The 288,358-nt window shown below is 30.2% G+C and overlaps 5 protein-coding genes across 13 annotated transcripts in view; 3 read left to right on the top strand and 2 right to left on the bottom strand.

The window, feature by feature from the left end:
- The window catches only part of Usp47 (ubiquitin specific protease 47), a 109,392-nt gene extending 13,686 nt beyond the window's left edge, over positions 1 to 95,706 (top strand). For 2 of the 3 annotated variants that reach the window (XM_043052876.3, XM_043052877.3), the window contains exons 2-37: positions 3,113 to 3,190; positions 4,245 to 4,382; positions 6,634 to 6,753; positions 7,253 to 7,400; positions 9,278 to 9,374; positions 14,473 to 14,551; positions 17,983 to 18,049; positions 18,560 to 18,699; positions 20,558 to 20,647; positions 23,031 to 23,224; positions 38,234 to 38,288; positions 38,538 to 38,747; positions 43,066 to 43,145; positions 43,851 to 43,902; positions 45,966 to 46,039; positions 47,030 to 47,085; positions 50,418 to 50,530; positions 50,612 to 50,710; positions 53,300 to 53,507; positions 53,590 to 53,708; positions 54,596 to 54,712; positions 55,975 to 56,101; positions 57,882 to 57,971; positions 61,516 to 61,665; positions 61,772 to 62,311; positions 67,428 to 67,519; positions 70,589 to 70,672; positions 73,181 to 73,261; positions 74,617 to 74,732; positions 74,824 to 74,942; positions 76,829 to 76,959; positions 81,645 to 81,692; positions 81,799 to 81,923; positions 83,770 to 83,841; positions 87,269 to 87,446; positions 90,926 to 95,706. In XM_043052876.3, coding sequence (XP_042908810.1) covers positions 3,113 to 3,190; positions 4,245 to 4,382; positions 6,634 to 6,753; positions 7,253 to 7,400; positions 9,278 to 9,374; positions 14,473 to 14,551; positions 17,983 to 18,049; positions 18,560 to 18,699; positions 20,558 to 20,647; positions 23,031 to 23,224; positions 38,234 to 38,288; positions 38,538 to 38,747; positions 43,066 to 43,145; positions 43,851 to 43,902; positions 45,966 to 46,039; positions 47,030 to 47,085; positions 50,418 to 50,530; positions 50,612 to 50,710; positions 53,300 to 53,507; positions 53,590 to 53,708; positions 54,596 to 54,712; positions 55,975 to 56,101; positions 57,882 to 57,971; positions 61,516 to 61,665; positions 61,772 to 62,311; positions 67,428 to 67,519; positions 70,589 to 70,672; positions 73,181 to 73,261; positions 74,617 to 74,732; positions 74,824 to 74,942; positions 76,829 to 76,959; positions 81,645 to 81,692; positions 81,799 to 81,923; positions 83,770 to 83,841; positions 87,269 to 87,413 — 4,254 coding nt within the window. In that variant the 3' untranslated portion in view covers positions 87,414 to 87,446; positions 90,926 to 95,706. Of the gene's footprint in view, positions 1 to 695; positions 883 to 3,112; positions 3,191 to 4,244; positions 4,383 to 6,633; positions 6,754 to 7,252; positions 7,401 to 9,277; positions 9,375 to 14,472; positions 14,552 to 17,982; positions 18,050 to 18,559; positions 18,700 to 20,557; positions 20,648 to 23,030; positions 23,225 to 38,233; positions 38,289 to 38,537; positions 38,748 to 43,065; positions 43,146 to 43,850; positions 43,903 to 45,965; positions 46,040 to 47,029; positions 47,086 to 50,417; positions 50,531 to 50,611; positions 50,711 to 53,299; positions 53,508 to 53,589; positions 53,709 to 54,595; positions 54,713 to 55,974; positions 56,102 to 57,881; positions 57,972 to 61,515; positions 61,666 to 61,771; positions 62,312 to 67,427; positions 67,520 to 70,588; positions 70,673 to 73,180; positions 73,262 to 74,616; positions 74,733 to 74,823; positions 74,943 to 76,828; positions 76,960 to 81,644; positions 81,693 to 81,798; positions 81,924 to 83,769; positions 83,842 to 87,268; positions 87,447 to 90,925 lie in introns of those variants that run through there. The other variant, XM_043052878.3, reaches the window with a different exon arrangement.
- Positions 95,707 to 103,046: 7,340 nt separating this feature from the next.
- Positions 103,047 to 198,318, bottom strand: LOC107452907 (neuromedin-U receptor 2). Of its 2 annotated transcripts, none has more exons than XM_087151469.1 (5): positions 197,934 to 198,318; positions 114,856 to 114,994; positions 113,401 to 113,810; positions 108,997 to 109,131; positions 103,047 to 107,284 (listed from the first exon to the last, which is right to left on the bottom strand). In XM_087151469.1, the coding sequence occupies exons 2-5, from the start codon at positions 114,990 to 114,992 to the stop codon at positions 106,566 to 106,568; spliced, it is 1,401 nt and encodes a 466-aa protein (XP_087007595.1). In that variant the 5' UTR covers positions 114,993 to 114,994; positions 197,934 to 198,318; the 3' UTR covers positions 103,047 to 106,565. The 2 variants fall into 2 exon arrangements, with proteins under 2 accessions (XP_087007595.1, XP_087007593.1); XM_087151467.1 differs by lacking the exon at positions 197,934 to 198,318 and adding an exon at positions 165,689 to 167,058.
- Positions 125,591 to 131,114, bottom strand: LOC139424808 (33 kDa inner dynein arm light chain, axonemal). The gene is made up of 2 exons (XM_087151479.1): positions 128,011 to 131,114; positions 125,591 to 126,532 (listed from the first exon to the last, which is right to left on the bottom strand). Exons 1-2 carry the CDS (start codon positions 128,168 to 128,170, stop codon positions 125,976 to 125,978), a joined length of 717 nt encoding a protein of 238 aa, XP_087007605.1. The 5' UTR covers positions 128,171 to 131,114; the 3' UTR covers positions 125,591 to 125,975.
- Positions 151,630 to 192,796, top strand: LOC107452908 (monocarboxylate transporter 12-B). 2 transcript variants are annotated; one of them, XM_087151476.1, is made up of 5 exons: positions 151,630 to 151,671; positions 183,413 to 183,631; positions 186,045 to 186,188; positions 189,219 to 190,241; positions 192,578 to 192,796. In XM_087151476.1, exons 2-5 carry the CDS (start codon positions 183,439 to 183,441, stop codon positions 192,700 to 192,702), a joined length of 1,485 nt encoding a protein of 494 aa, XP_087007602.1. In that variant the 5' UTR covers positions 151,630 to 151,671; positions 183,413 to 183,438; the 3' UTR covers positions 192,703 to 192,796. The 2 variants fall into 2 exon arrangements, with proteins under 2 accessions (XP_087007602.1, XP_021003709.3); XM_021148050.4 differs by lacking the exon at positions 151,630 to 151,671 and adding an exon at positions 181,457 to 181,602.
- Positions 198,319 to 211,676: 13,358 nt separating the features above from the next.
- LOC107440806 (ATP-dependent RNA helicase abstrakt) lies at positions 211,677 to 251,101 on the top strand. Of its 5 annotated transcripts, none has more exons than XM_087151444.1 (16): positions 211,677 to 212,265; positions 215,183 to 215,281; positions 216,768 to 216,930; positions 219,231 to 219,308; positions 224,928 to 224,988; positions 226,683 to 226,800; positions 228,323 to 228,414; positions 231,882 to 232,035; positions 234,008 to 234,138; positions 237,458 to 237,620; positions 238,410 to 238,613; positions 240,156 to 240,252; positions 241,731 to 241,880; positions 243,812 to 243,883; positions 248,861 to 248,971; positions 250,233 to 251,101. In XM_087151444.1, exons 1-16 carry the CDS (start codon positions 212,203 to 212,205, stop codon positions 250,367 to 250,369), a joined length of 1,893 nt encoding a protein of 630 aa, XP_087007570.1. In that variant the 5' UTR covers positions 211,677 to 212,202; the 3' UTR covers positions 250,370 to 251,101. The 5 variants fall into 5 exon arrangements, with proteins under 5 accessions (XP_087007570.1, XP_087007574.1, XP_087007578.1 ...); XM_087151448.1 differs by having other exon boundaries at positions 212,001 to 212,265; positions 219,234 to 219,308; XM_087151452.1 differs by having other exon boundaries at positions 212,031 to 212,265; positions 216,777 to 216,930; positions 219,234 to 219,308.
- Positions 251,102 to 288,358: the final 37,257 nt, after the last annotated feature.

The following is a 288,358-nucleotide window of genomic DNA, read 5'->3' as shown; positions in this document are numbered from 1 at the left end:
AATCTTTTAAATATTATTACCCTTATATCAATTATTAATATTTTAAAAATAATTTTTTCATGTAATGTATCAAAATTATTATTCCTTATGATTGATTTAAATTTGCTTCAAGCATTTTTTAATAATATTTAATCAGCAATTTAGATAATTTGGTTTTTGCAGGTTTTTACCAGGTTTTTGCCACTGTCCTGACAAAAACTCCAAGCCCTGTATTTAACTAATTTATTGCATAAATATAAAAATTGTTTTTAGCTTGTCAATATTGTTTTCTTGACTGAAATTTAATGTATTGAAATGGAGCTATTAATTTTATGAAAAACTTAAAATACGCAATAGTATTTTAATAGTAATGAGATATATTTTAATCATTTATAAATATTGTTTACGAAATTATAATTTTATTTTCTATTTAATAACCAGTTATTTTAGACACATAATAGTTTGTTTTGTCTTTTCTAAACTATTTTTGGTTTGATGAAATGCATTTATGAATTGAAGTGTAAACTGTATTTTTATGGGTGCTTAACTGATAATCTAAGATTATGAAGGGTGGTCGACTGTGTGTATTTTTTTTTCTTCCTGTCTAAAATGATTGGATGTTGGCAAAGAATAGAATTTCCTACTTTCATCATTGGTGCCACATGTTCTATTAATAGCTTCTTCAGAGCAGTCTCTCTCACAACCCAATTTTTTTTTTCTCTCTTTCCCCAAGTTGCCAAAAGTGTGTGTTAGAAGCAATTTCATTCTAAAATCTCTTAAGGGTTATTTACCTTCAAAATAATTATTTATTTTAACATAGTACAATGCTAATGGAGTTTGTCCTTATTGCATAGGATTGTTTATTTACCTTATTGTTTCCTTGCTTATTGCTACCATAAACAGGTATTTGTGCCAATTGTTGCATAATAAGTGTAGTAGTGTCATGTTTTACTTTTGATATTTAGTTGAAAAAGTGCTGAAAATTGTTATTTCCATATTCTTTGATGAACAAATTATTATTCAAATTGAAAAACTTGAGTTTTTATAGAATAATAGTAATAATCAAAACTTATTAAAAAAATTTGGTGAAGTTACAGCAATACCATGTTAAAATTTCTTAAGTTATTTTCCTACTATATATTTTTCTTAAAATGTACACTATAGCAAAGGAAGTTAATTCTGATTGCATATCTGTTCGCTAATTGTTAATTTCTTTTCTTGTTACTAATTTTAACTATTTACACATTTAATAATTTATATTTACGCAATACTTAAGATAATTTGTAACTGATAATTAGCACTTGTAATATTTAGGTCTGTTGTTCAAAAATATTTTAATGTGTTAAAAGGACTATAGTGAATATTTGTAAAAGTAAATGTGAAAAATTAACTGTTATCTTCATTAAACTTATGAAATTAGTTTTTTTGTGACGAGAGTTTCGCGCAGTCACTACGTACTTCTTAACATGTAATTGAATGTTTATTGTGTATTTGTATCGTAAATAAATTTGAGTCTAAATTTTTTTTAAAACTTTTAAGTATTTGATATCAGTAATAAGGAAATAATTATGAAAAATTTAAAAACTTTTTGTGTTTCTCATATTTTGTAATTATAAATAAAGTTATAATAAACATATAAACTATGCCTTTCTTATTTCAAAATCGATGAAAATTATTTTCCTTTAAATGTTAGCTGTTAGAGATGTAATCTTACTGAAAGGTTTTATGTTCCATCTTTCTAAAAGTTTTTTTTTTTTCAATTTAAAAGTGATATTTTTTAAAAATATATTGATTTTGAAATTAGCCAATAGTATCAAGAAAATTAAACAGGATCTGACTGATAGTCATTGTCACTCTTTATGGATGTAAGGCCAAGTTTAAAATGCAATTGTTCTAGTAATTTTATTTATTTGACATTCTTGCGTTTTAGTCGTAGTTTGTTTTTGTAGTAGTTTTTAACTGCATAAACATTCTGAAATTTTTCAGAGTTGTTTTAATTTATAGCATTATTTGATCAGCTTTACTAAATTATTTAATTTCATTTATATTTTGGTCAGCATAGCTAATTCAGGTTATAATGCCATTAAACATTCCATTCAATTAAGTTTTTATCCGTTAGTTTTTTTGCAGCAAGAATGAATTCAGCTCTTTTTCTAAACCGTTTAAGGTTTGAAAAGATCAGGGATTTTTTTAAGAAAAAAGAATTCCCAACCCACCTGGGGTTTTTGTCAAAACCCAGAGTTTTATGGGGGTTTTGAATACGGACTTTTTTTTTACCAAAAATGTTTTAAATTTTAAGTCCTGAATCCTACAAAAGATAGCAGTATTTGTTCTTCTCAGAACAAATGCTGCTATCTTTTTATCTTTTTTAACAAAAGTTAAGTGTTTGGTTTTGGTAACTATCACTTCTTTTGTTGCACTAACCATTTTTTAGGGAAGTTTTAGATTTTCAGATTATTTGTATTTTGTAATGACAAGCTTTTTAACAGGTTTAAATTTAAAATTTTTAAATTAAAGCATCCCAAAATTTCTTATTGCTTTAACACAGATTTACTGGAGTCTACTGGGATAAAATTCGCATTTTTGTTTGGTTACCATTACAACTTTATCTACAATTTAGTTTTTTAAATTCTTATTCAACTTTTGGTTTCTATAAAATTACGTAAATATTTTTTATCAAACAGATTGTTTAGTAGTGTAAGCTAATTCCTAATTGAAAATTTGTATCCATTACTTAAATTGCGAATTTTGACCGGAAACTATTTTAAAAGCTTATTATATAATTCCTATAATAATAAATATAATATAATTCCTATAATAGTAAATACAATATTTACTCATTAATAATTGCAAAATGTTAAGTTAGGTAATTCATTTTCAATATGGTTGTCATAAAATGTCACCTAATAATTTAATATTACAGGATTATTTCGAACAATAAAAAAATTCTGTCTTTAGTTTTAAGCCTTTGATTTGGAAAAAATAATAAAAATCAATTTCTTTAATAAAAAAGAAAAATTTAGTTTAACTGTGTTTGAATTTTAAACTGCAAAATTTTTTTTTACTAGAAAAAATGTTTACAAATATAACTGTTTTTATCTTATCAATTTTACTAATCAAAATTAACCTTTAGGGGATGTGCGCCACCGCAACAACTGCTGCTGATGAACCTCGAGCTCTGTGCATCATTCGAGACTTGTCCAATGGCCAAGTAAATCACATTTCTATGTCTAGATTAATATTAATTTTCACATAGGTAGGGCCCTACAAATTGTACGAATAAGCAGATAACCACCTAATTTTTATTTTCTGCATATTTTGGCAAAATGACTTCATTTTCTTTTTCTACTCTTAGAATTCTTTTAACAATTTATCCTTGGATAACTTGAACAATTTATCCTCGGATAATATCCTTGTTGTAATATTTAAAAAATTATTATTGAAACAGTAAAGAAAATGAAAGCTCCTGTTTTCAATTTAGTTTTTTTCTTTCCTTTTCTGTTTTAGTTGTTTTCTGAATCATCCACACTTTAAAAAAATTGTCCTCTTTTTCTCTTAAAAGATCAGCATAATTTATAGGGCCTTAAATATAGGTATATTCAATTTACTAAGATATTATTTTTAGCCTTTTTTTTTTAAAGTTTATAAACCTTTCTGTTCCTAATAAAGAAAAAATAATGTTAATCTGTTATGCCTGGATGTTGTACAATAAATTTTGAATAAAACCCACCTTTAAATAAAATGTTTCTTTAAGTGGGCCCACCAAAAAAAAAAAAAAAAAAAACCTGCCCAGATTTGCCTATATTGCCTGGGCCTATATTATATTGCTTTGCAATATATATATATATATATATTTAAATAAAGGTAAATAATTGGTACTGTCACTGTGGATAGATGTATATTTGATAATAAACAATTATAATACAATTTTTAAAGCCCTTAATTTTTCAAAAAAAAAAAAAAAAATCGTTAATTTTTTTTAAAGGTTCTTAAAAATCCCTAATATTTACTTAGATAAAGGAGTAGAAACCCTGTAGAATAGATTTTTTGTGTGTGTGTGTGGATAAAAAGTACTTAAGATAATTCTAAAAAAAAATAATTTAAAGGATTATCTAATTTTCACAAATTTTTAGGAAACTGCACTTGGTGAAAAAAATATTGAAGACAGTTTTTGCTATTATATAATGATAATTTTACTTAATAATTTATTTGATAATTTTAATAATGATGGTCTTTAGTTATTAATGGTAATTATTTCCTTTCAGCTTAACAATAATAAATCTGTCATCAATTTGCCAGCTTCTACAACGGCATCACAGTTAATGCAAGAGGTTGGAAAAAAATTTCAGTATGAACCTGACAGTTTTGAGTTAGTCTTGCAAAGGATATGTGATAAAGAAACGGTTTGTCATATCTTACTTGCAATTTTTATTTAATAAACTTAATACTTTAATTTTTGAGGAAATTGTTTTGGAAAATATGTGATTATATTTTGATTATTCATCCTATTTTTGAACTTAAATCTTTTCTTTATAATGATAATTATCAAATGATTTCTGACTTTTTCCCTTTTATCATACTTAAGGAATTTAACTCAACTTGATTAAGATGATTACTTTTATTAATTTGCTTCTCATACTAATGCTTAAAGGTCCTCTGCACTTAATGTTAATTTAAGTCTTAAATTTTATATGTCATCGTGAAATGTTCTTGTATAGTTTTATTTATTAACTGTTTAAGTGCCCTGTGGCAGATTTTTTTGGGGGGGTTTTCTGTGACAACTTAGATATTGTTGATCAAGAGAATCTTGAGGATTGTAATTAAATTTGTAATATGACAGATAATTATAGAGCTTATTATAGTTGATTCAAATTTTATTTTCAGTTTCCATAATTTTATTTACCTTATCGTTATAAATACTGCAAAAAGTTGGATAGTGATCACTTATGTCATTTATGAATAATCCGGATTTCACTGAAAATTCATTTGTCTTTACAAAGACATGATCAATGCAAGTTGATGAGGAATTTACTCTAGTTGAGTCCATGTAATTTTGAAATCCAAATTGGCATAATGAATTAATATATTCATGAGTAATAAAATCATCATTAGGCGCCATTCAAAAAGTACCTACATCCCGAAGGGGGGGGGAGGGGATTTGCTATTTTGTACAGTTTTGTACAATGAGGGGGGAGGTATTATACAAAGTACGTATATTATAAGCATACACCAAATTTAAATTTGACTTTTTCCTACACACTCCTTAAATAAATATTTAATTTTATTTAAAACATAATTATTTTAATTTTTATGAAAAGTAAATGTACGTACTCAAAGGGAGGAGAGTAAGACCTTATGTACGGTAATGTACGAAAGGGGGGGAGGGGTTGAAATTTCTCCATTTTTGTGTTCGTCCTTTTTGAACGGTCCCTTAAGAATATCAATATTTATATCACCCATCAGTACTACATTAGAATATTTAAGTTTAGAAATTATTACTTTATGTTCAGTATTAAAAAAATCAACACTAAAATCATGAGATCTATATAAAGATAGAAATAATAAATCCAAAGGTTTGCAATAAAGTAATATAGATTCTGCGGAAACAAAATGTATAGCTAACTCTGAAATATCAAGACATCTTTGAATAAAAACACAAACACCTCCAGAGCGATTATTATTTCTGCAATTAAGGAATGAATTATAATCTATTGAGTAAAAATTAGTTTCATTTTGGTAAATCCAAATTTCTGACATAATTATCACAATTTCTTGCATAATTATTTATTTAGCTTAAATTTTTTATATATTGTTTTTAGACTTTAGTGATAGTTTTTTTTTCATTCAATATCAACTCTTGTTTAACTTTTTTAAGAGTATTTTCTTACAAGGAAGTGTCTAATATGCTGCATAGTGTTTATAAAAAGTGCTTAAGGGTGCTCATTTTCAATTTTTGTTTTTTAAAAGCCCTTAAAGGTTCTTTTTTCATTGGGTGTTTTTAAAAAGTGGTTAATTTTCACTTTTTGAAAATGAGAATTTCTTCTTTACAATGTCGATTTTCGCCGCATATTAGGCAAAAGTGTGCTTTTTACATTGCTCTATTCAATGTTTTCACAATTCATTCAACCACAATCCATTTCGCGTACTGTCTGTCTGTAGCATGTGAAAGCTCCAATAATTTACATGCTTGATGAAGTACTTGGGAGTCCACATGTGCGTCTACTTAGCTGGTTTTGATAAGATTATTGCACTCTCATGTGCAACTCTGCTGCATTTTGCAAGATATTCTCAATTTCATGCTTCATTTTCCACCGTCTGAAATTGAACCGAAAAATCCCTTGATCATTTTATAATGGCTAATATAATCAAGAAGAGAGTTCTTTGCCAGAAACTAATTATTTTGCATTTTGTCAATGTATATAGTGCTTAAAAATATTTTTTTTTGTACTTTAAAAGTATTTAAAAGGTGCTTATTTTTTGTTGAAAGATTTGGCTACTCACCCTGGTCTAACCCTGGTACTACTCCTCTTTTTTTATTTCTTAGTAGAGTTTATATTTTTTAAGAATAAAAAATCGATTGTTGAACTCTTTTTTTTTTAATAATAAATTTTATTGCTCATTGCTTTCAGTAAATCATATAATATTTTCTTTCAGATCCACATTCATGAACACACAGAAGAAACTTTAGAAGAGTTAGGATTTCGATGTGGTGATAATGAGAGAAATAACCTGATTATTGGCAATAAAAATGCATCTGTTCCTAAAAAAACTTCTGTAATTATTTTATTCATATCATAACTCAAATATTTATATATTTATATATATCATAACCCAAGAAATTTTTCAGAATTTTGACTTGGGCTCACAATCACCCCTGTCTTGTTCAATTTTGCATTTTTCGCATCACTGCGGGTGCAATGTAAAAAATTTAATTAAACAGGAATGCAAAATTAAACAAGAATTTTTCTGCTTTTGACTTCCAAATTGCAGAGTTAAAACAAAAATTATAGTTTTATTTGTTTACTAATGGGTAAAGAAATTTTTTTAAATATTTTTTTCTCTTATGATATATTTTTATTGAATTAAAATATAAATTACTAATAATAATTTTTTGTGGTTCACTGTATGTTTTAACCTCGGCATTGTCAGTACAAACTGCAATAATAGACTGGAATTTTTTAAAAGTATGTTTGGAAAAGTCAGGGGAGTTTGTTTTTCTATTTGAGTAGCAACCCTGGTTTCAAGTTAATCTTATTTAATAAATGTTTTTCAGACCACAGAAGTAGAGCAATCATTCAGCTATACTGATAATTCTGCCATGGATACTAATGTCACTCTTTCTACTCAACCTTCTTTTCCTATACGAGATCTTTATAAGAATTACACCTATAGCAATGCTGTTGCCTCTAAACAAGATACGGGTATCTGACATTTTATTTTTATCAGTTACTTACAATTATTTACAATATTATTTTATTTTAATGCAGATAAGTTTTACAGTTGACACTAATGCTACTATTATTATTCTAAACACTTGGGGGGATAAAGAATTGAGCATAATCAAATTAAATGTTAATTTGCAAATGAGCCTTTAAGCTGGCGTAGTGGGTTAAAGCTCTGCTTTCCGTGATTTGTACCGGGATTCTATTCCACTTGCTGATGGTTCAGTATCTGATCAAATTGCATACCAGCCAAGTCTCCTCTATTTTACGACTATTTCCTGTTTACCCATGTATTCTCAAATGTCTCCGTATTTGTTGAAGAAAAATAAATAAAAATTGGTGATAAAATATCCGCTGATGGCAGAAATGCTTCTCATACTCCTCAATTCTATAACCTGTACTGCAGTACCCATAAGCTTTAAAATGTTCTGCAACAGGACTTATTAATTTATACAAATGTTCTGCAAGCATTTCCCAGCGAAAAAAAGTCAACTTTACGTAAATACTATATTTTCATTTATTAAAATACAGGATTACACACAGATACAATACATTATTTTTTAAACCAAGGCAAACATTCTTGATTTGTTACTTTTTCAATCACTCTTGAGGAACAAAATTTTGTTAATGACAATGATGAGGATGAATTGTTAATAAAATGCATATGATATGAAGGTCCAAACATTAAAATAAGGGCTGCCTTAAATATCTTTCGAAGGGACAAGTGCCCAGATGGTGCACCATTTGCAAACACAAACATTCGCTGGTCTGTTTTTTCAACAACTTCTTCATCTCCATCAAAAGCATTTGGTCTTTCAGAAACAATTCTGTCAATCACGGATCCCCATGATTCACAAATTGCTTCTGAAATAAGAATGGAAAATATAAAAGTCCTAAACTTTATGAAATTGGAAATCTCTGAATTTAATTCTTTTACGGCTTGCTTTAGAAGCTCTCTTGATAAAAATGGTGATCGATTTCTCCTGCTGTATGCTAAAAACTGATACACCCATATTATAAAAAAGTTATAGCCAAAACCTAATTCGCTAATTTCCTCCTCAGAATGGCAAAAATACGGAAAAGGGAGATTACTGATAAATGTGCTGAAATTTGTGTCTCTTATTCAAGATACAAATTGTTCTGCAGGACTTCGTTTGTTCTGCGACGTACAGTTTTAGGCACTTTCTGCTTCTGGGCTGCAGTATATTGAGTGTTTAGAGTTTAAGTAATTATAAATAATGGTTTAAAAAAGTCTTCTTTAGATTAAGATTTGTATACATATTTTTTACTTCACTAAATGTAAATGTTATTTCCAATTTTGAAACACTCTTTATTACTTATGCGATTCTGCATAAATGCATACATATGCATGATGTAACAAAACTTTGCTCATCGCCTAAGAAATGTCGATAGTAAAATCTCCGTTATTTTATTTCTCCAATGTTGGCAGGCTTGGCAATTACAACTAGTAAAGTTAGCCCAATAAAGCTCATACAGGAGCATACAAGATTGTGTTTTTCCTTTTTAATATATTGCGTATAATATTTATGGGGAAAGCACGGGAGATTTTGAGTGGCAACCCTGAATAAATTGTTCGGTAATATCATCCTTTTTCTAACTACCCATTTTACAGATCATTGCTTATAGCCTGTGAGTACAGTTGTAGTGTGGCATAAATAATTCACTCAATTTGTTTTTATGCAATTAAACCTTAGATAAGATAGATATTTTCCTTACTAACACTTTGTTGAACTAAACAAAGCTGTTTAAATTGTCAGAAATTTTATGCATTTTAAATTATTTTATGCCTCATTTCTAGTCTAGTACAAAGCTAACTGATTATTTATTCGCTAAAGGTTATGTTGGACTTGTTAATCAAGCAATGACCTGTTACCTTAACAGTCTCCTCCAGACACTTTTCATGACTCCAGAGTTTAGAAATGCTTTATATAGGTAATATATTCATTAATAACTAATTTTGTACTTATTCTCTCACCTGTTTTTACAGGGTTCTTATGTATATCCGGGGTGATTGTATTCCAGGTTTTTTGTGTAATCTGTCCACGCCTAGAAACTAGGACAATCATCCAGGTCATGTGATTTTTTACGGAATTCAGCGTACCTCAAAACTTGATTCGCGAACTTCTGCGATTAAAAACTTATAATCCAACAAAATGTTTCGCAAAAATTTAAAGTAAGAATTAAGCTCTACATTCTAAAATGTAAATTTTGAAACCTTCGATGAATTGCGTTAACAAAACAAGTGACTCTTCCGCAATTTTGATTTTTTTTTTATTTGTCGGATTTTGATTGTTTTTAATATTTGAAACTGCGCCTAGTTGTATTCGTATTTACGCTTTTCAAAAATCTGATGTTGCTATTTGTGTTATCGCTTTCGTAAATCCAGTATCATGATTCATATCTACGCGCTTTTAAAACACGATATCGTAATTTTTTGATTCCTCATTCTTAAAATCCGATATCGCCATTCTTGTAAGAACTAAATTGTTTCTTAAATTTGTTACTATAAAAGTATGTTTTATTGAAAGGTAATTTAATTATAAATCTTAGTTCAAAAAATTATATTAAATATGAATAGTATATAAATTGATATCTTGTTATCGAATTTTTGCTCTTTAAATTTTCAGGGATTTTCATTTTCTGCCACAGTCACCCCTGATATATTTATAAAAACCATGTCAAGAATGAAGACAATAGAGTAAAACACATTGAAGGCTGTAAATTAATATTTAAATGTGACAAATCATTATGAGGAGATAAATTTTCAGAAAACTAAAACCTGTTCAGCTGCCAGAAAGAACAGGAAAAAAAGTATCATTAGAAACACTTAAGTTTCAACTAGCTATCAATCGGAATTTGTACAAACACTTTTCTTTCCACATTTCAGTGGCATTTTTTTTTTACTTAAAAACTAATTTGAAACTTCAATGTACATACTTTTAGTCTTCATTCTTTGTCAAAAAATCTAAATAAATATTTATATATGTGATTTTTTTTCTCTATAAATGTTTACTTTTGCCTGAGACAATTAAAAAAGAATTCATTTCATATTTGACTTACTGTTGATCATTTTTATATTTAGACCATACATTTAAGCATGAAAATCAACAGTGAGGATTGAAAAACTTTAAAAATACAAATTTTGTGGCATAAATTAAAATTGCACAAAAAATTGTAATTACTGTTTCTTCACTGAATCACAAGAAGGAATTTTTCTTTCTTTCTATGAATCAATAATTAATATGTTACTATAGGAAAAATATTTTGTTGAAAACTTAATATTTTCTTAAAAAAGAGATTAAATCTAGAATTTTGAAGAAATATTAAGAATTTTCGTAAGAATTTAAACTTTTTGAAAACATCTTTGTATTACTAATGTTTTTATATTGCATTTAGTAAGGATCCATTTTGTAAGCAAACACATAATTTATAACCAGAACTCTTGTTTATTATTTTAAAATGTATAACTGTGTATGAGGGCTTTTATTCCAAAAAGGACTAGTAATAAACTAAAAAACAATTTTTTTTAAAATTTCTCCACCACTTGCATTATAAATATTAAAAAACATAATAAATTTTGTTTGTACAATTAGTATATATCCTCTAAATTGTTTATGGTTTAATTGATATAGAAATTTACCTTGGTTGAATTTTTTAAATTACACATTATTTCCTTTCTTTTATATCTTGTGCATGTGACCAATAAAATTTTTCATCAGAACAGCACAGTTAAGTTTCAGTTAAATTTTAGTTTTATTCTTGTTCTTCTTTTATCACCTATATTTATACAATTCATCTGAAATATATTAAAAAAAAATATGTTAACAAGTAATTAATTTATATTTCTACAATAAGTAATTTTTTTAAAGTAACTAAGCTGTTATTTATACTAAAAATTTTTTTAAATAATAACTGACAAAAAATTATAAAATTTAGTTGTTAATTTTGTTACAATTATAACTTAAAGTGATTTAGCATTATTAGTGATTCTCAATAAGAGTAAAAAGATAACACAAAAAATTTCCAATCAATAATTTGAAAAAGTAAATTAAAATGCAGTTAAGATTCGAAAAAAAAATTATCTATTAAATTTTACTCTACAAAGTTTATATTTTGATTTTCTAAATCAAACTATATTTGAAACACAAAACAGAATTACCAACTAAATGCTTTTAAGTACACTATTTTAACTTTGTCCCAATAATATTAATAACAGTGATAGATTTGTTCTAAAGTTTTAAGATTTATTCTTATGTTTATTAACAATATTCTTATTATCCATTAATAATGTTTTTTTATTGCTGTTTACTGTCTGAGACAAAAAAAGAAACTAAATAAAATAAAATGAATCAAACACATTAAAAAAATTTCTTCTAATCGTGTAGTAATGATAGACCCTTAAGCAATTATTTTCCCCTTTTAAAAACATTTCTGGTTGGGACAGTAATTATAAAACAATGGTTTTTGTCAGCTACATGAACAACTATTTCATTTCCTCTATTAAAAATAAGTTGTTCCATTTTGTTCTAGTTTTTGTTTGCTTGCAATTTCTCAAATGGACATTCAATTGAGTGACTCAAAGATTTTTTAAGGTGAAATTAAGCTTATTGAACCTGCAAGAAATGATACTGCAATTAAAATTTACTGTTCTGTGTAACTTGATAGTTATACTTTCTTTAACTAAAGTTATCTATATTGTTTTATTGGCACTCTCCATACTCAGAGAGTAGTAATTATACAAAAGTTAGGGACATGTACAAAATTATGGGTAAAACAAGTTATTCTAAAGTTAATTGCCATGGTGACTTAGGTGATAGAGCCCTCGCCTCTCAGTGAGGTGAACTTTGCCACAGTGCAGACGTAAAATGTCCTCAGTGGTAGGCAGATGGTGGGTTAGAGTCCCTTTACTGTCGGGCTAATCATAGGATGTTTTTGTGGTTTTCTTCTACAGTGGCAATTTTCTCCTATTACTTGATCCAGGAGTTCCCCTGTCTTTTGGATTGGGTTCAAAATTTCAAAGCTAAAACGTTAAGCATTTGTAGTCATACAAAATAGAAGGAAAAATACAATAAATTTTGATAATTATGTATGTAAATATGTACATTTATACATATATATATATATATATATATATATATATATATATATATATATATATATAGAGAGAGAGAGAGAGAAAGATATAGAATAGTTACGGAAAATCCTATTTTCATCTCTGATTAGCTTACTATTTTGTCATTTTTTATCCATTTAAGATGTTTAATTAATTATGATCATTAGGAGCAAATAATGTGATTTCAATAAGTAAATAATTTCAAAAGAACTGTGCAAAAATAACTAAATTAATTTTTCTTTGTTTGACGAATGTATCAGTATTTGCATTGGTAAAACGTATTTATTAGTAAAAAAATAATAAACTCTCATTTTTTAAAAAAAAAATTATGTGTTAACATATTTTTCAAATATCTGCAGTAAAGTATTATGTACGAGGGCTTTTTTTTTTCCAACCTCCGATGGGCTGTAAAGAAAAGGCAGGTCAATATAAAAAAAAAGATTTTATTACCAAAAGTAATATACACTACAGCTTATTTCTCTACATAATCACCTTGACGATTAAGGCATTTGTCATATCTGTGAACAAGCTTTGCAATACCCTCTTCATAAAATGTAGCCACCAATGATTGGAAGTGAGTTGTGACGGTTTCTTTGAGCTCCACGTCAGTTTGGAAGTGCTGCCTTTCAAGCCATTGCTTCAGTTCAGGGGAAAGATGATAATCACTTGGTGCTAGGTCGGGACTGTATGGTGGGTGTTCGAAAATGTCCCAGTGAAATTGCTGAAGGAGTCGTTGGGTTACACGAGCGCTGTGGGGATGGCATTGTCCTGTATCAGAACAATTCCAGAAGTCTGTTCTGTTGAAAAGAAGATTGCCTCTTCGTTTGTTTTGAATAGCTCTCCGTAAGCGTCGTTATTGTGATTGTCGTTTCGTTTCGGGCGTGTCAAATTGAACCCATGTCTCATCACTATGCTAATATAGACTCATTAATTCACTGCCGCGCCTAATCGGAAGCAAAAATCTATTTATCACTCTCTTTTTTCTTTTATTTCTTACCTCAAATCTGTTTTAGCTGCATGGTTATAATAATTTTCAAAGTCTTGTTGGTGATTTGCGATCACCAAGTTATTTTTCAAACCTAATATTGATTATGAGGGGTTGGCTTTATTTTTGGCTATGTTATTTTTCGATAAATCACCAACCATGGATCTCTTCTCATGATTCTAACTGTCTTTTGGGAACAATTCAATTACTTTTTGATTAGGCATGTCATGGGTAATTTTTCTCCCGTGGCCTGTCCTTATTAATATTATTATGCAAAATTTATTTAACTGGAAGTCTTATAAAGTATAATTTTTGTATCTACAAATACTAAATAAAAGTTTTACATTAATTATGATCCAGTTATCATCTCCAACTGTCAAATTTCATCTTGTTTTCATCACAATCTTCAATTGGTCAATTATATCTTACAACCACACCTGATTTTCCCTCTTTACACTATAAATTTTTTTAATTATTATTTTCTTATGGGTGTTCCCTTAACGTCAATGGTTTTTCTGATTTGTTTTAAATTTTTAATGGAATAATATAAAAAAATTGGTTAATGAAGAAATAATAAATGTTTAAACAAAAAGAAATATCCGAAACTCACAATAAATCTTAGACGTTAGTAGCTAGTTTACTTTATTATTATTTCAAATATTTTTAATTCATTTCAGTGAATATATAAAACTACTAAGAACCTCATGATTGATAATATTTAGTGTAGACCATAATCTCGAATGTTAAACTTCTAAGAATGTCAAGTTCACCTTGCAGATGGGTCTTCAAGTGCAGATGAGTGGAAAGAGTATATTTTCAAGAAAGATTTTGTTTTATGTGAACCATTCATAAACTGAAATGACAGTTTTATCTGTTTGTGTCATTTATAATTTATTCTAGTTTCTTAAATCTATTGTGTTTGTTCTGCTCAGGTGGGAATTTGATGGTACTGAGGAAGACGGAACAAAGAGCATTCCTTATCAACTTCAAAGGTTGTTTTTATTGTTACAGGTTCGTCATATTTTACTTTATGGGTGTAGTTCATGGTTTATAACTTTTTTTGTAAAAAAAGTATAACAAAATAAAAATGCCTTGCTTAACTGATACTTTTTATATTAAGTGCTTCCTTTACCAATTTTTCAGAGGAAAAAAATGTAAAATATCATCATATTTTTTTATATTAATAAATACAAGGAACTAAAACAAAACATAATACACAAGTTTTAAGTTGAAAATTTATTTTTTTATATGTAAAAAACATTTGATTTACGATTAGTTTACTATCCCAAATTATCTTGGGCAAATGAAAAAAGTTAAATATTAGTTTTTATATGATAATTTGGTGACCCTACTTACGCCAAATTTGGCGGCCCTACTTACAGCAACCCTACGTGTTATACGTGGCTTTTAACAAAATAATACATGGTTTAAACAAAATAATATAAAAAAAAGTGCGTGGAGTCCCTCCGCGCGGAAAAAGTTAAACTTCGTAACCTGCGACGTTAATTGTAGAAGAATCGGCAGTCGTAGAAGGATCACTAGTTCTATTTAACGACTCTTTTTTCCTGCTCCCTATTAAATTATATGTGTATCAAAACAAATTAAAAAAGTATTTATAGAAACAAAAGTTTTATGACTTTTGTTCATTTTATGCTAGTGAGAACCAAACAATATGGAAATTAATGAGGGAAAACTGGATCCTACCACGTGATTTCCCGGCCAATAAAAATGTAGCGTTAAACGTTTAACGCATAAGAAGTATAACTTCAAAAACTGTATTTGTTATGAGAAATAATGCACTATGTGATGTCGAAATAATATGTAATCTAAGAGGTTATTAAAATATATGCTTATAATTTTGTTTATAAAATACTTTGTTTTATAAAAAAAATTGATTTCAATTTTTCCTACTTACGCCAAATTTGGCGATTTATGTGAATTTTGGCCTGGTTGCTCTAATACGTAAGTACCAATAATTTTTAAAACAAGGGACAACACAAAAGTGATAGTTTTCTAACGCCAGTGACGTGATCTGCCTTTTTTTTCTTCTTAACTCTCATTTTTTTCTATGTAAATTGAGGAACCATTGTATATACAATCAAACAAAATACATGTGCAGCAGCGTCCAACAGCATAACTCCCAAACAAAACTTGGCAAACTTCTAGTCACAACAAATCATCATTATTATTTTGCTTGCCGAGTAAAAGTGTGATAAAACAAAACGTACTGACAAATTTTGCTACGCCAGAGTTTTCTCGGGATAATAACTATTTGCAATATATACTTATCCAAGTTAACCTTGGGATAATCAGGGAAGTGGTTAATTTCAAATTATATATGAAAAAAAATTATTTATTGCAATATATACTTATATAAATTGCAATATATACTTATCCAAGTTAACTTGGGATAATCAGGGAAGTGGTTAATTTCAAATTATATATGAAAAAAAATTAACCTATGTATCATACAAACTGAGATATTAAATGTATTTCTGAGGGTTTTTACTGTTTGGGCATTCACAGTCTAAAAAGTAATTTTTAGAGAGCAATACCCCATAATATTTTGAGCAGTGAAATTTTAAATATGGGAGTAAGCTTCAACACTGTTATGTCTTATTTCTTATAATCTTAAGTATTATAGAATTATTGATTGATTATTTAACATTATTCAAATTTACTCCCAATTTTTGTACTGATTTAGATTGAAGTACCTAAAATAAGTGAACTTGCTTATAAAATATTGAAAATTTTATTTTTGTATGTCGTTTCCTCTTTAATTTTAGAGCATAAGATAACGTAAGTTACTGATTTTTTAAAAAGAAAGATTTGTTGTCTTTTTTTTTTTTTATAAAACAATTTATCAGTTTTAACAAAAATTTATGAGGAGCAATTTCAATCTTAATAAGATTCCAGAGCAGAAATACGCGTACATACCTGCCAAGTGCCCTGTTTTTTAACGAAAACTCCTGTATTTTACAACTATCTCCTGTTTACCCGTATATTCTCAAATTTCTCCGTATATGTTGAAGAAAATTGGAAGAAAAAAAATCAGTGATCAAATATTTACAAATAGCAAAAATACTTCTCTTATTTTTCAACAGATAGTGCTCTTGCTAGCACTGCAGTAATGTTGAGTGTTTATAGTTCAAGTAATTATAAATAATGGTTTAAAAAATATTCTTTTGATTAAGATTTATATATATATATATATATATATATATTTTACTGAACATAAATATTTTTATTATTTCCAATTTTGACTTTTATGGTTATGGATGATGTATCAAAATTTTACTTGTAGCCCAAAAAATGTCGCTAGTAAAATCTCTGTTATTTTATTTCTCCAATGCTGGCAGGTATGAATACAAGTCTAGATGCATATTGGCCAACCCTATTCTTGATTTTGGTACCCTTTGTGCTAGTCTATGTACAGATCTTTTCTCCAATTTGCATATGAGGACAAATATTATGAACTGTATTTTATTACAATAGCGGGAAGCCGTTTTTATTATATTTGCGTTTACCTAGGTTTTTTTCTTCTGGAGATCAAGTTGACTTATACCAGCTGCCTATCTATGCCCTGAATTTAAACCCCTTTGTTTTGCAACAACTTTAAAAAGGATACAAAACACACATTATATTTTAGTTATAAGAGCTACCATTGTCTCAAAAATTAATTATAGATTTATATGAAATATATTTATACAATATTTTTAATTGCGATGAATAATCTAGACCTTTTTGTTAATTTATTAAAATAATTAAATTTGTGCTGGTTAGGTGTATAAGAGTATTAATTAATCATAGCTGTCAGCTGTTCAGAATTTTTCGGATTTGTTTCTTTTTAAATCAAATCTAAAAATCTGATACTTCTATTAAAAAAAAAAATAATTTTTGTAAAATTGCAGTATTTTTGTTTTTAAATCAATTCCTTGTTCTGATCGCTGCAAACACGCTTTCTGTGAATATTGTGCAAGAGTAATTTTTAGTAGCTTTTTATTGGAAAATACTATAATTATTTTTTTAAAGATTTATTGTAGTATTTAAACACTTGCATGATAAATATTTGTTTATGATGTAGATTATAAATTACTTGTGTTTTATAATTTGGAGAAGAATAATTATATATTAATATGTAATGGTTGTTTTTAAGCTATTATACCGGTATTCCTAATTATAAAATATTAATGTTATAAATTTCCCGCAAAAGATAGTGATAATAGTTTTGTTTTACTAATTTACATAAGATATTTAAATATATGACTATTAATGCTATGATTTAATAGTTGAATTTTTGTCTTACTCTTATAATTGGTGCGTATAATTTTGTCACATATAGTGTTCCGAATTTTTTATTCCTAAAGTTGGCAGCTATGATGAATTAGTATTTATTTTCATTAAAATTTTTAAACTTATTTTCCCTTCCTTTCCTTATATAGACTTCAAATAAACCTGCAGTTGGTACAACAGAGCTTACAACTAGCTTTGGTTGGGATAGTAGTGAAGGTAAATTATGTTTTTATCAGTAATGCTTTGATTTTTCTTTTTAATAAGAATATTGTAATTTTTATTGTATATAGCCAGAGATAAAAGAATTGCAATTAAACTTATTTTTGGAGCAGTAGACAAGAATTTTTGTAAACAAAAGTACAAACTAAATAAAAGTATAATCTTATACTTTTAAAATAGTGCATCATACTTAGTATTATAAATAGTGTATCATACTCATAGTAATATTAGTATTTTTTCATCAATATTAAATTGATACCTATTAAGTATTCTTGTGTCATGAAATTCCATATGAACCAGCTGTCTCATTTCATGTAAAATGTGTGTAAATATTTTCTTATTTAAGAATTGCTTTTTTATTTTTGTTTGATTTTCCTTAAATAAGGTTATTCTTTAAATTGAAATTTCCTTTTTATTGTTTCATCTTAAACTTATCAACCATTTTTTTTATGTTGCTTGTATACTTATCAAACTACAGCTATTTTTATCCACATTTTTATTTTGTAGCCTGGCAACAACATGATGTTCAAGAGCTATGTCGTGTCATGTTTGATGCTTTAGAGCAAAAGTTCAAAAACACAGAACAAGCTGATCTTATTAGTCGTCTATATGAAGGAAAATTAAAAGATTATGTGAAATGCCTTGAGGTAAATATTTGAATATTTTTTACAATTATTTTAATTAAAAACTTAAGTCTATTTTTATTGAGTGGTAAAGATCATGTAAAATTTTACCTTCATGTTCTCTACGAGAAATGACCTATCTTTATATTTTATGTATGAACAGGATTGCCACTCCACAGGGAGAACAGGGAAAATACAGGGAATTTAAAAATCGCCTAATATAACAGGGAAGTTTGAGTTTTTCTTTAGAAACTGGGAAAATACAGGGAATTTTAGTTATTTTTATTTTTTTAAAAATGGTAACCACTCAATGTGCAATCTGTGGGATATTTAAGGATGATATTTCAGTTATATTAAACTAGTTCATTTACTATAGCATTTGTTTTAAATATGTTCAGCTGTTCCTTTTTTCCTTCAGTTTTTTCAGCAATTATAACTAGTATAGTTAGCCCAATACAGCTCATACTAGAGCACAGTGGTTATGTTTTTCTTTTTTAATTATATTGTGTATAATATGTACAGGGGAAACACAGGGAATTTATTTTCAAGATTTGAGTGGCAACCGTGATGAAATAAATTTCTTAATTGTATTGTACTCAAATTTTGAAACTTTAAATGTTTCCTTTAGTGTACTTCCCTTCATTCAGTGTTTCAAAATGCATCCTAGGCTCTGCAAGTGACCTCCCACATTTCATTTATCATTCAGTTCCTCCTCTAGTTCAGTTCGTTTTAAATTGAACTGTGTCATTTAGTTTAGTTAAACAATAATTTAATAAAAAAATTACAAGGGGTGACTAATGTTTCAGGTGGTAGCTAAAACTTAAAAATCCATTTCAGATGCTTATAAAGAGAGACAGGAGAATTATGTCCATTTAGTGTTTTCTTCAGACCTAAATAATAATATCAGTAAAATCATTGTAAGCAGTTTAGTCATATTTTATTTGTTTCAAACATTAAAAAAATTCATTGAATAAATTCTATTTTGATTTTTGGCAAAATGTCCTAAAATTAATTGATGTCTCTTTAGTACCCGCTATTGTTGAGATTTCTTGGATCAATAAATAAGTATAAATCCCCACTTAATTTAATCAAAGTTTCTTTTGTTAAAAATGTTTTAGATTACATATTATTTTGTAGTAATCATTTGTAAGCTGTGCAAACTTTCTGACCTATTTCTTATGAAAAAAGTTATTTATTTTTGTTAGTAATACTTTTGTACAATTTTTATGTTTAAGATCTTTCAATGCTGTTTGAAATTTTCTAATATTTTTTAATATTATCTTTAAATGCAGCGGCTATAAAATAGTGCATGAAATGCATTAGAAATGGCGTATGTTTTAGGTTACCAATTATTTCCCTGTAATGGTATGTAATTTGGGTAAAATTTGGTGTTGAACTTTAAATCCTGACGAAATAAAATGCTCGGAAACCACAAAATAATGTAAGTACCGCTGAAAACAATTTTCCGGAAACGTAAAATCCCCGGGGGAAAGGTGCATGAAAAAACTATGCATTGCGTTCTACATGTTAACAGTGATCCTCGTGCGAAACCATGATTTCTGATTAAATTCGCTCTTTGCCATTTAACATCACAAAACGAACATTATTTTTGATATAATCAAGAGGGTCTTTGTCAGTGTGTTTAACAGCGTTAGAAAAGACAAAGATCCTTGCATGTTAAATCGCGAGCATCTTCTTATATTGGCCACTTAAATCAGATTTCTGTTGCTTGAAAAAGTTTTAAGATATCACTAACGATTGTAAAAGAATCAAAATTTTTCAAAATGATTAAAGAAAAATGTGATTTTTTTTTAAAAAATTTAGTTTGTTGAATGTTGCTATATTGTATGCTCACCATATGCTATTTTTTTCTTTTTCTTAGTGTGGATATGAGAGTGCCAGAGAAGACACTTTTCTTGATGTTCCTTTAGTCGTTCGTCCATTTGGATCTAGTCAGGCTTATGCCAGTGTGGTAAAGGAATTTAGTATTTGTTGTTTTTTTAGTAATCATCTAAGAAAAATCTTTAATTTTTAAATGTCATATGTGTTAGCAGTTAGAACTGCTATAATATATTTCATTCTAGTACCATTAAACTAATTTATTTCTGTATCACTGTTGTGTAAGCAAATTTTAATGATACACTTTAAATTGTTTATAAGAAGGCACATTCAAAAGCTTTACAGAAAGAAATATTTCTTAATAGAATTTTTCATTGTGTTTTAAAAGAAAGTGGGATTAACCCTTTAACGGGCCATTTAGTTCTAGTAATGGTAAAAAAAAGTATTTTTGGAATTGAAATTGTTATAAGAATAGTAATTGATATAAGAAAAAAAAACTCATTTAGTTTATAAAAATGCACTTTTTTTTGGTGGTAAGTATATTTAACTCAAGCTATTAGAAATTTATTGACTTTTATTTTTATTTATAAAATAAATTTTATAAATACTACAATCTTCAAAAGGAATTATGCATTTTATAACTTTTATCCGTTTTCTTAAACCAACAAATGGAAACCTTATTCATTTAGTTAAAAAGTTCACCATAGACCAGGAGTGATTGTATTCCGGGCGTACCCCGGAATTCCGGTTTTTTCGTATCATTCTCCCGAATCTAAAAACTAGAAGAGGTGATTTTTCCCGCAAACATTCGCAGAATTTAGTGATCTCAAGACCATGATTTTTTAAGAGACGATTTATAATTCGCGGACTTCTTCGAATTAAAAACTTATGTTCCGACGAAATTTTAAAACTTACCCACTAACAAGGCGTTAACATAGAAATTATTCTACCGTCAATTTGATTTGGCTGATATTTTGGTTGTGTCGGTATCTGCTATTATCGCGATTCGTATTGACGTTTTTGTAATATCAAACAGATTTTCGTATTTACCTGATTTAAGAGTTACATGTTTCGATTCGTATTCACCCGATCCAAAAATTATGCATTGTGATTCGTATTTACGTAATTTAAAAATTCAATATCGCAGTTTGTTGAGTTTTTAAAATCCTATATCGCGATTCATATTCACGCTATTTTAACATTTAAAATAGCGATTCATATTCAAGTTTATTCTTGAATTATTACTATAAAGGTGTGATATTCTTTATTAGTAGGTAATTTAATTATAAATGCTAGTTTAAAAAATTATGTTAAATAAGAAACATGTTTGTGGTGTATAAATTGACATCGATTTTTTGCTCATAAAACTTTCAAGGTTTTTCACTTAGTGTCACAATCACCCCTGATAGACTTTAAAAATTGGTGGTAAGTATACTTACCATGGCTTTAGAAAGGGTTAATACTTTTATAAATTGCAATTTGTTTTCCAAAGGAATTTTTAAAAAATTTACGCAATACCCCGGCCATTGGAAAAACCTAGAAATATCTTCTGTGTAAACCTCCCCAGACACAAGTCAATACTTCTCACAACTAGGACTGGGTGATGCAAGAAATTTTATATTGAGATATATCCTCGGTTAGACATCGTTCTATAGTCATGTAGCTTAAATTCAAAAAATATTCAGTTTGAATCAAAATTTCACAATCAGAAATCTAAAATCCATCAAAAAGAAATAAAATAAAACAAAAGAAAATGTTAATTCTAAAAAAATACTTCTGTAACATTATTAGCATTACCTAATTTTCGAATTATATAGATGAATTGACTTCAGACCGATGTCTTAAAGTAAAAACAACCACAAGCTTTGTTTTAATTTTTTTTTAAAAATTGAAAATGACTTAAGATTTAATGATAATGTATGTGTTGATTCGATGATCTGTGATATAATTATTTATTGCCTAGTCCTATTTGCTACTTTTACACGAACAACGTACTGGTATCGTATCTCAGCCATTTAAGCCCTCTTTGTTCTACAGTAGCTATTCTGATTTTAATCATACCTTGTTGTGCAAACACTTTTCTATTTAATGTTGTTGAACTCTAATAGGCTGTACATGGAGAGTTATGGAAAGACAATTTAAAAAAAAATTCTTTTAACCTTATTTCTAGATTTTACCACCTTTATGAGCAAAAAACTAAATTACAAACTCCACCCACGCTTACTGAATAAAGTTTGCTACTTTGTCCCATTTTGTTTTTTGCTTTCTAACTATGTTACTCAAATTTTCAGAACTTTCATATTGAACTCAATTAAAAGAATTTATTTTGCATTAAACAAAATTTAGATTTTAATTCATTTTATATAAATAGGAAATTCCTTGAAGAAATCTTTTCTTTGCTTAAATTTATCTTTTAATTCAAATTTAATATATTTCTCTGCTACATTTTTCGTCCTTGCATCTTAAAATATTTTATTTTCAGAAAAAATAGTTTCAATCTTGGCATGTTTTTTCAGGGAGAAGCACTGAGGGCTTTTGTCACGCCTGAAATCTTACAAGGCTCTAATCAGTATTTTTGTGAACATTGCAACAAGAAGTGTGATGCCCACAAAGGGTTGAAATTCATAAAGTTTCCTTATCTCTTGACGTTGCAGTTGAAACGTTTCGACTTTGATCCTGTCACTATGCATCGTATCAAATTAAATGACAGGTATTCTGATTTTAATGTTATTTCATCATTTTTTAGGTACAATTATGCTTATCACATAAAAATAAATGTTTTATCAAAATATGATATTTACTACAGTAGAACCTCGTTAATGCAAAATTGTAGAGACTATCATAATTATTTCTTGTTAAACAAGTTTTGTTTTATCCGTTACACCATGAAAACTATTATGTATTATTAATACAATACATGTTATCTATTAAATTAATGTAAACAAACAATACTATTATGAGCCAAACAAATAAAATAAGCTTAAAAGTTTTTTATTCCGAAATGAAAACAGAAAAATAAAGAGTATTTCTTTCCTTTTTGACAGGGTTGGGTTTTTGACGTCAAAAAGTGGTTTTTGATATGACAAGGGTATAATACTGGTTTAAACCGTCAAAAACCCGTCAAGAATGTCAAAAACTGAAGTTTGCCAAGAAAATATATAAACTTCAAAACTACCAACAGTTGCCATGCATTATATTGAAATTTAATTATACTATAGGTAATCAGCAGGTTTTAAAATATTTTTTAATTAAAATTAAGGTAAAATAACAGATTTAAAATCTCAGAAATTTATATTCAAATGCATGTGCAGAAAAATTTTGCACAAAAATTGTTTAAATATTTATATTTAAAAATTTTTTTTTCTTCTTTTTGATACTTAAGAAAATTAAAAGTTTATTACTATGCATTTTTGACATATAAGGAACATATAACTAATATTTATAAGGAACTTACAAGTTATGTTGTATAAATACAAACTTGATATAAGATACAAGTGTATAAAATTTTTTTTTTAATGTTATACCGAATATCTTTATTATCCAGTATGTTAATTTGAATTTAAAAGTAGTTATATTTATGAATAATGATAAATATAATTCATATTGTTTATTATATTTATTTATAATTATTACACTTATCATTTTAAAACAATTTTTATCTCTTAATTTTCTTTTCTCCACGTGTATTAAGAATACAAATAATGCATATCTCGAAAGCAAGAAGTAATTATTCAACAGCTGAATATTTAGATATTCAACAAAACTATATCGTATTCAGCAAAATGAAATTCACAAGTATTTGGATAAACTAAATTTTCAGCATAGTAAATGAATAGGCTGAATATACTGTAAATCGACACTAACTACTCTGTGTATTTAACAGAAAGCACTTAAATTTGTATTGTCTTATGTTAAAAAGATTATTAAGAAGATTTAAAAGAATATTAAAAAGATTTTTCTTTAAAAGAAGATGCCTAATGTACAAAACTGCTAATGTTTATCTTTAAAAATGTCTAATTTTTAGTATAATCTATACTATACACTAAATTTGGTTAAAAATAAATTTCTTAATAATATCACTGCAGATTTTCAATAACACATGAAAACGAATACATAATATTACAAAAGATGTGAGTTTTCAAAAGTACAAGATTTTGGTTACTATTCAAAATATAAGTGTTTCTTCAAAATTTTAAATTTATTTTTTCTAGAACATATTTAGAAACACTATCCTTTAAAAAATATATAAATTTTATGTATTAATTAAATTTCACATATGAATATAGGTTTTTGACATTTTCGACATTTTTGACAGTGAGGTTTTTGACGTGACGGTTTAAACCATGGTTTAAACTGTCAAAAACTGTCACATGTCAAAAACCTGCCAACCCTGCTTTTTGATAAACAAGAAATGTATCTTTCGAGTATAATTCTGCAGAAAAAAAGAAGAAAAAATTATTTGCTTTTGTATTTTTTCAGCTATTTTATTGCTTTAACTCTTTCTTTACTTTGTTTTTTAAATTTAAAATTTATAACTACGAAGATGTAGAGTATAACAGTTTTGGTTATACCTATCTGCCCTGTTACGGTTGGGTATAGAATAAAAATGAAAAAGTTGCAAAAAATGATAACAATTTAGAAAGAGAAAAACTAAAAATTAATGGCCGGGTGAAACATAGTTAGTGGTACATTTACGAAGTTTGGCTAACCCAGAAAAATAGTAATTTTTTCCAAAAAAAAGTTCCAGAAGATAACAAATGTATTCTACAGAAAACATACCTTTCTATCCATAAAAAGATATCCAGTCCTGGATCAGAGATGAGTTTACAAAGAAAATCTCCAACAATCTGTGGTTACCTTCTAGGAAATCCAGATGAATAAGTCACTATTAAAACAGTTATTTCAAACTAAAAAAAACTCTTTATTTTGAGGATCCATACTTAACGGCAAAAATAGTATCCAATACACAGTCTCAGGTGGAGAAGTGGGTGAAGGGTAATAAATTCAGGAACACGGAACTTTGGATGAAACTGGCTTAGACGAGATCAAATTCAGATTTGCATGTTGGGTAATAAATTCAGGAACACGGAAATTTTGGATGAAACTGGCTTAGACGAGATCAAATTCAGAACTGCATGTTGACGATCACTCTCCTCCATCTTAGAGATCAACTTTATCCATTAATCAATAAGTGATAACCGGTAGCCAAGGTGTTAGCAGCAATACCGACAGTTGAAGCACACTCCCGGATTTTGGGATTCTTGATAAGAAATCATCCATCGCAACAGTTCTCTCAAAATTGAAGATAACATTTTTGTTCTTATGAATAAGATTTTTATGATCTGCTATCAAAAATTCGGAAATTTTGATTGGAAGGCATATTGAAGCCACTATATTAGCAAAACAGGCAGTCAGTGGAATTTTTTCTATGGCTGAAGAAAAGGTTCATCTCATAAATGAGAAACTACACAAGAAAAATGGCAAAGGAGACGCCATCCTCACCTCCTAACGAGGACAGGATAAAATAAATCACGCAACAGCGCGACGTGGAGTATGATACTCTCGAATTTTCGAATGCCATCGTCATCTTTCGCGCGCTCTTTTTATAAGAAACAAAAACTTAATGGTTGAAGTTGTAGTGCATGTTGTGCAAGTTAAAGTTAAATTATCTAAAAATCACGAGTTGAGACGAAAAATTGATTATACGTTAAAAGTTACGGTTGAGAAACACAACATACACGCGGAGATGAAAGATGCCGACAACCAGTGGAATTCTCAGAAAAAAAAGGGTGGAATGTTCTCGAAATAAAGGGGCTCTTCAAGGAGCTGGTAAGGAATTTTAGGGGGAGAAAGTCCAAATTGCGCTACCGCTTAAGGGGCTAAAGAAAGATGATGAAATAAAAAAATGTTTTTTTGTTTTTGCCAAAAAAAGATATTAATCCAAAAAATTTATAAATGAAATTAAGTTCTAACAGCCTGAAACTCCAGTTCACCACTTCTCCACTTACAAATAGTCAGATGTTTACATAACAATCTATATATCAAAACTTTTGATAGTAAGAGTCTGAAATGAGAAAAGCTGTGCCTCAAACATAAGACATACAAAGAACTAGTAACACATAACGACACATACATATAAGCAGCTTTACATGGCTGCATCTTGATTAGTGAAATGGCCAAACAATGTTAATTGTTTGATAAATGGACGAAAAAAAAAACACAAAACAATCTTAATTGTTTGCTAAATGAAAACAAACATTTTGACACAGTATCGTCAACACATGTACTATAAATTAAACTTAAACAACATATGACTTGATGCATGTGAATGCCTATACGTGGAATAACACCCGTATAAAAAAATTCAGGCTACATGAAGTAGACTGAGAAAATCTTCTCCAAATAAAATAACATTAAGGAGGTTAAATGATAATTGATTATTCAAAAAAAAAAATCTCACTTAGTAATAGTGGAAAAACAATTTTTTGAGGTAAAGGACATTAACTCAAATTATTCCTTGTAAGAAGGAATTGAAAAAAAATTGATTTGTTTGCTGGAATTTATTATAAAAAAATTGACAAATTGCAAACAAACGAAAAAAAATCAGGCTACCATTGTAGACTGACAATACTCCGAGCTTAAACGAAAAAAAAAAAAAAAACTTTGTACAACATTTTGTACATCAATCCATTAAGTAAATTTTGAGAAAAAAAAAATTGAAACCAATCGAACAAGATTGATAAGTAGTAATCCGAGTTAAAACGACAAAAAAATTTAGTACACATCAAAATGTATACCTGAAACAAATCAAAGTCATTAGTGAGAGCAATAAGTGCATAAAAATTATTAATTTAAGACTTGAAGAAAGTTAAAAAAAATTTGCAATTAAATTTACTAGTTGTAACAGGAAAAGCCTAGGCAAAACATTAAACTTAACAAAAACTGCAAGGAATTTTAACACTTAAAAAAAACAACAAATTGACTCACAGAACTTTGACCAAAAAAAACCTGCTAAAACAAAACAAAAACAAACAAGGCCTTGACACATTGCTTACAAAAAGCATTACCTAACAAAAATTGCTGAACAATATACAATTAACAAACTCAGCATCAACAATTTGTATAAAACAACATAACACAAAACAATAAAAAATCATAACAACCGTTGTGACACCTTGAGATGTACAATGAGGTGTACTTTTATACATTACTAATGCAAAGAGAATTCACACTCTGCAAAAATCCAAAAAAATTTGTATGTAATAATAGTGACTTATGACATACTAGAAAAGGAAAAAAAAATACTGTACAGAACTACAGGGTCGAAAAACAAAAAAATTGGCATTCGAAAATCAGACGTCATTAATTAATTACAATTATGTGTTTAAGTAATTTAAAAAAATACAAATATTACCATGAAATATTTGTTAAAAAAAATTGCAATCAGTTAGACATGAACAACCAAACACGAACCCATACTTATAAGTTTGTAGAGTCGCAAAAAGGAGGGCACTGCTCATCATCCACCATACAAACCATATCACAATTTGAATACCTCATTCAATTCAAAAAAATGTTAGAATTATTGACAAAATTAGTTACAAAAACTGTATATCAAAAAAAATTTAACCAAAAAATCACTGGTATTGCCTGACAAGTACTACAGGATCCCGATGTTCCGCGGATATGACGGCCAGCATCATATACACCGATACCCAAATAACACCCATCACACATATCAATGTTACATTCAAACAAATTTAATTAGAAAAAAATTATTTACTTAAATTGTAAGGACAAGCCTTAGGGAGAGTGATATCCTTATCAATTACACTAGGGGAGGTATCCAAAGAGGGATGAAAAGCAAATTTTGCCTCCTATGAGGACATAGACGTAAACGGTCTATATGAACAGTTAGTTTAGGTGCCTTCGTATTGTCCAAAAGTTGGATTACATAATCCACATCATTAAATTTTGACAAAATAGTAAACGGACCATCAAATTTAGGTTTAAACACATTAGTATGTTTTAAGTAGACAATATCACCAATATTTAGTGATCTTAATTTTGCTTTCGCACCTTGTCTCGAATTTTGTTTGACTTGTGCTCGTTCAGAATTATGGTAAGCATTTTCATATGCAATATTGAGTTCATTCAAGGTCTCCAATAAATAGTGAGATTTATCCAAATGTATTGGTTCAACACTAGTTTCAAAACAATCAAAAATTAAAGCCAAATTACGACCAAAATGAAGTAAGTTAGGGGTGAATTTGGTTGAAGAGTGAATTGAACCATTGTATATATTTTGGTGAATTAATAAGCTGGTTGCAAATGACACACCTTTCTCATGTAAAGTTAAAACAGAAGACTTAATAGCTTGATTAATGCGTTCACTCATTCCATTACTTTGAGGATGAGCAGCACTGCTATGGGCTAATTTTATGCCTAACTTTTTATTGATTAATTCAAAAACCTCAGCTTTAAACTGAGTGCCTAGATCTGTTAATAGGTATAACATTCTACCATAATGAGTAATATAATTCATTAAATGTTTAGAAACAGTCTCAGTGGTTAAATTGACTAGTTGGTTTAAAATTAAATGTCTAGAGAAATGATCTATGAAAGTTAAAATATATCCACAATTCTTAATGGGTCCTACAATGTCCATTGAGACAAATTGTCCAGGCCTCTGAGGTAGCCACATTGATTTTAAAGGAGCAGGCTTGCTCGCAGACTGTTTATGTTTAATACATAATTCACAAGACTTAACATAATTACAGGTATCACTGTAACAACTTTTCCAAAAATATCTTTTAGACACAAGCTCATACGTCTTTTGAATACCAGAATGGGAAACATGACAAATATTTAACACCTTAGATTTTAATGAATTTGGAACTACAATTCTGTGTTTATGAGGAAAAACCTCAGTGGCATACATTAATATACCATCATTTAAAAAGAAATGTTCAGTCTTAGATTGATTAATTAACGTGGGATTGTTTAAAAGAGAAATAATTTCCTGAATATTTTGATCTTTACATTGTTCCGATTTAAATGTGTCTAAAGAAATTTCAAGAGGGGAGTCATTATTAGTTAAAGTATGAATTACATGGTCTTCATTTATATCAGTAAAAGGTAAAATTAGTTCAGAATCATTACTATTTAAAGCAGGTTGACAAAAATTAGGATCAGGAGAACGACTAAACCAGTCGGCTAACACATTCTCATGACCAGGTATATGTATAAACTCAAAAGTATATTCACTCAAAGCAAGCAACCAACGTGTGATAATATCAGCAGGTGATGTAACCTTGCGATAATGTTTTAGGGGTTTACTATCACTCAGAATTGTAAAATTTCTATTATAGAGGTAAGATTTAAATGCTGTAACACCCTTAAAAATTGCATATAGCTCCAATGTGATGGCGGGATAGTTTTCCTCAGACTTGGACAAAGCCTTACTAAAAAAAGAGACAGGGCGAAGAGATCCTTCATGCTCCTGCATCAAAACTGCTGAAATGCCTAATTTGCTCGCATCAGTATTTAGGAAAAACGGTTTACTGAAGTCGGGTAACTGAACAAAAGGTTTCGAAAAAAATGCATTCTGTAATGCATCAAATGCCCGCTGCTGTTCGTCATTCCATTTAAATTTAGATTGCTTTGTAGCAACTTTAGTTAACACAGCAATTAATTGCGCGAAATTTGGAATTAAATGGCGATAAAAGCCACACACACCTATAAACTTCTTAACCTGTTTGGCATTACGAGGGGTAGCAAATGAAGTAATTTTGGCTATATTGGATGAAGTAGGGGTTATACACTTATGGGAAATTACAAAGCCGAGATATTCAACAGAATCTTTAAAGAAAGAACATTTATTAGGAGCTAAAGTTAAGTTGTATTTAGTTAAAATTTTAAGTAACGCTGATATTTTATTAGTCATTTCCTCAAAGGAATTTGCTCCGATTAGGAAATCGTCTTGATAAGCGTGGATACCTTTAATACCCTCAGTATTTAATTCCTCAATAATTAGGTCTACTAAAGCCTGGAAAGTACTCGCTGCCGTTTTGAGGCCAAAAACGAGTCGTCTATTAGCGAAGGATCCAAAAGGAGTAGTGAAAGTTAGTATGTCCTGTAGGTGTTCAGGAAGCATAACCTGCCTATAGGCTTCTCGAATATCACACTTTGTGAAAAATTTATATGAAGAAATTTCATTAATTATAGTGCTTATTTTAGGCAAAGGGTAAGTGGAGCTTTCTACCACTGCATTAAGTAATCTTAAGTCCAAAGCTAAACGATACTTAGGTTTTCCCTGACTATTTTCTGAGTTTTTCTTTTTGACTAAGACTAGTGGAGCAGCCCAATGGCTAACATGCCTATGAATAATCCCGGCTTCCACTAATTCATCTAATTCTTGTTTAATGTCATCCCTTAAAGCATATGGAATTTCAAATGGTAAGGTTTTTATTGCATTGTCATTTTTCAATGTTAAAGAGGGAACTACACGATCAGTACATCCTAAAGTTTTTATGGTTTTAGAAAATGCAGCAACATTTTCCAATAAAATGTTTTGAAGAATTAATCTTTGATCAGTGTCTAAATGTGCTAAATCAAAATCAGTAGATTTTAGTTCATCTTTTCTTAAATTTAAAATATCCTGAGAAGCAGTAATTAAATTACACTGTTCTAGATGAGTACAATCATTTAAATCTACATTATTACCATCATTACTATTTTGGACAACAAAATTACAAATAATATTACCTATATTCAAGCCTTTATTTAAATGAACAGTGTTATCAGAATTATTTTGGATTATTGTATTAAAAGACTTATTATCAACAACATTAATAGAAGGATGAATTAATATCTTTGAATTATAAGTAGGTGTGAAGTACACTTCTTTATTTGTTTGATTAGCAAAAGAATTAATTCTTAAATGGGCAATGGCAGTCTCGCCTGGCTCAATTGTGAGTTTATTTTTTAAAACTACATCAATCTGTTCATTATTGGTATGATTAGAAGCTAACTTATCAAAATTATTTAAAGGAATACAAAAATTACTAAATTGCGCCAACTCGTCTTGGAAGTTAATAAGAACATTATGTGTTCTTAGAAAATCAAAACCTAGAATTCCCTGAAAAGTATCACTCTTAATATCTGCAATAAAAAATTGATGTCGAAAAAAATTATTATGGATTTTAAATGAAATTTCAGCACAAGCCGAGAATTGTAGCTGAGAATTAACTGTTCTTATTTGGACTTTTCTTGATAAGAATTTTACTTTATTATGAGCCCTAATTGCATTGAAAGTATCTAATGTCAATAATGAGACTGACGACCCACTATCGAGTAGAAAATTTACATTAACATTTTTAAAGTTAGACGCAATTGTTGGAAGATTAATTTCATGTGAAACAATATTTATGTGCTCAGTATTCTCTTTATAGTCACAGTTAGTCAAAAACTCCCTAATGGTAACATTTGAGTTATGCATCGATTTTGACATAAACTCATTTATATCAAAAATTTTGGATGGTTTGGTGGATGAGAAGACAGGGCCATCCCCTACTGCCTCCTGCGAGAGTTTAAAGGATTGTTACCTCTATAATTAGTATTATTAACCCTCGGTCTAAATTGTTCATTTTGACTAGGAATCGGTGGTGGTGGATACTGCGGTGCAGTGAACCTGGGAGAAACCATGGGGAACTGTGGCGGAAAAGAATGCATCGCCAATGGCCCAAATGAATTTTGTCTTAAATGTCTGAGATACGTTCGACACACACTCATGATATGCCCAGACCTATTACAGAAAGCACATTGAAGGTTTGGAGTTGGGCGAGGTTGTTCATGTCCAACCCGATCCTGGTTCTGTACAGGGTGAACTAAAAGGGGACATAATTTAGTGCTGTGGGGTTTCGAACATATATTACAATTAGACTGCATAGTCTCAATTTTTGTTGTCAGCATTTCGAGTTGTTTTGAAATTAAGGTGAGCTGATCAGGTGCAGCAGAAGCACACTGAGTCACCGCATGAGCTGCGACTAAAGGAGTAGCCGATCCAGCTAAGGATTGTTGTATTGTCACGATATGATTGGCCCTTTTGACCATCTCGCGGTAATCTTGTATTCCCTCAATGAGAATAGTCTCCTTAAGGTGCAAAGGGATTGCAGATAAGAACTGCATGGCTTTTATCCGAGACAAAGCAGTTTGGTCATTTATAAAGTTATATGCCTTATGGGCAAGAGAATCTATCCTATATTCTAAATTTTTGATAGTTTCAGAGGGCAAAAGGCTGATTGCCTGAAATTTTGCCAAGTCAGCCGAGGAAGAATCTTCTTGTTTGAAAAAATTTTGAAGCAGCTGACATGCATCCTCGAACTTTGTGACCACCCTACATTCAGGTGAATTCTGAAAAAAAGTGAGAGCAGCCCCAGACAATTTTGATTTTAATAAGTATAATGCAGCCGGATTATCAAATTGATTTAATTTTACTAGATCTTTAATTTGGTTCAGGAACCACTCTACATTCTGAGAATTTCCAGAAAATTCTGGACTATTGAAATTGAATTTAGGGGTTTGCCTATTGGCCTCTATGTTATTTACGTTGTCAGGCATAATTATTGGATTAGAATAAGTTCTATTACGGGTTTGAATTGGGGTCATCTAATGAAAAAATATTACTTAATGATAGTATCAATGACACAGGTATTATTGCTAATTGTAACCTTTTGATAACCTCATGAAAATAATGTACACATTGAAATATAATAAATTTAAGTATCAAGAAAAACACAATTAAAAAAATTATTTTACCCTACACATTACTGTTAATCATATAACGATATACTTGCATAAACAAGAAATATCAACCATTAGAAAAAAAACAATATTGTCATTAATTATTTCAAAGTGCAAATAAATACCCAAAAGTTTTCAAAAACCAATCAATTATAAATATGTAATTGTAGTATAATAGATTAGAACACTAATAATTTATCAATATAGGAGAGTAAGACATTGGCAATTCATATTAAAAATCAATTCAATAACCTTTCAACAAAATAACCAATTAAATTATCAAATATGACCTGATTCAAAAGCATAAGAAGCAAAATATTTAGTTCACATAAAATTTACCAAATATTAAATAATAATTATTATTTTAACCAATTGCTGTGAAAAAATTTTTTTTTCAAATAATTTATGTAAACATCAATTTTATAAATAAAAGGAATCTTATTTTTAAATTGTTATATGAAAAATTATTTACCAAATCTTATCCAATTACTACTTATTATTTAATCAAAAATATTTATATTAATCATCCTAATCAAAATCGTTATTTTTAATCACTATTATAAAACAATTGTAATATTCAATTACAGAACTTATGACAAATAATTATTATTATTTCAACTTAAAAAAATTATCTATTTGGTTATTGTATGAAACAAATTAGTAAATAACCAAAACAAGATATTAATTAACCAATCAAAACATAAAGTCTATTAAAAAAATTTGATTACATTGCATAATTTATTATTGTTTCTTTGGCTATTATATCAAAAACTATTGAAATAAACAGTTCATTTCCTACTCCAAACTTAAAGAAATTTATTGAAATTAATTGTATTAAACATTGAATAATAATATCTTACATTACTCATAGTAAAAAAAATTTAATTTGAAATCACTGGTCAAAATAAATTTAGTTAAAAACTATATACACCAACCGAAAAGCGGAACGGCACCAGATGCCCTGTTACGGTTGGGTATAGAATAAAAATGAAAAAGTTGCAAAAAATGATAACAATTTAGAAAGAGAAAAACTAAAAATTAATGGCCGGGTGAAACATAGTTAGTGGTACATTTACGAAGTTTGGCTAACCCAGAAAAATAGTAATTTTTTCCAAAAAAAAGTTCCAGAAGATAACAAATGTATTCTACAGAAAACATACCTTTCTATCCATAAAAAGATATCCAGTCCTGGATCAGAGATGAGTTTACAAAGAAAATCTCCAACAATCTGTGGTTACCTTCTAGGAAATCCAGATGAATAAGTCACTATTAAAACAGTTATTTCAAACTAAAAAAAACTCTTTATTTTGAGGATCCATACTTAACGGCAAAAATAGTATCCAATACACAGTCTCAGGTGGAGAAGTGGGTGAAGGGTAATAAATTCAGGAACACGGAACTTTGGATGAAACTGGCTTAGACGAGATCAAATTCAGATTTGCATGTTGGGTAATAAATTCAGGAACACGGAAATTTTGGATGAAACTGGCTTAGACGAGATCAAATTCAGAACTGCATGTTGACGATCACTCTCCTCCATCTTAGAGATCAACTTTATCCATTAATCAATAAGTGATAACCGGTAGCCAAGGTGTTAGCAGCAATACCGACAGTTGAAGCACACTCCCGGATTTTGGGATTCTTGATAAGAAATCATCCATCGCAACAGTTCTCTCAAAATTGAAGATAACATTTTTGTTCTTATGAATAAGATTTTTATGATCTGCTATCAAAAATTCGGAAATTTTGATTGGAAGGCATATTGAAGCCACTATATTAGCAAAACAGGCAGTCAGTGGAATTTTTTCTATGGCTGAAGAAAAGGTTCATCTCATAAATGAGAAACTACACAAGAAAAATGGCGAAGGAGACGCCATCCTCACCTCCTAACGAGGACAGGATAAAATAAATCACGCAACAGCGCGACGTGGAGTATGATACTCTCGAATTTTCGAATGCCATCGTCATCTTTCGCGCGCTCTTTTTATAAGAAACAAAAACTTAATGGTTGAAGTTGTAGTGCATGTTGTGCAAGTTAAAGTTAAATTATCTAAAAATCACGAGTTGAGACGAAAAATTGATTATACGTTAAAAGTTACGGTTGAGAAACACAACATACACGCGGAGATGAAAGATGCCGACAACCAGTGGAATTCTCAGAAAAAAAAGGGTGGAATGTTCTCGAAATAAAGGGGCTCTTCAAGGAGCTGGTAAGGAATTTTAGGGGGAGAAAGTCCAAATTGCGCTACCGCTTAAGGGGCTAAAGAAAGATGATGAAATAAAAAAATGTATTACAAAATTATAAATTAAGTCAAAAGAATTAGTATTATTGATTAAAAAAACAGGATATTTATAAATTAGGCTGTGACCTAATGTCACACTATCAATTCAATTAATGTTATTATAATGCTTTTTTAAATTTATTGTTGTGTTTTTGTCGAAGAAAATAGTAACTTTGTTAAGTCATCAGTGTTTTCATTGCAGAAAAAAAATGGAAGAGAATTTCTCACCCTTTCTCAAAAACAGGGTGAGATTTCAAAAGTTAAGTGAGATTTCTGAAAATTAAGAAAACACGAATAGACTTGGAAAAAAAATATTTCTTTAATTATAATACATTTTTAACATCTAATTTTTAAAGCATTGAATATTTCTGCTGCATCATCATATGGAAAATGTTCTATATCTACTCTTTCATCAGCTATTCTCATTAGGTTGCTCAAATGCTTATCAGTCAATCTGTTACGATATTTTGTCCTAATTCGATTTTGAGTGATAAATGACCTTGCAAAAGATGCTGAACTATTCGGAATCACTAAGTAAATTTGTAGCATTGTGCACACACTTTCCTATCCTCTACATCTGCCAGCATAAGCTTTTCAATTATTTCTGCTATAGATTAGTGAAGTTTGTTGAAGTTATTTCCATGTTCTATTTTTTTTTCTGTAATGAAACCACTGAGTGCCGTAACTTTTTGCGTTAATCATTTTTTAATGCGAGGAAAGAAAAAAATATGCGAGATTCTCATGTTCTCGCATTGTAGTGATAACACTGGTCATGAAAAATTCTTGGAATTAGTCATGAAAAATCATGAATTTGAAAATCTGCATTGTAGCAGATACCCTGAGTCTATTTTTGACTTGAACTTTAATAAAATATTTGCTGAATCTTCGGAAAATATTATTACTAAGTAAATATTTGTTTCAATATTATTTTTTTTATGTTTAATTAGACTTAAAGACATTATGTTTAAAATTGCATTTCATATTTTAACAACAGTTTAACACATATTTATCTTCAGGTAAATTAATTTCAAACTAAGATTACACTTTTTTTAAATTATCCTGCTTTGTTTTTAAGTTACTACTCAAATTGTTTTAAGTGAAGTCCTGTGCTTTTTGAAAGGGTCACAACATACTTTTTTGTAAAAATTTATATATTTTCAAAAACAAACTTTGATGATGAAGACAAACACTTATAAAATTATTGACTGATTCTATTCTCCATTTTAATAAAGTTAAATTAGTTTCAGCTAAGTTTTTTCTGGTCTGTGTAGCTTTTTTCGTGGCATAACTCAACAAATGACAATCAATCTTAGTAACTTCTCCCACACTGCACTTCTGCATTTTTCTAGGTTTCAAAAAGTTCTTATTGATAATTAATGATATTGATAAAAATTAGAAGCAGGGCCCCCTGTTTTTTCCACATATATTCGTAGAATTCAAGACCACTGGTTATCGGACTTCTGTTGGTTAAAAATTTATTTTCAAAGAAATTTTAAAACTTTTACTAAATTCTGTTTACGAAGCCTTTACATACACTTGATTCTTCCTCCAATTCATTGAGCAGAGTCTTTGGTTGCTCCAGAATCTGCTATTATCTCGATTCTCATTCGCACAATTTTAATATCAAACATATACTTTTGTATTTATATGTGATTTACAACTTACACATTGGGATTCGTATTCACATGATCTAAAAATCATGCAGCATGATTCATATTTACACTATTTAAAATTTCAGTATCCCAATTTGCATTCTTGAAATCCAAATATTGCATTTCTTGTAAGAAGTACATTTTTTCTTGAATTAGTTAGTATAAAGGTATGATATTCTTTATTAGTAGGTAATTTAATTATAAATGCTAGTTCAAAATATTATGTTAAATATGAAACATGATTGGCTTATAAATTGATATCTTGGTATCGATTTTTTGCATGTAAAATTTTTAGAGTTTTTCACTTAGTGTCACAATCATCCCTGCAATTATTAATGAATGTTATATTTTTGAACCTATTTTATCTACCATATTTATAATTTCTAATATGTTTATATTAAATCTAAATAATTTCTTAACATGCAAAATGTTTATGAAATTTTACTTTAATTTGAAGCTTAATCCATCTTTTTTATTTAAAAAAAAGATTATTTCTTTCCCTTTTGAAGATATTCCACGTGGCATGAAATCCAATCTTTAATTAAAAGAAGTTCATAGCTAACATTTTGTAATTTTTTTTTTAATTTATAAATATTTATATTTTTAATTATATTTTTACTAGATTGTTTTTGTATTTAAGTATGTTAAGGAAATTTCATCAAAATTGCTTGATAAACAAAAAAGTTATAATTTATTTTCTACAAAATGACAAACTGTATTTTAATGGTGCATTTAACAGAAATTTTAAAATTCCTGAAACCTTAATCGCCAGTTAAACTATAACTTGGGGATAAAATCAAACAATTTATATCCTTATTTGGGTGCTCAAAAATACCATCCATGCAAAGTTTAATGAAAATCTGAGATAATGAGTGTCGTTTCCTGGTTGAATTCATATGAATTTACCCTACTTTGTTTGCCTCAATTTTAACTTGTGTATTTAATATTCGAAAATAATTCATTTGTCTGTTTTATTTTCAGAGTTGCATTTCCAGAAATTTTGACAGTAAATGAATTTATTAAAGTAGAAAATAAAGTAAGTATATTTGATTTTTGTTTAATTTATTTATTTTAAAGTGAACTAACTGCAATAAATTGTAGCTTTACTTTCTAAAGATAAACGTATACAATTATTATCAAATATATTGAAATTTATCAGTTTCATAGATACTTTTTATTTTATTTTAAATAATGAAATTTATTCTCTTAGTTTTTTTTTTGTTTTGTTAATATCTTGCATTAGATATAAGACTACAAAATTAAAATTACATTAATGTCTTTGTAGGAAGCCTCAGATGATGGTGATACCACAGATAGTGGTTCCGTCTTAGATGATGAGAATGCTGGTTTTCCAAACAGACACACAATGTCTCCAGAGACGTTAAGTGACAATGAGCTACAGGATGATGATGAAGGGATTGATGTCGGACCTTCTATAGAAAACTCTCATGAAGTCTGCATTAATGAAAAGAATTTAAAGAAGTCCATGGAAAAGGTATGTCTCCTTCAGACAGAATAAATTCCATGTTGACTTATGCATATAAATCTGAACATATTTAAGGAGACAGATGAGGGAAATCTTTCACCATGGTAGGAGGTTTTTTTCTTTCACCTAATGAAGTAATCATGAAGTTAAAGAGAAGTGAATTCTAGAAAACCTAGACTAAATTAAGTTTCAATTCAAATGATGAAGAAATGTTTTCAAAATATCAAAATGTGAACAAAGTACGCGGGTGCCACTTCTCAGTTTTGAGGACTGAAATCTGTGTGAAGAAAAAGCCAGTGAGCTGAATTCCATACTACAATTAATCTCTTTCCAAGAACTGTCGGGGCTCTGGGGATAATGTATTTGCCATCTGATGAGCTGAACCGCGGTGGCTGGTCGATATGAATTTGGCACCTGGTTTGCACCGAACACAGTGCAGGTGTGAAATATCCTCAGTTGTACACAGAATCATGAGTTAGAATCCTTTTGCTGTTAGGTTAACAGTAGGAGGTTTTTCTCTCCATGTAACGCAAATACGGGTTAGTTCAATCAAAAAAAGTTCTCTGCGAAAACGGCACATTTAATACTTGATTAAGGAGTTCCATTGTCTTCTAGATTGGTTTCAAAATTACAAGGCTACATAGTTGAACCTCAGTAGTTGTGAACCCAAAAATTTTGTCAGTTGGATATAAAAAAATCTTTAAAATAACTTCTTATCGAAAACATTCTTTTTTTATTATTCTTGCAAAATAATCTAATAATGATGACACACCACTATAAGAATTGGAATAATAAAAATTCAATGTCTTAAGTGTTGAATCTGCTTGAGTTTTTTCCCCCTGATTTTTAGAAATTCTGAGAGAATCAAAACTTTCAAATTGAAATTTTTTTAAGAAAAATACATTTTGTAGAGCTAGGACAAAAAAATTGATGATGAAATATCAAATATCTACAGATGAGTGTCCATGTTCATGAAAATGGCTCAAAGAAAAAGTTGGTAGTTTATTTTTCAGCAAATGGTGAAAAAAAGACTTATGTTTTTTTTCGTTTGCTGTAAAAAAATTAGAGGAAAAATAAACAAGTCATTGATGTAATATGTGGGCCATTCTCAAAGAAAGATGATTTTTGCAGTCATTAAGCAATACATACCTGCAAGGTCTCGTGTTATTTAACAAGGAATCCAGTATTTTACGACTATCTCCTGTTTACCCGTATATTCTCAAATTTCTCCGAATTTGTTGAAGAAATTAATTTAGGAAAAATAGATTTTTGGTAATAAAATATCTGCTGATGGCAAAAATACTTATCTTATTCCTCAACAGATAGTGCTTTTGCCAGTACTGCAGTATGTTGAGTGTTAATAGTTTAAGTAGAGTGGTGATGTCTCAGGAGATAGAGTGTTCGCCTTCCAATGAGATGAACTGGGTTTGAATCCCAGTGATGGTTGCTCGATGCGAATTCCGCATTTGGCTTGCATCGACCACTGTGCTGGCATAAAATATCCTCAATGGTAGATGGTTCTGCAAATACGGGTTTGTTCCATCATAAATTCCTCCAAAGGCAAATTTCTACCAATATTTGATCCAGGAGTCTTCTGAATTGGGTTCAAAATTACAAGGCTACCGAGTTGAACATTGGTAGTAATAAACCCCAAGTTGGGTCGGCTGATTTTTAAATAAAATAGTTTAAGTAATTATAAATAATGGTTTAAAAATCTTCTTTAGATTGAGATCTATAAACATATTTTTTACTTTGCTAAATGTAAGGACTTATGTTATTCTCAGCTATGAATTTCTCTTTTTGACTTACATGATTATACATGATGTATCAAAACTGTACTTGTAGCCAAAAAAATGTCACTAGTAAAATCTCCGTTATTCTATTTCTCCAATGTTGGCAGGTATGGCAATATATTTCTGAAAATTCTGTTAAACAATGGTAGACTGTGTTAATTAGAAAAAATAATAAGTTCAGCCTTGAAATTTTTTTGGAGTGGCACCCATGAATGTATTACTTCCTGACTAAGTATTTGTACTAATCCTAAGTATTTGTACTACAGTTGGTTTCATTTTTATGCTTGTAGCATTTTCTCTGCAAACAAAATAGCACATGTTAAAAATAAAATTAATATAAAAAGTCAACTAATGATGTACGTAATTTTGAGTACCAAACAAAAATTTTTTAAATACTGGTAATAAAATCTTAGAAGGACAAATGTTGAAAAAACTTTTCATACATTCAATAATAAATTTAGCTTCGTTGAAGATTATATTGAGAAAAAAATTTCTGAATGAGACAGAAGAAATTTTCCATCTGATAGACATTTTACTCTTGTGGTTCCAAATATTTTTCAGCTTTTGTGTTTGACAACTTTTCTTATAATTGAATATATAAAACTAATCTATGGTTTATATTTATTTACTGACACATTTTCTGTTAATTGCAAATATCATCAAATTTACTTAAAAAGACAGTGGTTTCTTTTTTGGGGAGAGGCTTGTTTTCTCTCTCTCTCTTTTTTTTTTTTGCATTTGACACTCAATAAAACAACCCTCAAGCATCTGTTTAAAACAGTGACTTGATAACATGTGGGCATAGTATCGTGAATGCACAAAAATACCATTTACTATATTAATTAAATGCTAAAAAGAATACTTGACCAATTTTGACAGAGGATTGCTTTACTACAGTAGAGAACCGATTATCCGGAACGATAGGGACCATCGCTATTCCGGATAACTGATTTTTCCGGTTTTCTGAATCGCTACAAAAAGCCGTTTTTTTATCGTTAAACCCAACTAAAAAAATATATATATATTTGGAAATTATCTTAAAAAGAAGAAAAAACGATGAAGTAATACACTAATGATTATTTCTAAACTGATGGTAAGGTAAAGATCTTTCAAAAAAGAAAGAAAAATCCTAAAATCTTATGAAGAAAAAAACATCTTTTTAAAAAAATCGCGGGAAAATTTATCGAATTTCGTTCCGGTTTTTTGGTTTTCCGGTTTTCTGATTTCCGGATAACGGGTTTTGTACTGTATAATAAATATTTGGTAACTAAATAGAAAAATTGGCAACTTTTTTCAATAATTATACATGCACCCTTAAAAATCACACTCCATTTGTGAAAAATGCTTAATTAATATGTTGATATAGGCTGCCGTTTCTAGTAAATATGTCAAGTATATTACGAAGAGAGCATGTTTTAACTGAAATAAATCACACAAGGAGACTAACATTTCACGAAAAGAGTGAACACAATTTTGAAACAAGAAAAGTTTGATTAATAAATTTATTGTATGCATTGAAAATAAATTTACGCAGATTATGAATAAAGTACAAACACCTCAGACTTAGGATAAGAATTTTGAGGATCTTGTCAATCTTTCTTCATTCAAAACAGATTCAAGAGTTTTTTTCCCCTCCATCAATTGTGTTTAATAATTACTTTCAGAAAGCAATTATTATTACAATGCATTTCATTGCATTGCATATAGCAATGAATTGCTTAGTGTGGACATTTTAATAGACTTAAAAACAATGTCTCTGAAATAGGTGACTTCATATGGCAGAATTTTTTCATTCTTTCTACGACATGCCTCTCTAATACTAGTGTCATTCTGCAAGATACTTTTCAACTTAACTTTTTTGGTTAAAATAGCGTAACATAACTTTTTAATCAAATATGTAATATTTTTTTTATAATATTAATATTATGGCCAATATTCTGTCATTTTGTAGGGGGAAACATACAAATAATTTCGCATTTTGAAAATCTTCATTAAATCAATCAATCGTTAAAAAAAGTAATTAAAAAATCAAGAAATCTGTAGCAATATCTATCGAAAAAAAGACTGATGGCGAAATCGCGTTGATTGGACTTTCCGAAAAGGGGTTACTGAATGTGTGTTTTCATTTCGAGATTCAGTTGTTGAAATAAATATCAAATTAAAAGTATAGGATTTTAAAAGCTACTTGGAAATCAATAAAAAAAATGGAACACAAATTTCTGCAGAAAAGAAAAGCCAAATTTTTTACTTCACAAAGGAAAGGTTTTTCTGCGAGAACTCTGTAACGTTCTGCAATAATATTGCCGTGTCACCACGATTCTGCCACAGGGATGGGACTTTATGCATTGGAAGGATTGTTGTAATAGGAGGTCATACTGAAGACTGTAATAAAATATTTATTATAAGTCAATGTTTTTTTTTTAAAAAAAAAGAAAAATGTATATTGCTTAATTTTGCAGTTTTACTTAAGTGAATAATCTAATGATCAATATTAATTGTTCTTTTTTTTTAAAATTTTGTATAATTTTTTTTAGGGTCCATATGTTTATGAGCTGTTCTCGATTATGGTGCATTCTGGTAGTGCTAATGGTGGCCATTATTATGCATACATTAAGTAAATATTTTTTTTTCTTAAAAATGCTTTTGAACCCTATTAAAGAAATTTTAAATTAATGTTGCTGTTTATTTAAAGTTTGAAGTCATTTCATGTTTTTTTTTTGTTTAAATTGTAAGACAGATTTAGTTAACTCATCTTTGTAAAAAATGAAATATTCATCATGAGAAATCTTTTATTATGTTTTATCTGTTTTTCAGTAAATAAATCTCTTGTATTTTCTAATCAACCTTTTCACTTTTTAGACTTATTACAATTAGTTCTTATGCTTTTAGGCTGATTTGAAAATACACCACTCATTAGTTGATTATCCTAATCCCATAGAAGTGATGTCTTGTTGTAAATAGCCTTATTTCAGATTTATTGTAATTAGTCTAATCGTAATCAGCCTGAGAAATTCTTTGCATTGTTCTGTATCAAGTAGATTAGAAAGTATTAAAGTCTAGCATGCATTGCAAATGCTGGTGACCTTTACTTTTAAAATGTCCCTTTAATACATCTTCATAAGTTTAAAAAATAATGTATATGTTTTATATTTACTGGTAATTTTTAAACTTTTAATAATATTTTTGTAAGGAAATGCAATTAGATTACTAAAAACTTTTCAGCTAAAAAAGATATGTTAGTTTTAAGGGTTTTATGTGATTTTATTAACTGTAAAATTTTGTTGGAATGTTATGATATACTGATAAATTTTTCCTTTAGAGATTTCAAGCATGGGGAATGGTATTGTTTCAATGATGCTCAGGTGACAAAGGTAAAGTAATGTATTGTTTTCTTTATTTTTGTATTGATTGTGGACACTTGTTGCTGCATTTATCCTTACATATGGGTGAATCTCACGAAATATGACAATTCACTGTCCCTTGCTCCTAGATCTAATACTATAATTCTAAAAGAACTTTTTTTTTAAAAAAAAATTAATAAATAGCATTGCTGTTAGCATTTTAAAATGACTTTGCACTAGCATTGACTGTTTTGTATAGTTAAAATATTTAATTGAACTTCAAAATGTCATTTTCCACGCATGTCCCAAACAATGTTTCCAATAATAACTAGCTACAAAACTTCCCATAACATTTTCAATATCTAATTTTTTTTTTACCTCAACTGATGTAAGCATTTCTAGAATATACCCAGAGGGTATTATTTACAAAAACTTCGTTTAAAATAATTTTTTCTGTCAGTAATTTGTTTGTCCCAAGAAAATCTGTCATTTTCCTGGCTAATCTTATTTAGTGGTTTATAACCAAAATAGATAGTCAGCAATCAATATCTTAAGTTAATAGATTGATTAGATACCCTTCTATATGAACATGTCTTGTTGCATGAATAAAGAACCAATTTTTCTGCTTCAAAATCTATTTCAAAATTTTTTTCAAGATGAGTAGGTTTTTGTGTTGTCATTTTCCTGCCTTCCTGAAATCATTAATAACATAAACTACATAGATTTATCTGAGTTATTTTACGAAATCCTGTTGTTTTATGCAGAATGTAAACGTCTTAGGTCAAAATATTAAATTAAATTAAAGTTATATGCTATAAAATGGTGAATTTGTCATTATCCTGGCTGTCATTTTCCTGGCTTATGAATGCCAGGACATTAAAGTCTTACCAGAAATTTTTTTTAACTGCTAATACTGTAAGGAGGGAAAGCAAATATTAACCTAATACCAAGTTTATGTATGATTGTAATATCAGGGGTCTGTCCAGACATTTTGTGAAAGGTCCGTTTTATGTGAAATTGTGAAAAATTACTCACATTCTTTCAACCAGGGTCCGTTTTTATGAATTTGTGCAAATAGGGTCCGTTATTGCAAAAAAAAGAGACTTTTTCAAGGACTTTTTAAATTGTAAATAGATACAAGATTATGCTGTGCACTGTAAAATTATAATAAAAAAATTAAATTTTCAAAAATAAACAGCAATTACTGCTTCTAAATTAGAGATGCAACATTTGATATTTAGCCTATACACTGCTGAACGCAGAATATTCATTTCGGAAGAATAATGGAAGAATCGTCTGCCGAAGACAAAACTTAATTCGTTTACATCCATCTTTCTTGTTTTCTGCCTTGGGAAGGGTTTATTCGATTAACAAAACAATAATGAAGATAAACAAATTTGTGAAGGGTCCAATTAAAAGAAAAATCATTTTGTGAAGGGTCCGTTTTTAAGTTAAAATATTTTGTGAAGGGTCCGTTTTTAAGTTAAAATATTTTGTGAAGGGTCCGTTTTTATGAAAAGATATTTTGTGAAGGCTCTGTTAACGGACCCAAATTTCTTCTAAACAGACCCCTGAATATGCTTGGATGTAATCGAAGTTATTTATTTATTTAATGATTGATTATTGTACACAATTTTATTCTGTACTTATCAGCAACAAAAATTTTTTGATTCTTTCTACAGTGGATAAAAAGAATTAATTTAAGCAATTTATGGTCCATCTGACCTAAAGGCTTAAGTTGTGTTACTTACTATTAACTTAAAATGACTGTTTTTTAAACTTCTAAGCTAATATGTCATTTTCCTGGCATTCAAGATTTGGTGAATTTCTATTTTATTTTTTTACTGGAGCAAATGTCAATAAACTGCACTGTTCTCCGCAAGATATTAATAAGTGTGACTAAAGAAGTATAAAAAAAAATTTTAGATTATTTTGAAGACTTTAAATTTAAAGAAATTTTTTGGTCTGAATTGTCAAGTTTAAAAAGAATCACCCATATATATCAGTCACTTATTTTATTTCTATGCCCATTTATTCTTGTAAAGATAGCCATTTCTGTACATAAACTTCAGAAATGTGTTTTTTTTGTTTAGATAACGTATGATGACATCCAAAAAACATATGGTGGTGGACCCTTAAGAGGTTATTATTCAAGTGCATACTCAAGGTATAGAACATACTAAATCAAATTTTTTTAAATTAATTTTTTAAAATTTTTTATTTATTTGTTTATTTTTTTGTTTCTAGCATTCTTATTTATTTGTAAGGCTACTAATTTATTATCTTGAGAAAGTTTTTTCTGAAGAAAAAAAAATTTAATGTGTTTCAAAAATTATGTAGAAGAGGCGGAGTTTGAAACTTAGTGCTTTGGTACAAGGCTTCTCAAATCAGACTTGTACTAACCTAAAGTATCGGTCAGTTATGCCTCTGACTAACATTCAATTAAATGTAAATAAAAGATTATTTTTCTGATAGGGATGTTTGGTTTGACATTTTCGCCTCTCTAGTTATGCAGTCTTTGGTCTGTATATCTTCATTGTAGTTTTTGACATGTTTCTTATGTGCTGGGATTATTTGAAAAACCAAAGTTGACACCCAGTTAAATTGCGGGATTTCACTCTTAATTGTAATTTGCGCTTGCGCAATAGAGGATTTAAAAAAAAAAAAAAAAAAAATGACGGCCATAGTTAAGTGCTTTGTGAACATTTCTGTAGTGTTGTCAATTGGAAGGAATTTGTAACTTCTGCTTTGGAAGTATTGACATGTTAGTTTTTTATTTTATTTATTTTTTTGAAAAAATCCACTTTTGTTTCTCAATTTTCTATATTCTTGATTTATAATTTTGGATCATGAATTGATTGTTAAGAACAAAGCGATTTTCATTGTCTGCTATGTTTATTTATTTGATATCTATATTTTTTAACTGAATGAATTCTGATTCCTCTTTTTTCAAATTCTGCCTCATGTGGAATCACATCTGTTTTCATTAAAAATCTTCTATTATTATAAATAAAAGTAGAAGATAGTTTATACTTAACATTCAATTATTTATTATTAAAATCAATTAGATATGAAATAGGATATTTTTTGTGAAAAATTATATTATATATCTTAAGAATTCCTATTATTATTTCCTATTATTATTATATATCCACAGTTCAACCAATGCTTATATGCTGATGTATAGACAGATTGACAAAGAAAAAAATGCAGGTAAGTTTAATTTGTCTTTTGTTACATTTAAATGCAACATAGTCCATTTATAAATCAAAATATATTGGAACTTTTCTTAATCCAGAGTGCATAGTATTTTTTAAAGAAACTTAAAGGTGCTTAATTTTTCTTTACCATTTTTGGTTTTTGCCAAAAATTATGCAAAGAGCATGGTTTTCACGTCATTTTATTCAATGCTTTCACGATTCATTTAACCATAAACCATTCAGGCATACCTTCTGTCTGTAACACTTGAAAGCACCAACCAATTTACATGTTTGGTAAAATGCCTGCAAGTCCGCATGTGCGTGTACTGAGCTGGATTTGGTGCGAAGGATTCTTGCACTCTAATGCGCAACTCTGCTGCAGTTTGCAAGAGATTCTCAATTTCAAGCATTATTTTCCACCCTCTGAAAACTATTTATTTAATAGATTTAACCATAAACTAAAACCCTTATCTAAAAGTTAAGAGTTATCCAATCCTATCAAATCTTGACAAACTATCTAGTAGAATATTACATCATTGTAGTGTATCTACCACAAATATAATTCCAATTCACTAGTGTATTAGCCATGTTAACACAATTTTATGTGGAGGTACCTTTTCATAGATGACGGTTGACATGGTCGATAACTACTCGTGCCCCACATTGGTGACCTTCAGACATGATGTGAGCACGCCTACCTTGCCAGAAACGCCCACTACGATTTTAACATGTCTTCTTCGATGGATGGTCCACATTGAACAGATGACTTGCTACTTGTGACTGCGACATTGTCCTCCTCACGCTGTTGCTTCTCAGTCTCGATCACACATAACGTACGACGTATTCCCTCGACTACAAATGGCAACACAGGAGCAGTCACGACCTTGAACTAAATACAGCTCTCACTGCTAAATTGCTTTCTCTCACAAGAACGCAAATTTTCTTGTCGGATTGTTCTATCCCATTTCTTAATCAGCATTTTTCTTCGAATCACACGTCAACCGCATTTTTTTCTCATTATTATTTCATCTCGCTGTTGCCACTCAGCACTTATCATTTTTTATTAGGATTAACAAATAATAATTTTGAAAGGGTATAAAATTAATCTAACATTTTTACTAAATACATTTTAGCAGGCATTAACAACTTAATAACAAAAAAAAATATTAAAAAAATTATCTCAAAATTTATATTAAAAAAAAAAAAAAAATTAGGGTTACATTCTACTGACTACAATTATTTTTTAAAACTCTCAATAAAGTTTTATTACAAGAGTTTATTTTTTTATCATAACATCCTCTATTGTCACTAAAAAGATTATTCAGAAAAAATAGGTTCTAAATGAAATAAAAATTACGAAACAAAAATCTATATAATTGAAGAAAACTTTTGTAATGTTCTTAATAGTACTGGTCTTTGAACTGCTTGCTTATAAAATTGCAGTTTAATAATATAAGAAGTTTTACTTGATAAAAGGCAGTTTAATGTGACATTTATTGTTGTTGTTACTCATACCCCTGGTGTAAGCCTACACCAGGTCTAAAAAACGTCGCCTGAGAACATAGAAAATCTTCTGCTCAACCAACAACTGCCTCCAGGGGGCTATTAAGCAATTAAAAGAAGAATTGGTGCTTGTATGGGGGGGACTTACTTTTCTGACGAGATTCTCTTCCTAAATCCCGAACGTGTCTCTGTTTTACTTGCTCGACGGAGGATGCAGTATGAGATTGGAAGATATGCAACTGGTCCATGGCTAAGGGTGATATGCAGCTTAATTTGATTGAGGAATATTGAGGGTTGAGGACTGACTAAACCTCAATATTCGCCTGCAGTCATTAGCTGAGCATAATGGAACAGCTTTCACGCCTTTTGTGACCCTGAGAGGAGAATACCCGTGCGTACGTCGCCTGTTCTGCCCAGAAACACCCCCTCATCACTATGAGGCTGACTGCAGGACTAGAGGGGACATTTAGTGTATTTATTGGGTTATTCATGTATAAGGCAAAATTAATGGTCGCCACAGGTCGACTGACTATTAAAAAAAAGTGGCAATCAAAAGTCCTGGAGGCTGAAATCAGTTTTGCGAAAAAATCATGAGACTAAATTTCATCAATAAATCTCTTTTCCATTTGTTCTTTCAATTTAAATTTTCTATTTTCCTTAAAAATGTTTATTTTATACAAATATTACATTTTAATGAAAACGTTGTTTTTCATAATTATTGCAAAGTGATCTAATAGTGATGTACTGCAATGAAAGAATGCAATTGATAGAATTTCCGCACCTGCTTGTTGAAACAAAATTTGTACTATTTTTGTATCGAAATTTGTTAGAGTTTTCATTTTCCCCTTACATTTTAAGATAAATGTATAGAGATAGGGACAATAAAAAAAAGGTAAAGCAAAAAAAAAATAAATAATAATTGACGTATGAATAGCTTTATGAAAAAATTAGTGGTTTATTATCCAGTGATTGGTGCAAAAAGATCTACAAGTTTAAATATTAATGAAATCTTTCCTTTAATATATGTGCTATTATTATGGAAAGATACATTTTAGAGTCCATGAGCTATGAATTTCTGAAAATTCTGGTACAATGCAAGATCATGTGGATTGGTCAAATAATTAGTGCAGTCTTAAAATTTTTTTAGATTGGCAGCCTTGGAAATGCATCCTGTAATGCTTATCATGCTTTAATAGCAATAACCTGTATTAAAATTGCTGGTAACAACATGGTGTGTAGCATTTTTAAAAATTGCTTTAAGGCTCTTTTTTCTTTGTGTGTTTTTAAAAAGTGCTTAATATTCCTTTTTTGGAAATGAGATTTTTTTTTACCATGTTGATTTTCACCATGTATTATGTAAAAGCATGCTTTTTCACATTGTTCTATTCAACATTTTTACATTTCATTCAACCACAATTCATTTTGGCGTACCGTCTGTCCACAGAGTATAACAGCGCCAATCATTTTATATGTTTGAAGTAATTGTAAGTCCACATGTATGTCTACTGAGGTGAATTCAGTTTGATTATTGCACTCTGTTGTGCAGCTCTGCTGCATTTTGCAAGATATTCTAAATTTCATTTTCTACCCTCTGATATTAAACCGAAAAGTCTCTGGATCATTTTATAAAGACTAATATAATTGAGAAAACAGTTCTTTGTCAGAAACTCTTTATTTTATCATGATCATGTAAAGTCTTTGAAAATTATTTTGCTTTTTGTTAGCATATACAGTGCTTAAAAATATTTTTTGAGTGCTTAATAAGTACTTTAAAGGTGTTTATTTTTTGTTGAAAGATTTGACTATACACCCTGTAACAACGTTATTGCATTTCAATTGCAGAGTGCATGTCACTTGTTGAATTCCCTGAACATGTTCAAGCTTTGTTGCAGTGTATGCAGGAACAAGAAGAGAGGGAAAGAAGACAAAGAGAATTAGATCGTTCGATGTGCAAAGTATGTTCATTTTTATTTAAAACATTCAATGTAACAATATTAAAAACATTCATTGAATCCATTTTTTCAAAAAATTTACAGATCAAGCTATTTTGCCAGTATCCCAGGGAGATGATCGAAATGAAATTGAAGGTTCATAAAGATTGTACTCTTGCTGAGGCCACTGCCACCGCCCACACTGTAAATATTTGCTTTATTTATGTATTTTCTGGTGAACAAAACGAATGAATGTGTGTGACCATAAATTCATAAAAATAAGTTTTTTAACAGCTCCCCTTACCAATTTTTTTGAAGCAAAGAAATAAACCCGTAATTTTTAATCCTTTGGTGTTTTCATAGTGCTAAAAATAACTTAAATTTTCGTACGTAAATTAAAACCATCTACGTAAATTCATCGAGCACCAAACACGTTTGCAGTCCCACAAACAGCAAAACTCCCCAAACAATAATTGCCAAACTTCCAATCACAGCAGATTATTATTATTTTTTGTTTTGCTTCCGGTCGAATAAAAATGTGATAAAACAAAACATATTGACGAATTTTGCTATGCCAGAGTTTACTCGCGATAATAAATATTTGCAATATAATTATTATCAGGCTATATATTAATATATATAGCCTGATTACCCGAGTTAACTCGGGATAATCAGGGAACCAGTTAATAGTGCTAAAAATTGACAGAAATATAAAAAGAGTATAAAGTACATTCAAAGCTGCCAACTGTAGTGGATTTACCAGTAGACTACTAGATTTTGCCAGTTTTTCTTGTTCTACTGGTTTAATAAAAATTCTCCTAGTTTTTGTACATTTTAGAAAATTTCCTAAGATAGTGTAAGCTCCCTAAAAAGTCTCAATTGAATTAGAAGTTTAGCACAGGTTATTACTTGCTTGAATATTTAAAAAAAATATTACCAATACATAATGAAGCGAGCCTTACTTATAGAAAACTTTTTTCTTATAAAATGTTCAGTTTATTTTCATTCAGAACTCCCTTTTTCAATTAATTAAAAAAATCTTAACTATATTTAAGAAATTAAATGCCCATTGTTATTCAAAATTATAAGTGAACATAATGCATTACTGTTTCAAGTATATTTAATGTCAATCATAACTGGAAAATATTGCAGTTTTTCTATTTTGATTATTATTATAAAAATCCCTAAACTTTCTTATGTGTAAAATATTTATAAAAAAAAAATCCTGAATGAAATAGAAATTATCGTTTGCTTAAATATTTAAATATGTATTGCTAATACATATTGAAGTAAGCCTCATTTTTTGTAATCAGTTTGAATTTTTTTTTTTTTGTTCTAAAATTTTCTGTTAATTTTTATTCAGTGTTATCCTTTTTGAGTTAATTAAAAAAAATTTAAACTATGAATAATAAATGTCTTGTCCATTGCTATCAAAAATGAGTTTTAAAAACACTTCAAGTTGAAGTTCATTTAATGTTAATCATGAGTGGAAAATAGTGCAGATCATTAATTGTTATTAGAGTGATAAAGATTTTGTATTTTGATGACAATGAAAGAAAATTCCCTTTTTGAAAAATATTTAGCATATTATGCAACAGTTATCATAATATTTATATTTCGTGAAACCTACTGGATTTTTTCCTATTCATGTTGACAGCTATGTACATTGTAAAATGTTTAACCACTAAAAAAGTTTCTCACTGAAATAATCAACTGTTTTTTATGTTTGTATTTATTACAGTAATCATACCCATGAATGAGCGTAGTGAATAGAGTATTCGATTTAACTCAGATGAGATTCTCTAATTTGTCATTCACTCTTAATATAATGCTTGGGGCAACATAAGTTTGTTGAGCAGTTAGGGGGTGACTTATTGCAAGATTATTACCACCTATTCTCCAATTTAAATTGTGATTGAGTTGTGCTCAGATTATCACCACGAAAAAATAAGTGCATTTCTAGTTCAAGTTCAACAACCGAAACCAATTTTAGGTATCACAATTCTTTTATGAGTTGTGCTGCTTACCATGACAATTTTATTAATTTTTAAAAATATATGTATGACAATGAGAAAACAGCAAAAAGTTACGAAAAAGATCTATGTAAACTGAAGGAAAAAAAATACTTTAAATAAAACTTTATTTATGCTTTATTCAAATTTTTTGCTTTAGTCAACAAAATTTTTTTTTTTACATACTAAATATGTTTTAGAAAAAATTTTGAGATGTACATTTCAATTACTTTTGATGCATAAATATTACGCAACATTTGAATTTTTTAGCACATGTATGAGCTGATGTTTTATTATAATCTAAATAAAGCTGTAATTTTAACTGGACTTGTTTCACCACTGGATACAATTAATTTTAACTGTTTAACTTTACAATTGATTTTAACTTTAAAAGTAATTTTAACTGTCCAAAACTGTAAAAAGTGGTTTTAAACTCTCGCGATTCGAATGATTTTTGTCAGAAATTGGAATGACTTTTTTCAATTCAGAGTAATTTGTTGCTAGATAGGAATCTGGGAATTTGAAATTCCTAAAATCTGAAAATCATTTAACATGAAATTCCTAAAAGTGTAATGTTTTTCCTAAAAATTGGTCTTGTTAAAAAATAAATTATTTAAAAGTCACTGACCTTATAATTAAAACCTCTGTGGTCAAAACTAATTTATCCTTAAATTTTAGAATTGAACGAGTCAATTGATACATTGAAAAAAAAATGTTTTTCTTTCATTACTTTAATTCTTTGCAAATCCTTTGCTGAAAACTTTTCTTAATATTTTTATAGATCATGGGACTGGAAGGGAATGTTCCACTGGATTGCTGTCGACTTGTCAAGTACGATGACTTCCACGACTCTTTGGAATGTTCGTTTGACAACTGTAATGACATGGCAATGGGCGACCTCCTTGGAGGTGTCAAATCAAACTATAAATTTGAACTATTTCTCGAAATAAAGAAGCCAAATGAAATTTTTCAGGAATATCGACCAGGGGGTACGCATCTTTTTTTCTGTATCTAAATACTATTAACTGCTCTCCACAGTAAAATAAACTTTCCTCTAATTTTCGTTTTTAGGTACTACTGTAAAAGTACATACAGTTGATCTGGAAAAGGAGGAAATTGCCATTCATCCAGTTACAATTCGAAGTCACCCTACAAACACTGTACAGGATTTAAAACTTCAGATTGCTAAGGTAACAGTTCTTACCAATCTAAGTACAGGTCAGCCTTAATTAAACTAGAGGAGTTTAAAGTCTGATGATGATGAAACTACTGCACCGAATTGAAGTTTGTCCTCCTTAAATTAAGTGCTTGTATGCTGTTTGCTTGTAAGCAACAAGTATTTTCAGTGATGTAATCAAGTTTCAAGTAACCTGCAGTGGTAGAATTATTAATTAGACATAGCGTTAGTGGTAGATAATTTTGTCACTGGTCAAAAAGACCAATAACCTATTTCTTGTCCAAACACACTTTTGCTGGTCTGTTTGTCTCTATTTGATTTTTTTTTTAAAAAATGTTTAATGTTATCAGTTACAATGAAATATGCTATGTTGTGACAAAAACACCCACCATAACCATCCTTTTACATTGTTTGCTGATTTGCAGGGTCACCGATGATTTATTTTAAAATTTATTCCAAGTCGAAATTTAGTTGTCCCATTAAAATAAACCACCGTTAAATTTAAACTCTGTCTTCCTTTTAGCATAAAAATCTACTTCTAATGGGTGATTGCTTAAGCGTTAGCTATGAAATGTAAAATTATATTAGCAAATGCGATGCCGATAATTAAATGCATTTAAAATATCAATTTTCTCTACTCTTGTCTATTTCATCCTTAAGATTAAGATTAAAGATATTTTATTTTTAAGCCTTACAATGTTATTTAAATCCTCTGTGGCTAAAAGAAAAATGAAATAATAATTTAAATTTGCATAGTCTAAACGTCTACCACTAATTTGGTCTTCCATCCAGCAATTTTCTCAGTATCAAGCTTTAAGCACTTCTACTTTGATTATGGCTACCCTGTACATGTTGCTGCTAGTAAATCATTTTGTCTTAAACACTTATGTTTTTGTGCAGGCACTTGATGTAAACTGCGAGATGAGATTAGTGTTGGAATTGTATGCAAATGACTACAAATTATTAGATGTTCCTACGAAGACTTTAAGCAGCGAAGGTCTCAGGAAAAGCAATAAAGTAGGCATTTAAATGAAATTCAAAAATATCTAACATTTTTATCTTCTAAAATATCTAGAATTGCAATTATATTACATCAATGCAATAGGGGTCTATTATCAGTTAGTAAAAAACTTTTGTCTGTATTATTGTTGCTAAAGGGTATTTCTTCAAAAAAATAAAATAAATAAGTAATAAATAAATTTGCCTAAAGTGCATTTAAAAGTAATGTATATAGGAGTATAAAAACATTCAATCTTGCTCTGAACAGATTTTTGGGGATCTACTCAATTTCAATAAATTCTGATGTTTATATTATTTATTCAAGAAAGTAATACCGTAATGGTATCCAAAAAACTGGGAAACTAGGAAAATGTTGCTCTGTTTTTTTTTTGCCATTTTAAGCTAAAACGATTGAGGCAAAATGTGAAAATTCCAGTCATCCTTAAAGTTGGTAGAGGGCATGGTAGGGAATTTTTTTTTCTGTCATGTGTTGAAAGAAAACTTAATGCTTCTTTTTTAACCTTGAAAGTTGACTATGGGTGGGGTTGGAGAACTTTACAAGTTAGACTTTGGAAGAAGAAAAAAAAATAAAGGAGTTTATGTTCACTAATTTATTTTATTTTAGAAAAATGAATCAAATCAGTGTAATAAGTTTGAACAGAAATATATATTTTATCTTTGTTAGTGCCCTATCTCTTACAATGTATATGTTAAGTTTAGTTTAATGAAAGTATAAGTTAAGTTAGTTTAATGAAATGTATATGTTAAGTATATCTTAAGTTTTGTCTTTACGTAACATGACAAATTAAGAAAACTGGAGTTAAAGTTTCAAATAGGTTATCCAATTTTCAAATATATATTTCAAATTTATTTATTTTTATTTTCTCTTAAGTTTAGTCCTCTTGTATTTCATTTCTTTCAAACCCAATTTATCACTATTTTGAATGTGTGTATTTTTTTCTGTTAATATATTTTTTTAATCTTTTAGTATTAGCAATTGATGAAATTAATATTAAAATTTTCCTTTATATTATTGTGTATGTGCATTTAAACTTATTAATTAAATACCAGCAGTTAGAGTTATAAGGATTTGTAACTTTTTCATTTGTTTGATTTAAGTAGATAATAAACTAATAATAAACACTGACTTATGAGTTAAAAGATCAGCTATGGTTTGTTATTGATTCTTTATTTTTTACGTGGAAAAAAAATCAGACAATTGCAATAATTATTTTCTATATGCTCAATTTTTTTCTTCTTATTTTGCGTACTGTTATTAGGTTTTTGCAGAGTTTAAAGATGCTGCAGATGCAGAAAAGCCATACAATGAATCCAAATTATTTAAAGTGCTTGATTCTCATGGTCACACTATTTGCATTCAAGTAACGCTTCCTAAAATTGATCAAGGTATTCTTATTTCCTTGTTCTTTTTTGTAAATTTTTAATTATATTTGTTTATTATATTGTACTACTGCAGTTTCTAGTTCTAAGCCTGAAAAAGTGAATTTAATTACATTTACTTTCCTATAAAAACATTGCCATTCATATTTGTATTAATTATCCATTTTCGTTAACCAAATCAGCCTCTGTTCCAACCAGTATAAATAATCATTACTGTACTTAATTTTAATTAAATTATGATTTCTGATTTTTCCCTTTATAATTCAAGATAGCTGCCTTTTTTTTTGTAATATTTGTTATTTGAGGTTCACTCTGTCATTTTATCTTTATATATTTTACAAAATTAAGTTACAGTTCTTTAATTATTTAATTAATCATTTGAGAAAATTAAATACATTATTTATAATGTTGTATTTGCACTTTTTAATAACTAAATAGGAATTCAGCAAAATGAATTTGCAGAAAAAGAACTTATCAAGAAATTTTTTGTTGCAAGTAGAATAATATTAATACAGTAGGGAACCTATTATATGGACCATCGCTATTCCGGATAACTGATTTTTCCGGTTTTCTGAATCGCTACAAAAAGTCGTTCTTTTTATTGTCAAACCCAACTAAAAAAATAAAAAATATTTGGAAATAATCTTAAAAAGAAGAAAAAACTATGAAGTAATACACTAATGATTATTTTCAAAGTGATGGTAAGGGAAACATCTTTCAAAAAATAAAGAAAAATCCTAAAATCTTATGAGGAAAAAAATTTTTTATTTTTTAAATTGGCAGGAAAATTTATGGAATTTCGTTCCGGTTTTTTAGTTTTCTGATTTCCGGATAACGGGTTCTGTACTGTATTCATATTACTGAAGATATTTTTATGCATGCTTTAATAAAATTACACCTATTTTTTATGATAATAAATCTGGGAGCATTTTAGTAAAATTATGGTGATGTTAATTTTTAAATTGAATATATGTTCTTTAATTAATGATCAGTCACCAATAAAAAAATAATTTAAATTTATGTTCCACAGCAGGCTTTTCAAAGCTTTGAGAAACCCTTAAAAAGTACTTTTCAAATTTCAAGTTACAAACTTGAAGTTCAAGTTACAAACTCTAGTTTTCAAACTTGAAGTTATATTCAAGCATGGCTCCTAGAAATGCTTGAAAATAACTTCAAGTTTTTGAAAAATAAAATGATAAATCTAAAACTGGAATTTTATTGTTAATTTTTAAAATTAAGCATTATTAATGTATGTCTAGTTTTCAGTGTTCTAAAATCATATAATTACAAGATTAATGGCACGTGTTACTGATATGTCTAGTTGAAACATTCTTACCTAAAGGATACAATTCACTTTTTAAAACTATGTACTGAATTTCGGAAAATTGGAAGTGAAATTTTGGAAATTCCAAAATAGAAATGTGAAAAAAGAAAATTTAAGCATTAAATTTGTACAGGGTTTAGAATTTAAATACTGAATAATTAAAAAAGAGAGAGAAACAGAAAGAGTAAATGAAAGTATCTTTGCATATAAATTATTTTTAAATTTCTAAGTAGCTGAAGCTTATTTAGCTATTTTTGATTGAGTTAGTATAATGTTTGAAAACGTAAAAACCTGATTATGGAAGTAAGGTTTATAAATTAAGTTCTTCAGTTGTAAACTTAAGTGAGCGTTTCCCCTTCCAATTTTACAAGTACTTGAAATAGGTAAATTGTCCTTAATTTTAAACATGAAGCATGACAGATAATGGATTATGCTTGTTTTTTTTTTTGTGCTATTTTGTAGGCACTGTAGATCGTTTAAAACTCTATGAAGACTATTCTGATGATGAAGGCAAATATGATTTAAGTAGTGAAGAAGATACAGGAGAAAATGGTTTGTTGATCTTGTTGTTTTTTTCCCTTACAATTTTATTCATATTTTCAAAGTTTGAACAAATGTTTATTATTAGTTCTTATGCTATCAAACATTTTCAAGGATGCCTACTATTTATGAAAAATGTTTAAGGTGCTTATTTTTGATTTCTGTTTTTAAAAGTTTCTGTTTTTCATTAAGTGTTTTTAGAAGGTGCTTAATTTTCTATTTTCCAATATGAGAAATTTTTTCTTCAACATGTAGATTTTCGCCACAAATTAGCAAAGAGCATGTTTTTCATATTGTTCATAGCGCATAGCGTCTTTAAAAGGTGCTTATTTTCGATTTTGGTTATTTAAAGCCCTTAAAGGGGCTTTTTTCATTGGGTCTTTTTAAAAAGTACTTAATTTTCCCTTTTCAAAAATGAGATTTTTTTTCGGTACCATGTCGATTTTCGCCACGTATTATGCAAAAGTGTGCTTTTCACATTGTTCTATTTAACGTTTTTGAAAGTCATTTCGGCGTACCGCCGGTCTATGGCGTATGAAGGTGCCAATTATTTTACATGTTTGATGAAATACTTGCGAGTCGGTATGTGCTTCTTCTGAGCTAGGTTTAGTGAGATTATTGCCTTCTCATGTACAACTATGCTGCATTTTGAGAGATATTCTGAATTTCAGACTTCATTTTCCACCCTCTGATATGAAACCGAAAAATCTCTCGATCATTCTATAACGGCTAATCTAATCAAGAAAAGAGTTCTTTGTCAGAAACTAGTTATTTTATCATGATCATCTAAAGCCTTTTAAAATTATTTTGCATTTTGTTAATGTATATAGTGCTTATAAATATTTTTTGAGTGCTTATTTTTGTTGAAAGATTTAGCTATGCACCCTATTATTCTATTCAACATTTTCACAATTCATTCAACCGCAATCCATTTCGGCTTAAAGTCAGTCCGTAGCATATGAAAACGGCAATTATTTTAAATGTTTTATTAAATATCTGTGGGTCCGCATGTGCGCATTCTGAGCTGGATTGAGTTCAGAAGATTTTTGCACTGTTATGTGCAACTGCATTTTATAAGCGATCCTTAATTCAGACTGCATTTTTCTGATATATTAATCTTGTGAATGCTTTGTTGAATATTCTTTTTTAAATAATAATTTAGAATTAAAATTCTTTTATCTAATTAAGTAAAGTAATTGTTAAATTAAAGAAATTGGAGCCACTCTGCATCGTATGCATTTAAAATGTGTGTAAATTGTTTTTTGGTGGCTGATATAATCATGTAAAGAGATCTTTGTCAGAAAATAGTTATTCTATCATGATCTTGTACAGTCTTTAAAAATATTTTACATTTTGTTAATATATATATGAAGAAAAAAGTTTGCATATCCAAATAATGATATTTGGTGCTTATAAGGTGCTTATATTAGCACCTTCTAAGCAGTGTTGAAAAATTTGACTGTGCACCCTTATTTATTTCACCAAAAATTGAAAAATTATATTTGCTATGACTCATTCAATTTAAACTTAATATATATTAATATATGCTCTCAATCATAACTTCTAATTATTTAAAAACAGCTACTTAAACAGGGTTCCCACGGCTCAGGGAGAACCTGCAACTGTCAGGGAATTTTATTTTAACTTCAAAAATCAGGGAAAGTTGCAAAAACCTGGAAAATAACAGTATTAAAATTGTCAGTAACAGTAATCAGTTATTGAGATTCGAGTTAAATAATTCTAACATATATTACAATTATTTGTTATAAAAATTTCACATTTTAGTCAAACTGAAATGTTTCTATCCTCATTTAATATTTTTTTTACTCAGAAAATCTAATATTTTGCATTACAAATAAAGGAATCAAAGTTTTCTAAGGGAAATATGGTCTCTATTTTCATTGAAATTTACCTGGTATAGCTGGAAAAGTCAAGGAATTTTTTTCTGTGAAATTGAGTGGGAACCCTGCTTAAACATTTAAGTTTTAATGAAGTTATATTGTTAAATTATAACTGCAGAACTTGGGGAGATTTTCTACTGCAGGTATCAAGTCTTCAAAATTTAAGCCGAAATCTAAAGTTTTCCTTCCTTTATAAATTGGTATGTGTATACAAAGCTAGTGCACCGTTTTGTTGGTACCTTTGAATAAGGATCATTGATTTCATGAGGACGTAATTCCCTTTTCTTTTTTCGCTCCTCCTGTGTTCCTTCTTCCTGTACCCTTTAGAATAAAGGAAGATATGTTACATTGAGTGCATGACGAATGGTACCTGGCCTCAAAGCTGCAAGTTTTGAAGAAAAAAAATTTCAATTTTACCCAGATTTATTTTGATTGTTAAAAAGTATCCAGAAAATGGATCATTCCACTGGAGAAATTTCCATATGTGGCATAATGTGCAAGAAAATAACTTCAACCCTTATTTTGTACTTTAACGTTAAATTTTTGAAGAAAGTTTTTGTTCAAATGTAAACTTTGTTAAAATTTATTTTGTTTCATTTTTATTTATTGATTTTTTATTTTTCCATGTTATTCAAAAGGAATATAGGGCATTGTTGAAAATTTATGTACAGTTTTGTGCAGATATTAAACACTTGTAGCATTAAATAGTCCTTTTTATAAACAATCAAATTTGTTAATTACAGGGTGTCTGCGCTCCTGGAAAGTCATGAAAAATCATGGAAAGTCACAAATTTTGGTATTGAACAAAATTTGTTATGAAGTCACGGATTTAAATTGATCTAATTTTTTTTTAAATGGAATTTTTTTGAATGGAAAAATCTAATTTTTTTAAAATGGAATTTACCCCCCCCCCTGACACACACACGCACCTCCAATTTAATGATGTTCCAAATATCTGAATAATTAGTAACAAAATCCCCACTCAGTCATATTTGATTAAAATATAAAATGTTTTTTATCATGTCTTTAAAAATTATGTTGTTCTTTAAAAAAATGAAAGAAAAAACATCACTTCTTGAGCGAATTACCTTTTTAAACTTCTGTGATTCCAGAATTTTTACTTTATTTTATCAATTATAAATTCTATCTGAAGCAAGCCAGTCATTGGCAAATTTTTTTTATTCTGAAATGAAAACAGAAAAATCAGGAGTATTTCTTTCCTTTTTGATAAACAAGAAAAGTGTCTTTAGAATATAATTCTGCAGAAAAAAAAGAAGAAAAAATTATTTGCTTTCATATTTTTTTCTGCTATTTTATTGCTTTAACTCTTTCATTACTCTGTTTTTTAAATTTAAAATCTATAAATATGAAGATGCAGAGTATAACAGTCTTGTTATACCTATCATGTCAATTAATATTATTATAATGCTTCTTTAAATTTTTTGTTGTATTTTTTTCGGAGAAAATAGTAACTTCATTAAGTCATGAAAAATTCTTGGAATTAATCATGGAAAGTCATGAATTTGAAATTCTAAAATATAGCAGATACCTTGTAATTAGTATTGGAATGTTTTGTGTCTTATTTATGTGTTGCTATGTTTTGTGCATTTAGCAATGAGTTTTATATTAATTTTATTGAAACTAATGAATTTTAGCTCAAGAAACTGCTGGAATTCGGAAAACTTTCTTGAGAAAAGATGTTTACTTCCAAAGACCATCGAAATCTCAGGCAACTTCCAAAAGCGATGTTTCTGGCTGCAGCATAGACTTCACCAAGGGTGAACCCATTCAAGTCCATGATGAAGGTCTGTAATTAGTGTTGGAATGTTTTTTGTCTTATTTATGTGTTACTATGTTTTGGCATTTAGCTGTGACTTTTACATTAATTTTATTAAAACCAATGAATTTTAGCTGAAGAAAGTGCAGAAAGCAAGAAAACGCTAGTTATCTCCCAATCGTTGAAAGCTCCGATAATTTCCAAAAGCAATGTTTCTGGCTACAGCTTCGACTTCACCAAAATGAGTGATCCCTTTCAAGACTGTGATGAAGGTCTCGGTGACAGCGAAACTGGGGACTCTACTTCGTGCCAGAGCAATCCAGCATTTCATAGTGATCAGTCAGAGGACAGTAGTCTCACTGACAGTGAACGGACTTTAGTCGGGGACGAAATGTCTCCGCGCAATAACTCTCCCGACATACCCAGTGCTGAAATGGAGCAAGATCTCGAACCTCCAGAAATTTCAAAGCCAGAGTGTGACTCGATATTATCGAACTCTGATTCCGGCTGCCGCCTCTACTCCTCTCAGGAGGAGGGGGGCAGCAGGAACATGTCTTCCCCAGAGGAGAATACTATCGAGGACTGTCGGTGCAGAAACGCTGAATCTTCAAATAGTGACGTAAAACACTGCTTCAGAGCTTATCCTCATACAGACTATGAAACTGGTGAAAAAAGTAAGTCTTCAATTTCTGCCATGATAAATGCATTTTTTAATGATACTATTTTAATTTTTCTTTCTAGTTGATAATTATTTATGAATTTAATTTAATTTTTTCCATATTTGTTTTTTATTTTCCTTTAGAGGCATTTTTTTGTGAATTTTCACTTTTTTTTTAAAATTCTAATTCTTTTCCTTAATTAATTTTGAATGATATTTTTCATTTTAAAATCATTTTACTCGTGAATAATTTTTTTCTTTTAAAATTAAGTCTAAAATTTGCATTAAATCTTGTTCTTTTAAACTTAAATTCTTCCCTATAACAAATCTTGTTGAGGAATTTAATATTGAATTGTAGGCTGAATCTTTCAATTGAAATATTAAAACACATTTTGTAATACAATGTAGTTCCAATATAAGATTGTGATTAAAAACTGATAAATTCCTGTTTATATTTATGAAGTAGTTACTGACATTTTATTCATAAGTTACATATTTATTTTTTTCATTAAATTTTAAAATATAAATTACAGTTTATAATGTTTCTAATAAAAATTTTTTTATAAAACTTAGAATCAAAAATATGTAAGGAATTTATTTTTCATGTTAAAGTCACTTTTTATGGATTTTAGAGGTTTTCTTTTCTGTTTATTTAGTTTTCTTTAGAGAAATTGATCCTCGAATTAGAATTTTTCTATTCATTCCCTCATTCTATGCAAATCAATTAAAATCCAAATGAAGATCCAAGTCCAATCAGAAATGTACAAAGATTAAATATGCCACTTGCATTTATGAGCCTGTGATCACCTGTCAAAGCATCTCATTTCATATTTGATTGATGGTGCAAGAATTTTTTATCCTCTTAAAATTTCAAAAATATGAGGTGCGTTTTTTGCGTAAAAGTGGCAACCAGGTTATTTTATAACCAAACATTGGTTACGTTATATTAGTTTTTTAGCCAACTCATCCACCCCGTGGCAGAATCGCAGCGACTCGGCGACATTGTCCCAGAATGTTAGAGTTTTTGCAGAAATATTTTTTATTTGGGAAGGGAAAAAATGTACTTTTCTTTTCTGCAGATATTGACGCATATTTGAATCATGCATTAAGATTTTTGACACTCTCAATTTACGCCGATAGCATCATAAATCGGTGTAATGTTTGGATTGTATTTTCAACAGTTATTGATATTGATATTTCACATAGTTTTTAAATATCTCAATACATTTCAAACAATATGGGAAATTCGAATTGTGCATTTCAGTATTTACATTTCAAGGCAATAATTCTATCGAATTTTTGGCTGTTATTGCTATTGATTTCTCCATACTTTTTAAATACGATATTTTTTATACCATATTATTTATTACAATAACCTAATTTTGAACCGAAACACGGATTCGAGGAGTTCGATTTGCGTAAATTCGTTGTCGATCTTTTTTTCGGCAATTACTGCTACGAATTTCATGAATTTTAAAAAATTTTTTATTGTGACGTTTATTTACAAAATCCGAAGAAGGAAATAATCTGTGCGTCCGTCCCCCCCCCCCAAAAAAAATGTGAGAATATCATCCATAATATTAGAATAAAAAATATATGTTCAATTAAAAAAATATGTTATAGTTTTTTTTTCTTTGTAAACTGTGCTTTTGTTATTTTAAATCAGTAACTTATAGGTCTGTTATTATTAAAAGTATCTTGCAGAAAGATATTGATTCCTTTGGGGTTTTGTCGCAGATAACTCGAAAAAATTCTGCCGCAGGGCTCATCGAAGTTATTCAAAAAAGAATATTTGATTGCAGGGGTGCTGCGCCATTTGCGACAAACTGAGACAAAACGGCATAACTGCTCCATTTTGAGACATTCAGCTCAGTTTCTGCCAAAGCTGCGCCATTCTGAGACAAAACGTCCAAAATTTGACAAACTGAATTCAGTTACAAATATTAATCCGCATCGCCGTGAGTCATTGGAGAGCATTTTGCCGTTCACGCCTCCTAAATACGTCATTTAAATGTCAGAAATTCCGTTTGGCAAATCAGCTATTGGAATGCATATAGAATATGCGTTTCGTGTCTACAATTGGATTATGTACAGCAGTGAGTAGCAATCAGTATCGTATGCACGTGATCTTGTAAAAAAAGAGGGTATTCTTCACTTATACTATTGGTTATTATCTTGCTTTTTTTTCTTAAGAAACTGTACAGTGCACATAATTATTCACGGAAGGAAAAATTCCGCGAAAAAGCGGAAATCCGTTTTTTTCTCCCAATTTTTAAAATTTCCGACCATGTTCCAAAAACTAAAATTTTTGGAGTCCAATTAGAAAAACCCAAGCCGCCGGAACGATAGTCGGATTACCGCGACTTCCGCTATAGAGTGAAAAGGAGTCTAGGCGTTTCGTTTCGACCGCCGATATTTGATTTTTTTTGTTTGGCTGATTTTCGGAATTTTAAATACTAGGAACTGCGCTGGAATATGCTAAAATCGCGATTTTTAATCAGACGATTTTAATATCAATCATCGATTTTCGTATTTAACTGATTTAAAACTTACGTGTTGCGATTTTTTTTACGCGATTTAAAAATCGTACTAGCAATTCCTATTCACTCAATTTAAAAATTCAATATCGCGATCTGTATTCTCACGAGTTTAAAATCCAACGTCGCGATTCGTATTCACTCATTTTTAATTCCAATATTGCGATTCGTTATCACGCAGTTGTAATATCAGATCTCGTTTTTCGTATTAGTACGCTATTTAAAAATTACTCATTGCGATTCCTATTCACGTGATCTAAAAATTATGCATCGTGATTCCTATTTACGCGATTTAAAAGTTCAATATCGCTATTTGTATTTTCGCGTTTTTAAAATCCAACAGCGCGATTCTTATTCACGTGATTTTAAAATTCAAAATCGTGATTCATATTCTCGCGATTTTAAAATCCAACTGCACGATTCATATTCACCCGATTTTAAAATCCAAAATCGTGATTCATGTTCACGCAATTTTAAAATCCAATATCGTGATTTGTGTTTTTAAAATCCAGCAGCGCGATTCATATTCACGTGATTATATAATCCAAAATCGTGATTCATATTCACGCGATTTTAAAATCCAATATCGTGATTTGTATTTTCGTGTTTTTAAAATCCAACAGCGCGATTCATATTCACATGATTTTATTATCCAAAATCGCGATCATATTCACGCGATTTTAAAATCCAACCGCACGATTCATATTCACGTGATTTTAAAATCTGATATAGTGATTCATATTCACTTGATTTTAAAATCAAAAATCGCGATTCATATTCACACGATTTTGAAATCCAATATCGCGATTCATATTCACGCGATTTTAAAATCCAAAATCGCTATTCACATTCACGCGATTTTAAAATCCGATATCGTGATTCATATTCACGCGATTTTAAAATCCAATATCGTGATTTGTATTTTCGTGTTTTTAAAATCCAACAGCGCGATTCATATTCACATGATTTTATTATCCAAAATTGCGATCATATTCACGCGATTTTAAAATCCAACCGCACGATTCATATTCACGTGATTTTAAAATCTGATATAGTGATTCATATTCACTTGATTTTAAAATCAAAAATCGCGATTCATATTCACACGATTTTGAAATCCAATATCGCGATTCATATTCACGCGATTTTAAAATCCAAAATCGCTATTCACATTCACGAGATTTTAAAATCCGATATCGTGATTCATATTCACGCGATTTTTAAATCCGCACTTTACACACTGGGCTTTCGTACTGTGGAATTGAAAAAAATAAACCTGTATCTTTTAGCACTGTTTCATTTTTTGTTAAGCTACAAACATAACCCTAGTGCCATATGGGCATTTTGAAAATGGTTAAGGAAAGCTGTCCTAAGACAGAAACTCTTCATTTTTTTTTTTCTGTTGGTCCTTCCACTCAATATAGACAGAAAAATGATTTTTATTTGTTTAGTCACAGCCTTTTTATATATGGTTTGCCAAATGGTCTTTCCTTGAATCCGAGCTTGGAAAAAGGGCAGCTGATGGAATCGGTGGAAATTGAAAACGATTAGCAGATAGAATTCTGGCATGTGGCACAAATATAACAGTTTATGCATTGTATGCGTAAAACAATGTAGAAGGGGATTTCGTCATTGCTATGGCTCAAAAGATTTTATGACAACTGCCAATATAGAAGTAAGACAAGATCATTAAACTCATAACTTTGGAACACAAAAACATTTTTCTTATAATAATAAGAAGAAACTTGATGTTTTGGACATTTATTCATCAAGCAGCAACGACTATGACAGTGGTAGAAACTTTCCAGTAATCGAGAATGATTTTTCTTACATTCAGTTTGATTCTATAATAGGTATTCTAAAAAAATCCAAATTTAGAAATGAAAGGAAATAGAATTTTCTATTAATTTGATGGCACAGTTGATGTTTATGAAAATAAAATAATATATCATAACATGTTTCAAATTGTTCAATTCTTGGCATAAAATATGTATGTCCACTATGTTACTTTAGTGTTTACTGACATGTATTTTTTACCTCAAAAAAGACAAAAACACTTTCATTAAAATAACAGGAAATATTTTAGTGTCTAATAGGTATCAGTAATGAATTCTATAAATTTCTCACAATGTGTTTTAATGAAATTATCCAAACTTTTAAGTTGTAAAAATATTAAAATATTAACACAGGGGTCATAATTTGCTTATTAAATGACAAATGTACCTGCTTAAATAATGATAAAATCTTCTATGTGTAGAAATGAACATTCACATCTTAGTGTTACCAGTGCAAAATTGCTTTTTTATTTTTCTATTAAAAAATTGGGTGATAATTTAAAATTTGGTAACACCGGTGATATTTTTCAGTCTATGTGTCTAAGTTTTAAAGTATAATGATTAATAATTTTTTTAAAAGTTCGCTGCTAAAGCTTGATTTTGATTTTTGAATAAGTAATTAACCACCTTAGATCCATTTTGGTTTTTTTAAAAAAAAAATTTCTATTTACTGTTTATCGAAAGTGATTGGTATTTTTGGAATGACCCATATATGTGTATATTGCATTCATGTATTTACTATGTTTTATTATTTTTTCAGTGCTTAGGGTTTATGCTGATAAAAGAATAACGCTCTTCAAAATGAAGAAAGAATTAGAAAAATTTATCGGTTTAAAGTCAAATTGTTTCAGAGTAAGTTTATAAAATAGCTTTTCTATTGTTTCATTTGAATAATTAACTGCTTCCAGGCCTCGTAGTTGTCTTATATTTTCTATATTTTTGAAAAAAGGCCATATGTTTTGCCTATGCTTTTTCCTTAAGATAAAGTTTTAGTTTCTGCATTTTTAAGACTTCCTTTAAATGTCGTGCAGCAGTAGAAATTTATTAATTCCCCAAAATGAGAAATGAAAAAGAAAAATACTACAACATTGCTAATTTTACTGGGGGAATACCTTTTATTGTAGATTAGGTATGAATTCATCCACTTCTAAATAAGAAGAAAGGTTTTGTTTTAATCTCCTGATCCAAATAGATTGCCTTTCACTCGGAAAATAGGCTGATATTTTACTTATTGGTTTCTATGGTTACAAAAGCGGTGTTTCTTCATGCAGATTTATTATTTTACTGTTTTTTATTATCTTTCTATTTTCAAGTGCAGTTCAACAATCAGTGAGTAGTTATCAATGATTATTTATCTTCGGGTGTTTTCATTTTTGAAATATTTTTCGATAACACAAATTTTTTTCTCTGCAAAATGCCTCCCCAAACAAAGTTTAATGATTGTTTAAATCAGAGGGATGATTCTGGAAAAGACTTGTGCTTGTTGTGAAAGCAGCTTTTTTTGTGGACAGGCTTCACTCAAACGATGTTTTTTCTTAACCAGAAGGATGCTTAACAATCTAAAAACCATGGCCATTATTTTACATATAACTTATTTTAATACCATGTTCAGTATTTCAATTTAATGTACTGTCTTACTAGCGCTCAAAACTCACATCCCGAAGTCATTCATGACTGCGGCCCCTTGAGAATGGGTGCTCATTTTTAAGCGTTCTAAACATGTAAACTTCTATGACCATTTTCAAATTTATTTTTTTTAAGCAAATGTTTCTTGCGCTAAAAAATAACCACCAATTCTTAAGATTTGCCCGGCGGGAATCGGGAAAACAAAAGTAATCTGACAAAAATGTAAAATTCCTAAAGAAAAATTTAAAATAAAAGTTAAAAACAGAATTAGAAAAAACCGTGGTTTCCGAAAGTGAAACAGAGAATGAATGCGTTGCCGGTGCAACAAAACAACCAAGCTTTAAAATTTTGATTAAAGAAACATGGTAGATAAGTCCATTATCAAAAATGTTGTAAATCATCTATTGCTGTACATCCTTGGAATCTTGAAATGAATTCAATGCTTTAACAAATTTGGTTTCATTGGGCAAGACAGACATGGTTTACAATTTTGATTAAAGGAGCATGGTAGATAAGTCCATTATCAAAAATGTTGTAAATCATCTATTGCTGTACATCCTTGGAATCTAGAAATGAATTCAATGCTTTATCAAATTTGGTTTCATCGGGCAAGACGGACATGGTTTACAATTTTGATTAAAGGAACATGGTAGATAAGTCCATTATCAAAAATGTGATAAATCATCTATTGCTGTACATCCTTGGAATCTTGAAATGAATTCAATGCTTTATCAAATTTGGTTTCATCAGGCAAGACAGACATGGCTTACAATTTTGATTAAAGGAACATGGTAGATAAGTTCATTATCAAAATTGTGATAAATCATCTATTGCTGCACATTCTTGGATTTCTGGACATAAATTCTTACCACCCCTGCCACATCAGCTCATCTTGATGCCAGGGAATCTTGTTTTATTCATAATGAAAACAGATTCCCTTGTTAACAACATGACTTCCTCAACAACTCTGGATAGTGCGTGGGAATACATTTTGCCCTGATATGCCTCTCTGGGCCATTGTCATTTGTCTAGTTTTGTTTTTTACCTTAATTTTTTATTTCAGTCTTGAGGGTACTGCTGTCTTACCAGTTTTATTTTGCACTTTTGTTTTCCTCATTCCCATTAGGAAAGTTTTGAGAATGGGCAAATCTCTCTGTGCGCTCGAATTATGTAAACTTTTATTACCATCTTCAAATTTTTTTTTGAAGCCGATGAATTTTTTATCAACAAGTATATTGTCTTGCATTTGGGTCCGGATCATTATTTTCATCACAATCTTATGTTTGTAGAAGTAAATATTTTATTTTAACAGGGTTCATGCACTCTTTAAAACATCAAGGGGACTGTGGATTCACTATTATAATTATGTAGTTATCTTTAACTATAAAATTAAAATTTCAAAAGATTTTGTCATCAGAAATTTTGCATGATTGAAATTGATCATTGAGTCATGCACTGAGAATAAACTTGATGAAGTACATTTAACTTCGTAGTTTTGCTGCCACCATTTCTGTTTTTTTAAAGACCTTCAGAGCTCTGTTTAAAAGGATTCTTATCGTTGCAGATATGTATATGCATTGACGGTGAGAATCGTGAAGTAAGTTTGTAATAAAACAAATTAAGCAATGAAATTATGGTAGCGATATATTGATAATACATGTAGGTGATCATAATTAAAGAATACATTGAGCAACATTTTTGAGAAAATCTGTTCAAAATATATAGAAACACCAGGATGCTATAAGCAAACATTCTTTATCCAAAGAAAACCGTGTAACTCACACATTTGGCAGAATAAAGCTATTTTTTAATTAATCGCTCAATACAATATTCTCAAACTTATATGTGTATCAATGTTTTTAAAATGCTAATTAACATTTACTAATATTTTTAGTTATAGGAAGAAGAAGTATGGATTATATAAAACTTTGTAAATGTGTATAAAAGTTTTAATCTCTTCCAGATACTCTAAATTTTTTCCAGAACCTGTTTTTTTTTTTTTTTTTTTTTTTTGCAGGGAAGAAGGACTTTCGCAAAGAAAGGTCAATCCGAATTTTTTTAACAGTTCTCCCAATTTTTTTTTATTTTTAAATTTCCGATAATGTTCTAAAAACGTAATTTTTGGGGGTAACATGCAGTGAAAACTCTTCATTCATTTCGAGCTGCATTATCTATCAAAAACAATATCTTTTTTTTTTTTTTTAAATTTGCCCATTTGTGTTTGACTGCCTCAGAGTTTTGAATAGTTTGCATTAAACTGATTCTTCCACAGATTTCATAAAATATTTATTTCAGATATATAAAGTGAATTCAAATAATCAAGAATATGAATTGACAAGATTATCAGATGATCTCATGACATTTGGAGAAGATAGTAAGGTAAAAAATACCATTTTCTGCTTTACATGAATTCAAATAAATGTTTTATGTAGAAATTTAAATAATTATGTGTACTATCTGTCAAAAATATTAGCTGAAGTTCACTCCAGTATGGACCAAAATCATATGAAACATAACAAATCTGTCTTTTTTAAATATTCTCTTATTTTCCCGTTTATATTGTTTTGAAAGAATTGGGATTTTGTTAGTTTTGTGAAAATCTTAGTTACTAAAAGCCAGGGTTGGGTTTTACCAGAGGGAAATTATTTACTACATTATGAACTCTCCATCTTTAAGGGCTTTTGTTTGCTACTCCACAGGGAAAACCTAGAAAATAGGTGGAATTTAAAAATCACCTAAAATAACAGGAAAAATGCAAGGAATTTTGACCTTTTTTTTCCTTTACAAACAGGGAAAATAGTGAGACTTTTGTTTCTTATTTTCATCTTTTGAAAAATGGTGATTACTCAATGCGTAATCTATGGGGTATTTAAGGATGATATTCCAACTATACGAAACTATTTAATTTACAATAGCATTGCGTTTCTTCTTAATGTAGTGTTTAATATGTACAGTGAAAACACTGAGGAGAATTTTTCTAGATTTGAGTGGCTACCCCGGAGCTACAGCTCAGCTGTATTAAGGAACTGTCAGACTTTTTAAACAAGGTAGGAGACCCCAAAAAATAGAACTAGGGAGAACTCGGTTTGGTGCATTTGGCACAAAAAGCTACTAAAGCAGAGGTGCCTCACATCAAATAAGCCCAAACAAGAAAAACTTCTTACAAACATGTTTTGTATATTTAATATTATCATTTGAACAGGATTTCATAACAGGCCGTACTTGTTATATTGAGTGTTGTAAAGGAGTCATGATAGTGCTTTAAAACAGAAAGAAAAAATCAAGGGAAAAAGCTTAAAAGGAATATCGAGGAAATTTCAACTCTTGGAAAAATTTTTAGATCATCAGTTCTTAGAATTATTATATATTGTACTTTAATGTTTGGTACAAGACTATTTTAACAATGTTCAAATTTCTTGTTTCCTACTGCCGCAATGTACACTTTTAAGATGTTCACAAAATTGACTGAAAAATAATACGTAGCAACAAAAATGTGTTAACTTTTATTTTTTTATTACTCTGCATCTTGCTTAGACTAAAAAAAATATTAGTTATCTTTAGCAGATGAGCAGTCCTCTACATCAGATATGGAAACATTTCCCCACTCTCTGATAATTTTTCCTGAATTTATACGCTTTTGAACCTGTCTACCCAGGCATTCGAGAGCATTAAAGTAGTCTCACCAAATCGCTCAGCACATTCATCTGCTTTGACTTGAAGCATTTGTCCAGATACATGAAAATTGCGTCTTCTTTGAATGCTGAAGCAATTCAAACATATAAGCAAATAATGAAGCAAAAAAAAAATGCTTTTTGCGGCATTCCATGCTATAGATGGTATTTTAAAAATCTATATATGTACTTATTTTGAGGTAATTTCAAAATTATTACATAAAAAATGAAGAAAATAAATCAGTCGACAGAAAAAAAGTTCATAATATCAATCTTCCTCTCTTTTTTTAGTTCACTATATCCTCAAAAAATTATACTATACATGTGTAGCAAGGCACGGGAGCTAACATTTTGTTCACTATATCCGTGAGTTCAATATAAACCATGCTCACTATAGCAGGGTTTGACTGTATAATGAAGTTATTTTGTTTTAACAAGAAAAACTAACTCCTGAGTGATAGGGAGGAAATAAGGATTTGTTACTGTCTTGGGAAAAGGCCTCCATCAGGTTTGATATTTATGAGTCGGTTGATGAGCATGTTAAAACTTGTGATATCAGTTCAAGAAATGGTAGCAACGATACCAATCAAGATGAAAAAATTGAAATACAACCAGGGCTAAAATTTTGTTGAAGTCCCCTTGAGCATTTGAAACAATTAGTAATATTTTGTACTCACATAAATTTACAAAAAATGAATGCGTTAATATATCTTCTTTTTATTTTCATTATAGGTTTTTCTATTAAGATGATTATACTTATTGTAAATTGATTATTTTCAAGCTCATTACTTCTTTGTTACTTTACTTAATTTTAACTTCATTATTTGGTATTCAACGTTGACCCACATTTGTTTTTCCTGTATTTATCATTCTTAAAGAATGATCTTATGAGAAATGATTGACTTAGGTTCTACCAAATTAACGTTTTATTACTAGTTTTACATTTAATATGGGAAATTAATTTTTTTTTGAACTTTCTCAGATTGAAGTAACTTTTATAATCTGAATTTAAGACAAAAAAAAACTCAAGAATTTACTAGATTGAACTGATTTATTTTATATTTTAATTACTTAAATTTTAGTTGAATTGTAGTCTACAAAATTTAAATTTTCAATTGAAACAGTAATTTAGTAAAAAAAAAATTTAAGTATATGAATGATTACTTATACGTATGAATTTATTCTACTTTATAAAATGTATTTATTATTGTTTTAGTTGGCTGTGAAACTTGGCAGAGCTCTGCGCAAGGGAGAATATAAAGTCAAAATTTATCAGTTGTGCTTAAATGAAACTGAAGTAAGGCAAACACTTAACTTGGTATTCAAAAAATATTTTGATTTTCAATAACACCATTTATTAATTGTTTTCTTAGCTAATTTATAACCATTATTATTAGCTTTTTTGTCATAATAACAATAATCAATATTACCACATAATATTAGAGTTTAAAACTTAATACTTATTGAAAATTTTATCTATTTTAAGTGGAACCCCGATATTTTGTTTTCCATCAAACTAGCGTAAAAAACCCACAAAATAAGCAAATGCAAAATCAGGGGGGATGCAATTTGAAAACAGGCACTTTTTAATAATAGGACACATACAGAATTATTAGAAAAAATTTGTATTCTTTACTCTTTTTTTTTTTTTTTTTTTTAAGATCAATATCCCTGTCAATACTTATTCTTGTATACAAATTTGCTTTTTGTTTACTTAAGCATATAATGGTAAATATTATTTTAGAGATTTTTAGCTTTGAAACTCTTAATCAGTTGTGGGTATATCCTTGAATATTTTTTACTTATCTTTGTTGTTTTTATCACTATCATCAAGAACAGACATTAAATCTTTAATAAACTAAAAGGATTGGAAAGTAATGGAATGTGTGTTACTGTTGATATATGCGTCATTAACTTTGGAAGATCTTCAGCCATGCAATTTTATTCTGAAAGACCCATGTTCTTGTTGAATACCAGAAAGCCGGCTTTTTTTAAACCATTGCCGGTTCAATAATGTCGAAATGAAATCTGAAGCTTCCAGAGCATTTAATTTTTCTTTAGATACATCTTGTAAATCACTTTAATCAAGAGAAGCAAATGATAACCTAACCAGTTAAGTTATTCTGAAATCTGAAATTAACTGGAAAAATTTCACTTTTGCAAATTTTAAAATTTAAGCTCCCACACTTCCTTTAACCACCCTTCCTCTGTTTTTGCTCTTGAATTTAACTGGTGGAAAATCGCCCTTTCACAAAAAAAAAAGAAAAAATTTGGAAAAATTTGTGCAAGCTTTCGCACAAAAAACTATTTTGCCCTGTTAGAAAAACGTGTTAAGCATGACTTTCCTCTAAAGGGTAACGTAAAATCCGGGATAATTTAAAATTGTTGGTACTGGCAATTTGCCCACGAAAATGATGCAAGAAGCCAGACAACATAAATCCGACGTTCTACTGTATTATTAATAAAGGATGTAAAAAAAATTTTTTAGAAGATTTCCCAGGACTTGAATGTATATTTTATGCATTGACTATCAGGTTGATCCCCTTAGTTAGTAAGGAAAACTTTCTCTATAGACAGAGTTTTTAATGTATTAAAACAAGTTGATACAAATTATAAATTGACTTGATATCTTTACTTAATGATTATTATTAGCCCATCAAGTTCCTCTCAGACTGTGTTTTAACCAAAGGGATGACAGTCCTAACAGCCAAAAAGGAAATTCTTGCAGAATTAAAAGAAAAATGTAGTATGGACATTCCTCTAAATAGGTACATTCATTCACTTCTATTTTCGTTCTGTGTTGTATTCTCAGTCTGTCTTATAAATGGCTTTCTTTTTTTTTTAAACACTTTTCAATAGATGTCGTCTAAGGAAAAAAAGTTGGAAAAGTCCTGGTGCCATTTATCTAGATCATTTACAATTTGAAAAAGACATACCAATAGATCAAAATTCAGAAATGTTTGTAGAATTTTTACCAGGTAAATGACACATAGCATTTATACTTTTATTGAATTGTTGTATGATGGGGAGAAAAATCATGTTGAATGGGTGTGAAACATTTCAATATTTATTAACTTATCTTAATAAAACACCATTCTAACTCAGAGCAACTGTGCATTTTGTGGAAGGAATGGGCCTTAATGGAAAAAAACTGTTTTAAATGGTCATGACCTCTTGCCATCTTTCTAGTAGGAGATGAAAATTTTTGTGAAAAATTTGCACGAAATTTCTTGAATAACTAATTATTTCTTTTGACATTGATGTTACAAATACTTGTTTTATTTCTTTAAAAAAATAACGAAAAACCAGTAAAAGTACTACATTTAAAAAGTACAATTAAAAATATGTACTTTTATTTTCCTTACAAGTAACGAAAGCAAAAGCCATGTATGGTTCTTACAGACAGTAAGTTTTCATGTTCTAAACAAGAGGGCTAATTTTCAATGATCCATTTAAATTCACTGAAACTTCATTTAAACAAAAAAGATTTCAAAGCCGTGTTTGATGTAATCTACGAAAGATCTCGTTATCCTTTTCAAACTGACAATTTCCTTATCTACCTGTTTCTGAACCCTATTATTATCCACACTTTAATAATTGACATTGAAATCTTCCTTACAATGTCCATTCGCATAATCTTGTTCAAATACACAATAAACAAATTCTCATTATTAAACGTGACCAAGGCTGCTCTTTGGACAAGTTTTATTTATTTTCTAAAAGAGGGTGTGACTTCTAACTTTTGTTCATTTTATTTTTTTTTGCTCTACAGGGTTCATACCCTAGTTTATTCTAATTTTGATTTTGTGCCAATTCAATTTTAAATTTAAATAAAGAAAATATATAATTAAATTTAGCTAATGTTTTTTGAGTATGTTATACTCTAGCTCTAAAGTAAACTTTAATCTGGTAGTTTAAAGTAAAACTGGTGGTAGTAGTATACAGATCTGAAAGAAATTTCAAATATATGTTCTTAAAATCAAGGTTTCTTTTTTAAAAAATTAAAATTTTATCTGAAATTTTAAAAGAATATAATAACAAGAATGTAATAACATAACAAGAATATAATAGCAAGAATGTGATAACATAACAAGAATATCATAGCAAGAATGTGATAACATAACAAGAATATAATAATATGAAAAAGAGTAGAATATTTTATTTATGTATCTGCATTCTCTATAGGCATACCTGGTCGTTCAACAATAGGAGAATGGGCGTATTTGTATGTGGTTTTATCTGTTCAGTGCCATTTATTTGCAAAAAGCCCAATAATCTAAGTTACATATATATGAAGTTTCATTCTAATATATTCAGTAGAATAGTAGCTAGTAACTCTTTGTACTGTCTGTTCAATTTAAACCTGCTCATATAATTAGAAACTTCCCCAATTTTTACTGAATTGTGTGAAAATATTTAATGAATATGAATTCACTTGAATATAGTATTAAAAAAATTGATAGTTACCTGTTTTCTTATAGTTATCTCTATAATAATGTTTCATAATAATTATCTAAATTATTTACAATTTGAAATAAAAATTGATGTTTTTATTACTGTCTCATTAAAATGGAGTAATTAATAATTACCATAGTAGTATGTAGGGGATTTACTCATTAATGAAACATAAGAGACATGCAACCCTTAAGTAGCCCAATGGTTTTTCTCCCTTTTTTTGTGTCAGACTTTGCTTACGACACTCTTTTAACAATTCACCTGATATCATTTACATTTTGCACTCTATAGCTGACTCAGGCCTTTGAACTCTACTTTTTAAATCAATATGTTAAATACAAATATGATTAAGTTGTTTTACTAATGATATTACATAATGTCTTGGTTCATATGTATTTAAACTTCTTAGATGCTGAGCCTGTCACATCAACTACTCAACTAGTTCTGTTCACTCGCAGGTGGCATCCAGCTGCTTTCAAGTTAGACTCTTTCAAAGAAATAGTTTTTGATGATACCAAAACTCTCACCATTACTAAAAAAGTAAACTAATTTGACCTATTTTACAGTGCCTAGCACTATTGTGTATTAAGTCTTAGAAAATAATTCAGTGTTTGTTATTTTTAAATATATTTCTCAATACATTTTTTCCATTTATTAAATACAGAGTTAACCAAAATGATTCATCCGAGACACACAGTGTCTCAGACGAATCATTTTGGCGGTGTACTGTTGACGAGAAACTGAATCAAAATTCTTATTTAGTGGTTCTGCTAATAACCCCTGTTTTTTAAAAACTAATTTTTATTCCACGATTTCTTTTTTTCTCTTCCTTTGCAATCAATGCACTGTTTCAATTTGTTACACATGTTCGGCAATTGTATGATTAACCATTAAGTGGAAAAGCCTGTGATTGTATTTTGTCAATTGCTAGAACATGGTGCCTAGCGTTTTAAAAAAGTGCTTATTTTTGTTTTTTTGAAGCCATTAAAGGTGCTTTTTTCATTAGGTGTTTTTAAAAAGTGTTTGACTTTCAAAATGATCCTTTTCAAAAATATGATTTTTTTTCTTTACTATGTTGGTTTTCAGCACATATTATGCAAAAGAATGCTTTTCATGTTGTTATATTCAACGTTTTCATAATTCATTAAACCACAATCCATTTTAGCGTACCGTGGATCCATAATGTATAAAAGCGGCAATCATTTTACATGTTTGATGAAATGCTTGCAGGTCCGCATGTGCATCTGCTGAGCTGAGTTAAGTTAGAGTTTAGCACTCTCATGTGTAGCTCTGCTGCATTTTGCTAGGTATTCTAAATTTCAGGCTTCATTTTCCACCCTCATTTTTCAAACTGAAAAATCTCTCGATCTTTTTTTGGTGACTATTTTAATCAAGAAAAAGAGTTCTTTGTCAGAAACTAGTTATTTTGTCACGATCGTGTAAAATCTTTGAAAATTATTTTGAATTTTGTTAATGTATATAGTGCTTAAAAGATTCTTTGTTTTTGTTGAAAGATTTGGCTACGAATACTGTAGAAAAGTGTGCTATTCCAAATTATATTTGAACTGACTGATATGTAGCATACATGTACAAATGATCGAGATGTTCTCAGGGAAACTGTTAAAGTTGCTATTGATTAAAAAAAATTATTGGAACAGTACATTTGATCTTAAAGACAGGAGTAAAATTAATCCACTTTTCTTAATTTTCATAAAATTTTTAAAAAAGCTAACGATTTTAAAACCATGTGGAAATCTGTAGCAACAGCAACCAGAAGACAAGACTATGTAAAATAGGTTGAAATTTGCTTGAATCAAGCTTTTTCAAAAGTTAGTACACAAATGCCTGATCGAAATTTTAGTGTCGCAATAAAATCGAAGTAAAACCTTGTACCTTGTTGAAATCAATAGTAATAACTGTGGGCTTTATAAAAGCATCTTCTTGATTCAAAATGTGCACATAATAATACAGTAGAAAACGATCAGATAAAAAGTGAATTTATACTGAATTTGCTCATTTTTGAAATTTGCATGTGTAGTAATGCCAGGCTCAATTCAATTTTCCTACATTGTATCAGCATCTTGTTGGCATAAAAAATGTCTTATGTCAATCAAATTGGTCTAATTAGGACATATTTTAATGAAAAATAATAGGTGCAAATGAGAAAAGAGCATTAAAGCAAACTATTCTATTATTTTGCTTTCTGACCATTCTCATCCTTGGAAAGTTTGAAGATAGCTTTAAGCATATTAGTGGGTCTGAGAATTATTAAAAATTTTATTTTTCAAAAATGCTGTTTGAAAAATTTTACAGTTGTTAAAAAATCACTTTTTTTTTCAAGAAGTAAATTAAAAGTAACTTTAAAATGTAAAAATAAAGTAATTGAATCAAATCTTTTTTATTGATTTTGTAAAAAGTCCTTAAAAATTTTACTTGTAGTTCATTTTTTTTATGCAACTTATGTAGCTAAAATGAAATATAATTGGAAAACATTTGAAACTCGAGTACTAAATAAATTAAGTATTATGAATTAGTATCATAAATTTGTTTGCATTATATTTTATAAATATGGAGGAGAAGTGTGGTTGAAAGAAACGAATAAAAAGGTTATTTCGTAACTTTTTTTTCTTTAAATTTTAATGTGGCAAAATAAATTGTTAAAAATCAGGCTCTTTAACTGCATTTTGACAAATAATTTTATAAAGTAACTTACCCATTTATTGAAAAAATAAAATGCATTAAATGAAATGGCAATCTGAATTGTGCCATATTATAACAATTTCCTTTATAAGATTCAGAATTAATTACTTATTATTGCCATATTAAAATAGCATGTTTTGAAAATTATGTTTTAAAAATATAAATTAGTGCTATTTTCATTACTGTCGCTTTTTTTATGTAGATAATATCATAGTCAATAACAATTTATTATAACTATCTGCATATGGGTCATTCTCACAAAAACTGTCATTTTTCAGTTCATAAAATCCCAAAGAAGTAAAGTGAATAAAAAGCTCTGAAACTTTTTATATTAATAGAAATATGTAATGGCATTATAAAGAAAGTATATATCCTATAAATTATACTTAATATTTTAATTAAGTAATTTTTTAAATAATTAATTTATAATTAATTAATTTATAATTAATTAATTTATAATTAATTAATTTATAATAATTAATTAATTTATAATAATTAATTAATTTAATAAATTAATTAATTAAATAAATTAATTAATTTAACAAATAAATTAATTAAATAAATTAATTAATTTAATAAATAAATAAAATTAATTTAATAAATTAATTTATTAATTTTTTAATTTATTTTTCAAATTAATTAATGAGTAAATTAATTATTTTCACTATTTAAAAAGTGAGGGAATGATATTTTATTTTAATACATGTTTTTATCTAAGTTACATCTACCTAAAGTTTGAAAATTATAACATACTAAGTATATCTAATATTTATTATAATTTAGTCTTATATATTTAATAGTTTTTACAGGTTTGGGAAATAAAATTGGCTGGCACGATTGAACAAAAAAAATTTTTATAATATACTCATCTTGAATCATTCCCTCACTTCAGCGTCATTCCCTCACTTTATACACTAGTAAGGGAATGACGAATTCAATAAAATTTAAAAATAACAGTTAGGCTTAATTAATTTCTGAAGTCAATCACATACAATTATATTCATACAAGAAAGCAACATATAATTATCCACTTTCTCAAAGTTGTATTTTATTTTACTCTAAAAAATGACATGAGGGAATGACGAATGTAAAAAATTTTACCTGGTTTGATTCATTCAAATTTATTCCGCAAAGCTTCTTTAAGTTGAAGATGGAAACATACTACAATTTTGTTCTATGATGCCAGTTGTTAACTTCTGAAGTTTTTATTAAAATATTTTTATTCTAAGAAGATTGCAGGTGATAAGAACATTGTTGTGAGGGAATGACGGGAAACACTGGGGACAAAGTTTAAAATAGTGCTGTGTTAATATTTTTATCAGAAATTGAATTTAAAATTGATTTCCTGAATTCTATATTTCAGTATTCTGAAATAAAAAAACACGAATTTGTAAAAAAAAAAAAAAATTTATTTCAGAAACAATTTTTTTCTTTTTTTAAATCAGCAGTGAGGACAAGTGAGGGAATGACATATTGGTATATCTTAATTAGCTAAAATAAATAAAAAATAAAAATTGATAATTTTATTTTTATTCTTTTGTTAGCTTGCATTCTGAAGGACACTTTCCCTGAATTTTTTTTCTTCGTAAGCTGTAAAACAAACATAAAATATACTGGGGACATGAAAATGACTGTTTTTGTGAGAATGACCCATATAAAAACAAAAAAATTTCATTGTTCTTAATTTGCATTGTGAAAGATCCAAATGCATTTTAAAATTTTTAAAAGTACTTGGGTTTATTGCATTTCAAGTTCATACGTAATTTGACCAATTGAAATTTATTAATAATATTGATATATTTACAATAAATTTTTAACAAAAATTAAACAATCTCATTGTGAAATGTTTTATGAACACTCTAATCTATGTTTTTGAAAGTAAAGAAATTTGATTTCAATCAGTGTATTTATCAATGCATCATCTGATATAAATCAGGGTTATATGAAAGGTGATTCTATGAGAAAGGAATGTTTTGGTGTACAGGGTGCGTAGCATTTTTAAAAAGTGCTTGATTTTGATTTGCATTTTTTTAGAAGCCCTTAAACCTTTTTTTTTGTTCGGAGTTTTTGAAAAGTGCTTAATTTTCTATCTTTTAAAAATATATTTCTTTCTTTGCTTTATCAATTGGGCGTTCTAAATTACAAAAAAAGCATGATTTTCACAATTTTCTCTGCAATATTTGTCAGAAACTAGTTATTTTGTCATGATTATGTAAGTTTTTTTGAATTTTATTAAGTTTATGTTTATAAATTAAGAACATTAAATAATAGAAGTAAATAATTATTAGTATTATTGCACACATCTTAATCATTATTATTTTTTTCTTTTTTGGAAGTGATTAAAATTCTTTGAGAGCTTAAAAAGTGCTTATTTTTGTTGAAAAATCTGGCTACACGCCCTGTAGTAGATTACCAGAAGAAACTTTCAATATGTTTAAAGTTTAATGCTTTTCCAGCTGTAAAAATATGAATATCAATATGTTCTTATTTTGCTCCCATCATTCAGGAATTTTTGTTTTTTTCAGCTTTCTGAAATTAGTGAAATTCCAGAAGACTCAATAGAATTTGCTAAGGTATGAAAGAGATTTCAAATTATTTTATAGTTTGTTACATTTAATATAGTTTTTTTTTATTCAAAAAAAAATAAATATTTATATTTTCTTATAATTTCTATTATAGGGTCAAGGTACCTTTCCTTGTGAAAACTCACTATTATCTATTCATGATGAATTAGAGTGGTTAACTGCTTCTGATAATCCTTGGCGTTTCTTTAACGGGGATGATGGACAAGTGATTTATTACAGGTAATTTAAACAGACCACAGTGCTGACGTGATCCTCAGCGGTAGATAGATCACGGGTTAAGAGTCCCCTTGCCGTCCGGTTGACCCTGGGAGGTTTTCCTCTCCATGTAACTCGAATGCGGGTTAGTTCCATAAGAAAGTCCTCCACAAAGCGAATTTCTCCCTATACTTTATCCAGAAGTTTCATTATCTTCTTGATTGGGTTCAAAGTTATAAATTGAACTAATTCGGAGTTGAACATCAGTAGCCGTAAAGACAAAAATTATCTGTTAATAAATTTAATATGTTAATAAATGTTAATAACTCCTGTCAAATAGTACAAAAATGACAGTTAGGGATCATCCACCATAAAAGTATCTTTTCTTTTGCATGTTTTATTTCTTAATACCGACAAACTTTGTTTTTGGAACCATCATTATAGGAATATTATCATTTGTTTATAAATCTTGTTAAATAATACAAAAATGACAGTTGGATTTATCCCCCATAAAAGTATCTACTTTTGCATGTTTTATTTCTTACTGCCATCAAACTTTGTTCTTGGAACCATCATTACAGAAATATTGTCATTTGTTAATAAATTTTGTTAAATAATACAAAAATGACAGTTGGGAATCATCCTCCATAAAAGTATCTTTTCTGTTGCATGTTTTATTTCTTAATACCATCAAAATTATTTATTACCATAAAACGTTTTTTAAAATTATTTTCAAGCATGAGCAGTATAAACATATCTTATTTGTTGCTATCAGCGAATTTGACTCAAATTTAAAGCAGTAATTTTGTAATCAATTTTAAATTGTTTAAGTTTTGTTTAATTTTATTGAATATTTTTAAATATATAATAAAATAATGTAGATCAAAAATATTCGTTTTTTATAAAAATTTCTGTATCTTCATAAATATTTTTGAACTAGATTTATAAAATTTTGTGTAATTATTGCATATAGTAACCCATATAATAGTATTATGTATCTAATTTCTTGCTGCATTTTTTGGCATATGTTTTTAATTTATTGTTGGTCTCTCAAACCTTGAAAGCTTTAAACTTTATGTATGAGATCACTTCAAAATTGATGAATTGGTTTGCTCAGTATTTTTTGAGAAATAAAAAAAAGTGTTAGTATTGAAGTGTTTCCATTATTTTGTCCAACCCCTTCCCCTATGTAACCTGTACAACTTCAAAATAGCCTTCCTTAGCAAGTTGGTATGAAGTGTGTTTAAATTAACCTCAATTCAAATTGGAGTGTAAAAAAAGTAACCTGCACACCTTCAAAACAACCTCCCTCAACAGGTTGATACATAGATTTAAATCATCCTCAAAACAACTTGAGTTGTAGCATGTTGCTACGAAGTTGATAGAAGATTCAAAACAACCTTAAGTGTAAAGAAAACAACTTCATGCACCTTATGAGGTAGATTTCTGAAGGATGTTTTTGTTACCTACTTCAAACCAATCTTAACACCTCAAAACAACCTCCAAAACACCTTAAATTTTTGTAAATTAATTTAAAAAATTTTGTAAGGTGTACCTTAATTAGAACGTACCTTAAATTTTTGTAAGGTGTACAATAGAGAACGGATTAGTACTCTTTTTTTTTAATTTAAATTAAAATAACAAAAAAAAAATCATGTTTTCGTTAATTTGAATTTCAGATGTTGCATTTATTTCATGATTTCTTTTCAGTTTATTTAAAAATTTCAACTGTTTTGCATCATGATTTATGCATATTATAAATTATTTATGTATGTACACTCTTCACTTTTCATGGTTGATTTTGTTTTAATAAATATGTTTCTGTATAAATTTTCCACATATTCTTGATGCATGAAATGATTTTCCACAGAGATAAAAGGGAAGAATTAAGGAAACTTACTGAGGAAGAAAAACGAGAAATAACAAATAAAGAAAATGCAAAGTAAGTTTGTATTGAAGCATATGTTGTGCACCCTGTGGCAGAAACACTTTGTCACTGAACATTCGATTTCTTGCAGAAAGAATTTTTTAAAGCGGAAGCAAAAATATTTGGGTTTTTTTTTTTCTGCAGAACTTTTGGAAACCTGTTTTATTCTACAGAGTAATTTTTAAAAGAAGCCTTTCTAGTATATTGGGGAGGGGGGGGGCAGAACGTTCTAAAAAATTCTGCCATGGGGTTGTATGTTATATATTCTTTACATTTGTTTTTATAATTAAAATATTTGGAAAAGATGAGTAGACTTTTTTTTCTTTATAGTTAAAGTAGAATTTAATCTAATTATTCCAAATACTTGCAATCTATTTATGTTTGTATTACTGTCTTTTTTCTCCATTTGTATTTTTAAAAAAAATTCATGTGTTGTATGTGACAAAGAATATTGTAGAAACTTTGTTAGTGAAACTCAACAATAGTTCACTAATATAAAATTCTTCTGTTTATAACGAAGTAGCTATGTTTACTTTTATCTGATCTTTGCAAATGCCTAAAATTTAGTGAGCATCATATTTAAAATTGTATTTCTTGTTGAGAAAACGTTGATATGTTTTAAATTTGTATTCATATTCATTAGTGCGCAACTGTGTCAATATAAATTTTCTTTCAATTTGTATTTAAAATTTTAATATTAACCATTAACTTATGCAAGGTTAATATTTATGAATGTTCAATATGTATCTGGCTCCAAAGTAATATTATCCAATATGACTGAGTCACACATTTTTTTACCTTCATATCCCCACTTGGCATGTAAATATTTAATCACTGCTGTATAACACCAATTAAGCGCTAGGGATGAATAATGAATATTTGGCAGCTGAATACTAAATATCCGGCAATGGAATAGTGATTTTAAAAAAATCATTAATAATTATTTTTTATGTAAATGAGTTTAATCATTTATATATAAATGAGTTTAATCATCATTAAAAAATTGATCAAAACTTAATTTAGTGGTATAGGGTAAAAGGAAAAAACTATAATAGTTATTCATAAGAAATATTTAAAATAAATAAAACTCTGACTAACAGCTATAAAAAAGAAAGAAGAAAAAAGTCTTCAAGTTATTAAAGAGATATAGAAAAAAAATCCTTTTAATTTTTAAAAAAAAAATAACAATTTCTCTAAAAAAAAAAAAAAAAAAAAAAGAAATGTGGATAAAGCATTAAAAAATATAATCTATCAGAAACACTTTTAAAAATGCTCAACTTAAAAACAAAAGATTACGTACAAGAGCAAAACAAATAAAATAAAAATCTATCTTAATTCTCGAAAGAGAATTTTATATCTGAACATCTCAGTTTTCCAGTTACAGTTATTTTCAGAAAAAAGAATAAAGTATAATAGAAACCCTCTTAATTGCTGTGTCATAATAAGATTGTCAAAAAAAACAAAAGCTTTTTTTTTTAGAAACTAAAACAAAAATTTTTAATTTAAAAAAAAATGTAACAATACAAATCCCTATTTAACTTTTTCATTGCATTTCTGTATTTTTAGAGAAAAAAAAGGGGGTGATAAAGTTTAATAGTTAGTTAGAAAAAATAATTTTAAAAAATGGTATGCCATTAGGAAAATACTGATATAAAGAAAGGTTACTGAAAAAAAAAAGAAGAGGAAAAAAAAAAATAATTCTTAATTCTTTAAACATAACTTTAGCACTGGAAAGTGACAGCAAAAGACTAAAGTCTATCAGAAATGCTCTGTTAAAATGCTGTGCTATAATTGAGAAGAAAAACAGCGAAAACAAATAAAAAGTTTTCAAAACAAGAAGTGTTGAATAAACAACAAATTTACTTGCCTGAATATAATTTAAAAAATCAGCAGTACTGAACTTTGGTTTGTTGTAATGGAATCTAGTATCAATTCCTCAAATTCTTTTAAACTACAAAAAAAAAATATATATATATAATGCCAATAATAACAACATAGCTGCTAACTCTAGTGGATTCGCCAGTCGACTACTAGTTTTTTTTTCCAGTTTCTGCTAGTTCAGCTTTTTTTTCCTTTTTTTTTTCCTTTTTTTTTAATATTGTAGAAAATTCACTAAAACTGAGTAAGTTTCCTTAAAAAAATCTCTATCAAAATAAAATTTTTACCCAATTTACTGCTTGCTTGAATATTTAAATAAATATTACTAATACACAATGAAGTGAGCCTCATATATAGCATTTAGTTTAAAGCGTATTTATTCATTTTTTCCTAAAATTTTCAATTTATTCTTATTTAGAGCTTCCTTTTTAGATTAATTTAAAAAACAATGACTTTCAACTATGACTCATAAATTACATGTTTATTAGTGTTCAAAATTATGAGTCAACAAAATAACATTTCAAATTTAATTCATTTAATGTCAATCATAAATGGAAAACATTGCAGGCCATTTATAGTGTTAAAATTTTTTTATTTTAATGACAGTAAAAATCCCTAAAATCCCCTTCATGTAAAATGTTTAGTAAATTATGCAACAGTTATCGGGAAATATATATTTTGTAAAATTTACTAAATTTTTTCCTATCCATGTTGGCAGCTATGTAATAATAATAACTTTGTTAAAATGTAAGTTTCCAAAAATTACTTAGACGAATATTCGTTTCATCCCTACGAATATTGGGCATACTCCGTTAGTCCCATCCTTAAAATTTCCAATTGTCTGATGAGCTGAATAAAAAATAACAAAAGGGGTTGATCAATTATATTTTATGTGATTTAAATGGTATGATAAGCATTTAGTTTCCATTGTTTTAAGCAACATTATTTTTATAACTCTTAATTTAACATCTGCTTAAAATATTTTATGAAATCAAACGAGAAATTTCTAAATATGAACAACTAGATTACCCAAGGAAGTCGCTTTGACTGCTTTTTAATTTCAATTAAAAGAACAATTACAAATATTATGACACAATTTCTTAGAATTTTGTGACTTTTTGTACAACATATAAATTTTTATTGTTAATATTTACCAATAACTTGTTATATAACTTTGAATAATATAAAAAAATATTAAAATTAATTTTCAACAAATTTCTTTACATATTAGTTATTCTTTCACAATCCAGTCTTTCTAATGTTAAGTTGAAATATTGCACCTACTTCATATTTTTATTTCGTTTTGTCATCATGGAAAGTTCAGAGAAATATTCCAGTAACATAAAATGAAGTTTATTATAAGATGTCAGAGAATGTGAAGGTTTAACTTTGGCATGTATTTTGTAGACATCACTATTTTTGAGAATTAAACTTATTTATAATAAAATGTAAGCATTTATTAGGCTGAAAATGTTTCGAGCATTGGTATTTTCATTTTTTTCTTCTCTTTGTTGCTCTAAATTCTTATTTGATTGTCTTGTTGAGATTGAAATAACTGTTTCAGATCTAATAAAGTTCTTAAAAATGTATATTCTCCACGTAAAGAAAGAGCACTTAAGATCTACACTGTGGACACAACACCTACGTCACAGAATCAATCCTCTGAGAAGTCTCTTAGTGCTCATCAAGTAGTACCTGATCTTGATTAAATCTATGCAGTGTCTTCTTCATCCACTAAATAAGTAAGTAATCTCCCTCTCACCTCTTTTCTTTTTCCATTGAGAGATTCGGCAAGTGATGCATCTGGTCTCTTACCCCATGACAGAATCGCAGCGACACGGCGACATTGTCGCAGAAAGGAAATACTTTATGCTTTCCCGCTGCCCTCCCCCAACAAAATGAAAGAATATCACCTATAGTATTAGAATAAAAAATTCTTACAAGTTCAATTAAGAAAGAATTATGAAGTTTTTTTTTGTAAATACAGCAATTTTTATTTTTTAAATTAGTAACATATATGTTCGTTATTATTAAAAGTATCTTGTAAAACGATAATAGTGCTAGAGAGTTTTGTTGCAGATAGCTCGAAAAAAATTCTACCCTGGGTGTATCTTAATGTTTTAAAGTAAAATTGTTATGAGACCCGTGTTTTTTGGTTTTCTTTTTTTTTTTTTTTTAAATCCAGCTCAGTTTTACTGTCTGAAATTTCATAAAACTCACTTGTTTGTTCCTCTCGTGAGCAGGCGTTTAAATTTAGGTAAATCAGAGTTGCCACTTCATAGAGAAAATACAGGGGATTTAAAAAATCACCTAAAATAACAGGTACTTTTGATTTTTTTTCTTTATAATCAGGAAATTTTGTTTCTTATTTTCGTCTTTTAAAAAAATTGTGACTTCTCAATGCATAATCTATGGGATATTTAATGATCATATTCCAACTATACTAAACTATTTCATTTACTATAGCAGTATTTAAGTATTTTTAGCTCTCCTTTTTTTCTCTTAAGTTTTTTCAGTGATTGCTAGTATAGTTAGCCCAATACAATACAAGTATACAGTTGTGTGTTTCTTCTTAATATATTGTGTATAATATGTACAAGGAAGACACAGGAATATTTTTTTCCAGATATTTGATTGGCAACCCCATAAATGTAGTTTTGTTAAAATTTATGATTAGTTCAAAAAGTTTACATTTCAAAAAACTCCCAAGCATTTTTGCTAGTTTAAGAAATAAAGAAAACTACAAGATTGTGTTTAACAAGACATTTTATTGATTTTGGTAGAGAGAAAACCAATTATTTTATAAGTTTGTATATTTAAAGTGATAAAATGTAATGCATACAGCCATAAAATATAATATATACTGCTATAAAATACATATTGTTTATTTATTTTCACTAAGAAAAAATAGTTGAATCAATTTTAAACCTGAGGGTAACATGCAGAAATTTGTATTTCGAAAAAAATTGATTTTGAGAACTATGTGAAAGTACCTAGCAATAGTTTCTGAAAAATTGATAGATTTACAATAAAATAGTGCTTCGAAAAGTTAACACTTAAATATAAAAGTTGTAATAGTGTTTGTCTCTGTCAGATTTTAGAGAAATCAATGGAATTTAACATTGAAACACATCATCTTTTTATTGATTTCAAGGCTGCTTTTGATAGTATCAATAGAAATTATCTTTTTGAAACAATGAATACTTTTAAAATGCCTTCAAAACTCATTAAATTGATGAGACTTACATTGAAAGATACAAAGTGCAAGATTAAGTTTCTGGGGTCTCTGTCAGAAAATCTTGACACATTCACCGGTGTTCGACAGGGAAATTCTCTCTCCTGTCTTCTTTTTAATATTGCACTTGAAAGAGTTATCCGTGATTCAAACATCAATACCAGTGGTCACATTTTTACTAGATCAGTACAACTACTTGCATATGCTGATGATGTTGATATAATTGCTCATTCCCTTCCTGCCCTGAAAGAGGCATTTATTGCCCTTGAGGTGGCTGCAAGGCAAATGGGCTTAGTCATAAATGTAGAGAAAACAAAATATATGTTATTCTCAAGAAACAGAGTCCCAGACCCCTATCTTGAAATAAATTCTTATAGATTTGAAACAGTAGGGAGTTTTACTTACTTAGGATCAACATACCCTCCAACTAATGAGGATTTTGAAAATAATTCTTTCTAGTGGTAGCGAACCAAAGTAGAAATTTTTAAAGCAAATGGATCTCTCATAAAACTTTTATCAGAACTTAAGAATCTAGCCATATGGCCTGCACTTTTATAAGTAATAGTGGACAAGTTACGCTAAAATTAATTTTTTAAAAATATTAAGACATTAATTTTGCTACCGTCTGAAAAGAAGATTTCTGAAACTACGGAAATTCCGTAGCAGTTGGAGGGTATGGATCAATTATTACCATTGACAACAGAATTATTCCTAAAATAAAAAACCGACTCTGTCTGGTGAATAGGGCTGTCCTTGGACTGAGAAGATTTATTAAATCTAGGTTTCTTTCTAGAAAAACAAAGTTCTTAATCTACAAAACTTTTGTCAGGCCAGTCTGAACATACGTTTCTGAAGCTTGAACAATGACAAAACTGGAGGAAAAGTGTATCGCAATACTTGAGACAAAGATTTTGCGGGGTATACTTGGTGGTGTAAATGAAAACAATAACTGGAGAAGGAGATTTAACTTTGAACTGTACAAGATTTATAAACAACCTGATATAATACATAAAAATATTACGAAAAATATATATGATTAAATATATGATATAATATATATATAAATATTTTTATATAATATATATGATATAAAAATATATATGATATAAAAATATATATGATTAAATACATAAAAATAAATAGAATGAATTGGATCTCCCACGTAATTCGAATGAGTGATGACAACACAATAAAAAGAGATACTGCTTTTTAGACCCACTGGAACAGATGGGCTGACTCAGTGGAGTCTGATTTTCTCGCAATTAATGAAAAGAATTGGAGATCAAAGATAAATCGGAAATCGTCATGGAGAAATCTTCAGAGGAAGGCATTAGCTCACATTGGGCTGTCTGGTCAACTATGATGATGCAATAGTGTTTTACCCTTAAAAAAATTTTCACAATTGCTGCCGAAAAAAAGGATCAACAAGATTATTGGAATTTAGTACAGAATCAGCTCTCAATAAAGTGATTGGATAGTCATAATTATATTCGATAACAAAATCAGGATTTTAAAAATTGCGGAAATTAAAAAAAAAAAAAAAAAAAAGACCCGAAAAGTGAAAATGATTGACAAGACTTTGTGAATTTAAAATTGTATCAGTCATATCAAAATGAGATTATGCAGTGGTGTGCTTCAAAATTTTGAAAACAATGTAGAACTTTGGGTAAAGTTTTTTTTTTTTTTTTTTAAATATGTGTTCATAACTATTGGTTTATTTTGGATTTCAAAAATTTCTGAATGTCTGAAATCTAGAAATTTCTGAAATATGAACCTTCCAAATTTTTAAGCCTTCTAGAAACTTGTTTAAACTGTTGATACGGATTTTTAATCAATAGGCCTCACTTTGAAAATAGTTAACTTTTCCATGTTAAAAATCTGTTTTTACTTGAGTTGTAAAGTAGTAATATACTGTATGGGTATAATAATTAATAAAATATTTTATGAATTATGTTCATTGTTGCATTTATATATTTTATTTTTCAGAGGATCAGAAAAGAAAAAAGTGCTATCGCTTTTATTTCTTTAATAAAAGAAAATCCATGTCCAGGCTCATATAATACAAACATGCTCTGTCATGAAATTATTTATTTATGTGTTTTTTGTGCCACTGAAATTTTTTAGTTAGTTTTTTGTATGAAGTGTAATATATATTTCTATAGAACATACTCTACATTCATTGCAATTTCAGTCTTTTTCTGATTTGCTTTATACAGTGCAGTGGTATTTGGATAAACTCTGTAAATCAAAAAAAGGAGAGAAAAAATGCTGATTGTGTAAATACAGATTTTGTGTGCTTTTGTGTTTTGGATTTAGACAATCAATAGAGATCTGGCTTATTTTGCAGTATTATACTTTAAACCTACTGAAATTTAGAGCTTTCCACATCTTGTGATATTTATAGTGATTTTAGCTACATGTGCTTTGATTTTTTTTTTTCACGTTTAAACATAACAAATTTAAGGTTAATATCAGCAATTTTGATATTTTAATTTATCTTGCTGTTTAAATGTATCATTTTGGCTTTTGAGTTTTTTTATGAAAATTGTGATTTATTTTTCATTGACATCCCATGCAATTTTAGCCGATATTAGTGAATGTTCAATTAATATTTAAAAAATTTTTTTTTTTTTTTTTTTTTTTTTTTTTTTTTTTTTTTTAATATGCTAATCATACTTATTCACAATCAAAATCTGAATCCACTTATATTTTTTGTTTTTATTTCCAAAATAGTTTTGAATGTATTTTTTTTCTAAAATGTAGGAGATAAATGCAAAATAATTACTTAAAATTACAAAATTAAGTAAAATTACTAAATAATTTTACTGCATTCTTTATTTAAAAAAAAAAACTTTTTCTTCTGGTTCAAATTATTGTAAGTATTTTTTCTTTCAGAAAGCCAGGATTTTTTTGTATTCATAAGAATTTTTGCTCTGTTTAAAAATTTTTGTTTATTCTTGTTTATAAATGTGACAACAATCTGCTTTGCTGTATATTTTTAATTTTCAATATAATCTTTTTCATATTTTGAAATGCAATTAAAGATGAAATGCTATTTAAACTAGTGAAAAAAGTTATTAAATTAGTGCATTAATTTTTTTTTATTTTATTAATTCATTCTTTTTTATATGTATTGAACATTAGAAGTTTAAGGTTGTATCATATTGTTTTTGCTTCTGCTGAGAGGTTCTCTGAGCAGAATTTTTTTTTATTTGCTAAAAAATCTTTTAATAATGTTGTAGTTTGGTTGTTTTTTATTAAAATTCTATAGACTTATAACTAACAATAGTAAGTTGTGTTCATGTCTCAGAATTATCCAGGGATGTGTTATTTTATCTTATGCTGTTTTAAAAATTTTTCCTTCTATATCCTGTGTATGATCCATTATTATATTTTGTGTAATTTACTTCATGTGTGAAGAAAAACTAAAATGCATTAATTGCTGATAAAGCTTTAAAACCACGGCAATTAATAATCTCTATTCCAGTTTTTATCTTTATGATATCCCATTTTGATATTGGTTAAAATAAATTAACAATTCCAAAAGATTTATCTACAGCATAGGTCTGTATTACGGTTCCGAATTATATTCTACAGAATTCCATGTTTTGTTCTTATCATTCTTCAAAGTCTAATAACTAAAAGCAGGGTATGTGGTTTTTCTGTGAATATCGTAGAACTTTCTTTATCTTAATAACCATTGGTTTGCAGACTTCAGCGAATCAAGTGATTCTTTTGATTTGGCGAATTTTCACCATTTTGGAATATTTGGAACTGCTGATATCACAATTCTTATTCCCAGAATTTTAATGTCGATTTTCATATTTAATTAGTTTAAAAGTTATGCTTTGCGACGCTTTTCCAAGCGATCTAAAAATTGTACATCATCGTTCTTATTCACACGATTTAAGAATCCAATATCACAATTCGTTTTTACAGCACGGCATCACAGTTCGTATTCATGCGTTTTTTAAATCCAATATGACAATTCGTGTAGATACAATTTCAATACATGTTTGTATTCTTATTTAATTCCTTTGTTGAATAATATTATACCCAGTGAATTACATTTGTTCTTTTTCTTATCCGTTTGCAATTTAAACCGGTAAATAGGTCAAATTTTTTTTTAAATCTTGTTTTTATTTTGTAGTTTTTAATTTACAATGAAAATGGTACCCAGTGCAAAGAATTTCCATTGTACCATATTGATAAATGCCATTAAAATTGGTAACTTGATTTGATTTCTATAACCTTGTAAGAATTTTGTTTTGTAATTATTTTTATTGTTTTGAAAATTTTACTGAAGCCAGTGCAAAATATGTCCTGTCATTTATATCTATATGTCATTCATATCTATTATCTCCATATTCATTTTGTACAGATTTATTCAAGTAAAATCTGTAAATTATACTTTTATCATAAGAATTATATTTTCGACTTGTAATTTTGTATTCATATTTTTCTTTTCAAAATATTATTGAAATCAGAACAATTTAAGATTAATTTATTTTTGCAAAAACTTGTACTTATTGTTTTCTGTGATTTGCATATATACAAGTTGGAACAAGTTCTATGGATTACTTGAAAATGAAAGAAATTTTTTATAAAATAAAGCATGATACACACAGATGTGTGTTGTCTAAATTTTAATAATTTTCTTATGCTTGTTCAATGCTCAGTTTTATTAAATATATCATCTTAATTTTGAAAATGCTTACTTCTAAGATTTCTCTTTAATAGGAGGAAAAAATCCCCTTAGGGATTCAAGTAAAACACCAAAAAAGTGTCCATGCGAAAAATCCCTTTAAAGTTATGTTTTGTGGAAAATATCTCTTCTGCCTTGAATCAATTCTTAATGTTATTAATAATACATATAAAAAAACTGATTTTTTTTTCCCCTCTGTTTCAAGTTTTAATGTAAAGAAAATTTTTTTTTTGATACTTCAGCATAGCTGCCAACTGTACTGGATTTTCTAGTAAACTACTTGATTTTACCTGTTTCTCTTGGTTAAATAAATATTCTCCTAGTTTTTGTACAAGAATTATCCCTTATAGTAGAATAGAAAATTCCCTAAAATAGAGTAAGTTTCCTAAAAAAGTCTCAATTAAATTAGAATATTTTCAGATTATTACTTGCTTGAATATTTAATAAATATTACTAATACATAATAAAGCAAGCCTTACTTATAGGAAACTTTTTTGTTTTAAAATGCTCAGTTTATTTTTATTCAGAACTTCTTTTTTTAAATCAATTAAAAAAATCCTATCTATCTTTGATGAATTAAATGCATATCGTTATTCAAAATTAGGAATAAACATAATACATAACATTTCAAGTATATTTAATGTTAGTCATAACTGAAAAATATTGCAGTTTTTCTATTTTGATCACAAAAAAATTTCCTAAACTTTCTTTTGTGTAAAATTTTTTTGTACATATTGCAACAGTTATCGAGAAATTTATATTTTGTAAAATCTATTGGATATTTTCCTATCCATGTTGGCACCTATGCTTCAGTTAATTTTTGGATAACGAGACCCCTTGAATTAAAATTGTATGTTAAAACATATTTGTAACATTCTATTTTAACTTAAGTAATTGCTGAAGATTAAAAGTCCCTTCTTGATTAATTCATTTGAATTCAAATGTATCTTCAAATATAATAATAATGATTTTGTATTGCACTGGTAATAAAATATAATTATTTTTTGTAATTGTCGAGGTTTAAATTTCTCAAAAACTACATTATCATTACCTACTATTTTTCCCTCTGTGGCATAATTTATTTTAATGAATAAAATGTATTTTTTTTTATTATTTTTTCTAGTTGTGTATAAAGTTGATAAGAATAAAGTTCTTGTATTGTATAATTATTTTTAAAAAAAAATGATGAATTAGTTGTTGACTGAAATATTCCTTATTATATGTGCTATAGCATTTTATTTTTTGCTTTAGTTGTTCCCTGTGTATTAATTTATTTTTAGTCAGGAATATTGTCAGCCAAATACCACTGCATGTTTTACTGTAATATTAAAACCCCCCATGTTACACTTCTGGGAGTAAAATAAATTATTCAGATTTTTTTTTCTTCTTGTTTTTATCTTATTTAAAAAGTTTAACTGTAAGTGATACTGGTCAAAATATATTTCACTTATACTTATAAGGAGTATTAGTTGCCTTATACTCTCTATTTGAATTGAATAAGAGTAAAATTTCATATTTTTTTTACATTATGCAATCACACACTTTTTTTTTCACTTAAAATTTGTGTGGCAAATACTATCTCTTTGTGCCTCAATATTAAAGTGATAACAATTCACAGTCTATATGTTTATTTTTTTAAGCAAGTGAAATAAAAAATAAAATTATCCTAAAAACATTTTCTAGACCTAGTATTGCAGAAAATTTTTTCAATAATCTTATAATATTCCTGTTACATCTTTTTTTTTAATTTTTTTTTAAGGATTTCTTTTGATATGGTCTGTAAAAAATCTTATTTATTTTTATAAGTTCTGGAAAAATTAAGTATTGTGTTCTGAATTTTGTACATTATGGTGTGTGATTGCATAATTAGAATGTTCAGAAAAATAATTTGTATTATCAGTTGATCTGTTATGAAAGCAAACTTCATGCTGTACTACATTGCATGAATTTAATAAAATCTCGGTATGTATTTTATTTTGTAACTTGCTCGTATCATAACTACCCAAAATGTTTGTTTTATGTAATTTTTACTTCATGAAATAAAAATAATTTATAAATACAATTTTTCTTTTTATTTCTTTGAAATGTGTTCCAAATTTGTTATGTCCCCCTTATTGCCATAAATCTCTCTGCATCACCAATATTTTTTTGTGATTAAATACAGTCTGATAATAATTGTTTTAATTTCAACAACAAAAAAAAGAAGCTAATTGTCAAACTGACCCAATATTTCATTTGATTATGCGTAATTTATAATTCAAATTTGTTTTGAAAAATAAAAAAATAGTTATGCCGCTTTGCTAATTAAAAATTGGGACACATTCTGACACTTTTCATTCAAATCAACCTCATGAACAGAATATGCCACAGTTGATAGAAAAATTGTCCTTTAGCTGAAAACCATTGAAAAAGTAAAATTTGTTGAAAACAAAACCGATAATTTTAAGTAGCATATTTTTTAAAAATATTTTTATATTCTATTTTATGTATATTATATTTTTTAAAATTTAATTCTCTTTTTTGCTTTCTAGGACGAGTGCAATGCCAGCTATCTGTTAAATTTTCAATTATCTTTTTCTATTGCAAAAAAATTATCCTTATTTCATGGATAATCAAATCAAATATCTAACTAGTGGTTCTTATGCTTTAAAAGTTTAACTTTATTTCTAACCACCTACTATCTGAACTGGCTGTTTTTCATTTGGACAATTTTATTTATTAATTTCTCCTTAGCAGAAACAACACGTTGAAAATACTTATTTAGTTGTTTCAAATACTCAGTTGGTTGAGTGGAAATTATCGAATTAAAAGAAAAAATAAAGGACTTTATTTAAAAGAGAGTTTGTGCTTTTGAGAATGTATATGTTGTTGTAGAGGTTTTGCAGAAAATAGCAACGCAATAAGCTTTCAACTGTATAATCTGTACTAGAAAATTTACTGTGAATGTCACATTCCTCTGTTTAATTGTACAGTATACTCTCAGTATCTTAAAGTTGAAAGGATGCTAAAAAAATTCGAGATATCAAGTTCAGAACTGAATATGTTCTAAAAAGTGGAAAAATGTATTCTAAAATATTACTCTAAAAAGTGGAGTCATAAGAATAACTACTATTAAATATGTATGTAATGATAGTTGACATTAAGTCTAGATACAACAATGATAATTTTATATTTAAAAGTAAAGCAATAGTAGTTATACTTTAAATAGAAGAAAATTGGTTTACAATAAACTTACTTAGTGATTTTTCAGAAAAAAATTCAATTTCCATAAGGCCTTGAGAAGAAACCCTTTGACATAGGAAGTCAAATTAGTCTTAGATGGATATATAATGCCAAGGGGGAAAATATTTTTTTACATAAGGTTTTTGAGATATCGAGAGTATAGTGTATACAGGGATGAGATTTTTCCGTTTTTTAGCGGATTTCCGCTTTTTTCAATTTTATCTCTTAAATTTCAGCTTTTTTATCAAAAATTCAGATTTTCTAAAAATTTCATTTTTTTAAATTAGTATTCTGCTTTTTCAGAAAATTCACCGATTTTCAAAAAGGAACAGAAAATTCAAACTACATAGCTACCAATCCTTTCTCATTTTTACTTATTTTACCTATTTTCTCCCCTTTACACGCAGCAGATAAGATTTTCCGAATTTTTTACCCGCCCTTCAGATGGATCCGATTTTCGTAGTTCAAACGACGCTGCTTCTGACAAGCCTTTCAGAGGTCCCAAGCCTGGAATCTGCTAATATCTCGATTCTTATTCACACGATTTTAATATCAAACATATCTTTTCATATTTGCGTGTTGCGATTTATTTACGAGTTTTAAAAATCCGATATTGTGATTCGTATTTACGTCTTTTTAAAAACCTATGTAGCGATTCGTTCGACGATTATTCGTATATGTAAGTGTTACAACATCAGAGAACTATTCAAAACTTACATTCTGTGCTTGCAAAGAAGAAAAAAAAAGGATTTGTCACAAGATGTTTGAAGATGGACTAACGACTAAATATAACAAACATAAAAGATACAGCAAACAAAAGCAATCACTTAAAAAGGGATTTAATTAAAAAAAAAATTTTGGGGGAAAAAGAGTTAATTAACTCATCATCAAAATTTTATTTATAATTGCTGTTATTTATGCTATAAAATGCAAAATTCTTATCAAATACGAAACAATTATCTAAACAGTTGCTGATTGTCATGTAATTTTTCAAACTAAAATAGCAATTTTTGTATAGAAAGAAAGTATTGAGGAATGTTATGGAAGGCGTAGATTGCAGAGATCAAGTGCAATAATAACTGTTAAAGATGTAGTCAAGTTTTTAGTCATGGACAACTTTATGTTGGCCTGTCAAGAGTTAAGTCATTTGACAGACTTTCAGTAATTGCTCCAAGATTCCAAATCTATAATTGTGTTTTCAAAGAAATTCTAAATGCTTAGCGTTAATTTCTTAGAGCTTTGCAGAAAAAAATGTTTTTTGGAAAAAAATTTTATTGAAAGTTCTATTGGCAGTAGGCAAGGGGAACTGACAAAATCAAAACACCCCGATTAGAAATGCAGCATGGCGACCTCCACGTGGTATTTCTCGGGTGATGCTAACAGCCATGCATTTTAATTTATTGTATGTAAAACATCCTTATTTTGTTCTAAAATGCTATGTACTTTATCACAAATGTTAATTAATATAGAAATTGATTTCAATAATGCTGATCACCAAAAAATATTTCATTTGGCGATAAAGCAAATTTTTGTGTTCTTGAAAATGAAAGACTTTTTGAGGGTTATTATCTCAGATAATTTATTTTGCTAATATGTTTCTTATTTAGCTAATGTTTTGATTTTTTCACCATGTACAATCTAAATAGCTAATATACTTTTTTAAAAGCAAATAAGAACATTGATAGAATTCTTCTACATAAGTACAATACTATGTCTTTGATGATAAAATACTATGTCTTTGATGATAATATACTATGTCTTTGTGCTAGAACATTGTGTTCATTGGCAAGCGAGCGCAGAGAGCCATGGTTCACAGCGTGAACCACATAGGATTGCGTAGCAATTCTCGGGGGTTAGCGAGCAGGGGGCGGAGCCTCCTAGTAAAATAAATAAAATTTGATGCAAATAGTATAGAGAGTTTTAACACAATTTTCATACTTCTTTAGCTTAACTTCTCTATTTTTATAATTTATCCTTTTTCTTTCATAGGTATTTAAATTAAACAGAATAAATAATTATTATTAAAATTTGCTAATATTTTAAATTTAAAAAAAAAGTAAAATCGTTATTTTTAATTTAAAAAAATTTATTCGAAAATTGAGTAAAAAATAGCATAAAAACATTCTTAGCAATAAATAAAAGGAAATATTTTTTTTCCCAATGCCCACCTGGATAATGACATAGGTCATACAGGCACCTGAAGGGCAGATTTGTTGGCCACTCTTTCAGGGACACCATATTAGATTGGCCATTGTTGCTCCCACAGTAAGGGCAGCTAGTTAATGTATATTCTCAGTAGTTTTAATTTGCTAAACCAGGTAGTTTTTCAAGTAATAATTGTCTCTTATCATTATAGTTATTGTTTAACTGAGGAAAAATATAATTTCCAGCTTTATTTTTTCAATTGGTAATTTTTTTTTCACTAAATGTTAAGTATCAATGTAATCGTTTTTATAATAATAGATTAGTACACAATATAATTATTGTACACAATAATAATTGTAAAACAGTTATTAAGATTAGACACCTCTTTAAATAACTACTTTATCTTTTTGCTTAAATTTTACATAATAAAATTTAAAAAAACAATTCCATTAGATATTTCTGATGACAACCCAAAAATAATTTTATGCTGATGACAACCCAAACTTATTAATTTTATGCTAATGACAACCCAAACTTATTAATATTATGCTGATGACAACCCAAACTTTTAATATTATGCTGATGACAACCCCAAAAAAAATTTATGCTGATGACAACCCAGACTTATTAATATTATGCTGATGACAACCCAAACTTATTAATTTTATGCTGATGACAACCCAAAAAAACTTTTTTATGCTGATGACAGCCCAAACTTAATTTTATGCTGATGACAACCCAAACTTTTAGTATTATGCTGACGACAACCCAAAAATAATTTTATGCTGATGACAACCCAAACTTATTAATTTTATGCTGATGACAGCCCAAACTTAATAATATTATGCTGATGACAACCCAAACTTAATTTTATGCTGATGACAACCCAAACTTATTAATTTTATGCTGATGACAACCCAAACTTATTAATATTATGCTGATGACAACCCAAACTTTTAATATTATGCTGATGACAACCCAAAAAAATTTTTATGCTGATGACAACCCAGACTTATTAATATTATGCTGATGACAACCTAAACTTATTAATATTATGCTGATGACAACCCAAACTTATTCATATTATGCTGATGACAACCCAAAAATAATTTTTATGCTGATGACAGCCCAAACTTAATTTTATGCTGATGACAACCCAAACTTTTAGTATTATGCTGATGACAACCCAAAAATAATTTTATGCTGATGACAACCCAAACTTATTAATTTTATGCTGATGACAGCCCAAACTTATTAATATTATGCTGATGACAACCCAAACTTAATTTTATGCTGATGACAACCCAAACTTTTAGTATTATGCTGATGACAACCCGAAAATAATTTTATGCTGATGACAACCCAAACTTATTAATTTTATGCTGATGACAACCCAGACTTATTAATATTATGCTGATGACAACCCAAACTTATTAATATTATGCTGACGACAACCCAAACTTATTAATATTATGCTGATGACAACCCAAACTTTTAACATTATGCTGATGACTATTTTTTTGTTCATATACAGCTATAAGTTAGAAATTATCACTGATGTTATCTTTAAAAATATGTTATTTTTGATTAAATAATTACAATTTACAATCATATAAAACTAAAATTATTAAATTTATTTAATGAATTAATATTTGAAAATTGAATTAATATTTGAATACGATATTGTGATTCGTATTTACACCTTTTTAAAAACCTATGTAGCGATTCTCGCAAGTTTAAAATTCAATGTGTTGATTTGCTCATGCGGTTTATAATATCAAACATTGATTTTCGTATTTATACGTGATTTTAAAATAAGGCATTGAGATTCGCATTCACGCATTCTAAAATTCTATATCCCAGTTTGTATTTTCTCATTTTCAAAATCGTATATCTAGTTTCATATTCATGTGATTTCAAAATCCATAATTGTTATTTATATTCACGCAATTTTAAGATCAACTATCACGATTCTTGTAAGAAGTACATTTTTTTAAAATTAGTTACTATAAAGGTGACTGTTTTTCTAAGGACGATTATTAGTATATGTAAGTGTTACAACATCAGAGAAACTGGAAGGGAATATATTCAAAACTTACATTCTGTGCTTGCAAAGAAGAAAAAATAGGATTTGTCACAAGATGTTTGAAGATGGACTAACGACTAAATGTAGAAAACATAAAAGATATAGCGAACAAAAGCAATCACTTAAAAAGAGATTTAATTTAATTTGTTTTTGGGGAAAAAGATTACTGATTATTACTGATATATTTGCTATAAATCACATTACAGTATTTATTAAAAGAAATGAAATATTAATGTATATTCTCAGTAGTTTTAATTTGCTAAACCAGGTAGTTTTTCAAGTAATAATTGTCTCTTATGTGAACTGGGGAAAAATATAATTTCCAGATTTATTTTTTCAGGTGGTAATTTTTATTTTCACTAAAAAATGTTAAGTATCAATGTAATCATTTATATAATGATAGATTAGTACACAATTGTATGTCAACACATTATTTATTACCTTAAACTGTTATTATTAAAGGGTTGCGCTTGCGTAAAATTTACTATCGTGGAAATTCAGCTTTTTTGCTTTTTGGCTAATCTCATCCCTGTGTATATTTATATATATATATATTAATTCACGGAACATAACTTATGTTTTCGAGACATTGTGGCAATGTGTTAGCTTCCCAGATTACAGCAGACATAGTGCATTGCACCTATGTTTTTATTGGTGGTACAATTTTATACTATTCATGAATTTGTTGGCCTTCCTTCTCCAACATCTTTAAATTCCAGAGGTAATAGAATGCTCAAAATATTGATTGACAATGAAACATCATAATTCTAAGTGAAGCACTGATTTTTTATTTTATTTGGAACTTTGAACTGTCTTTTCGTTGGTAACATCAGACTTCGCGTAATTCAAATCTTGTGTATATTTATATTTACTTTTGTTTTTATTCTAAAGGTGCGTCAGTGGTCTTCTTTCAATCATGTTTTCAAAAATATTCGATCAGCTTGTGGAGCGAGAAGTAATGGATCAAGTCAACCTTCATCTATGAAAAGGAACCCCGCCTTAGAATTCAGTTAACGTGTCTTATATACTAGTGAATTGGAATTACATTTTTGTAGTGGTAGATACACTACAAGCTTATCTAAATTACATTTCGTGGCCCTTGTAACGTTTCCATTCAATTTCTAAAGCAGTAATTTTAAGTTTTATTAGACTTTGTCTCATTCTGTTTTTATCCAAAATTAGCTCGATCCAATAAATGGTAATTTCTAAACTCCGATACCCATACCCCTAAAAAACATTCCCTTTAACTTGGCCAAGAAGGTCATGGGTTTTAAGGTTTCACACATTTGAGACCAACGACATGACGGTGCAATATGTTCAACATTTCGAACTTCACTTCTTCGAAAAGCTGGTGCCTATTGATATGAAGAGTCAAGTCGCATCCAAGATTTGAACCTCGTTGCTTCATTATGAGAACTCGAAAGTAAAGAATACACTTTTCTGAGAGGTAAGTTTAAAATTTGTCTTTAAATTTTATGTAACCTTTGCATAACTTTGAATATGCAGCAGTGGATCCTAGAACAGCCCACCCCGTGGCGATTCTTTTAAATCCCGCCAGCAAATTTAATTGAAATGTCGCCAAACTAAGTTTCCGGAAGATATTTCGGGGAGATTAATTTGAACGTTCGATTACACCACCAACATTCTTAAACCTGATTGGTTATTTGATAATATATACCTACGCGAAAGTTGGATTTTGTTAGAAAAGAGTTTATTTTTTCGCCATTTATGCTTCTTATCTCTTGCTGTTAGTATCATCGTTATTGTTTCATTTTTTAACCGTTATTTCATTTATTACCGTTACCATTTAATTTTGCTGTTGTTGTTGTATGGTACCGGTTTAAAATAGCCATAGTTGATCACTGTGTACTAGATTTTTCTGTATGAGAAAAATAGAATTAATTATTATTGTTAATATGTCAAAGCATATGAAAAGGAAAGTCACTATAGAATGATATCTATGATAATTTATTTAAGAAAAAGTGTTCTATAACTTGCAAAAATGTACAACCATTTGAAGTAAATTATTAAATAGCAGTCTAAAGATAAAAGTCTATCTTGTACACTACTGTACAGCTGGATTTGTTACAAAGAAGACTAAGCTGTACTATTAGGAATATTCTGAAACTACATTAGAATTGTACATTGCTGGCATACATCATTTATATCACAGTTCAGTAAATTATAAAAAGACAAGCTGTTATTTGTACTAAAATAAAGCAAACTAGTAAAGAAATAAATAAAAATGAATTTACAAAAATTTACAATTTTTTGTTTCAAAAGATACTGTAAATGTGTATTGAAGTTGCTGGTCTATCATATAAAAATGTGTAGGGGAATAGTAGCATATACATATTTACTTCTACATTTATTAGCTCTGCAAATTATATTCACAATGAACGAATAATTAAATGTTTTTTTATAGTATGTGCACTACCCTCGGTACTTGTTGTTATATTGGTCTTGTATTATCAAAGCTTAATGAACATTTAAATTATCAATTTTCACTTTTTTCATCCCGTTGAAAAAAAAAAATTTTTTTTTTCCAATAAAAACTTTTCTTGCTTGAGTTAAATGCATATTTAAATAGATGTTTTCAGTTCCATCTCTGGTTTTTGTCTTGATAACTGCGCCATCTGTACGATATAAATCGTGAAATATCAATGCGTTAAACATATTTAAAAAGTATTCTCACGATGTTTAAGGAATTACGGTATGCATCGATTGTATGATAATTATCGACAATTATTAACTATTGGCAACAGCGGAATACAATGCTATTGTGAGTGACAATAAATTTCAATTTGAAAACAAAGAATTTGACCTACGTAAAAATTATATATATGAGTTAAATTTGAAATCTTTCGTAAAACATTGATATTTCCCGACGTCAAACCGCAGTTTAAAATCCCATTACCGTCCAGATAAAATGTCAAAATCAAGCTAAAAGTTGCAGTTGCTTAAAAGCAACTCTATAAAATTTTAACTCTATTAAATTTTAAAAGACATACTGATTACAGTAGTTAGCTTCTTGTAAAAACTCTCAAGTAGCTATTGGTTTTTTCTTTAAAGGAGAAAAAAAAAAAAAAGGTAATTCTTAGCGTGTCTTTTTTTATACATATTCCCTTATTTAATTCATATCAATAACAGATTTGAAGAATGAATAGATATTTCTCTCTTAAAAATAAGATCAAACCTTGACCAGAATGAGCGTTCTTAACTGCTTGAAAATGGTTGAAAACCGTCTATCAACCATAAGAAAACGATTCCATTAGTTAAAATAGGGATACGTAGAAATGCATTTAATGTAGAACGCAGGGTTTGATTAGATTTTTCCTGCTAGAAAAAATATTTGTCCTGATATTTAGTAAAAGTGTTCATTTAACCTCAGTTATTCTGACCTAATCTTTGTAAGAGTTCAGAGCGTCATTGTTCCAAGAACACAAATAAAGACTTTAATGGATTTGAAGAATCGAAAGATTTGAATTTTCGTTCCAACATCAATAAGGCTAGTAATAATTGCAAAATTCTATTGCTCACATTTGGGAAGTTCACTAATTATGTACATGTTTCAGGCATTAGGTCTTACCCGCAAGGTTTATTGTTTCGAACGTTTCGGGCATTCGTTATTTTATTAAAATTAAACTTCATTAACAATTTTACAATATCAAATTTTTAGGGTTATGAATTCAGGAATCGGTGTCTTTTAAAGAGAAATTATGTAGAAAAAAAATTCCATTTATAAAAAATTATGCAGCTATCATATCAGTGAGTGTTTAAATGATGAATGCTCAAAATAATTTTTATACAAAAAGTGTTTCTCTGTGTGTTCCTCTCGAGATTATTTTGAACGTACTTCAAAATTATTTGATTGAGTCATCTTGAACTTGAATACAAATTTTAATTAAATATTGCTCTCTGGGGGAATTTTTCCTAATTGATACTGGTTATTTTTTTAATGCAGCAATGCTATAAAAATTATCTATTCAAAAAATCATAAGTTTTTCATAGCTCCAAAAGTTATACTGCAACCTGTGTAAACTTTCTTTTCTGAAAAATGTACTTAAAAACAGTATCATTCTTTTGCGATGAAATTTTTATACTAAGTAGTGCAAAAAATAGTAATATTATATTGATGTTATTTTTTTTTTCATTAAATTTACCTTCATAATAATAAACTGAGTGGTTGATTTTCACTAGAGCTGCATTATTTATTTACGACGGTGAAGGAAAAAAAATCGAATATTCCTTTACAATTTTTGATGAATATGTTTGTTTTTCTAATCAAATTCAACGTGTTAAAAATTATGTTACAAATACAGAGATTGGACAAAATAGTTTTAGCATTCTTTTAAAATATATTCTAGGATAAAACGCATGAAAATATGCGAATTTCATTCCCATTTAATGTGTTTCCATGTAACCTCTACCTGATATTTGCAGCCAATATTTTGAGAATCATTCAGAAAAAGAATATTTGATTTCGTAATTTAAAATATCGTCTGAAGTAAGTAATTAGCGTATTAGGCCACCGAGCCGTTAATATGAAGTACGTGAAAATCATATGATTAAATCAAAATTATTCACTTTCTCACAGGGTACTTAATTTTTTGTTTTGCGCCCTGTACTTGGATGCTCGGAAACAATTTTTCACATAATGCTCCACAATTTTTCGACATTCATAAGGCAATTTTGGGGGAATCTCAGACGTTGAAAAAATTTGCTAAAAGGTACGAAAGAATGTTAAAAGATAATTGGAGAGCCATTACGAAAGAGGATATTAAAAATTGTTTATTGAATTTTTGCATTGTAAACAGGTCACGTGGATTCCGCAGTTAACATCACTACGGCCAATAACTTCTTACTGAAACGTGTTGCCATGGTAAAAAATAGGAGATGTTGTAAGAAGGTGAGTCCTGGAAATTGGTGCTGCTCCAAACTTATGGATGACAGATAATTTACTACAAAAATGTAAAGTAAATCAGGTTCGAATCCCGGTAGATCGGTACACTAATATCGATTTTCTATTGTTTTGTAATGGTTTCCTTGTGAAGCAATGTGGTATAGATTTTTTTTTCATCAATTGTAATTACTTTGCTATTCATGCTACGTTTTTTATTTTAATAACTTATGCAAGTTGGAGCAAATTTGTTTCAGATTTTAGGTCAACGTTTTTCGAGAGTGTCTGATAAAAATATACCATCTTTGGAAATTATACAAATGACTAGAAACTTGTGGATTTGAAATTAATGATTTGATAACCTGTTTTGTCCAATCTCTTTTTCACATCGATAAATGAATTTTATGTTAAATATATATATATATATATATATATATATATATATATATATATATAAGAATTGCATTAAATGTCTTTTTTAGGAATTGAATTTGATCGGTTTTTTTCTGATCTGCGCAACTGCAAATACTATTAATTTTTCGTGTATAATAAATGTTCTTTTTTGGGCTTAAACAACAGACTCTTCAACGTTCGGATGGTCTGAGTGCGAGAGTTCCGTGGTCGAAGTCTCTGGTACATCTTGAGTCTTTACCTTTGGCGGGAAAAGGAGACTACAGTCCGTGCAACTTACACAGTCGTTCTTATCCTCAAACTTGTCAATGTCCGGACGAAGGGCTTCCTCAATTTCTTTTTCGGCTAAAACAATTTCCTTTTCTTCCACATTATCTTCTCTGCTTGAAGAACTGGACTCCCCTCCGCAAACACCACTGGACCTTCCACAGCGAATGCGCACCACTTGCTGGTGTCCAGGTGGTGAGACGGTCAAGCTGTTGCCATATCTTCGAATGGAACTCGTGGAACTTGGCGAACGGATCATGGTGGCGTACTTGCCATTTACCACTGAATTAGTCACTCCTCCGGATTGTTGGCAATAGTCCACTGCGAGACTACGTCTTTGGTGGTTGTTGTTATTGACATTGACCATTAAATTTTGCTGGTAACTGACGTAGGAACGAACTGAGCTGTGGGAATTGGAATTTCTGTAGAATTTAGGTGTTTGTTGACTTCTGCTTTCGTAGTCTTTGACGCAGCAGAAGCAACAACAGCAAATGCACCAAAGAGAAGGAGGTCCTGCGCACAATTTCTCACGAAAAGCCACACGAAAACGATTTGACATCACACTGTACAGAATAGGATTGATGGTTGAGTTGAAATAGTAGAAGCAACCTGCGAAAAATATTAATGCTTATAATGTTATTCATTTTCAATCAAACAGTTTAAAAATGTAAATAGGATACTTCGTTTTTCCTATTTTTTCTCCGGAGAATAGTGGTCAGTCCGCATTGACATCACAGATAATATTTTCAAACCAACTAATCTTCGTATTGCCTCATAATTTTGATTAAAGACCTCTAAATTGTCACTATAATTTCAATTAAATTAAAACGACTGTTAATGAATTTTAAAACCGATCCTATCCGATGTGATACTATTTTGTCGTGATGGATAGGATTTAAAGAAAGAGCTCCAATAACACGAAAACAGAAAACTAAATAACTTATATCACCACACCTGTGCGCATTAATCCTTGCCCAATTTAACTCCGTTGAATTGGTAAATCACTTATACGCAATCTATTATGCAATACCTTCCTTTAACCGTAGCTAACTAAACTTAAATCAGTGTTAATCTGTAACTAATCATTCATCTAATAGACCACGAATGAAAAAAAAATTAGCATAACGTAAAAAAAGAGTGTCGGTTAAAAAATAAAAATATTCGTAGTCATTCTTGGCAGATTTGCGATCGAAATTGGCTGCAGGTGGCGTAGAGCAGAACTCTTTTCCTATGGCAGCACTTCACATGCTTTCCCCATTAGCGTGTGGAAAGTCATAGAGGAAGGAAGTACGTTAGTTTCTCTCTTGATTTTCATATAGATTAAAATCTTTTAACTTGAAAAACTATATGGAACTGAAAACTACATTAAATATAGTTCTAAAGAAAAGTATCACGGAAATTTTTAAAAATATTTTTATTAAGTAAAAAGGAGAAATATCGTAGTACATTCCTATATAACTGAAAAGAGGAGGAGAGGGAAGGGAGAAGGGCTAAAGGCATGAAACCGGTCTCTCCCCAGATGGCGTATTCGAGTGTTGCGATCGCGAATATCAAAAGTACGCTTTCTCCATAAATATCCTTGTTGCATAAATATTTTGTCATTCTGCGCTGGGCAAAATGAAAAAAAATATATATTTAGGAGCGTAATAAAAAGCTCCAAAAAAAACGCAGAAGATTATGGTGTTGACGCAAACTTCTGCATGGTATAGATGTTTGACCGTGTAAAGCTAAATGCAGATGGCGCTAGGAGTTAAAATTCGTTGTAAGACTTCCGGGTTACTACTTCCGACTGATTTTTAATTCTAAGCTTGAAAAAACGTACCACCCAATATTATTATACTTGTAGTGTTTTCAATATGAAGCGTTCTTTCCATCTAACTTCCAACGAAACAAACTACAAATGAATTCGGAAGACTACGCAAGCTTGCTATGATGCTACACAAAAAAAATAACAAAGGGCGCAATCAGCCAAATAAGGAATAGTTCTCAAAACATTGCAAACCTTACACTTCATATATATATTGTGATACTAATTTTGTTAAATTTATTTTACGATCACGATCAGCTAGAATTTATAAGTTACAGAAAACTCTTACGAATTTGAATACAAATTACAATAATAAAACCTCCTGGAGCCTGTTCACACATCGCCTCGTAAGCATAACATAAGCGGAGGGATACACTGGAAGTTTTCTAAATTTCTTCCGGTTTTAGGAATTGTTTACATTCAGTCTACCATCCATACGGTCTACAGCTGATTTTCTTTAGACAGAGCATGATAAAAACCTGTCAGGGAAGTAAAAAGGTTAAAATGGAAATACCTGCTAGCGTGAAAAGATTATGGTTAACATTTCTGAGCGTCTCTGTCCATTCACTGTAGCTGGTGACGATGACGAACAATAGCCTCTGGGCATGGAATGGTGCCCAGCACAAGAAGAAACCAGCCACCACAGCAACTGAAACACAACATCAATTAATGAGAAACTCGTACCATCTTCTAATTGTTTAATTTTTACCTAACTAATTACTTACTAAAGAAACAAAACTCTCAATTTTTGAAAACAAGATTTTTGGCGACTTGGGAAGTTTTTAATCCAATTTAAATGAAATATTAGAATAAGCAAGGTGAATACGCGTGCACAAATGAAACGCCCAGAAACTATATCCACTTACAACAAAATAAACATATTTAAAAATAAAATCAGAAAAATTCTACCAAAAGGATGATCCGGCAACTTTGAAATTGAATCGCTCTTCTTTTCTTTAATATAATTAAATGATATAAGAAATATCTTTGATATAACTCTTTAAGAAAGAGTATTGCATTCTTTCATACAGATGATATATTTTAGAAAAAGTGAGTTCATGGAAATTTGGAGTAAACAAATTCTTATTAGAAGACAAACAAATTACGCAATGGGGAAGTAATCCTGACATAATTTGCTTGCAGTTTAAATATATTGAAAATCTTTTTTAGTATTTTATTTAATGACCGTCATTAAAGAGCAGACCCAATTTTATGGTTTTACGACTACTATTGTTCAACTCCGTAGCCTTGTCATTTTGAACCCAACCGAGAAGACGAGGAAACTCCTGGATCGAGTATTGGGTGAAATTTGTTTTCGTGGAGGACTTTTTGATGGAACTAACCTGCATTTGCGTTACACGGACCACGAGAATCTACCACGGTTAGCCTGACGGCAAAGGGACTCTAACCCATGATCCGTCTACCACTGAGAATATTTAACGTCAGCACTGAGGTCTGTGCAAGCCAGATGCGGAATTCGTATTGACCAGCCATCACCGGGATCGAACGCCGGTTCACCTCATTGGAAGGCGAACGCTCGATCCCCTGAGTCATCGCGGCTATTCATTGGATATTTATATATTTAGTCTATATTTTAATATCTGTTGAGAATAGATTAATAGAAACAGTGGTCGGTTAAATGTACACGGGCACTTGACCTTAACAAAACATTGATATAGGGAATACGGTAACTAAACCTAGTATATATTTTTGACATTTATCAAATCGAGTATGTGATTGTCAACATTCACCGGTGGAAGTCAGCAACCACCTATTTCTGTCATTCACAGTAACATATATATTAAATGCATTTCGCTTCATCATTCTTTTAAAAACAATGAGTTATTTTTATTGTGGAATTAACTTTTTACAGCCGTATGACTTTTTAGAAAGAAAATATTATTTTATCCTGATAAAAAAAAGACAAAAAAACATGGAAAATATTGTCAATGGAGGGCATTATAAAAATGAAGAGAAAACAAAATAACAAAATGTGATAAAAAAGAAGAAAAAAAATAGTGCGTGGAGTCCCTCCGCGCGGAAGAAGTTAAACTTCGTAACCTGCGACGTTAATTGTAGAAGAATCAGCAGTCGTAGAAGGATGACTAGTTCTATTCAACGACTCTTTATCCTGCTCCGCTCGCTTCCGTGCTCTGTAATCACGGTAATATTGTGCGTTTTTCCCTCTTGAACCAGTGGAAGTGCTTGTGGTTGCCTCATCGTCTCGCCCTGGAAAATGTATTTGCATTTATAATGTATGTGAATGCGTCATAATGTAATTTCAGAAGAGAAAACCTAACAATCAATTGATATTCACAAGAGACGTACCTTGACATAACCTTAAATCCGTCGCATTGTCCGTGGGATTGTTTTCACTCATTTTTTACAATTGTTATCCACTAAATTTGAAAATAAAAAATACTACCCTATTAAATTGTATGTGTATCAAATCAGGCTAAAATATTTATAGAAAAACAATACTTTTATAGCATTTATTATTTTTATGCTAGTGAGAACCAAAACAATATGGAAATGAATGAGGGAAAACTGATTTCCCGGCCAATAAAAATGTAGCGTTAAACGTTTAACGCAACCTTGTTGGAAGTCGCATAAGAAGTATAACTTCAAAAATTGTAAAAAGTGGCTATTAAATGAAAAGGACCAGTCGATATGAAGAAAGAGTAGCTACTAAGTTAATGCCATCTATCGGCCAATTGGTACTAAGTGAAAATTTAAATTTTCAGGTCTACCAATGGATGGGAAACAGAATTTGTCATGAAGAATTTCGACCGTGGTATTGCGTCCTTTTTTTTCTCTCTTTTTTTTTAAAGCCAATAGCTATTAATTGACTCAGTCATAGTTTTATTTGTCTAAAATTCATGAAATAAATTTAAGTGAGAGCGGTGTATTTTTCTGCGAGTAAGATATTTAAATAGAATAATAAATAAGAAAATTTAACATTTTAAGCAGCACCTCAGTCACATCAGAACGATTCCTCATTTTATCAAATGAGTTAAATTTATACTAATTAGCGGAACTAAATAAAAAAATCTGCAAACTTCAGTGTTTTCTAGAAAGTGAGTTAAGTTTGTTAAGCCTTTACTGGTATATCAAGCAACGTCTAAGTCTCATTTAATTAAATGTCATTCTTTGTTATGAGAAATTATTGTGCTTTATTTTAATAAAATGACATTTAATTTTTTGTTTTTTAATAACTAGGCAGGCTTTGGTAGTTGACATTTTTGATTTCGTTGATTTTTTCCGGATATGTTCTGTATGTAAAACTAATAAGCTATTATTATTTTTATGTACTTATATTTGCAATAAAAAACAACAACTTTGGAAAGGAGTCAAAACTTAGGTCATCTGAGGATATTTTAAGAAAAGCACAGATGACAAAACTTTTTTGCCAATCACGGCATTTTGTGTTTTATTACTTCCGTATATTATTTTGAAATTCTCTTTTTTAATTTTTCTTTCGTAGATTATGATATTAATACGTCAATGAATTTAGGCAATATGGAGCAGTTTTTAATTATGAGTAAGTCACTGTTATGTTTGAAAGTTAAGGTGAACTTAGACAAAATAACTGAGTTCGTTTTACTTATCTTCTTATAAACCTTCTTATTTAGAGGAATAAAGACTTATTTTTCTGAAAAAATTTTTTTGATCATTTTAATCTTTTTACTCTTAAAAATTGTTTTTATTAATAATGTAACTAAGCTTAAGCACTGTGCTTGGTTGTAAGAATAAAGTTACTCCAGAAATATTTTGTGCTATTTTCCAAAATACATTCTTGAATCCAATATTCAGATTTTTATTTTATGGCATTTTTAGTTATTTTATAAAATTCTTTTCAGTGCGAAAAAAAGAAGAAAAAAAAACGAATCACCCTGACGAATAACTCTTGATCGAATGACTTTGACGTACAAGAACAATCTTAATGATTCGAGGAGTAACCTCAAATATGTTAATAAGTTGGTGCATACGATATTTTAAGTTAAGAAACAAAAACGTACTTTCTTTGAATAAACACCTTTTTTTTCGACGGATTTGATCGGGGTTAGCCGCAATCTGGGAAATATAAGTTAGGTTAGGAGAGCGACCGAAAGTTTGGAACCCTTAATGTTAATTTTAATTTTCACGTATTTCACCAAGTGAATTGAAAATAAAGTTCGTGTTCATTAGCAGTCTTCATATTTGTTGGAACCTATCAAGTTATTATAGTACTTGATTACGCTATTCTATGGTTCAATTTACCCAAGTCAAAATTCTTGATGGTGCCATCAAAGCATTTTGATGGTTTATATGTTGGTTTCAGTGTAATTCATGATGGTCCAACTTCATTTGATGGTTACCATCATCCAACATTTTCCGTTATACATTCAAAGTTTTGATTTACCAACAAACTTCCATCATTCCATGGTAGAAAATGCTACTTTAATACTATGATGGTTAACCATCAAGAGAAGTTTGATTCTCATGGACCAACAATCCATGATGGTTCCAACATTACATTTCCATGATGGTTTAATTGAAATTATTGTTGGTTCAGCAGAGGAATATACCATCAAAACAATATTTTTTTAATGTTGGCCCATCAGAAATCAATCCGAAGACCGAATTCCTATATTGGGGTGATGGTGGTTCATGATCTTTCCAACATTTGATTTCTAAGAAACTATGATGGAAATGTCTGATAATTCAACATGAACAAACCATCAAAACAAGTTGCTATTCTTATGTTGGACCATCATAAATACAGTCCGAATTCCTACATTGGGGTGATGATTACTTATGTTGGTTATCATAGAAAATGTAATGGTTCATGATGAAATCATTAATGGTTACCATCAAGATTATGCTGGTCCATTAATTATCAAAAATGCTGACTTGGGGGTAATTAAGGTTATATTACCGAGCATTCTGATGACGACCCTTCTCGATTGTGCCTTCGATCTTTCCCTTTCGAGTCTACACTGAGCACTTTCAGAGGTTGACCTGTGCATGCGGTGAGAACGACGTAAGGCCAGCCAGATGAACACGTACATGACAATGATGAGCACAAAGGGGATGATGAAGAAGACGATGGTCGAGAAGCCCATGGCGTAGATCCACACCTCATTCCCTTCCACGAATGACAGACCACACCACGAGGCTTCCTCTACCAGCTGTCCATCGGGCAGCGTGACGTAGTTCACTTTGGCATAGTAAGCAAAAGGCAGGGCGCACACTATAGACACCAGCCACACAATGGCGATATTCCGAATGGCGCTGGAGAGCTTCGCTTTGGTCTGCTGCCGGATAGGGTGGCAGATGGCGATGTACCTGGAACAAAGTCGTCATTACATTAAATAGTAGGTTCCTAATCGTCATTCTACACACAGAAGTTGTCCCGTATGCCTCAACCTATTACAATTCTATAATGAACTTGAAATTAGTTTCAGTATGACAGTGAAACAGTTAGTCACCTGCACAATGGGCTATTGGCAACGGTCTGTGAAACATCCCTGAGGATTTTTCGAAGACATGCCATCGCAATTCTGATCCTCTGCAAAGAGGAGGGCTCCTCTGCTTGGGTAGCCAGACGACCTGCGCGCGAAGTCAAGCACTTTATGGTAGATCAGTTTAACGATGACCGATACCGCGCTTGGTCCTTACGTAGGCTGATCAAAATGGTCACCCACCCGCTTACTGACAGCAGCCAGTGATGCTTGACTTTGGTGATCTACTGGGAGCCGTGTCTTTACGATCAGTCCACTGCGGGACTTCCATTGCAAGAAGGGGATTGGATTTGAAGAAGATTTGAAAAGTGGATATCTGATACGATACTATTGTTCATAAAAAAAAAATCTCATGAACATGTAATACTTAATAATTTCAGTTTGTTTTCTAAATGAAAAGAGAGTAAATAAATTTCCGTGTGATCAAACAAAATTTGCCGACAAATGAAAATCTTTGCAGGGATATTGGGATGGGTCGCAGAGACCCCTAACAGCTGCTGTGACAGACATTGATGAAAACGAGGGCGTCAATAAAAAAATCTCATGAGGGCGTGATACTTTCATTTTGTTTTCTAAATTAATAAAGAAAATTAATTTTCGTATGATCAAACAAAATTTGCCAACAAATGAAAATCTTTGCAGGGGTGCCGGTGTGGGTCGAAGAGACCCCTTTCTGCTGCTGCTGTGACGGACATTGATGGAAACGGGCTATTTATTTTAAGTGTGAACGGAACTGACTTAGGACCGTGCTACTGGGTGGAACGTCTTTAGTACTTGCATTTATGTCTGCTAGTAAATGAAGAGTAGGCTAAACATTGTATTAGTAATTAATAGATGTGAAATTTAAAAAAGTAATGCAGAATCATTACCTCTCAGTGCTGAAGACGACGATAGTGAGAATGGAAGCGTAAGCTGTTGTTTCAGGAATGAGGCTTCTCATCCAACATCCGATCAGTCCCAGGTGCCATGGATACTGCTCCCACAGGGTGTATAGCTCCATGGGCATAGCTGCAAATCGATTCAAACAGGTCAGTTTTTTTTCATTACAAAACTTATAGATCAGATAAAAATCGGAAATGTTTGTAAAAATTGTCTCTAATTTCTTAAGCAATTAAATTGATTTGTATATTTTCAGCCCCGCCTTCCTTAGTAGTGACTTCCCAATTTAAAATATCTGATGGTTTTCCATTGATGGACCAACGTAATCTTGATGGTAACCAACGTATGCAACTATCATCTCAATGCAGGAATTCTGACTGATGGTCTAACATAAGAATAGTAACTTGTTTTGATAGTTTGTTGATGTTGAATCATCACGAATTTCCATAATAGTAGGTATCTTAGAAATCAAATGTTGGAACGATCATCCCAATGTAGGACTGATTTATGATAGTCAAAAAATGTTTTGATGGTACGTTGCTGAGAATCAACAAGAATTCATGGAAATGTATAGTTGAAACCATCACGGATCATCATGAATTGTTGGTTCATGAGAGGTTAACCGTCATAGTATTAAGGTTTTATTTTCCATCATGGAATGATGGAAATTTGTCGCCATATTAAAAACTTGTAACACGTAATGGAAAATATTGGATGATGGTGATCATCAAATGATGTTGGATTATCAGGAATCATACTGAAACCAATATAAACCATCAAAATTTTTTGATGAGACCCTCAAGAATTTTAACTTGGGTTGATATTCTAGTCCCAGTAGTGACTAACTTTAAAAACCTCAATTTTTTTTTATAATAACACATTGACTTATTATTCTTGAATCTAACTTTATATAGTAGGGAACCGATTATCCGGAACAGTCGGGACCATCGCTATTCCGGATAGCTGATTTTTCCGGTTTTCTGAATCCCTACAAAAAGTCGTTTTTTTATTGTTAAACCCAACTAAAAGAAATAAATATTTGGAAATAATCTTAAAAATAAGAAAAAACGATGAAGTAATACACTAATGAATATTTCCGAAATGATGGTATGGTAAGCATCTTTAAAAAAAGAAAGAAAAATCGTAAAATCTTATGAGGAAAAAAAATTTTTTTTTTAAAAAATGGCGAGAAAATTTATCAAAATTCGTTTCGGTTTTTTGGTTTTCCGGTTTTCTGATTTCCGGATAACGGGTTCTGTACTGTATTATAAATCTTTTCGACTGCTTAAATTCCTTGACAGCTTTCAAAGCGCAAACAAACAAGTCATTATCTTTGTGCTGTCACCGCCACATAAATTCGTTTAAATACGCTAAAGAAAATTAACTCGCGTAGTTAAGGATCAGTAAATATGATAAAACTTGCGTTTATCGGAGCAGAAGCTCCCTTCTGGCGATAATATCTGGTTCAACGAAAATGGCTGACGGGATAATCCCGAAGTACGAAAATGATCGACGGGATAATCCCTAAGTATTATCCCGTTAACTTTAGATTATTCAAATACTTTAGGAACAAAATTGAAGAATTCTTTTTATTCTAATCTTTAATTCTCGCTGAATGAACAAATTGATACCAATATCTTGAAAATTATCGAAACAATATGACCGCATTCTCTAATTTAGAATAAAAAATACTTTTGAACATAGTTAGCAAAGTATATGTATTTTTGTCAATGAACTCTTGCCAACCAATGAATCAGATTTCAGATTCTTATCAGATTTCGACAGTATTTTTTTTTCTCGTTTGAAAATAAATTTACGGTTCTTAAAGTGTTTCGTAAATTTCGTTGTTGACAAGGTTCCTAAAACTATATATTAAGGGTACCTAATACGAAGCACTCTTCACAACATAAAGACAAATAACAATATATTAATCACACAACATGATAAAAATAAACCAACCCAACTTAAATCATAAAAAAATCTTTTCTTCCGATAATCTTTTTTTTTTTTTTTTACGAGAAAGAAATTTATTCTAAGCGCTTTTATTTATTTACTTTTTTCCTTAGGGCGTAAAAGCAGGAAGCGCATTTGCAATCAATAAAGTACTATTTTTGCTGACAGCTCCACACGGAACCCATTTTAAAAAAGAATTTTGCAGAAGTTTTTGAATTGAACTATTTTGACAAATGATTAATCATTACTCTCAAACCAAACAATATTAGATAGATATAAAATTTCTTGTCACATACGAAAAGAATTTTTTCAAGACAGTACGTAAATGGTTTTTATATGATGCATTGTTTAAAATAACAGCTCAGTCATAGTTATTATATGATAAATTGTTTAAAATAACAGCTTTTAGTCTTACATCATTTTATGGATTTATTGTTTAAAGTAATATAGTTATGACTTATGTAGTTTTAAAATATTGAATTAAAAATGCATAATTCTAATATTAATATTGAAATTATGTATTTTTATAATATATTAAATACGCCGGTGTAAGAAATTAATGGAATTTGCAGACCTGGTCGATTATCTCTAGAACTACTGGACCGAATTTAATGTACAAACATTGATACAATACAAAACAAATAGCCATTCAACAATTGTAATGCATGATCGTCGAAAAACTGAAATATCGAATTATGGCAAAAAGTGAGCACTTAACCTATATTTTTTAAATCTTTACAAAAATGAATTACAAAAGTTTGTAAATGAATAAACAAATGGTCCAGCCTTCAAAAAAAAAAGGAACGCTATGAAAATCTAACAAATGATTCGTGTGGAAGATGAAATTGAAAACACCAAAATTTGTTTGATTGCCATAGAAGTCGAAAGAGATTATTAGAAACACTTCCAAGTTCCAACAGGTTCAAGTTATTCATTCTCACCGATTTTAGATTAAGTTTATGTTCTTAAGTTTATAAGAAATCTAGATTATGTTTTTAGTTGATTTTTATTCCGCTTAAATATCAAATTGAAATGTTTTAGCAACGATTCTAAAAAACACTCATTGAGAGTGGCCATTATTGTGTAAAAAAAGTTAATTGTAAGAATGGGTAAATTTTAGAAAAACTTATTACTATGTATGTGCACATGTGTTCTGTATGGATTGATTTTGTTCATTGCACTTCAAATGTGCATGAAAAAGCTACGCTAAAGTTCTTATCTTTACGTCAAAAGAATTAACCTAAAACTGATTATCTTTAGCATTCTTAATAAATTCGATTCATCCTTTGCCTCTGTTTGAACCACGTTCTTTCCACACCTGTCATATCAGCTCATCCCCTGAAATATTGTTTCATTCATATGAAAGTCAATTTTCTTGACATGAGTTCCTCACCGCCTCTCCATAGCGCGTGGAAATGTAACCTGCTCTTATTTGCCTCTCTCAGCCTGTACGGTTTTTCGAATTTTTTTTTATTTTTTTATTTTTTCTTTATTTGCTGCTTAGTTCTTAGTTACCCCATTTTTAAAACTGTTTCTTATTTTCCATTTTTTGCCGACAACTTAACGTTTTCTAATTCTGTTGTCTTGCGAGTCTTGAGAATGGGCGCCTATTTTCGAACTCTCAAAACGAGTCGACTTTTTGCACTTCATGTTTTCTGAAGCCATTGAAGTTTTTATTATATCAAGTATGTATGTCAGTTTCACTTTAAAATTAAATTATTAGATTTTCGCAAATATAAATTGTTAATACTTTATTTAGCAATACACCAATGAAGAAAATATATAATGTATAAATAGTCAAAATTTTTATTAGCTTCGACAATATGAGTCTTTAATTTCTTCTCAAATTAGGTACTTAAAAATAATTAAATGTAATGCTTTCTCCAACGAAGGAAAAAAAATTGCGTTAAGGGAAAAAAAATCCCTCGTTTTTTCTAGCTCCATAAATACTGTCATGCAGAGAAGTGCACTTAATTTAATGAATAAAAATTTTATCAAATACTAGGGGCTAAGCCCCCTGCCCGCTAACGCTCTCCAACCCCGATGCAATAATTGTTGTTTCTTGGCATAAAATATAAGAACTAAATAGGACACTTGTGCAGCCACGTCCAACATAAATCTAAGTAATCATTTTTTTAAAATAACATTTAAAATTAAAAGTATTTTGTTATACCAAATTTGGTATAACAAAATTTTTGCTTACCAAACCGACGGATATATTTTAAATACAATTTTTGCATTCATCCACTCGAGTTCAAATACAGCTCTCGGTTATCCACGGAAAGTCATACAAACTCGAAAGTAAACTAAATGGGAATAATTCAATGTTCTTTGGGTAGTTGGACCTATAACCAACTGAATAGAACCCTGCATATCATCTGATTCTACAAACTTAGAATATGATTCCTGTATTATTTATTCAGCTATGGTCAACCCTGTATCATACCTGCCAAGTCTCCTGTTTTTTAACGAAGACTCTTGTATTTTATGACTATCCCCTGCATATTCTTAAAATTTTCCGTATTTGTTGAAGAAATTTTTAAAAAAATTGGTGATAATTAAATTATCCATTAATGGCAAAAAACACTTTTTCTATTTCTCAACAGATGGTGCTATTGCCAGTACTGCAGTATGTTGAGTGTAAATTATTTAAGTGAATTGAGATTTCGCCTTCCAGTGAGTTAAACTAGTGGTCGGCAAAGTGCGGCTCCAGAGCCGCATGTGGCTCTATGGCTCCTTAAGTGCGGCTCAGGCACAAATATCCACGGAAGGCGCAATAATATTTTCATTTAAAAAAAAACTTGGTAAGAACTTGAACTTTGTCTTATTTTAATAAATTAAAATTTTTCTATAAATCGAGAACATGTATAATTTGTTGTTTAAGTTAAAAGATAGATAGGTAATTAAAGCTTTATATTGTTGTAAAAATACGTAACGAACATCGAATTTAATTTTATTAGTTTTCGTAAACGTAAACACAAACCATGTATAAGCTACCGGCTGAAATTGTTCGTATGTTTTCGGAGTACTCCGGTGTAAAGATATAACAATTAAATTAAAGATAGAACAATTAAAATGTGTTCGAATACAACCACCCAGCATATCGAGGATCTGAAATTGGTTTCGGCTTTATCAATAGCAGTTGACGAGTCTTGCGACATTAATGATACAGCGTAAGTTTCACTTTTTGTAAGATTTATGTCTCATTCATGCCCTAAAGAAGAATTTTTAGGATCATTGCCACTCAAAGGTCAGACACGTGGAGAAGAAATCGCAAATGCTATAATTGAGGGTATGGATAAACATCATATTCCCCTCGATAAAATTGTGTCGATATCAACAGATGGGGCCAAAAGTATGACCGGCGTAAGAAAAGGGTTTGTTACTATTTTGAAAGAAAAAATTAATAACGAGATACTTGTTTACCACTGTTTGTGCGCAAACATTTCCGGATAAAATTTGTTAAGTTATGGAATTAGTGATTACCATTATCAACTCCATTTTAGCTTAAGCTCCTAATCATCGCCAATTCAAAGAATTTTTGTTTGAAATGGAGAGTGAGTACGCTGATCTTCTGCTTCATAACAAAGTACGTTAGTTATCAAGAGGGAACGTTTTAAAACATTTCGCGTCCCTTTTTCCGGAAATTAAAGCATTTCTCCTTGAGAAGGGCATTCACTATCCAGAACTAACAGACAATCAGGAGATCCAAAACTTTTATTTCATGGTAGACGTTACGTCTCATCTAAATCAGCTTAATCGTAAACTACAAGGGAAAGGAAACTTAATTTTTTCTATGTTAGAAGAAGTAATAACATTCGAAAACAAATTGTCAATTTTGTCTCAGGATTGCTGAAGCATATCCAAGAAAATAATTCCTCGAGTGATAAGCATCATTTTAAAATAATAATTTTAAATATGAGGGAAGCATTTCTCAGCAGGTTTCAGGAATTTAAAAACAGCAGAGCAACTTTAGCATTTGTCAAAAATCCTCTTAATGCTACGATAACCGAGTTGGAATTTTCTCCTTTTGAAATTGACATTGGTAGCTTTGAAATATACAATTGCTGGATTTAAAAAACAAGGAGATATGGCGCTCTAAATTCGAACATCTTTGTGTTGAATTGGAAATATTGGAGAAGAAAAAATTTGATCTTAGTTCACAACACAAGTGGTATGCTTTGAATGACCTGGAGAAGGAAAAAATTGCCATTTTCAACGCTCGGAATAGTATTCCTGACTCTTACGATCAGCTGAAAAAGCTCGCGTTTGCTGTTCTTTCCCTTTTCGGTTACATGCGAACAATCTTTTTCAAGCATGAACATTATCAAGCGTAAACTGAGAAGTCGTCTTATTGATGAGAACTTGGAATCATGCCTAAAATTAAAAACAACAACATACAAACCTGACTTACTCAAACTTTCCAAGGAGATGCAAGCACATTGTTCGCATTAATAAATATTTATTAAGTATGAAATTTAGTTTAATTTAGTGTACTACCGTCATTTGGGGCTACTTTGTGCAGGATTTCGCAGTTTTTGAACTTTGACATGTAAAAAAACTATGTTAGTTCAAACTTTAGTAAAATTTATCGATATTATATTCATAACTGGACTCAGACGAGTGAATTTGATCAATATTGGCATTATTTGTATGTAATATTTACGAATAATAAGTCAAAACATACCTTGCACAAAGTAGCCCCCAAATGGGGCTACTTTGTGCAGCAATAGGAATTCAGTTTAATAATCATGTGTTTAGTAAAATATTGATATAAAATTGTTAAAAAAGTTAATTGTTGACATTTTTAAAGACAAAAACATCAAGATATCTGAAGATATTAGTTTGAAAATAATTTTCAGCGTCAAAAAAACATTTTTTTTGAAGAATTTTTTCTTAAAAAGAATGTTTATTTCAAAACATTTGAGTTTAAACAAAAGAAAACCATATACATTTTTAAACATTGAAATGGATGAAATTTTAAAAATAATAATTATTACATATTCATTAACATTTATAATATTGTTAAATTTGAACATAACATCCTTGAATGAACTTGCTCTTCAGTTTCTGTCAAAATTACCTGATGTCCTATAAAATATATTTTTATGTGTTAAATCGTTTGATTAAGTCATTAGAAAAATTTTTGTAGAAGAAAAATAATAATTTACCAGGAATTTTCACGTGTTTCTTGTGAATTTTATTAGAGATAGTATTTCTGTGGATTTTGTACTTCCGAGAAGCTTCTGCAATCGACATACCACCAGCAACTGCTTGCAAACATTGTTGCAGCTTTTCTAAAGTGTAATCACGGTAGTTTCTCGTTCCAGGTATTTTTTTATAACGTCTGACCATTTTTCTGTCGGAAAAAAAAAACGAATGAAACTTTGCACAAAGTAGCCCCAAAATGCATTTTTTTTCATTTTCCATTTATTTGTTATTAATTTTCAAATTTTTTTAACGCTAACATGATATAATTGTTTATTAATATATAAATAAAAAATTTTGCACTTACGACAATTTTTTTATCAACATCTTTGCATTTGACAGCTAAAGTTTCCACGCACACTTTTCGACATCCGACGTCCTCGGAAAGTTGTTGACATTGAGTGAACGAAACACACTCTGAGATTGTTTTAAAATTCGAAAAAATGTTTGTAATAATAGAAGAGACTTCTATCTTCAAATTCCACACATTTTTAACGTGAAATAAACATAATACTGAATAGCAGCACTTGAAAAATGCCAAATTCGAATTTGCACAAAGTAGCCCCCGCTGCACAAAGTAGCCCCGAATGACGGTACTTATTTAGTGTAATAAAAGTTTACTAAACAAGCAGATTTGGCTCCCAATTTTTTTTGAAATTGTTGTCATGTTCATATTTGGCTCTTTGACTAATAAGTTTGCCGACCACTGAGTTAAACCAATGTTCTAATCCCCGCGATGGCTGGTCGATACGAATTCCGCATCCAGTTTGCACAGAACTGCCGTGAAATATCCTCAGTGGTTGATGGATCACGGGATAAAGTCCCCTTGTCGTCAGGCTAACCGTGAAAGGTTTTCGTGCTTTTCTTCTCCATGTAACTCAAATGCCGGTTACTTCCATAAAAAAAAGTCCCCCACTTAGGCAAATTTCTCCCAATACTCAATCCAGGAGGATCCCTTGTCTTCTGAATTGAGTTCAGAATTACAAGACTACAGAGTTGAACATCCAAAATGGGGTCTGTTAGTAAAATTTCCGTTATTTTATTTCTCCTCTGTTGGTAGGTATGCTGTATTAATTTATGCAACTCACATAATAATTCGGAACTATATTTTAGCTTTAATAATAACGCGTGTGACTGATGTGTTTCGAAGATCGATTCCACAAACTAATTTATTTTTCTAAGTCTGGTATATTACCGCTTATTTTTACTTCTTTTGCTACTATACTTTTTTCCCTTACATCATTCCATGGTTTTATAAAGGACTTTGTGTCTCGAAGTGCTGAAATTTACAATTGTGTGTCTATAGAAAAAATAAATTATGAGTTCCGAATGTAATCTTCTATAACTTGAAATGTTACCGTGAATGAACGATATCAAGAGAATGTCGACTTTTACCGGTGAATGTCAACATACCACATTTTTTAAATGTCTGAAATATTTGTTATATCCGATTTGTTATATTAATTTATTCGTAGATATTATTACATTCGCTCGATATTTTAACATCTGCTGAGGATAGATTAGAAGAAACATTGGTAGTTAGAAGAAACAAAACAGTACCTGCTAAATGCATACTGGGCAGTAGCACTGAACTTTAAAAAAAAACATGACTGTAGGGTATACCGGGCAAATGTATACCGAGCAGTGGCACTGAACCTTAAAGTTTCAAAGTAGGGAAACTAGACCTTTCTCGGACCAAAGCGACTATGTGATTGTTAATAAGTCAACAACCACCCATTTCTGTCATATACAGTAACTTACATGTTTTCTTTTTGAAGTTATACTTCTTATGCGACTTCCAACAAGGTTGCGTTAAACGTTTAACGCTTTTAACGTATTTTTATTGGCCGGGAAATCACGTGGTAGGATCCAGTTTTCCCTCATTCATTTCCATATTGTTTTGGTTCTCACTAGCATAAAAGTATTGTTTTTCTATAAATATTTTTTTAGTTTGCTTTGATACACATGTAATTTAATAGGGTAGTATTTTTAATTTTCAAATTTAGTGGATAACAATTGTAAAAAATGAGTGAAAACAATCCCACGGACAATGCGACGGATTTAAGGTTATGTCAAGGTACGTCTCTTGTGAATATCAATTGATTGTTTCTCTTCTGAAATTACATTATGACGCATTCACATACATTATTAATACAAATACATTTTCCAGGACGAGACGATGAGGCAACCACAAGCACTTCCACTGGTTCAAGAGGTCCAGGAGGGAAAAATGCACAATATTACCGTTATTACAGAGCACGGAAGCGAGCGGAGCAGGAAAAAGAGTCGTTGAATAGAACTAGTGATCCTTCTACGACTGCTGATTCTTCTACAATTAACGTCGCAGGTTACGAAGTTTAACTTCTTCCGCGCGGAGGGACTCCACGCACTATTTTTTTTTAATTTGATAATTTATACCTATCTTGTTTTTTAAAAAAAATTATTGGCACCTTTAATCATTTTACAATAGTTATGAATTGTACGCAATTTTCCTTCCATCAAAATTTTTATTCATTCAACATTCTAATATTTTTCTATCGGCTGATTAGGAAAAACATCAGTGTTTATACCGGTTAAATGAAATACCGGGCAGTAGCATTTGACCTGAAAAAAATTGATGTAGGGCATACCGGGCAAATGTATACTGGGTAGTGGCACTTAACTAGACCTAGCATATATTTGGGGCATTTACCAAAGTGATTATGTGATTCACCGGTGGAAATCAACAACCACCCATTTCGATTATTCACAGTAACACATACAAATCAAAGAAGTTACATTTTATTTAGAAAGAATAAGGAGTACCAGCTTGGGTGTAAAACGATTCAGAAAGATATGTCCGAAAAGCGACTCTTAGCAATGGCGAAGACATGAAGTGGGTGCTATATCTACTATGATATGTCACAGGTAGAAAATTGTGCACAAAATTTTTCATCAACCCCTTCTCCATTTTTTTGTCATAGTTTATACAACAACTAAATTTTCAAACCGAAAATTACTAAAATGTTATCAAGTTTCTGCGTTTACTTCCTCAAAAGAGTGAAATTTTCTTTCCTTTCCTCGCAATTTTTTTTCTTTAAATTTTTTTAAAGGGAAGTGTCATAAAAATTATAAAAAAGAAATGTGGTAGAATAAAAAAAAATTTATATACTTTTTATAATAATATTAATTTAATAAATTAAAAAAAATGGAGTTACGAACACTCTTCATGGTGTCAGTAAAGCTGGAGATTTGCTTAAGATGTAAATTTATTTAGTTATTAATTTTCCTTGCAAATAATAACAGATAATTCCTTTTACTCTTTTAACATTAGGAAACAACTGTTTTGAAGCATTTTTGTTTTTAAAGTAAGAGTTTTTTTAACCCATTAAGTTATAATAAAGGGTAAAAAATTTATTCTAAATACTACTATAAATCGAATTTTGTAAATATCATAACATTTTTTGTAAATATGATGACATTAATAACCAGTTGTTATAATTTAAACTCTCAAATTGTAATATGTTTTCAATTTTAAATGATTTACCTACTACTATACTGTTTTATTTTCAAAGACAGTGAGATTTATTTTTCCATTTTACAAAGTTTCAGAAACATATCAGAAAATAACCATAACTTGGACTTGTAGTAGTAATACTCAAATCTGAAGAAAGAAAAAAAAATCGCTTGATACACATATTGCTGATTTTACAAACTTTCTATGATATAAAATATAACAGATAATGAAAAAAACGGGGAAATTATACTTTCTGAAGTATGGAAACTAAAAATAATAGCAGTCAGGATAGTTTCAAGTTACAAAAGAAATGCAAACAAAAAGGTCTTTTTACCTCTCAAAGCTTTATTTCATTTATTTGTTTAAAAAAGAAAACACAAAGAAAAAAGACATTATTATTCCTTATTATTCTTTTGAAACACGAAATTCGACAGAATAATTTGCAGAATATGTTTAGTTTTCTGTATCAAAACTAATATTTATGACATCCATCATCTGCCGCAAAATGCGTTCGTTTTCATCCTTTAAAACAAATTCTTCACCCTCTAACTCTTTTTGTTGGGCAACTTCCTTTTCCACAAGTCCTTCCCTTATCTTCACAATCTCCGGTTCAAGCTCCCTCACCTCTTGTTCCAAAGTTGCCAACAGCATCAGGGACTCGGACACTAGGGAAGATAATCTGGATGCTTCTTGACCAGATGACAAACGCTTTTTCAATCCATATGCAACCGCACTTTCGTATCCAGTGACGGTTGAAGTTAGAGATAGTTGGCATTCCATTTGCACCATTCGCAACAGTCTACCTCTTTCTGGACAGGTCACTAACTCTTGGCGCACTAATTCTTCCATGAGTTGATCGTACAGGCGTCTCCTGACAGGACATATTCCCATTTCTCGAGCATCTTGCTCTACCAGCTCATTATCCAAAGCTTCTTGTAAGCGAAACATATCATTTGTAGACGCAGGGGAGCGGCTCACTTGGCGATACCAGACATGACCATCTTTTTCCGCTGAAAAATGTATTTCACGTACTGTAGTATTAAAAGAAAAATCCTTGTTGACATTGATTTTAAATATATAAAAGTTAAAATTTTGTAGAAATTTTTTCGAGAACAAAGAGAACCGAAGTGTTTACTAACTTTAAGCACGTTGTGGCTATTACAAAAATTAACTTCTTAATTATTAACTTCTTAAATTAACTTCTTAATATTGCACAACTTCTTGGTGACTTAACATATTTTTATAGGTTATGGACTGTTAATAGGTTATCATGTAGTTAATGGTTTTGGTTTACAAAATTTATTTACTGGCAAGCCTAATAGTATCTTCATATCTTTCATTTTTGTTTAAATATGGAAAAATCTATAGCAAAAAAAAAAAAAAAAAAAAAAAAAAACAGAACACGTAATTTATTTGCGGTAAACGATTCAATTAGAAAAATCCTCTAAAGTTAAAGTTTCGAGCCCTAGGGTCAGATATTTTTTAAATACTTTTTTTCTTTTTTTTTCCCAAGTATTTTTGAAACATGCTGATGTAACATGTCACATCGAAGACTCAAGACAATAAAAAATTTATATGTATTGAAAATGCTTTTATTATGGAGTAAAACTTTTTATTCGGTAAGTATTGAGTTTAATATATTAAAAGGACTAAAAGATTATTTCCAAAAAAACTCAATAATTAATTCGTCATTATGTAAGGAATGCAATCCAGCGCTTTTTTTAAGATCTGTGGGATTGAGATTTAATAATCCTGCGGGATTTTGACAACTTAGCATTCCAAACTTAAAATTATTGATGATTCGTTTAGTTATTTTTCATTTGATACCTCGACATTTAATATTTATTTATAAATTTACATTTACCTCGACATTTAATATATATTTATTTATATTGTTGAGAAAGACAGAAATTATTAGAATATGACAAAAGCATAAATTCCGTTCATTTTACAATATTATTTATTTTCTGAACACAAAATAATGCGAGTTAAAACAGAAACACATTTAAGGAATACACAATGCAAACATAAAATGTTGTACGGAGAGGAGAATCTATATTTGATTGAAAAAGCAGCAATAATAGGTGATATACAATGAAGTTTCATTACTTAAAAACGTACGTTTTACGTTTGAACATACGTTTAATAACGATTTTTGTACACGCATGTTTCTTCAACGCATAGCCTGTTGATCAGTTTTTTAAAAAAGAAAATTAGTATATTGTTCAATATGTGCTTTTCAAATATTTTATGTCGCATCAAAAAAATTGTTAAAAAAATGTTTCTTGATTCTTCTTGATTAAAGACAGCATATATATATATATATATATATATATATATATATATATATATATATATATATATATATATATATATATATATATATATATATATATATATATATATATATATATACAGAGTAAAAAGTAACCAATAAAGATCACTTAAAAAATTTCCATTAAATAATTGATTATTTGTTATTAATTACCAATTACTGGCGGTAAAAGTAGGTCTATTAAGTCAGCTGCTTCTTCTTTTTGCATAGCTGCCAGCAATGAGAGAGGTTTTTTCTTCTCTCTTTCATGCTCTTCTGAATGATAGAGAATCCTCTGTGGACTCATATATTTCACTAAAGAGGATGGAAACATTTTCAAGAAAACTCTACTTCTCAAAATCTCCGTTACGCTTGCTTTTTCAGGAGCTAGATTGTATTGGCAACGATTTTTCTGTTGCCAGCCTCTTTAAATATTTCTGCTTATGCACATATAAGACACAAAAGATTTGTTTTCAAGTGGTACACGACGAATGGAAAAAGAAAATATAATTTATATGTTTTGCAAATTGGCAACAAGTCAATAATGACTACTACTTTAACATTCAAACTTACAAGCTCCTTTTTCTGTTAACATGTTAATCATTCTTTTGTTACCTTAGAGAAACATAAAAAGAGTCTTTACTCTAATGCCAGAGTATATAAAAAGACGAGAGTTTATTTATTTATTATTTTCTTCTTTATGTATATAGATGTGTGCCAAAATGGCAACAATCTACCTCAAACAGTTTCTGTGCCTTGCTACAAAACAGATTAACTATCTGTTAAATGGAGAAGTTAATCATCTATCTTATTATATAAAACGCTAATACGTACGTATGTATGTATGTATCAATAAAACCGATGATATTTCTTTTCTCGCGCTGGCAACAGTTTTCATTTTTAATTGATTGGATTCGGCGCGCAAGAGCACGTAGTGAGCAACCAGATAACATTAACCAGAGTGAGCATTATCAGGTTGTTCAATTCAGATTCATGCACTAAAAACATGACAATATTTAATTTAAACTCAATTAGGAATTAATTAATTAATTGAAGTGAGAATGCTTTAAAAGGCCTCTGTTGAATTGATATTTTTCTACTGGGAGCTACCTAAACGTCTAAAAAACGTTTAAGTGTTTGTATTGAATGCATTGATTTTTTTTATATTTCGCGTTTATTTATGCATTGAATTTTCACGCTTTAAAATGCAGAATATTAGTGAAGCAATATTTGATAATTTATTTTGCTAATATGTTTCTTATTTAGCTAATGTTTTGATTTTTTACACCATGTACAATCTAAATAGCTAATATACTTTTTTAAAAGCCAATAAGAACATTGGTAGAATTCTTCTACATAAGTACAATGCTATGTCTTTGATGATAAAATACTATGTCTTTGATGATAATATATTACGTCTTTGTGCTAGAACATTGTGTTCATTGGCGAGCGAGCGCAGCGAGCCATGGTTCACGCTGTGAACCACATAGGATTGCGTAGCAATTCTCGGGGGTTGGCGAGCGTTAGCGAGAAGGGGGCGGGGCCTCCTAGTTCTCTTTTATTATTTTAAATTCAATTTATAAAGTTTTTATAGTCGTTTCACCATTTATAATATTTTAGACTTGTGAAATGCTTAAATCATTAAGGATGTCATTTGTTAATGTAGACAAAAATACTTTTTTCAAAGTAAATTACGATATATTTTAATTTCTCTCCATTTTTTATTGTTTTTAAATTTATTTCAATGTTGAATAAAATACATATCTATATGAATGGGATGTACCATTGCTTCTTTTAAATTCGAGAATAAATTGCGAAAACCGTTGTTAATGTAGATTTCGGTCTTGTGGATATTCACAGAATGATTTTTTGCTACATGCGCAGCGCCAAAGAAGAAAATTATCGAACACAAAAAGCAAAAAAAAAAAAAGAAAACCATAGAGAGGATGGAAAAATAATAAAGGGCGAAGATATTTGCTAAATTTTGCAAGTACAACTTATTTCTAAAGTTATTTTACCTGAGTTTTAAGAACATATTTTTGCAAGATTAACTTTTTTACATAAATATTTTACTTGATTTTAAAGAAAATACTGCACTTTAGGGTTCGCCGGACGGCTAATTTATAATCACCTTTAACTACTCTTTTTTTTTTTTTTAGATTTTCTTCTTAGCTATAATGGGTCACTATTACAAGGTAAGCTTTTGTTTCCTTAAAAATTTGTTACCTGAACTGAAAAAAAAAGTTAGGAATCAAGTTTTTTATGTATTTTATTTTACTTATATATTTAAGAAAGTGTTAGACAAGAGAGCGGGTCGTTGAAGATAGGCCGCTTGATGGGAAAATCGCAGTCGGTGCAAAAAATTCTACATTTTTTTTCAACTTTATTTTCTTATGAACGTTCATTTTATTCAGTGTTTAAAAAATACATAAAACAATAAATGGTGGAGGCCTGCACTTTATGGCAACTTTTCGCTCGCTAACGGCATACCGAAAATACTTTATAATCCTAAGTATGCAGATGATATTAGTAATATGGTCATTAAAATTCTTTAATAATAATTATAAATAGGTTAATACAGATGATAGTAAAAAATATTTTTAATTTATCTTAAGTTCTGTGTGTGACAATAAGGTAATTTTTTTATTGTTGCTTCGAAAGTTTCTCTTGTATGCTGAGATGTAATTTTATTGGAGTTAATTAGAGTTAAAAATATGAATTTATAGACGTAGCTGTTAAAAACTGAGATATTATGTCGCCGTTTAAATGTTTTCACTCGGAAGTTCGTCGCCAAGAATCGCCAAGAATATCGAAGGAATCGCCAAGTGCATTAATCAATCTGTGCAATGTATCGTGGAAGTAGGAAAATATGATGATAAAAGTAAATGATCCGAAAAATGTTAAGAAAATAAAATATTTCAGTTAACTTGCAGTCACCGCATTTATGTTTTAGTAATGAAATAATGTAAAAATGCAATTTAATTCTTTAGTTTTGTCATGCCTGTATATAGTTGACTTATCTATAATTAGTAACTTTCGATTTATTTAAGAAACATTATGGCTAAATGAGATTTTTATTTATAATATCTAAATGCTCTTCCATTGAATTGTAACATTTCTATGAACAAGAGCATATTCATCGCGACTTGGAGCGTGAGGTATAAAGATTTTCTCTGCGTCACGAATCACCCACATCAATGAGACATCGAATTTTCTTAGTTCATTCGCGAGGCTGTAACGATTAAGTACACTATTTCTAATTCAAATATTTAATTTAATTTAGCTGCTCTTTTATTTTTCATTTATTTGAATTTAATTTAAATTATTATCTTCTTCTGAGAAATATAAAATGAAAATAAAGATTACTGATTATTGATAATAATCAATAATCTTTATTTTCATTTAGTATTTCTCAAAAAAAAAAAAAGTAATATCTAGAATTCTTATTGAGTCTAAATTAAATATTTCATCGGTTGTAAGAACGCTAAGAATTTATGATTTTGTAGAGGATTTGGAATGTATTTTATGCTTGGATTGGATCGTATATCAAGTTGATGTATTTTGTAAATTAAAACTGGTTTTATATTTAACAGTTTTTTTTAAATGAGAAAGTATTCTAATTTCATGCATTTTAAAAACTGATAGGGCTTTATCGAAAGATCAAACAGTCAAATAAAATTTTTTCTCGAAAATATTATGTGGTATTTCGAAATAAGCATTAACAATAAAACTTCTCAGTTTAACTCGAAATTCTAAGAAAAATTACGTTTGAGCATTTTTAAGATCTACTGCATAATCAAAATGATAAATTGTAGTCAAATGTGAAAAAAAGTGCATATTTTAAATGTGGTGAGATTCAGAGGGATCAATATCAAATGAATTAACCCAGAAGCTTATCCATTGTGAAAATGGCGAAATTTACATTTATTATGAATAAAGGCCGCCTAGATGCCTGGGCAAAATGCCAATTTCGGGGCAATTTGTCCCCGTTTTTAACACATAAAGTAAATACTCCCCCTTCTTTTCAAAAATATGCTTTTGCCAATTAGAATTTTTCAAAAAGTAAAGTTGGTTATCCTTAAATCAAGGAACGTTAGAAAGAACTTTTTTCTTCCTCCTTCTCCAGAATTACGTAAAATGTAATTGTTATCAGAAAATAATTATGAAAAAATACATTAATATGTTTTCATTAAACTATTTTTTCTTGAATGCCATTTTTAAATTTTATACTTGCATATTTCTAATGTTTTTTCTTCCTTCGTTAATATTTATTTTTTTAAAACATATTTTTCTTTTATCATAACACCTATATGCACCCAAACCTTTATTTGTTGATTTTTTTTAATAAAGAATTTGTAATTGTTTTTTATTAAAAAAATTTGTCATTATTTTTTATTCCTCTTATTAAATTATTCTTTAAAATGTATTGAAATGTATAACATTTTAAACATTGCAACCCCTGCGGGTTCGAATCCCAGCGATGGCTGGTCGATGCGAATTCCTCATCCGGCTTGCACCGACCACGTGCTGACGTTGAAATATTCACAGTGGTAGACGAATCATGGGTTAGAGTCCCCTTGCCGTGTGGATAACTGTTGGAGATTTTCATGGTTTTCCTCTCCATGTAACGCAAATGCTAGTTAGTTTCATCAGAAAAGTCCTCCACGAAGGCAAATTTCTTCCAAAACTTGATCCAGGAGTTCTCTTGTTTTCCGGATTTATTCAAAGTCACAAGGCTACGGAGTTGAACATTAGTAGTCGAACACCCGAAAAATTGGGTCGGCTGTTAAACGACGGTTATAAAATAAAATATTCAAATGTTTCAAGGTATGAAGTACTATTGTGATATATTTGGTAATTATTAAATTGGTATTCTGTATTTGCTAAAATAACTCTTTCACTGTGGTGTCTAAGGGATATGCACTAGAGAAAATTGCTTGATAGTGGTACCATGAGTTGCATCATGACAAGTGATGTTGAGCGCAATCAATTTCTATTCTTAGGAGATGATCTACGAAAAATTGTTATGCTAATTTGTACTATATATTCTCCTGTATTGTTATGTTCTATATGTTCTTGTACAAAGATGCTATACATATATATTACTGAAAAAATAGCATCTTTGAAAATGGATCAAATATTTACATTTTACTCTATTATATTTAAAACATCGTTAGTTACAACATAACTAAAACGTTTATTCTCTCATTACTTAAATTTCAACTTTTTTTCAACGTTTTATTATGTTTTAGACTCCGAGTTCATATGTTTTACTGTGATATACTTTCTGCCAACAAAATTTGAATTGGAATCATAGTGTTTACAGAAAATTTTATGTTAAAAAATGAACACTTAAAAAAAATATTTATACAACTTCTTTGTATGCTAAATTTGGAATGAAAAAAAGTGCAAATATTTATATCGATGGCTTTTTTCCTCCTTACTCTTTTTATTCTTCCTTATTCCCGTATATTAAAAATGATAAAAGCCACTTTTTTGTGTGTTCAACTTTTCGATATATTTTATTAATGCTGCCCAAAAACTAGCAGATTTATAAACTTTATATTATGAGGTAGTGCAGAAAAATGTTCTGGCGGAACGATGGTATGACATTTTTAATATTTCATGATTAGTTTGAGAATTATCAACTGATAAACTTGTAGTAAAAAATACCATGTCGGTTGCTCTGCAGCCTGCAGAATTGATGCTGGACGTGCGACGTCGAAATTTGATGCAATTATAAGTGTTTTTGCTCTTTTTCCTAGTTTTTTTTTCTTTTATCTATTGTTGTAGGAAAATTAATGAGTATCTCTCGAGATCTTTCTTTTATAAGCTAGCGCTCGAGTTTAAAAGTTAAAAAAAAATTGAGTCAAAAGTAACAACAAACGAAAGAGAGACAACTTATGTGTTACCGGATACAAATGATAACATTATATTGAAATTTTTAAAGGTATTAAAAGAAACTTTATTAAGAACAGTTAAAAACATTTCTTTTCAATAATATTAGTCTCGTTGATGAGTAAAACTGCTTCTCATTCTTTTTATTGAGTCGCACAATCTGCAATTCTAAGTTTAATTTTTTTTTTTAATTACGCATTTACATCCAGATAAGAGATCACGTTTTTCTTACCTAAGATCTGGCTGAAATTCTGTTGCTTTCCAACAAAAACAAGGCTTAGGAGATTCTAAAACGTTGTGATTCTGGGTGAGTGAAACAATTAAGAATAAGAAGAAAGCCCAATCTGAATTGCAGAATTTTTCCATCACAAGTAATAATTAAATTCTGAGATGCAATTATGGCACTAATGGAAGAAAGTTTAATTATCACACAAACCGTTCTTTATTTCTGGAATCCTTTTAAAATAATGTAAATTAATACTCATTGATAGACTTGAAAACAAAATACAAACGAAATCTAACGAATCACCATTGAGAGGCCATAGATAATTCTGAATTAAATTTAATTTTGTAGCGTAGAAAGTGAGTGATGTATGTATTTTTTTTATCAGCTGTAAATCATAGTCATGTTTCATTTAAATTAAAAAATATCCAATGTTACCGTGAATGACCAAAATCAAGAGAATGTCGACTTTCACCGGTGAATGTCAACAACCACATAGTCGCTTTTGGTGAATGTCCGAACTATTTGTTATATCCTATTTAATATTAATTTATTCGTGGTGACCCATAATTACTTTCCCTTTTCTTTATCTGTCAATCACAATTTTCACGAAGGGAAACTTTTAAATTGAAACTGAAACCCAGAATTGGGAACTAAAATCTGTCTATCAAAATTCTAATCCAATAATCTAATTTCTCAAATTCAGAAGACAAGGGAACTCCTGAATCAGGGATTGGACTTCGTGGAGGACTTTTTGATGGAACTAACCCGCATTTGCGCTACATGAAGAGGGATAGTACGAAAACTTAACGGTTAGCCTGACGGCCAGGAAAGACTATACTGCAGAGGATATTTTATATCAACGCTGCTGTCGGTGCAAGCAGTATGCGGAATTCGTATCAACCAGCCATTTCTGGGATGAAAACCCGGTTCATCTCATTAGAAGACGAGCACTCTTTCCCCTGAGCCACCAGTAACAAATATAGAAACTGTTATAGTTATCAATTGTTTTATAAAAATATTCTTTAATTTAATATATATTCTTTTATTTAATAAATATATATTCTTTTATTTAGTAAACTTATGATAAGAAACGTTTGTCGCAGTTGTTCAGGGACATCAATCACTCTGTATTTTGAACAACTATCTTAAAGAAAAGGATAATGTTTAACGAAAGGCTTTCGTGAGAAACATGTTTATCTTAATTTTAGGCGATATTTAAAGTAACGAGTTATTTTAACACTTTTCAACAGTAAGTAATTTTTGAATGGTGAGAATATAAGATTGTAATATCAGTGATTGAGTCAGATAACAATGATTGGAAAAAAAAAAGATCTCCAAGCTTAAAATAAAGACATGATTAGATAAAGATGATACTCTCGCTGTCTAGAACAAAAGAAAGTCAAGTCTCGTAAAGAGTGAGAGTTTCCTTTTTTTTTATATATATACTAGCTGTTTACAAGACAAAACGTGCAAGCAAAGTAAGAGCAGTCATAAATTTGTAATCACATAAAAGAGAAAACAACGCATTATCGAAATTACTTTTCGCTCTGAGAAGAAATCTCAAACAGTCATGCTGGAAACTAAATATTTCTTCAAACTAAATCCTTACTCTTTTTTTTTTTCTTTCATTAGCGCAACAACTTCAGAGAACAAGAAAATGCTATGTTGTGACGTCATTTACCTGAAGTGACGCTTTTGGAACACTTTCAAATATCTTGGCGTCGTTAACTGTAAACTGAAACAATCGTTGGGAAAAAAAGCTGCCTAATACTCATAAAGGGAATGACTTTGTTTCGTATACAAACAACTGACACTCGGTATTTTGTAGAAGTTCGAATAAATGGCACGCCGTTGTTTATTTGAGAGTAACGGACCCAAAATAAGTATTTTAGGCTGTTGTCACCCAAAGTCAAAGTGTAGAGAAAAAAATTTCTCTCTTCTACAGGTCATTGTCATTATCAGGGCTTGCACTTAGGATTTCAAATTATAAGCCAGAAAATTAGTCAAATATCAAAAGTATTCACCAATTATCAAAATTCTTAGCCAACTGCAAAACTTTAAAAAAAAAATTATGATTGATTTTTTTTCTCGTAAAAAACTTCAAATCAAAATACAAACTCACTATCATAAAATGAATTATTTTTCAAAATACAATTAGCAATCAAGAGTCAATTAAGAGTTGAGGAGGTGTAAATATGCAATGAATGGGAAAGAAATCAGATTAAGAATCGGAATTTGTTATTACTTCATAGATTAGAGTAGTAATATATGGATAAACCTGAAGCAACATTATGTTGTTGTCACATAATGGATAAGTTATTGTCACGACAAAATATATTTTCGGCCTTATTGGTGGATGAGAATATGCTACCACTTAATATATATATATATATATATATATATATATATATATATATATATATATATATATATATATATATATATATAATTAATTTTTTTTTTTTTTTTTTTTTTTTTTTTTTAACTTTCTGTAGAAAAAATCATTTGCCAAAACAGAGTTTTTCTTGCCGAATTAACGATTTTATCGCATTATGCAGGTGGCGAATACTTAGCGAGGGTATTATATATGTGTCACAGCTGAAAAGTAGTTAATATTCTGATTAACTAGGTTTAATCAGTTATAGTGCGAAATCTTTGTGCAATTTACCCAGACTCGTTTAAGTTTGTTACTCTCATTTTATCAACTTGCATTTGATTTTTGAGATATTGAATAATAAATAGTTTCCGAAATCTTTTAAACCTATTAAAGGTTAATTCAATCTACTAATGTTTTTTTTAGATAGCCAAGAAATAGCCATTCAGTTAATTAAAGTAACAAGGATCTTTTTTCCCTTTTTTCATCTAGGTAAAAGGTTGCAGATTACTCCTAGAATGAGGATGAGAATGAGGATGGAATGAATGGATGACCTTAGTTAATCAAGAACTTTCGGCAATACTGACTCTTTCACCCAAATCACAACTGCCTTACCATAAGTGTATAGTTTTTCTACGGTAAGAACTCCTCCCGCCACAAAGTCTGAGACCGTCTGCTGCTATGAAAACAAAAATGGGGCATTTCAGGGAGGATAGCTTCTCTTCACTCTAGGGCTAACACAATAGACCGAAGAAAAAGAATCCCTTTCTCACTCCGACCCTACTTGAGATAGTTATACCTCGTTACCATAGTCATTAACACGGGTCCAGACGAATGGCTAGGAGAGTTCTTACTTTAGACAAACTATAAGAGTTGAGTATAGAAATAGGTCAAAAGAGGAAAAACTATGAATTTTTAATGGTGGAGTAAATAAAAATTTTCATTCATATTATCGATGATAAGAGAGGTAAATATTTTCTGTCTTTAAGAGTATATGCGAATTTGTCAGAAATAGGTTTAAATGTTTCACAATTAATAGCTCACTAATAATTTGAAGAGGCGCCTTGATTCATTTTAATAATAAAAGTCTGAACTAAATAGATAAAGATTAATTGCCACAAAACACATTTTAAGTTACGAATGATTTTTAACGTATTGCGGCAATGTTTTATAACATAACACAGAAATATTTTCCGGCGTATAAAATTTTAAACTTAGTATTTCATAAAACTTTAAATTTCAAATACTCTTTTCCAGGAATCATAAAAATTCATGCGGCACCTCTGAGTATGAAAATAGACTGTGTCATGTTAGAAATCTGAGACTGTTATGGTGTGGATGAACCAGAAATTGAAGTGAAGCCAAAAATAACTTTTGTTCTGATCATTGGATTTTTATGTATTGTGTACTAACTTTAGAGCAGACAATCAAAAAGCAATGGCATCAAGCACAATGACGTACTTTCTCAGAATAAATATGACTTTAACCCAATGAATGCTGTATCTTGATCATCCAAATACAATAACTCAGAAACTATTCTGCCGATTTCCATCATGTTTTGTATTTTGGTGCTTAAACTAAGCTCTAATTTTGAGAGAGAGAAAGGTACGTTTGTTCAAAGAAAGTAGGTTTTTGTGTATGATTTTATTGCTTCAGTAAATGAGAGCACAAGTCAATGGGATACCTGCAAGTGACGTAGTATGGGTACCTCGATCCTAATTGGTTGTTGAAACGTGGCATTTGTTCACGCTAGCAACTGTTCCTTCCATTCCATTTCGAGTAAGCCAAATCCGTCAAGTACCAATTCTCTTAAGTGACACAGCCTATATTCTTTTCTTTCCAAAGATTCTTTCGCAATATATTTACACAAATACTTAACACACACAGACAGGAAACCACGTAGAACATAAACGAACTAATTATGCATCGAAGTTGCCAGGTACAAAAAACAAAAGATAACGGTTATAATAAAAATGGATCCCGTATGATAAAATACATAAACACATAATAAATCTAAGTTAAGTAAAATAATTATATTTCTACAAATTCAATGTGCGATACGCCTCTGTATTTCATTAACTTAACGTTAATTAACATTCTAAGTCATGTAGAGAAATTTAGCTCAACTTTAACACGCCATTTTGTTGATAAAGATTAACTAGTGCTGACGTCATAGGTAAAATGTGTGCTTCTTCTTCTTCGAGTGCAAGTACCCAATTGCCATATTTAAGTTCAACTGTCAAACTTTTGAGATTATTTTTTGCTCATCGTGCACTAGACTATGAAACTAAACTACGTGTAAACATGTAATCTTCTGTGAGAGCGAAATTGACTCATCTTAGTGCTATGAAAACCTTATAACTGAATCAAAAATTATTATTTGTCTCTTTATGCGATTCTCTGTTAAGTTAAATAAAAAAACTGGCTGTAAAATACATTTCAAAATGAGTTAACGATAAGTCATTTTCACTTTAAAACATTTCGGAAGCAATTAGTTTTCCTGAAAATATCATTTTAAAAACATGCTAAACGCAATTTTTTATTGACCATAAATTATTTTCTGGTGTTAAGTATTTCTTTCAAATTAAATATCTTGTGATATTCTTCAAAATTATATATTAGTCATTTTTTCAACGCCAATCTTCATTAAAGTTAATATAACAAAGTTACAATTTAATTTTTCTAAAAAAATAGATTTTTTATCAAAGCCCGAATAATTTAATTTAAAGGAAATCTGATTTTAAATGAAAGTTCCTCAATTTTTAGATTTTGAATAGTTAAATTTGGCAGCGTTTGACAAACAAGTTATGTTGTATAATAGAATGGCAGTTTGACTGTTTATGTATCTAATCAATACTGAGACTAAATTAGTTTATTACCACGAGGGAGGTGATTTTTAAAATGTTTCTTTACAATCCCGTTTTCTCATTTTCAGTGAAAAAATAAGTAATATAATTATTTGATAAGGAGAAACATAAGAGTAAAAAACATTAACTGAATAAACTGTATGTTCATAAATTATGGATCTTAAATTATTTATTTATGAATTCTCTCAATCGTTCAATCAATTATTCGGTACATTTCCTATTAAACTTCACTCTTTTCTTCATTTATGCTATATATAAATAAACTCATCATAGAGTAAAATTTATCTGGCTTTAAAGTTACTAAAAGTGAGACAGTCTGACGGAAAATAAAAAATGAAAGATACGAAAGTCTCTCTCAGAAGTATGGATTCTTCTTCTGTAACCATACAGCCTCCAAAAGTTTCTTCCATCTGGAATTTCTGTCGTAGTAACGTTTCCTCAACTGTATCAAGCCAGATAGAGTGTTTGATCTGCCTCTTTCCCTTAATGCTTTTGAAATTTGTCTTTTTTCGTTGAGTTGAAATAATTGAATCTGGATAAATCCAGGTCAATTTATATACCTTTATAGTTTTCGCAATATTTTTTGCGTTGGCAAAGAAAAGGTGAAACAATGTATGGAGCTAAATTTGTTCCAACCACAGATAATAATCTGTGGTAACCATAAAATAAATGAATGAGCGATTGATAAAATTAGGTCAGAGGCGATTTTAAAAAATTTCTGCCAGTCACCATCCAATAGCCACTTTTTTCATTGAAAATGCACCCCAGAATTCAAATCGATCGATGATCTCTGGGATGAAAACCCAGTTCACCTCATTGGAAGACGAACGCTCTATTCCCTGAGCCACCAGTAACAAATATAGAAACCGTTATATATATAATATATTAAATTTCTTTTATTTGAAAAACTTATGGTAAGAAACAATCACTCTGTATTTTAAACAACTATCTTAACAAAAAGGATAACAACAAAATCTTCTTTCACGGTTGCTGATTTTTCAGAGAAACAAATGCATGTTTGAAGACTATCATTCCAATCTCTTAAAATAATCAATAAAATCCTTCTTTAATATAATTGGAAAACTTATTTCGTTGTATAATAAAATATCAAAATGGCAGAAAGCAATTTGAATGTTCGATTGCAATACATTAGAGACAACAAACAACATGTTTCGAGCCATTCTATTATTCCACAGTTTGATAATGTGTTTGTTTTTATTCCATCCATGTAATAACGTATCTATCAATATTGATCTTAGAAAATGGGAAAGAAGAATGTTACGTAGTTTTTTTTTAACTTCGAACTCAAAACAAAACTGAACACTGAAAAGTTCACATACATATATATATATATATATATATATATATATATATATATATATATATATATATATACATATATATATACATATATATATACATATATATATATATATATATATATATATATATATATATATATATATATATATATATATATATATATAAAAACAAAAAAACATGTTTTTTCTTTATATTTTATTCTCTGTTTTTACGTGTTATATTTTTACCTATTGTGTTCTATTTTATTTGTTGTAATTTTTTCGTAAAAATTTTTTGAGTGCTTCTCACATTATTGTATTGATATATTTTGCTTTGGCTATATTGATGCCATATTAGAAAGCAATCTTTTTTTCGGATATAATCGCGTGAGCTGATGAAAAGATTATATCTTTTATTCTCCGGATTTTTTAAAATTTTTTAAGAAAAATTTTTTTGTGTCTAAATGTTTGTGTTGAGCTCTGGATATAGTATATATATATATATATATATATATAGCACAATAAAAACAAAGAGAAAAACGAAAATAATTAATAAGTTTTATTAACTGCGCATAAGCTGCAAGTATATAGAACTCATAAAATAAGCTAAAAAATACCGAAAATATGGAAAAAAATAATGACAAGAGAAGAAAATTATTAACAATAATTTTTTAAAAGTATTTAAAAAAACATAATTTTTAATACCTTAGGAAAAAAAAAAAAAAAAAAAAAAAAAATTTAATTACAATTTTGAAAACAAAACTAAGAAAAGATATAATCTCTTCATCAGCTCACGCGATATATATATATATATATATATATATATATATATATATATATATATATATATATATATATATATATATATATATATATATATATATATATATATATATATATATATATATATATGAAATAACGGTGGATCCACACCTATATTTTTTAGTTTATTAGTAGTCAAAGCAGCATGATTAACGAGTCCATGTTGTGCATAATCTTTTTTATTTAGTAGTGATGGTGAAAGCATACATCTCAGCCCCCTCCAAGCTGGAGATGGGGGGAGACCCATATCCCGTCTAAGCTGACGTATTTTAGTTAGGCATGATAAACAACAAAAAGCCGCGCAAAAACATTGCTCCTGCGTTTTATAGGATGATTAAAAGTTGTGAAGAGGCCAGTCATTACTGCTTTTTCTGTATTCTTACGCCTCATCAAAATTATTTATTACTCATAGAAAATTGTTTAATCTCTCCTTATATGGAAGTGAAAAATCTTAAAATAACTTCTCTTTTGAAATATAAATCTAATTATTATTCATTGGCATGTTTTTAGCCTTGAAGTCCCAAAATAGAATTTCTACCCTTATCCTTTACCAAAGATATTTTATGAAAACGAATGAAGTTTTAATGCTTTTATTAATACAAAGGTATTTAATTTTTGTATTACACGCACACGCACACACACACATATATATATATATATATCCAGAGCTCAAGTGAGCATTGGAAATTATATATTGTTGTTAATTTATATATTGTTGTTGTGAGCTAAAGTGAACACTGAAAATTTTATATTGTTGTTAATTTATATATTGTTGTTGTGAGTTCAAGTGTGCACTGGAAATTATATATAGTTATTAATTTATATATTGTTGTTGTGAGCTAAAGTGAACACTGAAAATTATATATTGTTGTTAATTTATTTATGTTGTTGTGAGTTCAAGTGTGCACTGGAAATAATGTATTGTTGTTAATTTATATATTGTTGTTGTGAGCTAAAGTGAACACTGAAAATTATATATTGTTGTTAATTTATATACTGTTGTTGTGAGTTCAAGTGTGCACTGGAAATTATATATAGTTGTTAATTTATTTAATGTTGTTGTGAGCTTAAGTGAGCATTGAAATGAAAGCCATCGAAATGCTTAGTGCTGAAGCAATGGGTGATGGCCTGGTTTGAGCTTGAGTTCAAGCGAAGACTCACGTTTTCGCCGCATCATAAATGCACTTAATAGAGCCGCGGTGGATCAGGGGAAACAGTGCAAGCTTCCCAATGAGGTTCGAAGCTCAGTGATTTCTGGTCGACATGAATTCTACTCTCAGTTCGCACCGGACACAGTGCTAACTTATAAATATTCTCCGTGGTCAACGGATCATAGGTTAACATTCCCTTACTGTAGGACTAACCGTGAGAAGTTTTTGTGGTTTTCCTCTTTATATAACACATACGTTAAAAAACACGCCTCACCTGCCTGTCAAAAAGAAATTTACTTCTCTCACTCAAAAAAGAGGGAAGTGTACTAAGGAAAGTAGGGAAGTATTTGAGTATAATAATATAACAAAGCTTTCTATGAAAAAGAAATCTCAGGCATTATTTTTTCCGAACAAAAAAGTTTATCTTTCCTGGGCTATAAAGTTGAAAATCAAATTTAGTTTCAAATTAATTAATACACTTCTAAGTTTTAAGCATTTCAACGCAACCAATGGATATTTAAAATATATAGAGAGAGCATAAGTATTAGACACCCATTTTAAATATAACTTCACTTTGATTTGTTAATTTTGAATTTCAGAACAACCCCCCCATGGAAAAGTTATACCTACGTGCTTGTACATCCGTAGATCGTAATTATGACCTGAACCAGATAACGATCCATCTCCAATTTAGTACCCTCAGAGGTATTGATTAGTTCTGTAGCCGATTCTGACCTGCATACATATTTTCATCTTCATCCCTCTCTTTCATTTCATCCATTCGCTTAAAATTTAGTTAGTAATCCTTGTAAGCCTTGCTAGAATTCACTATTTATTCTTCGATACCATCTATTATCAAGAATTTCATCTGGTGGTGTTATGTTCTGAACATTTTTTATTTTTGCATTTTCGCCCCTCTAATTTCTCTAGACTATTATTTTAAAATAAAACTAAACCCTCTCTTCTTCCATCTCTACTCACAGCTTATTACTCAATTCACTTAATTTCCATTCCTTCATTGGGAATTTTATGCAACCTTAACCTTTCTGAATTTCGAAGTCACAGAGGCTATCCCACCTTGGATTGATCTTTGTGTTTCAGATGTAGAAAAAACCTGAGACAACGGTTTTTTATCCAGAAGTCTTATGAACACCGTCAACAACATATGGATTTTACACCTATTTATACAAATGGATCGAAACACGATGTTTGTTGTGGTGTTGTTAACCTAAAAGGTGCTTCCACGGTGGCTATTTTGCTACCTCTCAATTTTATCCTCAGACCAATCATAAGTTTATACCTCACGCATTCATGAAAGTCACTTCACACGATATCAAGATTCAGTATGGATGCCTTATTCACATGTCGACATCCTCGGCCATGACGCGCCCTCTCCAACCATCCAATCATTTTTAGATATTTTCTAGAAGATGAGAGGAGGAAAAAAAACTGCATATTTTCGAAAAAGGAAGTAAAACCAGGTACATAATTAGATTGCCACATATTAGTGGGTGAAATATTTTAGAAATAAAAAATATTAATGCAATTTGAAAAACTGGAAAAAAAGGTTCGTTGAAGAATTGATCAAAGATGATTCAATATTCCACGAAAACTCATACAATAATCTTATCGAGCACATCTAACAAAATAGAATATAAGGGATATATGCGAAAAATGTAATATATAATTGTTGATTACGTAAAACTTATTACAATAGTTCAGTTATTAATGCAATATAGTTTCTAAGAACGTATTAATATCTATTTCTACCATAAACAAATTCAGTGGAACCTCGATCCATAATTTTCGCATGTTTTAAAGGTTCCATCACAAACGCTATTCTTGTAATATTATATTCGATAAGATTGTTATTTAAATCTAGAACACTCCCATTTCTATAATTCAAAAATTTCTACGTTACCGACAATTAAAAAAATATTAAAATTTTTTCGTTTGGAGAAAAAAAAAAACAGTAGCTCCCGATGCAAATGATGAAGAAAAATATTGATTTCTCACAGGTTGGCCTTAAACAGTGCGTATGATTATGCACCAATTAATGAAAAATGTGGAAACTTGAAGAAATTGAACAAGTGATACAGATGAAGATGTCGAAATTGATCCAATATTTGAGAAAGACCTTTGAAACAACTTAGTATTCACCCAAGCTTGCAGAAAATTTTCAGCAATCTGTCGAAAATTTATTGTAAGCACAGAGAAGTAAAGAGTGTTCCAAATATATTTAAAAAAATAAATTCATGCTTCTTTTGCATCGCAAATATTTTTACAATAGGTACCTATTACACTTATTGTAAAAATGATTTCCCGTATCTATCTTTCTCAATGAATGGTCCCAAGAGAAACGAACGATCGAAGTATTTAAAAATTATTTCGAATATTAAGTAATTTTATAAATTTTTTAAAATTATTTTTAAAATAAAATGTTTGAAATTAGTTTTAAAAAAAAATAAAACGACTTAAATCGATCATTTTATGCTATTTTATTATTATTTCTTCTAAAATTAAAGTTCAGAACCACTCGTATTTATCTTTAAACTCATTGTTTTATACTGTATTTAACCCATTATGTTATTCAACGAAGTATTCGAAGTTCCTTACAAAATTTTATAAGCTTTATAGACATTATAACTTAAATGATGATTTGCCCTTTACGAAGTGATTCTTCAATTTTCAAAAAAAGAATTGTCTTCTATTTTTAAACATTCAACATTTATATGCAGCAAAGTAAGATATTCTTAAGTCTACTTGGATTTTAAAATTAATAACATTTTTGAAACCAGGTCATGAAGTAGGAAAACCAGACATGTATTTTGCGCCAAAAATTCCAATTTATCTAAGCAAAATTAAAAGCAGCAATTTTGCTTTTATTCATAATATTTATCTTTTTAGCTAAATCTATTGACTATTAAGCTTTTAATTCATAAAAAGCAGCGATTTTGTCTCCGATTTAAAAGTATTGTGAAAGAGTTCATAGCATAGATAATAAGGCATGTGAATTTCAATTTCCACTTAATTCTTTAAAAGATACAATTTAAAAGAAATCTATTTAATTCTTAACAGAATTTAAACCAATCTCAGTATCAAAAGTTCCAGCTAAATCTGATTAACCGCATCCTCGGACAATGGAATTACACTATAAAATCATTACACGTGCTTTTTTTTTTTTTTTTTTTTTTTTTTTTTTGAAAGAAGACATGAAAAATTGTCGTTTGATATATTCTATTTCTGTCCATTTAAGCAAAAATATTTTAAACAATCAATACAGGTCCATTTTACTTTTCCAGTGGGAAATCAGATGCTTTTAAAGGTGTAAGATCCTTTTCGTGCCAGAACACATCGGAAATCGATCCCGAATTCTCAGCAAAAGATTACGTCGTTTTATTTGTGATGGAAAGTGGGATAAAAAGCGAAAGCAATTATGCGGAGAAATGAAAGCGAAAGAAAGTGGTAAAGAAGAGGAATTTATAATAAGTTTTGCTATTCATCTTTTAGGCGTTATTAAATCTAAAGGGATTATTTTTTAGGGATATAAATTCCTCAAAAATATTTAAAACTTGTATTATCCGGTTCTGTAATATCAGTGATCGAAATGACTTATCTATAAAACGGAATTGCGGGAAACATATAATTATCAGCACTTTATTCCAAATGCTTCAGCTTGGATTCGTTTGGTACACTTCAAATAATCCATATTCCAGATAGCTGATGCCGTGCAAACTATAGTTTAAATTTCCTGATCTGAAATTATTTTGTTTACTCTCCGTTGAAGATAAAATTAGAAATCAATACCAGTTATAAAGTGGAAAAAACAATTAAAATTGTAATTGATTATGCTGTAGATTAAAAATTTGATAATGGGTTATTGAAAAAATAAATTCTTTTTCTATAAATTACAAACGAAATCTCAGAACTTTAAAATTAGATTTTAAACCTGAAAGCAAAACAAATTTTTATCAATAATAAAAAATTAAAAAAAATTATTTTCAAGAGTTTTGAAAGTATTTATTTTTATTTATAATTCTTGTTAAAACTTTCTATTAAAAATGTGTTATTAATTGGATTTTGTTGTTTAACTATTTGAAGGCGGTGTAATTATCTTTTCAAATAGAAAAGGAAATATTTGTGGGAATTACTACGCTTCTTTTATTGGAAATTTTTTTTTTTGTAAATTTCATTTGGAAAAACAATGTTAAAGCTGTATTCATAGTGGTTTTGATCGTTTTTCTTCTGAAAACAATGGATGGTATGAGCAAAATGCTTAAGTATCAGACAATGTTTCTTTAATTCAAAAGAAAATCTTGTAAATTGAAAGAAAAAATATATAATTGGGGAAAAAATCTAGCTTGGTAGACTAAACCTTAGACGAAAATAAAGTACAATATTTAAACTCTCTCTTTTTCTGTCAGTTTTTTACTTTTGATAGCTTAAATAATCTTTTAACGGCTTAAACTTTTAATAACTTTCAAATTTATTGAAAATAATCCGTAAAAGTAGGTGTACTAAAAGACAATTTCTTGATTATTTTTTCAAAAATGTTTTACCGGAAAGGCTAATATTATTTTAATTATTACTTTCTAACAGTTAAATTTTTGAAATGAATCTAGTTCATTCGCCTTCTAACCTGCAATTACTTACCGCAATTCGTAGTTTAATAAAATATGAAAGTGAGTTCGAATCACGGGGTTGACGGGCTGAATCGTCGTTGTATTAGAAACAATAATTTAATCTTTTCTTTCAATGGAATACATGCAAGTGACGTAGTGTAGGTATCCCGGTCCTGATTGGTTGTTGAAAGGTAACATTCGTTTACGTTAGCAACTGCTCTTTCCATTCTATTTCGAGTAAGTCAAGCCCGTCAAATGTCAATTCTTTCAAGACGCAATCCATATTCTTACACAAAGATTTCAATTATTTTTAGTTCTTAACGCGAAGACAGGCATGAAGCCATGCAGAACAAAAACAAGCTAATTATGAATGGATGTTGCCAGGTACAAACAAAACAAAAATATGTCGTGGTTTCAATTCAAATACATAGACTAGACGAGAAAGTTTACATTTCTATAAATTCGATATGGGCTAAAGAGCTGTTTTTAATTAATTTTACTTTCATTAACATTCTAATCTATGTGGCGAAACTTAGCTCATTTTTAACAAGCTATTTTGCTTACAAACGATCAGCCGGCATCATAGGTCACATGTGTGGATATTGTGATCTTCTTCTTCTTGAAGTACCCAACTGAAAGTTTATTAATATTCATTTAAATGTTTAAATTTATTTAGTTAGTTTTTTAATGGGTTCATACATCACAAATTAACGCATCACATACTTCGCAAACAAAAAAATCACGATTATGAGGAACTAGAATTAATCTTTTTATTTATCCAAAATGAAAAATTGCTAAATCTTATTTGCAATCGAAATCATACGAGGGATATAGCCGTGAACTCAGTAGAATCATTTGGCACACGAAGATCTTCTAATTCGGGAAGGAGTCATTAGCTAAGAGGAAAAGAACAATGTTCTTCTAGAAATAGAAATGATCTCTTCTTAAACAATGCCACACTTATCACTGCAAAGAACAAGTTACGGCACACATTAAAACTGACAAAAATCTCCTTTGAGTATTAATACTTTCGTGTTTGTATTAATAGTTTGACGTTCTAAAACAGTGGTTACCATCTGGCTGCCCGCGGGCCACATTCGGCCCGCGAAGCCTCCTTTTTTTGTGGCCCGCGAACTAATATTAGTTGTCATTTTTATGCGGACAATTTTTGTAAAAATTCTATATGGGTTTAAAATACTTTTCTTTCTTTAATAAAAAACGTAATTTCTTCGTTTCTGTAAAATTCAACATACCAACGGTGTAAAAAAATTTATTTCTCAGGTAAAAATCCTCAGTCTCAGTAAATCAAATCTCAAACTTCTCAGGTAAATTCTTATTTAAATTTGCGATTCAATACTTTTGTTTTGTACAACTTGATAAAAGTCTGACAGTAATATTTAATGTTCCTTCAAACATAAAAGAGTCCTATATAAAATTTTGATAAATTTGCGGCCCGCCGGCCTCATGTAAGTTGGAAACCCCTGTTCTGAAACAAAGTGCGGTGAATTACAGTCTTCGTTGCATCTAATTTCTTGCCATTAACATTAGATTTTATTTATTGAAATTCACCCTTAGATTTTATTTATTAACTGATTCGCCTATTATTCTATTTATTAAAATTCATCCTAAGATTATACTTATGAAGATTCACCTACATTCTCTTTATTGAGATTCACCCAAGATTTTAAATTTCGAGATTCACCTAAACTTATATTTCTTGGGATTCAACTAAGATTTTAGAGATGGAACAAGATCTTCCAGATAAAACTGTTTGAGATTCACAGCATATGTGTGAAAATCATCCGACGAATCACAGTATCTCTAAAGGAAAGGGTTAACCTTACCTAAACGAAACACTAAGCAAAATATCTTCAGTTTATTGAAATTATCCAAATATTTTATCTTTGAGATTCACCTAAAATTTCACTCATTAAATTTTATTCAATTGAGATTCACCTTAATTTATGGATTACGCATGATTATGAACTAAACCAAAGAGAACCGTAGTGCCTAATTTATCAGTGAATTATGATAATACAAATAAAACAGCAAGTAAAGACAAGCAAATTTATCAAAACAACTCAAAATTTTATATTAAAAAAATGTAATTGCTTCACAAAATAATTTAAAGAACACTGAGCAGTTTGCATATCCTTAAAGAAAAAGAACAAGTTTAGTTGTAACCTTTCTTCCACTTGTTGAAATTGGGTATAATATAGCCTACGTCACAGGTTGTGTTGTTCCTACTAAATTTAACCCATGAACGGCATTTTCTGCGAGCCTAACTTCAAACCACAAATAAACAAACGAAGTGTTCGATCGTTTAAATAGCTGCTCGCCAGATTTTATTGCATTATAAAGAAAAGTTATTGAAACTAAATACAACTAAATAAAACACAACAACTAAAACAAATAACAACAACTACTAATAACAATAACTAAATAAACATCAACTAAATTCCATTCGTTTAGCATTGCGTCATATGTTGTTCCTACTAAATCGAAGTAGTTGTGTTTTTTTCATATTATACCCAATTGTAATAATTTATAAACGAGGAATGTTAGGGAAAATGTCACAACCTCGAGCTATATTTTTACATCGCGATGAGTTAGGAGAAGCGTAACATGAGGAAAGATCCGACTCATTAGTTAAAGCTAGAAATATTTCTACAAGTATTAAATTATAAATATTTCTAACAGTATAACGGTTCAATTAATTTTCAATTTGGCAAGTGATTTAATGTAATTCCGAATGAAAAAGATTAAAGTTAGGTTGCGTGGCAACAGTGGCATAAACTGATTGTAAAAATCAATTTCGTTTGAACTTGCCTAAAATATGCGTAAATTGCCCAAATAGGTGGATCTCAATTAATACTTTTCCTTCCGTTCGAATCTGCTTTGCTTTGTTGATAATTTGTTTAGTGGTATTCTTGTCAGATGCTCTAATATTTCATAGATATATTTTATTCATTAATTTTCAATTTCATAACAAATAGCTCTAATATAACAATTTAGTAAGTCATTTTCAGCTGAATTTAAAACTTTACAGGCGTTTTGATTTTTCATTAATAATTTTTAAAAAATGTAATTTCAAACTTATTCAATACATATTTTAAAGTCTATATTGTGTTATAACTTTTCTTTTGTTAAAGAAAATGGAACAAGCTTTATGATAAAGAAAACAGGAAAGATGTAAAATTTTATTATTCCAACACAGTTATTTTTTCGACAATACACTCAATGTTACCCAAAAATGCTTAACTTTTTTTCTCAAAATTGTTTACAAATGTATTAGAAAAGTTTTAGAGCTTTGAGTGTTAGTTTCTTAATTTTTTTTTTAAAAAGAAGACGATTGTTAGAAGAATAGAAACTATATTAAGACTTTATCCAATGTCTAAATATATAATTTTGTTTATATATATATTTCAAAATTAACTTACATATATTTCAAAATTAATTTCATCTTTCATTCATTTTATATATATATTTCAAAATTTATTTTACACATTTGTTCCTATATCTATAAGGTTACAAAAAACTGTTTTGAACCCCAAAACAATTTCGTTCGCAACTTCTGACAAAATCTCTTGAAAATTGAAATTTTAAGCACTACTTTTGAGGAAAGTTCTAGAAAATTGAAATTTAGGGCACAATTTTTAATCAAAACTCTTGGAAATTTTGTGTGCAACTTCTGGATTTGTGTGCAAATTTTTCAGAGACAAATTTATACCATACCAATGATTTTTAAACTATGCAGATTTCAAAAATTAATTCTTTCATATTCATACTTTTAGAAAAAAAATTTTCAAAGTATTTTTTAATATTTGGTATATAAATTAATATTCCAGACTCCTTTATCTTAAACAGTCTAGCATGTCCAGGGCCAGATTAAGCGTATGCGGGGCCCTAGGCCATTCAAATTTTTGGGACCCTTAGATTAAAATTTTTTTCTCGTATATTTTTTGTTTATTCAAATATAAAAGTATTTATATATCTTTTCATTTAAGAAAGCAAATTTAAAATAATTGTTAAATTAGAACTAAAAAACTTATAGTATTTTATTAATATATATTTGAAATTGATTTTTTTTAAAAAAATCATTGTTTTTCTTAATTTTTTAAAATTTATTTTCAAACGTTTTTTTTTAAGGGAGCGCCTAATCATTGGGGGCCATGTCTGACCTAATGGGTTAATCCGACCCTGAACATATCTTACAAAAATGTAAGTCTTCATCGTGCAAAAATCTTCATCTTGCGTGTAAAAGCATTTTTTTGAATTTTTTGAACACCTATGAAATCAATAATAAATTAATATTCCAGACTCCTTTTTTTCCAAAGATTAAATTAACAAAACTTCTCATTGCTCAAAACCGAACACACTATGTTTCTTCCTATGTCATAAAATAAATGTTTTTTTTTTCTTTCTTAATTTTATTCGCTCTCTGCCGAACCTTGGTTGGAAAGGATAAGCCATAAAACTACCATAAAACCTCAAACAAGAGTACCTCTCAATAAAAGACAATTTCTTATAGTTATGTACGCAATCTATTTTCTTCGGTAATCCTCCTAATCTCAGTAAGTAGAACTGCAAATACCCTTTTCTTGACTTAATCTTTATTACTTCGTTACCTAATTTCCTCAGCCAAGTAGAATATTTAACTTAATTACAAACTATAGCGGTAGAACTAAATAAGCTTTCAAATTCTGCACGTTTTAGAAGATATTGCTTTAGAATAATTTTAGCTTTCAAATTTTAGAAGCTATTGCTCTAGAATAAATTTAGTTTTCAAATTTTAGAAGCTCTTGCTTTAGTGTAATATTAGTTTTCAAATTTAAGAAGCTATTGCTTTAGAAAATATTTTGCTTTAAAATTTTAGAAACTATTGCTTTAGAATGAATTTAGCTTTTTCAAATTTTAAAAGGTACTGCTTTAGAATAAAATTAATTTTCAAATTTTAGAAGCTATTGCTTTGGAATAATGTTAGCTTTCAATCCATCTCTGTAAAATAATTCATGTTTTTTTGCAAACTATTGCTGCGAAATAAAACTATATTTTTAATTTCAAACAACTTGCAAAATTTTGCCGCAGAATAAGATTAACTTTCAGATTTTTACAAACTGGTATTATAAAATGAAATAAACTTTCAAATTTTATACAACTTAGAAATTATTGCTTTAGGGGAAAAAATTAACTTTCAATTTTTTATCACTTTTACAGATTTTTCAGTACAACAAAACCATTTTTCACATTTTTTTACAACATCCGAAAGACACATATAGACATTTTATATCCAATAATTTTTTAAAAATTTATATGCTAATATTAAGAGATTTTTTAGTCTTTAATCCTTTGCTTTAGAAGGCCACATTTTTTTAATATTGTTGTGTTGTGCTAAAATACTTTAAATATTGAGATTGATATATAAAAAGAAATTCATTTAACGACTCATTTTTTGGTGGGTATTTTCGAAATTTAACCTACTTGAAAAATCGGTCATAAACTCTAACTTATATAATTAAATAATTATGTTCTTAAATTTATAAATACTATGTTGATGAATGTCAATAAATTTGATTAGAAAAAGGAACGCATAATACACAAGAGAAAATATAGTTTGTCAGTCTTGACTTTACTGGGACCCACATTTATGTGAACCTATTCATTGGAAGTTATGGTTGCTCGACTGTAGAAAACTTAATGAATTCGAGGATAATTATATTTCCCCCAGTTAAAAACCACTTTTTAGATTAAACAACAACTTATGGGCTTCAATTCACTCATGCTTGAAATAAGAAACTCTGCGTCCACATTTTCTCACTCAATGATTTGCAATGTAAATAACGAAGAAATTGGCGATTAATAGTTAGTCTACGGTAAGAACGCCCCCCGCCTCAAAGTCTGAGGCCGTCTGCTGCTATGGAAACAAGAATAGCACATTTCAGGGAGGGTAGCTTCTCTTCTATCTTGGGCTAGCACAATAGATTGCAAAAAAATCCCCTTTCTCTCATCGACCCGAACCAAAACCTATCCTAAACAATGACTCCACATCCTTACTTGAAATAGTTATATCTCGTTACCATCGCCACGGGTCCAGGCGAATGGCTAGGGGAGTTCTTACTTTAGACAAACTATACGATAGTCAGTTTTTATCTTTTCCAGTCAACACTTTACAGTTTCTCTAAAACAATATGTAACTCAAAAACGCCATTCATTCTAAAATATTAAAATTTGAAAATGATTCCAAAAAATAAGTTATTCAAAGCATCGTTTGTTCTTAAAAACGGAGTTATAATAGCATTTTTAAAAAAAAAATAGAATTACATTTTAAAATTAATGAAATGAAACATATCAATTAAAGGAATTGCTAAAATGAAACCCATCAATAAAATTAAATGAATTAATCAATTAATATAATGAAATGAATCCCGTCTGTTCTTTAGGTAATAAAATATACGCTTATTTGTGCAAAATTTCAATAGCAGTGATTTAGAAATAAAGAAAAAAAAAAGCTCCAGCATGCGATATATTTTTTTATATTCAAGAACAATTAAAACGGGGTGTTATAAGAAAACTAATTTGATTCTCACTTTATTCGATTTTCAAAAACACGAAAGCTTTCACGGGAAAAGAAAATAAATAAAAACAGGAAACATAATTCATTTTCATTTGAGTATTGGACATTTCACAAGTCTTTTTTATTAACACAATTAGCACTAATGAGCTTGATAAGGGTTATTTTATCATTGATTAAAATAATGATATTCTCTATTATTATTATCATAAAAAAAGACCAATACTATTCAAATGTTGAGCTTTTCCACAGAGTAGTGACATTAAAAGGTTGAGCATTTCAATTTTATTTAATGAAACATAGTAACTGTGCACTTCCGATTTTCACAAACTAACCTAGCACAAAGGGATATAATTTAGAGATGCGTATCTTCTTTAGTTAAGAATAAAATAGCAATAATCTGAGAAATAATTTCAGGAAAACCTTCCATTCTAAAAGAAATATCTGAGACGATTTCACTTAATCATTAAATAATTTAAAATGGAATAAACTTTTGCTTTACCTTACAATTCGAAATTTTTTTAATTAATATGAAATGGACTAATAAAACAATTTTTAAAATTTATTTGACATGAAGTACCTTAGTATCGATGCATTTTGTAACAATGTGTGAAAGAATTTCTCGATTCGTTTCAAAACTTTCTACAATCTATGTGAAATGAACGAGTTCAAACTGTCAACCGCTCACGTGACCAAATCATAGGGATCAGAATACGATAATTCCCCGACCGATTTTTCGTCAAAAAATTTTTTTTGTTTATTTAGAGTAAAATTTGAGTTGGTTTCCGTAACTTAATTCCACTCTAAATATTGGATTGTTAGGAAAGTAATTTCACGTTTTTCTTATGAAAATGAAAGATTATTTTTGATAGTGAATACTAGGAGAAAAAGATCCCTGTTCGCTACCGCTCACCAACTCCGATGATTGCATAGCAATAATTTTTGCTTCTCGGCAAAAAAAGTTTTTTTTTTTTTTTTTTTTTTTTTTTTTTTTTTTTTTTACAAAAGGTGAAATTATTCTCTTAACATGTATATACTAAAACTTACTATACTTGCACTAAAACTACTTAAATAATGTGTGCCAAATTTTACTTAATACAGTGCACTCCCGATTATCCGGGTTAATCACCGGGACAGGTCACACGGACAATCGAAAAACACGGATAATCCGAAAACTCCTTTTATTAAAGAAAAATTCAATATGAGTACAAAAAATATAAAAATTACTGACATTTGCATGCATAACATCAAACTAGGAATTTTCCTTATTAAAAATGAGTAATGCGTCTTCGCCATATATCGATACACATATTTCACGAACAGCAGTAATGTCACTGTAATCAAATCCTCCCATATAATCTAATAAAGTTTCCACGGAGCAGCAGAATGAGAAATTGTATTTGCCTCATTTACTACATCTTCTACATCAGTTGCTATCATCACTATTTGATTTAACAACATAACGATGTCTTCATCAGTCAAATACTGGAAGTCAGGCTCACATGCATCACTTTGAAACCAATCTTCTAAATTTTCTTCATCAAAAATTTCGAAACCTTCGATTTCTTTTGCTTGTTCGAGAATACTTTTATCATATTTTTCTTGAACATCTGAAGAGGATTGTTCATCAAGCGGTATGATCTTTCTCCAAGATCGTGATAACGTAGACGATTTTACCTTTGACCATGCTGCTGATATTCCATATACTGCAATCCAATAACGAATATTGCTTCCAAAAATTTGGTAGTGCTATAACTTCATGAATTAAATATTTTTAATCTTGAAAATGTTTCTCTTTATATTTTTTGTGTGACTCCGGAATGAGCACGGATAATCCGCGCACGGATAATCGAGAGTGTACTGTACTTGCATTGATTAATGCTTTTATTTTTTCTTCAGAAACCTAAACAGGTGTAGTGCATATTCATGTTTTTTAATCGAAATTTTGTAAACCAGTTTTGACACTGGTGTATTGTCAATACATCTTCTCAATACACATCGGCTCATTTAATTTTTTCTTTGCTTAAACAGCATTTTTAACTTTTTGATAGTAAAAAAGTAAAACATGCCGATAAATGAATTATATATATAAAACTATAATATATAAAATTATATATTAATGATATTCGAAAGGCGACCCACCCAAAACTACAGAATGGAATCAAATCAAACTCCTTCCAATATCAACTTTCAAAATTTACTTATATTGATTATACGGCTTAAGTGTAAAGTTGGTGGTGAAAAAATATAATTTAGTCCTCAGTTCGAAAAAAAAAAAAAAAAAAACGAAATTACTTTCCGAAGAGCCCAGTAATTACCATATTTGAGGTCACCCCACTAAACTATTAAGACTAGCAATCGTTAGAACAAAAGTTGTTCAGGTTGATATGCTTTTTTTTTTTAATTATTATTTTGCAAACGGTACAATTATCTTTCGGCTAAAAATAAAACTAATGTTTACAGTTGTTTTCTCCTTGAAACGAGAAAAATTTCCCTTAAATGTGTTTAGTTTTTAAATGTGTAAGATATTCATACCCAATATAGAAGCAAATGTAATACAAATGCTCGTATTCAATTCAACATGGACACTCCGAAAAATTAATTTTATCAGAAGAAAATGAATGGAATTTAACTTATTTTTAAGATTTATTTCCATTTATTCATTCACTCAGGTGCCAAAATATATTGAAAATATTTCGCATATTCTATTCTATACATTGGTCATTTAACGATATTTCCAGAAAGAAATCTTTTTCGAGTTTTAATACCAATTATTCGTTAACGAATTCAGGGAAAGAAATGATTTGTATATGAAACTAAATTATTTGTCTTAATATTTTACTCACATACCTACGAAATAAAACCTAATAAAATTTTTCAAAGCTGGTAATGACATGCATTTTTTTTTCAGACAAAATATTTTTGGAGTTCTTTATTTAAGTAATTAATTTGTCTTACTACAGTAAAAAAATACAATAATTAACAGCATTATTCAATTCTTTTAAAATCAAATTGGACTTCTTATTATCAATTTTTTATAATTTATGGTCATGAAATGCAGCACGAACACCGCAGTCTTTTTCTCCTTTTTATGGGTAAAATCTTCCAAACTATAATTTATAAAATTTGCACCTATTCTCAGTTATTTAGATCTAACAATTATTGTTAAATTTTTGAATATGAATGAAAAAGAAATTTTTCTTAAAACAAATTTATTCGGATTTTATATTTTAGCACAAATATAGTTCCGACCAATTAACAGACATTTCATAACATTTAACATTTCATAATTAGCAACTATTGTGCTGTTTTTTATTATATAATTGAGAAACGCCAAAATATTTTTGTTTGTAATTAGAGCTTTACTATATCTCATTTTATCACGACTATTCTATTTTATCAGCATTTTATTTTTTAATCACCTATGCAGTTTAAAAAAAAAAAAGAACTAACCTTAAATGACATAACTGTTTGTTATTTTATCTTTATCCTTTTTAAATTCTTATCCCGGAACTATTTTAAATCATTAATACGAGAATAACTCTCATTATAAGCATTCATTTTTTAGTTACAGTTTAGAATTAGCCCTGAATGACATTCGTTATTATCTTTATTTTATATAAACATTCAGATTACGTATTGGAAATTAAGATAACTTTTATCGAACAATGCAGAGAATCGTCGACCACATTAAGAGATGACGTTATTTTAATTGTAAAAAAGTTATCGATTTTAATTAAAGGCATGAAAGAAACATATATTCTCACTACAAGTAGTGAAACTTATACTGTAATCGCTACTCTAAGTGACGGAATTAAGGTGTGTGATTGGGAGTTGCATTGACTAATTGAAGATTGAGATGAAAACAGGACAATGAAAATGACAGTTGAAGAGGAAAACTGGATCATAATTATAATAAAACTTTTAATTATTAGTATTTGTAGAGCTCGAGATACAAAAATTATATTTTATCCATAAAAAGACTTAATACGACTCTAAGTTAAATAATAAATTTTGTATAATAATAAGGAGTGGCAAAGGAAGATAAATCCCCCATGACCAGCCTAATCGAAAGCCAAATTAAAAAGCGATTGAATTGTTCCCAACGGACAGTTGGGAGCATAGGAAGAGATCCAAGATTGGCAATTTATAGAAAGATAACCAAAAACAAAGGCAATTCATATTAATTTGAAAATAATTTGGTGAAAGAAAATCGCCTAAGAGACTGTGAGAATTAGCATAACCATGTAACTGAAACATTTTTGTGGTAAGAAATAAAGAGTTAAAAATTTATAAATAGATTTTTGTTTTCAATTGAGTCGTGACAGTGAATGAATGAGTCTTACATTTGCATTGAAATAAAAAGTTAGCTGTTACATTGATTCTTAAGAAAAGGATAAAATATTTTATAATTGCTTTTTATAAATTATAATAAAAATTAAATAATTGGTTTAGTTTAATTAGAATTCGGTTAAGAATTATTAAAAAAAATAAGTTTAAGAAATTTTAAAAGCTGAGAAATATGTAATGTTTATTGTGGCATCACAGCTACTGTTTTTCGTAGTTAGTAGTGCAGTGTGCTACTTTTTTTTAAATTTTATTTATTTTTTATTTCTTGTTCATGTAAACATGAGTGAATAATTCTTAATTACTCCCTTATATTTAATGGAAGCCAATTTTAACTCAAAACCATAGGTATAAATTTATTTCTCCAGCAAAATTTGTGTCCGTAAAGCAGTGAAATAATCACTACAATTCCAAAGTAGTTTGTAGTCACAACATTTTTGAAGAAAAAAAATAGTTGTTCTAGTTAATTACATTTGTAACAAAATAGTTGTACTAAACTGCAAAAATAATGTATTTTTTCCGACATCTGCCTACATATGCGAGATACGAGAAATCAAGCTTGAATTTCATCACATATTTAGCGACTCGTGCAGTTTACAGTTAAAACTAGCCATGTGTCATTATATGAAGCATTTATTTTATCACAATTTTCTTTTTAGTCGCCGAGATAAAATGAGAGAATTTATCAGTAAGTAGCATTAAAAATGTTCATCATTTGATTCCTAAACTGCAGTTCAATAGAAGGGAATGAACTGTGTCACTAAGACAAAGATAGTTGCAAAATAAAAAAATAAAATGGGTGAAAAGAAAATACACAGCTGCTAAAACCTTCGCAAGATGTGACAAAAATAGAAAGACAAAAAATCTTACGTACTATAATCTTACGTAATCCTGATCGAGCAAAAACAAAAGTTTTCTATAATTGAAAAACACTAATAAACTAAATTTAGATTTCAGTTTTTTAGATTAGTATTTCAGTCAAAAAATTTTATAAAAATTTTTATGCACCACCTTCATTTTCCAAAAAGCCTTACAAACTTGAAATTTCTTAAAAAACAACAAAATTTTGAAAATTCAGAAAATTTCCAAAAGTTTAAGGTTTAAAATAAACTACCTCACAAAAGTTACATTCAATGAAGTATTGCTAGTAAAATTTTTTCAGAATTTTTCCGCTTTATTTTCCTTACCTAAAAAACAGCAGTAAAATGTACAAAATTTACGAAAAAAAATTTTTAAATTTTGTGAGATTTTAAAAAATTATTAGATGAAAATAAACCATCTCGCAAACGTTGAGTACAAACGTGTGACATATTTTTCGTGAATAGTTTCGAAATTTTTATACTTCATTTTTCTTTTTTCCTCAGTATCAAACAATGAAGTTTTTATTTATTTTTAACTACTACTGTAAAAGTAAAAGAAAAGAAGACAAGAAAAACCAATGAGTTTGTCATAGGATTGCAGAAGCAGCCTTAATGATTGATTGACAATCAATATTAATCCACATCGGAGAATATACTTTCATATAAAAGATGTTAATTCTATTAAGTGGGTCGATGGACCTCAGCTATTTATGTAAACACAAAAAACTCGGAGCCGTAGCGAATCATCTTGCATTCGAAAGTTTTCCAGGGCTTAATGGTTGGGTGGACACTTACCGGAAGAGAGCGTCTGGTTTATATTCCATAAATATTTGTGTGATCTGACCTGAGATGGCATATTCTCTCATTTCTGGCTAATGTACTTTTATCGGTTGAAAACTAAGAAATTTAAGGTTTTCGCAGTTGACCAAATTCTTGCTGTATTTACAAACAAGAAACTGTTCAACCGTGAACACTGTAACGTATTTCTCAACAAACATACAGACAAACGTGGTAATAAACAAAAACAATTTATTTAAACATAAAAAAAATTTAAAAAAACACAAATTTTCATTCATGACTCTATAGCAGAGAGGAGAGGATCTCCTACAACTTACCATCTTAAAAATCACTGACTGACTGACTATCACGCATGCGCAGTTCGTTTCTGTTCAGTTGTGGTTAGGGAGATATTACAACACCTTCAGGTTGTTAATTTTCAACCGATAGAAAGAAATTTACCAGAGATGGAAGAATACGAGATTTACGATTTCAGATATTTATTAAAAATAAATCGGGAGCTTTCTTTCATTAAGTATCAGCTAAATCTGGCATCATTAAGCTTCGAGAAACCTTCGAACGCAAGAGTTTTTTGAGTTTACATAAATAGCTGAGATCCATGGACCCATTTAATAGAATTAGCATCTTTTATTATGAAAGTATATTCTCCGATGTGGATTTATATCGAACGTGAATCAATCATATTAAGGTTGCTTCTGCGATCCCAAGGCAAACTCATTGGTTTTTTCATGTTTTCTTTTCTTTTACACTTACAGAATTATTTAAAAAGAAAAAGGGGAAAAAAATACTTCCGTGTTTTGGTACTAAGGAAAAAAGAAAATGAAGCAGAATAATTTCGATCATGGGGAATATTTCAGTAACTATACAACGTTTCAGAGAGAGAGTTTATTTTCATCTGATAATTTTTTTCAAAAATCTTTTAATTTTATTATTTTTTTTCGTAAATTTTTAAAATTTACTGTGCTACAGGAAATGAAAATATTGAAGAAAAATTATGAAAAATTTCATTAACAATGCTTCATTAAATATACAACTTTTTAAAAGTAAATTGTTTTTAACCATAAACTTTTGAAAGTTTCTGAAAAAGTAAATGCTTTTGTGGAGATGGGGAATAAAAATTATTAAAAAATTCAGTGCTTATGCTAGACTTTTTGGGAGTTTCAGTTAGTAAAAACCTAATTATTTTTTTTTTTTTTACTTCACTCTATTACATACATCTGAAGTTGTGCACGTGATGTTTAAGAACTGTCTTTCTACAAAATATATGTCAGGACCAGGATAGCCTGGTTGGTAGGGCACTGGGCCCATGTCTAAAAAGCCTTGGGTTCGATCCCCGCCTGCCGAAGACTCCCCGTGTCGTAAATGGTGACTGATGCGCGTTAAATCTTTCGGGGTCACAAAGTCCTCCCAGTTCCCATAACAAACCAACACCCCTGGGGATACTGATCCAGGAGTTTCCTTCTTTTCTGGATTCGGTTCAAAATTACAAGGCTACGGAGTTGAACATTGGTAGTCGTAAACACAGAACTGGGTCGGCTGTTCAACGACGATTAAGAAAAAAATTTTAAAAATTGTAAATCAGATTTAGAAAAATATATGATTATTTCCAACTTCTTTGACAATTTTTTTTAGTGCAACATCAAACTTCGGAAAAAGATAGTTCCATTAAATCCAATGTGATAAACAATTCTTATCGAAAGGGATTCATAGCCTTATTTTCCAACTACTCAATAAAACGTACTTCAGTGGTGAGTTTCGTCAGAAGGGTGAAATGTACAGAATACTTGTCAAGAGTCATTTTGAAGCAACACATCACTTCTCATTCAATCAAAGAGAACTACAGTGGAGAAAAATTTTCGACTTTAAGATGCTCTTTAAGTAGTCCCATTATTTAAAAAGATTGATTCATATTTTCTGCTTTAAATTCCATGGTGTGTAAAAATCATTTTTATGTACTTGCAAAATAGTTTTCAAAACGGTATCTCTGGAAGAAACTCATTAGGAAATACGCTAATTATTTATTTATAAGGTCTGTCTCTAATTAATAGTTTTATGCTTTTAAGGATTATTTAAAACTTAAGTCAAATAATTTAAGATTTTTTTACATCTCTCATAAACAAAAACGTAAAATTATATAATGCTAGATTCACCCAACTTTAATCGTGCAATTCTAAGAAACTTTAAAGTTTTGATCGAGTTTCATATAGTGATTACCTAGTAGAGTTAGTCAACAATTGGCGGTCGATTTCACTAATTTTGAAGTAAAATTATGCCAGTTCTTTACAATGCGAATGTTTAACTCATACCTAGGACATAAATTTATTTTCTTTCATTTTAAATGAGCAAAATTTTGAAATTTTAATTGAGATGCTTTATTTTTAATTTAATGGAGTTTATTATATATCAATTATTATGCTCACTTATGTTATTAAATATCATTTATCATATTCGATGGAGTTTTACTCACTATTGATAGACAAAAAAAACGTGGCTTTTTAAAAAGTAAAGGATAAAAGTGCTATTTTTTTTCTCTTTCATGAAAAAAATAGAGATCTTGATGAAGTATGAATAAAATGTAAAAATACAAACTAGTTAAATGAGATTTTAAGTACACGAAGATATAAAATAATAAAAGATTTTAAATAAGAAAAAGAAGTGTTTTTTTCCCCAATATTTACTGTACTTTTTATCCTCAGCTAGTAACAAAAGTACAAATAAAAGTTTGCACTTCCATCACTTGTAGCAAAAATACTCATACAGTTACAAATTAAGAATGCAAAAAGAACACGCTTTTGAAATGATTAAAATTGTTATAACTCTTTCCCGTATGCTACTGTTCCAAAACATTAAGGTATTCTTCAACTGATAGAAAATAGTTGTAATGGTAACATCGCAATAGACTTTTCAAATAGGAGAGTGCTTCAATTACTTTCAACTTTGAAATTATAATTAGCCATTAAACAACAAATATTTTTAATAAACGTCTATCTTTAAAGAATTGAAATAAATGAAATTTCAGTTTTAATAGCTACTCAAAACTCGGAATTCCGATCAAATCTTTTAATCGAATTCAGCTGGTCTAGTTCGAGGCGATCAATGTCTCTAACATGATCTTGCAGATAAAATTTTTTTAAATGTTCACTTCAATGGCAAATGTTTTTGATGAAAATTCATCATTTCAGTGCCAGCAAAAAAAAATTAATGCTTCTATTGGTTTTGACCTTGTCAAAAGTGTAACATTTGTTTCAAATCATGTTTATTGTGAATTTTTTAAAAATATAAAATTGCATTGTTGTATTTAATGAAAAATGGTGGTTTCATTAATTTCTCTATAAGTTTTTATTGCTAATTTACTTGGTACATATGGTATAGATAGGCTTCCAGCACTGAAAGTTCGTATTTTTAACTAATCTCTTAAATTTAGGTATACAAGGTCGCTTCGGTTTATTTATACGAGGTATTTATTTTATTTATTTATTTTTTAATTATGGTGTGCCAAAACTTTAGTTCCTTGCATAACTATCCGTAGTGTAATACAGAATAAAATGAATGTTTTTATTTCCATTGATCTCGTCAGAATTTCTTTTTCTAAATATTTTCTAATATGTAATAATAAATTTGTCAGGATTTCCCCGGATGCCCCTTATTGGCGCAGGGTGGGGTTAAATTAAATTATTTTTCCAAATACTGTATATACCGTAAACCGGGGCGAGTCTACCCATTTTTTCAGTTTGTCAACTTTCAAGTGGTCAAACTTTTGTAAATATTAAAGAAAAAAGGCTTTTAATAGGTGTTTCGGAATCGCTATTTATCCCTCTTTAAAGCTGTGAAATCGATTTTAGAAAACATTAACAGTTACGCTGTTACTGTATATTTTTTATAGAACTGCTGACAAATCTCTCGTATGGGGCGAGTCTACCCATTCAACTAAAATGAATGTTAACATTGTAAATAATCAAATTTTACTATTAAATTGCTATTTTTGTTACTATATAGGATATTTATGAAGTAAAATTCATAACTTTATAATATATTCCATTTTTTTATTCATGAAATAACACAAATTGAGTATTTGATCGATTATCTCATTTTGATCAGAGTTTTGTTTTTATAATCATTAACATTATAAAATAACATTTTTTTCTGATTATTGCTGATAAAAATGAATTAAAATTAATATAAATTTACAATTAAATAATTAATAAATAATAATAATTAAAGATTATTAACAAAATCGAAATTCAAACATTGGGAATCATGAAAAATCCTTTTCCCATTCTTTTGGGAGGTGTGATTTTTCTTACAATGTTTTCTCGTTAAAATATAATATTAAATAAAAAAAGTTAATTTTGTAATATAAGAATTGAAAAAATAGGTAAAATAAACATATTTATATATACATTTATATTTAACCTATAAATTTTCTTATTAATGATAAATTTATCAATGCAAAATTAAAATAATATACTCAAATTCATTTAAAATGACTTAATTTTAATATAAACAAAGTTTTAAATTATATTATTATGCTTTATTAAAGCTTAATACGAATGGGTAGACTCGCCCCGCAAATTCTGGCTTTTTGTTTACAACAGCAAAACTTACATTCTTTTTGTTTTTTTTCATATAAAATTAATGTAATCTTAGTCTTAGATAAGTTTATCCCTTCACCAAAGTGAAAATAGTAATAATAATAATATACTTACGGAGCACCAACTAAAAGTTTGCTGATTTTCAATACAAATCTCTCAAAAGACGTTTGAACAGGTCGGTTAAAAAGACACCAAATAAATAAAAACGGATCAAACTACTACAGCGCCATCTTCCTTAAAGCCTGAACTAAGTCCTCCGTCGGTAAAATTTTTTTTATTTGCAATTTAAAATAGTGAAAATTAAATAAAACTTAAATGGGTAGACTCGCCCCTGTATGGGTAGACTCGCCCCGGTTTACGGTAATTTGTTTTACATATGCAAAAAGATAAAATTCAGTGCCAGCGATATAAAGTTTAGATAAACATAATTAATGAAAATCATGCATAAAATCTACCCAAGTACTTTAATACGAAGTTAAGTCTCAGGTGTTAATAATATTAAAGAAAAATAAAGATAAATTACTATCCACTGTCAAAGTTATTTTTGATTTGAGTTGTAGTATAGACTTCTTTATTTTTGAATTACACTTCTTCGGTGCCCTATGGATAAAGGAATAAACAATTCATTCTTTTAAATTAAGCAAGATAATTTCTCATGCATTTCATAGCCTAATTTTAAATTACAATTTAGAATTGCATAAATGTTAGCCCCAGATTTCAAAGTTTTCTTCAAATAAACATAAACCAGAATCCCGTTCTTTCTTTATAATAATAAAAATAATCTAACTAATTTATACTCAATTTCTTGAATATTTCATAAGAATTAATGCAATTGAAATAAAATAAACCAATAATACTTTGTATTGCATTCTTGTAGTTATGAAATGTTTAAATACCTCGAAACCTTTATAAGATTAAATTCAATCATAAATCATTTTCAGTGATCATATAAACACCATTGATATGTCTAAACTATGAATCCTTTGTGATATTTATAATTTCATATTTAATACAACACAAAAATAATGAGAATTACGCTCTGTTTAACATACTAATGAAATCATTATAATATTCTAATAATTACATTATAAGGAACCTTGCAAGTATTTTTAATATAAGATTGCAATACTAATTTCATTGCATCGTAAACTAGAAATCGTTTTCTAGTGAAGAAATAAAGCAAGAAAAAAATCTGTATGAAAGGAACGTTAAATTTCTGATGTAGAATTCATGGCAATATTTCCATGAGCAATATTAATGAGAAATAAATTTTTAGAAAAAAAATTAAAATTTTTTTATTAACATTATATAGTGCGCGTTTTTATTTTTTTCTACGAAATATTTTAAAAAGACCTACAACTTGGCTCGTTTTTTTTCCACCCAGAAATATGCTGGAAAGATCAATTTTAAAGCCAATACTCACCAAATAAAAGGGTCATCATATCGGCTATCGCCAAATTGAAGAGGTAGCAGTTTGTAGCCGTCTGCATATACTGATTTCGACCGATCACAACACATGTACAAACATTGCCCACAATTCCAGAAAGGAATATAAGAGAATAAACTACTGTTAAAGGAATGAGCCAGTTCAGGGCCAATCTTTTGGGTCCAAGACTTTTCGTCACATAGTCTTCTATATCTATAGAATCCACCAAAGTTTCGTTCCACGCACTCATATTAAATGGCATTTCAATCGCCCATTGCTTAACATATTAGGACACAACTCCAATCACCCATTGCTGAACAATTTTAGATGAAGAGAATCAGGTCCCGTTTCGAAACTTGTCGTGTAAAGCACTGTAGAAAAACAATTTAGACGGTTTTTTAATCCATTTGATGTTAAGCATGGTGATGTGACCTTTTCAATCACTGTGTGGAAGGGCAGGGAAGAATTATCGAAAGGCTCGCAAGACATTTAATCGCTGAAGAGACGGATTCAATTTCAAAAAAGCACTTTAGAAAGGCAGAGAGACTATATGGATGCGGATTAGTTTGAGGATGGTAAGGCAGCTTTCAAGGAATGAATGAAAAAGGGAATGTAAAAAAGAAGGCAGCGCGGTTTCAGAAAGGCAAGAAGCTAAAGGCAATTCCTATTCAATATGGATAAATATGTTCCGATGCACAGTTCATCCTATTGCGTAGACGATTTTTATTCATTTAAGCCCTGTTTGGTCTGTGTTCAATATTCACAGAACAGCCAAATTAATTTTAATTAAAATCATATTTAATTTAAAACATATCCTAATCGATTCTTAATTTGAATTTTGATGGTAGATTCTATAACGACTTTGATGATCAAATCTTTTTTTTTAAATATAAATGATGGTTCCTATTTCAATCTTTATGAGCGTACACGCACTGCATACTTGTGAGGCACAATTATTATTCACAAAATATTTTCCTGTGTGTATCCTGTATGCATGAACACAATTGTAATCCTGTTTACACGGGATATCACAGTTGACTTTTCCAGTAGCTTCCAGTGTTTAAATGGGAATGACACCAATCTTTATTTATCCCATGGTGAATCCGCCGAGTAGTCCATAGCCGATGCCAATTTCTTCGCGAATAAATTTTGTTGCAGTTGCTTCTCTATCTAAATGTTACCTGAGGGAACATCAGAAGATTTTCCTGTGAAAGTTTTTTGTTTTTTTATTCGTGTCGCTGGCATTCGGCATGGTAGGTATCATCCGACCACCGCAGAATGAAATTCCACTTAAGTTGGGGTCGCCCAGGGTGTGGGAGGGAAGGTCGACTGCAGCGCCAAGATCGATGGAAAGAATGAATGAATGGCAGAGCTCCCATTGGCCATCATTCAGATCCTTTTCCTTCGTCGTGCCCCGAAATCTCTCTTCTTTTCCGGCACGAGTTAGATCAACGTCCCATATATATATATATATTTTATTTTTATTTTGGGACAGAAGAAATTGTATCATTCTTTTGAACTAATTTTCCTCATCCATGCCAGAGGATGCGCATCTTTTAAAACAAGATAAGAACTTTTTCTTCTCCATCATCAGTGAAGTTCCGAACACATAAGAATAATTTTTTTTCTCTCTCTCGATATTATAATAGATTGGATAAAACGGAAAATAAATGAATTGATTGAAATTCGAGTTTTACAGACCCTGGCTAAATTATTAGACGAACTATAAGATTCTAATTAAAATCTTAAAAGTAGGGTGATTGATTTCATTTTTTTTATGAATTCCTACTTCACACGCAGCAATATACGGCTTTATTGTTTTTACACGGCTGAAACCGGTTTGAACTTGTTTATGCTCGTGTATCAATTGGTTAACATAGTATTGGAATACGCTGAAAATAAATACAAATAGTAAGTGTATAAAAAATCTCCGAAATAGAATTCCATTGCATGTATGTTTAAATTTAAAAGTATTGCCTATAAACTCGTGCAAAGCATGTCATTTTTAAAAAACTACTGTTCGTCGAATAATTTGATCTAATTATTATAATATACTAATATAATATCGGAGAAAATAAATATTCTATATTTATATAATATATCGTCTGATTTATCCAATCGTCGAATTTATATTATATATATCGTCTGATTTTACCCATCGATAAACGAACGTAAACTGGCTACAGCTTAACTTCTATATGGTTCTATATTCTTCTATATGGCGAAGCATATAGAAGAACATTTTATTTCCTTTCACATCGTTTCATATTCATAATTTTCTCCGTGATTTTAAAGGATTTATTACAAGATTATTATTTATGCAAATTAAAAAAATGTTTTTAAACAGTAAACAAAAACGAAATAAAGAAGGTTTTTTTTTCAAGTTTATTTTACAATCGGCATTTCCAAAACTTGACTCTCAGTTATTTCTTGATTAACATGTAAAGCATTTTCTAAATTTATGTGAATAAGGTTTCATTGGAATCAAGTATAAACAGAGACTTTCCATTCATCGTTTCTGAAACAAAATTGCTAAAGTAAGTTTTAATACTTTTCACAATCTATACACAATTGTTGAGACAAAATGATGAAAAATTTTTTAAAAAATTATAAAAATATGTAAAAAAAATGAAAATAATAAATTTGGAAATACGAAATAAGTATAAATTTTAAATGCAAAAAAAAATTGGTACTGATTACAGAATGTTAAAATGTGAAATTTTTTTTAACTTTCAACATATATTAAAAAAAATAATTGCTTAGAAAGAATAATTATAAAATGATTGATTAGAAAAACGATTACAAAATGATTCATTGGAAAAAACGATTATGAAATGATTGTGCAGAAAAAATGATTAAAAAATGATTGCGTGGAAAAAATGATTACGTGGAAAAAATGATTACGAAATGATTACTTCGAAAAAATGATTGCTAAGAAAAAATGAATGCAAAATGATTGCTTAGAAGAAATTATCACGAAATGATTGCTTAGGAAAAATAATTACAAAATGATTGCTTGGAAAATAGCAAACCACTTTTGAGCAAAAAACACTGTTTTTTTTAATCCTTATTATAAAAATTCAAATAATTAAAACATGGGTTTTCAATAATAACCCCTTCCCTTTTCCGAAAGAACTCATTTTAAATATGTTATATAGTTTTAACCATTGAACTAAAGTTACGAAATTATCCATAGAAACGTATTTCTCTAAATAAGCATATTTTTCGAGGGTTTCAAATTGTTGACTGCCAAAGTATAGAATATAATTCGCAGCAAATCTAAAAAGCAGCATCCCAATAAGAGATGGTTGAGCCTCTTATTGAATTTTTATGTATTTCGCTCAAACTATTGAAGAAAATCAAAAAGTTTTTGCACGCATGCATGAAACTCGTTTATCTAGATATATTTTATACATTATCTCTCTCTGACTCTGTCTATATATACACCGAAGAGCCATTACATTATGACCACCCTCCATCTATAACAATGGGCTCGCCCAGGTTTTCATGGTTTCTCGCCCAGGAACAATGTTTTCATGGGGCACATTAGGACCCACAATCCTCATAGAACAATCTCTGACGTCTGTAAGCTACTTGAACATAGTTGCAGACCAGGTTCACCCATTCATGGCAACAGTTTTTCCGGCGAGGGATGGTGTTTACCAACAGGATAATGCACCATGTCATAAGGGTCGAATCGTCGAGGAACATTCCAATGACTTTCAAGTCATGTCTTGGCCCCCAAATTCACCTGACTTTAATCCAATAGAGCATTTGTGATCCTACTTGGAAAACCAAATTCGTGTTGCCACGCTACCCCCTCGCAATGTGAGGGAATTGCAGGACCAGTTGGTGAGCGCTTGGTACCAGACCTCAGACTACCTATCAGCACCTTGTGGAATCAATGCCAAGGCTGGTGCTAGCAGTTTTGGGGGCTAAAGGTGGTCCTACATGTTATTAGCAGAGTGGTCATAATGTAATGGCTCTTCGGTGTATGTATATCTATATATATATATATACATACACCGAAGAGCCACCGAACACCGGTATGTTTTGGTTCGGGTATGTTTTTTTTTAACATACACCGAAGAGCCACCGAAGAGCATTACTGTTCATATATATATATATATATATATATAAACAGTAATGATTTTCTTTTAATCAAAAGCTTGATATGTTGTTGTTGATGTGTGCCTATTAAGGCAAGGGGTGTGATTGCTCTCGTTTTCCAGTGGCGCCATCTCTGGCCAAGAATTTGACTTCTGCCACACCCATACGTCACGCCTGTTTATAGGGCGGACCCATTCATACATCCATTCATTCATTCACATATCGATATTTTGACCTGAATCAGAGAACGATAAATCTCCAATTAAAGCCAACCCTCAAAGGTATTGATTTGTTATGGGAACATGGAGGGCTTTGCGACTCTACAGATTTAACGTGCATCAGTCACCATTTTACTTCTTCTGTGGTTCATTCGGGTGTCTTCGACCGACGGGGTTCGAACCCATGAACTCTCGGATATGTGCCCAGCACCCTACCGACCAGGCTATCCCGGCCCTAAAAACTTGATATGAAATTGTCAAATTGTTCACGGAAAAAAAAAAATTCGACTTTAATGTTAGATCGTTTAGGAGATGTTCCGTCCCCCCTTTTCTTTAGCTCACAAAGGGATCGTTCAGTTCTTACGTAAGCATGCTTTAGCCAATTTTAGTCTTCGTCCCCCTTTTCAGTATAAGAAAATGAAAATAACAAACCCGTACCATGCTTACCTAAGAATGTCTTTTTTGTTTTTAGCTTAAACTTTGAAATTTGATTTACGGTAATTTTGAGATTTACATTTTGAGATTAAATTCGAACAAACCGCGTAACATTGCTTAAAAGAAAACTTATGTTTCAATTCATGTTATAAAAATTTGTGTAGAATATTCCATATATCCTTTTCTAACCCCAAACGTAACTTTTATTCTTATATCTAAATTTTTCAAATTTAAAAATATTTTACTTTAGTTTTTTCCAAATGTAAATTTTTCCCTAACATTCTGTAAATAAAGCTTATTTTTTTAAAATTTAAAATAAAAATTGAAAGGAATGTGTATTTAATGTCATACGTAAGCGTTGATTATGCCTTACTTCCTCCTTATCTGCAAAAATAAGCTATGTGCTTACATTATACTTGGAACGGTTCCTAATTTGTACTTAAGATTTTTATTTGAATAAGTAGATTATATACTAATTTTATTTTTATAAATTCATAGTTTCATTAGATTACTTATAATGTTTATTAATACAGTCAAACTCCACTATAATGAACCTTCAAAGGACCGAAATTTCGGTTCACTTTGCTATATCCGTTCCGCAAACAATTTTAATTCATCTTTCCATACTCCCCCCCCCCTTTTATTACACATTATTTAAATAAATGACACATAAAATGAAATACAAAATTCAAAATAAAAAGTAATATTTTTAAAAACCACGTTTTTGTAGTGGAGAATAATAATTTTAAAAAAAAATTGAAAAACGAAAAACGTGGGGCACATGAAATACATAACAGTAATGTTATATTAGTGTGTGTATGTGTGCTCTTGAAAATATGTGTATGGTATATCTGTAATTGTAATTGTATGTGAATGTGGATGTGGAATATGTTTGTGTATATGCATATGTATGTGGATGTATATGTGGCTGTGCATGTGTATGAGTAAGAAAATGTGTATATGTATGTGTATATGCACTGTTATGTATTTCATGCGTCCCACGTTTTTGGTTTTCAATTTTTTTTTAATTATTAAAAACCACGTTTTTGTAGTGGAGAATTACTTTTTATTTTGAATTTTTTTTATTTTAAATTATAATTTTTTTAATTTTTATTTTATATTTTTTAAAAATTATTACTTTTAAATTATTATTCTTCACTACAAAAAACGTGGTTTTTAAAGATATATATTTTTATTTAGATTATTTTTCTTAGTCAAGAGCAGTCAAGACTACTACAAGACCACTACTAAAATAATAGAACTTTAATTTTAAATTAGGGATACAAAAATCTTTATAGAAAAACAATACCTTTACGACTTCCATTAGTTTTGTGCTGATGACAACCAAAACAATCTGGAAATGAATGAGGAAAAACTGGATCCTACCACGTGATTTTTCAGCCAATAAAAATACTCCGACAATAAAAATCTTTTCACCTGACATGTAATACTAATTTGAAATAATGGAATCGACAACAAAAGACAATCTCGAAAAAAAAATTTTTTTTAAATTTTAATTTTATTTTACTTTGTATGTCTTTTTTCTCTTCATTTTCATGTATTGTCATCCAATTCTGATCTATGTGCCAAATTTGAAGTTTGTAGCTAGTCGGGAAGTTAGTTTAAAATCGATTACAAAATTCCACCCGGACAGACATACACGAAGGCAAGTTTATATAAACGTGGTAATAAAAATGACTGAAAAATAATACGTAGTAACAAAAATGTGTTAACTTTGATTTTTTATTTCTCTTCTCCTTGCGTACAAAATAAATTAGTAATCTTTAGCTGATGCGCAACATCAGATAGGGAAACACTTCCCGACTCTCCGATAATTATTCCTGAATTTATGTTATTTTGCTTTTTGAACCTGTCTAACCAGCCATTCGAGCACATAAAAGTTGTCTCACCAAATCGCTTGGCAAATTCATCTGCTTTGACTTCAAACATTTGTCCAGGACGATTGCGTCTTCTTTGAATGCTGGACCCATTGAACAATGCTATTCGATAAAGAAACAAACAAGAAAAAATGCTTATTGCTACATTCCATGCAGTATATGGTTTTTAAAAATCGGCATATGCATTTACTTTGAAATAGAAATCTCAAAATGAATACAAAAAAATGAAGAAAATAAATCAGTCTAAGACAGAAAAAAGTTCATAATATCTTGTTTTGGTTCACTAGTTCCACAAAAAATAACATTTTACGTGTGTAGCAAGGCCCGGGAGTTCACTATAAACCGTGTTCACTATAGCGGGGTTTGACGGCATTTAATATTTTTTATCCACAATCCAAATAAAATAGATAAAGGAAGAAAAGATTCACGTCATAAAGAAATCCATTCTAGGTCATCTAAATAAATAAACAGCACGCAAAATCGTTTCTATGTCCGTGCTTTGGATAGTGTCATATAAGACAGCTAACAAATTACGGAATATGCTCCGATGACCATAAAGTAACGTTAATGCGATCTATTTTTAGCTTTATTCACCCCACTATAAAAAACAAATTACTTTTACACAACTTTAAGAACATACATTGCAATGAGGAAAGCATACTTTTAATCATGTTCCATAATTAATCCTCTTCTCAACTATATCTCGCATTCACTACCTCTACCCTACAATAATAGAGGAGATATTTTCAGTTTTTGACATTTTTTCAAAATTTCTCGAGAAATATTTAAAGAATAATTTTATAACCTTAGAGTTGTTAAGGTCACGCGATTTCTTATGATGATCTATACATTTTAAAGCTTTCAGAGGTTTAAGGGACCGACCACAAATTGCGAACGAAATCAAGAATTTTTTGCTACCCTAGACAGAAAATATGGCAATAAGCTTGCAATTTGCATCGATTACTTGAATGTTATTTGCAATATTGCAAAAAATTTCGTAATTTCAGGATAAATGCTTATGGAAATATAGACTTTTTTTATTAAAAAAGAAGAAAAAAAATGTTTTGTCTAACTTTTTTTTTCTTGCTACAACTTTAAAAATATTCAATAAAATTAGACAAAATTTAGACAATTTTTATTTAATAACAAAATTATCATTTTAAAAATTTGAAAAAAAATTCGCTAAAAATGGCACAAGATATGACTATTTAAAGTAATTTTTTCATACTGGGAAGCGAGGAAAAGATCATAATTTTGTAGGGAATTGTGACTAATTAAGAAAATCAGATTTAAATCTGCAAATTTAAAAGCTCTAGAAATTGTGGGGAAAAAAACATTAAAAGATTTAGATAATTGATTGCTACTAAGTAATTAAGTCTACCTGAAAATATAACCTAATCTTCTGTTCGGTAAAGTCAGCACTAGAAGCGAACGATTTTATTTAAATAAATGATAAGAAATGTATTGTTTGTCTACGGCAAGAACTCCCCCCGCAACAATGTCTGAGGCAGTCTGCTGCTATGGAAACAAGAATAGCTCATTTCAGGGAGGGTGGCTTCTCTTCATTCTATAGTCCATTCCACCTTAAGTTGGCACTGGAGAGAAAGGTAGGTAGACCGGATTACATGGAAACTGGGTTACTCTTTAAGTCAGTACGGGGATGAGGTAGCAACAAAGGGAGAGAAAGTGGCCAGTATTGGCGTTTAAGAAAGCAAAACGCCGATTTTTTTCTTTTTAAAAAACCAAGAATCGTACTAAAATTTTGTACAGAATACGAAAAAGAGCACGATTTTTTAGAGCATTTCTCATAATTATTATTTTAAGATACTAGTTGTAAGCTGATTTCTTAATTAGTATTTAAAGAGCAGATTTTCTTATTATGATTTTTTAACTAAACGAAACTAATTTTAAACAGAAAAAAATATATATATTTAAAAATATTCTTTTTTGCTGAAATCTAAGTAAAAAAAGAAAAAAAAGAAATACATAGATGCGCAAAAATACTTTGTTTTAAATATTTATTTTTATATTCTTATTCTTATTTTTTGTAGATTAATGTGCATTAATTTATCCCACATTGGTGATTTGTTGGGGAAGGAAAAGTCAGCATAGGCTGGAAATTATTGATCATGAAAACGATCATACTTATGTTTTATAATACTTACTGTTTTTTTTTTCTTATTATAATTTTTTAATTAAACGAAACTAATTTTAAACAAAAAAAAAATATATTTAAAAAGATTCTTTTTTGCTGAAATCTAAGTAAAAAAAAACGAAATGCATAGATGCGCATAAATACTTTGTTTTAAATATTTATTTTTATATGCTTATTTTTTGTAGATTAATGTATTGGTGTTTTGTTGGGGAAGAAAAAGTCAACATAGGCAGGAAATCATTGATCATGAAAAATATCATACCTATGTTTTTTTAATATTTACTGTTCTTTTTTTTTTTTATAAATAAAAAATTAAAAAAACATTTTCAGAAAAGTTTTTTTTTACTACAAAATTTTTTTTCTTCTGAAATGTATTTGCTTCTAAGAGACAAAAGCACTTACCTGAAAAAAAATAATTAGTATTATCCATATGGGGGCGTACTGTTTGTTTGCCAAATATTCCACCCTCTTAGACTCAACAGGAACTCTTTGAATAACATGATAGCCACCTATCCTGGTGGTTATCATGTTATTCATTTAATATTTTAACAGTTGACAGTTCCTTCTGAAAACTCTTTGTGGGGTAGCCCTGAATTGAATTCAAGCCACAATTTCACATCAGGCGAAATTCTACTTGAATGGGTAGGCGCATTTCTTCAAAAGAAAATACATATTTTGAAATATCAGAACTTTCCTTTACTTTTCAGGACCTTTGCAGGTGAAAGGAGGCTTAAGAGAAAAATCCGTATAATTTGTTATTTAAGTACAGTAGAATTAGTTAGTCTCGAAATATTTCGTCAGATACTGAAATATCTTAATATTTTCTACATAAGAGAAAGGATTTCTCAGCTTTTTGGCCTTTGTATTTCAAAAGTAATTATTAAAATATTGATTGGTTTAAATTAACCTTTCGATGTTTAAATTAAATTAATGATTCAAATTTTGCGTCTTTTTTTAAATTATTTCAATTCCTATACATTTTATTAGTTTATAACTAACGGATTAACACTTCTATTATGGAAATTGTATTTCAGATAATATTTAAAAGTCCATTTAATTGAACAAACTAAAAATCTTAAATTTTTACATTATTTAAGCTCCTATAAAAAGCGAATTGTACTTCAGAACTAAACATGGCGCAAAAGACGCAAAATTTGAATCTTTACAGAGATCGAATAAAGCGAAAACAATTTTTTCTTTTGTCGTAAAAAAATTATAATAAAATCACATGTTGAATTTGCTGCGTTGTTCACACAACACAGCAAATATGCTCAACTGTCATCAGTTTAATAATATTCACCTGTCTATTGGGGTTGTACAGATGAGGTTAATATTTAGAAAATTAAATAATCAAATACAAAAAAAAAAGAAGAAGAAAAAAAAAAAACGAAATAAGAACTGCACAAGAGATAGGACACTTAAGCAAAGCCAAGGCGAATGGAAAAGCTGGCTGACCAGTGTAGAAACATAGCCAATGAGCCAATTCCTTGTCATTGAAAGCTAATTCAGCGCCAAACTAAAACACCTCCTTCTTCTTTGTACATTCGCTTTACTGAGAAGGTATTTATAAGTTAAATATATTTAAACATGAAAAACTTCTAATGAATGTTTCAAGATATACTTTTCTTACTATGCAACATTTATTTATATTTGTACGCGCATTTAAACTGCAATTAATTCCAAAATAGCGAAGAACTACTTTTCAAAAGCGGAGTATTACATTTCCTACCTTTCTCTCCAGTGCCAACTTAAGGTGGAATGGACTATAGGGCTAACACAATAGACCGGAGAAAAAGGTTCCTTTTCTTTCATCGACCGGGAGCCAAAACTTGCCCTAAACAGTGACCCCACACCCCTACTTGAAATAGTTATATCTCGTTACCATAGTCACCGCCACGGGTTCAGACGAATGGCTGGGGAGTTCTTACTGTAGACAAACTATACCGACCAAAGGCACGAAGAAATTTGAGGAAACCTTTTGTCCAAAATGTTCTGACCTACCTCAGCCTTGTACAGAATGTTTTACATTCCAAATAAATTTAAAAAATATTTTTTCATAATTAGTCAATAGTTTTATTACGCCCTATACAACATCTGTCCAAATATTTTCTAAACTCCTTTGTAAGTAATCAAATGAACAATCAACGGGTCAACAATTTTCACAATTTTCCTTTTATTTTGTAGTGATAAGTCAAGTTTGTTGAAAAAATCAGATGCTTAAATTCTTAATTGATTTTAATATTCATGGCATAATTTTTTTCCATTAATTTCATACCATTTTCCTTCATTTTGTAAATCAGAAAATGCTCATACTGATCTTTAGATCTTTAAATATTAACTAAATTTCTTACGTTTAATTAAATAACATTGATTTTAATTAAATTAACTTGTCATATGTGAGTTCTTGCTGGTATTAAGCCAGAGAGCAAATTAATATCACTTACCATATCTCAATATAGCGAGTTCGCTTAATCTTGTAGCTGTCACGTTCTACTTCACAAGTAAAGCTCATTGACGAGTTTTTAGCTTGAAAAATGATCCCAATAAAGATATCGCTACATACAAAGTGAGAAATATCAACAGAGCTTTAATATATGAGCAAACATTGGAATTAATGTGGGGTCCTAATGCATAGTAAAATAACGATCTGTAAAAAAGCTATTAAAACAAGTAATGTTAAAAAAAATTTAGAGTCAATTCCTGCTTAAGTCATCAACAAAAAAATGACTTAATTTAAAATGACTTGATTAACTTCAATCAATGAATTAATATTCGAAAAAAAAACTGTATTAACATCAAGCGTGGTCCGCTACGAGTTTTAAAAAAAATGTATTTGAAATTGAGTGGATGAATGATTTTGTTAACAATTGGGTATAATATAGCCTACGTCACAGGTTGTGTTATTCCTACTAAATTTAACCCATGAACGGCATTTTCTGCGAGCCTAACTTCAAGCCACAAATAAACAAACGAAGTGTTCGATCGTTTAAATAGCTGCTCGCCAGATTTTATTGCATTATAAAGAAAAGTAATTGATATTCGATTTTTGATTAATAATTGATTTATGTGGATAGTGGCATAGAATTTAGCATTGCGTCATGGTAAATGTTATTCCTACTAAGTGGAAGTAGTTGTGTTTTTTTTTTATATTATACCCAATTGAAAATTTGAATAAGACATCGGGAGAACTAATAGTAGGAATTGGAAACAAAAGAAGGCGCGTGGTATCAGAAAAATATAAAAGTATAAATTGGGTTACGTGCTGCCACGTAATGCTCTTAATTGAATTTATCTGACACAGCGAATATAAAATAACTAGTGGACTGCGCCCCCTGCTCGCTAACGCTCGCCAACCCCCGAAAATTGCTGCGCAATCTTATATGGTTTGCTTCGCTCGCTACTAATTCAGGTACATTGCAAATGCACAAAATTCTAAGAATTCAAAACAATCATTCAAATCCATATAACAACTTTTTTTTTAAAAAAAAAATTACATCTTTTTAGTAAATACTAAGTCATTAAAATAAATTTGAATTCAAATAAAGACTCTGTGACTGAGACTCATTTTTCAATGAGTAACTAATAACAATAATAAAACAAATAAATTCGTGATGTAAATCAAAAATCGTCAAATAAATTCGTAATATATAAATTCGTGAAAGAAAGCGCTTTTGACAAAATACTAAAATAGAGATCTGTCGACAAAGACTACTCACTTCTGCCTAGCTTAATAGTATGAGATTGCCACGGCTGAATTGTTATTTCAGTTTCCGTTTTCGAAAGCGCTATATGTTGAGCCACCTCAACTGGATTTGGCATGTGGCATTTTTAGCAGCAATCATGGGTCGATTTTCTAGCGTTGCCATTCGGGGGGTTGTAATGAGCCTTTTTTTTGTCGCCGTGTAAGAGAAATATATATATATAGATTAAATATCTAAATGCGCGCTATAAACTATTTTTTTTGTTCAAATGTGAAAAACTGAATTACTTATGGTAAAATTTAAAACAATGACTAACGAACGCGTAACCCATCAGAAAATTCCATTTCGTTTTTCGCTCCTCCCTATTCAATTAATATTTGAAAACAACTGAATTAGCATCAAGAGTTATCCACAACAAGTTTAAAAAAATTTATTTTAACTAGAGTGGACGAATAAAAAATATTTCAGTAACGATTGAAAATTTGAACCATATATAGTGTGAACTAATAGTGAAAATGGAAAAAATCGTCAGTTCATAAAACGCACTATCAATCTAAATTTAAAATTCATAGAACTCTTCGAGCCATAAATAATCTCTCTGTCTAACTTGTTTAAAATCATAATTTTTAAATACAAAATTAAAATGTTATTTTAGGTCAATTAATTTTTGAGAGGCTTTTACTACATTTTCTCAAATGGCCATATTTTGAATCCAAATGAAGCATATTTTTCAGTTGCATTATCAACTTACGGGTTGATTAGTTTTCTATAACGCCCTTCCACCAACAACATAAATTTTTTATTGCTGATTGGAAGCTAGTTTCTTGCGTCCAAACCTAAAAAGAAAGAAGCAGTCAAGATGCGAGGACAACATTTTCTCTTATGCATTCTTTCCTTTCTCATTGCTTTTATAAATACAGTTCGACTATTCCAGGGGTGGCGAACCTTTATACACCAACGTGCCCTTTTTTTCTAAAAAATTGTTTAATGAGGTCATAGACGTGCCGTCAAATAGTTTTGACTTCGTGATTATTGGGAAAATAATAATACTAAATACTATCAACTCAAAACTCGTTATTTACATTGAAAAAAAAAACATTTTGCAATGTCTCAGTTATACGCGTTATTCAACGTTAACATCAGTGTGACTTCTGTTGCTACAGATTAGATGACAAATAACTTAGATTAGGTTGCAAGATGTTAGTTTAAGCAGGACTGTTAATTTTTTTGCTAGTTATTTATTGTTAGCTTGTTTTTTATGGTTATTAGTTGTTTTTTAGCATTAATTGTTAATTTTTGTATTAATAATTGTTTATTATTTTGTGAGCTTTTTGTGAATTTTAATTTAATTGTTACATATGCTTCATAGTGTAATAACATTTGTGTAATAACAATTCATAGTGTAATAACAAATGTGATTGGTGGCGTGCCCAAAATATTGTGTCGGGTGCTATAAATGGCACGCGTGCCATTGGTTCGCCATCCCTGGACTATTCAGTATCTAATAAGGACAGAACTCCGTGACCAATTCCTTAGAGTGGAAAGCAACCCACCAAAAATTCTAGTCAAATTAAATTTAGACAAATAAATCTCTTTTACAGTCAGTTATTATCTTATAAAATATTTCAGCATAACTTTATGAGGAGAAAAAAGCTCTACAAAGGAGAAAAAGTTAGTTATAAAAATTTAAAAGTTTTTTGGAGAATTGAAGAAATTCTTAATTTAGAACTTAATGATGTATCTATTTTTAAGCGTTTAGAACAAAGTAAAATTAAAAATCACGAGCGTAGTCTCGTAAAAAAATTTATTTACTTAAAAAAAAAGGAAAGAAAACTATTTTTTTCCCTCGCGTAAACGATAACTACAAAATTGGAAAATAAAAGAAGAAATAAATTCCTTTATGTCATAAAAAGATAACTCGCTATCTCTGATTCTAGAACAGTTAAAAAAAATAATTATCAGAAAAATAGTCTAGAGAATTTTATAATTCTATTTTTCTTCTGATAAGATATTAAAATATAATTCGAAAGACAATGTTTCTCATAAAAGCAAATCAGTTTTTTTTATTTAAAGCGACTAATAAATAGTTAAGGGAAATAGATAAAAAAAAAACATCAATAAATTGTCAATTATAATTGTCTCATTTTTATAACAGAACGAATAATATATATCTCACAATTATAAAATTCGTTTATCCAAAAAAAATTCATTGCAAAAAAAATAAAATAAAAATAAAATAAACAGAATTATTAAGTCATTGTTATTTTATTTAAAAATAGTCAGAAAATTTTGATATGCAATAAACATAATTATTTGCATAATTTTTTCAAAGAATGCAGTTTTAATTTAAAAAAAAAATTCAACATTTTGACGAAATCATTGGTATAGTTAATGAGAAATCATATTTTAAATGCACGATTTCTTTTAAACTATTCGTTCGATTTCGTTAATATTAACATACAAAAGGTTAGACCCTTGAGTTACTGAAAAAGTCTAAGTTACCAGATCCTTGAATCAATTGAATTTTGATATACAATATACACAAATGTTTGCGTCATTTTTCAAAGAATGTAGTATTAAATCGAAAAAAAAAATGCAAAATTTAAACGATATCATTGGTATAGTTAATAAGAAATCATATTTTTAAATGAACGATTTTTTTTTCAAACTATTCGTTCGATTTCGTTCATATTAGCATGTATAAGTTTAGACCCTTGAGTTACTGAAAATATATATATATATATATATATATATATATATATATATATATATATATATATATATATATATTCGCCATCTATATATATATATATATATATATATATATAAGGAAATTTTATTTAAAAATACCGGAAAAAAAAGATATAATCCTTTCTTCAGCCCACACGATTATATCCGCAAAACAGAGTGCTTTCTGATATTGTATCAATAAAGCCAAAGCAAAATATATTAATACAATAGTGTGAGGAGCACTGTTGTTTGTTATTTTTTACTTATTATTCCCCCCTCCCCTTTTTTTCCCCATTGAGAATATATATATATATATATTCTCAATGTGAGGCACGTGGCGTCTTACTTATGCGTATATATATATACATAAGCACCCCTTAATTCTTTTTTATAATATAAGTTTTCCCTCTCTTGAATGATGCAGTGATTAAATGAGAGAGCAAAAATCAGCCTCTGACCTGTGTTCGCTTGTTTTCCGGTCTCCGTTATCTGATATCTGAAACTCTATAAAGGTGAAATAATGCTTTGACGTCGTATTCATTGTAAATCTCTTTTTGTGAGTGTTCATCATATAACGCGAATGCTTCTTCAAAAGTTAGTAGAGAAAATCGCTTTCAAAAATATATTTGGACCCATCCAACACATGTGGAAAATAAGGCTCAAGGTAAAAATTTCTTTTTTTTTTCTATAACAATTATTTCAGACACTTTTCTTAATCATTTATTAACTTAAGCGATTGTTTGAAAATTGGCGGCAAGAAATAATTTTTGGCAGATTCGGAGAACAAAAAAAACTCTCTTAAAGTGGTTTCTGAGGAAAAAAATTTTTTATGTCTTTAATAATTTTTAAAAAAATTATTATCATTTTATTTAGATCTTAAGCATTTTAAATAAAGAAAATCATGTAAATATTTTTAAAATTCAGCAGATGTCGAATGGTCTTTTAAAATACTTTAGAATAAAAGTAAGCACATTTGTTCTGAGTAATTGAACCACCGGTGAATGTTGGCGGCAATCACATAGCCCTTCTGGTAAGTGTCCGAAATATATACTAGTAAAGTGCCACTGCTCGGTATGCCTTACATCTTTTTTTTTTTTTTTTTTTTTTTTTTTTAGGTTCAGTGCCACTGCCCGGTATACATATGTCCCGTACTATGAACAATGATATTTCTCCTAATCTATCATCAGCAGATATTAAAATATCGAATAAATATATTGATATCAACGAATAAATTAATATCGGGTCGGCTGTAACAAATATTTGGGACATTCACCTAAACGACTATGTGATTGTTGTCATTCACCGGTGAAAGTCGACATCCTCATGATGTAATATAATATGACAATAAATGTCATATATATCTTGCTTTATATAAGAATCTAATGATGGTGTGGTAGTTTTCCATTGTTGTTGATACATTTTCCCGATATTAATTTTCATCTTAATTTGGCATAAAATTGATATAAAGTTATTGTTTTCAAATATTTTTGTTTCCCTAAAAAAAAGGTTAGAATTACGTGTAATGTTATTATTACGCTCTTGATTTTGTTTTCTAAAATAAGAGTTTAAGAGGATTCTTTTTATTATTACTATTGTTAGAATAACATAATTCTAGATTGCATTTTAAGAATCATTTATCATAACGGGACATGTACTAGTCTGTAGTAAGGGAGAGATCTAATATCAGAATTCTATATTCGATTGGGCTAAGTAGAAGGTTTTCGTGGTTTACCTCTCCATGCAACGCAAATGCTGGTTGGTTCCCTCAAAACGTTACCTCACGAAGGCTCGTTTGCCTCCATGCTTGATTTTAATATTTACGTTCTTAAATTAAGCAAAATGTGCTTTAATAAGTTTAACTCGTCAAAATTAAGAGTAACTATATTCAGTATCATTTGGCTATGCATGAAGATGCTCACGGCTAACTCATGATAATCAAAACTTACCACAATCAAATAATTTTCTTGACTTAAAACATCACCACAACACTCTTAATAAATACCTTATATCAGTATATTTGGTTACTATTAAAATAGCAATGATTAATACAATACCAGTAGTACAAGCCAAGGTGGTTCAAGAGTAAGAGCGTTCGCCTCCCAAAGAGGAGTTCGAATTTCAACAATGGCTGTTGAATGTGTTCCCGGCTCTCACCGACCACAGTGCTGATATCCTCAGAGATCATGGGCTAGAATCTCCTTGCCATCGGGCTAACCGTGGAACGTTTTTATGGTTATTTCTCTCTCTGTAACTCAAATATGGATTAGCTCCGTCAAAAAGTCCTCTACGAAGGCTAGTTTGTCCCATTGCTTGATCCAGGATTTCCCTTGTTTTCCGGGTTGAGTTCAAAATGCAAAGTGTTAAATTAAGAAGCACAGAAATGGGTCTGCTGCTCAAGACCAATTATATGAATAAAATTTTTTAAAAGAAAATGCTACAGCATTTCTATAAAAGTGGGCTATTTTTTATAACAGGAGATTAGCCTCAGAAGAGCAGAAAAATGAAGAGAAGAGGTACAGATAGCTTCCAAAGTTGGATCATCGCCCTAGGATGTTGTTTCATCAATATGATGATGTTTGGAATGGCGAGGCTTTCAGGTGTCCTCTTCGTCGCCTCAGTACCAAGGTTTAACATCACAAGGGAGGAAGCGTCTGTTCCCTATACGCTCTCACAAGCCGTCCGGAACACAGCAGGTAAGTCAAAATGGCAAGTAAAACAGTTTTATTTTATTTTATAACCGTCGTTAATAATCGTAGAAGATCCAATCTTTTGGATTTACGGCTACTAATGTTCAACTCCGTTGACTTGCAATTTTGAACCCAATCCAGCAGACAAGGGAACTCCTAGATCAAGTATTATGGGGTAATTTGTCTTCGTAGAAATGGAACTAACCCGCATTTGCGTTACATGGAAAGGGAGACCACGAGATTCTCCCATGTTTAGCCTGACAGCAAGGGGACTTTAACCCATGATCCATTTACCACTGAAGATATTTTAAGTCTGCATTGTGATCGGTGCGAGAAGAGGGCGGAATTCGTATCTACCAGATGTCGCTGAGATTCGAACCCGGTTCACCTCATTGGAAGGTGAGTGCTCTATCCCCTGAGTCATCACGACTCACATTTAAATACTTTATATTTTATAACCGTCGTTGAACAACTGACCCAATCTTTCGGGTTTACGACTACTAATGTTCATCTCCGTAGCCTTGCGATTTTGAAACCTATCCAGAAGACAAAGGAACTCTTGGATCAAGTATTGACAGAAATTTGCCTTCGTGGAGAACTTCTTAATGAAAGTAACCCGCATTTGCGTCACATGGAGAGGAGAACCATGAAAACCTCCCATGGTTAGACTGATGGCAAAGGGACTCTAACTCATGATCCGTATGTCACTGAGGATATTTTGAGTCAGCACTGTTGACGGAGCGAGCCGGGGAAGAAATTGGTATCGATCAGCCATCGCTGGGATTCGAATATGGTTCACCTCATTGGAAGGCAAATACTCTATCCCCTGAGCCACCACGACTTAAAAGTAAGACAGTTGGGGTCATGGAGGTTAAGGATTCACAATTTCGTGATCAATGGCACTCAGACAAACTGGTACAAATCGATTCGGAAATAAAATTACGCCGGAATTATAACCGGTGCTGAACGAGGAGACTCTAACATAAGAATCTTCTTATACTAAAGCGTCACAATAACTAATCAATTCAGAAAAACGCGGGCGTATGTCATTTTTGGAATGAATGAAGTCAACCGTCTTTGCAGCTGCATCTTTAATGGTTTCAATGTTTAAAAAAAAAACACTTTGTACGCAAATTTTCTTGATGAATAATGCAAAGATAAAACTCCTCCATCTAATATTACATCACGCTTTTTGCATCAGTAATGAACTTTGGTTGGTGGTAAAATATTTGCCACTACAATACATGCGATACAAAATTTCAATTATTAATATTTAATCAAATCAATGCAGAATCAATAACTTAATTTACAAATAACACCTGGTTACGAATATTAATCTATGCTAAAAACTGATTAAAATCATTCTTCAAAGCTTAATTTTTCTGCGCCATATATGGAGAATAAAAAAATTAATTAACCATTGATTCTAATTCAATAAGTTCGTAAAGCTTCCATAGTTGCGTTTAAGATTCTTCAAGGAAAATAAATTAGTTTATTAATATAAATATATGGTTAAATAATTGAAAGAATATCACACATTGTGACAAAATTCATAAACCATTTATTATGAGTCTTGGCTATAATGAGGATACTTGCACGTGGAATGTAATGATATCATCAAAATAATATGATCATATGAATCTTGGCTATAATGACGATACATGCACGCAGAATGTAATGATATCATCAAAATAATATGATCATCAAAATATTATTATTACTCTAACGTAAAATCACCATAACATGAATGTTTTATAGCCGTTTCCCATACACCTTAAAGATATTAAAATATACTTACTGTTATATATTTAAGAGCCAATTATTTTAAAATAAAATCAGGCGAATCAGACAGGTTTGGATACTTTATATTTTTGATTTTGTTGAAATTTTCAGGATACGTTCTTTGTATAATTATATTTACAAAAAAAAAAAAAAAAATTTCTCGAAATTTAGGGGGGGGGAGCAGAATTGAAGATCCTCTAAAATTTTTGATAAATATCCATCAGTTTCAAGTGACAAGACTTTTTGTGAAACGAGTGAATCGCGTCACTGACGGTTACTTTATATTCTGCTACGTTCAGTATAAGACATACATACTTTCAGTGAACAATTTGCATTGTAGGTCAAAGGTCATTCAAAATTCTTCGAAAAAAAGCTTTTTTATTAAATTTTGATCACCAAAATCTATTAGTGCCAATAGTGACCCACAAAGATATATATTTCTGTGAATACATGGTGTACATCTGTATATATATATTACAAAACGCAACAATTAATACGTACCTATCTCTATTTTTCTTTAATTTTTTTTATTAGGCAGTTATTATTTAGTCATTCATTGGTTAGTTCCATCTTATCTCCTCTAATAGTAAACATCTAACGTAAATATCCTTCGATGATTTAAAAATGTTCTTTTTAGGTCCTCTTGTTGGCTATCTAGGACATCGATTTGGCGTTCGTCTTGTCACGTCGATTGGCAGCATTATAGCTGCAATTGGAATCGGGTGTTGCTATTTGGCTGAGAGTATTAAACTCATTACAGTGCTGTGGGGAGTAATATTTGGTAGGTAATAACCTTTTAAAATGGCTTTACGCAACAACTCGTTGCATTAAGGCAGCCTTGCGTACTTTAGTCAAAACATTTTTTAGTTAATATTTTCAATTTTTGAAAGGCCACAATAATTTGTAAGAATCTGAAAATATATCAATATGGCTTGCTCAGGACGCATTTATCAGACAATTTTAAAAAATCATTAGAGCTGTTATGGGTGTTCAACTTAACCTTACCTTTTGTACTACCAACTAGAATGAAAAATTACAAATGCAACCTCGAAAAGCAGCAGGAACATAATTACAGAGTTGAAAAATGACGTACTGAAAGGACTTTTTTTTTCTAAACTCCTCTTAGTTTTAAAAAAACTATTGAATTTTTAAAAGCTTTTTCCAAAGCTTTCTTCCAAATTTTTCTCACTTTTTTTACTTTACATTAAATTTTGTTTAACTACGCAATGATTATAACTTAAAATTACAAAGTTGCGTAGAAAAGCGTACACAAAGAGTACTGTGCGCAAAATGAAAAACGGACTAACCGGAATAACTTTTGATCTAATGATCAAATTTTCACGTTCTAGGACTCGCAAGGAGTGATCTCAAATATGGTAGTTAATTAGAGCAGACGATATTATAAGTATTATTTTGGGCTACTCTCCTGACCAAACTATACGCAGGTTGCGCCCTATATTTTGGGGGTCAGAAATCTTATTAGAAAGAAAAGGTTTGTCTGTTAAAGGTCGAAGAAAAGGTTTGTTTATTCTAATTTTTGTGTCCAATTTCACTACTTAAAATATCGTCTGCACGAAGTAAGTAGCATATTTGAAATCATCCATTCCAACCATTTAGATTGAGTCTTAGAGCGCGAAGATCCGGATCAAAAGTTATTCAGGGTGGTCTGTTTATTTTTTTAGCACTGTACATTGGAACAAAATTTAACACTTGATTCTTAGTTTGATAATTATCAACTAGTAAACTTTTAGTTAAAAAAAGAAAAAGTACTAAATAAATACATCTACAGAGATCAAATTTGACATGCCTGAAATCGACTATTTCACTTAACTTTACGCTAAAACTTCATTATTTTCGAAAGTTATTAAAGAGCCTTTTAATTATTTTTTATGATAAATACTTTTGTAGAAAAATTTATCTCTCTAAAGATCTCCATTTTTAAGCCGCTTTATTTAGGCTTATGTTAAGCCACTTGCTACCATAAGGAAAAAGAATATTTAAATATAAGAAAAAGATTCATAAGAAGTTGCCAAATAAAACTACTATATCAAAATTTCTAGAAATATTAAAAAATTGAAAAATATGTCTTAAAAAATATAAACTCATTAAAGATTTAAAAAAAACGTTCCGGATTTAGATATGTTTTGCGATTTAAAGTAATCGTTATATAATGTAAAATACTTCTCCTTTGTTTCGTATAGTGTGTCACGTAATCCTAACTCTAAATTTTTTAAGTAAAGTTGGTATTTTTTAAAATTAAGGTAGTTATTCCTTCATTTCGTGATGATTAGCCAAAAAATGTTCTGGTTAAATGTATTATTATCGTATATTGTTTATAATTTATTAACAAAATGATCGTTGTTTGTTTTTCGAAATATCGATTTTCAAGAAAAAACAGGCAAGATGAATGAAAGGCTAGCATGGGGGGAACGGGAGGCGAATAGAAATATGTTTATAAACATTAAATCTCGTCATATTTAACTGGAAAAATCACAAAGAAAAATCCAGCTAAAATTTTCTTTCTTATTCGAAAAAGCGAAACGAAAACTTCAAATATTTTGACATACATTGTAAAATTTAAAATAATAATACCAAATTAAAATATTCTTATAATTTTACACTGAAATATTTGTTGAGTACGAATTATTTTGTTTACAAAAATTAAATTAGATAAACATTCATTTTTTGATTATTTGAAAAAGCTGTTCTCGACGTGAAAATAAGATTGACATAAGTGTCGAACGAATTCCATTGAAAAATTTAAATAAAAAAACGCTGAAAGGGAATCCCATGAGCTTATGCATCCTAAAAAAACCTGTTAACACTAATTTTCTCTGCGTCTAGAATTGACATGAATGATTGCTTTCTTTAAATATTTTTTTTAAATTCAAGACAATTGGTAAATTATTATATTTAATGCATCAAAAAAAATGGTGGAGCAATAAAATAGTCTTTTCATATAATTACCACCATCATCATAGTTGCCCAGACAGCCCAAAGTGAGCCAATGCCTTCCTCTGAAGATTTCGCCAAGACGACTTTCGATTTATCTTTCATCTCCAATTCTTTTCATTAATTGCGAGAAAATCAGGCTCTACTGAGTCAGCCCATCTCAACCGCGGTCTCCCCCGCTTTCTTTTTCCAGTGGGTCTAAAAAGCAGTATCTCTTTTTATTGTATTTTCATCATATAATTTATCAAAGTTCATCATATTATTTCGTCATATTGTGTTTTCATCAAATCATCATATCATATAATTAGTATTGCAATATCCTTTAGGACAGTTCAAATATTACGCTAACATATATTTTGCCTATCTTAGACTCCCCTTCTCTTGACTAAACCTCTCCCATTCTCACGTATAGTTTGTCTAAAGTAAGAACTCCCCTAACCATTCGTCTGGACCAATGGCGGCGACTATGGTAACGAGGTATAACTTTTTCAAGTATGGATGTGGGGTAGATGAAAAAAAAAGGAAGTTTTTTTAATTCGGTCTATTGTATTAGCCCTAGAGGGAAGCGAAACTACCCTCCCTGAAATGCACTATTCTTGTTTCCATAGCAGCAGACGGCCTCAGACTTTGTGGCTGGGTAGTTCTTACAGTAGACAAACTATAAGAAGGTCTCAACAACTCCCTTCCTTTAACTTTTACTGTAGAAATCTAAATTTAGGAATAAATTCAAATAAAAGATGCAATTTTGCATGACAAAAAATTTCGTTTCAATTCATTTTACAAAATTTTGAGTAGGAAACTATAGGTTCAAAACTGTTGGCCTAAATAATTTTTCCTTATTTCAATTGTTTATTTTCAGGACTTGGTTTTGGTTTAGGAAGTATTTTATTACCCATTGCTATTAATCAACATTTCAGTGAAAAAAGAGCCACAGCCTCAGGTATTTCATTTTCAGGAGCATGTGTGGGATCTTTTGTACTTCCACCTGTTGTGGAATATCTTATCAACAATTATGGACTTTCCCAAACATTTCTCTTCCTCTCTGGTTTTGTACTCAACTGCCTTCCAGTTGCCCTGCTTCTGAGAAGACCTGATAACAGCGATGAGAAACAAAGTATCACAAACGGTAAGAAAGTCAAGTTGTATACCGTCGAAGACCCTCCACTATCCATAACTGTTCATAAACCGAACCTTTGTCGTGAGTCGACTAAAAAGAACGAAAAGCGGAAAGACATCGAAGATCAAACTAAATTCAAGAATCCCCTCCCACAGAGGTTTTATGGAATCTCAAATGCCGTATCCACTGAATCTGTGAATAAAACACTGATCAAAGAAGATACTTATTCCAGGAGCTATGAATATTTAGCCTCTACGCCAAGAAAAGAAAACAATTTTAAGACCTCTCGTCCAAATTCTTCCCCTTTTGGGATCATATTCGATCCAACATTCATTCTCATTGCCCTGACAAACGCAATATACAGTTCTACGTTCGTCTGCATGATTACAGTTCTTGTGGATTTCGCCAAAGACATTAATGTAGGAGAGGCGAACGAAAAATTCATAATCATGTCACTGTCTGTGGGTGATCTTATCGGACGCTTATGCCTAGGCTGGGTGACAGACGCAGGCTACATGACTAGGTCCCACTTTGCAGCGGCGTGCTTCTTTTTCCAAGGGGTAACGACGATGGTCATTCCGTGGTCATCCGGTTTCACTATGCTGGTCACAATGGCTGCCCTCTACGGATTGTCAGAAGCAGGATTCATATTAATATTCCCCTTGACTATAGCAGAATTCATCGAGGAAGAAAAGCAGACTATAGCCATACCAACGAGCTACTTTTTATCTGGACCTCTGTGCCTAACGGTGGCTCCTCTAATTGGTAAGTGAGCCAGTCAAATTACTATTTTAGTGTGCTACTTACTATTTTTTATTTTAAATAACCTAATTTAACCTGCTGTTTTTTGAACTATTAAATTACATTGAGTTAACTTGTAATTAAAATGCTTTCATTGTAAATCGAATTTAAGTATGATGTAAGACTAAGGTAAAATATCTTGAAGCAAACACCCTTTTTATTTTATAACCGCATGAAACAGCCAACCCAATTCTGAGTTTATGACTATTAATGAAATTTTGAACCCAACCCAGATTATAAACTCCCAGGCTGCGTAGCGTTTGTAAAAAGTACTTAAAGGTACTTTTTTGGGGATTTCGTTTTTAAAAGCTTTTAAAGGTCAATTTTTCAGCTGGCGTTTTTAAAAAGTGCTTTTTTTCCCGAATAATTTTTTTTCTTCCTTCAGTGATATCTGGTGGATCCCATGCATTTCACGAAAAATGGGGTGTTTGCTACGGAATCATTCACGCGGACTTCATGTCGTACCCACGTTATGACTTGCGCATGCACGCACGCTTGAAACCGAAACCCGAGTGCTCCAATTCGGATGGAGAATATCAGATCCTTATGAAATGTTTTTCTTTTTAATTTATTTTAATTTTATTATTGTTTATTTTATTTTATTTCTAACACTATTTTGACGTAGGGGGTAAGGGTACTTTTGTTCTGAGTTCAGGGTCAAGTTGAATTCACTCGATGATGCGGGAAAGTACTGATTGTTTCGATTTACGTCTGTTTCTTTTTGGGTTTTTTTTAACGCTAAAACTGTTTATAAAAAGTTTTTGTTTATCAATGATATCACTGATTGAATATGAGTTTTTTGAGTGCTTGAAAATTTTTGTAAAGTGCTTGAAAAGTTTTTAAAAAGTGCTTATTTTTGATTCAAAGATTTGGCTACGCACCCTGACTCCGATTATGAATTCCGCTGCCTTGTAATTTTGAACCCAGACCAGAAGACAAGAAAAGATCTGAACCAAACGTTGGGATACACTAGCTTTCGTGGGGAGCTTATTGATGGAAATAACTCGTATTTGTGTCACATGGAGAGGAAAACCACGAAGATCCCCATTATTAGCCTGAAGGCATGTGGATTCTAACCCAATCATTCGACTACCACTGACGTCAGCACAATGGTCAGTGGGAGCCGGGTGCAAAAAACGTACCAATCAAAAACACAGCTGAAATTCGACCTGGGTCACCTCATTCATTTGTTTTAACCGTCGTTGAACAGCCGATCCAATCTTTTGGGTTAAAGACTATTAATGTTCAACTCCGTAGCCTTGTAATTGTGAACCCTATCCAGAAGACAAGGACACTCTTGGATCAAGTAGTGTGACAAATATGTCTTCTTGGAGGAGTTTTCGATGGAACTAACCAGCATTTGTGCTACATGAAGAGCAAAAACCACAAAAACTTCCCACGTTTAGCCTGGCGGGAAGGGGACTCTAACCCATAATCAGTTTACCACTGAAGATATTTTATGTCAGCACTGTGGTCGGTGCTAGCCGGATGCGGGATTCCAATCGACCAACCATCGAGCAATAACATTTATATTCGTATGTATTCTTCCATTAGTTTAAAACTATTAAGGGTGCATGGTAAGCATACTATGGTTGCGTAAGAGGGAAAATAAGGATTGATGGATTTACGAAGAATTAGCCTGAAAACTAACAGCTTTTTCGTTCCTCAATGAAATAGAGATCTCACAAAAACAAATTGAAAGAAATGTTATATTCCACAAGAACGAATTGTTAAGATAAGGTGTTCTGCATTCTAATTCCCCATAAATCTATCATTCCTTATCTCCCTCTCTACTGACCTGACTGACTCTGCCATGGAGCTAGGAGTAACTCCTAGCTCCATGGACTCTACTGACTCCCTACCGCTGGTCCTTTCGCCGTTCAAGCTCTCGTCCTCTAGCGTCCACCATGTAAAAGGGGGCAACCACAAACGATTCGTAGCTTACAAATTATCAATTTGTTTTTGTGGGATATCTATTTCATTGAGGGACGACGAAGCAGCTAGTTCCGTGGTTGTGTTGAACCTTACAGAAAGACGTATCTTTCAATTTATTCTTGTGTTATATAACATTTATTTTAATTTGTTTTTGTGGGGTATCTATTTAATTCAGGAATGAAAAACTTGTGTGAAAGCAGCTTAAAAGGGGGCAACCACAAACGATGGGTAGCTTTCAAATTTTGTGGTGAGGATAAATTTCATTGCTGCAATCAAAGTTGATTACTCGCAGTCTAAGCGATGACACTTGAACGTCTATGTAATATTACATGATATTAATGCATTAATAACAAATTTTACCATAGGTTTCTTCAGAGAAGGTTTTGGCTCCTATGACTTTATCTTCTATGGCATTGGAATCTTATCATTTATTTGCATGAATTTCTGGCTTGTGATTCCCTGCATTGCACGGAACAGAAAACCATCCTGATGGTATAAAGAAACTCAATTTTGCACACGAAGTGTCGCATGTGAAGGAAAGCACTTTGTAACAATATTGTAAATAAATTCTTGTTTTTTTTTTTAGATAATTTTTCAAATCTTTTATTCTTTTTCTCATCTGGTCCTCGATTTCCTTAGGGTCAACGGTCTGATGGACTAACTTCGTCAGACATTTGGAGGATAAGGCACAACACAACAACATGTATCAAAATCTATGTTCTCTAAGTTCTAAATATAAACAATCTCTGCAAGTTACAGCAATGTGACATTATTTTTTAGGAAAAACTTGTTAAGAGTCCACTGTAGCCTTAAAGCATTTTTTATAAAAACAAATTACAAGAAAAACTAGATTTAGGTTTTAAAAAACCATAAATATTTATACCTACTATTCAATTTTCATTCATAAATAATAAAATGATATATGAAAATTATTCGTTCAGAAATCTCCTTGTAATTTTGTCTTTCGGCCGACTTCTGAAAAAGAGTTAATTTTATTCAATGAAGTTCTCAAAATATTAGAAAATAAGTGTGAAACTTTAAAATAATATGAAAGTAACCAAACTTCGAACCTTAACTCAGAAAAAGTGCGTTTTAGGACCAAATTAGTATATTCCGTCATGATTACAAATAACTATTATGCATATTCTATGTAAAATTCATTCGAGACATAGAATGTAAATCCGAACAACTCAATCCGAACAACTCTCCTTTACAGAATGTAAATCCGAACAACTCAAAAGTGTGGGGGAGGCAGCAAGCAAGGGGGGGGGAGACAACAACTCATGGCATCCAGATAGCTGCTCATTGATCATTAAGAATAGTAAAGCCTTTCATCAGTTACTAATATTATTTGTAACAAACAATTAAATTTCTTATTTAGTGAATTTTTAAACAAAACAATATGATTTTGAAACAAATTTAATCCATTTTTTTCTATTAAAAAAATCAAATGTATTTTCTTGGCAGACAGAAATCTTTTATCAAGGAATAATTTCTGCATGCATTTACATAAAGAAATTAATCTATTCATTTACATTTTTATTAAATATATGTCTCTCCAATATCGTTTTTATTTGTTTATTCTTCTTTTAATACTCTATTCTTTTAAAAGTCTTCTATACAAGAAATTTGAGACTGCCATCCTCGCATTTCTGCCTGTAAAAAAGTTACCCTTATGGGTGACTTTTTACTGTCAGAGCACCTTTGTATTAAATAATTATAAAATTAATTGCAAAAATGTAAAGAAATGTTTGGTATAGAAACTCTAAGTATTATAAAGGAGGAAATCTGTTTAAATAATTTCTTATTCTTGTACTATTTGAGATGTTCTGTAAAACTTTTAAATACAAATTTAGAAAAAGCGGGGCATTGTTGAAGCATTTGTTGGTTTTTAGCAACAATCCAAAATATTCCCCCAGGGAAATTCACAAAAAAGTTAAACAATGAAAAATAGTGGTTAAGAAGTGAACAATGTAAGATTCTTTTCAATCTCTAAAAAAATTTTTAGCATCAATTCAAATTCGCTCTTACAAAATTTTACGTTTAATTCATATTTCGTCAAAAAAAAATTTTTTTGAAAATGGAAAAGATCTTTTGTAACATTTGTGGAAAGCTGTAAGTAATATTTTGTATATTTCATTAATATTATTTTTAACTAGTGGGCTGCGCCCCTTGCTCGCTAACGCTCGCCAACTTAACATCGAGTTACTTAAAAATACTGGCGTTGTTTATGAGCACAAAAGCCACTCCCCGAAAATAAAAAAATAAAACACCGAACAAAAAAACGAAAAAACTCAAATTGTCTTCGTAATGTCCCCTTTTTCCAGCGAAGTAAAAAATATAAAGATAGAAAAAAAATACATAGACATAAACATGAAAATCGTTATAAAAAAAGAATAAATGTAACTAAACAAATAAAAAAATGGAATAATGAAGTCAGACGGGTCGAACAGCAGTAGATGGTACAGATGTAGAATGGTAAAACAGCAGCAGATGCATAGATTTAGACTCTTTTCAAACTAGAAATCCCTAGTCCAAACTCCGCAAATATCTCGATTCTTATTTACGCTCTTTAAATATCGTACATTATGATTCTTACTTACGAGAGTTACAAATCCAATGTCGCGATTTGTATTTAAGCGCTTTTAAAAGCTTATGTAGCGATTCGTATTCACTCGAGCTTAAAATCCAATGTCGTGATTGGTTTTTTGCGGTTGTAATATCAAACATCGCTCTTCGTATTGATGCGTGCTTTAAAAATTAGGCATAGTTATTCATATTCGTGCAATTTAAAAATTATGCATCGTGATTCGTATTCACGTGATTTAAATATTACGCATCATGATTTATTCTCTCAATTTAAAATCATGCATATGATGCATTCTTACAATTTTAAAATTAACCGTCGGGATTTTTAATCACATGATTTACAAGTTTAAAAATCACACTTTTCCTCTTTTTGACTACTCTCATCCCTGTAATACAGCCAATCATTATTATGATGAGTCTCCAGAAAATAAATGTACGATCATTACTAATGCAGTTTCTAGATCAGAGACTGAATGGTCCAGGCAGTAGTCATATAAGACCACGACCCTGTTACGTTTTGAAATAAGAATTGGATAGGTTTTGTATAATGGAGAGTTAGGTGAAAGCGTTTTATTTTGTCTCCAATAACTTTTGACTTATACAATGGAACTCGAGTTTATGTTTTAGAAATATGTTGCAATTTTGTATTTTCTTTTAAGAATTTTTGTTTAATAAAATATAGGAGTGGAAGAAATAGGGTATATTTCTTGCCGTACTCAACAGACCCAATTATTTAAGTGATTCTGTATGTGATTAAATTATTATGCTTAATAGGATTATTATTGATCTATTGAATCAATTTGATAAAATTTGAAAAGGGGGATGTGATATAACTTACTACGACTTCTACTGTCAATTGATTATTGGTAAGACTTCAAATGACAACTTCAACTGCACTTGATAAGTTGATGATACCAAAAGATGTAACAATGTGCCTTATGTTTTCATTCTATTAATAAACTACTAATCATAACTAATGACGACTCTATTATTGATCTAAAATATTATTAAAATAGCTACAAAGACACAACAGAAACATACTAGTTTGTTTTGAAAAATATTTACAAATACGTGCAAATTTGTTATTTACCTAAAAGTGTCGTTTAATTTGAAAGTTAAAATTCTTTTAAAAATTATACATTTAGAAATTTTGCTGTTTACATTGAGTTAATGATTCTCAAGCAAAACATTTTCCCGTAGCTGCGTATATAATTCCTAGCAGTCAAATTATTCGCGTAACACAAGTACAAATCCCTCGTCCTTTAAATTACGAATAGATTTTAAATTAAGAGACAGCAGCGTAAATCATGAATTCATAATATTGGTTTATTAATTTTAAATTAAATTTAATTTGAAACAAAAATTGATGTGTATATTTTAAAAAAACTGCATTTAAAATAAAAAATTTTTGATAAGTGCGACTGACTTCAAAACTAAGTATTTTTACCTAAATTTTAACACAAAAAACATCAAGGCAGACCAAATATACCAGTTGAAAATGACATTAGCAAATTGGTTATACGAAACTATGATTTGTATTTTGTCTTTAAAGTGCTTTTAATTAAAAAATTTAATTTTAATAAAATTTGAAATAACATGTATAGTTTAATAGTGGACTATGTCTTGGAAGATAAAAGTCCTGAGGATTATAAAGAATTGTCATAGCTATGGTGCAAATTGGTGGTACTTTTCAATCCAGGTCTTACGAGTAGTGGCTCTATAATTTGAAAATAAGTTTCATGAAATATTTAAAACATTTCTTAATGACTAAGCAACAATAACTTCCTCAATCTACAGAATACAATACTTTTCACAATAAGAATATATGACTTTTTACACTGATAAATATAATTTCAAATATTTTGATTATATTCAATACAAATATTTTTAAACTTAATTAAATGTATCCTGTAGTATGGTTAAAAATGTCCATAAAATCTTCGGTAGAATTTGCATAAATTTTTCTAAATCATTTTTGATATAATTATATGAATTAAATATTAAAGTAAGGACATTTTTGCAAATTGTGAAGTTTATTTTGTACAAACTTTGTCTAAACTTAAAAAAAATTAAAAACGTCTGATTTTTAATTAAAGTAACGAAAGCGCAATGAGTGAATAAGAATGAAAAATTTGTAAGTTTTTTTAACAGAGCAGTAAAGTATTTTAAAGCTCTAAAATGCAGATTTTCATAGAGATAAAATTATCATAAATTGCAGGGACAAAATGAACAGCCAAGAAGTAGCTTGTTGGAAGTTTTGAATAAACATCCTAAACGAAATGATTAATTTCAAATAATGAGTTTGCCATGACATTACTATTATATAATAATTGAAACAATTATTTATGTAAACACTTAACTGTATTCGTCACGAATTCAATTATAATTGTATAAAAATTACTACACAAAATATCTTATCGAGTTAAGCAACTCTTATAAACTGGAACACATTCACAGAAACTCTTAGTTACTTAGGACAAGTGTTAGAGATTTTGTAAATTTTAAGTGAATTCAACACAGCAATACATAAAAACAGCTGTACGTCGTTTAAAATACATAAATATTAGTCAATACCTTCTAATTATAAATATTTATGTTTTGTTACATTTTATTTTATAACCGTTGTTGCACCGCAAATCCAATTCTAAGTTTACGACTGCGTTTTACATTAGCACTGTGGTCGACGCGAACCATGTGCGGCATTCGTAAAGACCGGACATCATTCGGAATCGAGCGTTATATTTTCTGAGCTACCAAGGCTTATTACACCATAAAGAGAATAAATATTTCATTATTTTGACAACTTCTATTGAAATTTTACTTTCGCTTTCTAACATAAGTTCAAAATTTTAACATCGCTAACAATAATGTGTCGTAATAACACAACAGAAATATGAATTTGCAGATAAAACTATTTCCACTATCATTTCTTATTGACTTTTTTAAAATTAAGATATGAATTTTTTAAAAACCTAACTTTTTTCATAAAATCTTTAAAATGCTAAATTTAAATTAAAAAAATTTTAAGTGCCAAATTTTGTTAAATGAATTTCTAAAAAATATTCCTAGAAATTATAACAATAAAGCTATAAACATAAAGATATAAAAGCTAGTTCAAAAATTTATACTTACAACTTTTCGAAGATAGCTAAAGCTGCTTTTTGTAAGGGCGTGAGAGAGTATTAAAATTAATTAAACTGCTAATCACACATTTGAACAAGGAGCATGCAACAAAGCAGTTGGAAAGCATAAATTGATTTTCCTCCTAAGGTCACAGTTATATTACTTTTGTTTGTCATTATTAGGTAGATAAGTACTTTGCAGGTATTGGTACTTTGTTTTTATAAGTACGTCAGTGTTATACTGAGAACCGTGTTTTTACGATTAGTCCACTGTGGGCCTGGTCATTATTAGCAAAAGAAAATTTAGAAGTAATGTAGGTAGGTAGCTGCACAATCGATTATTGGCAACTTTCTGGGAAACATCCCTAAGTAAGACATGCCATCACAATTTACATATAGATCTGAAATCTCCACAAATCTTTGTACCCATAGTACTGCTCTGCCCCCGACCACAAGAGTTTCGATTCCATGTATTTTACATGTACTGGGTGGGATATACTGGAGTCTAGAATCAAACCACCGACCCTCTGGACCGGAGTTCAATTCTCTAACCACTGGACTACCAGAGACCAGAAATAATTTAGAGATTCAGGATTTGAACCCTAATATAAAAAATATAAAACAAGCATTACTTGAAATTCTCGGCACTTGCATTCAAGTTGTCGTAAGAGTATTGTTCTTTCACCAAACATTTTGAAGCCTAAAGGTAGCAAGTTCGATCCTCATTTTTTTTAAATTCTGCTTCGTTAAATTGTCTTACCTTATTTCAATTTATAGAAATAGTAGGAGGATTTAGGCTTGTCACTTTTATCCTGCGTTTAAAACTACTAATTTTACAACATACAATAAACTATGTAAGTACCCATTCCTAATATTTGGATTTATCTATTTAATTAGCAATTCAATCAGCTCCTATTTGCTATAAAGAGGATCACACATTCGTAATCGAAAATCCCGCAGTGGACTGATCGTTAAGACACGGTTCCCAGCAGATCACCGAAGTCAAGCATCACTGGCTACGGTCAGTGTGTGGGTGGGTGACCACTTGGATCAGTCTGCGTAGGGACCGAGGGTGTGCGGTATTGGTCCTCGTTAAACTGCGCTACCGTAAAGTGCTCGACTTCGCGCGCAGGTCGTCGGGCTACCGAAGTGGGGGTGTTATCCCCTCCGCAGAGGATCAAAATTGTGATGGCATGTCTTCGGATCATCCTCAGGGATGTTTCCCAGACCGTCACCAATAGCCCATTGTGCAGCTCTAGTGCGACGTAAATTAACAACAACAACTCGTAATCGAAATTAAACCATATAACATCAAAGGTTATACATAAATAGTATACTACTGTTTAATTATAGTAAGGCATTAAAACACTGCTGTGTAATTTTTTTACATTTCAAACAAAAACTTTTGTGCTGATCACTTACTTGAATATTTGTAAGAGCTGGAGGTCGAAGGAAACTACTAGATACAATAGTGGTGCAGCAAGAACTGAGCCTCTCTCTACAATTTAGACAGCTGGGGGGCCCATGGTTACAGAATCAGACTCCGCTCCAGAGGGGCATGGGTTCGACTCCGTTAAAACCACAAGTCCTGTGGTGAGTAACATGGAATCAGGGATCTTGAGAAAAGTTCCTTCCTCTTTAGATCTCAATTAAGAGAGTGTCCTCATAAAATTGTGATGTCATGTCCTCTGATTACCCACAGGAGTGTTTTCATGATGGTCGCCAATAGCCCAATATGCAGCTCTAGTGCGACGAAAATAAAGTACCAACCTACCTTTCAGTGTAGAAAAATACTTTTGGAACAATGGTTCATTTGCCGGTCTAGAAAAATTTCACTTTTTTCCTCTGAAAACAACTCAAAAAGGATGAAGTACAGGGATAGCCTAACTGGTAGAGCGTTAGTCAATTAGTTTTCATTGCGCACATTTTTAACAACAAAATTCTCTCAATTGTTTTTCTGATTGAAGCAGGATATTTTTTTCTTATGATTTACCATTCTGTATCCAAATGAATTATTCAAAAGAAATTCTCGTTTTTTACACGTCGCATAAATTCGTTAAAAACTTTTTGAAGTAGTATTAATCGCATACCTTAAGCTTATCTAAAGTATTATTTGAATAAAAACAAATAACGATAGTTTAATAATAACAAATGAATATAAGTGAATATCTTCAGAATAACTTAGCTGATTGAGAACCTCAAAACATAAAAGAAAATTATGCTTAAGTTTTTTTCACTCTATAATTTGTTATTTACCATTTTATTAAAGAGTAAATATTTTAAAAAGGTCAAATGTCAAACAGAAGATTAAGAAATAAATAAAACATTTTTCTTATTCAGTTACTTTTTTAATGCTATTTCTAACAAAAAAAATTTAAAAAATATGATTTTAGAAATTCTTTAATCTTAATTCCTGAAATAATACATAATTTTTCAAAAAATAAATTGTCGAATATATTTTGGTATTATAGATATAAGAGTAAAAATATATTTTTGTCTTAGAAAATAAAAGGGGAAATTTTTGCATTTTCAAAGATTAACAGAAAAATAAAAAGGTTTCTTAATTATGCATCTAAATTTATCTGCAACTTTATACTAATTCTAAAACGTTTATATTGAAATAGTTTCCGTTCTTCATATTTCATTCTTTTTATTACCCACTTATGTGTTACCCATGCCGACCGGCCTGTGTAGGGGTCAGGGAACTGACATTGCATCAGAAAGGTTCCAGTTTCGAATCCCGGGCAAGGCATGGATGTTCTTTCCTTTTCTGAACTATCTGTTGTCACTGTGGGAGCGATGTTGGCCCACCTAACATGGTGCCCCTGAAAGAGAGGTCAACAAAATCGCCCTGTAAATGCCTGAATTGACGGATGTTAACACAAGTGGGCATTGCAAAAAATAATAATAATACCTTACCCATTTAGAAGACAAGTGAAAATAAATTAAATTATGTTTCTCAATTATGCATCTAAAGTAATCAACTACTTTATAAAAATTTCGGAGATGATTATATTGTAAAAGCTTTCGTTCTTTCAAATCTCTGATAGAAAATTGCACAGCAGATGAAAAATAAGAAAACAATTTAGAGTAATTCTTACTTAAATTATATACGATATAGTTATAGTAATCTTATTTATTTATTATGTACTAATCTCAGTTATAACTCACCGATTTTTTTAACGAAAAAATTACAAAATTTTACTAACTAAGGAGTTTTTCTTTAAACTATGAGGCCTTTTTTTTCCCTAAATATTTTGAAAATATTACAAGGTTGTTAAAATGAAAGATAATAAAAACACCGCAATAATTATGCTAAAGATATTATGGCTAAGAATTCACAAAAATTTGAAACAAAAACATTTTTACGTTTTATTTGAAGTTGTGCAAGAATATAATAGATTTTATTATAAGTTCTGCAAGAAATTAATTATCTGAACTATTTATTATACGTAATATATTTGTGAGAGAAAAATTATGTTTGGTATACATTCATAAAATATCTTGGTAATTGATTATAAAAAATCATAAATTATCTGGGTAAAAATTATCTTTGAATTCGGAAATCTAATTTAATCCCAGCGTTACACGTCTCCTATTCGAACGTTCGAATCGCTTTCAGAAAATTGTTAGTTGTTGTAGTAGTTGTAGTTCATTTACGTCGCACTAGAGCTGCACAATGGGCTATTGGCGACGGTCTGGGAAACATCCCTGAGGATGATCCGAAGACATGCCATCACAATTTTGATCCTCCGCAGAGGGGATGGCACCCCCGCTTCGGTAGCTCGACGACCTGCACGCGAAGTCGAGCACTTTGCGGTAGAACAGCTTAACGAGGACCCATACCGCACACCCTCGGTCCCTACGCAGGCTGATCCAAGTGGTCACCCCCCACCCGCACACTGACCGTAGCCAGTGATGCTTGACTTCGGTGGTATGTTTATTAAAATTTAGAATTATGTAGGGAAACTTGGCTCAACTTTAATACTCTATATTGCCGATAAAGATTAGCTGGTATTGACGTCATAGGTCACATGCGTGAAAATATTCAATCATTAGCGGAAAATTTGATTACTTTAACTTCAACTTAATCTTGGTTAAAATAAATTATTTTTATAAACATTGTTTTACGCCGATATTTAAATTGCACGTTACTTTGATTTTTGGAATGAGTTTAAAATAACAAAAAATATGAAGTGCGAATCGCTATATTCACCGAAATAATTGACTGTCTGTCAAAGACGCTAAAAAAATGATTTATTATGTAAAAAAAATTCATTACGATTACTGAGCATTTCGCTGGAACTCCTTAAGCGTCAAGCAATCTGAATGATATTTTCGTGGTTTCCCTTTACGTGTAACGCAAAATATGATTGTTTTCTTAAAAAAAAAAAAAGAAACATTCATAAAGGCAGCAATGTTTAAATATTTACATAAATTATGAGTTATTTTATCTTTATTCCTTGTTAAATCAAAACAAAATGAAGAGCATTTGATTGTGGGCAACTAATTAGCAAGGTAAATAGTCTGACGTTAAGTAATGACATTAAGTAATGAATTGGGAGATTTTGATACGGATATATATATATATATATATATATATATATATATATATATATATATATATATATATATATATATATATATATATATATATATATATATATATATATATATATATATCAGTCATTTTTGATCCTCTGCAGAAGGGTTGGCTTCTCTGCTTTGGTAGCCCGACAACCTGCACGTGAAGTCGAGCACTTTAATGTAGAAAAATTTAACGGGGATCAATACCGCGCCCCCTTGGTCCCTACGCAGACTGATCAAAGTGATCACCCGCCCGCTTACTGACCGTAGCCAGAGATCTTTGACTTTGGTGCTCTACTGGGAACCGTGTCAGTCCACTGGCGGACCTAAGTTAACGAAGTAGACAAGGAAGAATTATATTTCAACAAATTCGATGTGCTTCTATACTGCTCTGTATTTATTTTATTTAACGTTATGTAGGGAAAATTGTTGTATGTTTATTAACATTTAGAATTATGTAGGGAAACTTAGCTCAACTTTAATAGGCTGGAATTCAACTGCAACAATCTTAAGACACGCCACTCACCAGCTACGACGATCTTAAGTTCGGGAAGTTACGCCTCTCGTCTTAAATAGCTATTCAAGTGAAACACTTGCGTCGTATTTTAAATGTACCCTAAGATCAATCACTCGACCAAACGGACGTCACGGTGAACGTTGACATCACTGGTCTAGTGACTAGTTTTTACTCTATATCCACGCCCTCTAGTGAACTGCGGTTTTTGTTTATTGCAGCTGTACATAATTTGTTCTTTTTTTATTTGATTTTTATAAGTTGTAATGATTAATAATAATTGATAGCATTCAGTCTCTTTGCCAGAAAAATCTGAAATTCGCAAATTTTATGACACATTTTTTATAATTCGTAAATTTTAAAATTTAAAAAAAAAAAACTAATATGTTCTTAAAATTTAATTCCTTATATCATTCTGAAATTCAAATATTTGAAATAAAATGAAACACACAATTTATGTACTTACAGAAAATAAATAAAATAAAGAACATTTTAGTAAACATTCCAAGCTAGCCTGTTAGCGTACAATTAGTTTGCTAGTAAAGCGTTTTCTTGGTTTTCATTTGTGTGTAATGGAAATTCTAATTATTTTCATTCAAAAAGTTTTTCAAAATATGATTTTACTCCTCTATTTCAATTACAAGGTACTTTAATATCTGGGTCGTGTTAAAAGTTAAAAATATAAGAAAGTGTTTCACAACATCCACTAAGATGACAAATTGTCTGTCAAGGATGATAAAAAATATTAATGGTTAAAAAAAACAATTCATTTTGATAATAAACATTTAGCCGTAATGCGATTATTGTTCAGCAATCTAAAAGACATTTTCGTGGTTTTCCTTTGCATTTAACGCAACATTTGATTTATCTAAATTTTAATTTAATTTTAAATAATACATAGGTTACTACAAAAGCTTTTATAAACATGATTTTTCTCTGATATTTAAATTGCAAGTTACTCTGATTTCTGGGTCGTGTTAAAAGTTAAAAATATAAGAAAAGTATTTCACAACATCCACTAAGATGACAATTTGTCTGTCAAGGATGATAAAAAAAACTAATTGTTGAAAAAATAATTCATTGCGATAATGAACATTTAGCTAGAATCCTATTACCGTTCAGCAATAGGTTGTGGTTTTTCCTTGCATGTAACGCAAAATTTGATTATTTCTATTTAGTCTTAATTGAAATAAGTTATTTTCATAACTTTAATGATTATGATTGTACTCCAAGTAACTTATTAGTAATTTTGATTTCTGGGTTGAATTAAGAATAATAAGGACGTTTCCTTTTATTCACAAAGATGATAAGCCATCTATCAAGGATGGGAGAGAAAAATTATTGATTATTTGAAAATAACTTCTTTTAGATAATGAACATTTAGCTGAAATACCTATTATCGATAAAAACAATCTGAAAAACGCATTTGTAGTTTTCTTTAGCATGTAACGCAAAATTTGATAATTTAATTTTATTTAAAATAGGTTATTTTTACAACTTTCATAAGTATATAATTGTATTTCGATACTTAAATTGTGGCTTATTTTGTTTTACTGGTTGAGTTAAAAAGAAGAGCTTTTCGTTTACATTCAGCAAGTTGATACCTCATCTATTTCATAATTTTATAACCGTCGTCGAACAGCCGACCTAATTGGGTCTGGTTCATTTCATCGACAGGCCGTTTCATCGACACCACTTCATCGACAGGCCATTTCATCGACTAGGTCATGTCGTCGACAGGCCGTTTCCTCGACAGGGTTGTTTCGTCGACAGGGTCATTTCGTCGACAGGGTCGTTTCATCGACAGGGTCATTTTGTCGACAGGTCATTTCGTCGACAGGGTCATTTCGTCGACAGGGTCATTTTGTCGACAGGGTCATTTCGTCGACAGGGTCATTTCGTTGATAGTGTCATGCGTAATTCTGAAACTATTTTAAAGATTTAATCTAAATATTTCTATTATTAATTAGAAAAATGCAATTATTTAATTTTTATACTAAAGTAAAATTCTTTATGGCTGTGTATTGTTCCAATTGGACTAAAAGAAGTTCGCTTTTTAAATTAATTAATAGGTAGTTGAGAAGTGTTTAAACGGTTGATGTATCGATATCTACTTTTCTATATCTAAATCGTAATAGCTCGACACTTATCTTCGGGATAGGTAAGGATTGTCTTCAGAACATTACCAAGCATTATATCCGGTCAACAGTTAATATAGTGTGACGTCAGCAATCAAATCAAATTAATAAAATATATTTTTGGAATTAAAAGTAATAAAAATATATTACAATGAAAATTTAGACACTATTTCAAGGAGGGGAAAGCTAAATTTATTTATTTTAAAAATTTTCAACATTTTTACATAAATTTTAACAAAAACATAGACTTTAGTCGAACTCTCACAGAAATGAAAATAATCATAGACCTAATTATTATATCTGCATAAGTAGAAAAGAAAATTCTAGGTTTTTTATGATGGAAAAGTAATTTCTTAATGTTCACTTTAATTGCATAATGTTCATTTTAATTGCTTTAATTGCACTCAATTCACTTTAATTGCTTAATTAAACTTTTTTTTCAGCATCTTTAACATTTGGACAGAAATATGCTTATTCGAGCAATCGAACTGAGTCTTAGTTTCGTTACTGCTATTAGAGATTTCGAAGAACAATAGGAATGCAAACTTGATGTTTAGGTATTTACCGAGGCGATTGTAGATTCCTACAATATTTAAAGTGCTACTCACCTTACCAAAAAGAAGCATATGCGTAACGTTGCAAGCGTGTTAGTGTTTGCTCTTCCCAAAATGTGCTTTTTATATGAATAGTGAATTTAATAATAGTATTAATTATTAAATTCTAATCTAATACTATCAAATTATACTATTTTTGTATTATGCTATTATTATAATTAAATAATAATAGTATAATTTAATAAGAATAATAATAGTAGTAAATAAATGATGAATTAATTCATTTTTTATTTGCAGGATTTAAATTAGACCTAGTATAATTGCTGAAATTTTTTACTGATTTTCTGTACAGGATGAAAACACAATTTCCAAACGCTTACTGACCACTATTAGCACGATCGTCAATCAAAATTTTGATTATTTTTGGCCTGAACAAGCCAGGAGGCTCAAAACTGAAATGCAGAAAAAATGAAAATAAAAAATGCATATATATTTAAAATATCAAGTTTGTTCAGTAGACTACAAATGAGAAAAAAATTTATAAAAATTTTCACGCATAGCAAAAACCACAAGGGCAAAATTTCACAAAAAATTCTATCAACATTCAAAATTCCACTTTTTTCGTTTTGGTAACAAAAATTCACATTTCTTTTTCAGAACACATATCAAACATGATATTTAAAAACATTTCCATTTCCGATTACACTTTTTAAAGTTCTTTACGTAGTGCTCGCCTTTAAAATATATACTCTCACTGCAAATTTTATTTATTTAAATAAATTTTTACTCTCTGGCAAATCGAAAAGAAAAACATTTTAATATTTGAGTAAAAAAACAAGTTTGCTAAACTTATTTTAATAAAACATTAATGAGAATAAAATCAGATGCATATGGATAACTCTCCTCAATTATAAACACAAAAGTCAATTTATTTGTTATATCGTAATAAATTGCGTTTTTTTCCCCAAATGTTTTAGATCATAAAAACCAATTAGACAGGTTTCCTCCCCTCCTCTGATTTGGAACCATTTTTTATATCATTTCGATTGCATCGCATACCGAGGATGTGGAGTCATTGTGAGTTTTTTCTTTTTTTTTTTTACATTAACGAAGTTTATTTTATAAAGTAAAAGAACTTATAAATGTTTAGGGAACATATAGGATAAAATATATATTAAACTATTAAACACCAAAACATTATAAATAATTAATTAAATAAGAAATAAAATAAACTGGAAATGCGAGAACAAGACTTTTGTTTCAAACAATATTTCATTTAAATTTCACAAGAATTGTCAGAAACTTCCCTCTTCAGCAGCATAGCTGACAAATACATGAGGAAGAGGGTTAGAACAAAATTTTTTATCAACAATTTTTCCCCACATGCATTTTCCAACCAACATTTTTATAATACTAGGAAGTTTCGTCCCTTGCTCACTTCGCTCACCAACCTTCGTAATAGCCACTCATACAACTTAGATTGTTTTTCCACTGCTTAATATTGTCGACGAAATGACCCTGTCGATGTAATATCCTTGCCACAGATATGACCCTTTCGATGTAATGACCATGCTGACGAAATGACCATGTCGACGAGATGACCCTGTCGACAAAATGACCCTGTCGACGCAATGATTTGTCGACGAAATGACCCTGTCGAGGAAATGATCCTGTCGACGATATGGCCTGTCGATGAAATGACCCTGTCGACGAAATGATCCTGTCGAGGAAATGCCTTGTCGACGAAATGACCCTGTCGACGATATGGCCTGTCGACGAAATGACCTAGTCGATGAAATGGCCTGTCGATGAAATGAATGCGACCCGACCTAATTATGTGTTTACGCCTACTCATGTTCAACTCCGTAAATTCAATTTTAAATCATATCCAGAAGGCAGGGAGAGTCCTGGATCAAGTAAGTAATGAGAGAAATTTGCCTCCGTGGTGGACTTCGTGATGGAACTAACCCGCATTTGCGTTACATGGAGAGGAAAATCACGAAAACATCCCATGGTTAGCCTGACTTCAAGGAGACTCCTGATCTTTTGAGCCACAACGGCTAGGCCTGATTAATAATAAAAAATGGTTGATTATAAAAAGTAATTTCATTGAGATAAAGATGAACATTTAGTTGAAATCCTATTACCGCCAAGCAATCTGAAAAACATTTTCATGGTTTTTCTTTGCGTGTAACGCAAAATTTGATTACTTTAACTTCAACTTAATCTTGGTTAAAATAAATTATTTTTATAAACATTGTTTTACGCCGATATTTAAATTGCACGTTACTTTGATTTTTGGAATGAGTTTAAAATAACAGAAAATATGAAGAGCGTATCGCTATATTCACCGAAATAATTGACTGTCTGTCAAAGACGCTAAAAAAATGATTTATTATATAAAAAAAATTCATTACGATTACTGAGCATTTCGCTGGAACTCCTTAAGCGTCAAGCAATCTGAATGATATTTTCGTGGTTTCCCTTTACGTGTAACGCAAAATATGATTGTTTTCTTAAAAAAAAAAAACATTCATAAAGGCAGCAATGTTTAAATATTTACATAAATTATGAGTTATTTTATCTTTATTCCTTGTTAAATCAAAACAAAATGAAGAGCATTTGATTGTGGGCAATCAATTAGCAAGGTAGATAGTCTGACGTGGACATTAAGTAATGAATTGGGAGATTTTGATACGGATATGTATATATCTTTATATATATATTTCGTCTGTTCGTGTGTATGTCACTGAACTCCTCCTAAACGGCTGGACTGATTTAAATGAAATTTTCTGTGTACCTTCAGAAGGATTCGAGAATGGTTTAGATTCACAATAGAACATTCTGCCACAAACCGTTCCAGCGGTATCAGCGAAAATCGAAATGGAATTTTCTGATTGGTTAAAAGTTAGCCATTGTTTTAAATTTTGCTGTACACGAATCAGTTTTCAAATATCTTGAAGATAACAACAGTGATATTTTCTATCTTATAGCTCTATTCTTTTAGAAAAGTAAATTACATATACTTTAATATTTAATCATAATTCGGTTCTTTATTTCAGGTGAGCACAAGCACGTAAAATCAACGAGAATAAGTTTCGTAATTATTGGTCGTATCACGGATTTAGTATTGTGAAAACTGTTTAATAAAAATCAAGGCAAAAGCAAATTTTATTCATCTTGCACGCTTTTAATAATTATTTATATTTAGTATGCAATTTTAGCTCAATTTAGTATGCAATTTTAGCTCAATTTAGTATGCAATTTTTCATTGCTGACAGTTGTCATTTGAAAACTATTAGATTGTTTATTATTACAAAGTTTGCGAATTCACATTTATTTTAATTATTTCATTTAAAAAATAGGAGTAGACTATATTTGAGGGTGCCCCTTGATTCTCACCAAGTTGTGATAGCGGTTGATCTCCAAGCTGGCCGATGCTGAATCCCAATCGTGATTCTGATTCGTTTAAATTTCAGCGTTATTTTTAAATGTTCAACGGTATATGTAATTTCAGAAGTCCGTTAGTTCTATGTTGGATACCGGCTGGTTAGGTTACTTTTGCTTCTGATCAATAGGATCGAAGGTATGTGGGCAGTCATAAAAAAAGGACTTTAGAAAAAAATGTCACCACCATTCCGATACCACAGACGCCATTTTCAATTCGTATTTCGCCGAATTTATGTGGCGATGGAGGAACACAGATTCTATTCATGATAAATTTAGACAGTATCTAACTGCTATTAGAGAATTCTGTGCACCTAAAACTGAGGAAATTCAAGCTTAATGAATAAGTGAGATGTTTTTTTTTTCCTTTTCTTTCTGTGCTTACTCCATTAATTTTTATTTCGATTCACAATGCATTTTATTGGGTTTATTAATTTTGCTTACATTGGGTTCATTGCAATTTTATAAAGTTTTGGCCGATGTCTTGCTGAAATTTTCCAATGTATTATTAAAATATCATTATGTTTTGGCAGCCATTCCTGTTACCGCGGTGTTCCTCGCAAACAGGAATGGTGATAAACATAAGTTACCAATTTCGTCAAGGGGCACCCACAAGTATATTTTTACCAAAAATAGATTTTTGTTTTAAATTTTATCATTATTATATTTCTTATTTAATTTATTTCATTTTTATTGCTTTTTTATTATTTAAAATAAATACGTGAATTTTCGAATTAGCAAATTTGCGACCACTGTCAACTTCTACATTTCTTTTTGTTTGAAAAAGAATATTTGCAAAAATATGCCGCCTAAACGTATCGCTCTTAGTCGATCAACATCTCAAGCACGCAAGAAGAGAACTAACCGTGTTTCAGAAAAATCGGAGCAACGGGAAGAAAGACTTGAAACTAATCGAGAACACAATGCTTTAGCCCGTTCCTTAGAAACGTCTGAGAAACAGGAAAGAAGACTGTTAACAAATCAACTAAGTACTACTCAAGCCTGTTCCTTGGAAACATCAGAGCAACGGGAAAGAAGACTGTTAACAAATCAACTACGCACTTATCAAGCCCGTTCGTCGGAAACATCAGAGCAACGGGATGCAAGAATAAAAATCAATCAAGAACGCACTTCGCTATTCAGACGCTGCCAATACTCTGATTTGAATCTCAGTGCATTTCACTATGATCCGACAACCAACTATAGTCTTTCACCCAAGCGTCATCATCGGAAAAATGGATCAATTATGTATGTTTTGTAGTGCTCTCAAATTTAAGAATGAAACAGCTGGAATTTGCTGTTCTGGAGGCAAAGTGTAACTACCAGATTTAACGTCGCCAGCCGAGCCATTATCAACGTTGTTATCGGGTCAAGCAAATCAATAGAAACTTTTCTTGGCGAATATAGGTCAGTACATTCGTGTTTCCAAATGACTTCATTCGGTGCTGCTACAAGTATCGGTGCGCATATGGACAGCTAGAGTTATTTATTACATTCACATGCAATCCTGCTTGAGCTAAAATTAAAGAGCTTTAGTATTTTAGGCAAACATCATCGGATCTTCATGATGCATTATCACACGTGAGTTAAAACAAATATTAAGCTCTAAACTTGGTTTTATTGCGAAAAGTCATGTTTTTAGAGAGACACGGTGTTTGATGCATTCTATTGAACGGCAGAAAAAGAGAATTGCCACATGATTTGGCTTATTGAAAAACTCACACCAGGACAAATTGGTCAGCTCATATCAGCAGAAATATTCATGACGCCATTGATCCAGAATTATTTCAGATCATCATCCAAAATATGTTTCATGGTCGGTGTGCATCACCATACATGTCTGTTTGAAAATGTACTAACGATATCCTAGAGAATTAACTGTTGAGACTATCACTGGTTTTTTCACCATTAAATAAAATTCTCTATTCAAATCATAATCACAAATCTCATTTACACACTTAAATACAAAATTTAAATTCAAACCGAAAGCTTTGCAACGCACGCAGGGTACAGCTAGTATATATATATATATATCAGTCATTTTTTATCCTCTGCAGAAGGGTTGGCTTCTCTGCTTTGGTAGCCCGACAACCTGCACGTGAAGTCGAGCACTTTACTGTAGAAAAATTTAACGGGGATCAATACCGCGCCCCCTTGGTCCCTACGCAGGCTGATCAAAGTGATCACCCGCCCGCTTACTGACCGTAGCCAGTGATCTTTGACTTTGGTGCTCTACTGGGAACCGTGTCAGTCCACTGCCGGACCTAAGTTAATGAAGTAGACAAGGAAGAATTATATTTCAACAAATTCGATGTGCTTCTATACTGCTCTGTATTTATTTTATTTAGCGTTATGTAGGGAAAATTGTTGTATGTTTATTAAGTTGTTGTTGTTCATTTACGTCGCACTAGAGCTGCACAATGGGCTATTGGCAACGGTCTGGGAAGCATCCCTGAGGATGATCCGAAGACATGCCATCACAATTTTGATCCTCTGCAGAGGGGATAGCATCCCCGCTTCGGTAGCTCGACGACCTGCACGCGAAGTCGAGCACTTTGCGGTAGAACAGTTTAACGAGGACCTATACCGCACACCCTCAGTCCCTACGCAGGCTGATCCAAGTGGTCACCCCCCACCCGCACACTGACCGTAGCCAGTGATGCTTGACTTCGGTGGTATGTTTATTAAAATTTAGAATTATGTAGGGAAACTTAGCTCAACTTTAATACTCTATATTGCCGATAAAGATTAGCTGGTATTGACGTCATAGGTCACATGCGTGAAAATATTCAATCATTAGCGGCGGCGCTGCAGAGTCTTGCCAACAATACTAATGTATCAATAGAGACTTATATTTTGCTAATTTTGATGTCTGCTTTTTAGAAGAAATAGATAGTCGGAAATGTAAAGGAACGTCAAATTCAGCGACGGGTTTTAAATTTACTACAGATCTATTATTAAATTTTATAATTGTTACAATAATCTACGGTCCTTGTTGTGATTGTTAGTTTAACAGATGAAGTCTTATAAAAATTTATAATGTCCTTCAAACTTCGCCAGTTAGAACGGGAGACTAGAGACAAATCTCCTGTTCCAGTCAAAGTAAGCAATTCTTAATAATAGTTCTTACCTTCACTTCAGTATAAAACAAAAATATAAATAGGGGGGTTATATCCGTATCCAGATCTTTCGCTCAAGCTACAATCGCCAAGGTGCCAAAAATATTTTGAATTTGCATGTAACAAAAAACATGCTTTTCTCCTTCTGTGATTTTTTAGGTGCTTGCGGTCGCTACCCCGATGTTTTTAAGACGACGTTTATTCAGCTGCAGATCAGGATTCAGAAATCTTCCTTATGAACAAGTTGCGTATACTGAAAGAAGAATATTTCCATATCGGGGAAGATTTCCTTACTGTGATCTGCAGCAGAATAATTGCCAAGTCATGGCTACTTCCGGGTAGTACTCTGCAGAGAAACTAGAGAATAAAATTCCAGAAGGTGCTCACACAAAGGCTAAAATCGTCTGTAAGACTTCACGTTTAATTTGCTACAGATCACAGTACAGAAATCTTCCTTATAAATAATATGTGTCTCCTGAACGAGATAAATAACTTCAGAAATTTCGACTTGCTCATTTAAGTTTTTGCAGCAGTTTTTTTAAGTTTTGCGCATTAAAGTGTGCAAGAAACTGAAGAATAAAATTCTAGAAGGGGTCCAAATAAAAGCGTATAACAGTTGGTAAGAATATGTTTCTTCTGCTGCAGATCCGGATCCAGAAATCTTCCTTCTTCTAAAAGGAAGATATTTCCATATCAGGATAGATTTCTGTACAGTGATTTGTAGCAGAATAATCGCCAAGTCTTTGCAACTTCCAGGCAGCAGCCTGCAAGGCTCTAAAAAAAAGCAATGTGCCAACTGAAAGGGTATAAGTATAATGCAAAGATTTCTGTTGTGTAATCTGAGACAGAATAATCGCCAAATCTTGGCAACCTCCGGGTGAGGATAACGATCCTCGAGAAACTGGAGAAAAAAATCTCTGAAAGGGACCAGCTCGAAGGGTGTAACTCGTAGCCTACCTTTAGCAAACATCTATGTGATTTTTTTTTAAAAATTGCAAGTTTAAAACCCATTTGGCACCTTGGCGATTGTAGTTGAGCCATCAGATCACGATGCAGTAAGATATTTTCATATAGTATTGATCTGTTTGAAAATGTGAACTTTTGGCTAAGGCAATTGGAAAAACTTAATTTCATAATTGACTTAATGATGATAATTTTTACATGAAAACCATGCATTTAAATCAAATTAATTTAATATGTATTAATCCATGACCAGCAATGAAAAAAATTTTATAAAACAAAAATTTAGTTACCGTTTTAAATTGTTTCTGCATAGCAAAATGTAATTACTCTCCCCTTACCTAAACGTTTTAAAATCACTTGAAGAAAATATTTCATTTTTTCTATGAATTTAGATTTACGATATAAAAATAGAAAGATATTTCAAATATTTAATTGAAAATTTAATTACTATTTTTAAGACGATAGATTATATTTAGAATTTTTAAAAATATTAAGAATTTTTAATTTTTCATTCCGAAAACATCTTTGTATCACTTATAATTTTATACCTATTCTTTAAATCAGACCACATTTTGTAAGCAAACTAATTATAATTTCGAACCAAAATTCTTGTTCTTACTTTTAAAATACATTTTTGTGTGCAGAGACAATAATTACAAAAAAAAAAAAAAAAGTCAATGACAATGAACTAGAAAAAGACAATATTTTATTTCAAGATATATATTTTTCATAACTACATCATCTGCTCTATAATAGTTTATTAACATAATAAATATTGTTTGTTTTACATTTTAAATTATTTGTATATTTATCTGAATTGTTTATCGTTTAAGAAATTGGCCAAGGTTGTATTTTTATTATCTTGTGCATGTGACCAATAAAACTTTTTATCCAAAAATTCCAGTAAATTTTCAGTTATATTTTTACTCAGGTAGATGTTTTATTCTTGGTCTTTTTATCACCAATATTTATGAAATTTTTCTAAATTTTATAAATGTTGAGCAATTGAAATTGAAGCAGCAAATTTTTATAATACTTAAAAAATGTTTTTTTTTTTTTAAGTTACCAAATACTTGTCTCTACTCAAAATTTTTTAAATAAAAACTGACAAAAAATCAAAATTATTCAATTAAATCAAAATTCAGATATTTACTTCGTTTAAATTATAATTTAAAGCAATTATGCAAAGATTCTAAATTATTCAATTATTAATAAGGGTAATAAATAAACACAAAAATGCTAAATAAACTTCCAGTTAAAAATTAAAAAGAAAATAATAATAAAAATGCTGTTAAAATTCGAATTATTATTTTTTTTTTTAAAGTTATTCAGTTAAGGTTTTTTTTTCTTTGTACAAAGTTAATATTTTGATATTCTAAATCAAACTACAGTTGGAAGTTGGAACTCAAAACTGAATGTATTCATAACTATATAAACACTTGTATATAAATTATTTTAAATTTATCTTAATATTCTTATTATCGAATGATAATGCTCTTTTATTATTATTTGAAATCTGACAAAAAAGAAATTAAATATGTAATAACATAATCACACGCATCAAACTCTTTAAAAAATTTTTAAATATTATAGAAATTATAGACCCATAGGTAATTACTGTTCTCTTTTACATTTAAAGTACGAACAGTAATTACAAAATAAGTCTTTGTCAAATAAATGAAAAACTATTTAATTTCTTTAATTAAACTATTCATATCTAGATATACTGTATATATTCTATCTAAAGGTACCTTTTGATAGATGAAGGTTGACATAGTCGGTAATTAAATCCCCTCAAGGCTTTAAAAATGTTAGCAAAATTACTAAACATTCTGAAAGTTTTAATATTTGATTGTCTACCACTCTATAAAATATTTTTCAAAAAAACATAGTTATTAACAGCCTTTAATAAGATGTTTTGCACTTATTTTTATTAGAGATATCGTCGTGATGACAAAGAGAAGGGAAAAAGTGACTCCAGTGATGATGATAATTATGAGCCATATATTCCCCTGAAAGAAAGAAAAAAGGAAAAGGTAAGACTTTTGGTGCTGGATTCTGTCATCCAGACGAAAACAAGCAAAATACACTCATTTAGTTTTAATTTCAATATAAGTTTTAGTAGAGGGATGCACAACCTGTGGGCCAAAACTTGTCCCCAAAGAAGAATGTGACATGATCCCTGAACAGTTTTGAATGACACTAATAAAAAAAAATGTGTGAAATCTTTAAAATATAGATAAAAAATATCAAAGTTTTGTTCTGAACACAAATGTAAAAGTGGCAGAACAACCCTTTTATATTTAGACTATGCTCCATATTTTATTATCAATTTAATGAATCTAGCTGAATCAACCACCTTTTTTACCTAAGTATCAGGATTCTTAAGGCTCTTCTCTCTGTCCTGGGAGAGGTAGAACCTACATTCAGGTGATCTGTTAGCAGGTTTTTTTTTTTTTTTTTTTTAAAAATCAAAAACTGGTTTTTAACATGACTTGTTTTTGAGCGGCACAGAGTTATTGCCATTGACTTTGTGTGGAAGAAAACCTTTGGAAGAGACCATCAAAACTGAGCAAACCTCAGCACAGAAGGCAGATACGGTCAAATAAGGAAACACAAAAATATATTAACGAATCATGCAAAATATGCATTTTACAATAAATATAAATCATTCTGATATTTTCTGCAATGTATATTTTTATTTCAGTATATTAGGGGTGATTGTATCCTGGGAGTACTCCGAAATTCCGGTTTTTAATATCTTTTTTCGGGGTCTAAGAACTAGAAGCCGGGCCTGCAATTTTTGAACGAATATTGTAGAGTTCCCACGAAATTTTGATGCTTTTTCTAAATCCCTTTAACGAGACGTTTACCCACATTCTTCGCTAATTACGTGAGAAATTACGTCATATGGGATTCTTCCGCCAATTTGGTTCTTTTGGTTTGGCCGATTTTCACCATTTTGTATATTTGGATCTGTGCCGGAATCTCTTAATATCCCGATTCTCATTAACGCGATTAAACGTTCATGGAGATTCCTATTCGGGTGATTTAAAAGTCCAATGCTGCGATTCATACTCAAATTCGCGTATTGTAATATCATACTAAAAGTATTAGGTTTTATAAAAACCATACAGAAGGAAGTCCAAAGCAATTACTGCGGAAAAAGTGATCGAGATACAATATAGATTTACAATAGAATACTACAACAGAATCTTTCAATATAGTGTTAACTCAAATGTGCAATTCAGAATTGTCAATTTTTTTTTGTATTTATTTTTTTAAATTTTTCACTATGTTCAGAATTTTCTTCAGACTTCACATCAACAGTAGACAGGTCGCAGGTTGTGCATCCCTACTACTAGTATGAAACTACTTATGAAACATTCTACTTATGAAACACTAGAGCGAATTATGTACAGTCCTAGAAATTTATAATGTTATACTCCTTAAATTTGATTGCCTATTTTTATTGTTAAATTATTGAAACAATTTAAACCATCAAATAATAATTGTTTGCAGCTTGTGAAGTTGTGTCGTTTAGGAACTATATTACAAGAAAAAGAAAAATTTAAAGTCAAATCAAAAAGTGAAGGCGATAGTGATGAATTGGATGACGATTTTGGAAGAAAGTATAATGTCAGTCTACTTGATCAGCATGATGAGCTAAAGAAGAACGCAGAAGGTAAATGTGTTGTTTGCTTTGTAGATATTATCGGTACCGTCTTTACATGTTGCACACCCGGGCAGTGCCCGTGGGGGGGGGGGGCTCGAGAATATTACTTTTCATAAATTCTATTTTAAAAAAACTAAGAATAAACAAAATTGCCTTATATATTTTTATAAATAGATATATTCTATTGTATAAAGTGTGCATTTTGTTTTTCTTTCTAAAAATAGTGATTGATTATCATGCAAATACCTATAATTTCAGTTTATCACCAGACAAACTTAGAAAGGCAATCCAAATCTAGTTTTTTGTGTTCCAATGAAGTTTTTATTTGCATTGAGTTTTTTGGGTTTTGTGTAGTCAAAAGGTGTTTAAATTTGTTAAAATTATTGCACATATTGAAAATACTTTATTCTATGTATGTGAAGTTTTTTACTTAGATTTTTAACACTATGACATGTTATAAGGGCTTAAAACATTTGTTTGCCCGGGAGCCCTGCATATTATGTAAAGAATATGTATAGCTGCCAACTCTACTGAATTTTCCAGTAGACTACTGGATTTTTTCAGTTTCTCGTGGTCTACTGGTTTAATTAAAATTATGCTAAAATTGAGTCCAATTTCTAAAAAAGTCCCTATTGAAATAGAATTATTGTTTGCTATAGTATTTAAATAAGTACAGTAGAGAACCAATTATCCGGGATGCTCAGGACCATCGCTATCCCGGATGTCTGAATATCCCGGTTTTCTGGATCGACCAAAAAGTGTCATTAATCAATGTTTTATCTAATCCGAATTACAAGGTAAAAAGTGTAACACATTTTATAGTAAGAGAAAAAAGAAAAGTACTCCTAATTTTAAGAAAAAAATAGTAGAAATATAACCTGTAGAAGAATAAAAAAAATTTGCATGTTTAGACAAGAAAAACAAGTTTAAAATATACAAAATTCTCATACTTATTTTTTAAAAATAATTACCTAAATTAACTAATATAAGCAAAGCCAATGATTAAATAACGCAATATATTTCATACCTAATTATACAGGGGAAAACGATAAAATAAAAGGAAAACTTATTAATCTAAATAAAAGCAAAGAAAATTATCGAACCAAAACGATAGTTAAAAAGGGCACTAGCATAAATATTAAAACCCAGAACAAGGCCAAGATCAACGGAATTAAAACCTAATGATAAAATTTAAGAATAAAACGAATTAATTTATTGAATGCGAAATTTATCGTGAAGAGGGAAAAAAATTAAAACATAGTGGAATCAGAAAAACAAAACTGTAATCTACTTCATAAAATAATCGTATGTTGAAATTAATAAACAATTCTCCTTTTATTTTTTATAAAAACGCGATTTTTAACGAAAGCAGATGTGATCCCACATCAAGAAAAACTTGTAAATGATACTACACTTCCAAAGAATCAGAATTTATTCAAAAGAAAAATATTTTATTTTTATTAATCGATATCAAATAGATAAGTATATTTTTCTCTTTCATCTTCTGTTCACTGATATGCCTGTGCGATGCATTTTCCCCACCCCCTCGTAAATCAAAGAGAAAACGAAATCAGCATGCCACTCCTTTGAGTTTGATTCACATCCTAAAGGGGAAAATAAAACATTCATCCCTTCCATGCCTCCTCTCTATCTGAAGATCTTCAAGGTCATGAAAGAAGCGACGTTTCTCTGGGTAAACAGGGGGAAAAATTCTCCCATTCCTCACATTTTCCACTACTCAACTTAAAGGATGCGTCCAATATCCGCTTTTTTTCATAATCGTTCTAGTTTAAAATGGCTGAAAAACCGAGCAAAATTTTTCTGGTTTCCCGGTTATCTGGTTACCAGATAAATGGTTCTCTACTGTATTAATAATACATAAGGAAGTGAACCTCATTTATACAAATCAGTTCAAAACTTCTTTTGTTCTAAAATGTTCAGTTTATTATTATTCAGAAATCTCTTTTTAAATTAATTAAACCATATTTTGTTAAACTATATTGATTAATAATTTAAACTATATTTTATATATTATGTATTTTAACTATCTTTGATTAATTAAATGCCTATTACTATTCAAAATTATAAGTAAATATAATACATAACATTTCAAGCATGTTTAATGTCAATAATAACTGGGAAATATTGCAGTTTTTCTATTTTTATGACTAGAAAAATCCCTAAAATGTGTAAAATATTTAGTACATTATGCAACAATTATCATGAAATGTATGCTATTTTGTAAAATCTACTGGATTTTTTCCTATCCATGTTTGCAGCTATGAATATGACTCTTATTATCTTATTAGCAGCTCGTAAGGAGAGTGCTCTTGAAAAACAGCTGAAGGAGGAGGAAAAAATTTTAGAAAGTGTTGCTGAAAAGAGAGGTAAATACGGCTCCTTTTTTATTATTTTGACTGACTTTCTAAATTCTTTTCACAGGCGTACATCAACAACAACAACAGGGCTGTAAATAAAATAATAGCAACATACTAAGAAAACATTTTTAATGATACTAGTAAAATTGCATCACTTCCTTCAAAATAATCACCGGCCAAAGTATCGTACCATTTGCCTGATTTCAATATGGCATAGGATTCTGTTGACAAAAAGAAACAGAACAGGGCTAAATAAAAGAAATTTAAAAAAAAGACAATCTTCACTGTTCTTATTTATCCTTACTAAAAATAAATAAAAATACTAAAATTGTTTCTTTAAAGACAGGGTTGTTAAAATCTGTTTTTTTTTGGTTCTTTTTTTAAAAAAAAGAAAAAACATAACCCATTGGTTTTTTCAGACTTATGAAGTTTTATTAGATTTTACCTAATTTAATTAGGTTTTTTCAAACTTAATTGAAATTTTCATTTCTTTTATTCTTTATAGTCTTAGAGTAAATCTTGCTGCATTAATAAATATCATTTATTCTATTAATAATAAAGCAATTAGTAACCATAATTATTTATACACTTTATTATCAATGTCATTTTCATTGATAAGTTTGCAAACATATTTTTAATGACAGTAATAAGGCTCTATTAACTTTGTAGGATTTACCACTTCTGTGCTAAAATAGATTTATAAAAAACGACTAAATGTTTAAGTGAGGAATTAAAATTCCTTATTTCAATTAAAATTAACAACATCAATTTTCAAAGTAAATTTTTAATTTGAAAAATGTATTTATGCAATGCTACATTGCATTACTTTTTTAACTGTATTATTGTGTTCTTTGTTACATACGGTGAAAAAGAGCTTCAGGAATAAACTTTATACTCTTTTAAAAAAAAAAAAAAAAACATTATCCTTTTGGAAAGAACCTGTTTGCATCTAAGTGCACTGAAATGGATGCAAAGCTACCAGCGTGAACGTGTCCCGCATTGAACTGATCGTAAAGACGCACTTCCCAGTAGAACACTGAAGTTGAGTATCACTGGCTGCGGTCAGTAAGCGGGTGGGTGACTACTTTGATCAGCCTGCGTATGATCAGAGTAAGTGAGCGGTGTCGGTCCTCCTTGAACTGTTCTATTGTAAAAGACTCAACTTCTCATTCTTCGAGCTAACAAAGCAGGGTTGCCATCCCCTCCGCATGGGAACAAAATTGCGATGGTATGTCTTCAGATCATCCTCGGGGATGTTTCTCAGACCATCGCCAATAGCCCATTGTGCAGCTCTAGTGCGATGTAAATAAAGTACCTACCTATAGTTTGTCTAAAGTAAGAACTCCCCATGCCATACGTTTGGATTCGTGGTGGTGTCTACGGTAACGAGGTATAACTATTTCAAGAAGGGGTGTGGGGTTATTGTTTAGGACTGATTTTAGATCTGAAAGGGAATCTTTTTCTTTGGTTTATTGTGTTAGCCCTAGAGTGAGGAGAGGCTACCCTCCCTGAAATGCGTTACTCTTGTTTCTATAGCAGTAGACAGCCTCAGACTTTGTGGGGGGGGGGAGTTTTTACTGTAGACAAACAATACCTACCCAGCAAGAGCGTATTTTAACATCACCAACTCTTGTAATCATGTTGCACAACCTTCTTTTTGCTTGCTTTCTTAAATTATGTGAAATGAGGAAATTCAACTTATGGTCTAAGCTAATCCAATGCTCTTGCAACATCATAGAATTATTTCTTTTTCAAGAACAAATGTTCTCCTTATTTATCAAAATATGTCGCCAAGTCTAGGATTACTGTAAGACTGCAAAACTATAACACTTTTTCAATAATTCTATGATAAATTCGTAAAATATAGCATGATGTAAGTTACGGCTTGACGAGTTTAACTTTTAAAAGCTTCGATTTCGTTTTGAAAGCATATTTATATAATTTGATAACTGAATAAAACAGAATCACGGATATATACTTAAATCCTATACTACTGCGACTGTCTCTTCTCAACTTGCAACAGAGTGTAGTATTTCAACAAGAATAATCTGGAGTTTTGAACGGGTTTATTTCACCAGTTAAAATGTGTTATATTTTCAGACGTGCCAACTCTCCCGCATTTTGCGGGAGTCTCCCGAATTTTGAGTTATTCTCCCGCCCTCCGGAATTGATTTGAAAAACTCCCGAATTTTACTGCGATCGACGGCCAAACTCAAAATTACCTAATTTTTCCGCGAAAGTAAGTTTTTCTTTCAGCTTGAATTCCATCCCCTCTTATCAAACTACCATCTGCCTGAAGCGTAGCTGAACATGCTTTATTTCCCCCCCCCTCTTCAACGTTACCTCTTAACACTCCTATTTCACTGGGGGCGGGTGAAATCTTCCTCTTCTTTCGTGTGGAGTTGAATACAATGACGTCACATGTCGTTATCGAGTGACGTCCGTTCAGGAGTGGGGAAACTCGTACTCTCGATAGTTGGAATTGATATTGTATCTTGCTGTTTTTATAGTTTTTAATGCGTATTTTTCCACGGTTGGCAACAAGCTCGTAAACTAGCAACGTGATATCAATTATTCGTTTAGTCTTCGTATATTTAAAAAAAATTTTTCAAGGATGTCTTAAGTCGAAACGGAAGTATGGATCAATTTCAACAAATCATGTACCAATGACTTTAGCAAGACTTAATTGCGGAGAGCTAAGTCTGCAACTCTTTTTTTCATGCATACAGTAGAGAACCATTTATCTGGTATCCAGATAATCCGGAAAAAAAATTTGCTCGGTTCTCCCGCCATTTTGAACTAAAACGATATGAAAAAAAAAGCGGAAACTGGACTAATCCTTGAAGTTGAGTAGAGGAAAATGTGAGGAAGGGAAGAATTTTTTTCCCCGTTTACCCAGAGAAACGTCATTTCTTCCGCGACCTTGAAGATTTTAGATCTTTATTCTCTTTTAGGTCGTTAAACTCAAAGGAGTGGCATGATGATTTCGTTTGCTGTTTGATTTACGAGGGGGTGGAGAAAATGCATTGCACATGCATATCAGTGAACAGAAGATGAAAGAGAAAAATATATTTATCTATTTGACATCGATTAATGAAAATAAAATGTTTTTCTTTTAAATAAATTCTGATTCTTTGGAAGTGCGGTATAATTCGCAAGTTTTTCTTGATGTGGAATCACACCTGCTTTAATTAAAAATCGCGTTTTTATAAAAATAAAAAAAAAGGAGAATTGTTTATTAATTTAAGCATACAATTATTTTATGAAGCAGATTGCAGTTTCGTTTTTCTGATTCCACTTTCTTTTTTTTTTTATTTTTTTTTTCATGATAAATTTTGCACTCAATAAAATTATTTGTATTACCAAATTTTTTCATTAGTTTTTTTTTTTTTTTTTTTTAAAGTCCGTTGATCTTGCCTTGTTCTAGGTTTTAATATTTATGCTAGTGCCGTTTTTTAACTATCGTTTCGGTTCGATAATTTTCAAGTGTTTTTATTTAGATTAATAGGTTTTCCTTTTATTTTCGCCCCCCCCCCATGAAATATATTGCGTTAGTTAATCATTGATTTTGTTTATTAGTTGATTTAGGAATCGTAATTATTTTTTAAACTTGTTTTTCTTGTCTAAACTTGCAAATTTTTTTATTCTTTTAAATTTTATTTTTCTACAATTTTTTTCCTTTTTAGATTTAGGAGTGCTTTTCTTTTTTCTCTTACTTTAAAATGTGTTTATATTTTTTCCTTGTAATTTGGGTTTGATAAAACATCGATTAACGACACTTTTTTGTCGATCCAGGAAACCGGGAAATTAAGACATCCGGGATAGCGATGGTCCCGAGCATCCTGGATAATTGGTTCTTTATTGTACAGACATTAGTATTTTTATACATTAGTATTGAATTGGTTTTTTAAAATAAAATAGTTATTCAATTTGTTTATTTTTTAAAAGTTTTTGTGCATTTTTATTACAGTGTCAAGGGTTTTTGAATAATGTTTTATTAAGGAAATGGTATTTATTTAAAGAGTATCTACCTAATATAGTTTTGTGTTGCTAAATCTGTGTTTAATTATTTTATTTCCATTTAATATTTTTAAACAATTATTGCTCTATTAGTGTGTAAAATTTCTTGCATTCTTATATTTAATAAATTTTTTACTTAAAATTCCTTAGAAGTGCTAAATGTTGCATACCATGCACCATTTTTTACCCCTCCTGAAATCTCCTGAATTCTTGTTAGGGAAACTCCTGAATGTTAATTTTGCTAGGTTGGCACGTCTGTATTTTAAAAGTTTTATTTGAAACTGTATGTAATTAAACTCTCAGATTGGAAAAATCATATCTGAAATTATATTTTTTTAATAATTTTCCTGTTTCTTTGAATTGTGATTCGAATAATTTTTTATATTGTATCTTGTTATAACAGTAGTTTCAATTGTATTGTGAATTAGTATTTCAAATTTTTGTGAGAATACTTTATTTCATTATTTTCACTTTCTAATAATACATGTTTTTAAAAACGTTAATTAAAATTTTTGAAGCACAGAATGTAGAAGTAATGGAAGCATAAATATTTCAATGTATTTTATTTTATTGCAAACTTAATATCCAGAGCTAATTTGTTAATAATAAAATGTAATTACTGAGTTGCCACTCCACATGAGAAGAGAGAAAGCCTAGAAAATACAGGGAATTTAAAAATCACCTAAAATAACGTGAAATTTTGATTTTTTTTTTTTTTTCATTATGAAGTGGGACAATACAGGGAATTTTGTTTCTTAATTTCGTCTTAAAAAAATTTTGACAACTCAAAGCGTAATCTATGAAATATTTAAGAATATTATTTCAACTATAATAAATTATTTCATTTACTTATAGCATTATTTAAGTGTGTTCAGCTGTTCCTTTTTTTTCTCTAAGATTTCCAACAATTAAAAATAGTATATATATAAAAGCTCACACAAGGGCATAGTAATTGTGTTTCCTCTTTATACATTGCGTATAATATGTGCAGGGGCACAGGGAATTTTTTTTTTCCATGTTTAAGTGGCAACCCTTAAATTAATAAAATCAGAACAACCCTGAAATAAAAAGAACATTCATTTTTCAGATTACATTAAATAACATTGATGATGCACCAAAGAATTAAATTTTGCCTAGAAGTATTTTTGCAAAGATGTTCCATTTACTTTGAATGATTTTCTGACCACCCTTGAAAGAATGCTAAGGAAAAGCATTCAAATAGCTAATCTTGTTATAATCTATTAATTCTATCTTTCCCTTTTGGGGGGGGGTTTGAATGATAACACTGAATTAATAAAATCAGAGCAACTCTGAAGTTGCAATAAAAGAACATTCATTTTCAGCTTTTACAATACATTAATTAACATTTATAATGCACCAAACTATTAAATTTTGTCTGGAGGGATTTTTCAATGATTGACTGACAACCATTGAAAGAATGCTAAGGAAAAACAAACAATAGTTCAAATAGTTAATAGTTATAGTTAATCTTGTTATAACCTAATAATCCTATCTTTCTGATGTTTATCAAAAGGCTGTTACAAAATATATTGTAACAGAAAATATTTCATTCTAGATTTTGTTGAAATTAGTTTAATTTCCTTTTAGCATTGATGGGTGTGGCTGAACTTGCTAAGGGCATTCAATATGAAGATCCAATTAAAACTGGGTTCGTCTATTATTCACTATTATTGATTTTCTTTTTAGTATTGTAATTGTTGTTTTATGTTGCAGTTTTCTGCTTGATTTGTTTTAGATTTGATTTACATAGGGCTAATTATTTTATTAAACAAATTGGTTTAAATATAAGTATTGTTTTATATAGTGTGTAATAACTTGAATAATAATAATTTAGATTGCTTTTTTTACACAAATAATTATTTATAATTTTTTATTTGTTAACGAATTCCTTTAAATTGCTTTGTTATAAAATTTATAATAATGGGGAATATTGTATCTTTGTTTCTTGTTTTTTTTATAATTTTTTTTAAAGTTTTATTATTACTTTTTTTTCTTTTAGTGATAAATTTTTCTTATTTATATTTTTAACTGTCCGAAGCAATTTGCTTCTGAAATTTTGATTTCTGAAACAAATTGTTTCCCCAAATAAATATGTCTTTTTGTAACACTTGATTAAAAAGTTAGGGATTGAGTTTTTATTGTAACTGAACATTCAGGAATTTGTAAAACAAAGTTGTTGATGTAATTGCAATGGTAATTGATTGTAATGTTCAGGTTTCAATCATAACAGAATTGGGAACTAAATCTGTGTTAATGCAATAAGACATTTTGGAATCTTTGAATTGAATACCTTGATGTAAATTCTTCATACTTTCAAAACTTTTCTTATATCTTGATGTTATTTCTTAATAGTACTTGCCTTAATAGTGCCCTGTGGCAGAATCGAGGCAACATTTTTGTAAAACTTTACAGAATTTTTGCAGAAAGATTTTTCTTTTTGGAAAGTAAAAGATTTTGGTTTGCTTTTCTGCAGAAATTTTCACTAAAAATTTGAATCACACATTTAAATAATCACTTTTTGAAGCTCTCATTTTATGCCAATATTGTAAATCCAATTTGAGTGTATTTTTGGCAGTTATTGACATTGATTTTCACGTGACTTTTAGATATCCCGATATATATCAGGGCATATGGGAAATTAGAATAGCGCATTTGATTATTTATTTCTTGAAGCAATTATTCTATCGACCTTTTTTTTTTTTGGTAGTTATTGCTTTTGATTTCAAAATAGTTTTTACTACCTGATATCTTTTATATGATATTATTTATTACGGCAATCAAATCTTGAAATGAAGCATGCAACTGCTTTCTATAGAGTTCGATTAGCATGATTTCCTCGTCTATCTGTTTTTCGGTAATTACTACTGCAGATTTCATGATATTTTAGTTATTTTTTTAATTAGACGATGTTTTGCAAAATGAGATAACGGAGATAACTAGTGCATCCCCCCCCCTTCCTACAAAATTCGAGAATATTAGAATCCCATAATATTACATTTAAGAAAAATATTACATATTCAATTAAAAAAATTACATTGCTGTTTTGTTTTTGTAAACACAGCATTTTTGATACATTAAATTAGTAACTTACATCTTTGTTATTATTGAAAGTATCTTGCAGAAAGATATTAGTAAAGAGAGTTTTGTTGCAGAAAGCCTGAAAAAATTCTGCCACAGGGGTACTTTGAATACTACTCTAATACTTTAAGTAATTTAGTCTATTTATCGAGAAGGAAGAAAAAATAATTATTTTGTTGCAAATCAAGGACGAGCCTCTTAATGGCTTTATAGTTTTATCATAAGATTATAAAAATTACTTATGTATAAACTTATTGATGTTAGGTGGAGACCCCCACGCTACATATTAGCTTTGTCAGAAAAGAGGCACCAGCGAGTACGTCGGAAGTATCGGATACTTGTCGAAGGAGATAACATTATTCCACCAATCAAAACATTCAAAGTTAGTCATATTTTTGCTGAATTTGCTTTTTAATATTTTATTGTTAAATTTTGTTTTCAACTTTTTGATCTTAAATTTTTAAAAAAAACTTGATTCTTTTGATTTTATTTTAAGACAGGTTTGAAATGTCTGTTTTATATAAATGCTGCAAAACTCAGTAAGAAAGAATGATTGAAATTTTTAATTATTTCCCTAAAGTAAATAAAGTATTTTATACTTCTTAATGAATGAAAGTTATAAATTTAAAATTATTTTCTGAAATATTTTTGAGCAAACTTAAATGCATTTGCATGCACATAGAATTATACTTATTAGTTTTTTGCCAAGCTTTTTTTCGAGCAACCTTGTTTTAATTCAAATTTTCAGTTAAGAAACTTTGACTTATATATTCTTTTACTCTTAAATTATTAGTTTATCAAAACATAAAAAGAAAAGTATCCTTTGTGATAATGTGAACTTGAAAACCTTTACATTAAAATTTTACTGTGTTTAATAATTTTACCTAGCAAAAGAACTTGTTTTGCAGCTACAATAACCAGGATTGGCATCTTGTCCTGAAAAGGATATTGGAAGAATTTATGTAAAATGGACGAAGCTAAAACTGACCAATACACTTGTTTATCAATAAGTAATACAAGAATATCTTAAATATAAATAAATTTAATATAGTAACAAAAAGTTTGGAAAAAAAATTTTTTAATAAGAAAAACAACTATTTTATTATTATTAATTTTAGTTTTATACCAAATTTAAAACTCTTTGTATAATTCTATATAAAACTCAGTTTAAGTATTCAGAATATTTGATTATGAAGAAAATCATGCTATTTATAAGTATGGACAATACAATCTTTGATTTGTTAGTTTTGCCATATTAATTGAATCCAATTATGATATTTTTGAAGTTCTTTATATGAGTATAAAATTAGGTTTTAATATACTCATTTAAAGAGATTTTAAGGAAACTCCATTAATGGAATTAGATTTCAAGGTAAAATCCTAGAATAGTCCACTCCTTCTCTTTTTATAAAAACACATTTATTTGACAACCAACACATAAACTAAACAAAATTAAATTAAAATACCCACAACGGATTGGTATAAACCTTAAATTCAAAAACAAAAACTTTTCTCAACAAAAATCACCACCTCTCTGATGTTCCATAAATTGTCTCCTGATTTTAATTTATCTTGTTATGTTTTTTTTTTTTATTCATGCTATTTGTTAGCCAAATATTTTTTTTAGGTATTTTTAGACTTTACAGTACCAACGGCTGTATGATCATTTGTTTTGTAAACAAGACAATCTATTATAGCCCATATATTACACAGCTTTAGAGGTTGAGACAGATATAATCAATAAGTTTAGGTAAATCTAATTTCATTTCATTTGCTGATTGCGCATTTTAAAAATGTGTGGCAATTCTAATAAAATTAAAGACAGCACTATTTTTCTCAGTTATCTTTCTTGTTCACAATAAAAATATTTAATTTCTGAATTTTTTTTCGTTATTTATTTTTAGGAAATGAAGCTCCCTAAATGTATCCTCCATGGTTTAAAGAAGAAAGGAATTACTAAACCTACTCCTATACAGATGCAAGGATTACCAGCAGTGTAAGATCTTTAACAAGATAAGATATGTGTGATTAAGTTAAAAAAAATAATTCCAGATACTTGATACCCAGAAGTAAACGGAAAAAACTAAAATCATCATTACATTTTAGTTATCAGGAGAACTGTATTTAAATTTTAAAACCTATTTGAAGCAAGGTATACAGGGCGTCCCAAAAGTACAAAACGAGTTAAATATCAAAAAATATGCATGGGATAAAAAAAATTTCTTTATTCTACTTACTTTGTTTACACAACACCAAAAAAAAGGGAAAACTATATGAATTAAGGCCTTTTTATTACACTTATAAATAAATAGACAAAAAAATATCTTTATTACCAAAAGGGCAACAAAGAAATTGTACCCTATAATTTATTAAATATATTAGCCATAATAAAAATAAATTAAGATTAAACAACAAGTGCACATGAACTACAGTATATTATTGGCAAATCTGAAATTAAACTTGTGAAATATTTTCAAAAGATGTATCTAATGTTACCAACCTGCAATCTCACCGTCTGCAGGGAGACTGCATCGTGTTGGTAGGATTTCAGAGTTTCCAGAAAAAAAGTATCCTAATTCTACTTAAGCTCGCTGCATGTTTGTTTACCAGGATGTGTAACGTTTTTGAAGAGTGCTTATTTTTTAACAGCCCTTAATGGTACTTTTTTATTTGGAGTTTGTACAAAGTGCTTAGCTTTCTATCTTTTAAAAAGAGTTTTTTTTTTTCTTTGCCGTATCGATTGTAGTTCTAAATTACAAAAAATGCTCGATTTTCACTATTTTCTTTACAATATTTATCAGAAATTAGTTATTTTATCATGATTATATAAAGTTTGTGAAAAACTTTTTAAAATTTTATTAATTTTATGTTCATAAATTAAGAACTTTAAACGGTGGAAAAAATTATTATTGCACAGATCCTAATTATGATTTATTTTTAAGAAAGTGATTAAAAAGATTTTTTGAGTACTTAAAAGGTGCTTATTTTTTGTTGTAAGAATCTGGCTATGCACCCTGTTTACAGATTGTAATTTTCTTGCAAAATTAAGATAAGGTAAAAACTGTTTTAAATGGAGAAAAATATTTATATTTGATATTTTGGAAAACATATTATTGACATCTCGAGACATTTGATCGTTCTCTTAATTTTCAAACACCCTGTATTAACCTTAAGAAAGTAGAAAAACGTAATGTTGTATGTAATATTAATTTGCTAAATAAAATTTTTCATTACTAAAAAATTTTTAATAATTCAACTAGCAAGTTGTTGTATATTTTTATGTACTTGCAACTTGTTGGTATATTTTTAATGATGCCCTGCGAACGTTTGTAATTATCTCAAGGCTTGTTTCTAAACATTATATATATATACAGTGAAACCTCCGTTAAGCGGATATTCAAGGGACCAAATAATTTGTCCATTTATGAGAGTTGTCCGTTTACGGGAAGGGTACCCTAATAACGAAATTTAACACCGTAAATTGTTTTTAGAATATTCTCAAAGATGTAGAAATGATTAAATAATGTCTACAAGGATACTGTAAATATCTACTAGAATATTTATTTAAGCAATAAGAAGGATAAAAAAGAATATGTAAAGAAGTTTGATATAAATACATAATTCTGGATGTAGCTACAGATAAATAAATATAATTTTCCTGTTAGCATAGATACTCAAGTTAGACATATGATACCAAATAGGAGCGTACTGTCCTCGGTCCCTTTCAATTATTAGGGTCACATCCCATTACACCTACTTATCATTTGATAGGGAACATGGTTAATACCTTCTTGGAAAATAAACCTCCCATGATTCACAGAAGAAAAAGTAATGCATACCTGTAAGTCATGAGGACCTATGGAGATGATTATTCACAATTGATCAGCTATCAAGTGTCTGAATAAATGTTTCATTTATATAAACACCTCAAAGATTATACTTCTGTTCTCTTTTTTTTACCCCAGTTGTGTTAAATACAGTCTTCAAATTGATAAGAAAGTTAAAGAAATTTTCAATGGGGAAGAAGCATTGAGAGAAGTCATTTCAACTTGAGGGGTCTCATAACCTGTGTGGTCCAGATGAAAAGATCAAAAGATGCCGATGTCAGAATTATTTCAGGAGTGCAGTACCATTTTCTCTCCTTTCTTTACAAAGATAAGGCAAGGTGACAGGAGAAAGATTGATTTTTCGGTGGTGAAATAGTTTAACAATATTTTTAGTTATGGATAAGGCAAAAAGTTTTATTTACATGCTTTCGAAATGGTGAAAAGTTGCATTTTTTTTAGCTTGCAATTTATTTAGAAAAAGTAGTGTCCGATTTGTAGAGATAAAAAACAACGTTTCAGGATCAGAATGACTGTCCGCGTCCGGTTACGGGAGTGTCCGCTTTGCGGAGAATGTACGTAATGATTTATTCATAGAAGATTCCCGGGGAATTAAAAATATGTCCGTATTGAGAGGCGTTCGTTTTGTAGAGATAAAAAACAACGTTTCAGGATCAGAATGACTGTCCGCGTCCGGTTATGGGAGTGTCCACTTTGCGGAGAATGTACGTAATGGTTTATTCATAGAAGATTCCCGGGGAAATAAAAATATGTCCGTTTTGCAGGAGTGTCCATAACAGGAGGTTTCACTGTATGTATATATATATATAATTCCGTGCTGTTGGATTTTGCATTAGTTTTCTTTTAATTGTATTTCTTCTAAGTTAATGAAATGTTAGCTAGTGATGCTATTGTTATCTAAAAGATGTGTGATTATTCAAAAATCTTTGAAAAGTAAGATATTTACTTTAGTATTAAAAAAAAGGATATGTTGATGACCTTAAAATTCTTTTAAAAAAAACTTTAAAAATGGAAAGAAAGAAAAAAAAAGCCTCTTTGAACCGTAAAAAAAAAAAACAAATCTTAAAAGAGTGATGCTTTAAAAAGATTTTAAATTCAGTTTTTTTTAATTAAATATTAACTTGGATATGTGCATTTAATAAAATAATTTTTAGTTGCAATCTTCAGGAACATCCATATTGAAATTGCATTGTATTATTATTATTTTTTTTATTTTTTATCTTTAAATTCAAAGATAGACCATTGACCAAAAACAAATGCTTTATATCTTGATAAAATATGTTCAACATCAACACTTGTTATTGGAGTATATTTAAAATGACAAGATTCAATCTAAAATTTATGCTGATATATAAAGATGAAGAAAATTAATTTGCAAGAAAAAAGTGCTTAGTGATAAATCTTATTCAAAGATAATAAATAACAAAAAGGGATGTATGTAATTCTAAAACGTGAAAAAAAATAATGTTTTTAAAAAAACTTTAATATTGCCTTATTAATGAAGAACCAAAAAAAATAATAATAAATAAATAAATTTTATTTATCATCAATATCCTCACCTTTCTAATGAATGTATTTTGCAAATTTAGATGATTTTTCTAAATTATTTTAAATTCAGTTTATCAGGTCGAGATATGATTGGTATGGCTTTTACTGGTTCAGGAAAGACCCTTGTGTTTGTTTTACCTATTGTTATGTTTGCTATGCAACAAGAGAAATGCCTGCCATTCACACAGGAGGAAGGTCCTTATGGTCTCATCATTTGCCCGTCTGTAAGTTTTTGATTCACTCTTAAAGGAACTTTTACACCACCCAACCATTGCTAATCACGTTTTTCGGGGCTCTGTGTTTTAACAGCCTTGGCTGCATCATTATTACAGATGATGTGTACAGCTAGTGCCTCTGACCCATGAGAGGACTCTCAGTAATGAATTTTAACTTGTGCCCTTGCTAAGTAAACACCAGTTGTTCAGTCAGCTGACAGGATTGAACTCAGAACCCAAGTTATCCACCAATGGAGTTTTTTTTTTGTTGCTAAAATGGGTTCATAAAATTCTGATAATTTTTCCTTTTCCTTACCAAAAATCTGGTACTTTCTGATGGTTGCAAATTTAATGCTTGAAAGTGAAGCAGGGATAGGAAAAATGCAAAAATTTCATCTAGTTCGTTTTTTACACCAGATTACGAAAACAATATGAATAGCAAATTATTGTTTCCCTTTAGATGGGAAAGTAGCAGAGAGAGTGGATTAAATATAACTGAAGTGTATTATTTTTAACGAGGAGTAAGTTTTTAAATAAATTCTAATTTATTGATCTCAAAAATATTAAAGTTGAAAAACAGTTGATTAAAATCATTTTGGAATACTGGCCGTATACTAATAAATATTTGTTAACAACGTGGCTGTTCGACAGCTTTCAAGCGCCAGTAGAACATCAAAGTAATTAGTGAAGAAAGGAAACTCGATACTCCGCTTAATTACTGAGCAAAGAACATTTTAGAAGCTCTCTTCTCTTTCATTATTACTTTTTGTTTTACTTCAGGGTTAATTCTAATGATTTTCTTTATGGTAGCCGAGCTTCAAATTTAGCTATACCGCGGAAGTTAACAACAAACTCTTGACTTTTTTAAATGCTTTTTCAATAACTGTTTGCTCCAAAGATTTTGATTTATATTAAGGTATTTGATTATGCATTACTTGAAAAGAATTTGTGTGCTTCTCTTAAATTTTTGATGTGATTGCTTCAATTAATGACTCCCAATGAATGAGAGGTAGCTCTTCACCCTCCCATACTTCAAGCTCATGGCTTAATCCTTGGTTCAGGCGAGGTTGGCCAAGAAAATTGTTAAGCACAGAGTATACCTTGAGCTAGCTCACCCACTGAATTTAGTTTTTGATTCAAAAACAGAATTATGTAAGAATGTGATGTATATATTATTTGTTTAAATACGATTTTCTTTTTGTGAATTTGTATTATCATAATGAAAGAAGTCTTTTATTATAATGACGGTAACGGAATTTTATCTGAGAAAAAGACTTAAGTTTTAGCATATTTTCTTAATTTTTACCATTTTAACCTTTGATCTGCAAAAGAATAATTCTATTATAAACAGAGCTGGATTTAGGGGTGGCTACTAGATCTGTAGCCTGAATATTTTAGGGACCTCTAAAGTTTATGAATGTGCAATTGATTTTTTTTAATTTTCTAAAAAATTATAAGATATTTTCAAATGTAATGTTTTACATTCTTTCTGTATGTTCATTAAAAATTTTACGTATTTTTAAGGGGTCTTGGTTGGCAAATATGTAATAAATTTAATAAGAATGGAAAGTTCTTACTTTGTTAACTTTAATTTTCAAAATTTGTATGATTGCTGTTTAAATTTTGTATGTTTTTCTTAGAACTACTTAACATTTACGATTTTATGCAAGTTTTTGTTGACATAAAAACTTAATCAAATGCTAATGTTTAATGTAAGTGCTTTTGAAAAAAATTAGAAATTTCATTTTTGTTTTTAAAGCAAATTTAATTAAAATTGAATTTCATAAAGTTTTAATATTTCTGAATATATCTAAATGTTCAATAATTTGGTATAGTTAGGACCTCAACTTTCACATTCCATCTTGATTCTCTGTATCTGCAAAATATTTTAATCATATTTGTAACTTGATACCTAAATTGATATATTATGTTACTCATTTTAAATAAACTATTTGCATCTTATAAAATATTTATTTTTTAGAGGGAATTAGCCAAACAGACATACGAGATTCTTCGTTATTTTGTACAATGCTTCTCTGACGCTGGATATCCTGACTTACGATGCTGCTTATGTATTGGAGGTGTAAGGGACCAGCTTGATGTTATAAAACGGTAACTGTTGAATAATTCATTTTAATTTAATAAATGAAAACAATAGTAATTATTGATTTTTTTTTTAATAGAAATTCAAATGTGATTATCTGTTGCTTTTTTTTTACAATCTCATAAATTAATACAGCATGCAAAAATGATTGATATCACTATTATCTCTGTAACTGAGGTAAATTATTTGGGCCTGGTTAATAAATTTAAATTATTTAGCCTTTCAATATTTATTTAGTATTATTTTTTAGATATTATTTCTATTTCATGAATTATTAAAGGTTTTAAGAATTTTAAATGGGAAATGTTTTCTTCCTAAAAAAAATCACCAAGTTGGAAAAAAAGCTTAAAGCAAAATAAAATTTATACTGTAAGAAGTTTTGGAATTTTCCATAGTGCAATAACATTGTATTTAAATACAGTAAAACTTGTGTAAGTTTTATTATTTTTTTTACTTGACTTAAAAATTTTATTCAGAAAATATGCAAATGAATAGCGTAAGAAATGTGTTTAAACCTGAATGAACTTCAATTTGATACATATAATTCTAATATTTAACTAATTTTTTTTAATTATTTCGTTAGTTATACATGCGAAGTGTTTAATAAATATAATTTCTTAAAATATCAGAACACGAAGACATGTAATTTGAAAACTTTAACAAAATAAAATTATTTGAATACTTTAAAATTTATTTATTACACTTAAAGATCAAAGACCATAAATAAAGGATCAAAGCATATTTCAGAGCATTCACTTATTCAAATGCTCACTATTGCAACTGGAAGAGCAACTTTTCAACTAACACATGTTTTCAATGAACGAATGAAAGAACTGATCAAAAGCTGACCCCTTACAGTTTCTCCTGATGATCAACTCACAAAAGGGTTTAGATTAGCTTTTTACACTATTTCACAAAACAAGTGAAATTTTAACATACATTGCCAAAATGACAGAAAATTTTCTGAATTTTTTTTCTGGTCAACTTATGAGGGTTTTAGAATAGAATTTCATAATACTCCTAGATAAAATTGACTTATTTCAGTGGTCAACGTACAAGATAGACAGGTGGTCAAGTTACAAAGGTTTTGCTTCTGTATATTATATAGGAAAAATTCCGTTCTTGATAATTGAGGTCAACTTATGCAACTTACAAGGGTGGTCAACTTGACAGGTTTCACTGTATTAGGATTCTAAATATTATGTACAAATACATGCTGCCAACTACCGAAACGAAGAAAAAATAACTTATATTTATGATGAAGTATGCACAGATAAATTGTATCAAAAAGTGATCATTAAAATTCGCTGCAGGAATTTTCAGCTTGTGATTGCAGTAGTCAGGGATGTGATTCTTCCGCGGATCCGCTGATTTCCGCTTTTTTCAGATTTTTCCATATCTTCCGCTCTTTTTTCATAAATTTCCGCGCGGAAAAATTTTTTATGCAGTAAATGATATTTTGTTGAAATTTTTTTTCTTTTGTTGAAAATCAATTCCCATTCACGCAATTTAAAAATTTAATATCGCGATTTGTATTTAATCGTTTTTAAAACCCAATATCGCGATTCATATTCCCGCTAGTTTAAAATCCTATGTCGCGATTCGTATTCATATATATTTTTAAATTTCAATATTGCGATTCGTTATCATTATCACGCTGTTGTAATATCAAAAATCGATATTCGAATTTATACGCGGTTTAAACATTCATTACTCGTTGCGATAAGTATTCACGGACTCTAAAAAATTATGCATCGTGAATCTTATTTACGCGATTTAAAAATTCAATACCACGATTTGTATTTTCGTGCTTTTAAAATTCAATATCGTGATTCTTATTCAAGCGATTTTAAAATCCAACATCGCGATTCTTATTCACCCTATTTTAAAATCGAACATCGCGATTCTTATTCACGCAATCTTAAAATCCAACATCGCGATTTTAAAATCCGATATCGCCTTATTCACGCGATTTTAAAATCCGGCATCGCGATTCTTTTTCACGCGATTTTAAAATCAAACATCGCTATTCTTATTCACGCGATTTTAAAATCAAACATCGCTATTCTTATTCAAGCGATTTTAAAATCCAACATCGCGATTCTTATTCAAGCGATTTTAAAATCCAACATCGCGATTCTTATTCAAGCGATTTTAAAATCCAACATCGCGATTCTTATTCACCCTATTTTAAAATCCAACATCGCGATTCTTATTCACGCACTCTTAAAATCCAACATCGCGATTCTTATTCACGCAATCTTAAAATCCATAACGCAAATTTTAAAATCCGGCATCGCGATTCTTTTTCACGCGATTTTAAAATCCGGCATCGCGATTCTTTTTCACGCGATTTTAAAATCCGGCATCGCGATTCTTTTTCACGCGATTTTAAAATCCGGCATCGCAATTCTTTTTCACGCGATTTTAAAATCAAGAATCGCGATTCTTATTCACGTGATTTTGAAATCCAACATCGCGATTCTTAATCTAAGGCCTCTAAAAATTGTGTGAGAAATGAACTTTCTTGTCCTATCAACACTGATGATCAAAAGTCTGCAAAACGCAGTCTACAGATCAGTCATGTTAATAAAAGACCATCGAAAAAACAAAGAACTGATGAGAAAGTCCATAAAGGTCCTTTAACCAATAAAGAAATGTTTTTTAAAATGATGTGATACATAAAATCCTGCTTGTGCATAATTACTCAAAGTTAACTAAATTATTAAAAAAAAATTATTTTAATCAAGATTTTATTTAAGAACATAATTACCATTTATTTATATTTATTTGAATAGATAATAATGTAATCATTATCAGATTGGCTATTGAATTCATATCATTTTTTCTTTTGCACGTTTAATGCTACAGTTATAAACTTCCTCTTTTTTGTGTTTTTGTCAATCACATCCCTGAGTAGTGTTCTGATATGCAAGTCTCTAATGAACCATCCGAGGCTTTGAGAACCCTCCGTTCATTTAACGATCCAAGGCTTTGAAGTCTGTGTTTTGCTATGTAATTGGGTACTGTAAATAGCTGCAATTTCTTTAAGCTTTTACTAATGAAAATTTTGAGGTCTTAAAAACTGTTTTATTCTCATATCCCATCCAAATGAACCCTTGTGCTCGGTACAATATCATAATTTTTTTTTTTTTCGTTTCTTATCAGGTTCTGTTGACTTGGGTAAAAAAAAAGTAAAAAAATTCTCCCTCTACTGTTTATAATAATAAATGTGCAAAAACCTGAATGCATTTTTATTTCCACCAAATGTAACATTGTTTTGTTTAAGCGTTCAAATAAGTTTATGGAGCTTTAATATATTTTCAGGGGTGTTCATATTATGGTGGCTACTCCAGGAAGACTTATGGACATGTTAGACAAGAAAAATGTTACACTAGACGTATGCAGATATCTATGCTTAGATGAGGCTGATCGCATGATTGGCATAGACTTTGAAGAAGACATTAGGACCATATTTTCTTATTTCAAGGTGTGCTTTCTGAACCTTCCTTGCCATAAATTTAACCTTTTGAAAGTTTTCTCAAAAATCATTGAATCATTTCTCTGTTAAGTATTGCATAGTTTGTCAAAATATGTTCTGTAGTAATATAAAAATATTTGCCATATTTTTGTACATTGGCCTCACCCCGGCATAAGGGCGAGGGCAAAATTGAGATTGAGGGTAGTTAAATTGGGATATAACTTATTGTGAAAAAAAAGGATTCATCAAAACATCATGGAACTAGCCAATATTTAAACAATAGTGTTGCCAAACTGTTTTTACTGCAATTCAACATTAATTTTAGCAAAAAAATGAAATTTCTTAAAAAAGTTGCCCTGAAGTGTCCGTAAGTCAAGTAAGCATATTTGAAACAAAATATATATTGATACTCATTTTGTGCAAAATTTATTTTTCTTCAACTTTTATATTTACACTTTTTCAATGCAAAACTTTGCTTGGGAGATATTTGGAAAGAAGAAAAAAACACAAAACAACTTATATTAGGTAACAATTTTTTGATCTAGGAGCAGATGCTTAATTCATATTGAGATATTACCAAAGTGAACAATAAACCTTTTGCCCCTGCAATTTTTTATGAATTCGGCCTGATTTTGTTCCCTAACAATATTAATCAATTCAATATTTGAATAAAATATTGTGTGCCACTAATAAAAAGTTGTATTTTTTAATTTTCAGTGAATAATTTTTTTTTCTATGAGAATTTTGTTGGTTCTTTTAAAAAGGTAATTTAAATTTGCTATGTGTATTACTTTTTAGGGTCAACGACAAACTCTTCTTTTCTCTGCCACCATGCCAAAAAAGATTCAGAATTTTGCAAGGAGTGCATTAGTAAAGCCCGTTACAGTAAATGTTGGAAGAGCTGGTGCTGCCAGTGCAGATGTCATACAAGAAGTGGAATATGTTAAACAAGAAGCTAAAATTGTCCATCTTTTAGATACTCTCACAAAAACTCCGCCTCCAGTATGTCTTCTTTCAAATGAATTCAGCAATTTTCTTTTATCATTGAATCTGGGTGACTTAATTTTTCAAATATCTTTATACATAGTAAAAAAAAAAAGATTTTAAGAAATTATTTAAATAAAGTTTCCGGCAGGACTTGAAAATGAAGCCCACTTTTTTCTTATGCTAAATATCTTTATCTAGTAACAATTGCCAGATCAGGGAATTTATTTTTGGGTGGAAAAAGTCTGAATCTGATCTAATGACTGTATAAATATAATGGTAATAAAATAGTCCAAAATTTTGTTCTTAATATAATTTTTATTATCTAACTATTTTGCCATATTTTATGTATAAAAGAATACATATACCGAAATATTGTAGAGATGCAACTCCCTGAGGTAACGCCTCACCCGCAAAATTTGGCTAAAAAAGAACAGTTTTTCAATAACAGCCGAACAATCATGAACGCATCCTATTTCTTATTACTAATTTAATATTTCTAAATTTAATGTTGAATTAATAAACAGCCAAAAACTTTTAAAATAATTTTTAAAAATGAATATAAAAAATAAACAATATTAAAGTATAAAATGTTCAGAAATGCAATATTTCTTCTATAATTTATTTATAATATTCCAGTTATAAATAAATCGAATGATTTAACTGTTAAAAATTGTTAATATATGCATTGAAAAGAAATGGAAACTATCTTTCTTTAAATTGGCAAAGGGAAAAAAATTATAATAAACAATAAAACTGTGAAAAAGCAGACTTCCAAAAATCTAAAACCATCATCTTCCATTTATCTACATGCTGATCATGTTGCATTACATGCTGATCATGTTGCATGTTGCATCTAAAAATTTTGAAATCTTATATTTCTAAAAGTAAAAATAAGGAAGTTGACCTTCAGCTGAAAGTGGGGATAAACTTGACTTACAAAATAAATTGTTTGAACATTTCACCCCACTCATTCACTTTTGAAAATGTTTTGCATATTTTTCTTTCATTTTCTTTTTTTCACGGCTGGAGAGGGGGAATCAATCTTTGTAAAAGACAGTTCCCAGGCTGATTCGTCAACGTCTTTTTTGGTTGAAGGAGAAAGCGCCTATTGCATATTCTTACACACTGTTTTTTTACCTGCATTGTTAATTCTTTAAATTATTATTGACCCTAAATTACAAAAATAGATTGTCGCAAATAATAAAAAAGGGAGAGTAATAGCAAAATTTTGGCAAATTAATTCAATAAAACAGAATTTTCTCAGCTCTAGTAGTAAAAAAAAAATCACCAGTTAGGCCTTTACGTTTTATGTCAGAAATGATATGAGGTATCTCCTCGAAATTATGGTTATCTATATATATTTATACAATTGTCAAAAAGATATATACATATATTATTATCCAGAAAGTGTTAAATCTGTGTAAAAGTATTGAATATTATTACAACATGAATTTAGTGTAAAAATTGAAGAACAATATTCTAGTTAGAGATTCTAGAGATAGAGAACAAATTAGAGATTCTTCCATGTTAGCCTAAAACAATTTCTTACTTTTTTAGGTTCTAATCTTTGCCGAAAAGAAACAGGATGTTGATGCTATACATGAATATTTACTTTTAAAAAATGTTGAAGCAGTAGCGATTCATGGGGGCAAAGGTATGCATTAATAATCCATTAATTTGAACATTTATAGTTAATACTAGTTTTATATGTTTGAGTATACTAATTTAGTGATAGTCTAAATTTCTTTTACATATGCCAGAATATCTTCACTTAAGGAAAAAAATATTTCAAATTTAAATTTTTCGAAAATATTATAAGGTTGTACTTTAACTGAATTGATTGATATTTTATTTTTACTGCATTTACATAGTAAAAAAATATGAGCTACAATTTTTAATTTATTGAAGAATTTTAAAATATTGGTTTATTTTCTTGATTAACAAGCTAAAGATTCGACATGGTTGAAAAAATTATTTGCAACTTTCAATATTTCTTGCTATAAAGCTTATTTTAAAACATCAAGCACTTTCAGACCTTATTGAATGAGTGATTCATAAACAGTTTTCATCTGAATTCCTTTACGCTACACTTCCATCTTCGATTTCCCTAAGAAACCCCATCTGTATTCTTTTATTTTTGTTGGTGACAGAATCAAATCTATATGCCACAAATCTTTCAATAATTGAAAAAATATTTGATTTTACAAACGGGCAGTAATAATTTTACTGAGGATGGCATTGTTTTGATATTTGCAATAATTCCATTCTTGTAGATTTTATTTTTGTTGGTGACAGAATGAAATCTATATGCCACAAATCTTTCAATAATTGAAAAAATATTTGATTTTACAAATGGGCAGTAATAATTTTACTAAGGATGGCATTGTTTTGATATTTGCAATAATTCCATTCTTGTAGATTTTATTTTATTATAGTGGTGATCACTTTATATAATAGGTAAAAACATTGTAAATTTTAATTTTATGTGTATACCATAGTTAGATAATATAGACACGTGCTGTGTGGATACATTGGTGTTAGTTCTCCAATTTTTCAGATACTTTATTAATAGTTATTATAAAAAAAGCATTCGTACTCACAAAGAAAAAAAGTTTGCACAAGGGGGAAAGAAAATATGAAGCAGGCGACGTAATCATGATTTAATCAAGGTAGAAGAAATCAAACACCGATTTTCGTATATACCTGATTTAAAAGTTTCGTGTTCATGCGATTTGAAAATCGTACATCACGATTCCTATTCACTCGATTTAAAAATCCAATATCGTGATTCATATTCAAGCGGTTTTGAAATCCAGTATCCCAATTCTTGTAAGAATTAAGTTTTTTCTTGAATTAGTTACTATAAAGATGTTATATTCTTCATTAGTAAGTTATTTAATTAAAAATGTTGGTTTTAAAAATTATATTAAATATAAAACATGTATGGTATACGAATTGTTATCTAATTTTTGCACATAAAATTTTTAGAGATTTTCCCTTTGTGCCATAATTCCCCCATATTGTGCTTTGTGTTCCTGTTTTTTGTTTTAACAAGTTATGCAAATGTCTTTTATTAGTATTTAATCTACTATAGTAATTTGGGTTCTAAATATGTTTAAATAATTTATCTAGATCAAGAAGAACGCTCACGAGCTGTTGATGCTTTTAGACAAGGAGAGAAAGATGTCCTAGTGGCTACTGATGTTGCTTCTAAAGGATTGGATTTTGATAATATTCAGCATGTCATTAACTATGACATGCCCAAAGATATTGAAAATTATGGTGAATACACTTTTTTGCATGCAACATCATAATTATACATTTAATTATGATATATATGATTCAAATATGATAATTTTTAACTAGTAAATGTTACCAATGTATGCATATGTTATTTTTTCGTATAATTCAAACATGGACTAATACTAATGCCTAGAAAAAGTTTGAGACCAGTAATGATATTAATTCAAAATGCTTCTGAATTCCTTTTTGTTGTCATAGTTTTAATAATGTGTCATTTTGTCTTTAACTTCCAAAAAGAAATTGGGAGAAAAAAAAAGTTCACAAAATGATGTGAGTAATTTTTTCAATGACTGTTTGATTAAGGATTTTAACTCAGAAATTGTATCAGAATCCCCCCCCCCCCCTCTTTCTCTCTCTCAAGAACATTAGAACATTCATACCTTGACCTGTTGGTTTCGCCAGTTTTCTTTTATTCTTATAATCATAATAAAATGGCACTTTAAAAAAACTTTTATCTCGATAAAAAATAGAGTTCAATCACTGTATGATATTTTAAAAATTTACAGCTAAATTAAAATATAAGAGATTCAGTTATAATTTAATCTTTTCTATTTTATATTATATCCTAGTCCTAGAAATTATGATAGTAAGAAAAGTTAGTAAATGTAAAAAAAAAAACATGATTTTTGCTAACAAAAAAAAATCTTGTAAGATGTATTACTAATACCTAATATTTAAAAACAGTATTATAGTTAAAATAGTTAGTTAATCTTTCTGAAATGGTTAAAATTGTTATTTAATTATTGAATAAATGAAATCATGATTATATTTTTCAAGTTCAATGAATGAATGTTAAGAAATAGGTGTCTATTTGTCAATTATGTATTTATTAAAGAATAAACAAGTTAAGATCAGAATACAAAATTAAAAATGATTTCAAGTTACTCTGATTGATATTCATAAACTACACATTTAATAAGTTTTAAAGCTGCTGAATTTAAATTAGCATGAAACTAAATGAGTATTATTAGAGAAATATGCCCTGAATTTATTTTGCATTTATTTAATAAAAAATTATTATTAAAATGTCTTACGGCTTACTTATCCTTTTTTTTAAATTTTTGGTCTATTTTGAAATACGATAATTATATGCATATCCCTTTTATTTCTTAGTAAGAAATCTTTGTTATCAAATAAGACTTGCTAAAACATCACACCTGAAATAATAGAGCTTTTAATTATAATGTATAACATTTTATACTTAAATTAATACATTTTAAAAAAATAGATTATTTAAATCAATGCTTTTTTCTTAATAATATAATCAAAAAGATATGCCTGTAAGTAAAATAATTTATTTATATTTAATTTTCGCTTTCATTATTTCTTTGTAAGAAAACCGATATCACTGAAATCGGACTTTTAAAAAAAATCACACTAAAAAATTTCTATTTACTAACAATATTTTACAAAATATATTTTACACTTAATTTTTTCAAAATAGAAATTCAGCTTAATAAAATTAATGGCATTATAAAAAAATCACAGTTGATTTAAATCAGTTATTCTTTTTAAAAGAATCAGATCAAAAAATATTTAAAATCAATTTAATTATCAAAGGTTTGCACAAGTATTAATTTAAGTAATTACATGAATCATACTATGTGAATTATAAACTATCCTATGGAGTTATAATTATGAACCATACTGTTTCCATGGAAACCATAATTGAGAGACTGAGTTGTTCTTTTAGACTGCGTGTGAATAATGTTATCATAATAGCCTTTGTTTTCAACCTTTTAACCTCCACCTAATTAAATTACCTTTCACATTGTTAACTAAAATTTAAGCACCTAGCTGTAACTGTTATAAAAGTTCAAATACCTGGATTAACGGGCATTCCATTGCTGATCATAGTGTGTGAAATTGTATTCAACGTTAATTTTCTTTAAAATGTGTTTTATTTGTAGTTCATCGTATTGGTAGAACTGGAAGATCTGGGAAAACGGGAATTGCCACCACATTTATTAATAAGGCCTGTGGTATGTATTTCAATGTTTGAAACAATTTGTTTTCCTGTTAAGCATGTTATTGATTATATATGGTATCCTTTTTATTTTATTTTTTTCGCTTTTGCCAGTCAAACAGTCTGTTTGTTGTTAATAAATAAAACTCTTTTTGGGAAAAAATCAGTTTATTTAATTTAAATCAATATTTTTTTTTTCAATTTACTTAATTTGAAATATTAGTTTTGATAGTTATTTTACAATTATCATATTTTATAATTTTTGAATGAACTCTTCTTTCTATTCCTTAAGAAGAAATAATAGCCCCAATAGTTTGGTTAAGAAAGCGCTCTTAAGTTTGGACTTCTTTATGTTGATTTCATTATTTCTTTAAGCGAATCTGAAACTTTTTGCGTGCATTCTGAAAAATTATGTATGCAAAGATAATTCAATGTAAAAAATAATTTTTAATTAATATTAATTATTTTTTGTTAATTTATTTATAAAGTTTGGTAAAAAAATTGTTACAACTTTTTATTTTCTGAGTAGGCTTTTACATTTAAATTTTTATTGATTCTTTTAATTTATCACATACCATCTTTGTAAGTTTCTAAAATTAATATTTAAAATTATGAAAGTAAATAGATCAAGGTGTGTATAAATATTAAAAAAAAATTTTTTTTTTTTGAATCTTAAAACATTTTAAATAAAAATTATATTAAATATACTAATGCAATTTACTTGTACTGTCTTACATGTTGTTTTATCTATGCATTAGATATAGATTTGTTCCAGTGTATCTGATATTATGTATTAACTTAAAAGTATCTAGTACTTTAAATAAGTACATCAATTAAATTTTATAATATTAGTTTTAGTAAAACTTCTGAAAATCGTCAAGAGAAACAGGTGACAGTTGTTGTAAAATTTTAACATCTTGATGGAACACCCAGAACAGTGTCATTTATAGCAATTATAAGTATAAAGTTTTGGGTAGCAATCATAGACCCAGTTCAAAGTAATAGATACTTTTTGAACTTATCTTAGAGTAGCCAGACTTATTCTTGGTTTCTTTTTTAAAACTGAATCAACGTGCAAATAAAAGTAGAACAGATATCTAATGCAGAAGTTTGCATTATTATAAAAAAATTAATACTGATATTTTTTATAAAAAGAAATACTATTAATTTTTATTGTTTGCATTCGCTATAGTTTTGAAGTTATTTTTTCTAAATATTTTGACGAAAAATACAAAGCATTTGGTTTGTTTAATAAAATAAATAGTTTAAAATAAATAAAAAAAATTTATTCATTTGGATGTTGTTGTAAAACTACTTAGAGAAGAAATTAATTTTAATTTGATTTTGACAATATTTTGTCACATGCAGAAGTATTTACATTCCTTTAACAGCTGGTTAAATTAACAAATACAAATATTAAGGTTTTGATGAGAATTCCTCTTTAATTAATTAAAAAATTAGATATTCATATGCTTTTTTCTTCTCAATTTTCTTTTCATAATTTCCTACTCAATTTAAATATACTGACGTTTTATTTAAAGGACAAAATCTGAATTTTATGTCATGTGAAATTACACATAAGTTTTGCTTATAAAATTTTTCAGCCCTTCTCTTAATTTCGACCTAAATTTAAGATTGTACTGATTGAGGTGATTGTATTCCTGGTGTACCCCAGAATTCCGAGTTTTTCGTATCCATCCCTCCCAGTCTAGGAACAGGGCATGTGATTTTTTCTTGGACTTCTATGTATCTCAAGAATATTGATTCACAGACTTCCGCTCGTCAAAAGTTATAATCCGACGAAATTTTCACCACAATCTAAAATTTTAAGTTTTAATAATAATAATTTATCATAATTTAACAAATATTGAATCTCTTTATCAAGACGTTTTCATACTCTTATGCAACTGTGAATTCGTTTGGGGGGATTATTGTTTTTAATATCGCCATTCATATTCTCGCGATTTTAATATCAAACTTCTATGTTCATATTTAGCTTATTTGAAAGTTACCCATTATGAATCTTATTCACACAATTTAAAAATCGTACCTCGTTGTTTTAAAATCCAAAGCCTTAATTTGTTTTTACAAGTTTTTGAAATTAATATCTCGATTCGTGTTCATGCAAGAATAAAATCATATATTGCTATTCATATTCACCGGATCTAAAAATCATGCATCACAATTTCTACTTACGTGATTCAAAAATCCAATATGGCTATTCCTATATGTAATTTAATTATATATCTTAGTTCAAAAAATTATATTAAATATGAATAGTATATAAATTGATATCTTCTTATCAAGTTTTTGCATTCTGTTCACCTTGTGTCACCCCAGAGGTATTGATGATTAGGTACTAAAATACAATAGTTTCTATGCTACCAAAAAAATTGGTACATATCTATACTCTGCATTTTACATTTATCTATGGTATTTATAATAATTTCATAATTTATCATATTTTCAATTCCAATATTAAATAGTTTGAATAACATGTGATATTGCTTATACAGGGTTCCCACGGTCCTTAAAAATCCTTAAAAACTGCTTAACTTTTATTTTGGAAAATAAGGGCCCTTAAAAGTACTTAGTTTTGGTACAAGGTTCTTAAAAGTGCTTAATTTTTCAGCATCACTATAGTTGATTTGAACAATTTTTCAGTTCAATGTTTTAAAACAAAAACTCATTCTTTTATCACCTAGAATTAGATCATGCACAGAAAGTAAAGCATTTTAGAGAGACAAGAAGGGATGTGTGTGAGATGGCTACAGGCAAGCAGAAGAAAGCATGTCTTTTTATTAATATATTGGCTCTTTCATTAATATATTCTGCCTTTTGCCTCGAATGATGCTCTATGAGCAGAGTGACATTCTAAAAGAAAAGACTAGAGTGTGGACAAGGGCAGATGAAAGAGATAGTGCTTTTTTTGGGGGGGGAGGGGCAGTTCTAAGGTACTTAAGTAGGAGACCCACACTGACCTTCAAAATTGACAGAATTCAAGAAACGCAGTTCTACTGGTAATGCATTTGCTAATAGGAATAAAATAAAACTCTAAGAAAAGAATTTTGAACTAGAATCCGTAATGAAAATTATTTCCAAAAATCTTGGAGGAATTAAATAAATTTGTATAATATTTCAGTGTGTAATAAGTAACTGTAAATTTATAAAAGCAACAACATTTTTCAAAATTCATGATTGTACTAAAAATTAGACAGATATGTAATAAACAGGGTTTGAAAAATCCCATCCCACGTAGATTTTATATCAAAAATCTGAGATTTATTGAGTTTTTGAAGAAAAACCTCAAGTTTTTTCAAAAATATTTTAAATTTTTATTTCTGAGTACTAAATAATGCATGATTTGGTCCTAACAAGAAAGTTAAATGTTAGGTAACTTTTCATAACTTGTTTTGCTGCAATGTAAAAATTTTTTTAAAGTTTCAGATCGTTACACAGTTAGATTGTTATTGTTTTTGTTTCTTAGGGATAAGCAAATTGTTGCATAAAAATTTAAATCTACTCAATTAAAAGATCCCAAACTTTTTGTTATTAATGTCTATTAGAATAAAAAAGTTTCTATTCAACTTTTGGTTGCTTTAAAATTAGTAAATGTTTTTCGTCAGATTGTTTAGTAATATTAAAGTTAATTCCTAATATCAGTTTGGCTGGAAATAATTGTAAAGCTCATCTTAAAAGTAAATATATCACATTTGCTGTTGAGGAATAATTTCAAAATGGTTAAGTTGCACATTACTTTCAATATGTTTTTCATAAAAATGTTTTTCATAAAATTTTTCAATAGATTTTTTGAGAACTATTAATTCACCATAAAAGTAAAATATCAAATCATAATAATATTAAGAATTATACTGGATGATAAAGAAATATTACAAGTAAGTGTCTATAAATTATGAAAAAATAAATAATTTATAAATATTTGTTAATTAATTAACCTTACCAATTTTCTAGCCATAGGAATGCATTGATACCTTTGAAAAATCATTTTGGACCCTATTATTAATAAGTTTCTATTAAAAAACATACTAATGAGAACTATTAAAAAACATATTTAGAACATTATAGTTTGAAAATTATAAATCTTAAACATAATTGTATTTTTATTCTTTAAAAATTTTATAAAAATATTTATTGCAGTGAATTTTTAAAAAAATATATATTAAGTTAAGCCTAAAGAAAAAAAGTGGAATGATTCAAGGTGCTTAGATATTAGTATGACCCGCTTTTACTGAAAATAGGATTTAATTTGACATGACATAGTTAAAAAAAGCTATTCTCATGCATAACTCTAATTCAACTTCTTAGTATTATTATTTTTTTAAATATATACCCTTATAAATGAAACATTTTGTTAATAGAGAAGAAGAATTTTTTTGGCATAACTGAATATTTACCAAGATTGGCCCACAGCTGAATATGTAATGCATGTCTAGTGGCAAAATATAAAAACTTGTGATAATATTTTCAATATTTTTCCAAAATTTCTTTATTTACTCTTTTTTTAATATATTTCTGCACCTAATTTTACAATTCAATTTCAGTAGAATGATTAAAAAGGGAATACAGATAATTTTGTCGTTAATAATAACAATCTGAAAATGTTTTTAAAAACCCGACCCGGGTTTGCAAAAATTGTCTGGTTCCTACTTTGGCAAGCCCTGAAACAATTATTAAAACAATTTTATCAATACTTACATTATAATAAAATTACTTTTTGTCATTTTTTTTATTGATTTTTTTTAAGAAAGTTAAATAATTAGCACTGTCACTGGTGGTATATAATGATTCGATGATAAACAATCATGCTATTTTTAAGGTCCATAATTTTTTTTAAAAAAGTTCTTAATTTTTTTCTAAAAAACTCCTTAAAAGTGCTTAATTTTTGCTTTGTTAAAAGAGTGAGAACCCTGTTATAAATTGCAAAAATGTAATGAGATTCATAGTTTTTGAAATGTGTATTACTCTTCCACAGATGAGTCCGTACTTCTGGATATGAAGCATTTGCTGATTGAAGCTAAACAAAAAGTGCCACCTTTCTTAGCTGCTCTACAATCTGAGAATGAGAAATATTTTGACCTTGGAGGTAGTCTTTTCATTTTTTGGTTTTAAAAGTACAGTAAGATCTCGATATAATCCCGGTGATGTTTTTATTAATGAAATCAATCTGCTTCAATTAATAAGCTTAGAAAATTGTGATAGTATAATACTATATGTCAAATAGATAAATTTGGCTTTAAAATTCACTTGTCACTCCTTTTTCTTAATTTACCCATTTGTACACAAAGCTCTGAATTCAAGCTTTGCACTGCTTTCTCCATATTCAATATTCGCAGACATCATTGATTACAGTGAATGCTGATTTTAATGGTAAGATTTTAGGGAGGGACATCTTTTATAAAAATAGTCAAAGATAACTTAGCCAGTGGTCACTGATACATTGCATTATAGAAATAAAGTATTGAAATACCAACAGTGTTTGCTTTTCTGCATTATTACCAAAAATAAATGAAAAAATTTCTTCAATTTTTCTTTTCATATAAAAAAAAAATGCATTTAACTAAATAAAATAAAAATTATCATAATAGTGGAAGTCTTGGAATTTTTAACTCATGATAAAAGCACAATTTTTGTATCTTTAATGTTAAGATTTTGACAAGGACTTTAAAATTTATCCCAATAGCAGACTTCACGTAATATATCATACTCATTACATCGAATTTTAAATTTGTACTTATTTTTGACTCGGCTTATCTACGGCAGTAAATGTTTTAAAATTTAAACTACTGATACTTCTAAAATAATAAAATGAGCCTCAAATATGACAAATTTTTAAAGCATGCAACTTCTTTAAGAGAATCAATTTAAATGTTTTCTTTTTTATTATTTTATAGGGAACTTTCAACTTTTAGTTTTATGCAAAAAAAATATTGTTTTTTGTAATGAAAATCTTTATTTAATATACTATTCAAGAATCTGCTATAATTAAAATAAATTTAATCTCCTGGTTACTGAAATTATGAATTAAGAGTAAAGTAAACATAACAAAACAAAAATTTATATCATAATTTATTTTGTGACTCGAAAATACTGCAGTCAATTAAAGTTTATAATTATTTGAGTAATGTGATTTTTGTATTTATTATTCCCTTTATTATGAAAAATCGATGAAATATGACAACTTAATAACTCTATTTTATTGGAAAAATTAAACTTTTATATTTAGTTTTGTTTAATTGTCTAATTACAAATTTATTTGTAATTTCTGAATATGATTCAAAATACGTTTAAAAAAAATGTATTACTTCAGACATATAAAGAATGAAATATTTTCTAAATGTTTATAGAAGAGAGAGGCTGTTCTTACTGTGGTGGACTTGGTCACAGGATCACAGATTGTCCCAAACTAGAGGCTGTTCAGAACAAACAGGCATCCAATATTGGAAGAAGAGACTATTTAGCAAACAATAGTGCTGACTGGTAGACACTCTCTACCTCTTCATGTGTTGTTATGTAAAATATATATCTGTAAGAATGGAAAGTGTGCAAGTTCACCAATGGCACAGTAATCACTTATGATATAATGTAATAAAAACTTAATGTAGGCTATTCAAGAATGAATTACTGCTTGTATGCTATGCATTGTATTTTAAATGTTTTGTGCCCAATATCATGTGTTACTAAAAATTTAAAAACTCATTTTTCCTTTTCTTAAAATACTTATGAAAATAAATTTTCACAAACTATATTCAAATATTATACCGATTCCATTCACTTGGAGGATGGACATTTTTTAAATAGCTTAAGATATCTCCTATGCGAGTGAACGCTAATATTTTTATATTCTCGCAGACCACCAATCATAAAATAAATAATCTCGTAGACCACTACCCAGTTTTTGGGAAGAGAAGGAAAGATCTCCGACTGAATGGAGCTTTTTTTAAATATGCATTATCAGTTTTATTTATATAGTGTGAAAATCAAAATTATTAAAAAATAAAATACGAGCATTAATCATTCCATGTTCTGTATAAAGTAGCAGATAATTTTGTGTCAGTCAGAAGAGGAGAAATTTGATGCCACTAAAGAGAAACATCTTCATCTGTGAACAATTGTTTCGTAAACCACTAGTGGTCCAGAAACTACTCTATGCTCATAATGTATATATCTTGTATAAATTGTGAATAATGTCATGGAATAAAATCAGTATAAGATATTCTTGCTTTTAATTTTGATTTATTTTGTTCTTATTCTTTTATTGACAAAAAATCAAATGTAATTTTTTATGGATGCATTTAATTTTAGATGTTTTATTGTGCAGTAAAGAAATTACAATTTTAACCAGTTAACATTATTTAAAAATAAACTTTTTTGTGCATGTAACAGATATACTAAAATAGCATGCAAAGTATTAAAAAGATTAAAAGTCCATCAAATTATCATGAATGATTACAGAAATTAGGATAATCTTGATATGTTGTATTGGTTGGTACATTGTTTTCCAATTCTTTAGAGGTGTGTGTTGAAAAAAGTCACTTAAATTTTTACTGTTTTTTTTTTACAGATATCTTTTTAAGTAAGGATATTACAAAAATTAAGTAAATTGCTGTTTTTTACTAAATTAAATTATCTACAATTTAAGAGTAATATGAAGCATGTAGCTGTAATACTTTCCAAGATAAGAGTTCTTTGAATATTAGGAATTTTCAAAAATTATATGAAATTCAGTAGGTACTGCTAGATTTCAGCTAGTAGGTGAATTTTACGCCCAAGTTTGGTGGATTATTTCTCGATATTAACTAAAAGGTAAACTATACAATAAAGTTTGCTAGAATAAGAACTGAGCAGAGATGTCTAGATGAATTTAGATTTTGGGATACAATATTTCAGAACATTTTCAATGATGATATTTATTTAAAAAAAATTATACATTGTCCATATTCTTCTAAAAAGTAAGTTTTTTCTTGAATAAGTTACAATAAAGTTGTGATATTCTCCATCAGTAAGTAATTTAATTAAAACTGTTAGTTCAAGAAACTATGTTAGGTATGGTTTATGAATTGACATCCATTTTTTGCACATAAAATTTTCAGGGTTTTTCACTTTGCCACAATTACCCCGGATTGGCTTATGTTTTGTGCTCCTATTTTTGTTTTTAACAAGTTGGCATACAGCTATAAAAAGGAATAGATAATTTTAAAAAATTCTTTTTTTCTTGCAACTACAACATACAAAAATTTTACTCCAGGCTGGGTTTAAAAAATTTCAACTTAAATACACTAAATAATGAAAAAGGGCTAGTGACATAACACATAATCTTACTAACCCTAAAACTTTCCGCTTGACTTTGTCTACGAATTTAGCCTGTGGATGAAATGACTTGTCATCGAAATGACCTAGTCTATGAAATGATCTGCCGACATAGTAATTGTAGCTGAATTGAACACAACCATACTATATTATTATAATATTCCATGGTGTACTAATATTTGAGGGAGGCAGTCCAACTGCAGTGAAAAATTTGATGCCCCAGCCGTTGCTGGGAGAAAAGTTGTGAACCAAAAAAAACTCCCTGATAAAGCTTTTAATCTGTAAAGTCAATGGTGGTCTTGTCACACTTGGAATCAATTTTTTCTGATTTAAGAATCATTAACATTAAAGAGAAAAACATTTTTTTCAATGTACGAAAATATTAGTTAAAACTTTTCATAATTATAACTTGTAATATTGCCTTTGCAACTTAAATCACTTTCTACCTTCAAATAGGGGAGGAAAGCAACTTTTTTTCTCCCAAGGTTCATCTTTTTCCTAGGAGGGTCAGATAGTATATTTAGGTGGTATTCTTCCCACTGAAGTACTTGTATCGATTTTTTCAAATAAATTATTAAATTTCAAAATAGGTTTTAAAAAAAGGAGACTAAAATTAGATAAGAGTGGCGTGAAGCTTTTAAATTAGGATTTTTTATAAACGGTCTGTAAATAATTTGCTGGTAATAAACATATTTCGATCATGGCCTATTTAGTTTTATGTTTCTTTAAATACAAGTGCTTTTAAAACTTACTAAATAAGTAGTTGACTGGTTCTACGCAGAATAATTGGGGTTTTCTCTTTTAAGTTTTTTCAGATCTGAAATAATTTATTCTTAAATGGGATGTCTAATTAACAAATTATCTTCTGATCCTTAAAATTCATTAGAATAATCTGCTTGAACAAAAATAACTACGATTTTATTTTATTTTAATAACTACGATTTTATATTCAGTGACGAGTTTGTTATAATTCATTTTAATGAGAAGCATGACCTATTTTACATTCTAGAGGGAGACCAAATTTAACAGTCACAATAGTTCTCTTAATTTGAGGCATAAGGGAAAAAAATTCCACGAAGTGCTAAATACCTGCCTAAAATTTATCTTCATCTCTTTCTTGCTTTTAACTAAAAGAAATTTAAATTGATTAATTCCAGAAAACTTTATTTATCAGAAATATTGAGGGGAACATATAGCCACTTTCCCCCCTAGCCATTGTTTTAAATCACTATAAATATTGTCAAAACATTTTATCAGATGCTTGGAATATATATATAAAACAATAACAAAAAGGATTTTAAAAAAAAGAGCGATTATTGAAAAAATAAGAAAAATGTTTCATTTATTACACACAACCTGCAAGTACATAGAACTCATATAATAAGTTTGGAAAAAATTTAAAAAAGAAGAGAAGAGAAGCTTCATGTTTTTAACTTTATATATATATTTATAAAATATTTAAATAAATCCGATTATTTTTTACCCTGTTTGTCCATTAAAAATTTACTAATATTTTAAATAATAAAGGAATGTTGTGAGGAAGAATACAACTGCATTGCAAATAACTATTAAAAAAATTATTCTTTTGGATATTTCATGTAAATTATTTCATATAAGTAATCGTTATATAGTGTAAAATACTTCTTCTTTATTTTTTATATTGTGTCATGCAATCCTAACTTTAAATATTTTAAGTACAGTTGGTATTTTTTAAAATTTAGGTAGGTAATCATTCATTTTTCCTGATGATTAACCTAAAAATGTTCGTTAAATTTATTGTTATCGTATTTTTTTAATAATTTATAAACAAAATGATCGTTGGTTGTTTTTTTAAAAATATTCATTTTTTCAGGCTTATAAAAATATGTTCATAAACATTAAATTTCGTCATATTTAACTGCTAAAAATCTCTCTCTTATTTGAAAAAGCAAAACGAAAACTTCCAATATTTTGACATGCATTGTAAAATTTAAAATAATAATATCCATGTAAAACATTTTTAAAATTTAATACTAAAATATTTGCTGATTATAAATTATTTTGTTTCCAAAAAATAAATAAAATAAACATTTATTTTTCGATTATTTGAAAAACTGCTCTCGATGTGAAGATAAGTGTTGAACGAATTCCATTGAAACATTTAAATGAAAAATCGTCGAAAGGAAATCACATGAGCTTATATATCATAAAAAACACGAATTGGCTAATTTTCCCTGTGTGTAGAATTGACATAAATGATTGCTTTCTTTTAAATATTTTTACATATAATTATTATTGTAATATCCTTTAGAACAATTCAAATATTACTTAAGCCTGTTTTTTGCCAATTTTAGACTCCCCGTCCCTTGTTAACAAAGTTAAGCAAGTCACTAAACCTCTCCCATTCTCTCGTATAGTTTGTCTAAAGTAAGAACTCCCTAAGAGCTTCACCTAAATTCCATTAAGGGACTGTCAGACTATATAAACAAAGTAGGCGACCCAAGACAGTGGAACTAGGAAAAATTGGGCTTGGAGCATGGTACAAAATGCAACATATGCAGAGGTGCCACATATCTGACAAGCCCAAGCAAGACGAACTCCCCTAGCCATTCGTTTGGACCCGTAGCTGTGACTATGGTAACGAGGTATAACTAAGTCAAGTAGGGGTATGTGGTCGGTGAAAAAAAAAAGGAATATTTCCCTTCGGTCTATTGTGGTAGTTCTAGAGGGAACAAAAGCTACCCTCCCTGAAATGTGCTATTCTTGTTCCCAAAGCAGCAAACTGCCTCAGACTTTGTGTCGGGGGTAGTTCTTACAGTAGACAAACTCCCCTTTTACTGCGGAAATCTAAATTTAGGAATAAATCCAAATAAAAGATGCAATTTTATGTTTCAATTCATTTTACAAAATTTTGAGACTCTTGACCTCTGAAACTCTTATAAGAATTTTTCCTTACCTCGAATTCAAATTTTTTTTCCAATTTCCAACGAGTTATTTTTATTTTACGTGTTAATTTATTTTGAAAAATTTTGAGTTGGAAACTATAGGAACTCTGGACCTCTGAAACTCTTAGAATTTTTTTTAATTTTTCCTTACCTCGAATTCAAATTTTTTCCAATTTCCCACGAGTTATTTTTATTTTACGTGTTAATTCATTTTACGAAATTTTGTGTAGGAAACTATAGGTTCGAAACTCTTGACCTCTGAAACTTCTCGAAAAAAAAAACATTTTAAAATTTTATCAGTACCAACACTTTATTCACGTTGAAATATCAAAAAATAAATTTTAAAAAATAAAATAAAGTAAATAGAAAAAAAAATTAAAAATTAATCCGTGACCAGGACCGAACCCATGACCACCGAGTCTACAAACTTCTTTACCCATGGCGCTAACAACCACACCACGACTCACACGTTGCTTCCACGAATATATAGCTTAAAAAACTACCTACCGGTTAATTAACAAAATCTATTTTGGCCCATTATGTGCCCCCTAATTAGTGTATAAAAATTTCCTTTAGTACGATTGTTTGGTATATAAAACTCTAATTTCTGGCACAGTTTGAAAATTATAAGTTAATATTAGAGGGAGTTACGGAGTGAGTCATGTGCGCAGCTCCGGAGTCGAAATTTATCCGTTTTTCAGCTATTATTCCCTCTTTTCCAAAGAAAAATAATTATTTTTATATATATAACACTTTATTCACGTTGAAATATCAAAAAATAAATTTTAAAAAATAAAATAAAGTAAATTGAAAAAAAAATTAAAAATTAATCCGTGACCAGGACCGAACCCCTGACCACCGAGTCTACAAACTTCTTTACCCATGGCGCTAACAACCACACCACGACTCACAACTTGCTTCTACGAATATATAGCTTAAAAAAGTACCTTCCGGTTAATTAACAAAATCTATTTTGGCCCATTATGTGCCCCCTAATTAGTGTATAAAAATTTCCTTTAGTACGATTGTTTGGTATATAAAACTCTAATTTCTGGCAGAGTTTGAAAATTATAAGTTAATATTAAAGGGAGTTACGGAGTGAGTCATGTGCGCAGCTCCGGAGTCGAAATTTATCCGTTTTTCAGCTATTATTCCCTCTTTTCCAAAGAAAAATAATTATTTTTATATATATAACACTTTATTCACGTTGAAATATCAAAAAATAAATTTTAAAAAATAAAATAAAGTAAATTGAAAAAAAAATTAAAAATTAATCCGTGACCAGGACCGAACCCCTGACCACCGAGTCTACAAACTTCTTTACCCATGGCGCTAACAACCACACCACGACTCACAACTTGCTTCTACGAATATATAGCTTAAAAAACTACCTTCCGGTTAAATAACATAACCTATTTTGGCCCATTGTGTGCCCCCTTATTAGTGTATAAAAATTTCCTTTGCTACGATTGTTTGGTATATAAAACTCTAATTTCTGGCAGAGTTTGAAAATTATAAGTTAATATTAAAGGGAGTAACGGAGTGAGTCATGTGCGCAGCTCCGGAGTCGAAATTTATACGTTTAGTGGATGACTTTTTGATTGAACAAACCGGCTTTTTCGTTACATGGAGAGGAAAACCACAAAAACCTCTTACGGTTAGAGTGGCGGCATAGGGACTCGTACCCATGATCCGCCTACTAATGAGGATATTTTACGTCAGTACTGTGGTCAGTGCAAGCCAGATGCGGAATTCGTATCGACCAGGCATTGGAAGGTGACCGTTCTACTCCTTGAGCCATCACGGCTCAACAATTGTTACTTGACTTTTATTTTGAGGCAATGAATAGTGTGCAAAAAGTCGGAGTGTTTCGAGAGCTCAGAAATAGGAGTCCATTCTAACGTCTCACCAAGAGAGAATGAGTTCTGACGAGAATTTTTTACTGCTCAAAACAGTCTTACTTTTATTATCATTCTCGTATTTTTTGAAGTCGGTAAAGTTTTTATCTTTTCGTTTCCGTTTCTTGGGAACATTTAGTAACAGAGTATATTAAATTACTTCAATTGATATTAAAATAAGCTTTACGTAAATGAATGACATACGCTTTTAGATTGAAAAAATAATAATTAGTCTCAACTTTCTAAAAAATTGACGCAATACAATTTTTTTTTTGTTTGACTGCTAGACTTGAAACATATATTAAAGAAAGCAAAAAAAAATAAATACATAAATAAATAAATAAATAAATAAATAAATAAATAAATAAATAAATAAATAAATAAATAAAAAATTCTATTTACTTTTAAAATTTTAAAAGTCGAATGAGACAATAGAATGCCATCTAGCTTCAAATCAAAGTTAAATACTACTCCTGTTTGAAAATGTATTTTTTTTTTATTTATTTATTCCAAAATTTATTCTTCATATACTTTAGGCGTCCTTCGATAGTTTATTTTTACATTATTTTGTTATTTGCTTAAAATTATACAAGCTATACGTTTTAATGTATCCATAATAAAAACTTCCAACGTGTATCATTATTCGTTATCAACAAATAAGCTAAAATAAATATTAGTAGTTAAATTGTTTAGCTTCCATGCTTAAAATAATTCGTTGCAACAGATTTCAATTCTTTTTTTTTAACAAACAAAAAACTTTATTGGGAACAAAAACAAACACTTAAATACAACGAATTCGCCGCCAAGAGGAAAATCCTGTCCAAGTGACAGAAAAAGGTAATACAATAAGTTTAAAAAAGAAATTAAGAAAGAAAAAAAATACATGAGCAAAGAAAAATAACAAAGGTAACATAAGAAATTCATTTAGATTGGCACAAGACTATAATAATCAAAAGCTTCCTTAGAGTGAAAAATAGAGATCTGAAAGGTCGATGTTCATCACAAATTGAAATATAGCACGCTTGAAAGAAGGATATATTTGGATATTTTGCAACTTAATTGGTAATTTAGTAAACAATTTAGGTGCTAAGTAAAATAACTGTTTTAGTGAAATTTCTTTCGTAAAGTGGGGAATCTCATATATTTCAGTTGGTCTCCTTTCAGATACGTTAGTTTTTAATTTGCATATTAACTTATTGTGTAAATAAAGTGAAATACGGACTAGACAAAATACGGAATCAAGACACCGGACTAGTAACTGACGGCTGGGACGAGGGGGCGCAGGTTCGTATCCCAGCTTTATCAACTTTTCAAAAAAATTTCTTTTTTTTTTCTTCCGATTATTTTGCATTATATTATTTTTTCATTGCGTTTTTCCATATTTTAGTGGGTCCTTCGTAAAGGAAATAATTTTTTTAAATTGGTAAAATGGCGAATAATGAGTAAAAACTGGAAAAATGCAGGAAAATTGGCTAATTTCCATTGTTTTAAATTTTTTTAACAATATATTCGACAGTTTATCATGCGTAAGGTGTTCTATAAGTAGAATCGTGCATCTTTCTTTGTTAAAAAACTCATAATGGAATAATAATAAGAAAATAAAAAATAAAATAAAATGGCGGGCAGGGGTTCGAATTTCCAAGCAGTCTAACTGTCTTGAATATTAAGCTATAATTTTCAAACTCGGGCCCTAAGTAGGGGTTAATGGTCCAAACATGTCCGCTGGAGCAAATATTTATAGGTTAATTAGGGGGTGCAGGGGGCCCCTCATAGGTCTATGGCATAGCTGACCGTCAGAGGACTTTTGAAGCGAAATCGTGACTGGTTTCAAGTGTTCGAGTGGCCTGGTGATCAAGACACCGGACAAGAAACTGACGTCTGGGGCGAGAGGCCACAGGTTCGAATCCCAGCTTTATCAACTTCTCAAAGAAATTTCTTTTTTTTTCTTCAGATTATTTTGCATTATATTATTTTTTCATTGTGTTTTTCCATATTTTAGTGGGTCCTACATATAGGAAATAATTTTTTAAATTGGTAAAATGGCGAATAATGGGTAAAAACTGGAAAAATACAGGAAAATTGGCTTATTTCCATTGTTTAAAATAATTTTTACAATATATTCGGCAGTTTATCATGCGTAAGGTGTTCTATAAGTAGAAACGGGCATCTTTCTTTGTTAACGAACGCATAATGGAATAATAATAAAAAAATAAAAAATGAAATAAAATGGCTGACTGGGGATCGAATTTGAAAGCCGTCTAACTCTCTTTAATATTAAGTTATAATTTTCAAACTCGGGCCCTAAGAAGGGGTCAATGGTCCAAGCACGTCCGCCGGAGCAAATTTTTATAGGTTAATTAGGGGTTGCAGGGGACCCCTCAAAGGTCTATTGCATAGCTGACCGTCAGAGGACTTTTGAAGAGAAATTGCGGCTGGCTTCTCGTGTTCTAGTGGTATGGTGGTCAAGACACCGCAGTAGTAAATGACGTCTGGGGTGAGGGGGCGCAGGTTCGAATCCCAGCGTTATCAACTTTTCAAAAAAATTTCTTTTTTTTTTCTTCCGATTATTTTGCATTAGATTATTTTTTCATTGTGTTTTTCCATATTTTAGTGGGTCCTACATATAGGAAATAATTTTTTTAAATTGGTAAAATGGCGAATAATGGGTAAAAACTGGAAAAATACAGGAAAATTGGCTTATTTCCATTGTTTAAAATTATTTTTACAATATATTCGGCAGTTTATCATGCGTAAGGTGTTCTATAAGTAGAATCGGTCATCTTTCTTTGTTAACGAACGCATAATGGAATAATAATAAAAAAATAAAAAATGAAATAAAATGGCTGACTGGGGATCGAATTTCAAAGCCTTCTAACTCTCTTTAATATTAAGTTATAATTTTCAAACTCGGGCCCTAAGTAGGGGTCAATGGTCCAACCACGTCCACCGGAGCAAATTTTTATAGGTTAATTAGGGGATGCAGGGGACCCCTGAAAGGTCTATTGCGTAGCTGACCGTCAGAGGACTTTTGAAGAGAAATTGCGGCCGGCTTCTCGTGTTCTAGTGGTATGGTGGTCAAGACACCGCAGTAGTAACTGACCTCTGGGGTGAAGGGGCGCAGGTTCGAATCCCAGCGTTATGAACTTTTCAAAAAAATTTCTTTTTTTTTCTTCCGATTATTTCGCATTAGATTATTTTTTCATTGTGATTTTTTCCATATTTTAGTGGGTCCTACATATAGGAAATAATTTTTTTAAATTGGTAAAATGGCGAATAATGGGTAAAAACTGGAAAAATACAGAAAAATTGGCTTATTTCCATTGTTTAAAATTATTTTTACAATATATTCGGCAGTTTATCATGCGTAAGGTGTTCTATAAGTAGAATCGGTCATCTTTCTTTGTTAACGAACGCATAATGGAATAATAATAAAAAAATAAAAAATGAAATAAAATGGCTGACTGGGGATCGAATTTCAAAGCCTTCTAACTCTCTTTAATATTAAGTTATAATTTTCAAACTCGGGCCCTAAGTAGGGGTCAATGGTCCAACCACGTCCACCGGAGCAAATTTTTATAGGTTAATTAGGGGATGCAGGGGACCCCTGAAAGGTCTATTGCGTAGCTGACCGTCAGAGGACTTTTGAAGAGAAATTGCGGCCGGCTTCTCGTGTTCTAGTGGTATGGTGGTCAAGACACCGCAGTAGTAACTGACCTCTGGGGTGAAGGGGCGCAGGTTCGAATCCCAGCGTTATGAACTTTTCAAAAAAATTTCTTTTTTTTTCTTCCGATTATTTCGCATTAGATTATTTTTTCATTGTGATTTTTTCCATATTTTAGTGGGTCCTACATATAGGAAATAATTTTTTTAAATTGGTAAAATGGCGAATAATGGGTAAAAACTGGAAAAATACAGAAAAATTGGCTTATTTCCATTGTTTAAAATTATTTTTACAATATATTCGGCAGTTTATCATGCGTAAGGTGTTCTATAAGTAGAATCGGTCATCTTTCTTTGTTAACGAACGCATAATGGAATAATAATAAAAAAATAAAAAATGAAATAAAATGGCTGACTGGGGATCGAATTTCAAAGCCGTCTAACTCTCTTTAATATTAAGATATAATTTTCAAACTCGGGCCCTAAGTAGGGGTCAATGGTCCAAGCACGTCCGCCGGAGCAAATTTTTATAGGTTGATTAGGGGTTGCAGGGGACCCCTCAAAGATCTATTGCATAGCTGACCGTCAGACGACTTTTGAAGAGAAATTGCGGCAGGCTTCTCGTGTTCTAGTGGTATGGTGGTCAAGACACCACAGTAGGAACTGACGTCTGGGGTGAGGGGGCGCAGGTTCGAATCCCAGCGTTATCAACTTTTCATAAAAATTTCTTTTTTTTTCTTTCGATTATTTTGCATTATATTATTTTTTCATTGTGTTTTTCCATATTTTAGTGGGTCCTACATATAGGAAATAAATTTTTAAAATTGGTTAAAATGGCGAATAATGGGTAAAAACTGGAAAAATACAGGAAAATTGGCTTATTTCCATTGCTTAAAATTATTTTTACAATATATTCGGCAGTTTATCAGGCGTAAGGTGTTCTATAAGTAGAATCGGGCATCTTTCTTTGTTAACGAACGCATAATGGAATAATAATAAAGATATAAAAAATGAAATAAAATGGCTGACAGGGGATCGAATTTGAAAGCCGTCTAACTCTCTTTAATATTAAGTTATAATTTTCAAACTCGGATCCTAAGTAGGGGTCAATGGTCCAAGCACGTCCGCCGGAGCAAATTTTTATAGGTTAATTAGGGGATGCAGGGGACCCCTCAAAGGTCTATTGCGTAGCTGACCGTCAGAGGACTTTTGAAGAGAAATTGCGGCCGGCCTCTCGTGTTCTAGTGGTATGGTGGTCAAGACACCGCAGTAGTAACTGACGTCAGGGGTGAGGGGGCGCAGGTTCGAATCCCAGCGTTATGAACTTTTCAAAAAAATTTCTTTTTTTTTCTTCCGATTATTTTGCATTATATTATTTTTTCATTGTGTTTTTCCATATTTTAGTGGGTCCTACATATAGGAAATAATTTTTTTAAATTGGTTAAATGGCGAATAATGGGTAAAAACTGGAAAAATACAGGAAAATTGGCTTATTTCCAATGTTTAAAATTATTTTTACAATATATTCAGCAGTTTATCATGCGTAAGGTGTTCTATAAGTAGAATCGGGCATGTTTCTTTGTTAACGAACGCATAATGGAATAATAATAAAAAAATAAAAAATGAAATAAAATGGCTGACTGGGGATCGAAGTTCAAAGCCGTCTAACTCTCTTTAATATTAAGTTATAATTTTCAAACTCGGGCCCTAAGTAGGGGTCAATGGTCCAAGCACGTCCGCCGGAGCAAATTTTTATAGGTTAAATAGGGGTTGCAGGGGACCCCTCAAAGGTATATTGCATAGCTGACCGTCAGAGGACTTTTGAAGAGAAATTGCGGCTGGCTTCTCGTGTTCTAATGTTATGGTGGTCAAGACACCGCAGTAGTAACTGTAGTCTGGAGTGAGGGGGCGCAGGTTCGTATCCCAGCGTTATCAACTTTTCAAAAAAAAAATTTTTTTCTCTTCCGAATATTTTGCAATATATTATTTTTTCATTGTGTTTTTCCATATTTTAGTGGGTCCTACATATAGGAAATAATTTTTTTAAATTGGTAAAATGGCGAATAATGGGTAAAAACTGGAAAAATACAGAAAAATTGGCTTATTTCCATTGTTTAAAATTATTTTTACAATATATTCGGCAGTTTATCATGCGTAAGGTGTTCTATAAGTAGAATCGGTCATCTTTCTTTGTTAACGAACGCATAATGGAATAATAATAAAAAAATAAAAAATGAAATAAAATGGCTGACTGGGGATCGAATTTCAAAGCCTTCTAACTCTCTTTAATATTAAGTTATAATTTTCAAACTCGGGCCCTAAGTAGGGGTCAATGGTCCAACCACGTCCACCGGAGCAAATTTTTATAGGTTAATTAGGGGATGCAGGGGACCCCTGAAAGGTCTATTGCGTAGCTGACCGTCAGAGGACTTTTGAAGAGAAATTGCGGCCGGCTTCTCGTGTTCTAGTGGTATGGTGGTCAAGACACCGCAGTAGTAACTGACCTCTGGGGTGAAGGGGCGCAGGTTCGAATCCCAGCGTTATGAACTTTTCAAAAAAATTTCTTTTTTTTTCTTCCGATTATTTCGCATTAGATTATTTTTTCATTGTGATTTTTTCCATATTTTAGTGGGTCCTACATATAGGAAATAATTTTTTTAAATTGGTAAAATGGCGAATAATGGGTAAAAACTGGAAAAATACAGAAAAATTGGCTTATTTCCATTGTTTAAAATTATTTTTACAATATATTCGGCAGTTTATCATGCGTAAGGTGTTCTATAAGTAGAATCGGTCATCTTTCTTTGTTAACGAACGCATAATGGAATAATAATAAAAAAATAAAAAATGAAATAAAATGGCTGACTGGGGATCGAATTTCAAAGCCGTCTAACTCTCTTTAATATTAAGATATAATTTTCAAACTCGGGCCCTAAGTAGGGGTCAATGGTCCAAGCACGTCCGCCGGAGCAAATTTTTATAGGTTGATTAGGGGTTGCAGGGGACCCCTCAAAGATCTATTGCATAGCTGACCGTCAGACGACTTTTGAAGAGAAATTGCGGCAGGCTTCTCGTGTTCTAGTGGTATGGTGGTCAAGACACCACAGTAGGAACTGACGTCTGGGGTGAGGGGGCGCAGGTTCGAATCCCAGCGTTATCAACTTTTCATAAAAATTTCTTTTTTTTTCTTTCGATTATTTTGCATTATATTATTTTTTCATTGTGTTTTTCCATATTTTAGTGGGTCCTACATATAGGAAATAAATTTTTAAAATTGGTTAAAATGGCGAATAATGGGTAAAAACTGGAAAAATACAGGAAAATTGGCTTATTTCCATTGCTTAAAATTATTTTTACAATATATTCGGCAGTTTATCAGGCGTAAGGTGTTCTATAAGTAGAATCGGGCATCTTTCTTTGTTAACGAACGCATAATGGAATAATAATAAAGATATAAAAAATGAAATAAAATGGCTGACAGGGGATCGAATTTGAAAGCCGTCTAACTCTCTTTAATATTAAGTTATAATTTTCAAACTCGGATCCTAAGTAGGGGTCAATGGTCCAAGCACGTCCGCCGGAGCAAATTTTTATAGGTTAATTAGGGGATGCAGGGGACCCCTCAAAGGTCTATTGCGTAGCTGACCGTCAGAGGACTTTTGAAGAGAAATTGCGGCCGGCCTCTCGTGTTCTAGTGGTATGGTGGTCAAGACACCGCAGTAGTAACTGACGTCAGGGGTGAGGGGGCGCAGGTTCGAATCCCAGCGTTATGAACTTTTCAAAAAAATTTCTTTTTTTTTCTTCCGATTATTTTGCATTATATTATTTTTTCATTGTGTTTTTCCATATTTTAGTGGGTCCTACATATAGGAAATAATTTTTTTAAATTGGTAAAATGGCGAATAATGGGTAAAAACTGGAAAAATACAGGAAAATTGGCTTATTTCCATTGTTTAAAATTATTTTTACAATATATTCGGCAGTTTATCATGCGTAAGGTGTTCTATAAGTAGAATCGGGCATTTTTCTTTGCTAACGAACGCATAATGGAATAATAGTAAAAAAATAAAAAATGAAATAAAATGGCGGACTGGGATTCGAATTTCAAAGCCGTCTAACTCTCTTTAATATGAAGTTATAATTTTCAAACTCGGGCCCTAAGTAGGGGTAAATGGTCCAAGCACGTCCGCCGGAGCAAATTTTTATAGATTAATTAGGGGTTGCAGGGGACCCCTCAAAGGTCTATTGCATAGCTGACCGTCAGAGGACTTTTGAAGAGAAATCGCGGCAGGCTTCTCGTGTTCTGGTGGTATGGTGGTCAAGACACCGCAGTAGTAACTGACGTCTGGGGTGAGGGGGCGCAGGTTCGAATCCCAGCGTTATCAACTTTTCAAAAAAAATTCTTTTTTTTTCTTCCGATTATTTTCTATATATTATTTTTTCATTGTGTTTTTCCATATTTTAGTGGGTCCTACATATAGGAAATAATTTTTTTAAATTGGTAAAAGGCGAATAATGGGTAAAAACTGGAAAAATACAGGAAAATTGGCTTATTTCTTTTGTTTAAAATTATTTTCACAATATATTCGGCAGTTCATCATGCGTAAGGTGTTCTATATGTAGAATCGGGCATTTTTCTTTGCTAACGAATGCATAATGGAATAATAATAAAAAAATAAAAGAATGAAATAAAATGGCGGACTGGGGTTCGAATTTCAAAGCCGTCTAACTCTCTTTAATATTAAGTTATAATTTTCAAACTCGGGCCCTAAGTAGGGGTCAATGGTCCAAGCACGTTCGCCGGAGCAAATATTTATAGGTTAATTAGGGGTTGCTCCGGACCCCTCAAAGTTCCATTGCATAGCTGACCGTCAGAGGACTTTTGAAGAGAAATTGCGGCTGGATTCTCGTGTTCTAGTGGTATGGTGGTCAAGACACCGCAGTAGTAACTGACGTCTGGGGTGAGGGGGCGCAGGTTCGAATCACAGCGTTATCAACTTTTCAAAAAAATTTCTTTTTTTTTCTTCCGATTATTTTGCATTATATTATTTTTTCATTCTGTTTTTCCATATTTTAGTGGGTCCTACATATAGGAAATAATTTTTCTAAATTGGTAAAATGGCGAATAATGGGTAAAAACTGGAAAAATACAGGAAAATTGGCTTATTTCCATTGTTTAAAATTATTTTTACAATATATTCGGCAGTTTATCATGCGTAAGGTGTTCTATAAGTAGAATCGGGCATTTTTCTTTGCTAACGAACGCATAATGGAATAATAGTAAAAAAATAAAAAATGAAATAAAATGGCGGACTGGGATTCGAATTTCAAAGCCGTCTAACTCTCTTTAATATGAAGTTATAATTTTCAAACTCGGGCCCTAAGTAGGGGTAAATGGTCCAAGCACGTCCGCCGGAGCAAATTTTTATAGATTAATTAGGAGTTGCAGGGGACCCCTCAAAGGTCTATTGCATAGCTGACCGTCAGAGGACTTTTGAAGAGAAATTGCGGCAGGCTTCTCGTGTTCTAGTGGTATGGTGGTCAAGACACCGCAGTAGTAACTGACGTCTGGGGTGAGGGGGCGCAGGTTCGAATCCCAGCGTTATCAACTTTTCAAAAAAATGTCTTTTTTTTTCTTCCGATTATTTTCTATATATTATTTTTTCATTGTGTTTTTCCATATTTTAGTGGGTCCTACATATAGGAAATAATTTTTTTAAATTGGTAAAATGGCGAATAATGGGAAAAAACTGGAAAAATACAGGAAAATTGGCTTATTTCCATTGTTTAAAATTATTTTTGCAATATATTCGGCAGTTTATCATGCGTAAGGTGTTCTATAAGTAGAATCGGGCGTCTTTCCTTGTTAACGAACGCATAATGGAATAATAATAAAAAAATAAAAAATGAAATAAAATGGCTGACTGGGGATCGAATTTGAAAGCCGTCTAACTCTCTTTAATATTAAGTTATAATTTTCAAACTCGGGCCCTAAGAAGGGGTCAATGGTCCAAGCACGTCCGCCGGAGCAAATTTTTATAGGTTAATTAGGGGTTGCTCCGGACCCCTCAAAGTTCCATTGCATAGCTGACCGTCAGAGGACTTTTGAAGAGAAATTGCGGCTGGATTCTCGTGTTCTAGTGGTATGGTGGTCAAGACACCGCAGTAGTAACTGACGTCTGGGGTGAGGGGGCGCAGGTTCGAATCACAGCGTTATCAACTTTTCAAAAAAATTTCTTTTTTTTTCTTCCGATTATTTTGCATTATATTATTTTTTCATTCTGTTTTTCCATATTTTAGTGGGTCCTACATATAGGAAATAATTTTTCTAAATTGGTAAAATGGCGAATAATGGGTAAAAACTGGAAAAATACAGGAAAATTGGCTTATTTCCATTGTTTAAAATTATTTTTACAATATATTCGGCAGTTTATCATGCGTAAGGTGTTCTATAAGTAGAATCGGGCATTTTTCTTTGCTAACAAACGCATAATGGAATAATAGTAAAAAAATAAAAAATGAAATAAAATGGCGGACTGGGATTCGAATTTCAAAGCCGTCTAACTCTCTTTAATATGAAGTTATAATTTCAAACTCGGGCCCTAAGTAGGGGTCAATGGTCCAAGCACGTCCGCCGGAGCAAATTTTTATAGATTAATTAGGAGTTGCAGGGGACCCCTCAAAGGTCTATTGCATAGCTGACCGTCAGAGGACTTTTGAAGAGAAATTGCGGCTGGATTCTCGTGTTCTAGTGGTATGGTGGTCAAGACACCGCAGTAGTAACTGACGTCTGGGGTGAGGGGGCGCAGGTTCGAATCACAGCGTTATCAACTTTTCAAAAAAATTTCTTTTTTTTTCTTCCGATTATTTTGCATTATATTATTTTTTCATTCTGTTTTTCCATATTTTAGTGGGTCCTACATATAGGAAATAATTTTTCTAAATTGGTAAAATGGCGAATAATGGGTAAAAACTGGAAAAATACAGGAAAATTGGCTTATTTCCATTGTTTAAAATTATTTTTACAATATATTCGGCAGTTTATCATGCGTAAGGTGTTCTATAAGTAGAATCGGGCATTTTTCTTTGCTAACGAACGCATAATGGAATAATAGTAAAAAAATAAAAAATGAAATAAAATGGCGGACTGGGATTCGAATTTCAAAGCCGTCTAACTCTCTTTAATATGAAGTTATAATTTTCAAACTCGGGCCCTAAGTAGGGGTAAATGGTCCAAGCACGTCCGCCGGAGCAAATTTTTATAGATTAATTAGGAGTTGCAGGGGACCCCTCAAAGGTCTATTGCATAGCTGACCGTCAGAGGACTTTTGAAGAGAAATTGCGGCAGGCTTCTCGTGTTCTAGTGGTATGGTGGTCAAGACACCGCAGTAGTAACTGACGTCTGGGGTGAGGGGGCGCAGGTTCGAATCCCAGCGTTATCAACTTTTCAAAAAAATGTCTTTTTTTTTCTTCCGATTATTTTCTATATATTATTTTTTCATTGTGTTTTTCCATATTTTAGTGGGTCCTACATATAGGAAATAATTTTTTTAAATTGGTAAAATGGCGAATAATGGGAAAAAACTGGAAAAATACAGGAAAATTGGCTTATTTCCATTGTTTAAAATTATTTTTGCAATATATTCGGCAGTTTATCATGCGTAAGGTGTTCTATAAGTAGAATCGGGCGTCTTTCCTTGTTAACGAACGCATAATGGAATAATAATAAAAAAATAAAAAATGAAATAAAATGGCTGACTGGGGATCGAATTTGAAAGCCGTCTAACTCTCTTTAATATTAAGTTATAATTTTCAAACTCGGGCCCTAAGAAGGGGTCAATGGTCCAAGCACGTCCGCCGGAGCAAATTTTTATAGGTTAATTAGGGGTTGCTCCGGACCCCTCAAAGTTCCATTGCATAGCTGACCGTCAGAGGACTTTTGAAGAGAAATTGCGGCTGGATTCTCGTGTTCTAGTGGTATGGTGGTCAAGACACCGCAGTAGTAACTGACGTCTGGGGTGAGGGGGCGCAGGTTCGAATCACAGCGTTATCAACTTTTCAAAAAAATTTCTTTTTTTTTCTTCCGATTATTTTGCATTATATTATTTTTTCATTCTGTTTTTCCATATTTTAGTGGGTCCTACATATAGGAAATAATTTTTCTAAATTGGTAAAATGGCGAATAATGGGTAAAAACTGGAAAAATACAGGAAAATTGGCTTATTTCCATTGTTTAAAATTATTTTTACAATATATTCGGCAGTTTATCATGCGTAAGGTGTTCTATAAGTAGAATCGGGCATTTTTCTTTGCTAACAAACGCATAATGGAATAATAGTAAAAAAATAAAAAATGAAATAAAATGGCGGACTGGGATTCGAATTTCAAAGCCGTCTAACTCTCTTTAATATGAAGTTATAATTTTCAAACTCGGGCCCTAAGTAGGGGTCAATGGTCCAAGCACGTCCGCCGGAGCAAATTTTTATAGATTAATTAGGAGTTGCAGGGGACCCCTCAAAGGTCTATTGCATAGCTGACCGTCAGAGGACTTTTGAAGAGAAATTGCGGCAGGCTTCTCGTGTTCTAGTGGTATGGTGGGCAAGACACCGCAGTAGTAACTGACGTCTGGGGTGAGGGGGCGCAGGTTCGAATCCCAGCGTTATCAACTTTTCAAAAAAATTTCTTTTTTTTTCTTCCGATTATTTTCTATATATTATTTTTTCATTGTGTTTTTCCATATTTTAGTGGGTTCTACATATAGGAAATAATTTTTTTAAATTGGTAAAATGGCGAATAATGGGAAAAAACTGGAAAAATACAGGAAAATTGGCTTATTTCCATTGTTTAAAATTATTTTTGCAATATATTCGGCAGTTTATCATGCGTAAGGTGTTCTATAAGTAGAATCGGGCGTCTTTCCTTGTTAACGAACGCATAATGGAATAATAATAAAAAAATAAAAAATGAAATAAAATGGCTGACTGGGGATCGAATTTGAAAGCCGTCTAACTCTCTTTAAAATTAAGTTATAATTTTCAAACTCGGGCCCTAAGAAGGGGTCAATGGTCCAAGCACGTCCGCCGGAGCAAATTTTTATAGGTTAATTAGGGGTTGCTGGGGACCCCTCAAAGGTCTATTGCATAGCTGACCGTCAGAGGACTTTTGAAGAGAAATTGCGGCTGGCTCCTCGTGTTCTTGTGGTATGGTGGTCAAGACACCGCAGTAGTAACTGACGTCTGGGGTGAGGGGGCGCAGGTTCGAATCCCAGCGTAATCAACTTTTCAAAAAAATTTCTTTTTTTTTTCTTCCGATTATTTTGCATTAGATTATTTTTTCATTGTGTTTTTCCATATTTTAGTGGGTCCTACATATAGGAAATAATTTTTTTAAATTGGTAAAATGGCGAATAATGGGTAAAAACTGGAAAAATACAGGAAAATTGGCTTATTTCCATTGTTTAAAATTATTTTTACAATATATTCGGCAGTTTATCATGTGTAAGGTGTTCTATAAGTAGTATCGGGCATCTTTCTTTGTTAACGAACGCATAATGGAATAATAATAAAAATATAAAAGATGAAATAAAATGGCTGACTGGGGATCGAATTTGAAAGCCGTCTAACTCTCTTTAATATTAAGTAATAATTTTCAAACTCGGGCCCTAAGTAGGGGTCAATGGTCCAAGCACGTCCGCCGGAGCAAATTTTTATAGGTTAAATAGGGGTTGCAGGGGACCCCTCAAAGGTGTATTGCATAGCTGACCGTCAGAGGACTTTTGAAGAGAAATTGCGTCTGGCTTCTCGTGTTCTAATGTTAAGGTGGGTAAGACACCGCAGTAGTAACTGACGTCTGGGGAGAGGGGCCGCAGGTTCGTATCCCAGCGTTATCAACTTTTCAAAAAAAAAATTTTTTTTCTCTTCCGATTATTTTGCAATATATTATTTTTTCATTGTGTTTTTCCATATTTTAGTGGGTCCTACATATAGGAAATAATTTTTTTAAATTGGTAAAATGGCGAATAATGGGTAAAAACTGGAAAAATACAGGAAAATTGGCTTATTTCCATTGTTTAAAAGTATTTTTACAATATATTCGGCAATTTATCATGCGTAAGGTGTTCGATAAGTAGAATCGGTCATCTTTCTTTGTTAACGAACAAATAATGGAATAATAATAAAAAAATAAAAAATGAAATAAAATGGCTGACTGGGGATCGAATTTAAAAGCCGTCTAACTCTCTTTAATATTAAGTTATAATTTTCAAACTCGGGCCCTAAGTAGGGGTCAATGGTCCAACCACGTCCACCGGAGCAAATTTTTATAGGGTAATTAGGGGATGCAGGGGACCCCTGAAAGGTATATTGCGTAGCTGACCGTCAGAGGACTTTTGAAGAGAAATTGCGGCCGCCTTCTCGTGTTCTAGTGGTATGGTGGTCAAGACACCGCAGTAGTAACTGACCTCTGGGGTGAGGGGGCGCAGGTTCGAATCCCAGCGTTATGAACTTTTCAAAAAAATTTCTTTTTTTTTTCTTCCGATTATTTTGCATTAGATTATTTTTTCATTGTGTTTTTTTCCATATTTTAGTGGGTCCTACATATAGGAAATAATTTTTTTAAATTGGTAAAATGGCGAATAATGGGTAAAAACTGGAAAAATACAGGAAAATTGGCTTATTTCCATTGTTTAAAATTATTTTTAAAATATATTCGGCAGTTTATCATGCGTAAGGTGTTCTATAAGTAGAAACGGGCATCTTTCTCTGTTAATGAACGCATAATGGAATAATAATAAAAAAATAAAAAATGAAATAAAATGGCTGACTGGGGATCGAATTTGAAAGCCGTCTAACTCTCTTTAATATTAAGATATAATTTTCAAACTCGGGCCCTAAGTAGGGGTCAATGGTCCAAGCACGTCCGCCGGAGCAAATTTTTATAGGTTAATTAGGGGTTGCAGGGGACCCCTCAAAGGTGTATTGCATAGCTGACCGTCAGAGGACTTTTGAAGAGAAATTGCGGCCGGCTTCTCGTGTTCTAGTGGTATGGTGGTCAAGACACCGCAGTAGTAACTGACGCCTGGGGTGAGGGGGCGCAGGTTCAAATCCCAACGTTATCAACTTTTCAAAAAAATTTCTTTTTTTTCCATCCGATTATTTTGCATTATATTATTTTTTCATTGTGTTTTTCCATATTTTAGTGGGCCCTACATATAGGAAATAATTTTTTTAAATTGGTAAAATGGCGAATAATGGGTAAAAACTGGAAAAATACAGGAAAATTGGCTTATTTCCATTGGTTAAGATTATTTTTACAATATATTCGGCAGTTTATCATGCGTAAGGTGTTCTATAAGTAGAATCGGGCATCTTTCTTTGTTAACAAACGCATAATGGAATAATAATAAAAAAATAAAAAAGGAAATAAAATGGCTGACTGGGGATCGAATTTCAAAGCCGTCTAACTCTCCTTAATATTAAGTTATAATTTTCAAACTCGGGCCCTAAGTAGGGGTCAATGGTCCAAGCACGTCCGCCGGAGCAAATTTTTATAGGTTAATTAGGGGTTGCAGGGGACCCCTCAAAGGTCTATTGCATAGCTGACCGTCAGAGGACTTTTGAAGAGAAATTGCGGCAGGCTTCTCGTGTTCTAGTGGTATGGTGGTCAAGACACCGCAGTAGTAACTGACGTCTGGGGTGAGGGGGTGCAGGTTCGAATCCCAGCGTTATCAAGTTTTCAAAAAAAATTTTTTTTTCTTCCGATTATTTTCTATATATTATTTTTTCATTGTGTTTTTCCATATTTTAGTGGGTCCTACATATAGGAAATAATTTTTTTAAATTGGTAGAATGGTGAATAATGGGAAAAAACTGGAAAAATACAGGAAAATTGGCTTATTTCCATTGTTTAAAATTATTTTTGCAATATATTCGGCAGTTTATCATGCGTAAGGTGTTCTATAAGTAGAATCGGGCATTTTTCTTTGCTAACGAATGCATAATGGAATAATAATAAAAAAATAAAAAATGAAATAAAATGGCGGACTGGGGTTCGAATTTCAAAGCCGTCTAACTCTCTTTAATACTAAGTTATAATTTTCAAACTCGGGCCCTAAGTAGGGGTCAATGGTCCAAGCACGTTCGCCGGAGCAAATTTTTATAGGTTAATTACGGCTTGCTGGGGACCCCTTAAAGGTCCATTGCATAGCTGACCGTCAGAGGACTTTTGAAGAGAAATTGCGGCTGGCTTCTCTTGTTCTAATGTTATGGTGGTCAAGACACTGCAGTAGTAACTGACGTCTGGGGTGAGGGGGCGCAGGTTCGAATCCCAGTGTTATCAACTTTTCAAAAAAATTTCTTTTTTTTTCTTCCGTTTATTTTGCATTATATTATTTTTTCATTGTGTTTTTCCATATTTTAGTGGGTCCTACATATAGGAAATAATTTTTTTAAATTGGTAAAATGGCGAATAATGTGTAAAAACTGGAAAAATACAGGAAAATTGGCTTATTTCCATTGTTTAAAATTATTTTTGCAATATATTCGGCAGCTTATCATGTGTAAGGTGTTCTATTAGTAGAATCGGGCATCTTTCTTTGCTAACGAACGCATAATGGAATAATAATAAAAAAATAAAAAATGAAATAAAATGGCTGACTGGGGATCGAATTTGAAAGCCGTCTAACTCTCTTTAATATTAAGTTATAATTTTCAAACTCGGGTCCTAAGTAGGGGTCAATGGTCCAAGCACGTCCGCCGGAGCAAATTTTTATAGGTTAATTAGGGGATGCAGGGGACCCCTCAAAGGTCTATTGCGCAGCTGACCGTCAGAGGACTTTTGAAGAGAAATTGAGGCCGGCCTCTCGTGTTCTAATGTTATGGTGGTCAAGACACCGCAGTAGTAACTGACGTCTGGGGTGAGGAGGCGCAGGTTCGTATCCCAGCGTTATCAACTTTTCAAAAAAAAATTTTTTTTTCTTCCGCTTATTTTGCAATATATTATTTTTTCATTGTGTTTTTCCATATTATAGTGGGTCCTACATATAGGAAATAATTTTTTTGAATTTGTAAAATGGCGAATAATGGGTAAAAACTGGAAAAATACAGGAAAATTGGCTTATTTCTTTTGTTTAAAATTATTTTTTCAATATATTCGGCAGTTTATCATGCGTAAGGTGTTCTATAAGTAGAATCGGGCATTTTTCTTTGCTAACGAATGCATAATGGAATAATAATAAAAAAATAAAAAATGAAATAAAATGGCGGACTGGCGTTCGAATTTCAAAGCCGTCTAACTCTCTTTAATATTAAGTTATAATTTTCAAACTCGGGCCCTAAGTAGGGGTCAATGGTCCAAGCACGTTCGCCGGAGCAAATATTTATGGGTTAATTAGGGGTTGCTGGGGACCCCTTAAAGGTCCATTGCATAGCTGACCGTCAGAGGACTTTTGAAGAGAAATTGCGGTAGGCTTCTCGTGTTCTAATGTTATGGTGCTCAAGACACTGCAGTAGTAACTGAAGTCTGGGGTGAGGGGGCGCAGGTTCGAATCCCAGCGTTATCAACTTTTCAAAAAAATTTCTTTTTTTTTCTTCCGTTTATTTTGCATTATATTATTTTTCATTGTGTTTTTCCATATTTTAGTGGGTCCTACATATAGGAAATAATTTTTTTAAATTGGTAAAATGGCGAATAATGTGTAAAAACTGGAAAAATACAGGAAAATTGGCTTATTTCCATTGTTTAAAATTATTTTTACAATATATTCGGCAGTTTATCATGCGTAAGGTGTTCTATAAGTAGAATCGGGCATTTTTCTTTGCTAACGAATGAATAATGGAATAATAATAAAAAAATAAAAAATGAAATGAAATGGCGGACTGGGGTTCGAATTTCAAAGCTGTCTAACTCTCTTTAATATTAAGTTATAATTTTCAAACTCGGGCCCTAAGTAGGGGTCAATGGTCCAAGCACGTCCTCCGGAGCAAATTTTTATAGGTTAATTAGGGGTTGCAGGGGACCCCTCAAAGGTCTATTGCATAGCTGACCGTCAGAGAACTTTTGAAGAGAAATTGCGGCTGGCTTCTCGTGTTCTAGTGGTATGGTGGTCAAGACACCGCAGTAGTAACTACGTCTGGGTTGAGGGGGCGCAAGTTCGAATCCCAGCGTTATCAACTTTTCAAAAAAATTTCTTTTTTTTTCTTCCGATTATTTTGCATTATATTATTTTTTCATTGTGTTTTTCCATATTTTAGTGGGTCCTACATATAAGAAATAAATTTTTTAAATTGGTAAAATGGCGAATAATGGGTAAAAACTGGAAAAATACAGGAAAATTGGCTTATTTCCATTGTTTAAAATTATTTTTACTATATATTCGGCAGTTTATCATGCGTAAGGTGTTCTATAAGTAGAATCGGGCATCTTTCTTTGTTAACAAACGCATAATGGAATAATAATAAAAAAATAAAAAATGAAATAAAATGGCTGACTGGGGATCGAATTTCAAAGCCGTCTAACTCTCCTTAATATTAAGTTATAATTTTCAAACTCGGGCCCTAAGTAGGGGTCAATGGTCCAAGCACGTCCGCCGGAGCAAATTTTTATAGGTTAATTAGGGGTTGCTGGGGACCCCTCAAAGGTCTATTGCATAGCTGACCGTCAGAGGACTTTTGAAGAGAAATTGCGGCAGGCTTCTCGTGTTCTTGTGGTATGGTGGTCAAGACACCGCAGTAGTAACTGACGTATGGGGTGAGGGGGCGCAGGTTCAAATCCCTGCGTTATCAACTTTTCAAAAAAAAATTTTTTTTTCTTCCGATTATTTTGCAATATATTATTTTTTCATTGTGTTTTTCCATATTTTAGTGGGTCCTACATATAGGAAATAATTTTTTTAAATTTGTAAACTGGCGAATAATGGGTAAAAACTGGAAAAATACAGGAAAATTGGCTTATTTCCATTGTTTAAAATTATTTTTACAATATATTCGGCAGTTTATCATGCGTAAGGTGTTCTATAAGTAGAATCGGACATTTTTCTTTGCTAACGAATGCATAATGGAATAATAATAAAAAAATAAAAAATGAAATAAAATGGCGGACTGGGGTTCGAATTTCAAAGCTGTCTAACTCTCTTTAATATTAAGTTATAATTTTCAAACTCGGACCCTAAGTAGGGGTCAATGGTCCAAGCACGTCCGCCGGAGCAAATTTTTATAGGTTAATTAGGGGTTGCAGGGGACCCCTCAAAGGTCTATTGCATAGCTGACCGTCAGAGGACTTTTGAAGAGAAATTGCGGCTGGCTTCTCGTGTTCTAGTGGTATGGTGGTCAAGACACCGCAGTAGTAACTGACGTCTGGGTTGAGGGGGCGCAAGTTCGAATCTAAGCGTTATCAACTTTTCAAAAAAATTTCTTTTTTTTTCTTCCGATTATTTTGCATTATATTATTTTTTCATTGTGTTTTTCCATATTTTAGTGGGTCCTACATATAAGAAATAAATTTTTTAAATTGGTAAAATGGCGAATAATGGGTAAAAACTGGAAAAATACAGGAAAATTGGCTTATTTCCATTGTTTAAAATTATTTTTACTATATATTCGGCAGTTTATCATGCGTAAGGTGTTCTATAAGTAGAATCGGGCATCTTTCTTTGTTAACGAACGCATAATGGAATAATAATAAAAAAATAAAAAATGAAATAAAATGGCCGACAGGGGATCGAATTTCAAAGCCGTCTAACTCTCTTTAATATTAAGTTATAATTTTCAAACTCTGGCCCTAAGTAGGGGTCAATGGTCCAAGCACGTCCGCCGGAGCAAATTTTTATAGGTTAATTAGGGGTTGCAGGGGACCCCTCAAAGGTCTATTGCATAGCTGACCGTCAGAGGACTTTTGAAGAGAAATTGCGGCAGGCTTCTCGTGTTCTTGTGGTATGGTGGTCAAGACACCGCAGTAGTAACTGACGTCTGGGGTGAGGGGGCGCAGGTTCAAATCCCTGCGTTATCAACTTTTCAAAAAAAAATTTTTTTTTCTTCCGATTATTTTGCAATATATTATTTTTTCATTGTGTTTTTCCATATTTTAGTGGGTCCTACATATAGGAAATAATTTTTTTAAATTGGTAAAATGGCGAATAATGTGTAAAAACTGGAAAAATACAGGAAAATTGGCTTATTTCCATTGTTTAAAATTATTTTTACAATATATTCGGCAGTTTATCATGCGTAAGGTGTTCTATAAGTAGAATCGGACATTTTTCTTTGCTAACGAATGCATAATGGAATAATAATAAAAAAATAAAAAATGAAATAAAATGGCGGACTGGGGTTCGAATTTCAAAGCTGTCTAACTCTCTTTAATATTAAGTTATAATTTTCAAACTCGGACCCTAAGTAGGGGTCAATGGTCCAAGCACGTCCGCCGGAGCAAATTTTTATAGGTTAATTAGGGGTTGCAGGGGACCCCTCAAAGGTCTATTGCATAGCTGACCGTCAGAGGACTTTTGAAGAGAAATTGCGGCTGGCTTCTCGTGTTCTAGTGGTATGGTGGTCAAGACACCGCAGTAGTAACTGACGTCTGGGTTGAGGGGGCGCAAGTTCGAATCTAAGCGTTATCAACTTTTCAAAAAAATTTCTTTTTTTTTCTTCCGATTATTTTGCATTATATTATTTTTTCATTGTGTTTTTCCATATTTTAGTGGGTCCTACATATAAGAAATAAATTTTTTAAATTGGTAAAATGGCGAATAATGGGTAAAAACTGGAAAAATACAGGAAAATTGGCTTATTTCCATTGTTTAAAATTATTTTTACTATATATTCGGCAGTTTATCATGCGTAAGGTGTTCTATAAGTAGAATCGGGCATCTTTCTTTGTTAACGAACGCATAATGGAATAATAATAAAAAAATAAAAAATGAAATAAAATGGCAGACAGGGGATCGAATTTCAAAGCCGTCTAACTCTCTTTAATATTAAGTTATAATTTTCAAACTCTGGCCCTAAGTAGGGGTCAATGGTCCAAGCACGTCCGCCGGAGCAAATTTTTATAGGTTAATTAGGGGTTGCAGGGGACCCCTCAAAGGTCTATTGCATAGCTGACCGTCAGAGGACTTTTGAAGAGAAATTGCGGCAGGCTTCTCGTGTTCTTGTGGTATGGTGGTCAAGACACCGCAGTAGTAACTGACGTATGGGGTGAGGGGGCGCAGGTTCAAATCCCTGCGTTACAACTTTTCAAAAAAAATTTTTTTTTTCTTCCGATTATTTTGCAATATATTATTTTTTCATTGTGTTTTTCCATATTTTAGTGGGTCCTACATATAGGAAATAATTTTTTTAAATTTGTAAACTGGCGAATAATGGGTAAAAACTGGAAAAATACAGGAAAATTGGCTTATTTCTTTTGTTTAAAATTATTTTTACAATATATTCGGCAGTTTATCATGCGTAAGGTGTTCTATAAGTAGAATCGGGCATTTTTCTTTGCTAACGAATGCATAATGGAATAATAATAAAAAAATAAAAAATGAAATAAAATGGTGGACTGGGGTTCGAATTTCAAAGCCGTCTAACTCTCTTTAATATTAAGTTATAATTTTCAAACTCGGGCCCTAAGTAGGGGTCAATGGTCCAAGCACGTTCGCCGGAGCAAATATTTATAGGTTAATTAGGGGTTGCTGGGGTCCCCTCAAAGGTCTATTGCATAGCTGACCGTCAGAGGACTTTTGAAGAGAAATTGCGGCCGGCTTCTCGTGTTCTAGTGGTATGGTGGTCAAGACACCGCAGTATTAACTGACGTCTAGGGAGAGGGGGCGCAGGTTCAAATCCCAACGTTATCAACTTTTCAAAAAAAATTCTTTTTTTTTCATCCGATTATTTTGCATTATATTATTTTTTCATTGTGTTTTTCCATATTTTAGTGAGCCCTACATATAGGAAATAATTTTTTTAAATTGGTAAAATGGCGAATAATGGGTAAAAACTGGAAAAATACAGGAAAATTGGCTTATTTCCATTGTTTAAAATTATTTTTGCAATATATTCGGCAGTTTATCATGCGTAAGGTGTTCTATTAGTAGAATCGGGCATCTTTCTTTGTTAACGAACGCGTAATGGAATAATAATAATAAAAAAAAAGAAATAAAATGGCTGACTGGGGATCGAATTTGAAAGCCGTCTAACTCTCTTTAATATTAAGTTATAATTTTCAAACTCGGGCCCTAAGTAGGGGTCAATGGTCCAAGCACGTCCGCCGGAGCAAATTTTTATAGGTTAATTAGGGGATGCAGGGGACCCCTCAAAGGTCTATTGCGTCGCTGACCGTCAGAGGACTTTTGAAGAGAAATTGCGGCTGGCTTCTCGTGTTCTAATGTTTTGGTGGTCAAGACACTGCAGTAGTAACTGACGTCTGGGGTGAGGGGGCGCAAGTTCGAATCCCAGTGTTATCAACTTTTCAAAAAAATTTCTTTTTTTTTCTTCCGTTTATTTTGCATTATATTATTTTTTCATTGTGTTTTTCCATATTTTAGTGGGTCCTACATATAGGAAATAATTTTTTTAAATTGGTAAAATGGCGAATAATGTGTAAAAACTGGAAAAATACAGGAAAATTGGCTTATTTCCATTGTTTAAAATTATTTTTACAATATATTCGGCAGTTTATCATGCGTAAGGTGTTCTATAAGTAGAATCGGACATTTTTCTTTGCTAACGAATGCATAATGGAATAATAATAAAAAAATAAAAAATGAAATAAAATGGCGGACTGGGGTTCGAATTTCAAAGCTGTCTAACTCTCTTTAATATTAAGTTATAATTTTCAAACTCGGACCCTAAGTAGGGGTCAATGGTCCAAGCACGTCCGCCGGAGCAAATTTTTATAGGTTAATTAGGGGTTGCAGGGGACCCCTCAAAGGTCTATTGCATAGCTGACCGTCAGAGGACTTTTGAAGAGAAATTGCGGCTGGCTTCTCGTGTTCTAGTGGTATGGTGGTCAAGACACCGCAGTAGTAACTGACGTCTGGGTTGAGGGGGCGCAAGTTCGAATCTAAGCGTTATCAACTTTTCAAAAAAATTTCTTTTTTTTTCTTCCGATTATTTTGCATTATATTATTTTTTCATTGTGTTTTTCCATATTTTAGTGGGTCCTACATATAAGAAATAAATTTTTTAAATTGGTAAAATGGCGAATAATGGGTAAAAACTGGAAAAATTCAGGAAAATTGGCTTATTTCCATTGTTTAAAATTATTTTTACTATATATTCGGCAGTTTATCATGCGTAAGGTGTTCTATAAGTAGAATCGGGCATCTTTCTTTGTTAACGAACGCATAATGGAATAATAATAAAAAAATAAAAAATGAAATAAAATGGCCGACAGGGGATCGAATTTCAAAGCCGTCTAACTCTCTTTAATATTAAGTTATAATTTTCAAACTCGGGCCCTCAGTAGGGGTCAATGGTCCAAGCACGTCCGCCGGAGCAAATTTTTATAGGTTAATTAGGGGATGCAGGGGACCCCTCAAAGGTCTATTGCGTAGCTGACCGTCAGAGGACTTTTGAAGAGAAATTGCGGCCGGCCTCTCGTGTTCTAGTGGTATGGTGGTCAAGACCCCGCAGTAGTAACTGACGTCTGGGGTGAGGGGGCGCAGGTTCGAATCCCAGCGTTATGAACTTTTCAAAAAAATTTCTTTTTTTTTCTTCCGATTATTTTGCATTATATTATTTTTTCATTGTGTTTTTCCATATTTTAGTGGCTCCTACATATAGGAAATAATTTTTTTAAATTGGTTAAATGGCGAATAATGGGTAAAAACTGGAAAAATACAGGAAAATTGGCTTATTTCCATTGTTTAAAATTATTTTTACAATATATTCGGCAGTTTATCATGCGTAAGGTGTTCTATAAGTAGAATCGGGCATGTTTCTTTGTTAACGAACGCATAATGGAATAATAATAAAAAAATAAAAAATGAAATAAAATGGCTGACTGGGGATCGAAGTTCAAAGAGGTCTAACTCTCTTTAATATTAAGTTATAATTTTCAAAATCGGGCCCTAAGTAGGGGTCAATGGTCCAAGCACGTCCGCCGGAGCAAATTTTTATAGGTTAAATAGGGGTTGCAGGGGACCCCTCAAAGGTATATTGCAAAGCTGACCGTCAGAGGACTTTTGAAGAGAAATTGCGGCTGTCTTCTCGTGTTCTAATGTTATGGTGGTCCAGACACCGCAGTAGTAACTGACGTCTGGGGTGAGGGGGCGCAGGTTCGTATCCCAGCGTTATCAACTTTTCAAAAAAAAATTTTTTTTTTCTTCCGATTATTTTGCAATATATTATTTTTTCATTGTGTTTTTCCATATTTTAGTGGGTCCTACATATAGGAAATAATTTTTTAAAATTTGTAAAATGGCGAATAATGGGTAAAAACTGGAAAAATACAGGAAAATTGGCTTATTTCTTTTGTTTAAAATTATTTTTACAATATATTCGGCAGTTTATCATGCGTAAGGTGTTCTATAAGTAGAATCGGGCATTTTTCTTTGCTAACGAATGCATAATGGAATAATAATAAAAAAATAAAAAATGTAATAAAATGGCGGACTGGGGTTCGAATTTCAAAGCCGTCTAACTCTCTTTAATATTAAGTTATAATTTTCAAACTCGGGCCCTAAGTAGGGGTCAATGGTCCAAGCACGTTCGCCGGAGCAAATATTTATAGGTTAATTAGGGGTTGCTGGGGTCCCCTCAAAGGTCTATTGCATAGCTGACCGTCAGAGGACTTTTGAAGAGAAATTGCGGCCGGCTTCTCGTGTTCTAGTGGTATGGTGGTCAAGACACCGCAGTAGTAACTGACGTCTAGGGAGAGGGGGCGCAGGTTCAAATCCCAACGTTATCAACTTTTCAAAAAAAATTCTTTTTTTTTCATCCGATTATTTTGCATTATATTATTTTTTCATTGTGTTTTTCCATATTTTAGTGAGCCCTACATATAGGAAATAATTTTTTTAAATTGGTAAAATGGCGAATAATGGGTAAAAACTGGAAAAATACAGGAAAATTGGCTTATTTCCATTGTTTAAAATTATTTTTGCAATATATTCGGCAGTTTATCATGCGTAAGGTGTTCTATTAGTAGAATCGGGCATCTTTCTTTGTTAACGAACGCGTAATGGAATAATAATAATAAAAAAAAAGAAATAAAATGGCTGACTGGGGATCGAATTTGAAAGCCGTCTAACTCTCTTTAATATTAAGTTATAATTTTCAAACTCGGGCCCTAAGTAGGGGTCAATGGTCCAAGCACGTCCGCCGGAGCAAATTTTTATAGGTTAATTAGGGGATGCAGGGGACCCCTCAAAGGTCTATTGCGTCGCTGACCGTCAGAGGACTTTTGAAGAGAAATTGCGGCTGGCTTCTCGTGTTCTAATGTTTTGGTGGTCAAGACACTGCAGTAGTAACTGACGTCTGGGGTGAGGGGGCGCAAGTTCGAATCCCAGTGTTATCAACTTTTCAAAAAAATTTCTTTTTTTTTCTTCCGTTTATTTTGCATTATATTATTTTTTCATTGTGTTTTTCCATATTTTAGTGTTTCCTACATATAGGAAATAATTTTTTTAAATTGGAAAAATGGCGAATAATGTGTAAAAACTGGAAAAATACAGGAAAATTGGCTTATTTCCATTGTTTAAAATTATTTTTACAATATATTCGGCAGTTTATCATGCGTAAGGTGTTCTATAAGTAGAATCGGACATTTTTCTTTGCTAACGAATGCATAATGGAATAATAATAAAAAAATAAAAAATGAAATAAAATGGCGGACTGGGGTTCGAATTTCAAAGCTGTCTAACTCTCTTTAATATTAAGTTATAATTTTCAAACTCGGACCCTAAGTAGGGGTCAATGGTCCAAGCACGTCCGCCGGAGCAAATTTTTATAGGTTAATTAGGGGTTGCAGGGGACCCCTCAAAGGTCTATTGCATAGCTGACCGTCAGAGGACTTTTGAAGAGAAATTGCGGCTGGCTTCTCGTGTTCTAATGTTTTGGTGGTCAAGACACCGCAGTAGTAACTGACGTCTGGGTTGAGGGGGCGCAAGTTCGAATCTAAGCGTTATCAACTTTTCAAAAAAATTTCTTTTTTTTTCTTCCGATTATTTTGCATTATATTATTTTTTCATTGTGTTTTTCCATATTTTAGTGGGTCCTACATATAAGAAATAAATTTTTTAAATTGGTAAAATGGCGAATAATGGGTAAAAACTGGAAAAATACAGGAAAATTGGCTTATTTCCATTGTTTAAAATTATTTTTACTATATATTCGGCAGTTTATCATGCGTAAGGTGTTCTATAAGTAGAATCGGGCATCTTTCTTTGTTAACGAACGCATAATGGAATAATAATAAAAAAATAAAAAATGAAATGAAATGGCCGACAGGGGATCGAAGTTCAAAGCCGTCTAACTCTCTTTAATATTAAGTTATAATTTTCAAACTCTGGCCCTAAGTAGGGGTCAATGGTCCAAGCACGTCCGCCGGAGCAAATTTTTATAGGTTAAATAGGGGTTGCAGGGGACCCCTCAAAGGTATATTGCAAAGCTGACCGTCAGAGGACTTTTGAAGAGAAATTGCGGCTGGCTTCTCGTGTTCTAATGTTATGGTGGTCCAGACACCGCAGTAGTAACTGACGTCTGGGGTGAGGGGGCGCAGGTTCGTATCCCAGCATTATCAACTTTTCAAAAAAAAATTTTTTTTTTCTTCCGATTATTTTGCAATATATTATTTTTTCATTGTGTTTTTCCATATTTTAGTGGGTCCTACATATAGGAAATAATTTTTTAAAATTTGTAAAATGGCGAATAATGGGTAAAAACTGGAAAAATACAGGAAAATTGGCTTATTTCTTTTGTTTAAAATTATTTTTACAATATATTCGGCAGTTTATCATGCGTAAGGTGTTCTATAAGTAGAATCGGGCATTTTTCTTTGCTAACGAATGCATAATGGAATAATAATAAAAAAATAAAAAATGTAATAAAATGGCGGACTGGGGTTCGAATTTCAAAGCCGTCTAACTCTCTTTAATATTAAGTTATAATTTTCAAACTCGGGCCCTAAGTAGGGGTCAATGGTCCAAGCACGTTCGCCGGAGCAAATATTTATGGGTTAATTAGGGGTTGCTGGGGACCCCTTAAAGGTCCATTGCATAGCTGACCGTCAGAGGACTTTTGAAGAGAAATTGCGGCTGGCTTCTCGTGTTCTAATGTTATGGTGGTCAAGACACTGCAGTAGTAACTGACGTCTGGGGTGAGGGGGCGCAGGTTCGAATCCCAGCGTTATCAACTTTTAAAAAAAATTTCTTTTTTTTTCTTCCGTTTATTTTGCATTATATTATTTTTTCATTGTGTTTTTCCATATTTTAGTGGGTCCTACATATAGGAAATAATTTTTTTAAATTGGTAAAATGGCGAATAATGTGTAAAAACTGGAAAAATACAGGAAAATTGGCTTATTTCCATTGTTTAAAATTATTTTTACAATATATTCGGCAGTTTATCATGCGTAAGGTGTTCTATAAGTAGAATCGGGCATTTTTCTTTGCTAACGAATGCATAATGGAATAATAATAAAAAAATAAAAAATGAAATAAAATGGCTGACTGGGGATCGAATTTCAAAGCCGTCTAACTCTCCTTAATATTAAGTTATAATTTTCAAACTCGGGCCCTAAGTAGGGGTCAATGGTCCAAGCACGTCCGCCGGAGCAAATTTTTATAGGTTAATTAGGGGTTGCAGGGGACCCCTCAAAGGTCTATTGCAGGGAAGGCCCTGCCGAAGTTGGTTGTAAATGGTGCCTGATGCACGTTAAATATGTCGAGTCGCAATGTTCCTATAATAAATCAATACGTCTGGGGTACTGATCCAGTAGAACTTACCTTGTCTTCCACATCGCAGATTAAGCCCAAAATTGGTTCGGCTGTTAAACGTCAGTTATAAAATAAAATCATGATTGAAGGAGCCTCCCAATGAGGTGATCCGGGTTTGAATTCCGCATCCGCCTTGCACCGAAAAAGGGGTGAAGTAAAATATCCTTAGAGGTAGTGGGTTAGAGTCCCGTTGCAGTCAGGCTAATTGTGGGAGGTTTTCGTGGTTTTTCCTATCCCTATAAGTCAAATGCGGGTTAGTTCCATCAAAAAGTCCTCCACGACGGCAAACTTCTCCCAATACTTAATCCAGGAATTCCCTTGTCTTCTGGGTTGGGTTCAAAATAACAAGGCTACATAGTTGAGCATTCGCAGTCTCACACCTAAAATTGGGTCAGCTGTTAAACTATGGTTGCAAAATAAAATAAAAACCATGATCGATCGAACTATTTTAAACAATTATGTTTTAGTTTCAAGTTTGCATTTCACTGTATGTTATAAAAATGTGTTTGCTTTGAAAAATGAGAAGACGTTTTCTTTGTTGGAAAACTTAGTTTTTTCTAAAGTAAAATTTTTTAAATTTAATTTAACATTCAACTCAGAAAATAAATCATCGTGTTTAATGCACACAACATGAGATCTCCTTTAGAGATCGTAAAAAAAGAGCTCTTCAAATAAAAACCCCTCACAAATATTTGGAACTCTGTTTTGGAAATCTGTTTTGTTAATATTTTTTGTTTTTTCGTGTTTCCTTATTTAACCCTTTTCGCATTTGGTGCAGAGGTTTGCGAGATCTCTCTTAAAGGTTTTCTTCAATATTAAGTCTATGGTTGTAATAGAATCAAAACCAAAAACTAATTTATATAAAATAAAATCAACCTTAAAAAAGTATAAGGATCAGATAAACGAGTGACGATGATAAATTATGTTTGATAATATTGATAAACATATTAATAATTAGATAAAAAAAAGCAAAATTATTATAAAGTTAAGTAAAACTCTATTTAAAATGATAGTTTAAGCAAATACATTTATTCGTTTATTCCATCAGTCTATATTTACTCACAGCTCACGAAATTTGTTATCACTAAATTAAAATTTAGAAATTTAGAATTTTTCATGTTATGTAATGAGTCTGTTTTTTTATTCCCTAAAAGTAGGAACCATGTTCTAACAAGTGATTTAAAACTCTCCGTTATGAGTCTTAGACTAAAGAATAGAAAGAGTATCGCAACCAAAGCAATAATATGTATAGACTATATTCAATCAAATAATTTAAAAACGAACCAAAGTAAGATTGCAACAGCCTTCATTTAATAAGCAAAAATGTAATGCCATGATAAAAATGTAAAGCTAGATATATTGTTATAGCATTTAGAAAAGCATTAAATGTATATATAATAAACGCTTATAATATATATGAGTTTAATATTATTTAACGCAATATAAAATTTTTAAAGAAATTAAAAAACAGAAGAAAATAAATTTCTTTAAAAGCATTCTCTGAGAGACACGCTGCAACTACTTTTTATACCCTATTATTTCGGAAAGATTATTTGAAAAACAGTAAGATTGATTGTGAAATTCGATCCTTAATAACTCTCGTCCATTATTTTTATTAAATAAAAGAAAAATCCTCTGCTTTCTGTGAAAAGTATTCAAATTAGCTTTTAAAATTAATAATACGTAATTTAATAAATAATACGTAAGACAAGCCTTATTATTTTGTAAATAGCAACTTAACGTGCGAAAAGTTTTCTTTTTTAAGAAACTATTACGTATCACTCATTTTCAGTATCGTTTTCCAATCTAACATTATTATTCAGGAATAAGAAACTCAAATATGAAAATGCTTTTTTAGATACTGTTGTTGTTGTTGTTGTAATTCATTTACGTCGCACTAGATCTGCACAATGGGCTATTGGCGACGGTCTGGGAAACATCCCTGAGGATGATCCGAAGACATGCCATCACAATTTTGATCCTCTGCAGAGGGGATGACACCCTCGCTTCGGTAGCCCGACGACCTGCGCGCGAAGTCGAGCACTTTACGGTAGAACAGTTTAACGAGGACCACTACCGCACACCCTCGGTCCCTACGCAGGCTGATCCAAGTGGTCACCCACCCGCACACTGACCGCAGCCAGTGATGCTTGACTTCGGTGATCTGCTGGGAACCGTGTCTTAACGATCAGTCCACCGCGGGACTTTTAGATACTGAAACTTATAGTTTGTAATTTAATTTTTATTAAAAGTAATATAAATGCAAAATTTCATATTCTTAAACTTAAAAAATATTACTGTAACAACGTAAAATGAAAAATTTAGAAGCGAAATGTTCAGTAGTAAAGAAATTTTTTTTTTCTGGGGCACCAAACTCTCTCACACACAAAAGATTTTGGGGTAACTTTCGTAGAAGCAACTTAAAAAATGACGAGAAAAAAAAGAAAAAAAATTGCTGAAAACAATCTTATGATCGACAGTAATTTTTAATTGAACAAATGGATTAGTCAACACGTATAAATTATTTCAAGTAACCTCAAACGGTGTTTTAAGAATAATCCACATAATTTTTCAAAATAACTACGCTTGTAAAATCTATGGAATTCCAAAATAAAAAATAAAAAAAGAAATGCCATTGAGTGACTCGAACTATTTAATATGAGCATTATTAGAGGAAAATTCTTTCTTACTTCACTTGTTCAAACTTATAAAATTCATTTGATTCAGTGTAAAAAATACGTAGAAAAGAAGAGGTTTTTAACACGCTCTCAATAAATTCGAGATGTTTCCGAACTCAGGATATTGGGTATCGCCCTACAGGTGTAGCCTTAACCACAAAGGATTATTGAATTGCTCAGTTACCTAGAACATCACAAAAGGAAGTTAAAAACAACTAACTATGAAAGATATAAGCATTCCTTTAAAGAAAAAGTCATGCGACTACCATCCATAACAGTATCGTCTTCCGGGGTCATCTGTCCTTTGCGAATCGTACTTTTTATAAATTGCATTTAAAAAAAAAAAACTAAGACATTGTCTTACATATTTTTTGAAATAAATATATTCTAATGTATAAATTGTGTATTTTGTTTTTCTTTCTACAAATAGTAATTGATTCTTATGCAAACACCCATCATTTGAACAGTTTATCACCAGGAACGCTTAAAAAGTCAACCGACATCTATTTTTCTGTGTTCCAATGAAGTTTTTTGGTACTCAACTATCACTTACTGTAGTCCCGCAGTGAACTGATCATTAAGACACGGTTCCCAGCAGATCACCGAAGTCAAGCATCACTGGCTGCGGTCAGTGTGCGGGTGGGTGACCACTTGGATCAGTCTGTGTAGGGATCGAGGGTGTGCGGTATGGGTCCTCGTTAAACTGTTCCACCGTAAAGTGCTCGACTTCGCGTGCAGGTCGTCGGGCTACCGAAGCGGGGGCGCCATCCCCTCTGCAGAGGATCAAAATTGTGATGGCATGTCTTCGGATCATCCTCAGGGGTGTTTTCCAGACAGTCGCCAATAGCCCATCGCGCGGTGCGACGTAAATTAACTACAACAATTACACCAACAACTCACTTATTGTACAATTTGCGCCTGCAAGATTCATACGCACCTGCAAAATAAATGAACAAGTCTTATGTTAAGTCACTAAGTATGTTTAGCGGTGTGAGTGCTGAATACAAAGAACGGTTTGTAAATCTATTTAGCAGATAGCATAAATTATAGAAGCAAATCCCAAACTTTGAGATTCGAAATGGCCAC

Source organism: Parasteatoda tepidariorum, chromosome 1 (assembly GCF_982258835.1).
Source record: "Parasteatoda tepidariorum strain Cologne lab strain chromosome 1, Ptep-v5.0, whole genome shotgun sequence".
Classification (NCBI taxonomy): Eukaryota; Metazoa; Arthropoda; class Arachnida; order Araneae; family Theridiidae; genus Parasteatoda; species Parasteatoda tepidariorum.
The sequence above is the reverse complement of the archived record's forward strand: the minus strand, read 5'-3'. Positions and strand labels throughout refer to the sequence as shown.

Bases quoted from the DNA above. Each gene is read 5' to 3' on its own strand.
- LOC107452908 (XM_087151476.1), top strand. From the start codon at position 183,439: ATGAAGAGAAGAGGTACAGATAGCTTCCAAAGTTGGATCATCGCCCTA. The intron at 183,632-186,044 runs GTAAGTCAAAAT...TGTTCTTTTTAG, and splicing joins AGCCGTCCGGAACACAGCAG to GTCCTCTTGTTGGCTATCTA. The intron at 186,189-189,218 runs GTAGGTAATAAC...GTTTATTTTCAG, and splicing joins GCTGTGGGGAGTAATATTTG to GACTTGGTTTTGGTTTAGGA.
- LOC107440806 (XM_087151436.1), top strand. From the start codon at position 212,203: ATGTCCTTCAAACTTCGCCAGTTAGAACGGGAGACTAGAGACAAATCT. The intron at 219,309-224,927 runs GTAAATACGGCT...ATTTCCTTTTAG, and splicing joins AAGTGTTGCTGAAAAGAGAG to CATTGATGGGTGTGGCTGAA. The intron at 240,253-241,730 runs GTATGCATTAAT...TAATTTATCTAG, and splicing joins AGCGATTCATGGGGGCAAAG to ATCAAGAAGAACGCTCACGA.
- LOC139424808 (XM_087151479.1), bottom strand. From the start codon at position 128,170: ATGTTTCCATCCTCTTTAGTGAAATATATGAGTCCACAGAGGATTCTC. The intron at 126,533-128,010 runs GTAATTAATAAC...TACATTTTTCAG, and splicing joins ACTTTTACCGCCAGTAATTG to CGGAAAAAGATGGTCATGTC.
- LOC107452907 (XM_087151467.1), bottom strand. From the start codon at position 165,953: ATGCCATTTAATATGAGTGCGTGGAACGAAACTTTGGTGGATTCTATA. The intron at 113,811-114,855 runs GTAATGATTCTG...ACTTTGTTCCAG, and splicing joins GTCGTCTTCAGCACTGAGAG to GTACATCGCCATCTGCCACC. The intron at 107,285-108,996 runs GTATTTCCATTT...TATTTTTCGCAG, and splicing joins TAATCTTTTCACGCTAGCAG to GTTGCTTCTACTATTTCAAC.